At 40.3% G+C, this 226,334-nt stretch overlaps 2 protein-coding genes and 1 non-coding gene across 3 annotated transcripts; 1 reads left to right on the forward strand and 2 right to left on the reverse strand.

Moving 5' to 3' along the window:
- Window positions 1–60,170: 60,170 nt before the first annotated feature.
- PRCP (prolylcarboxypeptidase) lies at window positions 60,171–158,865 on the reverse strand. Its single transcript, XM_004621169.3, has 9 exons — window positions 158,288–158,865; window positions 99,464–99,604; window positions 88,759–88,860; window positions 80,567–80,748; window positions 80,095–80,252; window positions 79,136–79,308; window positions 68,188–68,352; window positions 67,373–67,560; window positions 60,171–61,049 (listed from the first exon to the last, which is right to left on the reverse strand). The coding sequence occupies exons 1-9, from the start codon at window positions 158,453–158,455 to the stop codon at window positions 60,833–60,835; spliced, it is 1,494 nt and encodes a 497-aa protein (XP_004621226.2). The 5' UTR covers window positions 158,456–158,865; the 3' UTR covers window positions 60,171–60,832.
- A 120-nt stretch (window positions 158,866–158,985) lies between these two features.
- Window positions 158,986–187,500, forward strand: DDIAS (DNA damage induced apoptosis suppressor). The gene is made up of 5 exons (XM_055119707.1): window positions 158,986–159,256; window positions 178,959–179,087; window positions 181,725–181,886; window positions 183,399–183,516; window positions 184,776–187,500. The coding sequence occupies exons 2-5, from the start codon at window positions 178,975–178,977 to the stop codon at window positions 187,332–187,334; spliced, it is 2,952 nt and encodes a 983-aa protein (XP_054975682.1). The 5' UTR covers window positions 158,986–159,256; window positions 178,959–178,974; the 3' UTR covers window positions 187,335–187,500.
- A 9,623-nt stretch (window positions 187,501–197,123) lies between these two features.
- On the reverse strand, window positions 197,124–197,227 carry LOC129400221 (small nucleolar RNA U13). Its single transcript, XR_008627536.1, has one exon. It is a non-coding gene; the product is annotated as a small nucleolar RNA U13 (small nucleolar RNA).
- Window positions 197,228–226,334: the final 29,107 nt, after the last annotated feature.

The following is a 226,334-nucleotide window of genomic DNA, read 5'->3' on the forward strand; positions in this document are numbered from 1 at the left end:
TCTAAACAATTCTAGACTACATTGGTATGTCCTGCTCCCCTTGACACTAGGAGCTTAGGTATATCAGTCATACCCATCAAAGTGCTCCCAAGTCACTCCCACTCCTTTGTCTATATGTAAACACTTCTATGCTCCCTAACCCAACCAGCTTATCAGCTTTTCCCCTAATCAGACTGTTAATTTGTAAGGTCAGACCTTGCTAGGACAGTGAACTTGTATTGTAAGTTGCTCCTCCTCTCGTGTCTTTTGAATAGTTTACTTTAAAGCAATATCCTTTTTGTATGGACAAAAAAAAGACAGTTGTTAATATGCTTTGATAACATGAGATTTAATTGGCTTTGAATATTATTCACTCCCAGGCATCTACTTTCTTGACTTAAGCTTCAGCTGCCCTTACTTCCTAGCACCCCCAAAAGCAGGGTCCCAACAAGGGATGGGATGGACTCAGGGCAAGCAGTGAGTTATGTGCTACTCTGGCATCAAGATGGGCCTGGCCAAAGTGCCTAATGCTTAACTATATGTTAAGAGCTTGGTCATAGATATGTCATATCATGATCCAAAAGCAACAACGAGACTAAGACCCTGCTAGGGATAGGAAAGACTAATCTGGCCTGAGCACTGTAGTCTGAGATCGAGGTGACCCCAGGAAAGCAATTCTATAAGCTTAATGCATCTCTTGCTATGTCCATACAAAATGATTAATATTAGGAATACTTATATGTTAGTTGGACAAGGAGAGGAGACCCATGGGATTCCACCCTTGGGCGGGTGTCCTGCTGAAAAAGAATCTGTCCTAGACATAGAAAGATTGCACTCATCTGTGGAATATAGAATAATAGACTATAAGACTAACGCCCAAGAATAGTAGAAATAAGTACCAGGAGATTGTTTCCATGGCTTGGAGGCTGGTCTCTCATTCTGGGTAACTCAGGGAAGGGACCACCAAGTAAAATGTGGTTGGAGGTCATGTGGGGGAAGGGTGATGCGGGCCGAATACAGACTAGAGACTGAACACAATGGCCACTCAACACCTTTCTTGCAAACCACAACACCTAATCAGAGAGAGAGAACAAAAGGGAATTCCCTGCCATAGTGGCAGGGTGGAGTGGGGGGAGACGGGACTGGGGAGGGGGGGAGGGATGTTGGGTTTACTGGTGGTGGAGAATGGGCACTGGTGAAGGGATGGGTTATCGAACTTTGTATGGGGGAAACATGAGCACAAAGATGTATGGATCTGTAACTGTACCCTCATGATGACTCCCTAATTAAAAATAAACTAATAAAAATAAATAAATAAATAAAAAAAATCCAAAAAAAAAAGAAAAAGAAAAAGAATCTGTCCTAGAAGAAGCATCCCCTGAGGGAAAGAATTTTACCCCTATTGATTGTGACCACACCTATGTGTAAGCCCCAACCCCTCATGCTGGGGGATTTAACTAGGCTGAAAGAGTGGGCTGGGGGGAGTCCCAGTGCGAGTTCCAGTGCCAGATCTGGAGAAGCCAGATCAAGATCCAAATCCAGAGTGAGAAGGAGAATGAAGTAGCATGGGGGAGGAAGAAGCAGGAGGAGAATCAGAGGAGAATGGAGATGGGAATGGAATAAACTGCAACTGAGACCAACCAGCCTGGCACTTGTTCCTTCCTTCGCCTTCCTTGTCATCACCATCAACCTCCCTGGGTCAGGGAAGCCGCTGGAGACTACAGAACTCGGGCTTCGGGCGGCGGGAGAGATAGAGCGCCTGTGCCCAGTGCCTAGTGTGGTGCCCTCCTCGCTCCCTTTTCTTTTTTGTGTGTTTACACAGTATAGTCTTACTGAAGTGCTCATTTCATTGTCTTTTTGTACTATATTCCTCCATTGTCTTTTGACTCAAGCAAAAAGTGTCATTTTATAGATCTACTGTGATTCTTATAATATTTCCTTTGTCTGTAATTTCCATTTTTTATTCTTGCTCCTTTCAATATTCTGTCTCTATCTTGGAGTTTGTCATTTTGAAGATGTTTCTTGGAATTTTCCTAGTTAAATCTTATTTTTGCTGGGATCTTTCAGGCCTCTTGAATCTCAGTACTTGCATTCTTCAACTCTAGGAAAGTCTTATCTGTGATTTATTTAACTATTGTTTTTTTCAGTTATTTGCCTTCCTATTCTTCTAATCATTTTTATATTGTTCCTCTTAAACTCATCCCATCATTGTCTAATATGCTATTAATTTCTTTCCATGTTATTTTCCACCTTTTGTTGTTTTCTAGTGTTTTCCTCCATCTCATCTTTGTGTTCCTCAATCTTTTACTCAGCTGTTGGTCAGAACTTGTATTGGGTTTGTTTCATTTCATTTGTTTCATTTCTCATTTCACTTGTAATTTTCACATTTCAGCACTCATACTTCCCCGTGCTTTGCTGACTTTCCTGACTACCTGTGGTGCCATTGTCTCTTTGAGTTCATTTAACATACTCACAGTAGTGTCACTCAAGTCATTGTTTGAGGATTTACTGAGCTGGTTTGTACTGGTTGAGCCTTCTATGTTAATGTTTTTGCTAACTGAGTTTGGTGAACTTCTACAAGTATTTCCCATCACATTTGCTGAGTTTATACTATGCTGGTGATAGTGTGAAATTTGTGGGAGTTCTTGCAGAGTGTCATACACAGCCACTTGCTTCAGGAGCTGTCAGACTAAGCCCATTAAAACGGTGTAGAAGGTCAGGTTTGGAGGCTGATAGGCCTAGCCAGATGACAGTGGAATGTACCTGACCCAGTTCCCAAAAGGCCTCACAGTTTTCAATATATATTGGTCCATCCAGAAGGGTTGGCATAAGGTAGAGGTTCCTGTTCTCTGTTTTTCAGGAGCATTCCAAGTTCAGGGACCCAGTGAACCTGTGGTGGCCATCCTAGGCGGAGTAGCTGAACTGCCATGCTCCCTTTCACCTCCTCAAAGTGCAAAGAACATGCAGATTCGCTGGTCCCGCTCACAGACCTCCCAGGTGGTGCACTTGTATAAGAATGGGATGGACCAGCCTCAGGAAACACTGGAGGAGTATAAAGGAAGGATAACGCTTACGAAAAATGTGATAAATAGAGGAATTGTGGTCTTGAGAATCAACAATGTCCGTCCTTCTGACAATGGGCAGTACTACTGTCAATTTCAAAAAAACTCCTTGTACAACTACACGGTGATTGAACTTAAAGTGGCAGGTAATGGTCCACATTTCTTTCCTTGAATTCCCACCAGGCTGATACTATTCAGGGATGAATTTCCTCTGAGTTCATGTGAAATATAAAGAAGACATAGGAGAAAGGGAGATTCCACTATTTTTCTTGTTCATCGGTAATCCATCAGTCACTACTTAGAAACACATGATGTAGAATAGGCTTCATGGTTTGCAGATAGGTAATAGATTACATAGAGAGTCACAGTGGGAGTCAGAAACAGACAAAGCCCTTTGTGGTGGATAGTGTGTACTCCTCTTTAGCCCGATCTATGTTGTCTAGAAGATCCCATTGGATGTTGATAAGACTTCATCACACCCTAGGTTTCATGTTATTCATATTAGAGTCAGAAAGCAGCAATTAACAGTTCAGAAGTAGGAGGGGTGTATAAAATAATGAGCTTATAACCTGACATCTCTCTTTCCCTCTTCCCAGTTCTGGGCTCAGATCCTCACTTCAGTATAGCAGTCAATAAATTCAGAAATGTCCAATTAGAGTGCAAATCAGAAAACTGGTTCCCTCAGCCAAAGATTCAGTTGATGGACTCCCATGGAAGGATAATTCGAAATGTGTCTGAGTCTCAGATTCAAGACCAAAGTGGCTTATTCCATGCAACAATACTTCTGTTAGTCACAGAAACTCTACAAGAGAATATTACCTGTTCTGTCTTGAATCCAGTATTAAATCAGAGAAAGGAAAGACAATTATCCATATCTGGTAAGTTTCCTCTACCTCCCTAAAATGAACTTATATGCTCACAGCTCTTGTCTGCCAACCTGGAATATTGTATTTTTAGCTTCACCAGAAATGCTCAGTTCTATTTCCTGTCATGCACACCAGACTCGCTGCTGAGACCCAATTTTGTTCCCCTTTTTTTCACCACTTCCCTTTCATGAACAACGTTTCCAACCTTTTCTTTTGCCTTTGACAAGTTTTTCCCCCAAAATTTTATTAAAATACTATGAATTGAAAAGTCATTCATAGTTGGGTTTTTGGCATACAACATTTAATCACTAGTGTTAGCTTCCCTCCACCAGTGTTACTAGGTTCCTTCTTCTATCCCTCTACTTCTATCTTTCTGCCCCAGTCTGCAATCTTGATAGGTATCTTTTAAGTTTGGTTATTAAAGTTTAGGTCTCACAATTTCAGTATTGTTGAGCCTTGTTTGGATATTTAACTTTGTCATTCCTTAACATGACCAATGTACCTAACCCCCCCTTGATCCCTGGTCCTGTTGCTTCTCATTTATCTCTTCTCCCCTTCCCCTTCCCTCTATATTTTCCTTCTCTTCCCTACAATATGGAGATAAGAGTGATCTAGACAGCCCTCCTAAACCATTGCATTTTCTCATCCAGTTACTCTAAATACCACATATAAATGATATTATCCTGTGCTTATTCTTCTTCTGACTTACTTAATTTAACATAATATCTTCCAAATCCATTCATTTTGCAGCAAATTGCATAATTTCATCATTCCTTACAGCTGCATTATATTCCATAGTGTGTATATATATGTGTGTATATCATATTTATTTATTTATATATCATATCATGATCCACTGATTTGCTGTTAGCTATCAAGATTGATTACAAATCTTAGCTATTGTACTGAGTATTGCAATGAATAATGGTGTACATATATCCTTTTTTTTACATATATCCTTTTGAATTAATGTTTTCCTGTCTTTGGGTAGATACCCAAATGTGAATTTGTGGGTCATAATAGTAGTTCAATTTTAAGTTTACTGAGGATCATCCATACTGTTTTCTATATGGGCTGACTCAGATAACATGCCTCACGACCAGTAGATAAGAATTCCTTTTTCAATCCCCCCCCCACACCACCCCCCACACAGATTGTTCCAGTCCTCATCCTAGTTCACATCCCCATGGAATTAAAACTTCTTATCTTAGTCCTCTCCTACAGCTATTTATAAAAAGAATCACAGACTATGTGTCATAAATAAAGGACTTTATTTTTCACAATTCAGAAGGCTGGCAGCCAAAATTAGTGTGCTAATGTGCCAGTAGGTTCTGCTCTAGACAAAATTTCTTTATAAGCTTCAGACTGCCAACTTATCATCCTGTCCAAATATGATGAAAGGGGTGAGGGAGTTCTTGGGTCCTCTTTTATATGGGTACCAGTAGCATCCTCACAACCCAGATGAACCATTTACAAGTTCCATTACTTTATTATGTATATAATTTACATATAAAACATAAATAATAATATTAATAAGTATTTCAACACATGAATTTGGAGTAAATTCAACCATTCAGACTAATGCACTCTTTGGCAAATCACTTTCAAATTTTCTCCTTACTAGAACTTTAATAGGCTAATCTCTCCTAATTCTCTTTGTAAGATTTATATCTGGTGTCTTTTTATTTATACCCTCTTTTTATCAAACACTGTTACTTGTCTGTAAAGCTGAATCAGCCAACAACATTATAATAAAACATTTTGAAATTTTATGAGGTTTCTGAGAAAAAAATCATGTTTGGTGGGACAGTGGTAGATGTAGGAGATAGTAAACAAAGTAAGCCACTTACTTTATACATGGCCTACAGTTAAATCCTCAGCACCTGGTCCCCTGAATGCAAGAGGGATACCTAAGAACAGAGCAAAGAGTAAGCCCTGAGCACCTCTGGTATTTAGTCCTAACACGCCCCCTAAATAAAAACTAGTGGATTTTAGGGTCTTTTTTCAAATTATTTATTTTATTTAGGCACTTTGATTTACAAAGTTCATAATAACAATCTCAGGAACTGGATTGTATATCCTAACTCCAATTCCACCACCAGTGCTAGATTTTTTATGGATTCTTCATCTTGCTGGATAACTTGCTGTGAAAATAATATTAGTTGCAATTGCATAGATAGCTTAAAGGACTAGAGTGCATGTTTTGCTTGTAGGAGCCCCATTTTAATCCCCAGCACTGCAAGAAGCAATCTCCAAGCACTGAGCCAGAAGCAGCCCTTGAACACCATGAGGTGTGACTTTGATTTTGACTAATATTGTTTTCACTTATTTATACCTCATCTCCTGATTTCTACCAAGTAATCTTGTGCTGCCTGTTTTCTTAACTTCTCTTTGCCCACTTTGTCCACTTCCTTCTTTAGAGGCTAATCACTCAATAATGGTTCTTAAGTCCATAATTAAATGTTTGTATTCATCTATGTCAATATTTTTCAAGTAAATGTTGATTATTCTTTTTCTTTCTTCCCATTCATTATCTTCCTTTATGCTATTTTTGTAAAGCTTATATGCAATACTCATTTTCTGCATTTCTTTTCCTGGACCAGTGCTTTCCACAAGGTTCAAGTGAGGCAGGAAGGCTGGTACAGTTTTTCAGAATGACTAAAATTTCTAGGACAGAAATTATATTCTTTCTACAAATACTACTCATCACTGTGAATGATAACTTAAGCAATTACCTCTGATTCTCTGAGCAAAAAAAATTGCAACCAGAATTGCATACCTAGATTCTAGAACCCTTTTTTAAAAATAAGCATATAACTTTGATCCCCATCTTCAGTTAAGTATATTTTTGCTGATTCTGTCTATTTGCCAATGCATGGTCTAGTCAACACCCTATGCTCCTCTTCATTTTCTCCCACATGGGCTTATATTTGATTGTAACTGTTTTGAGATGCCTATATTCCTTTCTTAAAATATGGTGAAGGGATGGGTGTTGGAACATTGCATGACTCAAACCCAATCATGAACAACTTTGTAACTGTATCTCATAGTAATTCAATTTAAAAATTGAATTGTGTCCACAGGCTCAGATGATAGAAAGGGCTGACACTCATGTTCTGCATGCTGGATACTTCCCTTAATACAGATTGAGAGATGGAAAAGAAAAGGAACCTACTGTATAATGTTCAAAACAGTAAACATAAATCATTTTCAGAGAAGCTTTTAGATGAGGTGATTGTCATCATTTAAAATAATTTGAAAGTAAGAGAAACATTAAGAAAATAAAGTTAGTTCAAAATCTTTCGAGGGGGCTGAGAGAGCATTGTGAGTTAAGGGCTTGTCTTGCATGGAGCCAAACTAGATTGTATCCCTGGCATCCCAGGTGGTTCCCCAAGCATCACCAGGAGTAATCCCCATGTACAAAAGAAAGCCCTGAGCACTGCCAAGTGTGGATCTACAAAAAACAACAACAAGTTTAAAAACAAAATCATTCTAAACAATCGAATCCTTAAATAAAATCCCTAAGTCAATATTCTACAGGTAATAGAAGCAAAGTTCTATTTTTCTGTCAAATGACCTTTAGACAAGATTATTATAACATTTTAGTATAACATTGAAAGGATAGGTAATAACTTTTCACCTGATTTCCCTATTTCTTGAGATATTCTTTTTCCACAATTTTTATTCTCAGAAACATTTTTATTATTCTTTCACATATTTTTAATTTTTAAGATTTAATTAAAGAACTTTGATTTACAAAGTTGATAACTGAATTTTAAGTATATAGTATTACAACACAATCACACCACCAGTGTTAATGTCCCTCCACCAGTGTTCCCATATTTCATCCTCACTCTTATCCTGCCACACACCCCCACTTGATAGGCACATTACAAAGGCTGTGAGGGGAAACTGGCTGTAATATCTGTCACCTCATTGATTGCCAGGATTGATTCAGCTGATCTGGCTGGCAAGGCGGGTGTCCTCCTCTTTCTCCCTCACCACTCCATGTGCATCCCTCCTGACACTGTGCTCTTGTGGAAGAGGACAGCCTTTCCCAAATACAGGTGGACAGTTCTTCAGTTGAGAGTATATGAGTGGCTGCGCTTCCCTGATAAAATCTCCAAAAAATCTCACAGGGTTTTAAAAAATTTCATTTTTAATATTTTTAGTTTTTTTTTCATTCATACCTGGCGGTGCTCAGGACATACTCCTGGTTCTGCACTCAAGGAGCACTCCTGGAAAATCTGGGTAGACCATATGGGGTGCTGAGGATCAGACCTGGGTCAGGTGCATGCAAAGAAAATGTGATACCCTCTGTACCATCTCTCTCCATTCCTCCACAAAGACTTTTTGAAGATAATGTCATACCTAATACCTGAGGAGTGAGTAAAAGTCAATGAATAAAATGGTGATGGAAATTATGAAAAGTCTTTCATTGAGAAAATTCAGACTCATTTCACTTCAATCACCATTGTCAGACCTGAGCTTGGTCCAAAAGTGGAAATATTTTAGTCCTGAAATACTAAACTCCAAATGCTTCACACTTTAATTATTCTCCAGGTTTTATATTTTACCTTTTCCACATATCTTTTCAAACCGTAGGTACTTCTGTTCACATCATTCTTCCATGCTCTGTCATGCTGACAGACTCAACCCATTTTAACACACCAACCTCCCCTTTTTCCACACTTGCAATTCTATTAGATTGCTTGCTTGTCTACCATTGAAGTAACTATTGAACAAGTAACCTGAGTGACATAACATTTGAATGGAATTTTATTTTACAATTTAAACAAATTTTGAAAGGAAAATGGAGAGAAATGAAGGGTCTATAATGTATTGTTGCTGAGGACAGTATTATTGGTGTTTCAATGAACAAAATGTCATGTGGGAGTTACTCTCTTAATGAAAAACTCACTGGAAACCTCTATATTTCAGTTTCTGAGCTCTCCTCCAATTCATTAACCTCCACCGGAGAACGAATCTTGTGGGGAACATCTGTGGCGATACTATTGATTGTCATAATCATTGGGATTTGTCTATACGTTAAAAAAACGCAAAAAGGTAAAGATTTTTTAAATATCAAATATCCCTTTTCAGAGCTATCTATTCTTCATTATTCCTCTTAGAAAGCACATTAATAATAGTAAAGGCTCCATTCAAAGGAAATTATGTCTAAGAAATTCCAATCCCCTACCTATAAAATATGAATTAGTACTTTCTTTGTCAACTTCTGTGTGGCTTAAAAGAAACTATTTGTACAAATTGTATACAAAGTATATCCACATTATGCAAATATATAGGCATTTGGTGAAAAGTGACTATTATTATTGTTATCATTATCATCAGGTGTGAGAGAAAAGATAAAAGATAGAAAAGGCTGGAAGAACCAAATATTCATGATACACTAACTATGCATGTGGCATATGAGACCATATGAGGCACTCAATGTTTCTGAAGTATTAAATTGCCCTTCTTCCTTGAGTGATACTCATTCTGGCACCATATATCTTTAGTATAAGAAACGTGAATTAAAATATATCTCAATAAGCTGATCAAAGAGCTACAGCTATGCTATGTATATTTTCCCCACACATGTTCATATGGGCCCAAATACATTGCCGAGTGTCCCTATTCAATTCTAGTCTTTGTAACCACACAATTACTAGCAGTGGTTGACTGGAGAGAAGACAGTAAACACTGCATAATTATGAACAATGCATAATACATGATTTGTATAGTGCACTTGCAAACTATCTCATTCCCTTTGCTTAATTTAGCAGTCACTGATTTAAGAAATTCTATATTCTGAGATTGTTAATTTAGCATAGATTTGTTTAAAACAATTCCTTATTATCCATTTAATGTCTTAATGATCTGTCTTTTATTCCTGGTATTGGAACTTTGGGTCTAGCACTTTCTTTTCAATTAGCTAGAAATTTTCCAAGTTTATTGATGTTTACAAATAACTGCTTTGATCTACTGACTTTTTATTTTGGTTATCAATAATCTATTTCACTGGCACTGCTCTTAATTTAATTTCTTATTGTATTTTGCTTTTTCAGTTTCTTGCAGTGGAAGCTTAATAGATTGGGTTTAGGCTTTTCGTCTTTTCTAATATAATCTCTAAGCATTTATACTATTTGTTTTCTTCTCAAGACTGTCTTTAAATGCTTTATAAATTTTTATATGCTGTGTTTTATTTCTCAGGCAATTTTAAAACATTCTCCACAACTGACCAAAGTAGTAGCATGTTGCATGAGTCTGCAACTTCATCCTGAAACACGAGCTAAGTGCACTGCCCATTACATTCTCCAGCACCAAGGACTGTCCAATCTCCACTGCACCCCCACTCAATCATCTGTGAACACTTCAATTAAGTTTGTGACCCTTGGATATCACAGCAACAACAAAGGGAAGGAAATAAAATTCCAATATTCCTTGTTACTTTTACTTTAATCCATGAAGTATTCATAAATGTGCCAGTTTCCAGATAGGATATTTATGATATCCCTTGGAGAATGCTCCAGACCCCAGACCGGGCCAACAACACTGGGATGCCAGACGGAGAAGGTGCAGAGTCCCCACCTTCTCCAGATGGAGTCCTGGTGACACTGAGCTTCTACTAACATGGCTTCGGTATGTGGGACTGGGACAATCTCTCCAAAATGCGTGGGGGCATTGGAACGGGGAGGTGCCAGCCCAGCTTCCAGCCCACCCCTACTGCCAGAAGTCACGCCCTCAACCCGCCCTCGGCGCCATCTTGTCTCAGCAGCCAGCAGTGAAGAATCAGAGCCAGCAGGCACTGCAAGCTGGAGAATGCTCTGGACCCCAGACCGGTCCAACAACACCAGGGTGCCAGATGGAGAAGGTGCAGCCAACCCGCCTTCTCCAGATGAAGCCCCGGTGACACTGAGCTTCTACTAACATGGCTCAGGTAGTGGGACTGGGATATCTCTCCAAACCTTTCCTGATATACAAAAAAAAAAAATGCTCAGGAATGCCTCCACCACCCCTGAACATTTGGGTCATTATCCCAAAGGCACAGAAACTAATTTTGGAACGCGGCAGCTGCTGGCAGCTACACTCCTGGACTGTGAAGTAAGCTACAGCCCCGTTCAGCCCTGGGAGGGGAAGGGTTTCTGTCCCTCGGCCTTTCCCCCTTTGTGGCAGCTTAGTGACCACCACCATTCAGAACCAATTGGACAGAGAGGTAGGAGCTTGCAGTGATGGGACGCTCAGGGAATCTTGCAATATGGGGGGGGAACAGAACCGGCCCTGCTTCCTGCCCAAATGAGACCCCGAGTGGCCACCCACGAATAGCTCCTCCACTCCTAAACAGCCATGATCCCAGAGGCACACAAGCCAATCTTGGAATGCAGCAGCTGCTCACAGAAACGCCTCCGGACTTAATACCAGAATCCCAAAGCTGGGCGGCCACTTTTACAACCATGCAACATCATATGCTCTTTGTTATCAACAATAGAAAACATACGATCTAATGATGCCATTCCAACAAGTCTGACTGTTGGTGGGGAAACTCCCAAATAATGATAGTGAGTTTTCTGTCGAAAATTAAATGTAATCAAAGTAAAGAGTAAAGTGAAAATCATCTGCCACACAGGCAGAGGGGGAGTGGGAGGGGGGTATGCTGGGGTTATTGGTGGTGGAACATGTGCACTGGTGAAGGGATGGGTGTTTGAGCATAGTATGACTGAGACTTGATTGTGAAAGCCCAGTAACTGGTCTCACGGTGACTCAATTAAAAAGAATAAATAAATTAATTAATTTTAAAAAAAGATATCCCTAATTTATTTTCATGGTGGTGTGAAAACATGATTATTAATATTATAATTGTGCCCTTGTCAAGATCTTCGAATGTGGTGTAGTAAAATATTATTTCATATCACCAGGGATTGCACTTGAACTCATGGTTGCTCAAAAGCTTTCTAAGTCACCAGGATAACGGGAAATTCTGGGGATCTCTAACAACAGAGCTGTCATGATTGTCTCCAGGCTGCAGACAGCAGGCTAGGCAAGCATGCTAAATACTTGTCTCAGGAACACCCAATACTGCAATCATTTTAGTCTATTTAGATTCTTTTTCTTGCTTGAAATACAGTCTATCTTAGTAAATACCCTGTATGAACTTATAAATAATTTGTATTCCACTGTTATGTGTGAAATATCTTGTAAATGCCAGTTTGGTCAAATTGACTGATGTCATTCAAGTCTTCAGCAACTTTTTCATCTCCCTCTAACACTGCTGTTCTCTGCAGTACCATGTTTGCTCACATTTCTATTCCTTCTCTGTGACTATTCCATGAGTGTGCATATCTCCTCCTACCTTGAGTTATATGTTTGTTTGCCCATGTATGTGACACAACAACAATGTTGAAGCTCCTATTTCCCTTGGTAGTTAAAAACCTTTGGTATCCGAATCTCCAGACACTTTGGCTGAGACAACAGAATTCTGAATCTGAAGAGACCATTTTGGCAACATTTATGGTGCTCACAACTAGGTCTGGGCTCAAGGTCACAGAAAGAGATTCAGTTTCAATCCCTTGCTACCTTCTTCCACACAATCTCAATCTCTCTAAATGCTTGAAGCATAGATTTATTTTGTATTTGGGCATTATAAAACTTATTTCCATAATTTGGAAACCCACCGATATTACTCATTAATATTCATTAGAAGTGTTATCAGTAAATGGATTTACCTGATAACCTTTCAGTATCTGTATTGTAAACCATAAAACCAAAGGAGAGAGAAAAAAGAGACAGAGAGAGAGACAGACAGAGAGAGAAGAAAAGTGCCTGCCATAGGGGCAGGTGGGAGGGTAGCTGGGGACATTGGTGGTGGGAAATGTACACTGGTGAAGGGATGGGTGTTGAAACATTATATAACTGAAGGGAAAATTTTTTTAAATCAATGCTAGGGCTTAATAATGAGCCACTACTTGATGTCATAGGTGCTAGAGCCGCCAATGCCAACCAGGAAGTACTCAGGAGCCACCAGGATCTACCTGGCAGTTATTGAGAACCATCAAGGGCTATACTGATAGTGCTCCCATGTCCATGCAGTGTCAATAATTGAATTCAGGTTCTTGCCTATGGAAAAATTATGCCCCTGACCTATCTTCCTGATACAAAATATTTTCTAATTCTTTGGGAAAATGGTTTCTACTTTACCCATGGAATTGAAATGTATTGCTTTTTTTTTTTTTTTTTTTTTTTTTTTTGCTTTTTGGGTCACACCCGGTGATGCACAGGTGTTACTCCTGGTTCTACATTCAGAAATTACTCCTGGCGGTGCTCAGGGGACCATATGGGATGCTGGGATTCGAATGCGGGTCGGCCGCATGCAAGGCAAATGCCCAACCCGCTGTGCTATCGCTCCAGCCCCCATGCTTTTTTTAAAAATTTATTTTATTGAATCACCATGTGGAAAGTTACAAAGTTTTCAAGCTTATGTCTCAGTTATACAATGCTCAAACACCCATCCTTTCACCAGTGCCCATATTCCACCACCAAAAAAAACAACAACCCAGTATACCTCTCACCCCCCCACCCCCCCAGCATAACTGATAGATTTCACTTCCTTTTCTCTTTACCTTGATTACATTCCATATTTCAACACAAAACTCACTACTGTTGTTGGGGTTTCAACACATAACTCACTATTCTTGTTGGAGTTTATCCCCCAAGAATACAGCCCTATTGACAAGGAAACATTTGATAATTAGTTTTCCACTAATGAGAATGAAGAGATATAAAGTTGCGCGGCCACAGTAGCGGCCGCGTGATTTAGGATTTCTCTATTTTAGTAATTAAGTCCAGGGAGATTTAGTTGGAAATTGCATCATTTCCCTTCCCAGAGCAGCATGGAGAAAAAGCTTAGTTCACAGTCTGGGACATGGCTGCAAGCACTCGTCCAGCCCCCATGCTTTTTGCTTTTTTAAAATCATTTTTATTGATATATTAAGATTTAAATTGTTCTTAATTATACTTTTCACACTTACATTATTCTGATACATCATCCATTGAGAGCGCACTTTCTTCCAACAGTATTTCTATGATTCCTCCCAATCCCTGATTCATGTAAGCTCAGTTTTATAGACAAAATATCCCATTCTAATTCCTTTGACCATTCATCTTGGAGATTTCCAATCTTTTCCTCAGTTGCTGTCATTCTGATGCTCACACCTCCAGTTAAGTTTATTTTTTATATCACCTGCCATACTCTTCATTTCTTTCACTTCTGACAGTAGTTTTATCATTTCTTTCATATTTTGTTATGGTTTGATGATGACCTGTATTACTTGTGTTCCTTTATACTCACTAAACATCCTCAACATGACATTACTAAAGTTATTCTCTGAAGATTTACTGAACTGATTTGTGTGGTTTATGTGTATTTGTGTGGTTGATTGATTAGTTGGTTGGTTGGTTTTGCTCTTTGAACTTGGTGGACTTCTTCATATCTCCTTCACTGGAACTGCAAGTAACAGGTCCTTACATATGAAAAAATATGTTATATGTAAAATGGATTAAGTTTTCCAATTAAAAAATAATTGTGTCTGTAAAAAACTAAAGCTCACCGAGGGGGCAAGTGCACTCGCGGGCTCTCCGGGCGGCTCTGTCTCACCACCCGCGTTCGGTACTCTGGAACCGCAGTGTGTGGACTGGATCAGGACGGCCGGTGGTCAAGGAAAGGCGAAGGAAGAATGAGGACCAAGCTAGTTGCTGATTAGTTACCGTTTATTCAATCTTCCATCTTTCTCATCTCCCGCACTCCCAGCTCTGGCCTCTCTCTGGATCTACTGCTGCCTTTCTCGTCCTCTCTCCTCCTCCTTCTAGGCTACACCCAGCCAGGTAGCAAAATCAACATAAGAAAGCCCTGAGGGCAGGGCATTCCAAAGCCCTTTCTGACTCTTAAGGTTTTTTTCCTTTCCTTAGTCCAAATACTTAACATCTTAATACTAGTTGTTTTTGTATGGACATAGCAAGAGATACATTGAGGTTTGCAAGGCAGCTCATCTGGCAACATCTTGCCACAGGCTCAGACCACAGCACTCAGGCCAGATTAATCATTCCTCACCCTAGCAGGGTCCGAATCTAGTTATCACTGTTTGGATCATGACAGCATTTGTCCATGATCAAGCTCTTAACTTATAGTTAAGCATTAGGCACTTTGGCCAGGCCCATCTCGATGCCAGGGTAGCACACAACTCACCGCTTGCCCTGGGTCCTTCTTGTCCCACTTCGGGACCGTGCTTTGGGGGTGCTAGGAAGTAAGGGCAGCTGAGGCTTAGGTCAAGAGAACAGATGCCCTGGAGGAAAATATCATGTAGAGTCAAATGACTCCCAGGTTACAAAAGCATAACATTTGTTAAGTCTTCCTGTGTCCATACAAAAAGGACTTGCTCTGAATAAACTATGCAAAGGACTCAAGGAGAAAAGAAAAACATTATTTACAAGTCAACAGAACACTAAGAAAGAAGCTACAAATAAAGAGGAATGGGAGCACTGTGACGGGAGTAACCCAATAAACTTAAACTATCTGAAGCTATGTAATCCTACATGTGTCTTTTTACCACAGTATTTATCCACTTATCTGTTGTTGTACACTTTATTTGCTTCTATATCGTGATTAATATAAGTAATAATGAGACTAACATAGATGTGGATAAGTATGTTCAGATTAATGATTTTATGATATAGGGATAGATACCTAAGAGTGGAATTGTAAGAACATATGAAAGCTCTATCCTTAATTTTTTTAGAAGTCTTCAAATATTTTTCAAAGAGGCTGAACCAGGCAGCAGTCCAACCAGCAGTGAATGAGAATTCCTTTTTTGCCAAATCCCCACTAGCACTTACTGCTTCCAGAATTTTTAACATTACATTTTTTCTTACTGGTATGATGTGGTCACACGCTGTCATTCTGATTTTCATTTCTCTGATAATCAGTAATATTTAACATTTTTTCATATCCCTCTAGAATATTTTTGTCTTCTTTGACTAAGTGGCTATTCATCTCATCTCCCCAGTACTTTATGGAGTTGTTTGTTTGCTTTTTGTTGAACTTTGAAAGAAGTTTATATTCATCACAGCACATAAAACATTCTCTAAGACATACATGTCAGATCACAAACAAATCTTATCTAATTTTAAAAAATTGAAATAATGGAAGGAAAAGAATGGAAAAGTAAGAAGGACAGGGAATAGGAGGAAGGGAGAGTGAATCAGCAGGGGAATTTTACAACAGAGACATTTCCCTGTCTGATATGAGGGACACATGTCATTATGCTCTCCAAACCCATGGAAATTCAATGCCTAGAGTTTAGGGGAGGTTTGGGGGAGACCACCAGAGGTGCTCAGGGATTCTCTGGGGGCCATACAGGATGGCAGGGATAGAACCCAGGTCGACAACATGCAAGGCAAATACCCTATCTGCTGTACCATCACTCTAGCCCCCATAAATTCCTAGATTAAAAAATATATATATATATCTATATATCCATATTGTTTCTCAGAATGGCTGGATCAGTCGACATTCCCACCAGCAGCGAATGAGGGTTCTTTTCTCCCCACACCCATGCTAGCACTGGTTGTTCTTGTTCTTTTTGATGTGTGCTAATTACTATAGCATGAGATAATATCTCATTATTGGTGTGATAAAATCATCCCTTTTATCTAGCAAAACAACTGTTTTATCAACTTCATGGCAAAGGAGAGGTTTTAAAGTTATTTTAAACATACCCACTTTGTTAATTTCACTGAAAGAAATTGCTTCTTCAATAATTTTTTGAAAAGATACTAATATGCTATCTTCTTCCCTGAGTATTTTTCCAAGTAGTCTGTACTTTCAAGAGGGTTTTAAAACTCTCCCCTGCCGGAAGTCACGCCCTCGACCCACCCTCGGCGCCATCTTGACACATTCAACAGAGAAGCAGCCAGGCATTCTGGTGAGCAACTCAGTCCGGAAAATGCTCCGGACCCAAATTGGGGCCAACAACACCAGGGAGCTGGAAGGAGGAGGTGCAGCCAGCACACCTTCTCCAGATGGAGCCCTGGAGACACTGAGCAGCAACTAACACGGCTCCGGGATTCAGGACTGGGACACATCCGAGCCGCGCGGCCACCGCACGACCTTTTCTAAAACCTGAAAACATACAATCTTTTAATGGAAAACTAATTATCAAATGCTTCCTTAGTAGGGTTATCTTGTTTGGGGGTATAACTCCCACAACAATAGTGAGTTTTGTGTTGAAATATGGAACGTAATCAAGGTGAAGAGAAAATGAAGTGAAATTCATCAGTTATACTGTTGGGGTGGGGGCGGGGGGTATACCGGGAATTTTGGTAGTGGAATATGGGCACTGGTGAAGGGATGGTGTTTGAATACGGTATAACTGAGACATAAACCTGAGAACTTTGTGACTTTCTACATGATGATAAAAAAAAAAACTCTCCTGGTTCTTTTCAGCCTTAGTTTTATATATAGTTTAATAGAATCTTACCAACTATCAGTGAAAATCAGCATTCATTCCCTTATGCCAATTTCCCAAGAGACTCACAGACATTGTCCAGTCATTAACTGGATCTAATTTTAGGGGTAATTAATTTATGATGTAGATTAATTATATTAAATACATTGTGAAAATACAACTTTGAAATTTTAAAATGAGGAGAAAATTGCTTTATCTGTTAATAAATTTTTAAAAGGTCAGTATAGGTGATAAAAAAAATAAAATAATATAAATGTTAGTGTATGTAAACAAGAGATTCACTAACATCATTGTAATAGAACAGGGGTTCCAAAAAAAGCAAAGTTGTATCCAAGAATTTTCTTGATAGCTCATAACAAATGGGAAAAATCCGATAGCTTGATAAACAGTAACAAGTCTCACAATGGAGACATTACTGGTGCCCACTTGAGCAAATCGATGAACAATGGGATGATAATGCTACAGTGCTACAGTTTGATAAATAATATTGAACGAGCTCAAAGCCAGGTAAAATTTAAAATATGGATCTTAAGGCACAAATTCCAATTTAGAATACTTGTATTTGTATTCAAGATCTACTATTTACTAACTTCAAACTAAGAAAATTATTGAATTGTCTTGTGTCTGTTTCCTCATATGTCAAATGAAGATAATTATACTCTTTCCCCAGATAGTTATTGAAGAGATTATATTAATATATGTACATATAACAGGACCTGATCTATTATAAGCACTACACAGTTTTTACCTTATTTAGACACAGTGATTTACAAAGTTGTTCATAATACAGTTGCTATAGGCATTCGATGTTCTAACACCAATCTCACTACCAGAGTGACCTTACCTCCACCATTGTCCCCATTTTTCCAACAATTTTCTAAATCTGCCACCTCAGCAATCACAAAATAATTTATTTACATTGCTTGTTACAACAAAATGGTTATTGGATCTATAAAAAAATACTTCGGTCAAAGAAAATTTATGAAAATTGTCCTATTTCACCATGGGGTCATCGAGTCCTTGTCTGAGGGTTTACTAAGCTATGTGCTGCTAGTTAAGCTTTCTGGGTTATAGTTTTTGCTTATTGAGCTTGGTTGGCGTCTACGTTACTTTCCCATCGAGTCTGGTGGCTCCTCCTGCATTGTGAAATTTGAAGGTGTTGCTCCAGGAGCGCCAGGATGTGGAGCTGGGCCAATAGGTAAGTTTACATGGCGGCGGTATAAGCACTCTGCTTATTACAATTGCAAACTTACTCCTTAGTTCCAAACAAATTTCTCATAAATCAAAAAGAAAATGCCTAAAATGCCTAAAATAATTCAAATTACCATTGAAAAACATGAGAAATATTAGCAAACTGCATGACAAATATGGATATATTTCCTTATTTAACAAGTACATTAACAATTAATTTAAAAATTGTCAATATCTGACCATGTCTACAAAACAAGGAGAAACATACATCAGGAGCTCTTTAAAGCATAACAAGAAGCAACTGTGTATCTTATACAAGTCCAGAAGTTTATTACCAGAGGATTGTCAATGCACTTGGACGCCCAGAAGCTGTTGATGCTGATTGAATAAGAAGAGGGATATCAGAGCCCAAACTACTGCTAAGTAAACTTCTGAGCTGTTGTGGCAGTACAAATTTACAAGCAATGTAAATGAATTATTTTGCGATTGCCAAATGACAGATAAGTGGAGTATGAAGATATGGTATATATACACAATGGAATACTACGCAGCTGTTAGGAATGATGAAATCATGCAGTTCGCAGCAACATGGATGAAACTGGAAGAAATCATGTTAAATTAAGCAGAGGAAGAAAGATAAACATAGGATGATATCACTTTATATGGGGTATTTAGAATAACTGGGGATGCAATGTTTCAAAGGGTGGGGGGGTGCCCAGATCAACCTTGGTCTCAGAGTATCAAAAGGAGAAGGAATAGTGAAAGGGAGAGGGAGAAGAGATAGATGAGAAGCAATAGGGGCCAAGTCAGAGGATTCAGGTACAAAGATGGTGTTAAGGAATGACGAAGCTGAATATCTAAACACAAGAGTCGACAATACTGAAATCAAGAGACCCAAACTTTGACAACCAAACTTCAAAAGGTGTCTGTCAAGAGGCAAGGCTAGAGGAGGGGGTTAAAGGGATGTGAGAGGGAACCTGGAACATTGGTGCAGGGAAGTTGACCCTGGTCATGAGGTTAGTGCTTCCATATTTTATGTCTAAAGCTCAACTATAAGTAGCTCTGTAAATCACAGTGCTTCAATAAAAAAAAACTAGCAAAAAGTAAGAATGACCCCATGTCTAAGACACTTCATAGTATCACACTATAGCTGTGCTGTTAGCATATCAACAAAAGTATGAAAGTCAGGGGTTCAGGGATAGTACAGCTGGTACAGCATCTTTCTTGCATGCAACCAACCCAGGTTCAATCCCCAGCACTAAATGTGGTCCCCAAGCCCTGACCAGAGTGATTCGTGAACACAGAGTTAGGAATGAGTCCTGAGCACTGCCTGCAGGATACGGCCTCAAAAGCCTCCTCAAAAAAACAAAACAAACAAACAAACAAACAAAAATGCAGATAAGTGAACATGTCCCCATCTGTGATTCTCTACCCCAGATCATAATTCATCCATGAGTCTGCTCTAAATTTCATACCTCAAGTTCAGTGGAGGCTTTGGCAGAAAAACATTTTTTGGTCCACTTAGAATGCATGGATTCAGAAAACAATTTTTTTCTATCTTTTAAAATAAGACAAAGAAAACGATTTTTTTAAAAAAAAACACACATCACACCAAGGGACTAATGAATGTCAGTGAGGATAGCAGGTAAGAGCAGACTGGAGGCAGCCCACAGTGAAGGTCCAGTGGGGGACAAAAGCCCATGCTCCTGCTCCTGCTGCTGCTCCCCAGGGATCTGAGTAAGGGGCTGAGCTATTTAAAGGGGCAGAGCTGCATAAATGCTGTTAACCTGTGTGGGTTCAAACCTGCTGCAAAGAACACACAAAAACTGGACCAAGACAAAGAAAACTTGAAAGAGGCCATTCTTTCCCTGACAGGAACATTAGCTCTGACTTTAGAGACCCGGGACTTGACTAAAAAAATAAATGCAATTAATTGTCACCTGCAGATTGAGCCAGTTTCTTTATCTTCTTGCTATCATCACAGTGTGGGGAGGACAAATAATAAAGACCAACAGTAACCATTGCTTTCTTATAAAGTTGAAGAAGGAAGCTAGAATGTAGGCTTCATGAAATACCTCACCTCTGCCAAAGCTAGTAGCTGGAAATTCTGGACATCTGAGATCCTGTGTTTTTTTTTAACTGATTCACAGAGAACCCCTTTAAGTTATATGGTGCTAGATGGGACCACATTTCATGAAGCACATGGTATCAGAGTTCTGGGGTTGGAGTGAGTCTATCTGTGAGATTAGGAGCATCACTTACTCAAGTCCCTCCTTGTCCCCATTGCTAGGGATGGGGGAAGGGGCAGGCAGGGATTGAACTGAGGGAAGGAAGAATAAGATTGTGGTCCCAAAGAGAAACCACAATGCTACAGTGCATCAGGGATTTAATATTCTTTCAGGGTTTTATCTGCCAAAACAATGATGAATAAGACTGGCCAGGAAGGAATAATAACTGGCTGCCGGGATCCTGGTTAACCATGGTGATTATCTCCCAGCCAAAGTCAACAGGCAGCAGACCGATAAGAGACACATCAGTTCTCCTGTTCACAATTCATTTAAGGCTTTTTCTTTTTCATTCGGAAGCCAATCTATTCAGAGTTGCAAGCTAGGTCTCTAGCAAGCGAGGTGCATATGTCACATAGAAAGGAAGTAGTGCCAAACCAGTTTGTCAGAAATTCTGAGTTCACATGGCTTCCTATCCAAGGCTCTGGAAGCAGGGGCCTCAAAACAGCATCCACCTGTGACCAAGGGTCCCTTTCCCCACCAGATCCCAGTTTGGGACAACTGCTTCCCAACTGTGACTTCGGCTGCCATTCTTCAGGCTGGCAGAGGGGTTATAAAGCAATGCCATTTGCCACCTGCCCCAAATCCAGACTTGTTTTTAATGGAGCAGCCAGACACAAAATGGTACCCACCCATCAGTCAGAGAATCAGAAGGATGAAAAGGAGAAATGGAAGCAGGATCCCACTGGTAGAGATGAAATGAGAAAGGAGTGTAGCATTTTTTCTTCCTGTAGTTGAATAGTAAGGCAGTCTTCTAATGGTAAGCCTAGGATTTTTAAAAACTCCATTACAACTTTTGCATCTTCCACAAATGTAACAGAGCTTTCTAAGACCTGACTTTTTCATCTATTGAGAGGTTATGTGAACCCCTGCTTCAAAGTTTTTGCAAAGTCAACTAAAAAATTTGAGGTGCTTTAAAAAATGAAAAGTACTATATATGATCATTAAGAACATTAAAAATCCTGGGGCTGGAGCAATAGCACAGCAAGTAGGGTGTTTGCCTTACATGCGGCCAACCCAGATTCAATTCCTAGCATCCCATATGGTCCCCTGAGCACTGCCAGGAGTAATTCCTGAGTGCATGAGCCAGGAGTAACCCCTGTGCATTGCCTGGTGTTATTTAAAAAAGCAAAAAAAAAAAAAAGAACATTTAAAATCCTTCTGGAGAGTCTAGGCTCTGAGTTTATCATCTTATCATTCCCTTGTTTCTCTTCATGCCTGTGTGTGTCCATATTTTTCCCACTGCATGCGAATGAAATTATAATAGACTCTGAATACAACAACCTGAATAAATCACCATAGCAAGCTTCAAAGTCTAATAGGACTTTGAATGTTGGCTACCTCTTATCAGATTTTTGATACAGTAGTTACCTCTAAGTTTCAATGTTTTTCTTTCTTATAACAGCATATATCTTCAGTGTTGGGGTAAAGTGAAGTGCCCAATTTATCTTATTGTGCACAAAATATCTTCAAAATGCTGCAAAAGAATTAACGTCCATGTTAGAAAATATAAACTTTAATTTTCATATGTAATGATAGCTTAAGGCTTTTTAAGTCAATGTTTTCCTTAAAAGTGATGTCTTACTTTGAAAACTATACTTTTACTGAAGATTTATCAAAGAATTTTCATTTAAAACAAAAATTATAATAATCAGTACTTTGTTCTAAATGTCATCTATTTTTTCAATGAAAGATAAGAGAATTGGCTCATAATGTAATGAGCTACAAAGCAACAAGTTTTAAAATGTATTAAAATATCAAATGCATTATATTTTTCTATCATATATTTCAATACCACATATATTAATATAGACCTAAATTCTTATTCAAAACATATTGTATATTAAATATATAATAGTCATAATATCTCAAAGTTTACATATACTCATATTGATCATATCAATATTTCAAAAAGTATGACCTAAGGGATCAACTATCAAGAAAAATTTGTACTCCCAGACATATGTGCCTAATGAGGGACCATCAAATTATTTAAAACAATCAATAATTTACCTAGGGGGCTGGAGCGATAGCACAGCGGGTAGGGCGTTTGCCTTGCATGCGGTCGACCAGGGTTCGATTCCCAGCATCCTATATGGTCCCCTGAGCACCGCCAGGAGTGATTCCTGAGTGCAGAGCCAGGAGTAACCCCTGTGCATCGCCAGGTGTGACCCAAAAGGCAAAAAATAGATAAATAAATAAATAAATAACCTAAAGGAAGATACAGACAGGAACACAATAGTTGTGGGAGACTTTAACACTTCTCTATCACTACTAGATGGATCATATATGCAAAAATCCAAGCAGAAAACACTATCCTTGAAGAGAGAAATGAAAGAGAAGGGCCTAGCAGATATATATAGAGTCCTTCATTCCCAATAATTTGAGTGCACATTCATCTCCAGTGTTCATGAGTTATTCTCCAAAATAGGCCACATACTAGGTTGCACACCAAAAAAAATCTCCCAAAATCAAGAAAATAGAAATTGTATTAACTATTCTCTCAGACCATGATGCTTTAAAATTAATTGAAGTAGAAATGGGTTAAAATTCAAACATTTGAAAATTAAACAAAAAGTAAGTATGAATTTTCTGAATAAAAATTAGAGCCCATCGAAGAAATGAACAGAAACTTTACCAAGGAAGAAATACGAATGGCCAAAAGGCACATGAAAAAGTGCTCTGCACACAGCGGCCACTCAACACCTTTATTGCAAACCACAACAGCTAATTAGAGAGAGAAAACAGAAGGGAATGCCTTGCCACAGTGGCAGGGTGGGGTGGGGGGGAGATGGGATTGGGGAGGGTGGGAGGGACACTGGGTTTACGGGTGGTGGAGAATGGGCACTGGTGAAGGGATGGGTTCCCAAACTTTGTATGAGGGAAGTATAAGCACAAAAGTGTATAAATCTGTAACTGTACCCTCACGGTGATTCTCTAATTAAAAATAAATAAATTATAAAAAAAAAGTGCTCTGCATCACTAATCATCAGAGAGATGCAGATCAAAACAACCATGAGATACCACCTCACACCACAGAAATTAGCACACAACCAAAAGAACAAAAGCAACCGCTGTTGGAGAGGATGTGGGGAGAAAGGGACCCTTCTTCACTGCTGGTGGGAATGCCGACTGGTTCAGCCCTTCTGGAAAACAATTTGGACGATTCTCAAAAAATTAGATATTGAATTCCCATTTGACCCAGCAATACCACTGCTGGGAATATATCCCAGAGAGGCAAAAAAGTACAATCGAAACAACATCTGCACATGTATTTTCATCGCAGCACTGTTTACAATAGCCAGAATCTGGAAAAAACCCGAATGCCCCAAAACGGATGACTGGTTGAGGAAACTTTGGTACATCTATACAATGGAATACTATGCAGCTGTTAGAAAAAAGGAAGTCAAGAATTTTGTAGTTAAGTGGATGGGCATGAAAAGTTTCATGCTGAGTGAAATGAGTCAGAAAGAGAGAGACAGACATAGAAAGACTGCATTCATCTATGGTATATAGAATATCAGAGTGGGAGACTAATACCCAAGAACTGTAGAAATAAGTACCAGGAGGTTGACCCCATGGCTTCGAGGCTAGCCTCACGTTCAGGGGAAAGGGCAACTCAGAGAAGCGATCACCAACTACATTGTAGTCGAAGGCCATGTGGGGGAAGGAAGTTGCGGGCTGAATGAGGGCTAGAGACTGAGCACAGCGGCCACTCAACACCTTTATTGCAAACCACAACAGCTAATTAGAGAGAGAGAACAGAAGGGAATGCCTTGCCACAGTGGCAGGGTGGGTTGGGGGGGATATGGGATTGGGGAGGGTGGGAGGGACACTGGGTTTACGGGTGGTGGAGAATGGGCACTGGTGAAGGAATGGGTTCCCGAACTTTGTATGAGGGAAGTATAAGCCCAAAAGTGTATAAATCTGTAACTGTACCCTCACGGTGATTCTCTAATTAAAAATAAATAAATTATTAAAAAAAAATTAGAGCCCATTAGTAAATAGCATCTCTGAAAAAAATAAAGATATTTTTCTTTGATATTTCTTTAATTACTAATTAAATATTTAATTATTTTATTTAATATTTAATTTGATAACGATTTTTTCCTTTAATTTTCTATAGTCAAAAACAACAGAACTCATAGCTGGTGTATAGAACTGAGCTTATCTGAGGGTAGGGGCCGATGGACGTGGTCTTGGGACATTGGTGGAGGGTTCAGTGTTGAAACAATGTATGAATAAAACTATCACTAACATCACTGTAAATCATGATATCTCAATAAAAATGGGAGAAAAACTAAAAATAAAATAGAAACAAAAAGTATGATTTTCCACATACCTTCTGAAAAAAGCATGTGGAATACCAGCACACTTGACCTGATGAACACACCAAGATTCGATGGAATGCTACTCCCCCTGCTCTTCCCAGCTCCACACTGGGGCTCAAACCCAGCACTACATTCTCTCTCTGGCCCAAATCTTCTGTTTGCTTATTTGTTTGTTGTCTGGTGGTGCTCAGAGCTTAGTCCTGACTCGGGGCTTGGAGGACCACTACAGGGTACTGGGGATGAGACCAGGCTGGCTGCATGCAAGGCCAGCACCCTACCCGCTATTCTGTCTCTCCAGCCTGACCCAAATCATTTTGGTTCTATCTTGGTAGCGGACAATTGCCACTGGGCTACTCCTGACCCAGTGCTCAGAGGAACAGGCAATTCTGGGCCTGTGCTCAGCCCACTGTACTTCTCACCTCATACATACATACATACATACATACATACATACATAGGTGAGTGCTTTATAGCTGAGCCCTCTCTCTCCTCTCTCTTCTCTCTCCTCTCTCTTTCTTTTTTTTTTAAATTTATTTATTTTTAATTGGAGAATCACCGTGAGGGTACAGTTACAGATTTATACACTTTTGGGCTTATACTTCCCTCATACAAAGTTCGGGAACCCATCCCTTTACCAGCGCCCATTCTCCACCACCCGTAAACCCAGTGTCCCTCCCACCCTCCCCAATCCCATCTCCCCCCCACCCCACCCTGCCACTGTGGCAAGGCATTCCCTTCTGTTTTCTCTCTAATTAGCTGTTGTGGTTTGCAATAAAGGTGTTGAGTGGCCGCTGTGCTCAGTCTCTAGCCCTCATTCAGCCCGCAACTCCCTTCCCCCACATGGCCTTCGACTACAATGTAGTTGGTGATCGCTTCTCTGAGTTGACCTTTCCCCGGAACGTGAGGCTAGCCTCGAAGCCATGGAGTCAACCTCCTGGTACTTATTTCTACAGTTCTTGGGTGTTAGTCTCCCACTCTGTTATTCTATATACCATAGATGAGTGCAATCTTTCTATGTCTGTCTCTCTCTTTCTGACTCATTTCACTCAGCATGAAACTTTTCATGCCCATCCACTTAACTACAAAATTCTTGACCTCCTTTTTTCTAACAGCTGCATAGTATTCCATTGTATAGATGTACCAAAGTTTCCTCAACCAGTCATCCGTTCTGGGGCATTCGGGTTTTTTCCAGATTCTGGCTATTGTAAACAGTGCTGCGATGAAAATACATGTGCAGATGTTGTTTCGATTGTACTTTTTTGCCTCTCTGGGATATATTCCCAGCAGTGGTATTGCTGGGTCAAATGGGAATTCAATATCTAATTTTTTGAGAGTCGTCCAAATTGTTTTCCAGAAGGGCTGAACCAGTCGGCATTCCCACCAGCAGTGAAGAAGGGTCCCTTTCTCCCCACATCCTCTCCAACAGCGGTTGCTTTTGTTCTTTTGGATGTGTGCTAGTCTCTGTGGTGTGAGGTGGTATCTCATGGTTGTTTTGATCTGCATCTCTCTGATGATTAGTGATGCAGAGCACTTTTTCATGTGCCTTTTGGCCATTCGTATTTCTTCCTTGGTAAAGTTTCTGTTCATTTCTTCGCCCCATTTTTTGATGGGGTTGGATGTTTTCTTCTTGTAGAGTTCAACCAGTGCTTTATATACCATTGATATCAACCCCTTATCTGATGGGTATTGTGTAAATATCCTTTCCCATTCTGTGGATAGTCTTTGTATTCTGGTCACTGTATCTCTTGCGGTGCAGAAGCTTTTTAGTTTAATGTAGTCCCATTTGTTGATCTCTGTTTTTACTAGATTGCTTAGTTCCGTGTCACCTTTGAAGATACCTTTATCTTCAATATCGTGGAGGGTTTCGCCGACCTTGTCTTCAATGTACCTTATGGTTTGTGGTCTAATGTTGAGGTCTTTAATCCATTTTGATCTGACTTTTGTGCATGGTGTCAGGTCAAGGTCTAAACCCATTTTTTTGCATGTGGTTGTCCAGTTGTGCCAGCACCATTTGTTAAAGTCCTCTCTCTCTTTCTTTCTCTCTCTCCCCCCTCCTCTCCCTCTGACCATAAGAAGTATTTTAAGTGGCTGGACCCTGATTTGATCCCCAGCATCTCATGTGGTTCCCCAGCACTTCGAGGGTGATCCCTGAGCACTCTCCCAGGCATGACCCCAAATCAGACAGTATTTGAAGCGGGTGGAGAGACAGTGTGGGCAAGTAGGTCATTTGCCTTGCATGTAGCCAACTCAGTTTCAATCCCCAGCACCCACTCAGTCTTGAAGACAGAGCCAGGAGTGAGCTCTGTGCATAGCTGGGAGGGACTCAAACAAACAAACAAACGCCAAGGGATGCTTCAAACCCTACACCCTACCCATATTCCAGTATTACCCTCACCACATTTAATAGGGTTCAAAGTAGGAGGCAACCAATCTTAGAGGGAAATATACATTTTTTTAACAGATATATAAGCAAACACGTGTAATCCCATCAATGGCCAACATCCAGAGACTATAAAATCAAGCTCCTGGAACCACTTTGCAGCCACGCAACATCTTATAGCCTAGTTCTCCCTCTCAGAGAACCGGCAAACTACTGAGTTTCCTGCTCGCATGGGAGAGCCTGGCAAAGGTCCCCGTGGTATATTCATATGCCAAAACTAGTAACAATGCTGGGTCTCATTCTCCTGACCCTGAAAAAGCCTTCAATGTGGCACCATTGGGAAGGCCGAGTAAAGAGAAGCTTCTAAAATCTCTGGGCAAAAAAAATAAATAAATAAAAAATAAATAAAATCTCAGGGCTAGGATGAATGGAGACGTTACAGAGACCACTCAAGAAAATCAACGATCAACAGGATGATGATGATGATGATGATGATGATGATGCTACTCCCTAATGTTTTGCAAGCTATCTCAGAATTAGACTTATGGCTTACAGCTCATCACATTTATTCTATTAAAGATCCAGTGGGCATCTTCAGCCTATCTGAATTATTTTTTATTCCTACGGACAAATGAGCTCAAAGTTCCTTGATTTATGAGAGGGACCAGATCAGGTCCAGAGCATATCACATAGATGATGTTTTAATGGGCTGGGGCGATAGCACACCGGTTGGGCATTCACCTTTCACGCGGCCCACCCAAGTTGATTCCTCTGCCATTCTCGGAGAACCCGGCAAGCTATGGAGAGTATCGAGCCCACACGGCAGAGCCTGGCAGGCTACCAGTGCGTATTGGATATGCCAAAAACAGTAGCAGTAACGTCTCTTGATGAGAGACGTTACTGTTGCCTGCTCGAACAAATCGATGAGCAACGGGGTGACAGTGATGTTTTAATACTTGAATTTTTAGAAGTGAACTTAAAATAGGTCTCCTAAATATTTTGCATTCTCCGAAAAGAGTCCTTAATTTCCACATTGGCAGGAAACTTTATCACTAGAGTACCAGAGAAAGAAATAGAGTAGTTATGTGATGTGTGTGTTCAAATGTACTTTGAAATTATTGCACACAAATAATTAACAGTTTCAAAAATGAAAGAAATCTTGAAACAAAAAGTAATTGCACAATTGTGTAGCCAGAACAAGTTTATCAAAGTGTATATTCACCCAACATACTGGGAATTTTTTGTCTATGACTCCTAGAGATGCTTTGTTTTCCTTTTTTCTTTTATCCTATTTTCTTATAATATTGTCACAGAGATGATTCTGCAAGGAAGAAGGAAAGACTAGAACCCACACTGATGGTTTTAAATTAATGACGGCAGTCCAGTTTCACCATAAAAGTCCACCAAAAGAGTTGGGAGAAAATCTCAAAGCATCTTGTGTTAAAAGTGATCAATAATTTGAATCTGGGAGAAAAGAGTTGGGAGAAAATCTCAAAGCATCTTGTGTTAAAAGTGATCAGTAATTTGAATCTGAGCCAAACAAGACTATAATTCTGGGTTTCTATTCTTCATATCACAAACTTCCCTGTAATTGCCAGAAAGACCTTTATACCTATGACCTTTATACCTACTTAAGTAAGTCATATAAAAGGATTTGTCCTGTGTGTGTGTATATATATGTGTGTGGTATGTGTGTGTGGTGTGTGTTAAACCCCGTGCGCACGTGCGTTAAACCCCAACAGCGCTGAGAATCAAATACAGTTCCTCACATTTGCAACACAAGTGCTCCACTCCTAACTCACATCTCTAGCTTCTTAAATCAGAGACCCAAAGGTCATTCCCCTCCTCTGGTCTCTCATCCCCCACAAGTGTTTCTATAAATATTTCCCTGATGGCTCTGAACTCAGAGAATGACTGGGCAAACTCTTTCAGTGTTTCCCCAGAAAACCAGAGTCAGTTATCAGCAAATCCCATATAGACTCAATCTTCACTTCCCGCTTTGTTCTAATGGAAATTCAATGATCATATAGATAACTGTGCTTGTAGCCTGTTTCCTGTGTTTCTTGACCTCATCTTATTCAATGATACCATCACTTGGGAGTGGGGGAATGGGGCAGAAGGGGAGTGGCTGTGCTCAGGGTTACTTCTGACTCAGTTCTCAGGGGCAATTCCTGGCAGTACTTAGAAGAGGAGTGCCTGGGGCAGAACCAGGAAGTGTCTAGTATAGAACCAGAGTTGGCAGTGATCTGGGATAGAACCAGATTTAGTGACATTCGAGGTGAGCACCTTATCCTCATACTATCTCTCCACCCCACAATATGGTCTTATCCAACCTAGCCACTCCTTCCTATAGTCATATCCTAAATTTTATTGCCAATAATTTCAATATTGTTTTTTGTTAAAGCACTGTGACTTACAAAGTAATTAATATTGAGTTTTACACAGGCAAATTCTTTAATCCTATCTAAGGCCAACTTAATACTACCATACAGAATCCCTTCCTTCCTTTCTTAATCAAAAGCACAACTCAAGAAATTCTGCTCTCTTTCTTTTAAATATTGATTACTATCTTCCTAAGGAGTTATTCCCCTAGGAATAAAAAAGTACCTGAAACTCCATAACCCTTCCCAACTAGCAATCAACTTTTCTGTTCTTTGTAGCAAAAGTCTTGAAATATTTCTTTTCTTTAAGTTTGAGTCACAGTGTCTAAATACTCATCCCTCCACCAATGTACATTTCCCTCCCCTCACCCTGCCCCTCCACCCACAGGCTGTATCTATGACAGGCACTTTTCTTTTCTCTCTATCTCTCTGGCTCTGTCTCTCTCTCTCTCTCTTTCACTCTCTTTCATTTTGGCATTATGGTTTGCAATACAGGTACTGAGAGGTTATCACATTTGTTCCTTTACTTACTTTCAGCACGCAGGTCTTATCCAGATGATCATTCCCAACTATCATTGTCATAGTGGTCACTTCTCTATCTCAACTGCCTTCTCTCCTCAGTACATGAGGCAGGCTTCCCACCTTGAACCAATCCTCCTGGCCCTTGTTATTATGTCCTTGGATAGCAGTCTCATAGTCTGTTTTTTATATTCCACAAATGAACATGATCATTCTTGTTTTTTAATCACCTTGAGATACCTAGTTACAAAGCACCAGCACCCACCCCCAGACTGTCCTATGTCTAGAAGAAAATAACTCTCTCTCTCTCTCTCTCTCTCTCTCTCTCTCTCTCTCTCGGTATTATGGTTTGCAATATGGATCCTGAGTTGCCCATGAAGAGAGCATGATCATTCTATATCTTTCCCTTCTGACTTACTTCACTCAGCATGATACTCTCCTTCACCATCCATTTATGAGCGAGTTTCATGACTCAATTTTTACTGGTGGCTGTATATTATTCCATTATGTAGAGGTGTCATAGTTTCTTTATCCAGTCATCTGTTCTTTGTACTCAGGTTGCTTCCAGACTCTGGCCATTGTGAAAAGTGCTGCAGTGGACATAGAAGTGCAGATGTAGCCTGCAGTGTATTTTTGCACCCCCAGGGTGTATTTCCAGAAGTGATATTGCTCAGTCATGGAAGTTCAATTTCTACTTTTTTGAGAAATGCCCATATTGTTTTCCAAAATAGCCTGGACCAGTTGGCATTCCCACCAACAATGAACGAGGGCATTTGTCTTGTACACGGACAACCAGGATTTGGATCCCGAGCATCCCATATGATATCCAAAGCACTTCCAGGAGTAATTTCTGAGTGCAAAGCCAGGAGCATTGCTGGGTGTGACACAAAAAGCTAAAAATAAATAAATAAATAAATAAATAAATAAATAAATAAATAAATAAATAAGAGTCTGACCAGAGAACTCAGGTTATCAAGATTGAGGTTATGGGTGAAAAGATTCCAATTAACTGTGATAGAGGTATATTGGTATTTGGTGGTAGGCATGGTTAACATTGTACTCTGAAAGCACTCAACATTTGCACTCTTGTAAACCAATGTGACCTTAACTAAAGCAAAATTATAAATGAAAACAGACCACTCCTATGGTCTCATAGCAACTCTTCTAATGAAAATATTAGGTTATCAACATTACTAATTATTCATCATCATTCAGCTTACCAATCAGAAGCATTGAGATATTTAGATACTCTCTTCTTGAACTTTTGTTCACTTGGAATTCAGTAAATTATAATTCTCTTAAGAGTAATAAGTTTTCTTATCAGTCTCTAGCTCCTCGCCTCTTGGTATTAACCTTTAAACATTCCAAAGTTCTTCTTAGACTGATTCTTACAATTCCACTCTCATGCTCTTGCCAGTATATATTTAAAATGATTTTTAAATATAATTGCTAAGACGGCAATTCTTTATATTTCCAGTACAAATTTGTTCCTTACATTCCAAACTAAAATATCTAACTACCTATGCAAATAACCTTATTTAGAATTTTGATATGCTTTCTGAAACTTAACTTGCTTTTTTTTTAAAGATGTGAGTAATGTTGGGAAGGGAAGGGTAAAAAAGAAAGAAGTAAAAAGAAAGAGAGATAGGAGGAAGAAGAAAAGGGAAGCGAGGAAGAGGGAGGGAGGGAGAAAGAAAGAAAAAGAGAAGGAAAGAAAGAAAGAAAGAAAGAAAGAAAGAAAGAAAGAAAGAAAGAAAGAAAGAAAGAAAGAAAGAAAGAAAGGAAGGAAGGAAGGAAGGAAGAAAGAAAGAAAGGCAAAGAAAGAAAGAGAGAGAAAGAAAGGAGGGAAGGATGGAGGGAGGGAGGGAGGGAGGGAGGAAGGAGGAGTGAAGAAAAGAGAGATGGTACCACAGGTAAGGTGCTTGCCTTGCATGCAGCCAACTCTGGTTGGATCTCTGGCAACCACAGGGTCCCCTGAGCACTATCTCGAGTGATTCCTGAGTACAGAGCCAGGAGTATCACCTGTGCATCACTGGGTGTGGCCCTAAGATAAAAATTGTTGGACATGGAGAGTATCATGCTGAGTGAAATGAGTAAATGAGTCAGAAGGAAAGGGATATAGAATGACTGTATTCATTTGTGGTAAATAAATATATATATAGTAGAAGAATAATATCCATGGCCAGGGAAAATAGAGGTTAGGATGACTGGTCAATGCTTGGAACTAGCCAAAAGTGTGTGGGATACTGTATGACTGAAATCCAAAAATGAACAGCTTTGTAAGGGTCTATCACAGCAATTCAATAACAAAGTTTAAAAAAATAAAAATAATTTAAAAAAACAAAAAGGAGAGAGAGAAAGAAAGAAAAAAAAGAGATGGCACAGAGGGGTGAGCACACACTTTGCCAGCAAAAGCCCCTGGTTTGATCCTCAGTATATATTGTCCCCCAAGTATCCTTGACAGTGACTCCCCTCCACAGCATGTCATCTCCGTCACACCTCACAGGCAGTAGTCCTCAGGGAACTGCCTGGTGTCACTCCAAAATAAAGAAAAAGAAACAAAAAGTAACAACAGGTTCAAATGGATACACTTCAGAACAAGCTTCATTAAAACTTAACACTTAAAAAAAAAGCCTAATTGTAGTTTTAGGTCCTCCCAAGTACAATTTTAAACAAATCAATCATAAATTTCCTGGTCAATATTCCCAAGGTGATCTATTCTAAATCCTCCTTACACTTCCCTAGGGGAAGGTGACTTTCCCTAAAATAATCTTTGTTTTCTGCTGCTCATAACCTTTTCTTACTCTCTTTCTGACTATAAAAACCTTCCTTTTTGTTCAACCCCTTTGCAGAACACTTTGCAGGGATGCTCCTCAATTCATGCATTTTTAATAACTCCATTAAATCTCTAAATATATTTGGGATTCATTTTTTAAATGCACATTAATTAAACTTCTCATGCTGAGTACCAATGAGCTGATTCAGTTATCTATCACTATCTACTCTGTTTATTCCTCGAGGACATGATTTGTGAACAATTTTTCTTTTTCATTTTGATTTTGATATTCCCAGGTCTTAATACTATAACTAGTGCATACTAGTTATACTATAACTAGTGCATACTAGTTATAGTATGGAGATACCTGGTACATTGGAGAAGATAAATATTCATTGAATTTTAATTGCATGTGATCACAGTGGGTTCTCCTAAGTACCCATTTAAAAAAAATAAGTTTGGGGCTGGAGCGATGGTACAGCAGATAGGGTGTTTGCCTTGTATTCGGCCAACCCAAGTTCGATTTCCAGCATCTCATCTGGTCCCCTAAGCACCACCAGGAGTAATTCCTGAGTGCTGGGCCAGGAGTAACACCTGTGCATTGCTGGGTGTGACCCAAAAAGCCAAAAAAAAAAAAAAGCTCTAAGTGTATTCTCAACTAAGCTAAATCATTATTAGAATAGATTGGCTTATATATATATATATATATATATATACATATATATATATTATTGTTTTATCACATATATTATCTTTTAAAAAACTTTAAGTTTTATCCTTGAAACAATCTCAAAAAAGAATTAAATTTAATCTAAAATTAAAACAAGCAAACCATTTTGAGTAGGGACAGTTGAGAATGTACAGAAAGTTCCTCTAGTCATATTCTTCCTCCAAAGGTCCATCCCTAGGAATATAACCCTTAATCAGAAATCTTTATTTATATTTGCAAGCACAGTAGAATATGCCTCAGAGAAGAAGTCTACAAGAGAAGTTATGAATGAGCTATGCTAAGATCCACCAACCTTCAATCTGCTCTTTGTAAATAGAGGATTCCCTGTTTTTTCCCCCTAAACTGTTTCTTGTCATCATGCAAGCAAGATGGTTCTTTAGAATGTGACTCTGCCATCATTCAGCCTTCTGATTTGTTGCTAATGTTTTTTCTCAACTGGATTTTTTGACCCTTTGAGTTTGTCATGGAACTAGACTTTGGAGTTTATGTCTTCAGTGTCTAGGGTGACGCCTACTACATATTGGATGCCAGGTGAATGAACGTATTTTGAGTAATAAAATAAAGGTCTCACCCCTCTGGCTGACCTTTCCTCCTCCCCCCAAGCCACAGTTTTCTCCAGAACAACTCTCTGTGCTTTTCTAAGAAACTCAGCACCACTAACTCCTTTCAGCAGTGTCGGCTTGGCAGAGGGACTGTTAGCCTTGTTCCCTGGGCTCCACTGAGCCCTGTGGCTGGCCCTGGCTGAGAAAGAGAAAGGGAAGGGAGACTATAAGTCATTGCCTCAGTGAAGTGACCAACACTCACTTTCGCCAGGAGAATATCTTCTCTGTTCACTTTCACCTCAACTTCGAAGAGCTGCCCGCCAGTCAACTTCCATGCCAGACTCTCCCGCTCTGGAGAACCCCGGGGCAGAATCTGCTCCCTCTTTTCTGGTGTGTGGTCTGAGTTTCAATTCTGTCTAGCAGACAGTATGGAGGAGTCCGGGTCAGCAGGGTCATCAGAATGCTAAGAGGAGAGCTGATTGATGAGCGAGTGTCAGCAGAAGTGAATGGGAGCTTAATTAATGACTTCTGTCCTGTTTCAGTGAAAGGTCCCCTTACACCCCGTTCTCTCTTTTCTCTGGGAAATAAATAAATAAATAAAATCGGGTGGGGTAAAGAACTAAGGAAGAAAAGGAGAAAAAAACACCCCTATAATCCGAAGTTTTCTAAGCGATAGAAAGGAGACTTCAAAGACAGACGTGGCCCGTTTTTTTATGTGAGACTGGTTCACTGATTCTCTCTCGCTTTGTTTCTGTGGACAGCTAGGCTCCATTCCAAAGCAAAAAAAGAGAAAAGACCACATTGTTCAGAGGGGAGCTGGCTTTTACAAGAAATTTCCTCCTCACCACTGGGACAAATTAACTGCCTCGGCCCTGGGTGCTCCGAGAGTAAAACTTCCAAAGCTGGCTTGGTGGCCCAGCCTCTCCCTCCTGCCCTACCCACATTATCTTCCCTGTCCCCTCAACTCACAGGGAATTGGTGTGATGCTGAAAGATCACAAATCAACTGAAGGGTGCTAACAGAAGTCTCATTTGCATCCATGCAGCACAGAGACAGAAATCTATTCCAGAAGAGTCATGGAAAGGTATGTCTACATGAGGTTGAAATGTAATACCCAGAATTTGTGACCTAGCACTGAACATCTGCATGTCAGGCTTGGAGCTAAAAGATACAGCAGAATATAAGTGCAGGCCATTTAATTACCAAACTCTCTCCTCTACATTAAAGTAAATTTAAAGTGAATTTCTAGGGGCTTCTGAGGAAGAAATAAAATAACATAACATGGGTGGGGTGGGGGGAAGATTATGTACAGTTCAGGAGAAAGAGAGAGAGAGAGAGAGAGAGAGAGAGAGAGAGAGAGAGAGAGAGAGGAAAAGTGCCTGACACAGAGACGGAGGATGGCAGGGGGAAATTGTGGACATTGGTGGTGGGAAATAAATGCATACTGGTGACCAGACAGGTGTTGGAACATTAAATGACTGAAACCTAGTCAGAAACAATTTTGTAACTGTGCATCTCGCTGCGATTCAATTTTAAAAAATTAATTACATATAGTTCTAGGCACATTGGAGTTTTAAAATAATCATTTAGAGTAAGAGTTAAGGCATCTGTTTTGCACGTACAGCCTTTGGATCAACCCCACTATCATATGATCCCCAGAACATCACCAGAGGGATTCCTGATCATAGCTGAGAGCAATCCTCAAGCTCAGAGCCTGATTAGTAAGCCCCCTTTATCTACCTCCATGTGTGGGGCTGGAAAATCACAACAATACAAACAAATTTAAAATAAGATGGGAAAATGGCCATTTAGAAATAAGGTAAGTAGCTAACCTCCTGTGTGGTGATAGTAAAAAATATGATAAGCAATTAATGACATCTTAGTGTTCTAACAAAGATTAAGTTCTGACTAATAAATTATCATGAGTTGGTAAGCTTAAAACAACAAAGATTTATTTCTCACATTCTTCAGGTTATATGAAGTACAAGATCAGGGAACCAGCCTCACAGGTTTGTGAGGTTTCTCACTCATATCTTCACAACCTCCCCCAAACCCCACCTTCTAGTACCAGCACACCGGGGGGTTAGGACTTCAACCTATTGGCTGGGGCAGCAGAGGATACACAATTATTCAATCTATTGTACATTGTTATCTGACAAGGGTCAGATACAGGCACAGAATAGAGGAGCCAAATATAAGCATAAAGTATAGTATAACACCTGTGTAGATTATAGCATAACACCCTCACGCAGATTTCAACACAGTTTCAACACAGCTTAGTCAGAAAATTGTACCAAATTTAAGCTGAGTACATCACGTGACAATTCACCAAGTAAAGGTAGCAGGGAGGATAATGAGAAGTTCCAGACAAACCACATTCAGTGGTTACTATGAACTACATGAGAGAAGATTCAGTAACACATGAGAGAGAGATGGGAAAATAAATACAACCAGAGCTGGCAATGGATTGTACAAAGGATTGTGAGCAAAGGAAGAAGTCAATGATAGTTTACAGTAAGCTGGGTTGTGCTATTTCCCATTCCAAAAGTACTACAGTAAATATTTTCTTATAGGTCACCTTGCTGTTCTTATAACTATACCAAATTGCCTTTTTGTTAACATTGCCGTAGTAATGCATGCAGTGTTTCATTTCCCTCTCGCTCACCATAAGTCAAGCATTTCCACATTTGTCAATCTGCTACTAAAATGATGAAAATTAATTTCTAAAATTCTTGATTGTCAGTACTTGATTTCATTATCTCTAAATTGAACATCCTAATTTTTCTCTTTAATAAGTTGTAGATCATTTTAATATAACAGACCAGACATGTTACAAAATTTGATTATTTTATTCCTTGTAATGAATAAATGGAAACTCAAAGTAGGTTTGAAGTGACTTGCACAAAAATGCATCATCACAAAGTGGCAGTTAGTATTTAAACACAGGGCAGCAAGATCCCGAACCCAGGACTTTACTAGTCCCCTCTTCCTTCTTCCATTTTCCCAAATACTAAATGACACTAGATTAAAGAGGGCACAAATGAGTATTTAACACCATTGAGGAGATCAGAAGAGGAAGAATAGGAACGAAGAATAGGAGTTCCAAGGGTTGGGTCACATACACAGTTCATGCTGGAGCCCCAAGTTACATCTTCACAGCACTGGATGTTCCCCTTGCATAAGGAGTAGATCCACAAGGACTAGCAGGTGTGGCCCCCAAACACATACACCTTAAAGAGAAATGCCACACTGGAGTCTGGGGTTCAGGGGAGACTCAGACTTGAATCAGAATCACATTTTCTCTCTCAGGTGATATGGGGGGAAAGCAAGTGGCTGCAACCTGTACTCCAGGCACTTTCTTAAAAAATTCCAGGACAAGACAGGGCATATAAAGGAAAAGGAATTATTTGAGTGAAAGAACACATAAAAGGTATGGGTATGAGTGAGCATATCAAACTTCAAGCAAGTTTTTTTATGGGATAAGTTAATTACTATGCAAAATATGAAAGAGAGGTTTGTCTATAGTAGTAGAACATGGGGAGTACTGGGATAAGGTGCGTGTAGTTGGTCCATGGGCTGACTCATACATAGAGCTAGATGGCCTATAAATGAATATGTATTCCAGACTTAATGAGGGGACACATGAAATCATGTGTCTCTTCACTGACCATGTACAGGTAACATATTGGAACTAACTCTGAGTTCTCTTATTTTTAGAAGTTGGTGACTACAAGAATATCAAGAATTTCACTTCTGATTATTTCAATTGTTTCTCTGTGACTTTCTCCAATGCCTCATCTACCTCAGATAAAATCTATTCTCAAGATAAAGTACTAGGTCTCTGGAATTGATAACACATTTCACCAGACATAGCTCATCCTAGATTCCCCTAGTAATGAAGAAGGTCATCTATGCTTATCAATTTGCTTCATCCAAAGGAAAAATAACTAACATCGTTATTAAAGGAGGTAGCTTTCCAACTTAAGCAAAGTACTCCTGCACTGTAGCACTGTAGTTCCGTTGTTCATTGATTTGTTTGAGTGGGCACCAGTAATATCTCCATTGTGAGACTTACTGTTAAAAGTACTCCTACCCTCTCACAAAACCCGAAAAGTAGGGTCCTGAATCTCTGAAAATTATATATCAAAGCAATGGCTTATATGATGGATAGAAGTAGAGTCATTATAGAATCATGTGAGAGAAATAAATGACATTGAACTGTAAAAGATTCAATATGGTAATTTTTTATTACAAAGTTTACCACAATTTTTAAAAGAGCATTGTGGCTTCCAAATCCATGAAAAATATATATCTGGCTTGTAAAGCCTACAGAATTCATTTTGTTTCGTTTTGTTTTGTTCGGGGGCCACACCAAGTTGGCTCTGTGCTCAGGGGTCACTCCTGGAAGTGCTCAGAAGAGGACAAGCAGTGCCAGCGATAAAACATGCAAGGCAGTAACATGTTTCTTAAAATATTTGCAAAGGGAACAGATAATGTTGGTGCTGGACAGGCACCAGACCTGGCAGATCGGAAGCTCTCAATGCTCTGAGAAGCTGACAGATGGGGTCTTAAATTTCTGTTTGAATAAATATAGGTGCCCTTTAAATATTCTATCACAAAAAGAGTGCCTCTAAGCGAACCGACCTGGCATCCTGGGAGCAGCTGCTTGGAGTGGGACCCATGAAGATGTAACAAGGCAACCACAGCTCTTGACACTATGGGCTACAGGTCCCTGAGGAGGCAGAATTTTCTCGTGAATAACTAGCGCTCTTTGGGTCCAGACTGGCTCCTCTGTGGAGTGTGGGTCCCAGAGTGGATGGGGTGCTGCAGGTTCCCAGCAGCTCACCCCCACGAGCAGGGCATCCCAGCCACCATTCCTCCACAGGATCAGCCCTCACCGCTGCTGGTGCCGCCTGCAGCATGTTATGAAGGAAAATCTCCCTGAGCACCAACTTGCTAGAGACAGGATCCAAAGACCGGGCGAGTGCCCCTGGCCAGGTTCTGCGGCGCGCCTGAGCCATATACGGTAGCCACCCTAGCCCCAGTCCCGGTCCAGCCAGGACTGCTGCTGCCATGGCCACTGGGGTCCTCAGGGCACAGTGCTGCCAGCGGGGCCAGCCTGGTCCTGCAGGGTGAATGTATCAGCAGCCTGATGGAGTCCTCTGGCTTCCTGATGCCCCAAGGTCACCACTGTGCCTCCAGCCAGACTTCAATAATTGTGGACCAAGTTTTCTGAGAAATTAAACTGCCAAGATTAATGCATGCAGGAGCCACACTTACAAACCTCCTCCAGATCCACCATACAAGCTTATTTATCAGCCTTGCTTCAGAAGCTCATAGATAAACCTCAAAAGAGATCAAAGAAACACAGCAAGTCTTCTAGGATCTGTGCATGACTAAATTACGCAGGGTACGTCAGAAGGGGTGGCTAAGTTAGTGCAGTGCCCACCCAAATGGGAGCCCCCAGAAGTTGCTCTCCCCCACAACCCAAAATCACCACCAGGCCCCAGGCTGAACTCCACCATCTCGCAAAACCCTTCACTGAGATAATAATCTGATGAAAATTCAGGTACACTGGTTTTGTGACTGAACTCTCCAAGCTTTCTTGGGGTCCAGAAGGGCTACCTCCCTCCCACCTCCCTGTACTTCCGGAAGCCTCAGCAGTCATGTCCACACCCCAAAGCTGTTACCCAGTTAAAATGGCTACTCCAGCTGTACCTTCCCAATAAAATACTGAAATCCCTGAACAAACACGATACCTGCATTGCAAACCATAATGCACAAAAGGGTAGAGAGAAAAGAAAATTGCCTGCTATAGAGGGAGGCTGGGGTGGCAGAGGGAGGTGTTGGGTTTGGGGGGAAGGAAATTGGGGATATTGGTGGGTACTTAATATATTAAAGAGCAGGGAAAAATTGTTAAATTGTCCAAAAAAAATGTCCTAAGGCACCATGTAAATAGTCCAGTGTCACAGATTCACAACTAGTCTTGGAAAAAACGAAAGCCAAGCCCATGAAACTCATGGGTACACATGTCTTCGGGCTAAAAGCTCTGGGGAGCGATCAGGAGGGGGTCAGGCCAACTCCCCGCCCTGTCAAAGCCCCAGCTGCCATACCCACACCCCACACTGATCCACAGTTAATACCTGAATTGATGCCAAGCCAATAAAACTCCCAGGTACACAGATTCTGGAGCTCCTGAACATACACGACTGTGCAACCCCTCCAAATCCCACAACGCTGATGGGAGCACAGCAAATTAGATGGGAAAGTATCATAGCAATACACTAATTTCAATAAGCACAAACAACACCGGAGGCTTAACTAGCAGCAAAGATCTCAGTAACTTCTCAATGACTTTAATGACCCCATTGTGAGCTACAGCAGTTTTTACAAACGGTTTTGTACTGAACTACTTTTTGATAACTCTATTTACCATTTTGTTGTAACAAACAATATAAAACAAAATTATTTTGTGTCTTCCCAGGGTGAAGGCTAGGGTTGTGGGAGGTGGGGTGGGAAACTGGATACGTTAGTGGAGAGATTACACTGTTAGTGGGATTGGTGTTGCAATACTGACTGCCCCAAACAACTGTATTATGAACAACTTTGTAAACCACTGTTTAAATAAATCTTTAAAAAACTGTTCTAAGGGAGAGTAAAGTCTTTTTCTTATATTTCACAGTGAGAATCAAGCCTTTCTTTAAATTTGCATTTTTGTTACAATCAAAATCTTTTTCTCTAATTTCATGTCAATGAAAACCAAGGGTCAGAATGTTTTAAAAGTCATCCACAGCCACAATCCCTACATCTCTATCTGAAGAAGCAGCATCTTATCTTGCAGCTTGCAGCTTGCCTGTCGTGCATGTTAAAAAGGAAATGTTCTTTGGCAGTGTCTGTGTGGTTGGAGTCAACAAAACTCATCCCAGTTTAAGCCAAACACAAGCTCCTGAATTTCTCCAGGGCCCTCATTTTCTGCCGTGAGGGGAAGGAAAGGTAGGAGACAAGCAGGCCCTCACCGTGGTTCTGAGGGAAGCTCCTCTGATTCCTTTCTCATCTGCCTTGGATTGTGCAGATGGTATAAAGTCTATACTCCCTGTCTGTATTCAGGCACAGGAAACCCCCCCTAAAGGCAGTGTAGAGGAAGCAAAGGTTGCAGCTGTTAGAGAAAATGCTGGTGTTTGGTTCAGTGGGGGAACATCTCCAGAGCCTGAAATACATGTCCTAGTTACTAATAATAATAGCAATGCACTTCTACAGCACTGACAGTATTCAAACTGCCATAAAACATTTTATCATCATAATAACCCTTTAAGTAAAAGATGAAGGTTCTTATACACATCCGCCATCTTCACCCTCACCATCTCCTTCCCCTGAAACACACACATCTGTGCATGCACTTCACCTACTAGTCAAATACACACTTTTCCCCATAACATTTGTTTTTCTCTCTCTCTTTTTGTAATTGAAAATTCTCTCAGGAATAATCAGTCCAACCAAGAACTGGACACAAGAGGACCTGAACTCACCTTTTCCCACAGAACAAACCAGTGAAAAAATTTTTTCTGAAAAAATTATCTAGAAATTTTTTATCAATTTTTATACATATCAACTGATATCACTGTGATGAGAAAAAGTGAATTAAGGAGCATTTAATAATGAGGGCTAGCCTGGAAAAGGAGACTGGCAGTGAGAATTCTGATCGACATATCCTTGCCTCGCTTAGGTGTATTTTAGATTCTATTTTGTGATCAAAAGGGATGATTACCTTCTTAGAATGTAATATTTCTCTCACAAACTGGAGAAATATTGCAAGGGGTAAAGCATTTGCCTTGTACATGCCTGATCCCATTCTATCCCCTGCACCACATATGGTCTCCTGAGAACCACCTACAGTGATACTGAGCACAGCACCAAGAGTAAGCTCTTCTGAGCACAGCCACATGTCTACTTCACCACCCAATCCATATTAATGTAGCAAAGTATTTGAACCGGAAACAACAATCTAATGTCTGTGTGAAGGAAAACACCCCATTTACTTCAGGGAATTGCTATCTCTTTAATCAGATAGAGCACATGTGAGAAAAAGCATGAATGAGATGATAAATTTTTTTGACCTTGAAAAATCATTTTTTGGGCCAGAGAATTAGGACAGTGGGTAGGGTACTTGCATGCAGCCAACCAGATTTTATTTCAGACATCACATTTGGCCCCCTGGGCTATGCCAGGAGTGACCCCCAAACACAGAGATAGGATTAAACCCTGAGTAATGCTCCTTACACACACACACACACACACACACACACACACACACACACACAAGATCATTTTTTGTGGTATCATTCCAAGTCCCACGCAGCTGCCATCAGAAGAAACAAGTCTGGATTTTGAAGAGGCATGGTGCTACATGTAGCATAGTGCTACAGTGCTATGATTTACAGTTTTCACTAAATAGATCTCTCACTACTTCTTTTTTTTTTTTTTTTTTTGCTTTTTGGGTCACACCCAGCGATGCTCAGGGGTTACTCCTGGCTTTGTACTCAGGAATTACTCCTGGCGGTGCTTGGAGGACCATATGGGATGCCGGGGATCGAACCCGGGTCGGCCGTGTGCAAGGCAAACACCCTACTCGCTGTGCTATCGCTCCGGCCCTGATCTCTCACTACTTCTTAAAGTTTGCAATTTCTAGGTACATGAGTTTATTGCACAATAGTAAATGTGATTTTTAAATTTTTCTTTCTCTACATTGTTGTTTGCACATAATAATACAACTTGTGTATGGAGAGAACCATAATTAACAATACTGTACATCATAGAACCTCAATTATAAAAAGTATACAACAGATTTTAGTGCATTTCTTTTGCAGACTACTACTTTATTGTAGCACTGCATTGTCGCACTGTCATCCCGTTGTTCAATTTGCTCAAGCAGGCACCAGTAACGTCTCTGTTGTGAGACTTGTTGTTACTGTTTTTGGCATATCAAATGTGCCACAGGTAGCTTGCCAGGCTCTGCCATGCAGTCAGGATACTCTCAGTAGCTTGCCGGGTTCTCTGAGAGGGACGGAGGAATCAAACCTGGGTCGGCCGCATGCAAGGCAAATGCCCTACCTACTGTGCCTCTCGCTCCAGTCTATCTTTGGGCTCAAATTGTGCTCCTATGTGTAGCTCTTTCTCCCAGATTCTTTAAAGAAGGAAATCTAAGAGATATTGTTTCTAAATGTTCTTTGGTATAGACTTTAAGGTTTCTATGTACAATTCTGTGGAAGGCCGCCCAAATTAAAAAAAAAAAAATTTAAACAAAGTGCCTGAAAGATAGTACAGGGGGTAAGACACTTACCTTACACTTATTCAACCCTTATTCAGCCCTTGCACCACATATGGTGCCATAAGCACTACCAGGAATGACCCCTGGGCCCAGAGATAGGAGTAAGCCCTAAGTACCTCTAGATGTGGCCCAAAACCAAACAAAAATATTAAAATCAAATACTAACTGTATGTAAGAATTACTCTGGTTGTAATGTATGAAATCTCCTCAGCCTTTAGCTGCAGTTTGAAAAAATTAATTCTTTGTTGTTGATGGCTGGCCCATGCATTGTATGAGAATTCTTTCTCTTTCTTTTATTTTCTATTTTTTGTATTACACCCAGTGGTGTCTGGGGTCACATCCAGCAGTACTTGGGGGACCATGGAATGCAAGGTCTCAAACCTGGGTGTCCCGCTTGAGAACCATGATTTGCACGCAACTTAGCCTATTAAGCTGTCTTTTCACCCCTGCACTATATGATGTTTAACCACATCCTTGTTCTCTACCCACCAAGTATCAATAGTACTCTCCTGCCACCAAGTCTCTTCAAACAATGGCAATACTCTCTGGGAATCAAAATTATCCCTGAATGAGAAGAATTCTGCAGGAAAAATAGGAAAGACCAGTCAGGAGACCTTTCATTGGATGATGTTGCAGGATGAGGAATAAAGGGCATTCACGTTGATTAGAAATGCCTCTTGGGCTTGGGGAGGTGGTACAGAGGTTAAGACCTTGCATATGGACAGCCCTGGTTCAATCCCTGGTACCACATGTGTTCTGCTGAGCCCTGTAAGGAAAGAACCCTGAGCACAAAGCCAGGAGTAATTTCTGAACACTGCTGGCCATGGCCCCAAAACAAAAACAAATTTTTTTTAAAAGATGCCTATCAAATGCCAGGCACTTCACATACATTATCATATTTTAAGAAGAGATGTGGGTTAAGAAAGCCCCACTCCCACCCCAACTGCCCCTGAAATCCCTACAGAGTTACCTAAGGTCAAGCTCCTAAATAATTAAACCATCACTTTCAGTGAAGGCTCATTCCCACGCCATGCCAAAGAAGAGTGTTTGACATCACTCCATGGATACGAATTTAAATTATTGTCGGGAGGCCTCAAAGTTGCTCTCTAGTCAGCTACAAGCAGGGGAAAGGGCAGAGGCTCTCTGGCAGAGACCCGTCCAGCTCCAGCAGTTGGGCGTCTTCTCCCTTTGCCAAGCCTTCATCATCTTTGGGGAGCCTTTCCCTTGGGGACTAGACGGAACACAGCTGACCTAAGCACGGGATGCTGGGGAGGTCCAGCTTTGAAAATGGTGGCAGGTTAGCTTCACGCTCACTCAGCAGCCCCAGCCTGGGGACTCTCTTTGTTCTTCTCTGCTCCCACCAACACCTGCTGATTGCTGCCGCTATTAATAACACCAACAGCAGGAGGCTTCCCATCCGAATCAGGACTAGCTAGGTAATTATCTGGTGGCCTAGGACCAGTCGGTAAATTACTCTGTGACCTGGGAGTTCAGCAGGTTGCCACCATCACTCAGGCTGGCTGACTTGATTATTTTTCCCTCCTGCTGCACTGACATTTATTTATCTCCTTTACATTTAGAGCGTTGAATTCATACCTTTTAGTTTCCTGTCTTGGAGGTGAGGAGGAATGCCTTTGGGAGACAGATTCTCAGATCAGTGGCTGTGGTGACCTGGGAGGGGGGTTGGTATTGTGAATCACAATTCTGTGGCCCGCCGCCTATCAGCACCTACTCTGTGCTGCTCCCAAATGTAATGAATTCTTTTCCTACATGAGTGGGGACACTTCCTGGCAAATGGCCTATATATGTAATCTTGCATATTGGGAACGGGGTGGTCAGGTGGGGGGAGTTAAAAAATCACATGTCACTCCAACCTCATGAACTAGACTTCAGGGACACCAAGAGAGTGTCCACATTCTAGTTACCTCCCCAGATGCAGAAGTCTCTCTCCCTGTGCTATTAGCAGAAAATGATCACCAGATCATTCTGCCCTCCTCTTCACTTCCTTTACTCATCGTTCAAGTCTTACCTTGGGTAACACACAAGACCATTTCATGGGAGCTTTTCTGAATGATGAACACTACTGGCTTATTCATGTCCCTTTGGGGTTACCATACCAGGTGAGGCAGCCTGCCATTCCACCTCCTTAAGAGATGGCTGGTTTCAGTTGGTTTCAATGACCTGGTTTTTGTTTTTTTGTTTTATTTTTGCTTTTTTGGTCACACCCGATGATGCACAGGGGTTACTCCTAGCTCTGCACTCAGGAATTACTCCTGGTGGTGCTGGGGGACCATCTGGAATTCTCAAAATTGAACCCAGGTTGGTCGTGTGCAAGGCAAACGCCCTATCCACTGTGCTATTGCTCCAGCCCCAATGACCTATTTTCTTGACTGGCCCTTTCAGATTGTGGACTCAGTGAAATAAGAACATGCTCATATTTCTAGTGGCCCTCACTTAAATTAGGCAATGAAACATGTTTTTAAAAGGTCCCAGGAGCTAATACATGGCTCAGAAGACATGCACAAACACTGATATCCAAGCACCAGCAGGGATAGCCCTGGAGGGCCCCAAGCACCACTAGGCTGGCCTTTGCGGCCTCCAGTATTTCAGAAAAGTGAATAAATATAAAGCTATCTCATCTACCAGGAAAACATGATTCCCAGCTTCAGGTCAGCCAGGACACTCCAATATTTTCCAAATACAACTGCAATGAAGTTCCCAAGTGTTGAACCTACCATTTCAGCTTGGAACTTTATTCCCATTCTCTGTAGTAGCTATCTGCTTCTTTCTTTTTAATTCACCAACTTCTATAAATGGACCTACAAATAATCCCATAGCTATCGTTTCATGTTAACTCCGTAACTAATATTAAAAATACAAGTATTCCTGATTCAGCAGATAAAACCATTTTCTGATCTTAAGACATTACAGGCATTTGGGGGCTGGAGAGATAGTGCAACAGGTGGGTATCTGCCCTGCATGTGCTGATGTGGGTTCAATCCCCAGAATCACATATGGTGTCCCGAGCACCACCAAAGGTAATTCGTGAGCAATGCTGGGTATGCCCCCAAAACAAAATGAAAAGATATTACAGGCATTCAACCTTAATCTTCTTGGGAAGATTGACTTTAAGACCGATGTGAATTTCAAAGTGAAAGGTTACTGATTCTAAACTTGGAAGAACTTTATGATTGCATAGTAAAGATTACAACAGTTCCCCCACTGGATTGCGAAACCCTTTTGACAAATAAGATAAACCAAGTAATTAAATAATTTGTATCGTTTTTTCACAAAGGTGCAGTAGGAGAGGTCATGGACACTACTTATTTCAACCTGCCAGACTCCACTACTAATCCCAGACTGCTTCTAGATCCCCTCTGCAGATGCTTTTCTCACTTACCTGCTACTCCCTATATTTTTCCACCTGCTTGGAAAGACCCACCTAGTCTATAACTCTGGCAAACTTCTCACACTCCCTTAAAACTTAGTTATGGTTCCAAACTCCCCTGAGAAGTTTTCGTTGGTCTGAGCACAGCTACAAAAAGTAAGAATTTAGGCTATAAAAAAAAAAGCAAAAAAAAAAAACCACAGCGGGTAGGGCGTTTGCCTTGCACGCGGCTGACCCGGGTTCGATCCCCGGCATCCCATATGGTCCCCCAAGCACCGCAAGGAGTAGTTCCTGAGTGCAGAGCCAGGAGTGACCCCTGAGCATCGCTGGGTGTGACCCAAAAAAAAAAAGCAAAAAAAAAAAAGAATTTAGGCTATAAAAGTCATTGTATATGGCACACAATTATACCCACTACTTACCAGCCGTTATCTTGTGGGAAGGTGACTTAATAGATGTGATCAAGCCTCGGTCTCCTCACCTGTGAAATGGGACCTACTGGTTTCCACTTCAGAGGACAGGCACTGTCACTGTCACTGTCATCTCGTTGCTCATCGATTTGCTCGAGCGGGCACCAGTAACATCTCCATTGTGAGACTTGTTACTGTTTTTGGCATATCAAAAACATCTTGGGTAGCTTGCCAGGATCTGCTGTGTGGGTGGGATACTCTCGGTAGCTTGCTGGGCTCTTTGAGAGGGGCGTAGGAATCGAACCCGGGTTGGCCGGCTGTAAGGCAAGTGCCCTACCCGCTGCGCTATTGCTCCAATCCCAGAGGACAGTAAGGATTGAAAAAGGTCGTTGAAGCTTTTGGACCAAGCCTTAATTGAAAATAAATACATACCATTTATTTACCATTATTAATAAACCTAAGTAAAATTCTTTCTGATAAACATTAATCAAGATGAATTTCACATATCACCTCCTGTACCTGATGACCGCCTTAAAGTTCAGAAACATCAGGGGCTGGAGTGATAGCACAGCGGGTAGGGCGTTTGCCTTGCACGCAGCCGACCTGGGTTCGATTCCCAGCATCCCATATGGTCCCCTGAGCACCGCCAGGAGTAACTCCTGAGTGCAAAGCCAGGAGGTAACCCCTGTGCGTTGCCGGGTGTGACCCAAAAAGAAAAAAAAAAAGCTCAGAAACATCATTCCTCAGAAGTATGCATCATATTCAGCTTATAGTAAATAACCAACAAGTGTTGGGCCAAATTGAATCACATTGATAAAAGGGAGTATTCTTTATTAGTATGAATAGGACCCGGGTTCAATTCCCAGCATCCCATATGGTCCCTTGAGCTCTGCCAGGAGTAATTCCTGAGTGCAGAGCCAGGAGTAATCCCTGAGCATCTCTGGGTATGACCCAAAAAGCAAAAAAAAAAAAAAAAGAAGAAGAAGAAGAAAAGAAAAAGAAAGCTATAGCTTTGCCTTTATGTTGTCAGATAATCATCTTAACTGGCTGACACTTTCACACTCAGGTTCATATTTTCCTTTTGATTCTCACACTGAATTTAGGTGGCTGTTATTACTATTTCCAATTCACAAAGGACCAAACAGAGAATCAGAGGAATTTATTTGGCCCAAAGCCACAGAACACATGGCAGAACTCAAACCTGCATAACTTTTCTTCCATTTTACACTTTTGTTGCCTACCCACTCTCCCCCAGAGAGTAACCAAGCCACTCACAACTTGGGTATAAGATGTTATGACCCCCCTCACCAAGGCACCTGTATGAATCCCTTCAAGATGCCATTCCTACTGGTAGCCTTCACTTCTCTGCATGCCCTGGAGAAAACATACAAGTGCAGAATGCTTTACCCTCCGAGCATTCAAAGGACACACTTGATTTCTGCCAGTCCCTGGGCTTTTCCTGTGCTTTTGTGCTGTTGAGAAGGTGAAGCATAAGAGTATCAAAAGGGACTGCTAACAGTCCCTACTGCTAACAGTCCCTACCTCTGGAGACTGGCATTTGCCAGAAAAAAGAATGGCCCAGTGGCTTCCCAGAGTCTTGTTCACACATTAGAGGCAGGATTAAGCAGATACATTCAGCTATTCTAACAGATTTTGTTTAAGCCTTGAATACTCCTCTCACACTCACTCAGATAATCACATTAGTTTTGTCATTAAAAGATTCCTTTTATGGAAAGTACCTAAACCGCTTAAACCACCCAGAGAGGTTGCATAAATTATCAAAAACCCAAGACAAACAAGAGATTTTTTTTACTCAGTTTTTCTAATTCTTGAAAAAACTGGTAAAGAGAGAAGGGTAGAATTTTGCAAATGGGCAGTGGTTGAACCACTCACTCCTTCCTCCCATGGTTTCAGTTTGGGGTCCAGAAAAAACAAGGATTAAGGAGATGAGATGAGTGGAAAGAGGGCTGGGGGCTGGGGGGTGCTGGGTGGAAAGAAGCATGCTTGCCCCTCTGGCACAGGAAATTGCATTTGGAAACCTAGGAAGAGTAGAAGAGCAAAATAACCAGATTAAACAACTGCTCTTACTACATCTGTTCTCTTTTTGGGGTGAGAGTCACTATTTTTCTGAGCCTCCTGGTTCTTCATTGAGTTGAGGTGCTATCTTCTTAGTCTCTTAAACAGGGTGGTAGAGGGGTTCAAAGAGAGAAAAAAGTTTCTTTTTGTTTACCTGATCCTCAAAATTAAACTCAGGGCTTCACACACACCAGGCTAGTGCTATGTTCCAGGCAGTGGACTTCCAAGGTCTATGAAGTGTGACCCCAGCATCAGTAATGAGGTTTCCTCGGCTTTGGCTTTTTATAACTCCATTAATAGGAGCTGTGTCTGATTTGTTGGTTTTTGGTGTGTTTCAGTTAACATGATTGGTGCCTAACTCTTGATATATAATGAGTGAAAATAATATTTTTTAAATTAAAAAAAATTTTCTATTGAGTCACGATGAGATAGAGTTATAAAGCTGATCACGGTCTGGTAAAAGTAATGGTGCTTTAATGCCTTTCCCAATAAGCCCCACCCACCCTGGAGACACCCATCCTCCAACTCTCAGTTCAAATGTGATTTCTCCTTAGAAGCCTTCCTCAAAGTTTAAGGACAAATTTATCACTTTTGCTGCTTTCATGCTTCCATCTTCCCGAGTGCAATACAACGCTTAATCTACACTGGGTAAATCATCTAAAATTCTCATCACCACTCCCTATTAACATTAAACCTCTTGCAAACAAGCTTTGATTTTTCTAAACTAACTACTCTGTTTTTCCTTTGTTATTGTAGCACTAGGGACCATAAGCTTGAAAACAAGAGCTTTGCTTTGATTTTTTTCTAAGACCATTATTTTCCTTTCTTTTATTATTGTTGTAGCGATGGCGATCATGACAGCAGTGCTAGGATCAGACTCAGATCAGGTCCTGCCTTCGAATTTCTATTACCTAAATCTCTATCTGTATATGATAAACAAAAAATCCTATGAATGAACAATTGCATATAATAAACAAATAATCCTTGGGTAATTTGGTCCAAAGAAGAGAAATTCCACGGGTAATTTCATAATCACTCAACTATTCAGTTCTCCCTGTCTTTCCTTCCTTTCAGAACCCTTTATTGAACATTTACTGTTAAGCATTGGTTATGTGGGGAAAAACTGTTCACTTCTTCTGTTACACTGAACAATCTGTGAATTTAGAAGGCAAGTATTTTTTTTTTAATGTAAGGGTTCTGCTATTTATTCAGCCATTGATTAAACTGATTGAATTGGGCATGAGCTCCACCTTACTTAAAAAATTTTTTTTACAGTTGAATATCCATGAGATAGACCATTACAAAGTTGTTCACAATTGGGTTTCAGTGATAAAATGATCCAGCACCCATCCCTCCACCAACGCACACTTCCCACCACCAATGTCCCCTGTTTCCCCACCATCATCCCCCAGTCCCTATCCCCTACCCCCAGTCTCCCTCTATTGGAGGCAAGGCAAGTCTATTTTATTTTTTTTATTTTTATTATTTTTTTAATAGTGAATCACCATGAGGTACAGTTACATACTTACAAACTTTCATGTTTGCGTTTCAGTCATACATTGATTAAGTACCCATCCCTCCACCAGTGCCCATTCTCCACCACCAATGATTCCAGTATCCCTTCCACCACCCCATCCCATCCCCCCTTCCCTGCCTCTGTGGCAGGGCATTCCCTTTCGCTCTCTCTCCTTTTGGGTTTTGTAGTTTGCAAAAGAGGCATTGAGTGGACATTGTGTTTGATCTATAGTCTACACTAGGCACATATCTCCCAACCTGAGTTGAACACCCTCTACTTGGTCTTCCCTTCTCTATCTGAGCTGTCTTTTCCCCCAGCACATGAGGACAGCTTCCAAGTCATGGGGCAAACCTCCTGGTCCTTATTTCTACTATTCTTGGGTGTTAGTCTCCTATTCTGTTACTTTATATTCCACAGGTGAGTGCAATCTTTCTATGTTTCTCCCTCTCTTTCTCACTCATTTCATTTAACATTATACTTTCCATGTTGATCCACTTATATGCAAATTTCATGACTTCGTCTCTCCTAACAGCTGCATAGTATTCCACTGTGTAGATGTACCAAAGTTTCTTTAACCAGTCATCTGTTCTTGGGTACTTGGGTTTTTTCCAGATTTTGGCTATTGTAAACAATGCAGCAATGAACATACAAGTGCAGATGTCATTTCTACTATACTTTTTAAGGCAAGTCTATTTTAGTTTCTCTGCCATTCCAGAATGATAGAGCAAGTTAGGGTAATGGATTCTTCAATGGTAATACATTCCCTATCTTTCAGATGTTTAGTTTTTTCTGCTCTTGGCTAGGATTTATCTTTTTGTCCTTTACTTCCTATTAACCATGCATTCAGATAAACATCAAAATAATAAGATTAATTTACTTTCAAGTGTTTACAGCCTAGTCAACCCATTTTTTCAGTTTTGCAAAAATTATGTAAACAAAATTAAATAATATAACTTTATAAATGTATTTCATAAATGAATGTAATTATTTACAATGTAATTAAATTATGTTTATATCATAAGCATGCTTTCATATCCTTTCTCACAGTTTCTTCTACTTGAGTAAAGCATTCCTGTAGTCAGGAAATTAAATCCCCTAGGGTCCAGATCAAACTTCACTCTTCTGTAAAGCTTTTACAGACCATAATAAGTTTAAGATGTCTCTTCCTCCTCTGAAAGCTTAATTTTTATCTGAACATCTTACATGATTTCTGTTAAGTGCCTTTTGAATATAAGAATCACTGTTACTTCTTTGTATCCTTGCCAATACTTGGTGCTGAACAGGTATAAGTAATAATTCTTCAGTAAATTAAAAAGTAAATCAGGAACCAAAACAAAGGTCAAGGAGAAGAAACAGAACAGTGGGCTAAAGAGATAGAACAGTGGAAAGAACGCGTATATGAGACTGCAATGGCAAGGACAAGGGCAAAGGACAGTACTTGGAATAGTTTAGGTGAGGTGGCAAAGGAATGGTGTGTCATAAATATACTCTCCTTGGCTCCTACTCTCATCCTCTTGCATAGTACCCCAGGTTGGTAGGCTAGAAGGGACTCACACAGTGCCTTGGCAGGTCCTCTCTCTCTTGATAATCCTTTCAACCTTCCAAATCATCAGATCCAAATGCAGGTTACAAACACATCCTTTTATCTCCTTGATAAATATAATTTGAAGATTATTTTTTGACTCTTAATATGAATTTTTAATTTATTGAATCACCCGATCAGGTTCAGTCACACAGTGTCCCAGCTCCCATCCATCCACTAATATAATTTCCCAGCACCAATGTCCCCAGTTTCCCTCCCACCTCCCCCTAAACTCCCCCCACCCTTTGAAGATGATTTTTAAGTGGTAACATTTTTGTTAATGAAATCCTTCTAAGAGGGAGGAAGAAACATAGGTCTCTAGGCCTCTCTCCCAAGTCCCTTGCCGTTAAGGTGTGCCTAGCAGTCAGCCTAACTAGTAAAAGCCAAACAGGAAGCCAGAAATCCCAGGCCACATCCACCCTCTAGCCCACCCACGTCGTGCCTTCTGTAAGGGGACCATTCTTCAAGTATACAAAGGGGAGAAGCTGCCTGTTCCTAAAAGAACATGAATGCAGCTTGTTTTCCATTTATTATCCAGGCTTCTGAGAACTCTGTTATGTCTGTTTTGTGAAAAGGAATTTTGGGGAAGATATTTAAAGAGGAATCTTGAAAAGAGGTATTTTGTAAAGACAATTTTGAAAAACAGTTTACCTTAATGGATTTGCTTTTGTTTCAATTCCTATTTTCTAGGCACACTCCGGAAGTCCTGATGAGTTATTCTCTTGCCCCCTGGACTCTACAGCTCCTACCAACTGAAAGCTCCAGCCAACTTTCATGTTTAAAGGAAATACTGCCCACTACCTGAGTTCCTATACCATAAAGCCCCAACATTAAATTAATATATTTTCCTCTCTTTCTCTGGGTAAAACCTGAAGTAAAATGTTATGATGAATATTTAGGTTACCTAATTATTCATATTTATATTCATAAGTTATGATGAATATTTAGGTTACCTAGCAACACCAAACCTATTGATAACACTTACATTATCTGTGAAGTTCTTTGTATTGTAGGTTATCAACTCATGAGATAAGTAGTAACTCCTAACTAAATCTACCTCCAATTGTGACAACGAGTAAAGTCTCCAGATACTGCCAAATTCCCCCAGGACAGCATTTGTCAACTGGGGATGGATCATGAAGCGCCATATGAGTACCCTGGAGATTTCAGGGAAGCCACAGATAAAAATTACAGAAATGGGGTCAAAGGAAGAAAACAGGATTAGAAGGAAGCCACAATCAGAAAAAGTTTGAGAAACACTGCCTTAGAAGATGTTGGGGAACTTTGGAGAAGGGTGGGGATACAAAATTATTGCCAGACAAAAACCACCTAAAGAGTTAATGCCCGTATGGGAGAGTTTTCAGATACCCAAAAGTGTATATTATCCTTATATTATCCTTAATATAAAGAAAATGATCCACTTTACAAGTTCGTATTGTACCTTCCAGTCTGAGGGTAGATAGGGTAGACTGACACAATACACAAAATGTCTTCTGAGAGACTCACAAATGAATCTTGGAAGAGAGACACAAGCTGCAGAGATACCTCCAAACGCAATGCCAGGCTGAACCTCATTTAAGGGCAATGCAGAGGGTGGGGAGTGAGCTCAGCACCAGACCCAACAGAGCCCCGGCAGCTGAAAATCTCCAGGAACCAATCACCGCCATATCTGATCTCCACAGGCTGGGGAGGCGCCTCATCCACAAGAATGGAAAGCTAAGGTACACAGCTTTGTGACCCATATCTCCACCTTCTTGTAGAGTTGGGAACAGGCAACCTCCCCACATATTTGCCTGTCTTCCCAGGAGCCTGGTGGCCATGCCCATAAACTGTCTCTGGCGCCATATAAGCTCATGATCACGAGATTCACAAATAAACCTTGAAAGCGAGCCACAAGCTGCAGAGATGCCTCAGACCCCAAAGTCATGTCCAATTGTATCACCCAATTTAGAATTTTAGAATTCCTGGAACATGTGGCTCCACTCTATTGATGTACCAAGAGTAGCACACCACATTTGATGGGGTATAAAGTAGAAGGCAGCCAATCTCGGTCAATAAATAAATAAATAAATATTAGCACACGAGGCTCAACATGTAACAAACTTGTTGGCAATCTCTTGTACAAGGGCTTAATGACTCCAGAGTGAGATACAACAATCTTCTTACATTTTCCTCTAAGTAAACTTTTTTTGGATCATTTTTAACAGACTATTAATAATAAGCAATACAAAATAAATTATTTAAAACATGCTTTGGGGCAAGCTTGGGCATGGTGGCAAAATTAAAAATAATGGTGATAGGAACATGTACTGGTGGTGGGACTGGTGTTGGAATATTGAATGCAATAAATTATTGTGAACAACTTTATAAAAATAAAATTGGAAAAAATTGTCTTCCAACAACTGTAAGAGATTTATTAAAGTAGAATAGTATTTTTTGGAGAGAAAGAGATGTCATTTATGAAGTCACCTATATTCCCACTGTATCCCCCTTACTCAAGCACACTAATCACATAAACCTTATGTCAGAGTCCTTAATGCAGCTCCTAGGTAGTTTTGGAAATGATCACTCTGGACAAAAAATGAGTGCTGAAAGTAGGTAAAGGGATACACATGATAACCTGTATTGCAAACCATAATGCCCCAAAAGGGGAGGGGAAGGAGGGAGGGGGGAGGGGGGAGGAAGGGAGAGAAAGAGAGAGGGAGGGAGGAAGAAAGAGAGAGGGAGGGAGGGAGAAAGGGAGAGAGAGAGAGAGAGAGAGAGAGAGAGAGAGAGAGAGAGAGAGAGAGATGCCTGTATAGAGGCAGACAGAAGTAGGAAGGGAAAATGTGGACATTGGTGGTGGGAAACGAACACTGAAGGGACAGGTGTTGGAACAATGTGTGACTAAAACCCAGTCATGAACAACTTTGTAACTGTGTATTTCATGACGTTTCAATTTTTAAAAAAAAATTTGTTAGGGCTGAATAGTACAGCAGGTAGGGAGTTTGCCTTACACATGGCTGACCCGGGCTGATGCTCAGCATACGGTCCCCTGAGCACTGCCAGGAGTGATTTCCTGAATGCAGAGCCAGGAGTAACCCTGAGCACATGCAGCCCCAAAGTTGAAATTAAAATAAATTGTTTGTAGTTAATGGTCTTCCATAAACCTTTCTTTGGCTACTTACCACTACATTAAGAAAAAGAGTTAAAACCACCCCACAAAAACATAGATGTCTGGTAGTAAATGAAATATCTCCATGGTGTAAGCAACACTTGATTCCTATGTCTTTTTTGCTGTTTTTTGTTTTGGGCCACACAGAGCAGTGCTCAGGGATCACTTCCGGCAGGGTTTGGAAACCATATGCAGTGTGGAAATTTGAATCCGAGTCAACTGCATGTGAGGCAACGTAGTCCCACTGTTCTCCCCAGCCCCTGTGCTTGATTTCTTGACTGTGCCTCAAACAACACTGATCTCACCATCCACTTGGAAACCAAGGTAACTGTACTCAGGTTTTGAGCTTGTTCTAGTCACATCCTCTATGTTATTAAACATCTCCATCCTCATGTTCCATTACCTATTAAGGTACTTAATTTGGTATATTTGGGGATGAGTTCTTCCACACATTGGAAAATCTATTCCTAATTAAGCCAGGTTCAACAAACTTATACCAGTAATGTACACCCATTATCTTATATCTTGGTGTTATGACTTTTCTTTATAAAGGATCTGATTGAAGGACTGAATGAAGGATTAAAAGAAAAATATGAAAACTCTTAGAATTCCTAAAACATCACCTAAAAGTTGTTCTCTCCCCTTGTGGAAAGAGAAATTTATATATAGTTTAGGTCTGTTTGGTATCTTGAAGCTTCAAGGGAAGCATTTGTCAGAAAAGGGGAAATGTATAACCTTTCTAACATATTATGTAAAACAATAGACAGTATTAAATTATCTGGAATTCTTGAACCCAAGTTGACCAGGTGCAACACAAAATGTCCTATCCGTTATAGTATCACTCCGGCCTTTAGCAATATTTTTGTATTTAATTTGTGAATATAATGAGCTTTATATATTTGTATGTTATTTTGGTTTCTTCACCACTTCTAAGGAGTTCTCAGCTATTATTTCTTTACATAGTATGCTGACTATATTCTCTTTTTCTCCTTAGAGATATTATACTACCTATTGTAATATTACAATTCTCTTACACTGTACAAGTGAAATTTATTCTTTTTCTTTTAACCATTCTATTCAGCAACCTGTTAGATTACATCTTATTAGGATAACTACTTTGAGGGTCTAAGTCTGCCATAGTGCAACCTGTGGGTCTGTTCCAAATAAATCACTTTCTAGACCCATCACTTGTATCTCTCAACTGACTAGCAGTTTAGTGACAGTGGAACTGGGCCTTTGTGGATACAGAAAGCAGATGTGGCAGGTTTTTACTCAGAAGGGATTGGACAGGGTAACAGGAGAGATAAAGTGAAGGTGTCCATATTTCCTGAAAAAAATAAAATTATAACTCAAGTTGATAATTTCCCAATTAGTGGCTCTCAAAATATGATGACCTGGCATCATCAAGGAACTTGTGACAAATATAATTTCCCAAGATCTAGCCCTAAGATACATTACAAACACCAGAAGGGGCACAGAGATCAATACACGTGTGCTTTAAGTAGTTCTGATGTTTGCAGATACACTATGAATCTCAAAGAAGTAAATCCCACCTTCAAGTTGATAACTGGTGACCTCTACTGAAAGGGAAAATACAGCATCAGTTTAGGATCGTCATGGCCTACCAGACTTTAATTTTATTTCTACAGAATTCTTAGCTCCAAGTCTTGGAAAATACCTCAAAAAATCCCTTCATTTGCTTAAACTGGTTTGTTAAAGTTTTATTATTTGAACCCAGACACTAATCGAAATGGAAAGGAAGAAAAAACACCACCAGTAACGCTAGAACCAAAGCCTCATATTTCCAAAAGTAAATCTATGAGGTCTTAGCTATGAAGTCCTTATTCCATGCCTTATTCCATGGTAACGATGCCATCGTTCACCTACAGACCATGAAACTGGGTTGTACAATACATGAGGTGCCATTACTTCCTAATATGCCAGTTATTGGCTCCTCTGGATTACCTCGGCTCTACAGATCCCTAAGATAGATCCCTATATTTCTTTTGTTCTATTCACTGATTCCAGGTAAATCAAGGTAACATAAAACAAAAATAAGATATCTCAAACTCTACATATTTTCCCTAACTTTCAAAAACACTGTCTATTTATTAGAGGTATGCTTTCAATATTAAGGCTTATGGCAGAGAGTCTGTCTTTCCCGGGGCCTCCTCAGAGGGGATGGGCTCCAGCTTCCCTCCCCACCCCTAGCAGAGCTCCCGGCAGCTGAAGACCTCTGGAGCCTAGCCACAGCCATGCTCAAGGCCCCTCTCCACACGTTCGGATGAGCCTCACACATGAAGGGACCAGCAGAGGAACCCAGGTGTGTGCGACCCAGGGCTGAGACCTCCAAGCCTGCTTGGATCTGGACTGGGCCTCCTCCTCCCAGATTTCCCATTTCCCAGCAGCTAGGCGGTCACACCCAGGGACTGCCCCTGGCGCCATGGAATCCCATCAATGGCCAGCATCCGGAGACTTAAAAGCAAGCTCCTGGAAGCACACACCACAAAGCAGCCACATGATATCTTAGAGCCTACTTCTCCCTCTGGGAGAACCTGGCAAATACTTGAAGTTTCCTGCCCACATGGGAGAGCAAGGTCCCCATGGTGTATTAATATGCCAAAACCAGTAACAAGCTGGATCTCATTCCCCTGACCCTGAAAGAGCCTCCAGTACGGCATCGTTGGAAGGACAAGTAGAGAGAGGCGTCTAAAATCTCAGGGCTTGGACGAATGGAGACGTTACTGAGACCGCTCGAGAAATTTGATGATCAATGGGATGATAATGACTAAGGCTTATGTGTAGTGTTCTAATCTCTTTCCAATTTTAAAATTAAAATTTTGCATATTATACCATTGGGATGTTTCTATCATGAAATGTACATAGAAAAATATGTACATGGGACCAAAGTATACTTGCATGGAAATATGATCATTTTGGTGGATAATTTTTTTCTTCATAGAAATACAACTCTTTCAAATCATCACTATTAAATGGAATGACAATATTTTAAAGATATTTAAACAAGAAGGGTGATTTCAATCAAACTATTATCAAATCAATAATAACCCAAAATAATGGGAATATAGCCTACTAAGCCCTTTAGCTCAGTATTATATAACTTCTTAGCTGACAAAGAAGGAACACTGGTATTGTTTTGACCCTTAAATTCTCACCCTGGCAGACTTTTCTCTGATGCTTAAATGAAAACAGTAACCAAGTGCTTTGATGGACAACTCATTACAATGAGAACTAGAGGTTTCCAAAACTAAACAAAGATTTTTCTGTATCTCCCACATACCAGGGAAAGTAAGAGAAATAGTCTCCTACTCGAAACAAACTCTAAATCTGCTCTTTAACAAAGTAAGAACTTTAGAAATTATAGAGCTAAAATACAGTTTTTAAGAGCAGAAAATGTTCCCAAGGAGGATGAAGGAAAATAAAATATTATTGTGAGAAAATAGAATGAGACAAGGGGGAAGAAATCTTTCAATGGAGTAGAAACTATGAGTCTCTCTGTGTCCCTTGAAAGGTTTTGATCCAACCCTATTTGTTATCCTAGAAAAGCTCTTCTGAAGAAAGGTCTTAGTGTAAGAACGGCTTGAAAGAAGCCAACCCCATGGAAATAGGAACGACGCGGCCATTTATTAATGTCAAAAATGCTGCCTGCATGAATTAGCTAGCCTGTCTTTTGGACACCATACAGAAAAGTCCTCTTGCACCTGCCTCTTAGTGTGCTGACCCCTCTGCCTTTATTGACAGCAGCAGCAACCACCAGAAAATATAATTTAAAAAGGAAAATACTCTACTACATTCTACCTTCTGAATAGCTGATTCATCAGTTTTTAAAGGCTTTTTACCAAAGTATCATCAGTGACTACAGCATATAAAAGCTTGCTCAGATACAGAATGAAAAGCAAAGGAGTCATTTTCCTCAACTGGCAGAATTTAACCAAATTATCACAAAACTGACCTTAAAAACAAAGAAATGAAATAGAAAAGGGCCTGATTTCTTACTGGCAGTACCCTAGTGGCAAGTATCCCAGAACTAAGAAAAGCTGCCAAGTAGACGAGAGAAAATTAAAGGTCCTTCCAAAAACAACTAGCTTGCGCACACAGCATTCCCATCAGCTAGAGTGAGCTTCAAAAGCCACACACAGGTAGAAGGTCCAGCCTTATTCTTTATTTACAGAATAGATCAAAGTCATTAAATCAAGTACAGAAGAAATTTTCCTGGATTGGTCTCAACATCCTTCCTACCACCTGCAATTACATTATTATTATTTTTTTAATCTATCTTATTCTTTTCACTTAGGTAGGGCAGAGATAAGGAACAACAAATGAGCTTGACTTCAATCTCAAAGCTGAAAGAAATTTCAGGGCAGAGAGGGCACTTGTTTTGCATGAGACTGACATGGGCTCGATCCCTGGCATCCCATATGGTCTCCCAAGATCCACCAGGGGTAGTTAATTCCTGAGGGCAGAGCCAGGAATAACTCCTGATCTTTATCGGGTGTGGCCAAAAAAAACAAACAAAAAAGATGAAAGAAATCTCAACTTGTAAAGAAACAAAAAAGTTTCTCTATTCCAGTTAGGAGAGTGCCTGATGGTAGAGGAAAGCTATCACAAAAAAGCTCTTCCTTGAGGCGTGGCACAAAGATGGCAAGGACCTGAGCTTTGGAACGATTCTCATATATCTCAAGATTCACCTCACAAAACATAATGATAAAAAGCGTGGGGGGAGGGGGCCCATTATGAAGAGAAACTAAAGTGAATATGGGCAAAGTGAACGTGAAAAAAGAAACTGCAAATGATCAAAAGTTGCTTAGTACTTCTCTCTTTGACTGTTATAGAAATCTTGAATCCAATGTTTCATATATTTAACTTCCAAGGAGCGAGCTAGTAACACAGACTCAGGATCAAAAGGATTGCTGGCTCGAAGATCTAGATGATGGGCCCCCTCTGGTATGATGATTGCGACCAAGGTATCCGTAATGTCTCTGGTTACTCCACCTCCTACCCAGGGGTCTAGTTCGCCGTTGCTGCAAGTGAAGAAGAGAAAAAAAAAAAAGATTGTTGGCTTTTCTTATGTATACCTAGGTAAAATAGAAGACATATTTCATCCAAAATTACAATCTGAAGGATCTTATCAGAGGATTTAATTTGTCACATAGAAAAGTGCTTTCTACTAGATTTTAAAATAGTTTTACAATCAGTTATAAGAAAACAGAAGACAGTGGTGCCCCGCAAATCAGCTCAGATTGAACAGGGCTTGGAATTTAGAAATCTAGATTCCAGTCCCAAATTCATGACTCGAAATCTATATGCTTTTACATAAATGACATGACTTGGTTTCCCTACTTGTAGAACTGCAATAGCAAGGCCTGCCTCATAAGGTTCTTATAAGAATAATCAGGTGCACATATGGAAGTATTTAACAAGCGCTGCTGTCAAGAACATGAGTCTCTTAGTCACAGCTGGTTTCCTTTGTTCCTAGGACATTTCATGATCCAATGGAACAAATACTCCCAAAATTTTAAATCCTAATTATATATTAACCTTTAAAAACTTTCCTTTGATTTCTAAAGCAGTACTTTTCTCAGCATAGTACTATAAAAAAAAACAAATAGGGTCGTAGAAGAAAAAAATTGTCTTGGATCTGAAATCATAAAATTTCAGTATTACTAAAACATTTTGATTTAACATCAGCTATAAAATTAAGGAAGTGTTGATAAATTAGTCTTGATTGCTTCACACATTTTAGAATGATGTAAACAGGCTATGCCTTCATTAAATGAAAAAAAAAAATTAGAGGGTCAGAGAGATAGCTCAAAATGGACTCCAGGTCAGATCCTGAGAGCACAGCCAGGATTGACCTCCAAACACAATGCCAAGAATAGGCCCTGGGCACTGCTGGATATGGCCCCCAAACCAAAGAATGTAAATAAGCAAACCGATACAACCACAGACAACATACTTAACAATATCTACTAACAGCTTTTGAGATAAAAATCTATCACAAAATTCACCATTTAAAATGAATAACTCATAAAATAACCACATTTAAAGAAAAGAAAAAATAGAAAAGAAAAGCATCACCACAGTCAGGCTCCAGACAGCCTTGGACCCTAAAGATTTCCTCCTCGCTAACCCAAGCCCCTAAGTCAGGGAGTTTCACCAACTGACATCAGTTCTAATTCTCTTCCAGGCACCTGGACTCTGCCCACCCTTTCCCTCTCACCGCAGTCGAGCTCTGGACAGAAGTTTTAAGCCCAAGACCCTGAGGGCTCTGGCCCCAGCACCTAGATTAGGGAGTCACACATCTGACATCAGCTCTAATTCTCTAAACCATTACTGAGATTATTACTTTTCATAGTGAAGCCAGGGGGTGAACAACCATATTTCACTGACTTTATATAGTATCTCAGTGAACTAAACAGAGTGCTAGTTCAGAAGTCCCTTGTCAAAGTCTAATAGCATTACATGGCAAAGAAACTCATCAGAACAAGGTACTATCAGTAGCCCTCTGGTGTGAACAACTGTACAAATCAATACACAAAAGTCCATGGCCTGTCTTTCATTTCTAGCACAAAGTAAAACCATGGGCTTTTGGGCACTGATTTTGTAATCTACTGTACAAAATCTATAGTTTCTAGGAGATTTTTTTTGTAGAGCTTGTAGGATTTTCTTGGTATCATTTCATCAGCAAATAGTAAAAGTTTGACTTCTTCCTTTCCTATATACAAATAATTAAAGAGAAGAAAGATATTTAAAAAACAATCCCGTTCACAATTGTGCCTCCTAAAATCAAATACCTCGAAATCAGCTTAACTAGAGAGGTGAGGACCTATACAAACAAAACTACAAGATGCTACTTCAAGAAATGAAAGAGGAAATGTGGAAATGGAGACATCTCCTGCTTATGGATCTGGAGGTCTAACATTGTCAGAATGGTAATACTCCCCAAACCATTCTACAGATTCAACACAGTCCCTATAAGGGTTTCCTTCACAATTTTCAAAGAAATAGATCAAAGATTCCTGAAATTCATATGAAACAATAAACCCCCACTAATACATAAAGGATTCCTTGGGAAAGAAGATGGGAATTATCATCTTCCCCAACATCAAACTGTACTACAATGTAATTGTAATTAAAATAGCATGGTGCTGGAATAAATATAGACACTCAGATCAGTGGAGTGCAGTTAAATATCCAGACCTTCAAATATATGATCATTTGATCTTTTATAAAGGACTAAGAAATATAAAGTGGAGGGGCCGGAGCGATAGCACAGCAGGTAGGGCATTTGCCTTGCACACGGCCGACCCGGGTTCGATCCCCGGCATCCCATATGGTCCCCGAAGCACCGCCAGGAGTAATTCCTGAGTGCAAAGCCAGGAGTAATCCCTGAGCATCGCTAGGTGTGACCCAAAAGCAAAAAAAAAAAAGAAATATGAAGTGGAGCAAGGAAAGCCTCTTCTTAAGTGGTGCTGGGAAAACTGGGAAGCTGCATGCAAAAATATAAGCTCAGACCTCTTTCTAATGTCAAGCAAAACACAAAAGTCAAATAAAAATGCATAAAAGACCTCAATAACAGACCTGAATCCATAAAGTACATGGAGGAAAACGTAGGCAGAATCTCCATAACAATTACACTAAAGACCTCTTCAAGGATGAAACGCCACTGACCAAGCAAATGATAGCAAAGATAAACAATTGAGACTACATTAAACTAAGAAGCTCCTGTACCTCAAAGGAAATGGTGAGCAATATACAAAGAAAGTCCATGGAATGGGAAAAGTTATTTATTTACCCAACACTCATATGATAAGGGATAATATCCAAGATATATAGGCACTGAATATGTAACTTCACAAGAAAAAAAAAAATCCAGGCTGGAGCGATAGCACAGCAGGTAGGGCGTTTGCCTTGCACACAGCCGACCCGGGTTCGATTCCCAGAATCCCATATGGTCCCTCAAGCACCGCCAAGAGTAATTCCTGAGTGCATCGCCAGGTGTGACCCAGAAAGAAAGAAAGAAAGAAAGAAAGAAAGAAAGAAAGAAAGAAAGAAAGAAAGAAAGAAAGAAAGAAAGAAAGAAAGAAAGAAAGAAGAGAAGGAAGAAAGAAAGAAAGAAGAGAAGGAAGGAAGGAAGGAAGAAAGAAAGAAAGAAAGAAAGAAAGAAAGAAAGAAAGAAAGAAAGAAAGAAAGAAAGAAAGAAAGAAAGAAAGAAGGAAGGAAGGAAGGAAGGAAGGAAGGAAGGAAGGAAGGAAGGAAGAAAGAAAGAAAGAAAGAAAGAAAGAAAGAAAGAAAGAAAGAAAGAAAGAAAGAAAGAAAGAAAGAAAGAAAGAAAGAAAGAAAGATCCAACCCAATCAAAAAATCGGGTGAAGAAATAAATAGAAACTTCCTCAAGGAAGAAATAAAAGTGGCCAAAGACACATGAAAAAATACATCACTAATCAAGAAGATCCAAATCAAAACAACAATGATATACCACCTCACACCACAGAGACTGGCACATATCCAAAAAAGGAAGGAAGGAAGGAAGGAAGGAAGGAAGGAAGGAAGGAAGGAAGGAAGGAAGGAAGGAAGGAAGGAAGGAAGGAAGGAAGGAAGGAAGGGAGGGAGGGAGGGAGGGAGGGAGGGAGGGAGGGAGGAGGGAGGGAGTGAGGGAGGGAGGGAGGAAGGAAGGAAGGATAGATGGATCTGGAAACCACCCAAGTTCCTGAGAATAAATGACTGGATAAAGAAACTACGGTAAGTCTACACAATGGAATATTACACAGCAAGCAGATAAAATGAAGTCATGAAATTTGCTTATAAATGGATGGACATGGGGAGTATGCATCATACTGAGTGAAATGAGTCAGAAAGAGAATGACTGCACTCTTTTGCATGATATAACAAAAAATAGTATGAGATGAACACTCAGAGACAGTAGAAATGAGGGCCAGGAGGACTGGTCCATAGCTGGAAGCTTGCCACAAGTGTGTGTGGTGGGGTGTGCGGGTGGCTTTTTACTTATCTCATTTCTTTCTTTAAAAAATTAGCTCATCCTCCTGCCCAGCTGAGTGTAAACCTACTCCTGGCTCCTACTTGCCCCCACAGATTTTAATGAGGACCCCTAACTTCCAGTCCACACGTCTACTTATTCCTGGCTCCACCAGGCCACAGGTAACTCTATCTCCTGACTTCTGTTCACTCCTGCCACCTGACCAGACCCCTATCTCCCAGTCCAAGCTTCTTCTTGCCTCACGCAAGACAGAAGGCAGAAACCGGCTGGTGGAAGAGATAACTGAGAACTTCCTTAGTCTGAGGAGGGAGAATTACGCACCAATCCAGAAGGCCCAAAGAGTGGCAAACAAACAACCACAACAAAAAATCCTCACACAGGGCTAGAGACTGAGCACAGTGGCCACTCAACACCTTTATTGCAAACCTCAACAGCTAATTAGAGAGAGAGAACAGAAGGGGATGCCCTGCCACAGTGGCAGGGTGGGGTGGGGGGAGATGGGATTGGGGAGGGTGGGAGGGATGCTGGGTTTACTGGTGGTGGAGAATGGGCACTGGTGAAGGGATGGGGTCCCGAACTTTGTATGAGGGAAGCATAAGCACAAAAGTGTATAAATCTGTAACTGTACCCTCACGGTGATTCACTAATTAAAAATAAATAAATTTAAAAAAAATCCTCACACAGAACAGCGCCAAGACAAATTATAATTAAAAGAGCTAGCACCAAAAGGAGACTCTTTAATGAGGCAAAAAAGAAGCAATGTCTCAAACAAAAGTATAATTACAACATATTCCTCAAATGGAACTCTACAAAGCAAGAAGAAAATGGAATGATATATTCAAACTATTGGATGGAAAGAACCTTTATTCAAGAGTCCTCTACTCTTCAGGGCTACTATTCTAACTTGAAGGAGAGATAAAAGCATTCTTGAACAAACAGATGAAGACACTGCATCCAAATCATTGCCAGGAGTCCTAAGTGGTCTATAAAAACAAACACTGAATAGCAAAAACCACCTAAACTCTCATAGGAAAATGGCCACAAATTCTTTCATAGCATTCCTAAAGATTAATGGACTGAAATCTCCAATTAATGAAGCATACACTGTCTGATGCAACAGAAAACAAAAATACAACCTTATACTTTTGGAAACTCAATTGAATTCACCCAAGTACAAACTCAGAAGGAGAGAATGGGAAATGACTGTATATTTCTCTGATGCTTCCATAAATAGATTTTAGCCGGTTGCTCTCCATAATTGACAACATAATGCAAAATTTGAAGTAGTAACAAGATATACATAGAGTTGTTTCAATTTACTCTGAAATAAGCTAATATAAACTATAATTATGTGACAAATATGTCCAATAAGGAGCAAATTAGAAGTATAAGGTTTTGCAGTCAAGCCAATATTGAAATCTGGCTTCATCACCCAGTAACTAAAATAAAATTGGGTAAGCGTTGTCAAGCAACTGAACGCAGTGACCTCGCTTTTTCTCCTCAGTGAAAAAATAAGAATTGCTTCATAGGACTGTTGTGAGGATTTAATTAAATAATTTATTTTGAATACCTTACATAGTATTGATGACAGTAGGCACTTTAAAAGTGTTTATTGGCTAAAGAGCTAGCTCAGTTAGAACATATGCTTAGTATGTATGAGAACCTGAGCTCCAGCTCTGTCACCAAAAGAACCTCCAAGCATTGCTATGTTATGACCTTTACTTTAGAAACTGAACATAGTAGAAAAATAACTGCAAAACTTTTAGCAAGGGGCTGGAGATAAAGTTCAGGATTAGAACATTTGCCTTGCATGTGTGTAGTTCTAGGTTTGATCTCTAGCACCCCCCCCCCACCACCACCACCACACACACACACACCTTTAGCAGGGAAGGAAGAGAATGAGAAGGTTCCAATAGAGAGTGATACAGGGATAGATATTGGTACATTAGAGGCAGAAGAGTGCTACCATGGTTCCCCTTAAATTAAAAATATTTACACTCTTATAAATCAGTTACTTCAATTTTTTAATTAGTGTTTAATGATGAAAAAATTTCATATTGCTACTAATATTAACAGTCTAAGCAAGTAGGGAACAAAAGTGCTGCTTTATTTTTTGAAGGTTTTTTTTTTTTTAAACATTTTAATTCTGTTACTACTGTATTCTTAGTCTTTAGGTACATTCGTAACTGTGTTAGATCATGTCTCCTCTCAGCATCCTCTGTCTTTTGAGGAATAAAAAAACAGAATGAATGCCACTGCTCGATGCTATACTATTTTCTAAGCTAGTATAGCTTAATCAACAAATGTTTTCATTAACCACAGTTTTTACTTGGGCCAGTAAAACTCACCTGAAAATGATGTTTGTGTGTGAACTGATATTTTTGCCTCCATAAAGAGTAGGGATCCAAGAGGGCCTTGGTCTTACGCGCCACTGTTTAAAACAGTCATCAGAAAACTCCTTCAGGTTCCACGGGTGAGGCTCAAACATATCATCAATACCATTAGAACAAAAAGGCATGACCATTTCTGTGCAAGCCTGAAAAACCAACCAGAAAAGAAACCATTGAAAAAAAGGGGCACAAAGAAGTTAAACTACCTGCAATGTGCAAAGCTAGGCTGTCGACACAGGCAGCTTCAGAGCCCCTTCCCACCTCTCATTATTCCTGAAAAGTCTGATTGAGGAATCACAGGACTTTCTCAATTAGGAACTGCTTTCTTTCACATTTATTATATTTAACGCTCAAAACAATTCTTCAGAGGAAGTACTATTTTTGCATTCTTGTTATAGAAAGAAAGAGGGACTCTGACTCAGGCTATGCATCCATTTTCTGTGCTCATAAAATGTTTCCTTTATGTGATCTATCAAATTCTACTTTAATAACTGAGTTACCTACCTGTCCTTTTCACCAAGCTATATCTGACAGTGCTATGTCTGGTTCATCTTTTTATCTTTGGAATCTAGAGGGTGCCTGACACAAGTATTGAAAGTATATGTGATGATGATTAAACACGATCAAATTTAATGCAAGAGAAAAGTTGGCCCTGTCTCACAATGTCCAGTCAAGAGCCTGGATCAAAGTGGATGACAAAATCTTGTAAACTCTGTTAAGCACAATCATAGAAGTGAAAGTAAGACCCACTGGAGAATATAATACACACTTACTTGATAGCTCCAGCCCTGCGTCCCCAGACTGCTAGCTGCTGTCACTGATATATTCATACAGCTTGCCTGGCCAGAATAATTATAATACACATTCAGAGCTTTATAAATATTCTTCAGCAGCTGCGTATCATTCATATTGGAATTTTTCAAGTTTTGGCATGCCACCTGTCATTTTGGAGAGATAAATGGCAAAAGTTATAAAGAAAACATTATGGTTGGTTAAATAGCAAGTATGATTTTCACTTGTTCATTACAAAAATTATACATACATAACTGCATCATCTGAAAACTTCTATAACATGACAATAATATCCTTTAAAAATGATATACGACCCCCTGCTTACCACTCAATCATCTTTGATAGCTTTTCCTCCAACCTTGCTAAACATTCCCACTATCCCAAACTCATTTCCTCTCTTTGGCCTTTGCTCACTCTGAAATGCTCTTTCCCCCTCTCCCACTACACCAATTAGTGGCAAACAGCAATTCATACAATACTGGGCTTAAGTATCATTTCCTGTCTGAAATCAGCCTTGCCTTGGTCCTTAACTGAGGAGAAACAGTCTATTGCTTTTTTGTGTCTCCTCTCTATCCCTGTGCCTAATTCTAGCAGAGGCCCAATAGTATTGCATTCATTTGATCCAAGAGCTTAGCATGGTATCTGGTAATTAATGGTATCTATTGCTTACAGAAACATTTTACATATTTATAAGAATGAAAAATTTATAAAATTTATCTAAAATTGCATCAAACTCTAATGTCTCTGGTATAAGAAGTATTACCAAGCAATTCTACAGCTTCCAAATATTCCTATCACCAGACATATAATCAGTATCTGCACTTCGAATACTAAAAACCACAAGCAATATTTGAGGGGTACAGGACTGAGAGTAAAGGGAGGGGCTCACCAGACAGGGGAAGTAGGGTAGGAAATAGTTCCGATCTTCAGAAAATCACATAATAAAGAATACAATTTCTGCATTTTAGTATGTAAAAATTTTACTTCAAAAAACAAAAATAGGGCCAGAAACATAGTACAGCAGGTAAGGCAATTGTCTTGCATGCCTCCAATCCTGGTTCAATTCTCAGCACCATATATAATCCTACAAGCACTGTCAGGAGCGATCCTTGAGAAAAGAGCCAGGAGTAAGCCCTGAGCACTGCCAGGTATGGCTCCCAAATCCAAAATAAATTAAAAAAAAAAAGAGTAAGGAACCATAAATAACCATTAAACTCCAATTAATGTGCTTAAGCTTAAATATTTAAGAGAATACAAATAACTTCTCTTGAAATAAATTTGTTAAATAACATGGTAGAGCTGTTATTTAACAAATTTGAGAGATTATATAGCTGTTGAGAGATTATATAGCAGGCAAGATGTTTGCGTTGCATGTAACTAACCCAGATTTGATCAAGGGACTAAGTGTTGCCAGCAGACATCTCCGAGCACAGAGCAAGGAGTAAACACTGAGCACACTGGCTTTGGCCCCCAAACCAAAAAAACAAATACAACAGGGAGCCCAGGGATGTGGCCCAGTGACAGACGCCTCGCAGGGGTGAGGCTGCTAGTCTAATCCCAGCACTGGCCCACATCATTGAGCGAAATCCCAGGGGTGTTGCCACTGAAAGCGCAAGCCCCATGGGTTCATAATGTTCAGTGCACAATTAGCAAGTGTGCAACCTCCAAAGGGGGGAGGGAATGGGAGGTGAGAAGAGGGAGAGTGTGGGGGGAGAGGAGAGAGAAAAGAGAAGGAAAGGAGGGGAAGAGAAAGGAGGGGAGGAAAGTTATTTTGTAGGTCAAATCATTTTATTCAAGGCCAGCCAGAACCTTGACTCTGGTTACAGACTATACCTACTGTCCAATTTGCTCTACCGCTTATGGGAGTACCTCTTATAAAACTGCAAACAACTCCAATGGCAAGGCAAATTATTAAATTTATATATCTTGGGGCTGGAGTGATAGCACAGCGGGTAGGGCCTTTGCCTTGCATGTGGCCTACCCGGGTTTGACTCCCAATATCCCATATGGTCCCCCGAGCACCACCAGGAGTAATTTCTGAGTGCAGAGCCAGAAGTAACCCCTGTGCATCACCGGGTGTGACCCAAAAAGCAATAAATAAATAAATAAAATATATCTAAAAAAATTTACATCTCTTATAAACATCTTTTTAATTTTAATGAATCACAGTGAGATAAAGTTACAGGTTTATAAATTTTCGTGATTACATTTCAATTAATTTTCGAGTACCCATCCCTCCACCAGTACTCATTCTCCACCACCAATGTTCCCAGTGTCCCTCCCGCCACATCCACCCCTTCCCACTCCCTGCCTCTGTGGTAGACACATTCCCTCTTACTCTCTCTCTCCTTTTGGGTGTTATGGTTTGCAATACAGACACTAAACAGCCACCATGTTTGGTCCATAGCCTACTTTCAGCACAGATCACCCATCCTGAGTGATCCCTCCAACCATTGACATGAATTCAAAGATCTGTGTCTGCCCCTTTCTCACTGCATATGAAAGAGATATAACAGGCAAATTTTAACAACAAAAAAAGTGAGGCAGTCAAGGGCCAGGAAGATTGCTCCACTCTGGAAGCCTGCCTTATGAGCTGGGGGAGAAGGAAGCTGGGATAGAGAAGGGATCACTAAGTCAATGATGGTTGGAGGGATCGCTAGGGATGGGAGATGTGTGCTAAAAGCAGATAAAGGACCAAACTTGATGGCCTCTAACTATCTGTATTGCAAACCATAATACCTATAAGTAGAGAGAGTAAGAAGGAAACTATCTACCATACAGGCAGGGGGAAGGGTGGGGCAGCAGGGGTTGGGGGTTGTTGAGGGATACTGGAGACATTGGTGGTGGAAAATATATACTGGTGGAGGGATGAGTGTTCAATCATTGTGTGACTAAAACTCAAACATGAGTTTTGTAACTTAAAGAAAAAAAAAAAAGGTGGTCAAAGAAGGAGTAAAAAGAATGCAGCTACCCTGCTTCAAAAGAGAGCCAGGGCAGCAGGAAGTGGGCATGGGCTAAGATGTACTTCCAGGAGGGAAAGGAGGACATGAGAAGGTGATCAGTTATGAGCAAGCCCAGGCTCTCATCAGAGTTCTCCAAAAGACTAGGTACCAGTAACAGCATCCTTTAAAGAAAAAATGGGAGGTGTGAACTTTGTGGCGTGGAAAAAAAAAAAATGTGCTTTGAACTTGAAACAGCCGCGGGACACCTGGGCAGTCTCAGGCCTGGGCCGGAGCTCGGGCTCCGGCCGAGATTCGACCCGGGTGGCCATGCCTTTGCACAGCCGCGTGGATGTGGAACGAGCAGGAACCAGAGACAGCTTTAGGACTTGGGGTTCCAGCGAGTGTTTGCAACCATGTATGCAGACTGTGAACTAAGCTTTTGCTACATGCTGTTCCAGGAAGGGAAATGATTCATTTTCCAACTTAAATCTCCCTGGACTTAATTACTATAATACAGAAATTGTAAACCACGCGGCCACTACTGCAGCCGCGCGACTTTTTATCTCTTCATTCTCATCAGTAGAAAACTTATTATCAAATATTTCCTTGTCAATAGAGCTTTATTCTTGGGGAATAAATTCCAACAAAATTAGTGAGTCTGTGTTGAAACTCCAACAACAATAGTGAGTTTGGTGTTGAAATCGGGAATGTAATCAAGGTAAAGAGAAAAGGAAGTGAAATTATCAGTCACGCAGGGGGGGGCTTGGGGGGTGAGGGGTGGGATGTATACTGTTTTTTTGTTTTTGTTTTTGTTTTGTTTTTGTTTTTATTGGTGGTGGAATATGGGCACTGGTGAAGGGACGGGTGTTTGAGCACTGTATAACTGAGATATAAGCCTGAGAACTTTGTAACTTTCCACATGGTGTTTCAATAAAATAAATTAAAAAAAAAAAAAGAAAAAATGGGAGAAATATAAAAAAATACAGAGGAAATTATTTACTGGGAAAAGTCACAATGTCTTTCACCAAAGTTATTTGGCAACACAATATTACTGTCGAACGTTAAATGAAAATTTGGTGAGTGGAGGCTATCAAATTTTAGGAATTCTTTTAACAAATATGAAGTTTTCATGATAGCAGACTTAATTAGATCCTTTAAGTCAGAGCCCCTCTGTAATATGACTTTCCCAAAGGGACAGAGTATGTATATTATTCCTAGTAGGGTTTTGGAAACACTGCAATTAGGAAAAGTCTGAAATTAAGGTTATCCAAATAGCTAGAAATACCTTTAAAAAGTAATTGTGAGGTCCTAAGAATAAGACATATTAAGATTTAGAGAGAAGAAAAGCACCTGCCATAGAGGGTGACAGGAGGGAACCTGGGAATACTGGTGCTGGTAAATGTAAACTGGTGGAGGGATGGGTGTTGGGACAATGTATGATTGAAATCTAATTATGAACATCTTTGTAAGGGTCTATCTCACAGTGATTCAGTTAAAAAAAAAGTAATATCTATCTACCTATATCTATCTATCTATCTATCTATCTATATATATATATTAAGACTTAGGGTATTCATAAAGAAGTAAAACTGAATCAAACCAAAAACTTCACAAATCCACCACGCCTAGAGCAATAAGGAAATTAAAGTTGAATGAGGCAAAACAGTGTTTTACTATTCCAGCAACTCTCAATTACTCGTGGTGAATACTTAACATTTATTTGTATGGCACTTTTATCTGAAGATCCTCCTAAAAAATATGCCATTCAGAAATACTCAAAAAATAAAGAAATTGGGGCTGGAGCGATAGCACAATGGGTAGGGCATTTGCCTTGCACGTGGCTGACCTGGGTTCAATTCCCAGCATCCCATATGGTCCCCTGAGCACTGCCAGGAGTAACTCCTGAGCATAGTCAAGTGTGATCCAAAAAGAAGAAAAAAAATCAGGAATCTGTCATAGGATTTATTAAATGTTTTATTACCAACAGTGAATAATGAGTTAATTTTTCCTGAATGTAGACTTGGATCTATGCAAATGTGCTACCATTTCACCATTTTATGAAGTTAACATACTGAAAGCAGAGAAAAGCACAGCACAGTGAATGAAGCAGAGTTAAAAAAAAAAAAGCTGGGTAGGGCGAAAGCAAGGTGATGATGTGCGCAACGAACAGCTTAAAACACTGGAAAAGAAGAGCAGCATGTGACTGTGACTCATAAGCTGTATCAGATCCCCTTTCGGAGCTAGAACACTGAACCACTGTCAGATACAGAAAAAGAGGCTCCAAGAACAGCCATCTCTACCAGAACAGCTACTTTCTTTTTTTTTTCTGCATTTTAAAAAAAATTTTATTTTATTGAATCACCGTGACAAAAGTTACAAAGCTTTCAGGTTTAAGTCTCAGTCATATAATGATCAAACCCCCATCCCTTCACCAGTGCACCTGTTCCCCCACCAAGAACCCCAATATACCCCCCTCCCACCCCCCCACCTGAGTGGCCAATGATCTTCACTTTATTCTGTCTATACTTTGGATACATTCAATATTTCAAAAGAGAACTGATTATTATTATTTGGAATTTTCCCCCAGCAATCAAACCTGCTGAAAAGGCACAGCAGGGTCAGTAACCTGTTGATAATGCTTGGATCTCAGCAGCCAAAGTTACACAGAGAGCATCATGGTCCACACGCTGGCCTCTGCTAACACTGAGCTCATATCCAGGTTAGGGGCAAACATGAGTCCACTTTTTTTTATGAGGCCAGAGCACCCCCGGTGTATGGTATCCCATGATGAAGAACATACTCTAAGACAGAAATAAACGATTATGCAAAATTCCAGAAAATAGCAATGAGAACAGGGAACTGAAGAATAGTTGGAGCCCACAACTAATCAATTATACTATTCCAAATTTTTCATTATTACCAATAAGGCTACAACAAATATCAAGGCTAAACCTCAATAAGTAACCTGAACTGTTTCTTTGAGGTAAATTCTCACAAGGAGTAGTTAAAAAAGAAAAATGAACATTTGAGGAAACTGGATAGCAAGTGGTGCGTGTAGGCCTGGGATGCCCTCTTGGAGTTCTTAATGCTGCCTGAACCCTGCAATGCTCAGGGCCACCCAGCAGTTCTCAAGGGCTTCCAGAACTGTACCTGGTAGTGTTTGAAGGCCTCCAGGGCTGCTCTCAGCAATGCTCGAGAGCCCTGTGGTGATGGGACTCGAACCAGGTCAGCTACACAGAAGACCTACACCTTATTATCCCAACTGGCCCTCCAGCCACAAAAAAAATAAATAATTCTTTTTTTTTTGCTTTTTGGGTCACACCTGGCTCTGCACAGGGGTTACTCCTGGCTCTGCACTCAGGAATTATCCCTGGCGGTGCTCAGGGAACCATATGGGATGCTGGGAATCGAACCCGGGTCGGTTGCGTGCAAGGCAAACGCCCTACCCGCTGTGCTATCGCTCCAGCTCCTAAATAAATATTTTTAAGGTCTGTGCTACAAGCTATCCAACTACCATTTTAGAAAGTACCAACAGAAGGTCTGGACAACCAAATTTGTGTAATTTTTAAAGCTCTTACAAAATACTTATGTTTACTACAAAAGAAAATATTATATTAAATGGTTCCAAAGTTACCCTTCTTTATTTTTTCTTTCAAGGGGGGGGGGGTAACCAGGGATAGAGCCCCAGTCTCATACATGTAAGACATGTACTTTACCAATAAGCCACATTGCCTGTTCTAAGTTTCTTTCTAACTCAGAGTTTCTCTGAGTACAAACATCATCCTCTAGCATTAAAACCAGGATATTTGATTTCTGTCTTTATACATATCCTTCTATACGTAATAGCTTAGGTAGCATAAAAGGAATAAAGTTCTCCTCTCCACCCTCCAACACACACACCAAAAAATTACTGAAGTTATACAAGCAAAACATCAGCTCCAAGTCACTGCTTATTTCTGGCTCTGTGCTCTGGGTTCATTCCTGGTAGGGCTCTGGGAACCATATGGGTTGCCAGGGATTGAATCCTAGCCAGCAGCATGTAAGGCCTTACTCACTCTCTAGCCCCCAATCAATTTCAGCTTGATAATATGCTGATATTACTCACTCAATGAGGCAGGCAATTGGTAGAAAATTATAAAAGTGAATAAATAGATTCAAGTGACTAAGGCTTAAGAACCAACCAAAACATGTAATAAACAGACCAAGTTCACTTTCTATTCCTAGAACAAAGTTGAAGTTTCTGGAAAAAACTTAGAAAAGAACATTATTTATTCACCTTAATCTGCTTTTAAAATGCATGGAAATCATGAAAATAACATAATATTCTATTACTGCTACCAAATTAATCAGCTCTACACTATGTATTTTAATATTCTCAGCCTCAGTATGCCAGAGAAAGATTACAATTTATTCAAGAGCTTTAAATGTTTCACACCTATAAAGATAAACATTTAAGTAAGAGGAAGAAAAAGGGAGCACGGAAAAAATTTAAGAGGAAGGAAGGAAGGCAGATTTGAAACAGAACAAAAAGATCAACCTCTTCTCAGCTAGCATGGTCCATCCACATTAGAGAAAGAATTAAGCAGATACATTCAGCTTTTCTAACAGGTTTTCTTTCTCTACAGCTTCAATACCCCTCTCACACTCACTCAGATAATCACATTAGTTTTGTCAGTAAAAGCTCTCTTTTCATAGAATGTACCTAAACCGCTTAAACCACCCAGAGAGGTTGCATACATTATCAAATACCCAGACAATCGTACGAGATTTTCCATCTTATGTCTTATTATTTCACTGTATCTATCTGCATGCTTAAAAGAGTAAGCCAAAAGATTTGGTAAGTTGTCAGCTAACGCAATCCCAAAATAAAATAAACTGTGCTTGAAGTTGAAAAGAAATGGAGCAGTTTTATGCTGACACAGCAGTCAAATGACAGAGGGGGTTTCTATTTCCCCTTTCTCTTTTCCTTGTGTCCTAGCAGCCAATTCCATGATTATTTCTATTTCTGCATGAATGTTGCAGCCTCTGTTAATAAAAACAAACGGAGTCTGCCTATGCTAAGTCCAGAGATAAATTAAGAAGAAGGATACTTGAGTTGACACAAAAAATGGCATTCAATCCCCGGCTGTGGCTTCCTCAGAAGAGCGATTGTATAATGTAGAGGCAGAATTGGAAATCATCAGCTTTGTTTCATAACCCACTTGTTACATATTATATCACCATCCTAAACCCGAGTTAAAGACTCAAATAGGGATGGCTGTTTGTCAACCCTTTAGAAAGGAGGAAGTATATCAGAGGAAGGAGGAGTTCTGGTTAAATGGAACTATCCAAGTGAAAGAGCGGTCCCCAACTGGGTAGTGTTCCAAGGATTAGTGGGTTGGGAGAACACAGAGAGGGTCAAGAAAGGAGAAACAGAATGAACAGTGAATGAAAGTGAGTTGAAGCTAAAGGCTTGGGAGAAATACATGTAGCGGGAAAGTCTAAAATCAGATAACTAGAGAAAGATGTAGGCAACATAAATTTTTGGGTTTTACCATTTTTATTAAATTTACAATATTGTTAATTATACTTTTAATGCAAATATCACTCCAACCCCACAGTCACCTCCAAAGTGCTGTTTCCCTCCATCAGTCTCCCAAGTGGCCGCCCCTCCCACCCCTCTCCCAAGTACACTCAGTTCTACAGGGAAAATCTCCAGTTCTGATGAGTCTGGCATTTGTTGTTCTCTTAATATGCTTCTTTACATCCCACATATGAGATCATTTTTTAAAAGTTTATTGTGGAAGTGGTGACACTTAGATTAAAGTTAAACTCAAATTCCACAAAACCACAAATCAATGATAAATTGAAAACAAATTTTCCGGGTCTTTTTTTTTTTTTGGTAGGTATAGAAATTTTTTAAATTAAGTGTAAATAATTCTAAGCTAATATATTTTTAAATTAACATGAATTAGTCAGGCCTACAAATACACAATTTAATAAGTGAGGAGAGGAAAACTAAGAAAATTTTAAAGGAAAATCTGAATAGGCCTATAAAGATATAAAAGTGTATTTTATCCTAGAAAAGGAACATAGGCTTTATGTTAGGAAATAGTATATTACAGAAAATGCTTAAGTATCTGCATTAACAAGATCATTAATAAGATCATAATAAAACTATACAAATGCAGAAAAATCTGAATAGACACAGAACATTCAATGTAACTGAAAAATTATTGTAAAATTATAAAATAAACAGATCTATCTTACTCTGTAAAAGTCAACCATAATCATCAGGAATGAATGCAATACTCATGGCCAAGTGCTAAAAAGTCTGTCTTTTAAAGAAGTTTTTTGTTTTTGTTTGGGGTTCTTTTTGTTGTTTTTTGGTTTTGGGGTCACACCTGGCGGTGCTCAGGGGTTACTGCTGGCTCTGCACTCAGGAATTTCTCCTGGCAGTGCTCGGGGGACCATATGGGATACTGAGAATTGAACCAGGGTCGACAGTGTGGAAGGCAAACGGTCTACCCGCTGTACTATTGCTCCAGCAACTGAAAGTTTTTTAATGCTTCCTATAAAACTGGTTTCATAACAATGAATTTCCTAAATTGTTTCCTGTCCATGAAGCTCTCTACAGTTATAAATCTGAGTGATAATTTGGCTGAATAGAATATTTTTGGTGAGGTGTTTATTTCACTGAGTCTTTGTACTATATCCTTCCATTCCCATCTGACTTGCAGATTCCATTTAAAAGATCTGCTGTGGCTCTTTGAGACTTTCCTTTGTATAGAAGTTCCTTTTTTAAAAATCTTGATGTTTTCAATATTGTCTCTGGCATTTGTCATTCTAAGTACAATGTCTTGGAGTTTTTTTCTATTTGAGTCTATTTTGCTGGGTTCCTTTGGGCTCTCTGGATCTGGGTGCCTGCTTGCATTCCTCAATGTTGAGGAGAAAGAAAGTCTTATCTATAAAGTTTTTAACTATTGCTTCTTCATAAAATTATTCTTTCTGTTTTTCTGGGACTCTGTGATATAAATGATCAGAGTCTGAACAATGGCAGAATTTATTTAACTCTAGAATTTATTAAGTTCCTAATTTAAATCTCACTTCCACCACCTCTTCATTAAGCTTAAATTGTCTTCTTCTCCATAAGAGTGGAGTTATATCTTTCCTACACAGTATCTCTTGAGGATTGAATGAGATAGAGTAATTCATTTGAAGTGCTTTAATAAATGTTAAATTACTAATATTGATGGATAAGACATTAATATGGACTTTTTTTCTTTTTGAGTCACACCCAGTGATGCACAAGGGTTACTCCTGGCTCATGCACTCAGGAATTACTGCTGGTGGTGCTTGGGGGACCATATGGTATGCTGCGAATTGAACATTGATAGAATAATAGATTTGATTGTTTTGGGAGGGATGGAGGAAAGTTGGCCACATCCAGCTGTTCTCAGAGCTTACTCCTGGTTCTGTACTCAGGGTCCATATGAAGTGCCAAGAATCTTAACTAGCAGCAGTCATTTGCAAAAGCAAGCACCTTACCCCTTTACCATCTCCCCAGCCCTAGACTTAGTGTTTTGGTAGCTACCAAGAGTATCCCACCAGCACAACAGAGCCTGGCAAGCTACCAGTGGCATTTTTGATATGCCAAAAACAGTAACAAGTCTCACAATGGAGATGTTACTGGTGCCCGCTGGAGCAAATCAATGAACAATGGGATGACAGTGCTACAGTGCTACTATGTTAATAGTAACTATCAGTCTTATGACTGTAACTCATGAATTTATCTCCAATTTCAAATGAGAAAACAGGTTTAGAAAAGTTAAGTATCATGTTCAAGTTAAGTAAACAGAAAATAACACAAATCAAAATCCAAACCCAGTTTGACAAATTCTTATGACCATGTATATCAGAACGTCCTCTGGTACTGAAAGTCAGAAACTAAACACAGAAAAACAAGAGGTGTACTACTAAAAGAGACTAAAGGATATTTTCCTATTACCTTAATAGGCCACGCAGGCAAAGGCTGTAAAAAATTTGACTCATAAGGGTAGTTCACCATAGCGAGATTAATCCAAGTTTCAGAGATCCAATCTTTCAAGCGTTCAACATCGTCAGAATCTGTTAATGGGCTGCATAAATGAAGGGTTTCAGAAAGCCAATCTAAGCCAAAACCTGGGAATAAAAATCACATTGCTGAAATCTAAAAAGAAGTACTCAATAGAAGACTTTATAGATCATTAATTCTTTACTTGGTATTTGAGAAAGCTCAATTTTTAAGAATATTTTTCCAATATTAAATATTTCTAAGACAGTTTTATAACCCCCGGTAAGTATACTCTCCTTGAAGATCTTTCCAGAATTAGTAATCTGAATTATTTCCCCTATGAAAAAACCATTATTAAAATAAATTGGTCAAGCAATAGGAAATTTAAAAAATAAACAAATGGATAAAGCAACGAGAATACATAAACTATAACTTTAAAAACAGATATAACTGAAAAACAAGGCGCAACTAAAATTGCATTGAGCAAAAGACACAGAAAAAATTCAATTCCACTTACTAAACATGCAATTCCACTTACTAACATGCAATTCCACTTACTAAAACTAAAAAATCCATGAGGAAGCAAAATTTATGAAATTATCTATAGTTCTAGAAGAAAGAATGGTAATGGGTTAACAGTAATGAGGTAAGGATTATCCATATTAATAGATTAATACTATCCATATTAATGGATAGTACAGACTAGGCATATGTACCGTAGGAGGGAAAATGAGATTTCTTATCTGGGATACTGATTACATTATGTATTCACTTGAGAATACTCATCAAGCTGTGTATTTTGACTTCTATATATATTTAATATGAATGTCATACTAAATAAGTTTACTAAGAGTATTGAATTTAACAAGTGAAAGGCAAAAATCCATTATTCCATTATTTTATCTGAAACTTACCTTTATTTACAAGTCGGTTAATGGCATCCCAGGACATACGGATGCTTTCTGAACAGTTTGAGCCACTTTTCTTAAAATCTCTAGTTACAATATTCAAAAATACACCACAAGGTACCATATTCTCAAACTGCCAAATGGGAGCAGAGGCTGCAAGAGCTCTAAATGGTAAGAAAAACAAGGAAAGAGAAGGGGCAGGGGGAGAAATGTAACTCAGGAAATTAAAATTATAAAATTGAACCTAATAGTTTTATAACGTGAGAAACAGTGAGATAAATTTTTGAATACTGAGAAATATTGAAATGGCAATGATAGTGAAAGAATATTTTTTTAAAAACAGCATAAATTATTAATGATACAGAAACTACAAATCTTAGAACAACAAGATATAAACATTTTATCCCAAGCCTAAACCAAATCTCTAAGATTGCCTAAACAAATAAGAAGCACTTATGTATAAAATAAATGTATTTACCCAACAACCATATGGGGATATTTCATCCTGAACCAGGCTGCAAGCATACCACCATACGAGCCCCCTAGGGCAATGATAGGTTGATTTTTAACTCCTGATATTGTTTTTCTCAAGTGTTTGATTAATTCTGCAAAATCAGCCAGAGCTTGTTCTGATGTCAGAAAATTCAAGTGTTTAGAATCCTATAAAAACACAAAAACAAAGAATATGGGTATAAATGTGGACAAAATGACAATATAGATATTGTATTGATCAAGGAATTGAGAAAAAAAAAAAAGGCCAGAATCAGATCTAAGTTTTTCTCCAAACAGAATTCCCAGGCAATTGAGCTAAAGTGTCTAATCAAATCAAAAGCTGATTTAAATACTATGCATTCTGCATTCAAAATGTAATTTCCATGAGTCAGAAAGAGAGAGACAGACATAGAAAGATTGCACTCATCTATGGTATATAGAATAACAGAGTGGGAGACTAACACCCAAGAACTGTAGAAATAAGTACCAGGAGGTTGACTCCATGGCTTCAAGGCTGGCCTCACGTTCCGGGGAAAGGTCAACTCAGAGAAGCGATCACCAACTACATTGTAGTCGAAGGCCATGTGGGGGAAGGGAGTTGCGGGCTGAATGAGGGCTAGAGACTGAGCACAGTGGCCACTCAACACTTATATTGCAAACCACAACAGCTAATTAGAGAGAGAGAACAGAAGGGAATGCCCTGCCACAGTGGCAGGGTGGGGTGGGGGGAGATGGGATTGGGGAGGGTGGGAGGGACGCTGGGTTTACGGGTGGTGGAGAATGGGCACTGGTGAAGGGATGGGTTCCCGAACTTTGTATGAGGGAAGTATAAGCACAAAAGTGTATAAATCTGTAACTGTACCCTCACGGTGATTCTCTAATTAAAAATAAATAAATTATAAAAAAATTAAAAAATAAAAAAAAATGTAATTTCCATAGAGTGCCATCTACCAAATACTTCCTCTGAGGAAGTATGAGATCATGGAAACTGTAAAAATAAACTGCACATAAATTTAAAACCAATGTGACAGAACACAATACTTAGTATAACAGGTAACTACTGCACCACAGTCTCAATTTCAAATCTATATACATTTAAAATGACAATAGATTTAAATGATGTAGTCTATCTGAAAATTCAGAAAGTAAGTTCTTGCCGAGGGACAATTTCCCAGTAGAATTCTGAGTCCTGCTGAGTTGAAGAAGCTAAAATAGCTCTTAATTTTTATTCCTTTTTTATTATATCACCATGAGATAGTTACAATGACTTTCACGATGCCTTTCAGTCATACAATGTTCTAACACTGATTCCTCTCCACTACTATACATTTCCCACCACCAAAGTCCCCAGTTTTCTTCCCGTCAATCTCCGTCCCTCCTGTCAGTAGGCTCTCTCTCTCTCTCTCTCTCTCTCTCTCTCTCTCTCTCTCTCTCTCTCTCTCTCTCTCTTTCTGTTTCTCTCTGTCTCTCTCTCTCTCTCCCCTCTCTCCCTCTCTCCCTCTTCTCCCTTTCTCCCTCTCTCTCCCTCTCTCCCCCTCTCCCCCTCCCACCCCCACGCCCATGGCTTTTGGACATTATGGTCTGCAATACAAATACTAAAAGATTATCATGTTTATTCCTTTGCTTACTTTCAGCATGCAGTTCTTATTTCAGAGTCTTCCAACTATCTTTGTCATAGTGGTCCCTTCTCTATCCCAACTGCCTTCTCCCCCAGCACTTGAAGCACGCTTCCAACTGTGGACCAATCCTCCGGGACCTTATTTCTACTGCCCCACAGTCATTTTGACAACACTGATTTTCCCAATCCATGATCATGGAATACTTTTCCATTTCCTAAAGTCTTCTATTTTTTTCTTAAGCAACTTACAATTTTCAAGGTACAGACCCGTCACATCTTTCATTAAGTTTAATTTGTTCACAAGTTAAATTAGTTTGATTTTTTTGGACAGGATATCTTTATCTTCTAGTTCATTATTTCCACATAGATGCTTGTGTGTTTATGTTTCAGCTTGCTACTTTGCTGTACTGATATATTGTTTTCTTTTTTTTGTTTTTGTGTCACACCTGGTAGTACTCAGGATCACTCCTAGCAAGATCAAGAGACCATATGGGATACCAGCGATAGAACCCAGATAGTCGGATGCAAGGAAAGCACCCTACCCACCATACTACTTTTCTAGCCCCTTTTATTGTTTCTAGAAACTTTTTAGCAGATTCTTTAGGGTCTTCTCTGTATAATATAATGTCATCTGCAAAGAATAATAATTTGACTTCTGCTTTTCCAATTTCTTTATCTTGCCTGATTTATCTTACTTGACTGCTATTGTTTTGGCATTCTAATACCATATTAGTGGACATTCTTGCCTTATGCCTGATCTCAGAGGGAATGCTTTAAGATTATCTGGTTGTGGATTGTTGAAGTGGCCATAACTATCTTTTGAGAGGTTCCAAATGCCTCTATTTAGTTTTAATCATTTTAATCATAAATGGATGTTGGATCTTATTGAAAACTTTCTCTAAATCAATTGATATAATAATAATTTTCTTTCATTGATGTGCTGTGTTACAACAATTGTTTTGCATATATTAAATCATTTCTTGCATGTCTGGGAAAAATCCCACTTCACTATGGTGATTTTTTTTATATGCTGTTGGATTTGGTTGACTAAGGTTTGATTGGGGATTTCTGCATCAATGTTTATTGAGAAGCTGGTTTGAAATTTTCTTTTCTAGTGGTATCTGCATCTGCTTCGAATATTGGTGTAATGCTGACATCACAAAATATTTTAGGAAGGATTCTTGTTTCTTCAACATTTTGCAAGAATTTAAACCATAAAGGTAGTAAATCTTCTTTGAAGGTTTGCTAGAAAATTCCCCAGTGAACACATTTGGACCAGGGCTTTTGTTCTTGGAGAGATTATTCATTACTCTTTTAACTCCCATGCTTGTAATTGGTCTGTTCAAGTTTTCTATTGCTTCCTCAGTTTTGAGATATTTCATAATCCTAAAAATCTGCCCATTTCTTCTAGGTTCTCCCGTTTAACAGCATAAAGGTGTCCATAGAAACCTCTCATGATATCTTGAATTTCTGAGGAATGTATTGTAATTTCTCCCCTTCTGTCTTTGATTCAATTTATTTATTTAAACACTTACTCTTATTTTCTTCATAAGTCTAGTCAAAGGTTTGTCTATCTTTTTTTTTTTTTTGAAGAATCAATTCCTGGCTTGACTCTTTGTATTCTTTCTGTATCATTAAATTCTACTCTAGTTTTAATTATTCCCTTCTTTCTGCTAGTTTTGTTACTCCTTCAGAAATTTAAGATGTACTTATGTTGTTGATTCAAACCTTTTCATCTTTGCCAATGTATGCTATGAATTCTCTCCTTGGACAGCTTTTGGTGTGTCCCATAGATTTATTTCTTCATTCTTCTAGTTTCAAGGTATCTTTTTATTTCTTCCTAGATTTCCTCTTTGGCCCCTTGTTATTTAGCAGTATTTTGTGCACCTTCCAGGTGTTAAGAGTTTTTCCAGTGCTTCGTTTTTATGGTTACAGTCATTTTGGTCTGAGAGGATACGTAGAGTGATTCTAGTATGTAAATTTATGTATGTTTGAGTTATGTCCCAGTATGTGACCTATCGTGGAGACTGTTCATGTATAGGGAAAAGTGTGTATTCTGCTTTTTGAGGATGGAGGGTCCTATGTTTGTGTGTGTCCATCATTCCAGCAACCCTAACTCCTCATTCAAGGCTCTTGTACCAACTAAACTGATATTCTGTTCTAGTTGATCTTTCTAGTGGTAAAAGTGTTTAAGTCTCCCACAATTATGTTTCTATCAGTGTGCTTTTTAGATCTGTGCACAAAAGATTCATAAATTTTGCCGACCCTTTTATTTAGTGCACATATGTTAAGAGTTAGTACTTCTCGATCTATCGTGCCCTTATCTAAATAGTGTCCATCCCTATCTCTAATTACTTTCTTTAAATTGAATGCTCTTTGGTCTGAAATAAAAATATGGTTGTTCAAGATCTATTTTGTATAACTGTATAAATATTTTCCAGTCTTTCGTTCTGAGTCTGTATTTATCCTGTGAATTTAAATGTGTTTTCTGCAAGCAGCAAACACACTTCTCTTTCTTTTTTTCTTTTTCTTTCTTTCTTTCTTTCTTTCTTTCTTTCTTTCTTTCTTTCTTTCTTTCTTTCTTTCTTTCTTTCTTTTTTCTTTCTTTTATTGAATCACCATGAGATACAGTTACAAGCTTTCATGTTTGAGTTTCAATCATACAATGATCAAATACGCATCCCTCCACCAGTGCACATTCTCCACCACCAATGTCCCCAGTATACCCCCCCTTTCCAATCCTCCCTCTGCCTCCATGGCAGACAATTTCCTCCATACTCTCTCTCTACTTTTGGGCATTGTGGTTTGCAATATACATACTGAAAGGTTATCATCTTTGGCCTTTTATCTACTTTCAGCACACATCTCCCATCCCAAATGATTCCTTCAACCATCATTGTCTTAGTGATCCCTTCTCTATTCCAGCTGCCTTCTCCCCCAGCTCATGAGACAGGCTTCCAGTAATGGGGCAATATTCCTGGCCCTTGTGTCTACTATCCTTGGGTGTCAGTCTCATATTATGTTATTTTATACTCCACAAATGAATGCAGTCCTTCTGTCTGTCCCTCTCTTGCTGACTCATTTCACTTAGCATGATACTCTCCAAATCCATCTACTTATAAGCAAATTTCATGACTTCATCTCTCCTAAAAGCTGCATAATATTCCATTGTGTAGATGTATCAACGTTTCTTTAACCAATTGTCTGTTCTCAGGCATTCAGGTTGTCTCCAGATTCTGGTTATTGTGAACAGTGCTGCAATGAACATATAGGTACAGATGTCGTTTCTACTGTGCTTTTTTGCACTCTTGGGATATATTCCCAGAAGTGGTACTGCAGGGCCAAATGGAAGCTCAATTTCTAGTTTTAGAAGGAATGTCCATATTGTTTTCCAAAAAGGCTGAAGCCATCAGCATTCCCACCAACAGTGAAAGAGTATCTCTTTTTCCCCCACATCCACACCAGTATTGCTTACTTTTGTTCTTCTGAATGTGTCTCAGTCTCTGTAGTCTCATTGTTTTGATTTGCATCTCCCTTACACTTTGTTTTCTGATCATCCAGCCACTCTACGGCTTTTAAAGGGAGAATTTAGTCCACTATATTCAGAGTTTATTGGTATAAACTGTGGTGTTGCCATTTTTCTGTGTGGGGTTTAGTTGGTTTCGCAATTTTCTTTTTATAGGTTTTCTTTTTTGCAATGTTTCTGCAATTTTGCAATTTTCTTTTTCTTTATATAGACCTATTAGTAATCCTTGCAGAGTTGGTTCAGTTACAATGAATGTTGCTAACTAAGAATGTTTTCATCCCTCCCTCAAACCTAAATGACAGCTTTGCTGGATAACAAAATCTAGGTTGAAAGTTATTTTTCATTCAATACTTTGAATATATCATTTCACTATTCTGTTGCTTGTAGAGTTTCATATGTGAAATCTATTGTGATTTTTATATTAATTCTCCAGTATTTGAGGATTTTCTTCTCCCCTGATGCTAAGTAGTCTCTCTCTCTTGTTTTTGCCACTTTTATTACAATGTGTCTTGGTTCTGCCTGACTCTGTTCTGTCTGGTACTCTGTGAGTCTCCTGAACCTGGGCAGAAGCCTCCCTCCAGAGACTAGGGAAATTCTAAGTTATTAACTCTTCCACCAGTCATTCTTCCCCCTTTCTCTTTATCCTCTCCTTCCAGTAATTATAATTCATATATTACTCCTCTTACTATCTATTAACTATCTTATTTTTCTAACTTTATTTAAGTACCATGTTTGCAAAGTTGTTCGTAACAGTTGTTTCAGGCATTCAATGTTTCAACACAAATTCTACCACCAATGAGATCACCCCTCCACCACTCTCTCCATTTCCCACCTAACCCACAAGCCAGACTTCTTCACAGATAGAAATTTTATAATGCTGGTTACAACAAAACTGTAAATGGAATGATCAAAAAAAGAGCAAAAGAAAATTTGTAAAAACTGTTATATCTCACAATGATAGTATTAAGTCACTAAGAATTTACTGAGCTGTTTGTTGCTAGAAGAACCTTCTGTGTTCTTGTTTTTGTTTATTGAGCTAAGTGGGCTCCTATGCTACTTTCCAATCTTATTTTCTGTGCTCCTACTGGGTTGTCAGTGCTGTGGAATTTGAAGGTATTGCACAGCTGCTTTCCAATCAAATTTGCTTATGCTGCTTCAAGAGACATAAAACTAGAACAGTTTTATCGGTTGACATCTCCTGAGATTCAAGTCATAATGCTCTGAAACTGGGATGTTTACATGCCTAAGGATGTGGGGTATGGATGCAGCTGCTGGGGCCTTAAGCAAGGCGGGGATTTGGCCAAGTCCCCCTCGGAGAGGGCCCCAGAATTTTCGGCCTTAAGACCAATGTATCTGGAGTTTCATTGGTTTGGTATCTTCTGAGGTTAGTCGTGAAGCTGTGAAGCCAGGCCACTTATATGCCAGAGACTGTTGGGTGTGGATGCAGCTGCTGGAACTTCAGCAAGGCAAAGACTCAGTTCAACCCCCACCCAAGAGGGCCCCAGTGTTGTCAGCCCAAAGACTGGTGTTCCTGGGAGTTTCATAAGGTTGGCATCTCTTTGGAGATTTGTGTGTCTATTAAGAATCTTACATTCTCTCCCATTCTACTTCTCTTCCCTTTCGCCACTTCATTATTGTTGCTGGCTTGTGTTGTATCTTCAAGTTTATGGGCACAACGCTTCACTTCAGAATACCGTTACTATGGCTTGCTGTTGTATTCTTTAGTTCCCTAGATTCCATTTACATGATTCTTTGGCATTCTGAATCAATTCTTCTTTGAGTTAAGGTTTTTCTCTTCCAGTGACTGCTTAATTTCAAGTGATACTGCATAGAATATCGTTTTGTGGTCCTCCTTAAGCAAGTTTGAGAATTTTGATAAACAGAGACTTGCCTTCACCCTGTCCTTGGGTGCCAGAGCAGTTCAATTCCTTTTTTTCACCATTGTTCTTAAGACTTGTATGGGTGCTGACAGTAGAATTTTAGATTTCTGGTTACCCCCGATCTGATTCATTATTTATATTAATGAACTAATGTATATTTCCATTATCATCTAATGGCATTAATGGCATTTAATTCAGACAGGGAGGTGTAAATCTAGCTCCTTCCATTTAGTTGGCTGGCTTTCTATGGGAGTATTCTGGCAATAAAATTAAGACCGTGTAGTTAACCACCAGTTTGTAGAGTGTAGCATAGATTGAGTACATCACACCTGATAGAGAGGTTTTAAAGATTAATGTCAGCTGGTGTGACTCACTACGGCTGTGCATATCTGGGGATTGGAGGAGACAGAGACGTATACAAGCAGGAACTCAAAGCTTCAGTTTGGAGGTTCTCACATAGAATGGTGGAGTATTTTACTAGGGGCCAAAAACAATCATTGACAGTTTGCAGAGTTCTTTCCATAGTCTTCAGACATCATAATGAGTTAAAAATTTATTAATATTAAAAATGTAGCAAAACAGTTTGCAGGGGGCAGAAAAATAGCAGAATGTGTAAGGCACTTGTTTTGCAAACACAACCAACCGTAGTTTGATCCCCAGTATCACATATGATTCCCTGAACATAAGCAACCCCAGCAGTGATCACTGAGCACAGAGCCAGGAGCAGTCCTAAGCATAGCTGGGTGTGGCCTAAACACAAAACAAAAAAAGGTGTTCGAAACTTTCTACTTGTTCAAATTGCATACCGAAAAAAAAAAGGATTAAATGTTTTGACTTTAAGTTCATTATCATTTCTTTTTCACTACAGGATATGTACTTAGAAGATGTTCTGTTGTTCATCCATTTGCTCAAGCGGGCACCAATAACATCTCTATTGTAAGACTTTTTGTTACTGTTCTTGGCATATGGAGTACGCCACAGGTAGCTTGCCAGGCTCTGCCATGTGGGCGTGATATTCTCAGTAGCTCTCGGGGCTCTCCAAGAAGGACGGAGGAATCAAACCTGGGTCAGCCATGTGCTAGGCAAACACCCTACCTGCTGTGCTATTGCTCCAAAATATCAATTTTAAACTTAAAACTAAAATGCATAGTTACCTTGAAGGACATGGGGCCAAAGGGTAGGGACTCTCCATAATATCGGTGTTCAGCAAACACCAGCATAGCTTTCAATTCCTCAGCCACATCCCACATGAACCCCTAGGAGAAAAAATATTTACTCACAGTATAAAATCAGAATGTGAAAGAGTCATCAAACATTTCTACAAATAATATGCAATGAGCATTAAACCAGAGCAAAGAGAATTCTCTGAGAAACTATACAATTTACTATATTTGCACTACATATAAACGATACCATTTACTATATTTGCTCTACAGATAAGTGAACTATTGCTACAAATGATACCATTTCATTGTTAAACACAATTTTCATACTAATTCAGTTAACAATGAAAAACAACCTTAAAGTGCCCAATTACAAGTGTCCAAACTCTCATTTATTCTGACACCTGAGCCTTAGAATATTGTCTAAAAGAATCAAAATGCACTATACTCCAACATTGTAGGACAGATCTTAGTATCCTACGATAAGTTTAGTCACCTATTCATAGGAATTTATAATATAAATAAATGAGAAAATAGTACAAAGAAACATCTATGGAGTTAAACTGAGGCCCAGAGGAAGCAATTTAATGAAACCAATTCACAAAGTATGTAACCAGTGATTAGTTGCCTGCATCCATTTTAGAGGTATTTTAATTTTTCATAGTACGTCCATATAATCTACTAACATTTAGTAACATATGTCAGCATTATTCACAGTCTAATAAGAGATCATTTGCCTGCATGTATCTCAAAGGTTTCATATTTTTCAAGTGCTCCACAGAATATAACACTCAACATTATGTGTCATTATTACTTAAAGCTCCTGATTCTTATTCAGTTATACAAAACCCTGTGATCTAAATATAGTTTTTCTTTTCAAAATTTTATGTTATTAAAGCACCACAAATTAGAGTTATTCTTAGTTAGGTGTTTGACATACAATGTTCCATCACCAATCCCACCATCAGTGTCAACTTCCTTCCAGCAGTGTTCCCAGATTCCCTCTCCTACGCCTCCACCCATGTTCCAGCCCACCATCTTCACAGATACCTTTTACAATTGGTTCTTACATTTTGGGTCTTGCAATTTCAGTGTTGTTGATTCTGTGTGGTTTAGATACTTAGCTCTATCATTCCTTAACATGGGTTGTCTTGACCCCTAATCCCTGCTGCTTCTCATCACTCTCTTCTCCCTTTCCCCTTTACTCTATTTCTTTCCTTCTCCTTCCTACACACTGGGGCAAAGGGTGATCTAGGCACCCCTCACTTAAACCATTGCATTTTCTTTCTTTTTTCTTCCTTCCTTCCTTCCTTCCTTCCTTCCTTCCTTCCTTCCTTCCTTCCTTCCTTCCTTCCTTCCTTCCTTCCCTCCCTCCCTCCTTTCTTTTCTTCCTTTCTTCCTTTCTTCCTTTCTTTCTTCCTTTCTTTCTTTCTTTCTTTCTTTCTTTCTTTCTTTCTTTCTTTCTTTCTTTCTTTCTTTCTTTCTTTCTTTCTTTCTCTTTCCTTCCTTTCTTTTCTTTCCTTTCTTTCTTCTTTTCCTTTTTTGCTTTCTGGGTCCACTTGGTGATGCTCAGGGGTACCAAATGGGATCCTGGGGATCGACCCAGGTCAGCTGTATGTAAGGCAAATGCCCTACTACCTACTGTACTATCACTCCAACCCCAACCATTACATTTTCTCATTCTGTTACTATACTCATTTAAAGATAATAAAGCAATTTTTTAAAAAATGCCCAAAGTCACATAGTAGCAAAACAAGAATTGAAACCTTATGAACTGACTGAAGTCTTCATTTCTGACCATTGTGCTGCACTGCCTCTCAATAAATAAATGCTCAGGACATCTGAATACAACTTAAACATTTAAGTGTGGAAGACAACTGGGGTTTGGAAAAAGGACAAGATTTCACTGATTACCTCCAGCAGTCCTCTAAAGCTGTTCCCATACTGAGTAGTTCTTCCTTTCTAACTCATCAAAGGCGAGAGATTTCCCCACAGGTTTCCAATTCTACACAGAGGGTAGACAAGTGAATTCTACTGGAGACTATACTGATGCTTGTCTCTAATAAAGAAGGGTAACTGGGAAAATAACTGGACAGAACTGCCCTGTAGCCTTGGCACAAAAAAGTCACACAAGAAAAAAAAAAGAAATCTCAGTTACTTAGAATAAAATGATAGGAACCTGGTGGAAAATAATTCCTGGTCTCATGTGTTACTGACAAAAGAAAAAAATTCACATTGTAGAGAATTATTTTATTTCCAACATATTTCGAATCAAAATTTTTCTGTCCTAAGACGTCTACCTGCTTCCCCCAGACCAAGGAAGCCCTGCCCAAACCCCTCTTGAACCCAGCACATGACCCTGTGGATCCAGATAACTGGCATTCATTCAGGTGCATCAGCCCCCATTCTGCCCGGTAACTTCTGCACTGTCTGGAACCTCTTCCTGGGTCCTCCAGAACAAGAAAGGCCCCCTAGAAGTCCCCTCAAACTCAAAACCAGTGAACACTAATGCATCTTTGTGACAACACCACAGCTTCATCCCCACCAACTTCAAGGGTCCTTTGGTTTTATATTTCCTCAAATATGTCTACTTTAATCCATCTATACAAATGAATATATTAGACACTGAAATGCATGACCAGTGAATTAACATTCTAAGAACACAGACATTGGTAGATGTATTATAAAGAGTACTGCTTGCTGAAAAATAACAAACTAGATCAAACCTCAGACATCTGGCACCTGAAACTCAAACCATAGCACTCACAAATCTCTAGGAACCATGGTGAGACAAAGGATTTCACCTGCTCTGGGAGACAGGGACAAAAGTCCTGGCAAATGACTGAGTTCAAATAAACCCTCAAGGCTCATTGATGAGGAATTCAAATCAATGCTCCACACAATGGCTATGGAACTGAAGCAATCACTGGAAGTAAAATTCAACCCACTTAAAGATGAACAGATTCAGAGTATCAAAGAGTTCAAACAAATGGAAATGAAGGAGTCACAAAATATAATAGCAAAGTCACAGTAACTGAATTCAACATGCAGAGGACCTTATCAGTAACATTGAAGACAAAATATTAGCTATCACCAATAATGAAGTGAAAAAAGAAAAGTAAATGAATGGAAGAGAATGAAAGAGTCATAAAAAAAATTTTTTTTAGTCATCTGAGATACCCAGTAACATAGCTGTTCATGACTGGGTTTCATTCATATGATTACACCACACAGACTGGCACACATCAAAAAAAATAAGAACAACCAGTGCTGGTGCAGATGCAAGGAGAAAGAGACTCTCATTCACTATTGGTGAGAATGCCAACTGGTCCAGCCTTTTTGGAAAACAATATAGGCATTCATCAAAAGACTAGAAATTGAGCTTCCATATGACCTAGTGTGTTTCAATGAAAAGCATGGGCACGTTCAGTGGCGAAGAGCTGTTCCCCTAGCTGGCACAAGGCAACAGACAAAGAACGGGGTGGGGGGGTGGAGGAGACAGAGCCCCATGCTTGTTGGTAGTCAGTTTATTTCTCTCTCCTCCCCAACAGAGACCAATCTCTCCCCTTACAGCACAATAGTAGTCGTAGTTTTGGTCATAGTCCCAGTCATCATAGTTCCCTCATCCTCGTCTTCATAGTCAACTTTCTAGTCTCCTCATGGTCCTCCTATTCCTTATGTTCCTCTCTTTCCCTTTAGCATAGTTATATAGAAATCATGAAGGGTGGGGTTGAACAACACAGAGGTGGGGTTGAAAACTGTCATAACAACAAACAGAGGTAAAGCCACTCCTTCAGAGGAAGTTCTAAGAGATTAACTCAAGGGCAAGGGTTCAGCACTCTAGATTACCAGATCTTCTCAAGGGTGGGATTCCATCTAGGGTGTGTTGCTTTCTCCTTTCTTCAGTTAGTAATCCATTTAAACAATCATAGTAAATTTACTTCTTATAACATTTCTAATCATTTTATATGAATACAGTAAGAGATATAATAAATTAAAGTTTGGCTCTTCCTGGGGACATCTTGCTATATATCCCAGACTATATAGTCCTCAGGCAAGGTTAGTATTTCCTAAATTCAGCAGGGTCCTTATTCAGTTACTTCTTTTTGGGTCATGACAGTTTGTTCCATGACCGTGCTCCTAAGTTATTATACTTCTTAAGAAACTTAGATTGTCCCTTTCTGATGCCAGGGTAGCTTACAGCTTGCCCTGCAGTTCCTTCATCTGGACCCTCCTTTTGGGGATATGAGGAAATAAAGGCAACTGAGGCCTATCACTTGTATCACTTGTCATCCCGCTGTTCATCGATTTGTTCAAGCGGGTGCCAGTAACATCTCCATTTGTCCCTGTCGCGTGCTAGTGTAGCCCAATGGCGTCTGCTCACTCCAGGAACATGAAGAGCCTTAAACAGTTCATTCAGAGTCTTGAAGAAGTCTGACCATCTCCTAGGTGGGCAGCCAGGCGTTCATTTGACGTCCTATGGAATCCAATCGGTTCAGCAGTTGCCTTTGAATCGCATTACGTGTCCGGCCCATCTGATTTTCGAAGCCTTGGTAAACAAGACAGTGTCCCTGATTCTTGATCATCAACATAGGTCAGAATTCCACATTCCTTCTCTCACTTAAGTGAAATGTGATACTCCAACCATAGCTCTTTTGATTCTTCTTTGGGATACCCAAATAGTGTTCTCATCCTGGTTTTGTAGGGCCCAGATCTCTGAGGCATATGTTAATACAGGAAGAACAGAGGAGTCGAAACGATGTGCCCCCAGTAGGAGATTCTTCATCCTCTTAACCACTTCTTAGATGCTCTTGAAGGCGTTCCACACCGCTCTCTTCCTCCTGCGCAGTTCAGGTGCCAGGTCATTTTGAGTCATGCTGAGTTCTTGACCCAGGTACACATAGCTGCTGCATTCGGAGATGTTCATTTCATTAAGGGCAAATGGAACATCAGGAACTAGTCTGTTTCTCATAAACATTGTCTTCGTGAGATTCAGCTGCAGTCTAACCTTTCCACACTCATGATCGAAGTCAGCCAGCATTCATGCTGCTTGGCTGACATCTGGTGTTATTAGAATGATGTCATCAGCGAAGCGGAGGTGGTGTAGTTGCCAACCATCTATCTTCACTCCCATTTCTTCCCATTCCAGTCACCACATGATGTTCTCAAGGGTGGCACTGAAGAGTTTCAGTGAAATGGTATCACCCTGCCAAACCCCTCTCTTTACGTTGATGATTGCTTCCTTGTGGAATAGCGAGATCCTGGTGGTGAATCCGTAATACAGCTCACGGAGGATCCTGATGTACTGAGTTTGAACGCCCTGTTTGGCCAGGACTTCGATGATCACTTCAGTCTCAACAGTATCAAAGGCCTTCTTTAAATCAATGAACGTTAGACAAAGCAGCATCTTGAACTCTCGCGAAACCTCAGTGAGCTTGGTCACCGTGTGGATATGGTCGATTGTGCTGACTCCTTTTCGGAACCCGGCTTGCTTGCATGGTTGTCCTTCGTCTAGTGTTCTGCCTATTCTATTCAGGATGACTCGAGTGAGTAACTTGTAGATGACGGACAATAGGCATATCGGGCGACAGTTGCTGATGTCGTGGATGTCTCCCTTCTTATACAACAGAACGGTCCTGCTGGTTTTCCATTGGGACGGAACCTTGCATTCAGACAGGTAGCATGTGAAGAGCCGAGCCAGTATATTGATGAGTACTGGCGGCAGATTCTTCAGGTGTTTGGGTCTGACCTTGTCTGGACCGGGTGCTGTACGCTTCTTTACCAAAAAATGGTGTGTCGGATTTTGGAAGGGAGAACGCCGGGAACAACATATCCATCCCACAGAATTTGGTATATGGGCAGGTGGACATGGCTATCAAAGAGATCCGAGTAGAAGTCGTGGATAACCTTTGCCATTGCCCTTCTGGAAGATGTGATAGATCCATCAGGATGTCAGATGGATGGTCTTGGTCTTATAGTTGGCGAAGGACAGGCAGTATTGCAAATACTTCTCCCAGCTTCTGCCGCATAGGCCAAAACTGCTGCTCTTCTCTCGTTGAGGTCTTCCTTTGTCGCTTCTCTGCACAGCTTTGTGAGCTCAGACGTTAGCATGTGATTGCTTAAGGCTCATGTCAAACCACGCTGGCGGAAGAGCTCGAGAGTTTCCAAATACAGGAGTCTGTTTGTGGCTTTCCCACTCTCGGCATTCTTTGCAGTCATAGAGGTGCTGAACCAGTCGATTCTATTCCTCATTGATGTTGTCAACAACAGCATCTTCCCATGTTGCCGTAATAGTGCCAAAGAGCTCCCAGTTGGTGGTCATTCTGGGAGTTCTCCTCTTAAACTTTGCAGCCCTTACTCCCCGCTTCATGAAGTAGAATTTTGCACAGAGGACACGGTGGTCCGATCTCACGTGGAATTTTGAGAAAAAAGTGACATCAGTCAGGCAGAACTGTCAATTGAATATGATGTGGTCAAGTTCATTGTGGAACTGTCCACCAGGAGACTCCCATGTCCAACATTTAGATTCGGCCTTCTGGAACTATGAGTTACCATGGATGGTCAGGGTCAACTTACCATAAGACAGTTTCTCACCCTGTTCATTTTATTCTAGGCCATTGGTCCCAATGTGGAGTTCTTTGGGCGACCTTCTTAGTCCTATCTTGGCATTAAGATCATTAACAATGATCTTGTGGAAGGTGTGGTTTTCTTTATACTTCTCTAGCTCCATGTAGAACTTCTCAATTTCTCCTTCATCATATTTGGATGTTGGTGTGTAGACAACGAAAATAGAAACTGCTGGCAATGAGCCACCTCTATTCAAGCATAAGTGTCCAATTCGGGTTGTTAGGCATTCGAATGAATCAATGAGCATGGCCAAATTCGTGTTGTCAAGGACACCGACACCACTGATGCCTCTGTTGTCACATGTTTTGAGGAACAGTTCTTCTCCAGTGTTGAAGATGGTGTGATGTGATCGATGCCTTATTGTCTTGGTCACCCCTTAAGCCTGCCCCCATAGCAGACCATCAATAATTTATTTTATATTGTTTGTTATAAATAGAATGCTAAAAGAATGATCAAAAAATATTTCTTTAGAAGAAAGATACAGAAGAAAATGATACACTTGGAGTTAATTTTTTTTTTTTTTGCGTCACACCCGGCGATGCACAGGGGTTACTCCTGGTTCTACACTCAGGAATTACTCCTGGCGGTGCTCAGGGGACCATATGGGATGCTGGGATTCGAACCCGGGTCGGCCACCTGCAAGGCAAACGCCCTACCCGCTGTGCTATCGCTCCAGCCCCTGGAGTTAAATTTTTAACTGGATAGCCACTTTGGGGTATGTGTGTGACTGCCGGAGCTTTGAAAAGTACAGGCAGATAGTAGAGGGGTGGAGGTGGTAGCCCATCCCTGACTCTGTAAAAGCCTGGAGATTTCAGTCACAAAACTCACATACCTGAGTTTTTCAACAGATTAATTTCTAGATGAAGCTCGTCCCAAGCAGTGGAGTCTGGCCAGGAACTGTAGAGGTTTTTAGCTGCTGGGGCTCTGTTTGGGTGGTGCTGGCCTCACCTGCCCCTCTCTGAGATGCCCTGGACAATACAACCTTGGGCAGGAGAAGAATCCCTGCAACTTGATCTCTTTTGAGATACATTTGAGTCTCTAGTTCATGGCCATTGAATCTGTATATTGACTTTGTAGCCAGTCATTTTGCTGTATTGGTTTATTTTAAGAGCTTTTTGGTGAACTGTTTAAGGTCTTCTATGTATATCATCATGTCATCTGCAAATAGTGATAATTTTAATTTTTTCTTTTCCATTTTGGATTCCTTTGATTTGTTTTTCTTGCCTGGTTACTGTAGCCAGACTTCTAATACTACATTGAATAGAAGTGGAGAGAGTGGACATCCTTGTCTTGTACCTTATATCAGAGGGAATTCTTTCTGGTTTTCACCATTAAGGATGTTACTGGCTGTGAGCTTGTTAAAGATTGCCATTATTATCTTGAGTAAGGTTCCTTTCACACCATTTTGTTGAGGGTTTTTAAATTATGAATGGATGTTTGATCTTCTCAAAGACTTTTTCTCTGCATCAACAAATCTGATAATAGGTTTATCGTTCCTTTTATTGATATAGCATATTGTTAATTGATTTGTATATTTTGAATCATCATTGTATCCCTGGGATGAATCCCAGTTGATCAGGGTTTATGATTTTTTTAATATGTTGTTGGATTTGGTAGATTAAGATTTTGTTAAGGATTTTTGCATTGATATTCATCAGGAAGACTGGCCTGAAATTTTCGTTTCTGGAAGTGTCTCTATTTGGGTATTAGTGTAATGCTACCTTCATTGAAGGTATTAGGAAGGATTCCTGTGTCTTTGATAATTTGGAAGTACTTAAGGAGTATGCACAGTAGCACTATAGCACTATCGTCCCGTTGTTCATCTATTTGCTCAAGCGGCACCAGTCACGTCTTCATTGTGAGACTTGTTGTTACTGTTTTTGGGATATCGAATACCCCACGGCTAGCCTGCCAGTTTCTGCTGTGTGGGCGGGATACTCTCAGTAGCTTGCCGGGGCTCTCCAAGAGGGACAGAGGAATCGAACCCAGGTTGGCCGCACACGCCCTACTCGCTGTGCTATCACTCCAGCCCCTCTTCTCCAAACTTTTTAAGATGTCTGTTTAGGTTGTTTTTTTGGGGGGAGGGGAGATTTTTCTTCTTTTTTAATGTAGGCTTGCATTACTATGAATTTCCCCCTGTACTTATAGATGCTGGTAGCTTGTGCCCACATTCTCATTAGTTTCAAGTAATCTTTTTATTTCTTCCTTGATTTCCTCTTTGATCCAATTATTGTTTAGCAGTGTTTCATTCAACTTTCAAGTGTTAGAAGTTTTCTCCATCTTCTTCCTTGGTTAATTTCTACTTTCATGTCATTGTGGTCTGAGAAAGTAGTCTGTACAATTTCTGTATTTGTAAATTTATGTATGTTTTAGTTGTGCCCAAATATGTGATCTATCCTGGATAATGCTTCATGTGCTTTAGAGAAGAATATGTATTCTTGTTTTGGAGGATGTAAACCTTCTATGTCCAACAATCTCAATTCAGATAGGGTGGACACATAATGAGATTGAAGATGACTGCTGGACTAGAGCCATTACCGCCTGGATTCCACAGGACATCAAAAGAACACCTGGCCGCCCACCTAGGAGATGGTCAGACTTATTCGTCAAGACCCTGAACGAAGGGTTTGATGCTTTTCGTATTCCTGGAGTGAGCAGACACCACTGGGCTACAGTAGCATGCGACAGTGTCGAATGGAGATGTTACTGGTGCCCACTTGAGCAAATCGACGAACAATGGGATGATAAGTGATTACAAGTGATTGATGGTCTGCTATGGGGGCAGGCTTAAGGAGTGGTTGGGAAAATTGGAAATAATAGTGGTGGGAAGCTGCAATGTAGTAGGACTAGTGAGGGGACTGGTGTTGGAATATTGAGTGTCTCTAACAAACCCTCATGAACAACTTTGTAAACCACAGTATTTATATAAAGTGTAAGAGAAAAATGAAGTTTAAAAAAGTCAATACACAAAAATCAGTCACATTCTTATATACAAAGAATTAATCAGGAGAAAGTGATCAAAAAGTCTATCCCATAAAAATAGTATCCAAAAACATCCAGTATCTAGGAATCAGCTTTAAAAAAGATATGGGAATCTACACCATGATAACTTTAAATCCCTTATAAAAGAGTCAGAAGATCATCTTAGGAAATGGAACATATTCCTTGTTCATGGATTGGAAGAATCAATATTAACTGAATCAATTAATTAAAAGAATCAATATTACTATCCTATCTAAGATGTTAATTAGATAATAATAATACATATTATAACATCTGCAATCCCCATACCAATTCAGAAGACATTCTTCCACGATCTAGAAAAACAAGTAATAAGGTTTGTACTGAATCACAAAAGACCACACATAGCCAAAGTCATACTTAACAATAAAAAATCAGGATGTATTTCATTATCTAATTGGAACAAAATGATAGTGATCAAAACTGCTGGAATAAAGATAGACCCACTCAGTTCTTATATTCTTATCCACAGTGATCATTACCCCCCCCAAAAAAAAAGAAACAAACAAAAAAGACACAAAAATAGTATTTCATCAATGTGTAATTCTTCAAGTTTGAACTTGCAGGCTTACTGAATATCTGCATTTATTCTTCTGTGAACCACTATTCATTTACTTCCACCTTTTCTTATTAAATTTATCCTTTTGCTATTTAAGACTGAGCGATGAGGGGGTCTCCCAAAATTCTGGGGGAGGGAGGGCCTCAGGACATATCTAGTGGGCTGAGTATCAAGCCTATGTTTCAGCTGTGGGCTAAGTGATGTACTCTTGCTCAGGGCCAGAGGTTCTGAGAGTCATCAGGGCTATAATCAGGTGCTCAGGGGCCTTCAGGGCTATACTTGGAGGTACGTGAAGGATCCTGTGGTGCCAGAGATCAAATTTAGAACCTGCATGTGCAAAGTACATGGTCCTGACCACTGAACTAACTCCCTGGCCCCACTTTTTAAATAAATTCACAAAATTTGATCACATATAATACAAAATATTTCTCCCAGTTAGTCATGACAAAAGGCAAAATTGGCACTAAAATTTCATAAATCTGAACTTACTGTATTATTACAAAACCAGACAATGTCCCCTTCATTTCCAGTGTAGAATAGTATTGATCCACCATCTTTCTTCCAGTATTTATCAGCAATTAGGTATCTCTGTTTAAAAGTTTTATCAGTATGAAATCCAAAATGATCAACCTATGGTAAAACAAAACATATTTCAAAGAAAAGCAACTGAAATGAGATTAACAAATAATTAAATTTACTCTTTCATTAAAATTTACAAATACTATAATCACAAAATTTTTATTCTGAATTATTTTTAATTGTAAGATAAAGTAATGCTAAGTTTTTGGGATCATGATCAAAGGAGACATGGAGACATCAAGTAAAATTGGCAGGAGTGTATCACACCAGCTGGCGAGCCGTCCTGCTAGGCAAGAGCAGCAGCCTCAGCAGAAGCACAGGATTTTGATTTACCTGTCATTTTCATAAACACCCACAAAATTAGCTTAACTCACTGGGCCCATGTCCTGACACCCAGTAAATCTATGTAGCATAGTGAAGCAAGCATTAATATAGAAGAGCGAAAAAGTGATTATACAAAGGAATCAAGTATTGTTTATTAGCCAAGTCACTCCTGTGGACCCTAAGCCACTGTTCCTATTTTACTCCATGACTGGCAGGCGTCCTTGCGAAGGGGTTACAAGAAATTATGTATACAGTTATCAAATAACTCCATTAAGTAAAAAGTAAAATTCTAAACTAAATGTCTTATTTTACTATAACAAACAAAAAATCATAGCTGAACAATAGATCAACATGTCTGAAAAAGAGACTTTCTCCTGCACCCACTATATAATTCTTTTAGACCACTGATTCAAATTTTGAAGAATTTAATTTTTGCTTCTACACCCTTGGGCCAAGGGTGAGCAGGAGCAGCCTGCGACAAATCACCATAAAGGGAAATATATATATATGCATATATATACATATATACAAATATATATATATGCCTATACATATAGGCATATATATGTATATATGCCTTTCGGAGAGCCCAGCAAGCTACCGAGAGTATCCTGCCTGAAAGGAAGAGCCTGGTAAGCTCCCCGTGGCACATTTGATATGCCAAATACAGTAACAATAACAGGTTTCATCCCCGACCCTGAAAAGAGCCTCCAATCATTGGGGAAATGAATAAGGAGAGGCTGCTAAAATCTCAGGGCTGGGATGAATGGAAATGTTACTGGAGCCCGCTCGAATAAATCGATGAACAACGGGATGACAGTGATACAGTGACAGTAATTAGTTTTCATTGTAAGATAAATGAAATCAAGTATTTAAAGATACCATAATGTTAAAAAATTGAAAACAGAAACATGAACCCAGTTTTTGGTTTATTTTGGGCCATACTTGAATATGTGCAGGACTTATTCCTGGCTCTGCACTCAGCAATCACTCCTGGTGGTGCTGAACTTGGGTCTATGAACCCATTATTTAAAAATATATATATATACAGATATAGATATTTTTAAGTAAATGGAAATTATTTTTGGAAAGCTAGTACAGCAAGGCACTTGTCTTGCAAATGGCACACCCTGGTTTGATCCCAGGCACCAAACATGCTCCCCCAAGCACTGTCAGAGTGATTCTTGAGCACAGAGACAGGAGTAGTCCCTTAGCACAGTTGAATATGGCCTCAAAACCAGACAATGCAAATTATCCATAATAGCCCAAAATGGAATCAATCAACATGCCCATCAAAAGGATGACTGGATAAAGAAGTTGGAGAATACATACACAATAGGTACTACTCAGCTAGGTGAAAAAATAAAGATCAAATTATGCTTGTCATAATGGCATTAATGGAACCTGAGATAATCATGGGGAGGGCAATGAATCAGAAAGTAAACCATTACCAAATCGTTCTGTGAAAAATATTTGCATTACCTCCCTCCGGGCTAGGTCCTCACAGCCTCCACACCCAACCTGCTCCATATTAAAGGGCCCACACTAGGGCTCTTGAACTTTTGCTTGCAGCTCGATTCCACGTGAGATTAACCTCTAGCTGACATCACTTGGCCTACTCAGAGCAAGACACAGAACCCTGTACTTAGGGTTAGGTCCCAACGGTCTCCAAACCTGACCTGCACCACAATAATGGGCCCACACCACAATTCCTGAAACACACAACAAATTACTCTAGACACAGTTGCACTTCCTGTAATTCAGTTAAGACTGGCAAAGAAGAAGAGCAATCCCCAGCCTACTCCCTCATGATCCAGGGGGTCTAATTATAAAGACTCACTCCCAGAATAGCAAGGACACTAGAAAACCAATGGGGAAAACATGTAAAAGCCCACCAAGTTCAATGAGCAAAAACAATAACACAGATGGCACAAAGAACACCAAGCAGCTCGGTAAATCATCAGGTAATGACTTTAGTAATACCACTGTCAGGATATTTAATGAGCTCAAAGAATCAACGGCACATGCAGCAAAGCACATGAGTGCTGAAATGACAAAACAAAAAGAAATTAAGAATATGGTAGGTGATATAAAAAAAAAAGCCTCAATCGAAGCACTAAACATCAGATTAAGTGCTACTGAGCAAAAGATCAAGGAGTAACAAGATGAAAGGGAGGAAATCACCAGAAAAGAAAAGAAAATGAAAAGAGTCTGAAAAGAAATGAACTTTCATACCGGAGAACTATGGGATGAGCTCAAGAGGAACAATAAAAGAATCATGGGAATCCCTGAAGAACAGGAAGTAAAATGTAATGAAGAAACAACTGTTAAATCCTTGATCAGAACTTCCCAAAGTTGAGGATTACCGCTCTGAGATCCAAGAGGCCCAAAAGGTTCCGGCGAAAATAGAAGGAATGAAGGAAATTCCAAGAGACTTGTACTCAAAATGATGAAATTCAAAGATAGGGACAGAATATTGAAAACCAAGATCAAAAAAGGAGCTTATGTATAAAGGAAAGCCCACAAGATTCACAAGATCTATGAAATGAGAGCCGCAAGAAAATGGAGGGACACAGTACATAAATTCAGTGAAATGAACACCTCATCAGGAATACTCTATCCAGTTACATTATCATTGGAATTTTAAAGAATACTACAAAAGATTCAGGAATGAGCAAGAGCTTAGGAAATTCATAACCTTGAGAACAGTTTGCAAGAAACTTTTAAAAAAGCTTCTTTAAAGAACAGGACACAGTAGAGACAAGGGCCAATAGGATTGCTCCATGGTTTGGAGCCTGCCTCATGTGCTGGGGAAGAAGGCTGTTGGGATGGAGAGGGGACCACTCTGATGATGATGTCAATGATGGTTGGAGGGATCACTCGGGATGGGAGATGAATGCTGAAAGTAGACTAAGAACCAAACCTGATGGCCTCTTAGTATCTGTATTGCAAACCACTGCAAACCATGATGCCCAAAAGTAGAGAGAAAGAAGGAAGGGCCTACCACAGAGGCATGAGGTGGGATGGGGTGGGAGTGGTGGGAAGGAACTGGGGATACTGGTGGTGGAAAGTGCACACTGGTGGAGGGATGGGTGTGTGACTGAAACTCAATCATGAAAGCTTTGTAACTGTGAATCACAGTGATTCAATAAAAAAGAAAAAAAGGAAGGAAGAGGGGGGAGGGAGGGAGGGAGGGAGGGAAGGAAGGAAGGAAGGGAGGGAGGGAGGGAGGGAGGGAGGGAGGAAGGAAGGAAGGAAGGAAGGAAGGGAGGGAGGGAGGGAGGGAGGGAGGGAGGGAGGGAGGGAGGGAGGGAGGGAGGGAGGGAGGAAGGAAGGAAGGAAGGAAGGAAGGAAGGAGGGAGGGAGGGAGGGAGGGAGGGAGGGAGGGAGGGAGGAGGGAAGGGAAGGAGGAAGGAAGGGAGGAAGGAAGGGAGGGAGGGAGGGAGGGAGGGAGGGAGGGAGGGAGGGAGGGAGGGAGGGAGGAGGGAAGGGAAGGAGGAAGGAAGGGAGGAAGGAAGGGAAGGAGGGAGGAAGGAAGGAAGGAAGGAAGGGAGGGAGGGAGGGAGGGAGGGAGGGAGGAAGGAGAGAAAGAGAGAGAGAAAGAAAAAGAGAAAGAACAGGACAAACTTTCCAGCACATGGCAGGCACTGAGTATGGCACTCACTAATGGTGCTTATGGTTACCCCCTACTGTATTAAAAAGGGCTTTTTCACTCCTAGCTTGCAGGGATGTATTTATGTTTTCAATAATAATTTAACACTTCATTTATATTGATTGTTCTCATTGTTCTATGTCTGGCCAGTTTTTTTTTACATCCATAGAGATTTTTATGGCAATCTTTTATTTATTAATGCAAATACTCAAGCAGTAGCTATAATATATCCTAATATAAAACCAATATTTTCTTTCTCATGACAAAATATGTTGCACTTTTATAGGCCTATTCATGTTTTCTTGCTTAAATTTTCTTAATTCTTACTAAATTTTACATTTGCAAGTTTAATCTTTGTTATGTAAACTCTAAAATATCAATGTATCACTGTATCACTGTCATCCCGTTGTTCATTGATTTGCTCGAGCAGGTGCCAGTAACATCTCCATTCGTCTCTGTCAAGTGCTAGTGTAGCCCGAAGGCATACTGGGGGCTCTTTCAGGGTAGGGGAATGAGGACCAATATTGGCACACACACAAAAATATATTGGCACAGAATTTTTTTGTTTGAAACTTTAAATACCGTGATTTACAAAGTTGTTTATAATACAGCTGTTTCCAGCATCCAATGTTCTAATCCTAGCACAGATTTTTTAAAAAACATTTTATTTATTACAATGAAGATGTGATAATTACCACAGTAAAATACAAGTACAAAATAAAATAACGCAATTTATTTTAAATGCCAGGGTTGAAAACTTATTTATGTAAATAAGAATAGGTATTATGCTGTAATAAATGATTTTAATTTCTTTATAAAGATTGAATTGATTTTAATTGACCTATTTTCTGATGGGCTGGAGCGATAGCACAGCAGGTAGGGCCTTGCACGTGGCATTTGCCTTGCACCCAGGTTCAATTCCTCCATCCTTCTCAGAGATCCCAGCAAGCTACTGAGAGTATCTCACCCACAAAGCAGAGCCTGGCAAGCTACCTGTGGCATATTCGATATGCCAAAAACAGTAACAAGTCTCACAATGAAGATGTCACTGGTGCCCGCTCGAGCAAATCGATGAATAACAGAACAACTGTGCTACAGTGCTACAGTGTTATTTTCTGATAATGCCATTTTCCATTTCCTCAAGTTTTGTTGGATCTAGCAATATAAAATGAATTTGTTATCTGCCTGCCAAGAGGACAGGCTAGGCGATGAAAGGGTACCTGGGGACACTGGTGGAGGGAAGGGGACACTGGTGATATAGTACTGCTGTTAGAACATTGTATGCCTGTTATAAAATCTCTTATAACTCTATTATGAACAACTTTGTAAATCATAGTCTTAGTAAAAATAAAATTTAAATATATTTGAATTACTAGAGGAAAAGGGAAACGGAGGTTAGAAAGAATGGGTAGAAGGGCTCACTTTAATAATGTGAAAGCACTGGAATTTTGGTGGTGGGGACAGGAAATATTCCATACATATAGAGGTATGAAGTTATATTCCTGGGATTTAATATGAGTACTTGGGGTAAATGCCGTAAAAGTTGCTGAGCTCTTCACAGAACTATAAAGAAGTATTCTTAGTGTCAAAATTTTCTGAAGGGTTTTGTTTGTTCAGTGTTCTGCCTAAATAGCTAAAAACAGGGACATCAACTTCTGCTGTAGAAAAAGCATTTTCAGAGCACAAAGCCCAATGTACTAGTGGCAGTGCGCCCTCTGCTGGTACGGACTGGGAGCCTCCACACCATGCTCAGCTTGATGCCTCTGAATAGAGATTTTTTTTTTTTAACCTCATCATAAAAGAGGACAATCACCTTAGAAACCGTTTGAACTCCATGTTCAACTAAAGAAACTGGGTTTATGGAGATGAGGTAACTTGGCTCAGGCGGAACTGGAACATTTCATTAGTTTAGCAGTTTGGTATAACTAAGATAAATTCCATAAACGCAAAACAAGCATAACCTCAAAAAGCAACACAGCTCCAGTAATACAGACCATGTCTTTTTAGAATAAGATCTATGAAATTAAAAAGACGTTTCCCTTCTTTACCTTATAGATACATGAAAATGAGTAGGCAAGAATGAACAGAGAGAACATCTCTGTGATTTTTGGTTTCTGAGTGAGCACCAGCAGGGCTCTGTTTGCTCTTTAGGGGACCATGTTCTGCTGAAGATGAAACCCAGGATTCTTGAACACAAAAACTGTGTTCTAGCACTTAAGGCCATCTTCCCAGTTCTGAAAATACATCTTTAAAATAAGTTTATTGTGGCAACTGTTCGGTGGGAATGCCGGCTGGTCCAGCCTTTTTGGAAAACAATATGGACATTCCTTCAAATACTAGAAATTGAGCTTCCATATGGGCCCTGCAATACCACTTCTGGGAATATATCCCAAGGGTGCAAAAAAGCACAGTAGAAATGACATCTGCGCCTGTGTGTCCACTGCAGCACTGTTCAAAATAGCAAGAATCTGGAAACAACCCAAATGCCCAAGAACAGATGACTGATTATAGAAACTTTGATACATCTACACAATGGAATACTATGCAACTGTTAGGAGAGATGAAGTCATGGAATTTGCTTATAAGTGGATAGATACAGAGAGTATCATGCTAAGTGAAATGAGTCAGCAAGAGAGGGACAGACACAGAAGGACTCATCTGTGAAATATAAAATAATATAATATGAGACTGACACCCAAAGACAAATAGACATAAGGGCCAGGAAGACTGCCCCGTACTTGGAAACCTGTCTCAGGAGCTGGAGGAGAAGGCAGCTGGAATAGAGAAGGGATCACTAAGTCAATGATGGTTAGAGGAATCGTTCGGGATAGGAGATGTGTTCTGAAAGTAGATAAAGGGCCAAAGATGATAGCCTCTCAGTATCTGTATTGCAAACCATAGTATACCCAAAGGCAGAGAGAATAGGAGGAAACTGTCTGCCATGGAGGCAGGGGAAGGGTTGGACAGGGGGGTATATACTGGGGACATTGGTGGTAGAGAATGTGCACTGGTGAAGGGATAAGTGTTTGATTGTTGTATGATTGAAACTCAAACATGAAAGCTTGTAAATGTATTTCAACGTGATTCAATTAAAAAAAAGAAGAAAAATATTTTAAATGTTTATTGTGGCAAAAATAATTATTTGGATGTGGGGAAAGAGGGGGAGAGAAGGGAGATGGTGCTCTCCCAGACATAAAACACAGGCATTCACACATGCAGGGCAATTATTTGGTTTTTAAAACTGCTCAAAATTAAAGTTAATTAACTTTTCCAGAAGCAAAACCCAGGTACACAGGACTAGCAACTCAAGACTCCAGGCCACATGGCTGCAGCAGGGACGGGCTGTCCACTCCCATCTCCCCACCCCTTTAAGGTTCTGGCTGTCACAAATTGCCTCTCGATGCCATTAAAGCATGTCACCAACCTTGATCCAGAAACTCAGCAATGAATCTCCAAATGGATTACCTCGCTATAGAGATATCTCTCGACCCCAATCATTTACAATTTTAGAATTCCAGGAGCATTCACACACTTCTGTGGCCACACAACATCTCATGATATTCATAATAAGCAACAGAAAATAAATTATTTCGCATCTTCCTGTGGCAGACAGGCTTGAGTGGTGGTGGGAAAATTTGAAATAATGGTGGCAGGAAGGTGTAATGGTGGTGGGTTTGGTGTTAAAATATTGAATGTAATTAATTGTGAACAGCCTTATGAAAATAAAATTTTAAAATTAAAAAAAACAAAATTAAAGTTAACATGCAAAAAACCCTCTAAATCACATCTGTTTCAGATAAAAAAAAAAAAACTATGATTTCTCTTACATATGGCCTATAGAAAGAACTACCAGATAAAATTAAATTTAAAAAAAAAACAGTTGATGGGCCAGATAGCACAGAGTTAAGGTTCTTTGTCTTGCAGCTCACCGGGGTTTTATTCTCTGACACTACCTATGGTCTTCCACGCACTGCCACGGGTTGCTCCCAAGCAGAGAGATAGGAATGGCCCTCGAGCACCTCTCAGCCTGAATAAACAATATTATTACTTCCCCCAAATAAATAAACAAAATCTTGGACTGAAAACCAATTAATGGTTACCAGAATAGAAGGAGTACAGAGGTAGTTCCTTGGGGAAAGGCGACAATTTATAATGAAATAAGACTTGAACTTTTAGTGATTAACTTAATGTAGTACATGATGCTTTTCAATGATGCACCTCTGACACTTACCATAAGAAAAAAAAAATCAAGAAAAACATATTAGTAAAATAAAATGTAATGATGACCATCATTAAGAAGAAAAGCAAATCTGTTAAGAATTTGGGAGGCAATTTAGAGATTCCGTGGAGGACAGGAAAAAGCACCCATTACATATATGGCACCCGACACCTTCACTACACCAGATTTATGCAGGAATTTAGAAACCACAAAAAATCAGACAAATTTTCCAAAGTCACATAACTAGTAAATAAAAGTCAAATATGGTTCTTTGATTATACTTTCATGTGCTTTTATGTCATACCTAATTCTCCCTTTAACAAACTCAGTCTGCTTTTGTCATTATTACACATTACTGCAGACAGGATGACTATGATGTCCAACCTAAGGACACTCAAGTGTCTTTCTCCTCAATTTGCAAAGTGAAGGACATATCTCCAACATACATGTTGAACAGTATGTGAAATTATGTATTTTTATATTTTCATTAGTGGACAAAATCACTGCCATTAAGTTACTAATTTTAAGTCTTTTTTTCTGTTTCATATTGTATTGTTTTTAAGGGCACACCCATTAGTGCTCAGAAGATACTCCCAGAAAAGGATTGTGCCAGTACCGGGTATTCTACACGGGCATCCATCATGCAAAGCATGTGTTTTGCCCGTTAGGCTGTTACTCTGGTCCCTTACATCATTCTTAATTAATCAAAGAATTTTTAAAAGACAAAATCCCAGTAGTATACTACCCAATATCATTTACTTCTTAAAAAGTCATCATATTGCTGGTTCTAATTATACATCCAGGCATATAATAAAAGTTAAGTGAAATTTTACCAATGAACTGAAAGTACAATCAAAGACACACATCTTCTGTTAGCTAAACAACTTTGGAAAAGCACATGATTAACAACTTTGCATGGCTTTAGGAAGCTTTAAGTACCAGAACTTACTGGCCAGAGTTTAAGCTTTAGATTTCGATATAAAGCAGCCCTGTGAATATTAAGTAACTACATTTTAGGAAATGTTATGCCATCAGAGGGCGCTGCTGTATAAGTACTAGAGAGGTAGAAACCATTTCAATTTTAAATACTACATTCATAAAATCTAAGGTGAGGAAGAAAACTTAGAACTTACTCTTAACAACAACAGAAATTATACAGAGATACAAACTATTTTAAACCTTTGAAATAAATTTATATTCATATAACTTAAAATTGTATTCATCATCAATCTTCTTTTGAAAGCCAGGAGTCAAATTTTATGCTATTAGAAATCAGAATAGTTGTTATTCTTGTAACAGTATAATAACTCTAAAGGAGAATGAGGTGATTCTAAAGTTAGAATCCTGTATATTTCAATTTATAAGAAAATTTAAAGATAGATTTATAAACATATTTGATTCTATAATGTAAAGATGTTCGCATTTCCATTTCACAAATATTCAAATATAGTTGCATTATATTGGTCAAAATCAAACCTGTTAATCACATCTAATTAACTTTGTTTCCTTTAGAAATATGTAGAGGGGGCAAACAGAGAAAGAGTTCAGCGTCACATCTGCAAAGAACATGATACCGCCAAATCTTCCCAGGTAGAATGGTCCAGGCTGAGAACTCTGGGGCCTTCTTGGAATTGGGGTGGGAAGATTCATCTTTCTGCCTGACGGCCCAGCAGCCCACAACCAGCCCCAACACCATCCAACATAGAAATGGCACAGTTCTATAAATAAATCTCATTAAACTGCCAAGCCAGCTAATTGTTCCAGATCTACTGGTCCTGGAGCGTGACATAATTTCATACTGTCAGCACAGTGGGAACACAGCAAATCTGATTGGAAAGTTGCATACAAGACCACCAAGCTCACTGAACCTAAATAATAAAACAGAAGGTTCAGCCAGAACTAACCAGCACAGCTGAGCCTCAGACAACTTAAAATTTAGTAGCATCACTGATATAATAATTACCATAAACTTACTCTTATCAATCTGAGTTTTGATAATTCCATTTGCCTTTGTGTTATAACAAACAATATGAAGCAAATTTGTTGGTGCCTGCAAGGAGGCAGGCTGGGACAATAGGTGAGAAACTGGAGACGCTGGTGGAGGGAAGGGTGCACTAGTGGTATGACTGCTGTTGGGACATGAATGCCTGGAACAACTGTATTATAAACAACTTGGTAAATCGCAGTGTTAAAAATTTTTTTTAAAATTTAAATAAACAAAAATAAAAATGTGTAGAGGGGCCAGGACAATAGTAAAGCAAGGTAGGGTGCTTGCTTTGCACACAGCCAACCTGGGTTCAATTCCCAGCATCCAATATGGTTCCCTGAGCCCTGCCAGGAATAATTCCTTACCCTTAGCACAAAAACATGAGAAAGTACTAAGCACCACTGGGTGTAAACCCCTCCCTCATCCGACAAAAAAAGAAAAAAGGTGTGGAGAGGGAGTTAAAGCACATGTCTAGCAAGGGCCTAAATCAAGTTGTATTCTGAGATGCAGTCCTAGAGGACCCCAACAACCATGGGTGTGGAGCTGGAAGTGCCCAGCACTGCCCAGGTGGCCCAGATGATCCCTGTACCACAGGGCTAGAACAGCATTGCATTCTTGGGCCCTTGTACTTAACAGCAGGCCTGGCTGAACGAAAATCTCTCGTGGGACCTCTAGACGACCTGAACACAGCTTGGGAATCCTAAAGCCTTCCCCTTCCCCTTCCCTAAAAATACTCCCCCTTCTTTCCCCCATTAAAGAAAGAGAACTATGGAAGCTAGATTTCTATTCTCAAGTTCAGAATCTATTAAGAGATGGGCATACTGCAGGCATGATGGTATGATCCTACTCCTCCTGCTTGAAGGAATTACAGAGATATCTGAGCTGAATGCTGAAGAATAACAAGAACATGTTTCATGTACAAAAACAAAAACAAAAAAAACAAACAACAACAAAAAACAGAAGAGCACTTCCAGACAGCATGATTTGCTGTATAGACCAGCCATATTCAGGAACTGTTGTTCTGAAATGAGCTTAAGTCATAAACTGTGACTTAAGTCACAACGGTTCTATGCCTCCTGATCAGATTCTGTTGACTTGTAAATATTGTTTTTCTCTTCTCCTTAAGTCCTTAGCATAGTTAATTCAGAGCAATGTCCTTTTTGTATAGGCACAGGAAGACAGCTAATGCTATGCTTTTGTAACTTGGGAGTTAATTGACTCCTTCTCTCGACTTAAGCCTCAGTTGTCCTCACTTCCTAGATCCCCAAAAGCAGGGTCCCAAAGAGGGACTCGATGGACCCAGAGCAAGCTGTGAGCTATGAGCTACCCTGGCATCAAAATGGGCCTGGCCAAAGTGCCATAATACTTAATTATCAGTTAAGAGCATGGTCATGAACAAATTCTGTCATGATGCAAAAAATTAACTAGATTTGGACCCTGCTGGGGTTAGGAAAGATTAATCTGGCCTGAGCACTGTAGTCTGAAATCTATAGCAAATTGTTCCCAGGAGAGCCACCCTATAGGCTCAATGTATCTCTTACTGTGTCCATGCAAATTAACTAATATTAGGAATTAAGATGTTCATTAAGATGTTAATTAAGTTATTGGATTAAGGAGAGGAGAAACACCCACCCGTAAGTGGTATTGCCACCCTTGAGCCTTATGTGAGATGAGGAAGGGTCTTTGATATGTTGATTGTGCTACCTGGATAAACAGGGTGTGGTGCCTGCCCCCAATGTGGGGGAGTTGGAGAGAGATGAGAGAGAGAGATGAGGGCAGCAAGATGGAGGAGTGTGGAGAGACGAGCAAGGAGGACAAAGAGAGAAGAATGTAGAAGAATGCAGGAGCAGGCCTGTGGAGAGACTAGAGAGAGCAGGGCAGCAAGATGGAGCACGGAAAGATTTGCAAGGAGAAGTCCAGAGGGAGAAGAATTTAGGGGAAGAATGCAGGAGCAGGCGCATGGAGAGAAGAGAGATGAGGCTTTGAGAGGGAGCGTGGAGAGATGAGCGAGAGAGACAGGAAGACAGGAATGAGGGGCAGTGTGACACTAGAATGGGGGGTTTTGAGAGAGTTGAACAGGTGCGTGGGAAGAATAGAATAAACAGCAACTGATCATTAGCCAACAGCTTGGCCCTCGTTTCCTCTTTAGTCTGCCCGTTAGCATCAGCTGAACCGGATGGGGGAGCGGCCCGAGTCCACCAAAGGCAGAGAGCCTCGGGAATCTCCCTAGCCGCCTGGTGATTACACAATTGGGTAAAGAGATAGGAGATTAGATTCATCAAGTTGTCACTAGACATAGATATGAAAATATTCCATTAAAGAAAATCCCAACTGAAATTTAAGGCTGATTTAATAAATTAATAGTGAATATAATTAAATTATTAATTAGCTCTTCAATGGAAAAGAAATAGATTTTTGACTATTTTGTCAACTGTTTAATTCCCAGTGACTATAAAAGTACAGTGGCATATAGAAGGTCATAAATGACTCTATTCACTAAGACTGAGTCAATCTATAAATACTAAAGCAAATATATTAATTCTATAACTGGTTAAAAAATAATAAGGGTGATTACTGATCTGGGCTGAATCTCCAGTACCTCATATGGTCCCCTTCCAGGAGTGATCCCTGACTGAAGAGCCAGGAGTGAGTTCTGAGCACTGTTGGTAGTTGCCCCAAACTAAAATTAAAACAAAAAATAACCCAGACCCACCAGGCTTCAGAAAACAAAACTCCAAATAATGAACAGAAATCAAAGTTCCCAAGATTAAGTTTAAGTTTATTTATGCAAAGATCTAGTACTGGTTTTGGAAGAAAGGTAGAATACTGTAGAAGGACATATTTTGCCTTGTGACAAATCACATGCCAAGAGGAAAACTCAAACATAAAACCTACAAACAAACAACTCACAAAAGTTTAAGCTCATCCAAGGGTCTGAGGAAAAAAGAACTACCTATCTTCTTGGGGGGAAACAGGAAGATAAATAATTGAGAACTGATGTTGCTAAGGACTCTAGAGGACCTCTGGGATTTAAAGCTGAATTTACAGCACAACCTACCTGGCAGTTTACTTTAGCTGTTTACTTTACGCAACCCCAGAAGAGGAGAGGTATAAAGGCTGGATAAAATTAGGATACAACTTTCATCAAAAGGCTGCAACTTCAACGGAAGTTATCACTTCTGATCTCCAGATGGTCTGTCAACTGTGATTACCCAAAACCAGGAGATCATCTCCACTGCACAAAGATGCTCCTGAAAAGTTTGCTGGCTTGTAAGAGAATCTATATGCTCACTTATTCCAGTTTAAGGAGATAAAAACCTAACCACTCTAATATACATAGTATTCATGCAATCTCAACAGAAATCATATCACTGTCACTGTATCACTATCATCCAATTGCTCATCAATTTGCTCGACAGGGCACCAGTAACGACTCCATTGTAAGATTTGTTGTTACTGTTTTTGGCATATCAAACACGCCGCGGGGAGCTTGCCAGGCTCTGCTGTGCGAGCAAGATACTCTTGGTTGCTTGCCAGGCTCTCCAGGAGGGGCAGAGGAATCGAACCCGAGTTGGCCACCTGCAAGGCAAACACCCTACCTGCTATGCTATTGCTCCAGTATGATTACTGGAGCAACAGTAATCATAAGTATTTAAAATATCACAAATCAAAGTTTCATTGCTTTATATCCCCCCTTATAAAATGATACAATACTATTTCTTTTCCTTTATTATTCTAAATGATTCTGCCCAGCAAAATATTCTTCTAGTAGCACAATCATAATGGTACCACACCAGATCTTCTGAGAATGAAGGTTGCTATCTGATCAAATGTAAAAGGATAAAAAAACTATACTACCTTCAAAACAGCAAAACTATTACTTCTCAGATACAGGCCAGACCTGTCATCTTTGATGGGACTTTGCTAATTCCAAATACAATACTTATTTTTTGGTCTGATATTATTGAGCTGATGAGTGGGATCCAGAAATGTGATCAACCTTGTGAGTAATCACAGGTAAATGGAACAGCCTGCTGGGATGTGGGGAGCTGACCCATATTCCTTAACACTGTCAGACATTTGATTCAAGGGGCCCCTTCCATCCTTTCAAACATCTTTCTACACACAGAAAATATCATTTAAACTGTTTCCAGTAGGATAGGACTGCAGGTAGGACACCTGTCTTGTACCAGGTTTAACAAGTCCCAGAGCACCACTAAATTTAATCTATGAATATTTCTGGGTGTGACCCAAAAATACGGGGGAAAAAAAGTTTAAAAATTACAAAACCCTTCACTTCACTCCATTAAAGAACCTTGCCAGGGCCATTTTCCTAAGATGTGACTTTAAAAAATATTTATCGTGTATGGCCATGGGTCGACAAAGGAGAAAATGAGGGCCAGGCTGCTTGGTATCAGTTGCAGTTTATTCCAATCTCATTTCCATTCTCTTCTGATTCTCCTTCCCCCAATTCTTCCTGATTCTCTATTCTCCTTCATCCTCCTTTTCCTGATTCTCCTTGATTCCTCCTGGATTCTTTCTTCCCGATTCTCCTTCTCTTCTCAATTCTCCCTTATTCTCCCCCTTCATTTTCCTTCTACGATTCTCCTGGATTCTTGTCCCCTTGCCCACTCTTCCAGCCTCCTCCTCCCAATTCTTCCTCCTGGATTCTCCCCTGTTCTCGCGAATTCCTCCCTGATCCCTCCTCCAATCCTCCCCCTGCCCACTCTTAAAGCCTTAGTTATATCCCAAATCATAAGCTGCTAAGTCAGGAACACCAGAAACTGTTGGCAAACTTAGTACAATAGCCACCCAAACATCTAACAATAGAAGAAATAAAGAAATTTGCTCTGTGTTTATGTGTAAATCAAAACAAACGAATATCTCCAATACTCACCAACCCCCAACTCCCCAAGTTATCTCTCCTGGTTCTTCTTTTGTGTTTATATTCAAAGTCAGCCTACTCATGGGCCCTAGCCTGTGACAATCTCACTCTTGTATCTTTGAATTCTCAGATGACTTGGTTTCTTTCAACATTTGGCATAGATAACTACCTACTTAGGGTTGTGGAAGGGTTGGGGCCTTGGTACAGCACAATGGTGTTAGGTTTGAGGTTGTAATGTCCCCCAAGTTCAGCGTAATGGAGAAACTTGATATTACCAAGAAAATGCTACGTCTTGGGAATTATTTTTTTAATTTATTTTTAAAATTTGTTTATGATTTATTACATTCAATATTGTAACACCAATCCCACCACCAGTGCAGCAGAATTATTTAAAATTTTTCAAAAAAAAATCATTGGAATTCACTTCACCTTTACTCTCATCCCACCCTCTTCCCCTCTGGTAACTAAAGTCCTTCTGTCAAAGTCTACTAGTTTACTTTTATTTTGTTTATTCACCTGCTTTGATTCCTTAACATAGGTAAAACAGACCATCTTCTCCTGATTTGCTGTTTTATAATATCCTCTTGAGATCCTTCCATATTTCAGCAAATAGCAAAAGTTCATCTTTTTTAATAGCAGAATACTATTTCATTGTGTATTTATACAGATTTTTAGACTCAGTTATCTATTAATGTACTCAGGTTGTTTCCATATAGTAAACTGCTATGAATTATGCCATAATAAACACTAGGATAAGCAAAACTCTTCAGTCAAAAATTTATAAATTTTCTATATTAGCTCACTTCTCTAGCTGTTGATATCTAGTCCACATAGAAATCTATGCTGATACCAATAAGCACTATCTACATTTTCTTCTATGTATTTTATGGTCTGGGGTTTTAAAAAAGTATTGGGGGGTAGGGATGTTGAAGATAAGGTACAGAAGGTAGGGGTTTACCATGCTTGCTGCCAGCCTGGCTTCATCCCCTAAGGCCTGTCATAAGTGATCCCTAAGCAAAGAATCAGGAGTACTAGCCCTGAGAACTGGGTGTGACCTAGAAACAAACAAACATCTTCTGGGGCCAGAGACTGATACAGTGAATAAGGTACATGCCTTGCAAATGGCTGGCCCCAGTTCAATCCCTTGCACCACATATGGCACCCTGAGAACTACCAAGAGTAACCCCTGAGCACCGTCGGGTGTGACCCCTTCTACTTCCCCCATAAAAAATTTCTGAACAATTGTAATGAACGTTCTTGACTTTTCATACCTAAATACTGTACTGACTCTGGCTGTGTCAAGAGCCCCACAAAACTGGTGACAGTTCTAATGGCATCAGAGCTTCCCTATAGCATTTAGGGAAAGCTACTAAAAAAATGTAGACACTATTTTATCCTTTTCCTACAGAACCTATTCCAAGAAGTCGTACAGTTATCTACTAGCCTAGCCCCCCACGCTTTTTTTTTGCAGTTGCTGACACTGTTGTTGCAATGGCTGGAGCTACACAGGCTGAGGTGCTTGCCAGAAGGTAGATACCCCGTGGCAGTGTTCAGACCTTGAAGTGGGGAGCCCTCCTTTATCTGTGATGCTTGCACTCCACTCGAAGTTGAGGACCATGTTCTGGCTGTGGTCCTTGCAGTAATCACTGGGATGCTTCTACAAGTGATCACCAGAGATTTTTTTTTTTTATTTAGTGAATCACCGTGAGGGTACAGTTACAGATTTATACATTTTTGTGCTCATGTTTTCCTCATACAAAGTTCGAGAACCCATCCCTTCACCAGTGCCCATTCTCCACCACCAGTAAACCCAGCATCCCTACTACCCTTCCCAATCCCATCTCCCCCCACCCCACCCCGCCACTGTGGCAGGGTATTCCCTTCTGTTCTCTCTAATTAGGTGTTGTGGTTTGCAATAGAGGTGTTGAGTGGCCACTGTGTTCAGTCTCTAGCCCACATCCAGCCCGCATCACCCTTTCCCCGCATGCCTCTGACCGCATTATACTTGGTAATCCGTTTTCTGAGTTGCCCTCTCCCCAGAATGTGAGGCCAGCTTCCAAACCATGGAGTCAACCTCCTGGTACTTATTTCTACTATTACTGGGTGTTAGTCTCCTACTCTGTTATTTTATATTCCACAGATGAGTGCAATCTTTCTATATCTGTCTCTCTCTCTTTCTGACTCATTTCACTCAGCATGAAACTTTCCATGCCGATCCACTTATATGCAAAATTCATGATCTTCTTTTTTTCTAACAGCTTCATAGTATTCCATTGTATAGATGTACCAAAGTTTCTTCAGCCAGTCATCCGTTCTAGGGCATTCGGGGTTTTTTCCAGATTCTGGCTATTGTAAACAGTGCTGCGATGAACATATAAGTGCAGATGTCATTTCGACTATACTTTTTTGCTTCTCTGGGATATATTCCCAGCAGTGATATTGCTGTGTCAAATGGGAGCTCAATTTCCAATTTTTTGAGAAGCGTCCATGTTGTTTTCCAAAAGGGCTGAACCAGTTGGCATTCCCACCAGCAGTGTAGAAGGGTCCCTTTCTTCCCACATCCTCTCCAACAGTGGTTGCTTTTGTTCTTTTGGATGTGTGCTAGTCTCTGTGGTGTGAGGTGGTAACTCATGGTTGTTTTGACCTGCCTCTCCCTGATGATTAATGATATAGAGCACTTTTTCATGTGCCTTTTGGCCATTCATATCTCTTCCTTGGGAAAGTTTCTGTTCATTTCTTTGGCCCATTTTCTGATGGGGTTGGATGTTTTCTTCTTGTAGAGTTCAACAAGTGCTTTATATACCATTGATACCAACCCCTTATCTGATGGGTATTGTGTAAATATGCTTTTCCATTCTGTAGATAGTCTTTGTATTCTGGTCACTATATCTTTTGCGGTGCAGAAGCTTTTTAGTTTAATGTAGTCCCATTTGTTTATCTCTGTTTCCACTTGGTTGGCCAGTTGCATGTCATCTTTGAAGATACCTTTATCTTCAATATCGTGGAGGGTTTTGCCGACCTTGACTTCAATGTACCTTATGGTTTGTGGTCTGATGTTGAGGTCTTTAATCCATTTTGATCTGACTTTTGTGCATGGTGTCAGGTCGAGTTCTAAGCCCATTCTTTTGCATGTGGTTGTCCAGTTGTGCCAGCACCATTTGTTAAAGAGGTTTTCCTTGCTCCACTTCACATCTCTTGCTCCCTTATCAAAGATTAGATGATCATACATTTGGGGTTGTGTGTAGGGATATTCCACCCTGTTCCATTGGTCTGCAGCTATGCCTTTGTTCCAGTACCATGCTGTTTTAATTGTTACTGCTTTGTAATAAAGTTTGAGGTTGGGGAGGGTGATGCCTCCCATTGTCTTTTTCCCAAGAATTGTTTGAGCTATCTGTGGGCGCTTGTTATTCCATATGAAATTTAGGATTGCTTGATCCGTTTCTTTGAAGAATGTCATTGGTATCCTGTGAGGATCGGGCCCAGGACAGAACACAAGAATCTATTTAGCTTTCTTAAGACTCTTTTTACAGGAGCCAGCATTCTAGAATAACTTGATTTTCTGCCCCTGAGCAAGGAATTCAGATACAGGCACCCCGGTTCACAAGAACGGTGGTGGTCAGACCAGATAATCAGACCCATATCACATGACCCGTATCACAAGACCCAGGACTGCCCCCAGAACTGGGACATTCCTGAATATTGGTGCGAATACTGATCTCTAAAACCATAGGCTAAGGAGTGATGTCCTTTTAAATGGATTGGTTAAGAAAGTTTGCAATATTACAAATCTATTGGCTATGAAATGCGCGGGCTCTGCTGTAACGGCCGGGGAAGGCCTATATAAGATCACTTTTGGAGAAGCTCGGGGTCTTTTGCCCAATCTGCTGGACCTGTGTGTCTGTGTAGGCGGCTGGACCCTGGCTAGCCAGTCTTACAATAAACCCTGCTTGCTGTTTGCACTCTCTGGAGTCTCTTTGTCGTTATAGGGAGATCTCTATCTGCGCCCTAACAATCCGTATAGGGATTGCATTGAATCTGTATAACGCTTTGGGGAGTATTGCCATTTTGACAATATTTATTCTCCCTATCCGTGAACAGGGTATATGTTTCCATTTCCTCATGTCCTCTTTTATTTCATGGAGTAGCGTTTTATAGTTTTCTTTGTAGAGGTCTTTCATTTCCTTGGTTAAGCTGATTCCGAGGTACTTGATTTTCTGGGGCACTACTGTGAATGGGAATGCTTTTTTCATGTCCCTTTCCTCTGCCTCATTGTTTGTGTATAGGAAGGCCAGGGATTTTTGGCTATTGATTTTGTAGCCTGCAACTTTACTGTATAAGTCTATTGTTTCTAAGAGTTTCTTAGTAGAGGCTTTCGGCTTCTCTAGATATAGTATCATATCGTCTGCAAATAGTGAGAAAAACTAAGGGAAAGGCCCTTAGTTTTTCCCCGTTGAGGATAATGCTTGCTGTAGGCTTGTGGTAGATGGCTTCGACTATCTTGAGGAAAGTTCCTACAAACCCCAATTTGGTGAGGGTTTTCATCATGAAAGGATGTTGGATCTTGTCAAATGCTTTCTCTGCAACTACCGATATGATCATATGGTTTTTATCTTTACTTTTGTTGATATGATGGATTATGTTGATTGATTTTTGAATGTTAAACCATCCTTGCATCCCCGGGATGAATCCCACTTGGTCATGATGTATGATCTTTTTGATGAGTTGTTGGATCCTATTTGCTAATATTTTGTTGAGGATCTTCACATCAGTGTTCGTCAGGGATATGGGTTTATAATTTTCTTTCTTAGTGGTGTCTTTGTTTGCTTTTGCTATTAGGGAGATGTATGCTTCATAGAAACTGTTTGGGAGAGTTCCTGTTTTTTCAATTTCCTGGAAAAGCTTGAGGAGAACTGGCAACAGGTCTTCTTTAAATATTTGGAAGAATTCACCAGTGAATCCACCTGGACCTGGGCTTTTGTTTTTGGGGAGATTTTTGATTACAGTTTCAATTTCCTTAACATTGATGGGTCTATTCAGGTATTCCAGGTCTTCTTTGTTCAGTCTTGGGAGAATGTAGGAATCAAGGAATTCATCCATTTCTTTTAGGTTCTCCTGTTTTGTGGCGTATAGACCTTCAAAGTAGTCTCCAATGATCTTTTGAATCTCACTGGTTTCTGTTATGATGTCCCCCTTTTCATTTCTGATTCGATTTATTAGGGTTCTCTCTCTTTCTTTCTTTGTGAGTCTTGCTAGCGGTTTATCAATCTTATTTATTTTCTCGAAGAACCAGTTCTTTGTTTCATTGATCTTTCGGATTGTTTTTTTGGTTTCGATGTCATTAATTTCTGCTCTAATTTTTATTATTTCTTTCCTTCGGTCTGTTTTGAGTTCCTCTTTCTGGTCCTTTTCTAAGGTCTTGAGCCGTGAAGTCAAGCTATCTATATGGGCCCTTTCTTCCTTCCTGAGGAATGCTTGGAGAGCTATAAATTTTCCCCTTAACACGGCTTTAGCTGCGTCCCATAGGTTTTGGTAGCTCGTGTCTTCATTCTCATTTGTTTCTAAGTATCTTTTGATTTCTTCCTTGATTTCCTTCCTGACCCACTCATTGTTCAACATTGAGTTGTTTAATTTCCAGTTGTTTGATTTGGTTCTCCATGTCGGTGAGTGGTTAGCTTCTATCTTCAGCGCATCGTGGTCTGAAAAGATGGTTGATACAATTTCTATTGTTCTGATTCTATTGAGGTACGTTCTGGGGCCCAGTACATGGTCTATTTTAGAAAATGTTCTATGTGCACTGGAAAAGAATGTGTATTCTTTCATTTAGGGGTGTAAAGCCCTGTATAGGTCTATTAGGCCTCTCTCTTCAATTTCTTCTTTCAGAGTCAATGTTTCCTTGCTGAGTTTTGTTCTTGTCGATCTATCTAGAGGTGATAAGGTGGTACTGAAGTCTCTGACTACTATTGTGCTGTTAGTGATGTCCTCTTTGAAGTCTGTTAGGAGTTGTTTTTAAATATTTAGTCGGTCATTCATTAGGAACGTATACGTTTAAGAGTGTGGTTTCTTCCTGTTGTACATATCCCTTGATAAATAGAAAATGACCTTCGCTGTCCATTTTAATCTTTTTCAACCTGAAAAACTATGTTGTCGAATACCAGGATGGCCACTCCAGCTTTTTTAAGGGAGTTATTTGCTTGCAAGATTGTTTTCCATCCTTTGACTTTGAGTCTATGTTTACTCTGTTTGTTCAGGTGTGTTTCTTGCAGGCAGCAGAATGTTGGGTTTAATTTCTGGATCCATTTTGCCACTCTATGTCTCTTGATGGGTGCATTTAGGCCGTTGACATTGAGAGAGATTATTGTGATAGGGTTTTGTGTCATATTTCTGTGGTATTTGTTGTTTTCATGGGGCTCCTCCTTGTCTTACAGTAGCCCCTTTAGACTTTCTTTCAAGTTTGGTTTTGAGTCTATGAAGTTCCTGAGCTGTTGTTTATCCGAGAAATAGTGTATGGCTCCTTCGAGTTTGAGTGAGAGTTTAGCCGGATAAAGTATTCTTGGTGAGGCATTCATTTCGTTGAGTTTTTTCACTATGTCCCACCATTGTCTTCGGGCTCGGAGGGTTTCCTCTGACAGGTCTGCTGTAAATCTGAGGGGTGCTCCTTTGTATGTGATTTCCTTCTTTGACCTTGCTGCTTGCAGAATTTTGTCTCTATCCATAGCATCCGTCATTCTATGATATGCCTTGGAGTCTTTTTATTTGGGTCTCTTTTTGCTGGTACTCTTCGGACTCCTTGGATCTTGATGCCTGCCTTCTCCAGCTCTGGGAATTTCTTAGCAATGATGTCTTTGACTGTGTTTTTTTCATTGGGGTTACTTCCCGGTGGTTCTGGTACTCCAATGATTCTTATGTTGTTCCTCTTGAAGTCATCCCCCAGGACTCTGATTCGCTCTGTAGCCATTTTGAGGTCTTTCGCCATTATTTGTTGTTGTCTATAAGCTTTCTGCAGCTCATCTTCCAGGTCGCTGATTCTGTCTTCGGCTGTAGTCATCCTACTGTTGAGGGCATCTACTGAGATTTTTAATTCATCTACCGATTCCTTTATTTGTGTGACTTCCGTTCGTAGCTTTGAAATTTCTGCTCTCATTTCTTCCTTCATTTTCTTGTTAGACCATACCAGTGCTTCATTCATATCCTCCCTTAATTTATTGGATGTCTTTTCCATGGTTGCTTGGAGTACATCGACTCTCCTCCAGATTTCCTCTCTGAATTGTTTATCTGAGAGGTCGTAGATGTGAGTAGCCCCTGTTGATATTTCTGGAATCTTTTCTTCTCCCTCTCTTGGTGGAGGGGATTTTCGCTGCTTCTTCATATTGTTGCAGAAGTGTAGAGTTGGAACTTTGTAGTTATTTATTCCTGTTCCCTCTTATTGGGGGAAGGAGGGACTCTGGTTGTGCTAAGCTTCCCTTATTCACTGATAGCTTTTATAAAGTTAGACTGAGCTAATGGGTATTTTGCATAAGTAGTTGAGATGACTAAAGTGATTTTCAAAGAAATAGACAATACCTATTGTGCTAAGGTAAAAAATAATAACTGCAGCCACATTAGCGGGCACCGCTCCAACCGAGATCATATTTTTTATCCATGGAACTTGCATTTCTTTTTAGCTGTGATACTCATCAGGGTCTGCACCCCATTTTGAGGTGCTCCCAAATATCGTCCTGCAATGCAGCCAGAATTACTTGTGGTGCCTGGGATCACAGACAGTTATACCGCCTGGCTCAAGAGCAGAGCTGCCCAGATAGCACTTAATACCTATGGGACACCAGCGATTCTAAGTCATGACCAATCCTGAAGGCAGGTGCTCTAAGCGACTGTGCTATTTTGGGGACCCGGTTCTCAAGCTTTTCAGCTCCTATTTTCCTCTAGTAAAAAATATGGTTATTTCTATTTAATAAACAGTAAATAAATAAGACACTGTGATATAAGGCTAATGCACTTTTCCTTCAGTCCCAGGGAAGATCCTATATAAAACGCTAAAGAGAAAACAGTGTTCCGTGTTTAGAGATTGTTCTTTAAAGGTTATATTTGGGGACCAGAGAGATAGAATAGTGAGGAAGGCACTTCCTTGCATGTGGCAGACCCAGGTTCATTCTATATTATGCCCTGAAATCCTGCCAGCAGGGATCCTTGAGTGTAGAACCATGAGGAAGTCCCAAGTATAGCTGAATGTGGCCCAACTCCCTCTCATAAGAAATTATTTGGAGGCCAAGAATGTAGCTTAATGGAAAAGCACATGGCTCTCATGCATGGGTTCAATCCCCAGCACCATATAAACATTACTTACTTTTATTACATTGGTAAATCTATATCTTTAAAGAGTTGAACTCTGAAATATTAAGCTTTGTAAAAATTCCCACATGAGTAATATCCACAAAAGGAAGTAACTGAAGAAAGTAGCTGCCTGAGCTTTTTCCTCTGAGGAACTCCGACATCACATTTCACTTCCTGTTTCACTATAAAACGGTCTCCTGAGACTTATTATCAACTTAAAAATACGCTCTATAGACAACTTATTGTTTTCAGCATTCATCCGGTCTGAGTGATAAGGGCACTGTAAAAAGATAAAGTAAGGGAAAAGGATATCCTTGGCTAAATCCAAAAAGCTCAAAACAATAACAGCAAGTTCAAATACAACCAAGCTAGTTCTTTGATTATTTTCAGGTGCTCCTGATATTGCATCTCCAGATGTAGTATGGCAAAATCCAGAACTAGGAGAATACAGAGAGAAAATAAAGCAGTGACAGTCATTCCTTCATTTATTTACCAAGTAATTCTCAAACCTATCATACGCTAAGCCTAGAGATACAACAGACAGCAGAACTACTAACCTCACAGTGCCTTGAGTAATGAAAGGAACAGAGGGCAAACAAGCAAACAATCAGAACACATAGAAGAGGTGAAACAACTTGTTTGTTTTATAAACCATTTTTAGTAAGGTATTCTGATTTACAATACTATTAATTATATTTCTCAGGCTTACATTGTCCCACCCCATCAACAGAGTGCTTCCTTCTCTCCACCAGTCTGAGGTGGACCTAATGTTAACAGAATACAGAGATCAGGAGTCTTGAAGCAGGTAATAATAAATAAAGTGTTTGATATTCACTGCCTTCTAATTAGATATATTTACTGTGTGAAAAAGGTCAGAGGATTCTATTCAGTGCCCCTTCCCACACAAAGCTTTCTTGCCTTCTTTGTGCTTCCACGGTTACTTCAGTTTTACCTACTATAGGTTTCTCCATTGTGGCCTACACAGAGGTGCAGAGGTTATTTGTGTCTACAAATCATATACCTGCTATACTACTATAAACTCCAAGGCTAAATTAACCCCATGTGAGCTGACAGACTCTGGGAATCAGGCTTTGGCTTAGGGGTTCGAAGGGCAAGCCTACATGCACAGGAACACAACTTCAAGCCCCCAGCACTGTGTCATCACTCCCCACTCCCCAGCCACTGAACACCATTTAAGTACAGCCCTGAAGGCCCTTGAAGCATTCTTTGAGTGTCCATCCCCTCCAAAAGAATCTATTGATCAAACTGTGCTTATTGTTCCCACTTGCCCTTTGTTCTTCACAGAACCTGAGGAAGCAGAGACAACATTCTTCCTACCATATCATGCTGTATCACGCTTTCTTACTCACGTCAGAACCCCTATAACTCTTTGAGTTATCAGCTCTGTTCTATAAATGATATATTTTTACAGAAGTTTTATGATCCATACATTATGTACATATTTTAATTATCTGTTCCCTATAGAGATAGTATTTGTGTTATAAGTATATAGAGTCACCATAATTTGACTCATAATTTATCACTGTATCACTGTCATCCCGTTGATCATCAATTTGCTCGAGCAGGCCCAGTAACATCTCCATTTATCCTAGGCCTGAGATTTTAGCAGCCTCTCTTTACTCATCCTTCCCAATAGTGCCACATTAGAGGCTCTTCAGAGACAGAGGAATGAGACCCATCATTGTTACTGTAATTGGCATATGAATATGTCACTGGGAGCTTGCCAGGCTCTCCCCTGTGCAGGCAGTAAACTCTCGGTAGCTTGCCAGGTTCTCCAAGAGGGAGAACTAGGCTATCAGATATTGCTGTTCTAAGGTTAGTACTCCTTCCAGGAGCTTGGTTTCATAGTCTCTGGATGTTGGTGGTTGATGGAATTACAAGTTTCTGGGTGTGACTGCCTAGCTACTGAAAAATGGGGAATCTGGGTGGAAGAGGCCCGTCCCAATCTGAGCAGCCTTGGAGATCTCAGCCACGGGTCCTGCACACCTGGGTTCCTCTGCCAGTTCCTTCATGTGTGAGGCTCATCCGAATGCATGGAGAGTGGCCTTGAGCATGGCTGGCTGTGGCTAGCTTCCAGAGGTCTTCAACTGCCAGGGCTCTGCTCAACCCACCCCCTCCGAAGGACCCCAGTGAAAACAGCCAGGCGTGGGGGCAAGAGACCGTGCATTGCTCTCTTCCGGAAGCTTAGTTTTATAGTCTCTGGATGTTGGCTGTTGATGGAATTATATGGTGGCCAGGGGCAGTTTCTGGGTGTGACTGCCTAGCTACTGGAAAATGGGGAATCTGGGTGGAAGAGGCCCAGCACCAATCCAAGCAGCCTTGGAGATCTCGGCCCCGGGTCCTGCACACCTGGGTTCCTCTCCCCATTTCTTTATGACCTCATAATTTATATATCAAAAAATGTACTTGATCTTGATGCCACAATCCACAGAGAAGCGGCAGGCATTCTGGTGAGCAACGTGGCCCGGACAATGCTCCGGACCCGAATCGGGGCCAGCAACACCGGGGGGCCGGAGGGAGGAGGTGCCGCCTGCACACCTTCTCCGGATGGAACCCCGGAGACACTGAGCAGCAACTAACACGGCTCCAGGATTCGGGACTGGGACAGATCCGAGCCGCGCGGCCACTAGCGCGGCCGCGTGACCTTTTCTCTCAGAGAGCCAGCCCTGTGTAACCTCAGAGATCCAGCACCTGAGTAACCTCAGAGAGCCAGCACCTGTGCAACCTCCAAGAGACAGCACCAGAGTAATCTCAGAGAGCCAGCCCTGTGTAACCTCAGAGAGCCAGCACCTGTGTAACCTCAGAGAGCCAGCACCTGAGTAACCTCAGAGAGCCAGCACCTGTGCAACCTCCGAGAGACAGCACCAGAGTAATCTCAGAGAGCCAGCACCTGTGCAACCTCCGAGAGCCAGCACCTGTGTAACCTCAGAGAGCCAACCCTGTGCAACCTCCGAGAGCCAGCACCTGTGCAACCTCAGAGAGCCAGCACCTGAGTAATCTCAGAGAGCCAGCCCTGTGTAACCTCAGAGAGCCAGCACCTGTGTAACCTCAGAGAGCCAGCACCTGAGTAACCTCAGAGAGCCAGCACCTGTGCAACCTCCGAGAGACAGCACCAGAGTAATCTCAGAGAGCCAGCACCTGTGCAACCTCCGAGAGCCAGCACCTGTGTAACCTCAGAGAGCCAACCCTGTGCAACCTCCGAGAGCCAGCACCTGTGCAACCTCAGAGAGCCAGCACCTGAGTAACCTCAGAGAGCCAGCCCTGTGTAACCTCAGAGAGCCAGCACCTGTGTAACCTCAGAGAGCCAGCACCTGAGTAACCTCAGAGAGCCAGCACCTGTGCAACCTCCGAGAGACAGCACCAGAGTAATCTCAGAGAGCCAGCACCTGTGCAACCTCCGAGAGCCAGCACCTGTGTAACCTCAGAGAGCCAACCCTGTGCAACCTCCGAGAGCCAGCACCTGTGCAACCTCAGAGAGCCAGCACCTGTGTAACCTCAGAGAGCCAGCACTGTGTAACCTCAGAGAGCCAGCCCTGTATAACCTCAGAGAGCCAGCCCTGTGTAACCTCCGAGAGCCAGCACCTGTGTAACCTCAGAGAGCCAACCCTGTGCAACCTCCGAGAGCCAGGACCTGTGCAACCTCAGAGAGCCAGCCCTGTGTAACCTCAGAGAGCCAGCACCTGTGTAACCTCAGAGAGCCAGCACCTGAGTAACCTCAGAGAGCCAACACTGTGTAACCTCAGAGAGCCAGCCCTGTGCAACCTCCGAGAGTCAGCACCTGTGTAACCTCAGAGAGCCAACCCTGTGCAACCTCCGAGAGCCAGCACCTGTGCAACCTCCGAGAGCCAGCACCTGAGTAACCTCAGAGAGCCAGCCCTGTGTAACCTCAGAGAGCCAGCACTGGCACAACCTTAAAAAGTTATTTTGATGTGGTTGGAGGTCATGTGGGGGAAGGGTGATGCAGGCCGAATACAGACTAGAGACTGAAGTCAATGGCCACTCAACACCTTTATTGCAAGCCACAACACCTAATCAGAGAGAGAGAACAAAGGGGAATTCCCTGCCATAGTGGCAGGGTGGGGTGGGGGGAGACGGGACTGGGGAGGGGGGGAGGGATGTTGGGTTTACTGGTGGTGGAGAATGGGCACTGGTGAAGGGATGGGTTATCGAACTTTGTATGGGGGAAACATGAGCACAAAGATGTAAGGATCAGTAACTGTACCCTCACGATGACTCTCTAATTATAAATAAACTAATAAAAAAATGTACTTATAAAATTAATTTAAAAAGTAAGGTGGACATTACATAAGTATCTATTATAAGGTAATAGAACTGCCACATGGAAAAGCTAGACAAGAAAAGCTTCATCTCAAAGGCTGACTTCATTTATAAAACTTTACAAAAGAAGGGGCTGGAGCGATAGCACAGTGGGGAGGGCGTTTGCCTTGCACGCGGCTGACCCAGGTTTGATTCCCAACATCCCATATGGTCCCCTGAGCACCGCCAGGGGTAATTCCTGAGTGCACAACCAGGAGTGACACCTGTGCATTGCCAGGTGTGACCCAAAAAGCAAAAAAGAAAAAAAAACTTTACAAAAGAAGAAACAGAAAAAATTACATTCTAAAAGAAATTACTCAGGGCGCACTCCACCAAGATGTGACCCAGGTGGCCACACGTTTTGTTGGGGGCTGAAACCTTGGGAAAGAGAACTTGGCCATTCCCTAAACAAAGATTAACCACCAGGATATTATGAAAATATATGCGTCACAAGATAATAGTTGAACTGTTACAGAGACAGACAGACTGTGCTGGGGACAAAAAAACACAGACAAATCATGCTCTGGCCCGTCAAGTCCCCTTACGCAAATACCCCTCATGACCCCCTCCGGCCCCCTGTTCTGGCCTGCCCTACAGCCTATATATTTTGTGCTTCTGCCTTCAATAAATGAGACCTTGACAACACTCCCTTGCTTGGTCTCCTTCTCTCTCGCCCATGACTTTATCAGGTAGCTCCTCCTCGGAACCCTGAATAACTGGTCCCACTGGATGGGACAAGTGGCGCCCAAACAGGTTATCGAGGCACAGTCGACTACCGGACGACGTTCATTGCCGGTGGATCATCGGTTGTGGCCCTCCTGTTGCATTGCTCGACTCCCGCTCTCTCCAGGAGGCAGGTAAGTTGGCGCCTTCCTCATTGTCATTCCATTTGTCATGGGCCATTGTTTGTCTAAGGAAAAGCAGTTTATTCAGGAATTCAAGTCTTCATTCAGAGAGAGGGGAGTAAGAGTTAAAAAGAAGGATCTGGTTAAATTTTTTAGTTATATTGATGCTCATTGCCCTTGGCTGGTCCTGACCGGCCTGGCTATCCAGCCTCAGTCATGGGACAAGGTTGGAAAAGAACTATCAGAGGCCCATCGCCGTGGTTCCTCTACTCCTGACTCTATCTTCAGCTATTGGATATTGGTTCACGAGGTTATAGCCGGCCAAGGAAGTGACCACACTGGCTCACATTTATTGACCATTATCTCCGACTTTCTCCAATCTTCTCGCCCTCCTTCCCACAATGCTCTGTCCTCTCCATCCAAGCCCTCTTCTCCATGCCCCTCGGTTATTCTAGATATGCCTGCTAACACTTCCCTTGAAAAACCCGAAAAATCTGATTCCCCAGTCCTCTGGCCCCCATTGCCGCGAGGTTCCCTCTATCTACCCTTCGCTTATCACACCCCCACCTTCTGCTTCTGTTCCTCCTAAAAGAGCCACTTCTCCTTCTCCATCGCCACTCCCTGTGCCTGAGATTCTCGACTCTACTACTGAGGCTGAACTTAAGGCAGAAGCGGCCCGCTATGAATCACAGCAATATGACCCTGATCCATGGGGACCACAGGCTTATCCTGTTATCCTCCGCCTTACGTTTCTGCCCCTGACTCACAGGGAGCCCCCTCCCACGTAATTCCTCCCGACTCACCACTCATAGGTCCGCCCCTGCCAATCCCTTTCCTACATGACCTATCCAAAACCAAAGCTACTCTCCAGGCACAGATTGGGGGACTCCGTCAGGCCCTGACACTCCAACAGGAATTGACGGACCTGTCCCTTCAGCTCCAAGAAACCCAGAGATTACTTGGCCTAAGCGCTTTGGGCCCGTCACGCCATAAGCCCAAAAAGCCCGCCTCCACCACACTCGCCTTCCCTGTTTTAACCCGAGCCCATATGCTCTCGCACGGTACTGTAGCTGCCCCTGACTCTACTAACCATAATGAGGTCCCTCCGCCCGAATCTGAGGGCGAGGAGGAAGACCGTAACGACGACAGTGAGGCAGTTAATCCAGATGAGGAATCTCTCCCTAATCTCAAATCTATATATACGAAAATCCCGCTTAAACAGGTTAAAGAATTACACCAGGCTGTTACCAATTACAGGCTCCATGCTCCTTTTACAATCATCCTCTTAGAGGGGCTGGCCGACTCTGGTTTTTTAATTCCAGCTGAATGGCATAAAGTGCCCTAGAACAGACGACTGGTTGAAGAAACTTTGGTACATCTATACAATGGAATACTATGCAGCTGTTAGAAAAAATGAGGTCATGAAGTTTGCATATAAGTGGATCAGCATGGAAAGTATCATGCTAAGTGAAATGAGTCAGAAAGAGAGACAGACATAGAAAGATTGCACTCATCTGTGGAATATAGAATAATAGACTAGGAGACTAACACCCAAGACTAGTAGAAATAAGTACCAGGAGGTTGACTCCATGGCTTGGAGGCTGGTCTCTCATTCTGGGCATCTCAGAGAAGGGAACACGAAGTAAAATGTGGTCGGAGGTCATGCAGGGGAAGGGTGATGCGTGCCGAATGTAGACTAGAGACTGAACACAATGACCACTCAACACCTTTATTGCAAACCACAACACCTAATCAGAGAGAGAGAACAAAAGGGAATACCCTGCCATAGTGGCAGTGTGGGGTGGGGGGGGGAGACGGGACTGGGGAGGGTGGCAGAGATGCTGGGTTTACTGGTGGTAGAGAATGGGCACTGGTGAAGGGATGGGTTCTCGAACTTTGTATGGGGGAAACATGAGCACAATAATGTATAATTCATTTCAATTCTTAATGTAATTTTATTAGATCAATAAAGTCCAAATGAAAAAAAATAATGGTGGTGGGAAGGTTTAAGGGTGACAGAACTGATGTCAAAATATTGAATGTAATCCATTATCATGAGAAAATTTGTAAAAATAAATTTTAAAAAATAAAATAAACTAAGCAACTTACCACAAAAAAATGGTAATTATAACTACTTGAAAATCATAATGTGTTCTTCCCATGGTCTAGTACCTCCTACAGTTTCTCATTTTTAAGTCTCTTGTTTATCACACAAGTATTTTTTTAATTTATTTTTTCTTTTTTTTTTAATTTTTTAATTTTTTTTTAGTGAGTCACAGTGTGGGTACAGTTACAGATTCACACCTTTTCGTGCTTGTTTTTCCCTCATACAATGTTCGAGAGCCCATCTCTCCATCAGTGTCCATTCCCCACAACCAATGAACCCAGTATACCTTCCACCCCCCAATCCCATCCCCGCCACCCCACCCCGCCTCTGTGGCAGGGCATTCCAATTTGTTCTCTCTCTCTCTCTCCTTTTGGGTGTTGTGATTTGCAACAGGGGCATTGAGTGACCATCGTGTTCAGTCTCTAGTCTACTTTCAGCATGCATCTCCCTCCCCGTGCAGGATCTCCAATCACATTTTACTTGGTGTTCCCTTCTCTATCTGGGATGACTTTCCACCAATATGTGAGGCCCGCTTCCAGGCCATGGAGCCAACGTCCTGGCATTATATACTACTATTCTTGGATATAAGTCTCCTACTCTGTTATTTTATATTCCACAGATGAGTGCAATCTTTCTATGCCTGTCCCTCTCTTTCTGGCTCATTTCACTTAATATGATATTTTCCATGTTGATCCATTTATATGCAAAGTTCATGACTTCATCTTTTCTAACAGCTGCATAGTATTCCATTGTATAGATGTACCAGAGTGTCCTTAACCAGTCATCTGTTCTCGGGCACTCGTTTTTTTTCCAGATTCTGGCTATTGTAAACAGTGCCGCGATGAAGATATAAGTGCAGATGTCATTTCAACTATACGTTTTTGTTTCTCCAGGATATATTCCCAGAAGTGGTATTGCTGAATAAAATGGAAGCTCAATTTCTTATTTTTTGAGAATCGTGCATATTGTTTTCCAAAGGGGCTGGACCAGTCAGCATTCCCACCAGCAGTGTAGAAGGGTCCCTTTCTCTCTACATCCTCTCCAACAGAGGTTGCTTTTGCTCTTTTGGATGTGTGCCAATCTCTGTGGTGTGAGGTGGTATCTCATGGTAGTTTTGATCTGCATCTCCCTGATGATTAGTGATGCAGAGCATTTTTTCATGTACCTTTTAGCCATTCGTATCTATTTCTTGGAAAAGTTTCTGTTCATTTCTTCGGCCCATTTTCTGATGGGGTTGGATGTTTTCTTCTTGTAGAGGTCAACCAGTGCTTTGTATACTCTTGATATCAATCCTTTATCGGATCGTTATTGGGTGAATATCCTTTCCCATTCTGTAGACTGTCTTTGTATTCTGGTCACTGTATCTTTTGCGGTGCAGAAGCTTCTTAGTTTAATGTAGTCCCATTTGTTTAAACTCTGTTTTTACTTGATTGCTTAATTCAGTGTCATCCTTGAAGATACCTTTAGCTTCAATATCATGAAGGGTTTTGCCGACCTTGTCTTCGATGTGCCTTATGGATTGTGGTCTGATGTTGAGGTCTTTAATTCATTTTGATCTGATTTTTGTGCATGGTGTCAGATCAAGGTCTAAGCCCATTCTTTTGCATGTGGCTGTCCAGTTATGCCAGAACCATTTGTTGAAGAGGCTTTCTCTGCTCCACTTCACATTTCTTCCCCCCTTATCAAAGATTAGATGATCATACATTTGGGGTTGTGTGTTGGGATATTCCACCCTGTTCCATTGGTCTGCAGCTCTGCCTTTGTTCAAGTACCATGCTGTTTTAATTGTTACCACTTTGTAATAAAGTTTAAGGTTGGGGAGGGTGATGCCTCCCATCATCTTTTTGAAATGGATCAAGCAATCTTGAAATTTTTTAATTTATTTTATTCTTTAATTAGTGAATCACCATGAGGGTACAGATACAGATTCACAAATTTTCTAGCTTGTTTTTCCCTCATACAATGTTTGCAAACACATCCTTCCACCAGTGCCCATTCTCCACCAGCAATAAACCCAGTATCCCTCCCACCCCCCAATCCCATCTCCCCCACAACCCCACCCTGCCTCTGTGGCAGGGTATTCCCTTTTGATCTCTCGATCTCCAATAGGGTGTTGTGGCTTGCAACAGGGTTATTGAGTGGCCATTGTGTTCAGTCTCTAGTCTGCTTTCAGCAAACATCTCCCTTCCCGCGCGGGATCTCCAACCACATTTTACTTGGTCTTCCCTTCTCTATATGAGCTGCCTTTTTCCCTACCATGTGAGGCCAACTTCCAAGCCATGGAGCCAACCTACTGGTACTTATTTCTACTATTCTTGGATATTAGTCACCTACTATGTTATTTTATATTCCACAGATGAGTGCAAACGTTTTATGTCCGTCTCTCTCTTTCTGACTCATTTCCCTTAGCATGATACTTTCCATGTTGATCCATTTATATGCAAAGTTCATGACTTCATCTTTTCTAATAGCTGAATAGTATTCCATTGTGTAGATGTACCAGGTGTCTTTAACCAGTCATCTATTCTCGGGCACTTGGGTTTTTTCCAGATTCTGGCTATTGTAAACAGTGCCGCGATGAACACATAAGTGCAGATGTCATTTTGACTATACTGTTTTGTTTCTCCAGGATATATTCCCAGAAGTGGTATTGCTGGACCAAATGGAAGCTCAATTTTTCATTTTATTAGAAGCGTCCATATTGTTTTCCAGAAGGGCTGAACCAGTCAGCATTCCCACCAGCAGTGTAGAAGGGTCCCTTTCTCCCCACATCCTCTCCAACAGCGGTTGTTTTTGTTTTTTTGGATATATGCCATCCTCTGTGGTGTGAGGTGGTATCTCATGGTTGTTTTGATCTACATCTCCCCGATGATTAGTGATGCAGAGCACTTTTTCATGTGCCTTTTGGCCATTCGTATCTCTTCCTTGGGAAAGTTTCTGTTCATTTCTTCGGCTCATTTTCTGATGGGGTTGGATGTTTTCTTCTTGTAGAGATCAACCAGTGCCTTATATACCCTTGATATCAACCCCTTATCTGATGGGTATTGGGTGAATATCCTTTCCTATTCTGTGGACTGTCTTTGTATTCTGGTCACTGTGTCTTTTGCGGTGCAGAAGCTTCTTAGTTTAATGTAGTCCCATTTGTTTATCTCTGTTTCCTATTGGTTGGTCAGCTGTGTGTCATCTTTGAAGAAACCGATAGCTTCAATATCGTGGAGGGTTTTGCCGACCTTGTCTTCAATGTACCTTATGGATTGTGGTCTGATGTTGAGGTCTTTAATCTATCTTGATCTGACTTTTGTGTATGGTGTCAGGTCGAGGTCTAAGCCCATTCTTTCGCATGTGGTTGTCCAGTTGTGCCAGCACCATTTGTTAAAGAGGCTTTCTTGCTCCACTTCACATTTCTTGCTCCCTTATCAAAGATTAGATGGTCATACATTTGGGGTTGTGTGTAGGGATATTCCACCCTGTTCCATTGGTATGCGGCTCTGCCTTTGTTCCAGTACCATACTGTTTTGATTGCTACTGCTTTGTAGTAAAGTTTGAGGTTGGGGAGGGTGATGCCTCCCATCGTCTTTTTTCCCAAGAATTGTTTTAGCAATCCATAGGCATTTGTTGTTCCATATGAATTTCAGAATTGCTTTATCCATTTCTTTGAAGAATTTCATGGGTATATTTATAGGGATCATGTTGAATCTGTATAATGCTTTGGGGAGTATTGCCATTTTGACAATATTGATTCTCCCTAACCATGAGCGTGCGGTATTTTTCCATTTACTCATGTCCTCTTTTATTTCATGGAGTAGTGTCTTGTAGTTTTCTTTGTAGAGGTCTTTTACTTCCTTAGTTAAGCTGATTCCAAGGTACTTGATTTTCTGGGGCACGATTGTGAATGGGATTGCTTTTTTTATTTCCCTTTCCTCTGTCTCATTGTTGCATATAGGAAGGCCATGGATTTTTGGGTATTGATTTTGTAGCCTGCAACTTTACTGTATAAGTCTATTGTTTCTATGTAGAGGATTTAGGCTTCTCTATATATAGTATCATATCATCTGCAAATAGTGAGAGTTTGATTTCTTCCTTTCCTATCTGGATGCCCTTGATATCTTTTTTTTTTTGCCTAACCACTATCGCAAGTACTTCCAGTACTATATTGAACAGAAGTGGTGAGAGTGGGCATCCTTGTCTTGTCCCTGATCTTAGAGGAAAGGCCCTTAGTTTTACCCCATTGAGGATAAAGCTTGCCATAGGCTTGTGGTAGATGGCTTCGACTATCTTGAGGAAAGTTCCTCCAAACCGCATTTTGGCGAGGGTTTTCATCATGAACGGATGTTGGATCTTGTCAAATGCTTTCTCTGCATTTATTGATATGATCATATGGTTTTTATCTTTACTTTTGTTGATATAATCAATTATGTTGATTGATTTCCGAATATTAAACCATCCTTGCATCCCCGGGATGAATCACACTTGGTCATGGTGTATGATCTTTTTGATTAGCAAAATCCTATTTGCTAATATTTTGTTGAGGATCTTCGCATCGGTGTTCATCAGGGATACTGGTCTATAATTTTTTTTCTTAGTGGTGTCTTGGTTTGTTTTTGGTATTAGGGAGATATGTGCCTCACAGAAACTATTTGGGAGAGTTCCTGTTTTTTCAATTTCCTGGAAAAGCTTGAGGAGAACTGGCAACAGGTCTTCTTTAATTGTTTGGAAGAATTCACCAGTGAATCCATCTGAACCTGGGCTTTTGTTTTTGGGGAGACTTTTGATTACAGTTTCAATTATTTGATATTAATGGGTCTACTCAGGTATTCCAAGTCTCCTTGGTTCAGTGTTGGAAGATTGTAGGAGTCAAGGAATTCATCCATTTCTTTTAGGTTCTCTTGTTTCGTGGCATATATACGTTCAAAGTAGTCTCTGACAATCTTTTGCATTTCATTGGTTTCTGTTGTGATGTCCCCCTTTTCATTCCTGATTCGGTTTATTAGGGTTCTCTCTCTCTCTTTCTTTGTGAGTCTTGCTAGTGGTTTATCAACCTTGTTTATTTTCTCAATGAACCAGCTCTTGGTTTCATTGACCTTTCAGATTGTTTTCTGGATTTCCAAGTCGTTAATTTCTGCTCTCACTTTTATTATTTCCTTCCTTCAGTCTGGTTTGGGTTCCTTTTTCTGGTCCTTTTCTAAGGCCTTGAGCTGTGAAGGCAAGCTGTCTGTGTAGGCCCTTTCTTCCTACCGAAGGAATGCTTGCTGAGCTATAAATTTTCCCCTTAACACAGCTTTAGCTGTGTCCCATAGGTTTTGGTAGCTCGTGTCTTCATTCTCATTTGTTTCTAAGTATCTCTTGATTTCTTCCTTGATTTCCTTCCTGACCCACTCACTGTTCAACACTGAGCTGTTTAATTTCCAGGTGTTTGCTTTGATTCTCTGCGTCTTTGTGTGGTTAGCTTCTATCTTCAGCGCATCGTCATCACACAAGTATTAAAGCATTAAACGAGAAATAAATTTCCCTTGCAGTATTCTGCCTTTACTTATTTTGTTCAGAAGTACAATTCAAGTCAGGAAACCTCAACTACTCGTCCTACTGTTATGCAAGCATATAAGCATTGAAACTTTGAAAAGGGAAACAAGGTAAGTAAAGATGAAATCAATGTGCTTTACTCCCTCCAGTCCCGGTGGAAGATGGAGATGGGAATAATTTAAAAATGAAAAAGAGAAAGCAAAAAATCTCTTCAAAGAATGATTAAGAATCAAGGGAAAATCTTTTACTTCAAAGGATATCCAAGTCCCTTCTCTCCTAAATAGAATCATCTTCCTATATAACAGAAAATAATTTTCACCATGCAATTCACTCTCCTCTGAACTCTCAAGCTATACACCTCTTTTCAATTATTTACACTCCTGCTATAGAAAGAGTTTTTAGTTTTTATTTCCAGGTCTTACTTCTCCACTACAAAATAGGTTATTACTATATACAAGGTTGACACTGTCACTGTCACTATCATTCCATTGCTCATCGATTTGCTCGACAGGGCACTAGTAGCTTCTCCGTTGTGAGACTTGATGTTACTGTTTTTGTCATATCAAATACGCCACGGATAGCTTTCCAGGCTCTACCGTGTGGGCAAGATACTCTCGGTAGCTTGCCAGGCTCTCCAAGAGGGGCAGAGGAATCTAACCCGGGTCGGCCTCGTGCAAGGCAAATGCTCTAGATCAAAAAAAAAAAAATAAATCAAAGACATTTTAGAAGGGACTACCATAAAATAGCACTGTTTGTTATGAAAGTGTGATTTGTTTTGAACACACGTAACTCTGAGTGGCATTTATATATCCATATGGGAGATTCTTAATGGTGCAAGCCTCATCCATCCTTAATGCACAACCTTGAAGTCCCAGGATGAAAAATTAGTTCTTAAAATATTGACAACTTCTACCCCTTTAGCAAATAATTACCCAAGCACAAGTAATGGCCATCCTTTCTTCATGTCCACCTTGCCCCACTGCCCCTGTTCCTTTTTCAGACCTCTAGTTTGCTAACCTAGGCACTCCAAGAGCTGCTTATGAGCAGCTTCTTTTTCTCCAGGTAGCATCCAGCTGGGTTACTAGTGCTAGATAAATAAAATCCATGTTCTAAAAATATTTACAAAAGGGAGTCAGCAATTCAGCTTGAGTCAGTTACTCATTCAAATCACAGTAGTGAGTGTGCACCACAGACACAGTGAGAGATAGTATCCCAGTATTTAAGCTATTCATCTACAAAGGACACCAACACAAATCATTGTGCTCCAGTAATTCAGCAAAATAATAAAGTACAGTGTGGAACACAAAAGGGGCAGTCATCAATTTTCTGGACTGTGGGAGAGAAGCAAAGCAATCCCAACAAGTTGGCACAGAAAAGATAATACAAGACCTGAAAAGCAAAGGAAGAACAGGAATTGTAAGAAAAAAGAAAAAAAAAGTATTCCAAGAAGAGAGATACAGCCATTATCACACATCCCAGCATACAGCATAGTGTTCGAAATAATAAAATGACCAATGAGTAATGAACCCAGGTATGCGTGACCCATGGCTGAGATCTCCAAGCCTGCTTGGATCAGAACTGGGTCTCCTCCACCCAGATCCCCAGTTTTCCAGTTGCTTGGCAGCCACACCCACAAACTGTCCCCGGTGCCATGTAATCTCACCAATAGCTAAGATCCAGAGACTATAAAACAAAGCTTCTGGAAGAGAGCAATGCAGAATCTCACACAGCAGAACCTGGCAAGCTACCCATGGCATATTCAATATGCCAAAAACAGTAACAATAATGGGCCTCATTCCACTGAACACGACAGGGACAAATAAAGATGTTACTGGCGCCTGCTGAGCAAATTGATGAGCAACAGATGACAGTGATACAGTGACAGTGAGTAATGATTGGTATTCAATGTCAATAAAAAATTTAATAAAGTATAATAATAGCATTTTTCTAGCATATTTACTTCTCTTTGTTTCTAATGGTTAATCCTAAAATTCATTTGCCTTTTCTAAGCCTACTTTCACTGAGCAAGGCACATAGTAGTAATACTTTCTGGGAGGGCCAAAGCCCTCCTGCAGAAGAGTACAGTAGGGAGGGCGCTAGCCTTGCATGCAACCAAAAAGAAAAGAGTTCAACAGCCAGTATCCCATATGGTCCCCCAAGTCCCACCAAAAGTGATTCTTGAGCACAGAGTCAGAAGTAAGACCTGAGCACTATTGAGTGTGGGAGGGGGAACATATATATATATATAAAACATACACACAAACACACATATACTGGGAATGATAGAATCAATAAGTTTGGAATTTTAAAAGAAGAATTAAAAGAATTTTGTATCACTTGTCATCCCGTATCTTCGATTTGCTAAAGCGGGTGCCAATAACATCGCCATTTGTCCCTGTCACGTGCTAGTGCAGCCCAATGATATCTGCTTGCTCCAGGAACAGGAGGAGCCTCAAATCGTTCATTCAGGGATTTGACGAAGAAATCTGAGCATCTCATTGGTGGGCAGACACGCGGTCTTCTGACGTCCCGTGGAACCCAGTTGGTAACAGCTCTAGTCCAGCGGTCATCTCTGAATCGCATTACATGACAGGCCCATCTGATTTTTCTTCACTCCCATTCCTTCCCATTCCAGTTGTCACATGATGTTTTCGAGGGTGGCACTGAAGAGTTTCAGTGAAATGGTATCACCCTGCCGCACCCCTCTCTTTACATCAATGATCACTTCCTTGTAGAATGGTGAGATCCTGGTGGTGAATCCACAATACAGCTTGCAGAGGATATTGGTATACTGAGTTTGAACGCCCTGTTTGGCTAGGACTTCAATGACCGCTTCAGTCTCAACAGAATTGAAGGCCTTCTTTAAGTCGATGAACGTTAGACAGAGCAGCATCTTGAACTCTCCCATAACTTCAATGAGTTTGGTCACTGTGTGAATATGGTCTATTGTGGTTGTCCTTCATCTAGTGTTCTGCCTATTCTATTCGGGATGACACGACTGAACAACTTGTAGATGATAGACAGCAGGCAGATTGGGCGATAGTTGCCGATATCGTGGATGTCTCCCTTCTTGTACAACAGAACGGTCCTACTGGTTTTCCACTGAGACGGAACCTCACATTTAGACAGGGAGAGTGTAAAAAGCCGAGCCAGTGTATTGATGGGTACTGGCGGCAGAATCTTCAGGTGTTCGGATGTGAGCCTGTCGGGACCAGGTGCTATATGCGTCTTTACCAATGAAATGGCGTGTCGGATTTCGGAAGGGAGGACACTGGGAACGATATATCCATCCTGCGGAATTTGGTATGTGGGCAGATAGACATGGCTGTCAAAGAGATCAGAGTAGCAGTCGTTAATAATCCTCTCCATTGCCTTTCTGGAAGATGTGATAATCCATCAGGACGTCGGAGGGCAGTCATCTTGGTCTTGTAGTTGGCGAAGGACAGGTGAGTACTGTGAATACTCTTCCCCCACTACATTCACTACCCAGCCACTGCCACGCTCCAGGCCGCTCTCCGGACCGTGCGGCCGCTTTGTGGCCATGCCATACACCATAAGACACTTAATACCCATTATTCCCTCACCATATTTGATGGGGTTTAAATATGGTGTAAACCATGATAACACCTCTATGGGCGATTGGAGGCCGCCCTAAAAGCCTCTATCCCTCTCGGAGAGCCCGGCAAACTACCGAGAGTATCCCGCCCACACGGCAGAGCCTAGCAAGCTACCCGTGGCATATTCTATATGCCAACAACAGTAACAATGATCGGCCTCATTCACCTGACACCAAAAGAGCCCTAATACGGCAGCATTAAGAAAGATGAGCAAGGAGAGGCTGAAAAAGCCTCAGGGACGAACTAGACTGCCAAAACGAAGAAAGACTAAAATGATTGTACTTTCAACACACGTACACTGGCATCAGAAGCATCCATCAAGGACCTGATGGTGTAAGCGCAAAAGATCAAGTATGACATCACTGGTCTGACCAAAACGAGAAGACATCAATCACATCATGCCATTTTCGACAATGGAGAAGAATTGCTCCTCGGAACATGTGACAACAGAGGTGTCAGTGGTGTTGGTGTCCTTGTCAACACGAACTTGGCCATGAGCACTGATTCATTCAAATGCCTAACAACCCGAATTGGACGTTACGCTTGAATAGACGTGGCTCACTGCCTGCAGTTTCTATCTTCATCGTCTATGCACCAACATCCAACTACGATGAAGAAGAAATTGAGAGGTTCTACATGGAACTCCAGATCGGAGCAGGTGCTGTCCCTCCACCTGGCCCCTAGGAATCCCAGCGACCACATCTTCCAGAACTCAATGAAAAGCCCAGGTATGTGGGAGTAGCAACAACAAATGCCAGGCCTCTTGGGATAGGGGAGGAGCCAGTCCCTCTCATCCCACCCTGATGGGACCCAGAGATGATGCCCACGAACTGTCCCTGGCTACTTATTATGCTCCTTAACGGCCATGATCCATAGACACACGAACAAATCTCAGAACCGAGCAACGTGCTGCAGAGATCTCTCCAGACCCTAATTATTAAAATTTTAGAATTCCAGGTGCACATGGCCACACAACATCGTATGCTCTTTATAAGAAGCAATACAAAACAAATTGTCTAGCACAGCCTTTTCAGCAGGTTTGAGTGGTGGCAGGAAAATTCCAAATAATAATGGTGCGTCTGGTGCTGAAATATTGAATATAATCAAAGTAGAGAGAGAATATTGTGGAACTGCCTGCCACACAGGCAGGAGAAGGGTTGGGATGTGGGGGTGGGAGGGTATTCTGGGGATTTTGGTGGTGGAAAATGTGCACTGGTGAAGGGATGGGTATTTGATCATTGTATGACCAAAAGTCAAACATGAAAGCTTTGTAACTGTATTTCACGGTGATTCAATGAAAAAAAAAAGAAAGAAATAAAAAGAAAAGAAGAAAATGGAATTCTCAAATCAACCAGAGTTTCTATAATTATTTTTTTTAAATATCCTGCCCGCACGGCAGAACCTGGTAAGCTACCCGTGGCGTACTTGATATGCCAAAAACAGTAACAAGTCTCACAGTGGAGATGTTATTGGTGCCTGCTTGACCAAATCAATGAACAACAGGACGACAGTGCTACAGTGCTACAATTATTAAGACATATGTAAGACAGATAAAGGAGGGGAAGTAAATAAACTAAAGTGTGAAACAGAACAAATGAACAACAGAAAACTTCACTGTTTTAATTAATTTTTTGAGTGAGCACAGTTTACAATACTATTGAAGTCACTGTTCTAAAACTGCAGATCTTTGACAGCAGTTCCTCCAGCATTATCACAGGTTGATAATCTTTTGTCCCAGTGTCCTCAGTTTCCAGCTCTCTTGATGATGTCTCAGAGCTTCTTTGCATTGCTTAATCCCTCTCTGTTTCTTTATACTCTGCCTATGAGAGAGATCATCTGGTATTTGTCTTTTACTTTCTGACTCACTTCACTTAGCATGAGTGAATTCACCATCCAACTTCAAACTGTACTACAAAGTAGTAGTTATTAAAACAGCATGGTATTGGGCTAGAAACAGAGCCACAGACCAATGGAACAGAGTTGAATATTCTGTCACAGACTCTCAAATATATGAACACTTCATCTTTGATAATGGAGCAAGAAATGTGAAGTGGAGCATGGAAAGCCTCTTCAACAAGTGGTACTGAGAAAACTTGATATCTACCTGTAAAAAAATGAACTCTGACCTCTGTCTAATGCACAAAAGTCAGATCAAAATGGATTAAAGACTTCAATATCAGTCATGAATCCATAAGGCACATGGAGGAAAATATAGGCAGAACTCTTCACGACATTGAAGCTAAAAGCATCTTTACGGATGAAACACCACTGACCAAGTAAGTGGAAACAAACATAAACAAATAGGATTACATCAAACTAAGAAGCTTCTGCACCTCAAAAGAAATAGTGACCAAAATACAGAAAGAGCCCATAGAATGGGAAAGAATATTTACCCCATACCCATCTGATAGGGGATTGATATCCAGGATATATAAGACACTAATGAAACTGTACAAGAAAAAAAAAAACTTCCAACCCTATCAAAAAATGGGGAGAAGAAATGAACAGAAGTTTCCTCAAAAAGGAAGCATAAATGGCCAAAAGGCTCATGAAAAAATGCTCCACATCGCTAATCATCAGGGAGATGCAAATAAAAACAACAATGAGATATCATCTCACAGCACAGAGACTAGCACACATTCAAAAGAACAAAAGCAACCAGTGCTGGCATGGATGTGGGGAAAAGGGTCGTTCTTTCACTGTTGGTGGGAATGCTGACTGGTCTAGCCTTTCTGGAAAACAATATGGACATTCCTTCAAATACTAGAAATTGAGCTTCTATATGACCCTGCAATACTACTTCTGGGAATATATTCCAAGGTTGTAAAAAAGCACAGTAGAAATGACATTTGTACCTATATGTTCATTGCAGCACTGTTCACAATAGCCAAATTCTGGAAACAACCCAAGTGCCCAAGAACAGACAACTGGTTAAAGAAACTTTGGTACATCTACACAATAGAATACACTGCAGCTGTTAGGAGAAATGAAGTCATGAAATTTACTTATAAGTGGATGGACATGGAGAGTATCATGCTAAGTGAAATGAGTCAGAAAAAGAGGGACAGACATAGAAGGACTGCACTCATTTGTGGAGTATAAACTAACATAACATGAGACCGACACCCAAGGACAGAATACACACAGGCCAGGAAGATTGCTCCATAGTTGGAAGCCTGCCTCATGAGCAGGGAGAGAAAGCAGCTGGAATAGAGAAAGGATCACTAAGAAAATGATGGTTGGAGGGATCATTCGATATGGGAGATGAGTGCTGAAAGTAGATAAAGGACCAAACATGATAAACTGTAGGATAACATGGGGTTTGTCCTTTTAGCCTTGCCTTAGGGAACATAGTTTGCCTTAAGGCAATGTCCTTTCTGTATGGACACAGGAAGACAATTAACACTGTGTTTGTAACTTGGGAACTGATTGACTCCAATAATATTTACTCCCGGGCATCTGCTTTCCTAGCACCCCAAAAGCAGGGTCCCAGTGAGGGACGGAATAGACCCAGGGCAAGCTGTGAGCTATCCTGGCATCGAAATGGGCCAGGCCAAAGCACCACAATACTCAACTATAAGTTGAGAGCATGGTCATAGACAAATGCTGTCATAATCCAAAAGTAAGACGAGACTAGGACCCTGCTGGGGTTAGGAAGATTAACCTGGCCTGAGGACTATATAGTGAGATGTCCTCAAGAAGAACCAAACTTTATATCTCTTACTGTGCTCATACAGAATGACATTCTAGAAATATTAGAAGTAGATTTACTATAACTAAGCAGATTACTAGCTCACACCCTGACACACCCTTGTTTGGAATCACACCCTTGAGCGGATCTCCTTAGATGAGATTTCCTTAGATGAGATTTTGTTAATCTCCTCAAGAAATGGTCTTACCCTTCTTTGTTGATTTGTTGATGTTAAACCCACCTTTGTGCTACTGCCCTATGTAATTTTCTATATAAACTAAGACTGTGGGGCACAGAGGGAGGGACAGAAGAAGATGGGGAGAGAGAAGGAGATAGAAGATCCAGAGAGAGTGCCCAGACTCAGAAGAAGCAGAGAGAGAGAACGAAATAAACTGATCGAGCAACCAGTTTGGCCTTCTTCCTTTCATCGCCTGACCTTGACCGACAGCATACACAGCGGTTCCGGAACACCAAAGGTGGGCGGTGAGGCAGAGCCACCCACCCGGAGAGCTGAGAGTGCTCACGCCCCTCAGTGAGCTTTAGGATTTTTTCAATAAACCTATCAGTATCTGTACTGCAAGCCATAATGCCCCAAAGTAGAGAGAGAGAGTATGGGGGAAATTGTCAGCCATGGAGGCAGGGGGAGGGTGGGAAAAAAGGTCTATACTGGGGAGATTGTGCACTGGTAATGGGATGGGTGTTTGATCATTGTATGATTGTAACTCAAACATGAAAGCTTGTAACTGAATCTCACAGTGATTCAATAAAATAAATAAATAAATAAATAAATAAATAAATACATACATACAATAAAAAATTATTATGGAGAGGTAAGTAGTAAAATATCCCTGCTCTCTTAAAGTGTATTATTTTTCTAGAAATTAAAGAACATAAAAAAAAGCAAACAAAAAGCCTGGTTTGGGCAGACACTGAGTACACCAGTCACTGTCATTTACAATTTTTCAATAGAAGGAAACATACAATCCCCAGGAGAATGGAGTCCTCACTAGTCCTTTCTGAAACTGTATGAACTGCTCCTTCAAAGGAAGAGGTAATCAGCTCAGGAAGTGACAGGAGTTTCCGACAGTTTTAAAGGACAGTGTCTGCAGTGTGACCTGTGGTTCAAACAGCATAAAAATAAAAATTCACTAACAAATGATAACAAGTACTTCCTCACTTTCCTATCTACTGAACCGGGGCAATTGTTTGTAATGTACTTCCTCACTTAATTTAGACTGTTAAATTACATGGATGGTGAAATATGTTATATCAAACACCATAAAGAAAACTTAAGTTTTCAAAAACATAACAAAGTAAGGTAAGACTTAAAGGTGCACACAACCCTTTGTACTAATAAAACCTTAGCAGTGCCAATGACATCTTTCAGAAACTTTTTCTCTTCTGAAAACCACAAACAATCTAATGGAGAGAGGAATCTGAATCAAGAAAGATCTGAATTTGAGTGTGAATTCTACCTTCTACTAAAAACATATGAATTCACGTTGTCACTTAATGAAGTCACTTTATATTGTTAGGCTTGTTTTCCTTTATGCAAACTGATAAAAATAATTAACTATCCCAGGAATTTTACAAAGATTAAAGTGGGTAATACCTGTGTACAGCCAGCAAGAGTCTGTAGAAAATTGATTCCTGGTATATATTACCAATAAATTTTGAAAAGCATTATGCCAAAAGTAGATAATGGACCAAACATGATGACCTCTCAATGTTTGTGTTGCAAGCCCAAAAGTAGAGAGAGAGTATGGAGAATATTGTCTGCCTTAGAGGCAGGGGGAAGGTGGGAAAGGGGGGTATACCCGAGATATTGGTGGTGGGGAATGTGCACTGGTGGAGGGATGGGCGTATGATCATTGTGAGATTGTAACCCAAACATGAAAGCTTGTAACTATCTCACGGTGATTCAATAAAATTTAAAAAATTTTTTAAAAAACAAAAAACAGTAACGTCTCACAATGGAGATGTTACTGGTGCCCACCTGAGCAAATCTATGAGCAATGGGATGACAGTGACAGAATATATCACTTGTCACTTGTCATCCCATTGCTCATAGATTTGCTCATGCAGGTGCATAAATAATAAAATATAAATAAAAATATTTAAAATATTTTAAAATAAATATTTCTATAAATATAAAAAAATTTTGAAAAGCACTATTTGCATGTACCTCCCAAATCTGAAAACACTGTCAAACACACAAACAACAATATATATTATATGTTTAATATTGCCACTTACGAGGCAGAAATTATAAATTATGACTTAAAGTATGGATTATAAAAAAAAAATTACAAGTTTAGCAATTTGTTCTCAGCATTCACTTAAAAAATCTATTACTTTGTGGCTGAAGAGATAGTTCTAAGGATTGCAGCATAAGCTCTGTGTACAGTAGGTACAGAGACCCCAGAACCCAGTGGAACCTCAAACACCACTGAGGTTCAAACAGTGAGTGATCAACCCCTGACCACTGAACTGGGCTATATACAATCATGAATGGGCCCAAAAAACAAAAAGTACATGACCTTGCAAAGTAATATAATGAAAAGTTTTAAGAAAGACAGGGATATAGCACAAATGGTAAAGGACATGCCTAGCATGTGCAAGACCCTGAGTTCAATTTCTAGTCAGGCATTGTCGGCAGTAGTCCAGACCCCCAGCAACCCTTGTCTCAGAACTGATGTCAGCAGCAAGACAGAGATTCAGTACTGGTGAGTGCCTTTTATACATGAAGCATGATGTGGTCCAGTGGGCAACAGGCTTTGATTGTTGCCTTTCTGTCTGTACCATTATGAGTACTGTGACAGTGCAATACACCTTCAGTACACATTTACCACCATGAAAATTACAAATGCTAGGAATGGTAGGTGAAATAAATAAATTACAACTAAATCAGAACTGCCTTAGGTATCCTATTTATAAAGAATTTAAATATAGGGTCCAGAGAGATCAAACAGGGAATAAGGTACTTGCCTTGCATATAGATGCGATACCTGGCACCACATGTGCCCCCTGCCCCCCAGCACTACCAGGAGGAAGCCCTGAGCACACAAATTGCAACCCAAAAATAGCAAGAAAGGAAGGACAGGAGGGAGGAAGGAAGGGAGGAAAAGAGAGAGACGGGGAGGAAGAGAGAAGGAGGGATGATTTAGTGGGCTGAGAGTTCAACAGGCTGAGTGCATGCTGAGGTCCAGACTGAATTCCAGCACCCCATGATTCCCAGCACTACCTGCAGCAAACCTCCGAGCACTAGGCAACAAGAGCCCCTGGGAACCGCCAAGTGTGGCCTTGCCTCAGAAACCAGGGACTGGAGGAACAGATCAATGGACTGAGCACAAGCTTTACGGGTAGAAGCCTGGGTTCAATCTTTGACACACACTACAAAGCCCCCCCACGTGCTGCTGGAAGTAGCCATCAAGCAACTCCAGAGGTGTCCAAAAACCCAAAAAGAAAAAAATGAATTAAAAATATAATATCATTTATAATGTTCTAGATTATAAATCCATATCTCAAGGGACTACTTATTTTCTCTTTGGTGGATGAATAATATGATTAAAGTCAGGATTCAAATAGCCAGATTTCTCATAAAAGTTAACGATAATAGCTTAAATTTTCATCTGCATAGTTTCTACAATGATAGTACTTCATTAAACAGAAGAATGGTACTATTATTTTAAATACTGTCTAAAGATAACACTAATATCCAAGATACTAAAAAAAATACAGTTAGCTGGACTTGATTTCCTAATCTAGGGCTTGGTAGACTTTCAAAGACAAATTGCCAAGTAGGTGACTTCTGTCCCTTTGAATTACTAAGTCAAAGCAAGACAAGCAAGGATTTCACCAATCAATTGAAAGATGAATACACAGCAGTGCTTAATCCCCACAGCATTGATGAGGAGAATGTTTAAGGAACCCCTATTATTCCAAAAGAGATTGCATACAGAATATTGGAAAAATTTTAATGGAGGATTTGCTATCAGATATAATAAGCTGTAAAGGGAACACAAGAGAACGGGAAAGACATTTGTGAAGACAATATCTAAGTAAAACTGATGTTAGTGGACCTGCAGGTGATTTATATGAATTGAAGAGGAGAAAAACAGTCACTTTCTCCCAATACACCTCTGCCACACCGGGATCCACTGAGAAGCTAAGACCATGAAAGTCTGCAATGAGCCACTGCAGGCATGGACCTCGAGTCCTGCCAGTCCCACTAGGTAGCCATCAAGCCACACCTGACATCCACTTCTGTGCAGCGCAGGGTTAACCCCCACCACCCAATTTCTTGAGGAGTCATTGGACTCAGGCTAGAGCAAGGAATTGCTCTTTGCAGGAAAGAAAAGTCAGTCCTAGGCCTTGCCCAGGCCTGTTGGATCCTGGTCTTTTTCACAGAAAAGAATTTCAGGAGGAGACGAGCAGTGAAATAAAAACAGATTTTACTTGGAGGTTTTGAGAAAGGGGAGGGAGGGAGGGAAGGTGGAAGAGAGAGAGAGAGAGTAACATACTTAAGAGAGAACACAAGCTTCCCAAAAGGCAGAGAGAGCCCCTACACATATCAGCATTAGATATGAAATTACACATCTCAAGGGGAGAGATTTGGGTGACACATGTGAACAAGCACCATATGTGCTTGGCCACAACACACGGACACAAGCAGCATATGGGCAGCCTATGTGCTTGCTTTCTTTGTTCAAGTTGGCTTTTATAGGGTTTTTTCCCAAGCTGTCCCACATGGGGCTCTCTACCTAGATGTGAGTTTATTGCTAGGATGGTTGCCAAATGGGTAGAGTTGGAATTAACCAATGATCTTTGAAATTCCTTTCTTGGCCTCTGTTCCTACTGGAACTTCTCTGGGAGGGAGGTTTAGCCTTCTTTGGTCTGTTCTGGCTCCAGGTAAAGGGCTTATCAGGCCCACAGGTGTGTTGGACAGCCTTGGGGCTAGTTGGTTATTACATTCCAGGAATTCCATTGCCGTGGGGACCCTTCCCTATCTACCTGCCTGCCTCCACACTAATGTCACATGTTGAGGAAGACAGCATAGTATATGTAAGATAGAATTCTTTAACATAGGAGTTAAGATTGGGTGTAAAAGACTGTAATATAGGGGTAGAGTAACACCTTCCCCTAAGAAAGTACAAAGAAATAGCTGACCAAACACATTCTTTCCATGAGATTACAAAACTGGATTCTGAAAAAGCAGGGTCTGTGATGTGAATGAAAGACAGAAGGGATTGACTGGGGCGGGTGGGAGGGAGCTTGAGGGGGTGGGAGGCGCGCAGGCAAGGACCTGAGAGAATATTCCAGGCATCAAAACGTGGGCTAAAGCAGGGAAACAGGAAAGGAACTGCAGGTGTAGAGAAAAGATCAGCAAACTGGAAAGGTGAGTTGGGGCCCTCCCTATCTACAGCTGGAGTTAATTATGAATGAAACAAATAATAGAGAATCATCATAGATTCTAAGTAAAAAGTAGTTTGTCTAGGTGATTCAAGTTATTGATTCCTAAGAATGGAAGTCGAAGAGAAATTACGGGTAGCAAAGAAGACAAATTAAGACTCTTTCAGTCTAAAAACTCTGAGGCCTTCTTAGAATGGAGGTAGGCAGATTTCCCTTCTGCCTTGTGAATGCATAGCAGCGAAAGCCACACCCTCCAACACAGAAACAGCCCAGCTTCACAACTAATTTCAAACCAAATGAGCTGCTGAACTTTCCCAGATAGGACAGGTTAGTCTACAGGCTGAAAATTCTGGGGCTCTCTTCAAATGGGGGAGAGCAGATTCACCCACCCACCTCCATTCCCCCCACACTCCAACACTGGGAAACTAAGCAGCCACACCAACACCCGCCATCTTTCCAGCAGAGAAACAGCCCAGCCCACAATTAATCTACAAAAGAATCTGACACAGCCAAATCTTTCCAGGCTGGGAATCTTCCCAGTTGACTGGCCTGGCCTTCTTCTGGAAGACTCTTGGTCTTCCCAGAATCGGGGTGCGCAGATTCCCCCCTCTTCCTGAAGGCACAGCAGGCCCCCAGGACATAAAAAGAGCCCAGCTCCATAACTGAACCTCATCAAGCTATCAAACCACTAACTGCTCCTGGACTGTGCAGCGGGGCACCTCCAAATTTCACAGTACTGTTTAGCCCACTATGATCACAGCAAATCTGGAGAGTTGTATAGAAGACCACCAGGATCAATGAGCGAAAACAGTAACACAGAAGGCTCAACTAGCACGAACCAGCCCAGTAATTAATCACACAATGACTTCAGAAACACAATTTTGAGATAAAACAATAATCACAAATTGACTTTCATTGCTCTAAGTCTTGATAATTACATTTGCCTTTGTGTTATAACAAATGATATGAAGTAAATTTCTTTGTACCTGCCAAGAGGGCAGGATGGGTTGACAGGTGGTAAACTGGGAATATTGATGGAGGGAAGGTCAAACTGGTGGTGGGATTAGTGTTGGTATTTTTAATGACTGAAACATAAAACAAATTGTATTATGAAGAACTCGGTAAATTGTGCTGTTATAATAAAAAAAAGTAATTAAAAAAAAGAGTCTAGAAAGGCGGTAGTAGGGGACAACAGTGTGTGGCACAAAGGACATGAAAAGCTAAAGGAAAATATAACAAAACTGACATGGCTAGGTGAGAAAGGAGGAATAAGACTAGTCTCAGTGTTTACCCAGAGCATGGTATTGGGCAGTACATGGTCTGTGGTCTGAAAATCAGTCTAGGATAACTGCTTTTTAAAAAAATAAACCCTATTTTTATGAGGCTGAAGAGAGAGTACTGTGGGTAGGGCTTTTAGCTTACACACAGCTGACCTAAATTCAATCCCCAGCATCCCATGTGATTCCCCCAAGCCGCACTTGGAGTGACCGCAGAGTGCAAAGCCAGGAGTAAACCCTGAGCAGCACCAAGTGTGGCCCCAAAACAAACAAATAAATAAACAAAACTTCTTTTTATGCATTATAAAAAACATGCAGTTTCATTAAACTTGAGAAGCATAAAGAATGAAATGAACTAACACCAATACCACTCCATCACTGTTGTTAATGTTTTAATATACTTTCTTTTCTTTTTTTGAAGGGGAGTAGGCTGCCTATTCCCAGCACAGTGCTTGTGGGTCACTCACAGTGATGCTCGGGGGGACAGTGAGATTTCTGGGATGAAGCCCAGGATTCCCATACGCAAAGCATATGCTCCAGCCTAGCTCCCCAGCTCTAGTATATTTTGATTTATACTTTGTACAGGACTGGAGCAATAGCACAGCGGGAAGGGCGTTTGCCTTGCACGCAGTCAACCCGGGTTCAATTCCTCTGTTCCTCTCAGAGAGCCCGGCAAGCTACCGAGAGTATCCCGCCCACACAGTAGAGCCTGGCAAGCTCCCCGTGGTGTATTCGATATGCCAAAAACAGTAACAACAAGTCTCACAAATGGAGACCCTACAGGTGCCTGCTCGAGCAAATCTATGAACAACGGGTCAACAATGCTCCAGTGCTACTTTGTCTCTGCTATTACAAACAATTATAAACATATTTGACCTTCTTATGTGGTGGCTGATTTCTCTTTCAAATCTCTCCACACTGGGCATGGAGACAGGATGGTTCTTATGTCCTCCTATCTTTTCCCCAACTCACTGCCTTTAAATATTATGTCCTCAAATTCTAAAACTCCACTACCCCTCTTGTTACAGTGAACACCAATGAAATTCACTATCCCTCTACCTTTTAGATTTGAGTTCCTTGTTCATTGTCATTCCAAGATAACTCCTTTCATAATTCTTGGCTATTTTTAATATCTGGGTCCCTGAATTCTTCTTTCTCCTCTCCTCCAATAACCTTAACTTTACCTATCTTGATTACTAAACTCAGATATTATCACTCCCAGGTTCTGTAATCACACCAAACTTCAACTTCAAGCATTCTCTGCTTCCTCTTATCTTTTCAGCTTACTCATTTACTCCAATTTTCGATCTTTCAACCTTGTATAATCTACCTTTTTCTTGTTCAGAACTACATCTTCACTCCCCTCTTTAACTTCGTTTAAATTCCATGACCTATGAGAATATGAGAATACTCTTTGGCCATATCTCTCAGACACTGCCACTCTTTCACTTTGTTTTAATCATCTGCCAAACAAGAAATTCTGATTATAAAAAAGTCTCCACCAATTCTATGGCCAAATCCAAAAAACTCTTATAACTAGAACAACATACAGCCATGTTAAGTCGTAACATACAGTCATTCGCTTGCATGAGACTTCAAAGCTAGCCTGCAATCAAATTTCATTTCCCTGTGTCATTTACTATCCATCTCTTCTAAGGAATATTACTTTCTCTCTGTCTCATTTTTTTCATTACTTAACACTTTCTTTTTTGCATATGCCCCTCCTTAAGGAGGGCGATACAGTTGCTCCCACAAGGCATGCAATAACCTCAGAATTCTGTACGTGGCCAGATGCATGCAAACCCACACACAAAAAGGTGCAAACTACAGACAGCATTATCAAAGAGATGTGCAAGCACTAGGACTAGCAGTGAGACCCCCAGCATGTGCCTGAGTACCAGAGTGACCCCTAGCAAGTACTTTAACCAGAATGTGAAAAAGTGTTGGGTACCAGAATCCAGAATGCAGGGGCCCAAGATGGGTGCCATCTGTGGGCATATCTCCTACAAGAATTTCCCCTGAAGGAATAGCTTTATATCTGTTTATGTTTATGTTCAACCAAACCCATGTTTATATTTCGGTTCGAACTGAACCTGTTCAACTAAATATCCTCAGATATCTAAAAGTCTAATTCAATAAAGAACGTTTGTACTTCTGATATTCAATAGTTATAACCAATGAATACTGTAAACTGAGGACAGCTAGGGCTCTCAATTCATAAAGCAATTAGCCCCCAATCTCATGCTTTTTCTCATTTTTTCTTTTTTTTTCTTAATCCTCACAACACCCCTGCTTCAGGACTATTCACCTAGGGCTGGTTCCTGACAATAAAAGCATCACAACTGAAGCACTGAAACTAAAGAAATGCTAAAGAAATGCACCTCCAGCACACAGAACTATTGAATTGTACAAGCACCAGTCAACAACCAAATGTGTAAGTGAGTGTGAGTGTGAGTGTGAGACAGTGTGTGGGTGAGTGTGGTGTGAGTTTATGTGTGTGCATGACATCAAAAAAGGAAAAGAGCAATAGTACAGCGGGTAGAGCATTTGCCTTGCACACGGCCGACCGAGGTTCGACTCCCAGCATCCCATATGGTCCCCTAAGCACTGCCAGGAGTGATTCCTGAGTGCAAAGCCAGGAGTAACCCCTGAACATTGCTGGGTGTGACCCCCCCACCAAAAAAAAAAGAGAGAGAAAGGGAAAATTTATTATTTTTTTGGTTATAATTTAAGTATAACATTTTTTAATTAATTTATTTTTAATTAGTGAATCACCGTGAGGGTACAGTTACAGATTTATACACTTTTGTGCTCATGTTTCCCTCATATAAAGTTCGAGAACCCATCCCTTCACCAGTGCCCATTCTCCACCACCAGTAAACCCAGAATCCCTCCCACCCTCCCCAGTCCCATCTTCCCCCACCCCACCCTGCCACTGTGGCAGGGCATTCCCTTCTGTTCTCTCTCTCTAGGTGTTGTGGTTTGCAATAAAGGTGTTGAGTGGCCACTGTGTTCAGTCTCTAGCCCACATTCAGCCCGCATCACCCTTCCCCCGCATGGCCTCCGACCACATTATACTTGGTGATCCCTTCTCTGAGTTGCCCTCTCCCCAAAATGTGAGGCCAGCCTCCAAACCATGGAGTCAACCTCCTGGTACTTATTTCTACTAGTCTTGGGTGTTAGTCTCCCACTCTGTTATTCTATATTCCACAGATGAGTGCAATCTTTCTATATCTGTCTCTCTCTTTCTGACTCATTTCACTCAGCATAAAACTTTCAATGCCGATCCACTTATATGCAAAATTCATGATCTTCTTTTTTTCTAACAGCTGCATAGTATTCCATTGTATAGATGTACCAAAGTTTCTTCAACCAGTCATCCGTTCTAGGGCATTCGGGTGTTTTCCAGATTCTGGCTATTGTAAACAGTGCTGCGATGAACATATAAGTGCAGATGTCGTTTCGACTATACTTTTTTGCTTCTCTGGGATATATTCTCAGCAGTGATATTGCTGGGTCAAATGGCAGCTCAATTTCTAATTTTTTGAGAATCGTCCATATTGTTTTCCAAAAGGGCTGAACCAGTTGGCATTCCCACCAGCACTGTAGAAGGGTCCCTTTCTCCCCACATCCTCTCCAACAGCGGTTGCTTTTGTTCTTTTGGATGTGTGCCAGTCTCTGTGGTGTGAGGTGGTATCTCATGGTTCTTTTGATCTGCATTTCCCTGATGATTAGTGATGCAGAGCACTTTTTCATGTGCCTTTTGGCCATTCATATCTCTTCCTTGGGAAAGTTTCTGTTAATTTCTTCGCCCCATTTCTGATGTGGTTGGATGTTTTCTTCTTGTAGAGTTCAACCAGTGCTTTATATACCCATGATATCAACCCCTTATCTGATGGGTATTGTGTGAATATCCTTTCCTATTCTGTAGACTGTCTTTGTATTCTGGTCACTGTATCTTTTATGGTGCAGAAGCTTTTTAGTTTAATGTAGTCCCATTTGTTTATCTCTGTTTCCACTTGGTTGGCCAGTTGCATGTCATCTTTGAAGATACCTTTATCTTCAATATCGTGGAGGGTTTTGCCGACCTTGACTTCAATGTACCTTATGGTTTGTGGTCTGATGTTGAGGTCTTTAATCCATTTTGATCTGACTTTTGTGCATGGTGTCAGGTCGAGGTCTAAGCCCATTCTCTTGCATGTGGTTGTCCAGTTGCCAGCACCATTTGTTAAAGAGGTTTTCCTTGCTCCACTTCACATCTCTTGCTCCCTTATCAAAGATTAGATGATCATACATTTGGGGTTGTGTGTAGGGATATTCCACCCTGTTCCATTGGTCTACGGCTATGCCTTTGTTCCAGTACCATACTGTTTTAATTGTTACTGCTTTGTAATAAAGTTTGAGGTTGGGGAGGGTGATGCCTCCCATTGTCTTTTTCCCAAGAATTGTTTTAGCTATCTGTGGGCGTTTGTTATTCCATATGAAATTTAGGATTGCTTGATCCGTTTATTTGAAGAATGTCATGGGTATCCGTATAGGGATTGCATTGAATCTGTATAACGCTTTGGGGAGTATTGCCATTTTGACAATATTGATTCTCCCTATCCATGAACAGGGTATATGTTTCCATTTCCTCATGTCCTCTTTTATTTCATGGAGTAGGTTTTATAGTTTTCTTTGTAGAGGTCTTTCACTTCTTTGGTTAAGCTGATTCCGAGGTACTTGATTTTCTGGGACACGATTGTGAATGGGATTGCTTTTTTCATGTCCCTTTCCTCTGCCTCATTTTATGTGTATAGGAAGGTCATGGATTTTTGGGTATTGATTTTGTAGCCTGCAACTTTACTGTATAAGTCTATTGTTTCGAAGAGTTTCTTAGTAGAGGCTTTAGGCTTCTCTCGATATAATATCATATCGTCTGCAAATATTGAGAGTTTGATTTCTTCCTTTCCTATCTAGATGCCCTTAATCTCTTTTTCTTGTCTAATAGCTATCACAAGTACTTCCAGTACTATATTGAAGAGGAGTGGTGAGTTGGGCATCCTTGTCTTGTGCCTGATCTTAGAGGAAAGGCCAAGAAAGGGAAAATTTAAAATAGACACGCTGAGAAAAAAAAAAAGATGTAAATATTACCATCACCACATAAGAGGCAGATATCAAAGTAAAAGAGAAAATAAGAGAAAGTCAAACAATTCCCAAAATCCACATAGAAAAATGGAAGTAATTTTTGTATGGCATTCCCCTTAAAACAATAAGTTTTCTAAATGTGAATGGCTGAATTTGCCCAAGGCAGGGAATGTCAGAATGGATCAGGGAAGAGAAAAGAGATTGGGGGAACAACCTTCTTCTGTTTACAAAAGACTCACTTGAACTACAATCATAAACACAGACTCAAAATAAATGCTAGAAAGCAATCATTTTTAAACAGTACGATGGGGTAGGAGCATACCAGGCACTCAATACTTCCCATGATCCTGCAAGAGCAACTCCCAACTAACGAGCCAGAAATTACCCGCAGTACACCATCTGGTGAGGACCAAAACCAGAAACTAATTATGTTATATTTTTTTTGTTTTTATTTAGTTGTTTTTTACTTGGTTTTTTATAGGCTCTCATTCTCATTCATGTACAGTGGTTAGGGGCTTGCATTGCATGCTGTAGACCCAGGTTTGATCCTTGGCACCACTGTATTGCCCTGGAGCCCCAGCAGGAGTGATCCCTAAGCACAGAGCCAGGCCTCAGCACTACTGGGTGTGGCCCAAAAACAAAACTAAAATAAAAATTTTAAGTAAATTTTTTTTTTAAGTGGGGATGACTGTACCTACATCAAACTAGATTGCAACTAAAAGATAATGAAACAGGGATGGAAGATATATGATTACAAGATCCATATAGCAGAAGACTTAATACTCACTAGTCTATGTGCTAAATAATCATAAATTTATATAGGCAGACCAGAGAGGTATCACGTGGTTTCAGATGTCTGCCTTGCATACAGCTGAATCCAGCTCAGTCTCTGTGAACAGCACTGGAGTGACCCTCAGAACAAAGCCTTGGAGCACTATCAGTGTGACTTAACCCTAATCTCCCAAATAACAAAGCAACTACTAATAGAACTAAGGAAACACAACTCAAATAATACAATTATAGTGGACATTTTACTATTTCATTCTCACCACTGAACAAGTCAACCAAACTGAAAATTCTGTGAAGGAAAAAAGCCTTAAATAAAGATTTAGAAAAGCTAGGGTTAATAGATAATTACAGGGTCCTCTACACACACACTTCCAAACAAATTCACATTCTCCAATACACATTGAACATTTTACAGGATAAGTCACATGCTGAGGCACAGAACAATTGTCAGTAAAGTCATAAAGACTGAAATCATGCCAAGTATCTTTTCAGATTACAATGCTATTCAGACAGACAATATCCATAAAAATAAATAAATGAAAGATGGGAAAATACAACCTATAATGAATATTCTTCTATTAGGTCAAGAAGAAAATCAAAAGAAAACAATTTAATTTTCTGGTAACAAATGAGAATGAAGGCACAACCTATCAGAACATATGGAACACAGAAAAAGCAGTACTATGAGGGAAATTCATAGTAATACTATTTTACATTGGGAAACACAAAAAAGCTCAAATAAACAACCCAAGTACAACCCAAGAAAGTAGAGGGAAAAAAGCACTAAGTGAAAGGATGGGACAATGTTGAACAATGTTGGAACATTGTATGACTGAAAATCATTATCAACTTTATATCTCATGGTGATTCTCATATATATATTTTTTAATAAGTAGTATATGTGCTCTAAACTAATTTAAATTGAGTTTACATGCAGTCATTCCCAACTAAAAAACCTATTACCCAAAACTGGAGAATACTACAACCACTATTACACAATAAATACCTATATAGAATTTTTTCTTGAAAAAATTAAATGATACCACATTGGCATCAATGTAAGGAGAAAGGTTATGGTAAAAAAATAGAAATATATAAAATATCTGTACAAACATATAAACTACAGAGAAGCCCGAGAGCAAAAGGAGGGTGAGTAAAGCCAGAAAGATAGTTCAAAGAGCTGGATTGCATATTTCAGGAATCCCATACCATACACATGGCTCCCTAAGCATCTCCAAAAGCAACCCCCAGAAAATAAAACCCAGCACCTGCAGGTGAGGTCTAGAATACAAATAGTGGCTGAGTAGAACCAAAGAGATTTTTGCACCACCGAAAAAAGGGAAGAGAAATGTTATTAAGCTGTATTTCAAAAAAAGTAGGAAGCAGTCTACAGCAAAGGGACATAAACTAGGAACTAACATCATTTGATCTCATCTACGATTTCTTTCCTCCCTTTTATGCTGAGTTTGGTTTTTCATCATTCCTAAAGGATTAAGAGATCACAGTTTGACAGTTCCACTTGCAAACAATCGTTTACAAAGTGCCAGCACAGTGTAGGGAGACAGCTCAGGGGCTGGAGTGCCTGCTTTGTGTGAGGCATGGCCTGGACCTCAAGTACTCTGAGGATTAACTGGAAGGGTTCCCAAGCACCACTGGTTGGTGGTGTCCCTCCAAAAAACTAAACATTAAAGCATAAACCTCAGACTAGCTTCAAGAGGTTAGAAAGAGTGCGGGGGTGCTAGAGCACTCTGACTTTCACCCGTATCTGTTTAATCTCAAGGAAAATGGTTAAAGTCAAAACTGTTAAAAGAGCTACAACTCCCTAATTTCTAACTGATACAAAGCCATAGTAATAGAATGATATTCAAATCAAACCTTAGATCAACAGAGCAGAACAGAATCCAGAAATAAACGAATGCATGTATGTTCAATTTTAATTCACAACAAAGAGTAAATACTCAATCTCAGAGGGGATGAGAAAGATAAAAAGATATAAACTTCCCATTACAAACAAGTCAGATTAGTGGTGTACCACGTGGCAACTTTAATAATTGCTGAGTTTCAAAACTGTCAAATATTCATGAAGATCAGTGTTCGTCTTGTCCACATACAAGACTAATGTAATACTCAAATACACTTCCATGTTTGGTAATTACGTTTAAAATCAAAACCAGCAGAGCAAATGACAGCTCAGCCGTTTAGGTCCAGCAGTATGGAACACATCTAACAAGAACTTGGAAACTCAGGATCAGCTGTGGGGCAAAATACTAACTGTCTCCAAGCTAGGGGGAATCTGGGTTTGCGTCAAATCATTTCAAGTGTGTGAGGTCAAGGAATGCGGATCCCGGCTTCCCCTGGGGGCGAGATGGTCAAGTGACTGTAGTGACCAAATGCAGTGTGGTTCGCGGACGAATCATCAAGGGACCGAGGGAACGATTCAAGAGAGAAGTGCGATATGGGGCTCCTTCCCCGAGAAGTGTGAACCCCAGACCCTGCAGGTCCCACTCTCTTTGGAGGGCTCCAGAGCCCCGAAACAGCGGGGCGGTTGGCTCCGCGTGGCCCCCATGGGCCCCACCACCACCACCACCACCACGTCCGTCGCCCGCACCTACCTACCTTCTGCAGGAAGTAGCGAGTCGAGAACTCCCGGGGACCGGAGCTGCGGGCGCTGGAGCCCGGGGCCGAGTGCAGGCTGCTGAAGGCTCTCAGGGCCGGCGGGACGCGGGCGGCCGCGCCGGGCGTCAGGGCGGCGACCAACAGAACCGCGAGGGCCCCGAGCCCCATGGCTGGCGGCCGGCGGCGGCGGCGCGGGTGCAGGGATCGGGCGACGCGCGCAGACCCAGCTCAGCTCGGAGCTCCGCCCGCCGCCGCCGGGCTCCTCCCCGGGGAAACCCGGTGCCGCCCCGGCGAGGCCCGAGCCTGCCTCCAGTCCCGCTTCCTTCCCCCCAGGAGCAGGATCACCCTCTCGGGCTGGAGATGCAGTTCAGTGGCCAGCGATGTCCTCGGCTGCCACCCAGGTCCCGGCCGGCCGCGTCTCCACCTGGGAGCGTCCCATCCCCACGCCATCTTCGCGTCCCCGGGCCCCTGCGTAGCACGCTCAGGTAGCGTCTGGCACGGCGGCGATTCCCACGGACGCGTGAGCGAAGGGCGCGGGGCGGCTACCCTCCAGCCCACCAGCAAAGGCCCGCCCTCGGGGGGTCTCACGCTTTTCTCCCCGGCCATTCTTCAATCTCAGGGTCTGTGCATCCCTCACCCGCTCCACCCCCAGGCATCCCCACACCCTGAACCTGTCACCCAGTCCCCGTGCCCCCCCATTCGGTCGCCGCCCCGCAAGACTCCGCTCCACAGCACCAGCCCCGCCCCCGAGAACATTGAACCAAACGCGGAGTCCAAGCCTGGCGAGGAAAACAGAGCAAGCACGTGACCCCGGCGACCGGCCTTCTGATTGGCTCTGAGGAGCATCGTCCACGCATCACTTCCGGCGGAAGGGGCCGCGGGAGATTCAAGCGGAAGGCTTGCGGCTGATGGCTGCCGGACTAGAGACCTCGGTCCCACAGGAGTCCGGGCTGAGGTCCTAAGCCTCAGGTGAGGAGCTACGGGGAAGAGGTTTTCTGGGAGCCAAAGGAAGGGCCGGAGCCGCCCCGCGAAGCCCTTAGCAGTCAGTCTTACTCGGCCACAGGCGAGGGCCGACGCCCCGGGGACAGAGGGCGTCTGGAGCGCGGACTTTGTTTCAACGCGAGAGCTTTGCGGCCGCTCTGCTGGCGCCGCGGGTTCCGTGGGGCCGCGAGCGAGCGCAGGGAGCGGAGTGCTGCGCGGTTTCCCCACAGCCTTGGGTGTGCTTGGGTGGCACTTGGGTCGGTCTTGGGTCAGTCGTGCCCTGACTGCTCAGGTGGGGAGAAAGTGCTTCGCTGAGCCTAAGGGATGCTCGGCTTAGAAACGGTGCTTCCCCCGTGTAAAAAACTAAAGCACGCCAGCGGGCTCTCCCAGCAGCGCTGTCTCACCGCCCACGTTCGGTGCTCTGGAACCCTGTGTGTGGCTGTTGGTCAAGGGCAGGCGACGGAAGGAAGAAGGCCAAACTGGTTGCTTGATCAGTTTATTTCATTCTCTCTCTCTGCTTCTCTCCCGGCTCTGGATCTCTCTCTGGATCTGTGGATCTCGCCGCCCAACCCACTCTCACAGCCTAGTTAAATCCTCCCAGCATGAGGGGTTGGGGCTTACACATAGGTGTGGTCACAATCAATAGGGGTAAAGTTCTTTCCCTCAGAGGATGCTTCTCCTAGGACTGATTCTCTTTAAGCAGGAGGATCCACCCAAGAGCCGAATCCCATGGGTGTGTTTCTCCTCTCCTTGTCCAACTAACATATAAGTATTCGTAATATTAATCATTTTATGTGGACACAATAAGAGATACATTAAAGCTTATAGAATTGCTCTCCTGAGGGCCATCTCGATCTCAGACTACAGTGCTCAGGCCAAATTAGTCTTTCCTATCCCTGGCAGGGTCCTAGTCTCGTCATTACATTTGGATCACGACAGGATTTGTCTGTGATCAATCTCGTAACTTATAGTTAAAAATTAGGCACTTTGGCCAGGCCCATCTTGATGCCAGGGTAGCACATAACTCACCGCTTGCCCTGAATCCGTCCCGTCCTTCATTGGGACCCTGCTTTTGGGGTGCTAGGAACTGAAGGCAGCTGAGGCTTAAGTGGAGAAAGCAGATGCCCAGGAATGAATAATATTCGAAGCCGATTAAGTCCCAAGTAACAAAAGCATAATATTGTCTTCTTGTGTCTATACAAAAAGGACATGGCTCTGAATAAACTATGCAGAGGACTCAAGGAGAAGAGAAAAAACAATATTTACAAGTCAACAGAACACTAAGAAAGAAGCTACAAATAAACAGGAAGCACTGTAACGGGAGTAACCCAATAAACCTAAACTATCAGAGGCTATGTTATCCTACATCCCCGCTCGGTCCTCAGCCTTTCGGTCAGGCGGGTCCTCCCAGCTCCTCCTCTCCTCTGACGCCCAGGACGGCCCCCGAGACTGCTGGCCAGGCAGTGACGGCAGCCTTCCCGCTGGCTGCCCCGCCTGCCTTAGGTCTGACCTGGCTGTCCCCTTTTGAGCCCAAGTGGCCCCTCCTCTCAGTTCAGGAGCTCCTCCAGCTTTGTTTGGCTTCCCAGACGGGAGAGTGTCTAAAGTCCCTCAGACCCTTCACTTTGAGACTTCTGCCCCCGGCCCCAGCCTGGCAGACCTCACTCATTCTTTTCAAGCTTCAGCTGATGAAGTTTTTTGCAATATTGTGATTTAGAAGAAGGCTATATATTTTTTAGTCATTCAGATGAAAAAGTACTTTTATAGAGCTAGATAAAGATAGTTTTTCTGTGTGGTTCATGCCCTACAGCTTTCCTAGCCCTTGAATTTCCTGGGTGATAAGCACAATAAAAAGCATCTTTTGGTCTGGTGTTTGCTCTCTTGTCCTCGGGTCTAGAGAAAGCTTCAAGCCATAAAAGTTTGCCTGGGTGTCTTCTTGTTGGTTGGGTCTATGATAACGAAAATAACTTTTGGGAAACATTGAATGGGGTTGGTTGTCAAGAAAAACATGGATTAGTGATTTCCTGGGATGGAAGAAGGGCTGGAGATTCAGTTTAATGATAAGTGATTTCATCAGTGACAGCCCAATTAATGAAGTCTCAAAGGGGACAAAAAAGGGCTTGTGAGAACTTTCAGTTTGGAGAGCTTCATTCAGCACTTCCATATGCCACTTGGCTCAACCCCAGCCCATGGCAGAAACATACACCACACACAGTGCCAGGGATCTACCAGAGCCGACAACATGCAAGGGAAGCACCTTAACCCCTGGACTCTCTCCAGCCCCCAGTTTCATATTTTTGCATGTGACTGCAGTTTTCCCAGCACCATTTGTTGAGGAGACTCTTCCTTCCTGCACCCAGCTCCTACATCATAGATTAACAGTTTATGTATCTGAGGGTTTTCCTAGGCTCATAATCTGTTCCAGTAACTTGAGAATCTGTCTTTATTCCATTACCATACCATTTTGATTGTTTTATTTTTGTAGTATGATTTAAAATCAGGGAATATGATATCTTCCCGTCTTTTTTTCCCAGAATTTCTTTTGCAATAGGGGGTTGACGGGGTTGGGGGTGGAGGGGAGTGTCTTGGGGGAGGCACCTTCCAAGCAGTGCTAAGGAGATCCAGAGGCTCCTCCCAACAACTTTTGGTCAGTTGAATCAATATTTCAGTGTAGGTTCCCACAGAAGTAGTGCTGTTTGGGTCACGTGATGCCAGGAATTATCCAGACACCCTGAAGTACCTGTTACCTCCAGGGCCACACAGGTGGTGCTCATGGACCTCAGAGCTGTCCCCCATCAATGCCTAGGGGATTGTTTGCTGGGAATCGAAGCTGTTTCATGCAAGGCAAATGCTTTAACCCTCTTACTATCTCTCTGGATCTATTTGAAAGTTTTATATTATCACAAATTGATTAGCATTTTTTTCCCAAGTCCTTGAAGAATGACATTGGTTTTTGTTTTCTTTACTGAAGCAAAGTAGTTTTTATTCAACAAAACTTTACTTAGAAAGATGTGAGAGGAGAGGCTGGAGAAATAGAACAGTTCAAAAGAGAACATGTGCTTCTCAAGAGTGGAAAAGGCAAGCAAAGAGAAATAGAGATAAGCAAACGAGATAGGAGGAGAATTTGGGCTTGAAGAGCAAGCCAAAAAATGACATTGTTTTGATGGGGATTGCATTGTGTCTGTAATGGTTTGGATATGGTGGCCATTTTAATAAAGTCAATTCCTCCAGTTTATGTATGTGAGATATTTTTTTCATGTTCCCGTTTTTTTATATTTCTTTCAATAATGACATGTCATTTACAGTGTATAAGTCTCTCACATCCTTTGTTCATTAAGTACTTGATGTTTTTGGACACTTTTAAATGAATTGTCTTTCTTATTCTATTTTGTTGTTTGCATATAAAATGTAACAAATTTATTGTTTCCAAAAGTTTTTTGACAGGTCTTCAGGGTTCTGTTTTTTTTAGGCCACACTTGTTGGTACTCAGAGGCTAGTCCTGACTATGCACAGGAGTGTATTCTAGCAGTGCTTGGGGCACCTTTGTGGGGCCCAGAATTTGAACTGGATATGCAGGAGGCAAGGCAAGAAGGAACCTTGACCCCTGAACTATCTCTCCAGCCCTTAGGACTTTCTTTGTATATTAATCTGTTGCCTGACAAAATGATAGTTTAACTTTTTTACCAATTTGAACATTTTTTATTTCTTTTTCATACCTGATTGCTCTGGTAAGGATTTCCAAAACTACATTGAATAATGATGGAGGAAGTGGACATCCTTGACTTGTGCCTGAGCTCAGAAGGCTTTAGTTTCTCAATATTCAATATGATATTGGCTGTGAGTTATTGTACAAGTCTTTACTCTTTTGATGTTCCTTTTGAATTCCTATTTTGTTTTATCATAGGTGAATGTTAAATCTTGTCAAAAACTTTCTCTGTGTCTATTAATATGAATTTATCTTTCCATTTCTTAATGTGGTATGCTATATTGTCTTTCTTTATCAATAATACCTCTATCTGGTTTTGGTGTTAAAGTCATATTGGCTTGGGCTGGAGCAATAGCACAGCGGGTAGGGCGTTTGCCTTGCACGCGGCCGACCCGAGTTCGAATCCCAGCATCCCATATGGTCCCCTGAGCACCGCCAGGGGTAATTCCTGAGTGCAGAGCCAGGAGTAACCCCTGTGCAGAGCCAGGTGTGACCCAAAAAGCAAAAAAAAAAAGTCATATTGGCTTCATAGAAATTGTAGAAAAAATTCTCATTTTTTAATATTTTAAAGAACATGAGTAGTATATTTAATAAATCTTTATTGAAGTTTTGGAAGAACTCTAGTGAACCCATCTGGACCTGGAGTTTTGTTGTTAGGGAGATTTCTAATTCCTGTATCAATTTCCTTACTCATGACTAGTCTGTTCAAGCTTTCTGCTTCTTTCTGATTTAGTCTTAGGAAGTGGTATTTTTTCAAATATGCATTTATTTCTTCTAGATTCTCCAAGTTAATGTCATAAAGTCATCCTCAGTAACCTCTTATCTCATCTTTTATATTCATAAGACATCTGCTGTAATTTCTCCCCTTTCATCTCTGATACATTTGAGTTTTTTCTATTTTTCCTTACGAGTTTAGATGAGATTTCATTAGTCTTGTTTATTCTTCTAGCTTCTGGTGTCATTAATTCTGAATCATGTTCTTGATTTCTTTTTTTCTTTTTAATTTTTTTATTTTTATAAAGTTGTTCGCAATAATTCATTACATTTAATATTCAAACACCAATCCCACCACCACTATACCTTCCCACCACTGTTAGAGGAAAATGTGTGAAGATTGTTGTATTTCATCCTGGAGCCATGAAGCCCTTGTATAAGAGATTACAAACATGTATGTTAAACCCAACAAATGTATGATACTCTTGGTACATCAGTAGGGTAGAATATGAGAGGTTGCTTCAGGTCACTTCAGGAATTCTGAAATTTAGAATACAATTATAGAACAGACTCACTCATGGGTAAGTGAATCTTTGTCACTCTCTTCCAGGAGCTTTATTTCTGAGTCTCTGGATCTTGACCATTGATGAGGTTATATGGCACCAGGCGAGTTTGTGGGTATGACTGCCAAAGAACTGGTAAACTTGGGAGCTGGGGAGAGGAGGTTCAGTCCCGCTCCAAGCAGACTGTTTTTTTTTCTGCTGGTTCTTTTGAGGGTAAAGCTCCTCTGAGCCTGTGGAGAGCAGCTGTGAGCATGGTGGCAATTGAGTTCTGGAGGTTTTCGGCTGTCGGGGTTCTGCTGGGGCTGACAGGGAAATTCAGCCTGCCCCGCTCTGAATTGCCTCAGTGAAGACAGTGTGGTGAGGAGTCAGGCTTGATTTCTATAGCATTGATTTCTAATCTGATTTTTATTATCTCCTTCCTCCTACTTTGAGATTCATTTTCCTAGTTTCACAAGTAGTGAATTTAATTTGATTTTTTTTTCTTTATTCCTTATGAAAGTCAGTGTGTATTGCAATAAATTCCTCTCTTAGTTCTTTTGTTGTGTTCCCTTTGCTGTGCATCCTTTGTATATTTGTGCTCATTCACTTCTAGGAGTCTCTTTAATTTTTTATTTCCTTTTTTTTCCCTTTTTTTTTTTCTTTTTATCTACTGGTTCTTTAGAGCAGTTAAGGGAGAGGAGAGGGCTTCTTAGTTATTCTTTGCCAAATGGCTGGTAGTTGAGTGTGAGAGACCAGAGATGTGATACTGTTCAGGCTATGTGGTGTTGTGGATTACCTTGGCATCCCAGTAGTGGCTTGGGGCCAGCGAGGACATAGCCAGCAGTCAACCCTGGACCAGAACTGGACCCTGCAATGCTAAGGGGAGACATGTGATGGTATGGATTGAACTGCATGCACCAGCTGAAGAAGGCAAACACATTAGCCCTGTATCTCTCTTGACCCTGACCCAATGGTTGTTTAACAGTAAATTGTTTATTTTCCAAATATTAGAGCTTTTCCTGACTTTCTTTACATGGTGAATCTCTACTTTCATGGCATCGTGGTCTGAAAAGATATATTTGATATGATTCCCTTTTTGTAACTTTTTATACACTGAACTTGTGCCCCGGAATGTGATCTACCTACAGAATATTTTGTGTGCACTGGAAAAGAGTGTGTGTTACATTCGTTTGAAAGATGGACAGTCCTAGACATCTTTATTTAATCCCCATTCTTCCAATTCCTCATTTTGGGCTCTTGTTTTTTGGTGTTCTGTCTGGTTGATCTGTCCAGTGATAAGAGTAGGATATTAATTCTCCCACTACTATTGATTTGCCATCTGTGTATATGCTCCATTGTATTAGCAATTGCTTTATAAACCTTGCTGCCCCTTTGGTCCTTATGTATCAATGAGTTAAGTATTCTTGATCTGTTGGTTCCTAATCAGTATGCAATGTCTGTCCCTATCTCGTTTAACTTTCTTTAATTCTTTGGTAGAAAATATGACTGTGCCTGTTTTTTTTCTTCAGGTTTACATTAGGCTATATGATTATTTTTTCACGTTTCATTTTGAGCCTTGTCTTCTGTAGGAATTGAGTGGGTCTCTTGTGAGCAATGGAAAATTGAGTTTTATTTACTGATCCATCTTTTCTTTTTATGGAATCTCAGTGAGATACACAGTTGCAAAGTTGTTCATGATTAGGTTTCTTTCATATAATGTTCTAACACCCATCCCTTCACCAGTGTACATTTCCCAATACCAGTATCCCCATTTTTCCTGCTCCCCATCCACCTGCCTCTATGAAAGCACTTCTCTATCTCTCTCTCTCTCTCTCTCTCTCTCTCTCTCTCTCTCTCTCTCTCTCTCTCTCTCTCTCTCTCTCTCTCTCTCTCCCCCTCCCCCTTCCCCCCCCATTCTGGGCCTTATGATTTGCAATATAAATACTGAAATATTGTCAGATATATCCCTTTACCTACTTTCAACACTCAGTTCCTATCCAAAACGATCATTTCCATCTATTACTGTCATATTATCGCTTTATCCTAACTGCCTTTTGCACCCTGCCCCCCCCCCCAATCTTGTGGCAAGCTTCCAACCATTGACCAGACCTCCTGGTCCCTACTTTCCCCTGCCTTGGATATTAATCTCATTTTATATATATATATATATATATATACATATATACTATATCTCACAAATGAATGCAGTCATTCTATAGAATGGTGTTTTTATGTTTGGCTTTATTTTGATTCCACACTTGTTGAGCCTTGTGAATCAGTGTGTCTCCTCAGATTGGGGGAATTCTCGGTTATTATTTCTTCAGCTAGCCCCTTTCCTTGTTCCTTCTAAAATTTCTATAATTCTGAGTTTTTTTCTTTCTGATATTATCAACCATATCTCTTAAATTCTTTTTTTTGTTTTGTTTTCTTTTTTTATTATTATTTTATTATTATTATGTAACACTGAGAGTTACAAAGTTATTTATAGTTGGGTTTTTGACATACAGTGTTCCATCACTGATCCAGCAAGCTGTGTCAACTTCCCTCTACTAGTGTTCCCAGGCTCCCTCTCCTATCCTTCCCTCACCCCCGCCTCTTTTATGTTTGGTGATTAGAGTTTGGATCTTGCAATTTCATTGTTGTTAACTCTGTAGTTTGGATATTTAGCTCTATAATTCCTTGACACCACCGATGTACCTGAATCCCCTTGACCCCTCCCCATTGCTTCTCATCTTCTCCCTGTCATCTTCACTCTATTTCTTTCCTTGTCCCTCTGTTCGGAGCCAAAGGTGATCTAGACATCCCCACTTTACACCATTGCATTTCCTCATCTAGTTACTTCAAATACTACATATAAGTGATATCATCCTGTGCTTGGCCTTCTTTTTCTGGCTTTATTTAACACGATGTCTTCCCATTCCATCTATTTTGTAGAAAATTGGATGTAAAGTTCTTTTTATCCCACTCTGCTATTATCTCTTTTTTAATTGATGGTGTTGTGTATCTTGTCTTCAAGGTCACTGATTAGATTTTCATTTTCCTTAGTTCAGTTGCTGAGACTTGGTTCTGTAGTCTTTAGCTCCTTCAGTTCTACTTGAATGGTTTCTTCCATTTTTCCCATCACTCTCTTCAAGGTTATAAATTCCCTGTTCAAATTATTTTTTCAGATCATTTAGCTTTGAGAGGATTGTTATTAAATTTTATTCAGGCATTTTAGAAAGATCTGATGTAATTGAAGATCTTAGATTTTTTTTTTTTGTCACTGTCCACTGATAAAGCTGAATTCCTTTTTTTTTTCCCCCATTGTTCTAGGCCTGCATGTAGCTCAAGATGGAGGTTCAGGTTACCACATGCAGAGATCCAGTGTTTTCCTGTGTTGAAGGGGTAATATGCAGGCCACTAGACTTGGGCTACCTCCCATGGGTAGAGGCCCCATACCATCTACCTCCATCTTGCAGGCAGGTGCCAGCCACTTAGGTCTCTGGGGTCCATAAGCTTTCTTAAAATAGGACTCATTCATTCAGAACTGGAATGATAGTACAGTGGATAGGATGCTTGACATCCATGTGGCCAACCTGGGTTTGATCCTTCGCCCTCCCAAAGCCTGCCAGAAATAAACTCTGAGCCACTCTGGGTGTGACACAAATAAATAAAATAGAATCCACACATTAGACTTCTCTAATCTTTACCCTTTCTATATGCCATTCCATATTAAATATTTAATTTTTTCTCCCTTATCAAACTGTAAGAGTTACTCTAAAATTTTCTAAGATGGTCCGATTATTCTAACTTTCTGAAAGAGAAAAATATTACATGTGTATATGGGCATGGGTATTTATAGGTTGTTTAATAAGATGCTTATAAGATTCTTCTAAGAACTTTATAATGATCTAGCTAAAAATTTGCCTGGTAATAGAAACGAGCAGATAATTACAAAGTGACCTGCAAGATACTTGGAGTGCCTCCGGACTTGATGATTTAACAATAACAGCATTAATCACAGGTGTTCACCATTAGTCACCTTCAGTGGCTAGGCCAGTGGTTTCCAAGTTTGGACAAAATAATTGTTACCTGGGAACTTGTTAGCATGAGGACCTTTACCTTGTGAGCCTCACGGGTTCAAGGTCCTCATGCTACATTTAATCTAACTTTGGAACTTGGACTTAGAAATACATATTTTATCAAACTGACTGATTTTGATGTGCACTAAATTTGAGAATCTCTTGGTAGGTATGAAAAGTGGATGAAGGAATTGTACGTTTCCTTTATGGTATTTACTACAATTTCAGCGAACTTTTTTATATGATTGGTTTATTAATTTTTTCTTGCATTGGGTGTAATAACTAGTTAGAGACCTTGACTATTTTATCTATGGCTTATATTATTCCCAACACCACTTAGCAATACATAAAAATTAATTGATAAGTATAGTGAGCTTTGTTAACTAGGATATGGTTTGCTGAATGTGATGGAGCTGAAAGAAATAAAATATTTTACCATCCTCCCCAGTACAGTTGAGAAGAAATTGCTGGAGACACCACACATGAAATTTCTCCCAAGTTATCATTAAATCTTCCTGTTTTAAGTATCTACTCTTGTTTGATGCTTTGTTCAGTTATTCAACAAACATGAATTCAGACCATACATTAGGCTGTGGGGAAACCATAGCTAGATGTCAAGTGTCACATAGGAAATACTATGAAAACAGCAACAGGAACAACTGTCATTTTTTTTTTTTTTACTTTATTGAATCACTGTGAGATAGACCTTTACAAAGCTGCTCATGAGTGGATTTCAGTCATACAGTATTCCAAGACCCATCTCTCCACCAGTGTACATTTCCCAACACCAGTGTCCCCAGGTTCTCTCCCATCACCCCCCAACCCGTGCCTGTCTCTATGAAAGGCACTTTCCCCTCCCCACCCTCCCACCCTCTCTCTCTCTCTCTCTCTCTCTCTCTCTCTCTCTCTCTCTCTCTCTCTCTCTCTCTCTCCTTCTCTCTCCCTCTCTCTGTTTTTCTGTCTCTGTCTCTGTCTCTCTCCCTCCCACTCCCTCTCTCCCCCCTCCTCTCTCCCTCCTTCCTCTTTGGGATTTGGTACTGAAAGGCTATCAAGAATATCCCTTTGGGGCTGGAGTGATAGCACAGCGGGTAGGGCATTTGCCTTGAACTCGGCCAACCCGGGTTCAATTCCCAGCATCCCATATGGTCCCCCAGCAACGCCAGGAGTAATTCCTGAGTGCAGAGCCAGGAGTAACGCCTGTGCATCGCTGGGTGTGACCCAGAAAAAAAGCAAAAGCAAAAAAAAAAAAAAAAGAATATCCCTTTATCTGCTTTTAACACAGATCTTGTCCAGCATGATCATTCCCTGCTATTATTGTCATACTGGTGTCTTCTCTATCTTATCTACCCTCAGCCCCACACACACTTGTAGTTAGTTCCAACCATTGACCAGTCCTCCTAGCACCTGTTTTCCCTGGCCATAGATATTAGTTTGCGACTATATATTATTTTTAATATCACAAATGAATGCAGTCATTCTGTATCTGTCCCTCTACTTTTGACTCATTTCACTTAGCATGATGCTCTCCATTTCCATTCATTTATAGGCAGATTTATGACTTCATTTTCCTGACAGATGCATAATATTCCATTGTGTAGATGTGCCATAGTTTCTTTATCCAGTCGTCTGTTCTTGAACACTCAGGTTGTTTCCAGGCTCTGGCTATGGTGAATAGTACTGCAATGAACATAAGAGTGCAGATGGTGTTTCTCATGTGTGTTTGGGGGGGGCCAGGGCATATTCCCAGAAGTGGTATTGCTGGGTCAAAGGGGAGCTCCATTTCTAGTTTTTTGAGGAATGCCATATTTTCCAAAAAGGCTGGATCAGTCTGCATTCCCACCAACAATGAAGGAGAGACCCTTTCTCCCTATATCCACACCAGCACTGGTTGCTCTTGTTCTTTTGAATGTGTGCCAGTCTCTGTGGTATGAGATATCTTATCGTTTTGATCTGTATCTCCCTTATGATTAGTGAAGAAGAACATTTTTTCCATGTACCTCTTATCTATTTGAATTTCTTTTGAAATTCAAAATTTTGAGAAAATTTCTCTTCATTTCGTCATCCCATTTTCTGATGGGATTGAATATTTTTTTTTTTGTAGAATTCAACCAGTGCCTTCTATACCTTTGATATTAACCCCTTATCAGAAGGGTATCACTGTATCACTGTCGTCCCGTTGATCCTTGATTTGCTCAAGCGGGCCCAGTAACATCTCCATTCATCCTATCCCTGAGATTTTAGTAGCCTCTCTTTACTCCACCTTCCCAACGGTGCCGCATTAGAGTCTCTTTCAGGGTCGGGAGAATGAGACCCATCATTGTTACTGTGTTTGGCATATGAATATGCCACAGGGAGCTTGCCAGGCTCTTCCGTGCAGGCAGGAAACTCGGTAGCTTGCCAGGGAGAACTAGTTGTCGAGTGGGCGCAGAGCGGCTGTGAGAGCTTCTGGAAGCTTGATTTTGTAGTCTCTGGATGTTGGCCATTGATGGGATTACATGGGGGGGGTCGGGAGGGGGGTGAGAGAAGCTTTATTTAATATAGTCCCATTTGTTTATCTTTGCTTCCACTTGTTTGGTCAGTGGTGTTTCATCTTTGGAGATACCTTTAGCTTCAATATCGTAGAGGATTTTGCTGATATTTTCTTCAGTGTACCTTATGGATTCTAGTCTGATATTGAGCTCTTTTATCCATTTTGATCTGACTTTTTTGCATGTTATTAGGGAGAGGTCTAAGCCCATTTTTTTGCATGTAGCTGTCCAGTTTTGCCAGCAACACTTAATAGTCATTTCTTAAAACGATATTAAAACTTTTATGTTCCTCCCAGATAATGAATGGTTGGGTTTTTTTCATTTGCTTGGCTTCAAATGGCAGGTTAAAAAACTAATAAAAGTTTGTTAACATTTCTTGTTTTAGTTCTGAAGTTTTCCAAGTTATGGTTTTCCATACATACTTATTTGATCCATTAGAGGGCAATAAACCCTAAAATAAAGACAGTTTGACCAACTGAAAATATTGCAGTTAGACAAAACAAGGGAATAGACAGTGTGGAATGATGAATGTTCAAACCTTTGAACCTTGTATATTACAAAACTGAGATTAACAAATTGAATGAAGGGAATAAAGTAGTGGCATATGAACAGTAGTGAAAGGTCTTCAGCACTTTTGTGGTAGTGGCGTGTAGTACTTTATACACCAATACCATAATCATTGCCATTATTGTATCCGTGTAACCTAAATCATAATTTAAAAAGTAATTATCAAAGACTATCTACAGAATGGGAAAGGATATTTACACAATACCCATCAGATAAGGGATTGATATCAATGGTATATAAAGCACTGGTTGAACTCTACAAGAAGAAAACATCCAACCCCATCAGAAAATGGGCCGAAGAAATGAACAGAAACTTTCCCAAGGAGGAGATACGAATGGCCAAAAGGCACATGAAAAAGTGCTCTACATCACTAATCATCAGGGAGATGCAGATCAAAACAACCATGAAATACCACCTCACACCACAGAGACTGGCACACATCCAAAAGAACAAAAGCAACCACTGTTGGAGAGGATGTGGGGAGAAAGGGACCCTTCTACACTGCTGGTGGGAATGCCGACTGGTTCAGCCCTTTTGGAAAACAATATGGACGATTCTCAAAAAATTAGAAATTGAGCTGCCATTTGACCCAGCAATATCACTGCTGGGAATATATCCCAGAGAAGCAAAAAAGTATAGTCGAAACGACATCTGCACTTATATGTTCATCGCAGCACTGTTTACAATAGCCAAAATCTGGAAAAAACCCGAGTGCCCTAGAACGGATGACTGGTTGAAGAAACTTTGGTACATCTATACAGTGGAATACTATATAGCTGTTAGAAAAAAGGAGGTCATGAATTTTGCATATAAGTGGATCGGCATGGAAAGTTTCATGCTGAGTGAAATGAGTCAGAGAGAGACAGATATAGAAAGATTGCACTCATCTGTGGAATATAGAATAACAGAGTGGGAGACTAACACCCAAGGATAGTAGAAATAAGTACCAGGAGGTTGACTCCATGGTTTGGAGGCTGGCCTCACATTTTGGGGAGAGGGCAACTCAGAGAAGGGATCACCAAGTATAATGTGGTCGGAGGCCATGCGGAGGGAGGGTGATGCGGGCTGAATGTGGGCTAGAGACTGAACACAGTGGCCACTCAACACCTTTATTGCAAACCACAACACCTAATTAGAGAGAGAGAACAGAAGGGAATGCCCTGCCACAGTGGCAGGGTGGGGTGGGGGGAGATGGGATTGGGGAGGGTGGAAGGGATGCTGGGTTTACTGGTGGTGGAGAATGGGCACTGGTGAAGGAATGGGTTCTCGAACTTTGTATGAGGGAAACATGAGCACAAAAATGTATAAATCTGTAACTGTACCCTCACAGTGATTCACTAATTAAAAATAAATAAATTTTTTAAAACTCCAAAAAAAGTAATTATAAGTAAAAAATTAATTTTAAAGGCATGAACTGAAAAATTAAAAGCAACTAGGTGCTTACACAAATAATTTAGAAATTAATTTCTATATACTTCTGCTTACATAAGTTTTTCATTTGTTGATGAGTTGTCTGCCCAGTTCAACACTAAACATCTCCTCCTCTAGATGTTGATTGGTGCTGCACTGACTAATGATGTCATATGTGGCTGTACTGCTCACTTTGGTTATAGTGCTAGCCAGGACATATATACTCCACCAATAATGCTTGCTTAGTCTTGCAGTGTGCCAGAAGCCACATACTTCTTCTGGCATCAGGTATCACAGTTGGCAGTGCTGGGATGGTGCTCAGCACATGGAGCAGTGCCAGGCATCTAACACAGATTCGGGCCACAGTGGTCTACAACTGAGTTATCATCAGGACCCCTAAACAGCAAATGTTTCTTAGGACAGAAAATATGTTATTTTTGTTTCCCCACAATACATAACATAGTATCCTAAATGCTAATGATTTAATTCCTGAAAATTTTGATATAGTAATAGTTGGATGGCCATATAATTGTAGGATATAAAATTGTATTTTTAGAGCCCGAGACTGCTCACAGTATGACAACATGAAGAAAAAAAGAGTTGAGGATAAGCTGCAGATAATTAAAGTTTCAATAAGGTGCTATATAATGTCCACTGTCAGGTATCACTTGTATCACTTGTTATCCCGTTGTTCATTAGTTTGCTCAAGCAGATGCCAGCAACATCTCCATTCATTGCTGTTGTGTCCTAATGTAGCCCAATGGTGTCTGCTCACTCCAGGAACACGAAGAGCCTCAAACCGTTCATTTAGGGTCTTGACAAAGAAGTCTGACTAAAATGACTGTTTGCACTTCTAATGCACGTATGCTAACATTGGAAGCATCCATTGAGGACCTGATGGTGCAAGCCCAGAAGATAAGTACGACGTCATTGGAGTGACCAAGATGAGAAGGCATCAAACACATCACACCGTTTCTGACACTGAAGAAGAACTCTTCCTCGGAACATGCAACAGTAGAGGCATTGGTTGTGTCGGTGTCCTTGTCAACATGAACTTGGCCATGAGCATTGATTCGTTCAAATGCGTAACAACCCGAATTGGATGCTTAAGTTTGAATAGATGTGGCTTGTTGCCGGTACTTTCTATCTTCACCGTCTATGCACCAAAGTCCAACTACGACAAAGAAGAAATTGAGAAGTTCTACATGGAGCTGGAGAAGTTCTATAAAGAAGACCACACCTTCTATAAGATCATTGTCGGTGATTTTAATGCCAAGATAGGACCTAAAAGGTCATCCAAAGAACTTCACATCGGGACCCATAGCATAGAATGGAACAAACAGGGTGAGAGACTGTCTGAGTTCATCATGTTGACCAAGACCGTCCATGGTAATTCGCAGTTCCAGAAGGCCAAATCTAAACATTGGACATGGGAATCTCCCGGTGGACAGTTCCACAACGAAATTGACCACATCAAATTCAATTGAAGGTTTTGCCTGGCTTGTGTCGCGGTTGTCCCAAAATTCCAAATGGGATCGGACCACCGTCTCCTTTGTGTAAATTCTACTTCACAGAGTAAGTAGAGAAAAGGCTGCAAAGTTTAAGAAGAGAACTCCCAGAACGACCACCAACTGGGAGCTCTTTGGCACTATTACGGCAACATGGGAAGATGCCATCGTTGACAACATTGACAAGAAATACGATCGACTGGTTCAGCGCCTCCATGACTGTTCAAGGAATGCCGAGAGTGGGAAAGGCACAAGCAGATGCCTGTCTTTGGAACCTCTCAAACTCATTCGCCAACGTGGTTTGACACGAGCCTTAAGCAATCACAAGCTAATGTCCAAGCTCGCAAAGCTGTGAAGAGAAGCAATAAAGGAAGACCTCAAAGGGAGAAGAGCAGCAGTGTTGGCCAATGCGGCAGAAGCTGGGAAAAGTATTCGCAACACCTGCCTGTCCTTCGCCAACTATAAGACCAAGATGATTGCCCTCCAACATCCTGATGGATCTATCACATCTTCCAGAAGGGCAATGGAGAAGATTATCCATGACTTCTACTGGATCTCTTTGATAGCCTACATACCAAATTCCATGGGATGGATATGTCGTTCCCAGCGTTCTCCCTTCCGAAATCCGACATGCCATTTCATCAGTAAAGAAGCATACAGCAAGCACCCAGTCCAAACAAGGTCAGACCTGAACACCTGAAGAATCTGCTGCCAGTACTCATCAATACACTGACTCTGCTCTTCACATTCTACCTGTCCAAATGCAAAGTTCCTCCCAATGGAAAACCAGTCCTGTTGTACAAGAAGGGAGACATCCAGGACATCAGCAACTATCGGCAATTGGATCTGCCTATTTTCCATCATCTACAAGTTATTCACTCGAGTCATCCTGAATAAAATTGGCAGAACACTAGACGAAGGACAACCATGCCAGCAAGCCAGGTTCCGAAAAGGATTCAGCATGCTCATCCATACCCACAAGGTGTCCAAGCTCTTTGAGGTTTTGCAAGAATTCAAGATGCCGCTCTGTCTAACATTCATTGATTTACAAAAGGCCTTTGATTCTGTTGAGACTGAAGCAGTCATCGAAGCCCTAGCCAAACAGGGCATTCAGACTCAGTACTCTCAGGTATACACAAGAGTATTTTATAATTTGGTAAAAGAATGTATATTTAATGGGGAGTGGGGAAAAAAAAAGAATGTATATTTAATGGCATATGGACAAAGCTAGTTTAGGAAACACAAGATTAATAGCAGGAGTCAGACTGACAGTTTTTTTAAGTGACACTGGGATTATAACAAGGCTCTCCTAGAATCTTACCTTGGTTTCTAAAAAACATGAGTATGTCAAACAGATTATTACTGTATAGTCAGGGTCAGAACGATAGTAGAGTGGGTTGAGTGTTTGCCTTGCACGTGGCTGACAGGGTTCACTTCCCAGCTTCTCATATGGTCCCCCAAGCACTGCAGGCGTGGTTCCTGAGTGCAGAGCCAGAAGTAAGAGAAATATCTGAGCAATACCAGGTATGACCCAAAAAGCAAAAAAGAAAAAAAATTTAATAAATAGATAATGTAGTACAGACAGTGATAATAAATAGGGTCACCTAATCTGGGGATGTTTCCTAGAGAATTTGTACAATATGTTTATTTCCAGTCATTCCACATCTCCTAGTTCAAGTTCCCATATGTGGGATGAAAAAGAAATAGAGTTAAGAAAAATAATGGTCAAACTCACTGGAACTGAAGATTCTAGCTACAGAACTGAACTTACAGGGCCAGGTGGGAAGTGATGGAAGCAGGTTCTCTGGTGATGGGGATTATTTTTAAACAACTTTTTTAACTTAATTATGGTTTACAAAGTTATTGATAGCTGAGTTTTAGACATCTAATGTTTTAGCAGAATTCCCACCACTAGTGTCAACTTCCTCCAAACCAGTGTTCTCAAGTTCCCTCCAATCTGAGTCCCCCACGCCCACCCCACAAAAGCCTGCCACCTTTTGGGGCACATATTTTGGGTGGTTGTAGTTTGATTAGCATGTTTTCATTGTTGACTCTGTATTTTGTATCTATGTTTATCCCACTCCCCCACATTACTGGTGTACCTGATTACTTCCCTTTTTCATCATCCTCAGCCCCTCTCCCCAGAAGTGCCTTAAAGAAAAATAAACAGCAGCCTTGAGGTGAAAAAACATTCTAGACAGGGAAGAGTAGAAATAGGAAACTTGTGATAGGGGACCTTTGAGGGAAGGGAGAGTGAATACAACTCAGTATTATTATTATTGTTATTATTATTATTATTATGTTCCCATTAGCATAAATTGCTGCCATATAAAAAGTGAGTAAGAGAACTGAGAGAGAAAGAACATTAGGGAGAATAAAACCAGCAAATAAAATGGACAGAAACTGGAGAGATAGTACAATGAGTAGGGTGCTTACCTTGCAAGCAGCTGACTGAGGTTCAGTCCCTAGCAAGCCAGATGATTCCCCAAGTCTCACTAGGAATGTCCGTGAGTGCAAAGCCAGGAATAAGCCCCGAGCATTGCCAGGTGTGATCCAAAAACCAAAAGAAAAAAGAAAATCAACAAAGACAACTGGTGAGACTATAGAAGTGCAGTAATATAGACTGTAGGTTAGTCTATCTTAACAAAATAGCATCCTCTTTTAGTAAAAAATTGCTTTGGGAACAGGGGAGGTGCATTAAATCAAAAAGGAAAATTCCACTTGTATAGTAATTAACTACGCTTATAAACTTGTTCTTAAATTAGAAGATTTAGCAGTATTTTAATTAAATGAATGTTTATTGAGAATTTTAATGTGTTCTAAGCACTGGGGACATAGTATAACTCAAGATTGACCAGTCTTTTTATAAAAATACTTGACTAGTAGGAATAGAACAAACAAAAAAATGAATATGTAGAATGACATATATGTTACATATGTCATGAGCTTATTCAGTACCATGCTGGAATAAAATGTGTGATTTCCTAGAAACTAAAAGGAAGGGAAGGGGCTCAGGGAAATAATCCAGCAGGTAGGGTGCTTGCCCTGCATGCAGCCGATCTGGATTCAATCCCTAGCATATGGTCCCCTGCCCCTGTCAGGCATGGTTTCTGAGTGCAGAGCCAGCAATATCTCCTGAGTATGGCAGGGTGTAGCCCAAAAGCCAAAATAAATAGGTAAAAGGGAGGAAATGTCAACTTGAGATAGAGCAGGTGAGGATGAACCAGCTGTCTGAAGAATAGAGGCATTTAGGTAAAGAGAAACGTGAGCAAAAAAATCAGTGGGTATGTCTGACGTAGAAAGAAGACTGTGGGTTGAAGGACAGGAGAACAGTATAAAATGAGTTCAAGAAGGTGGGATCAGATGACCCAAGACATTGTATGGAATGGAAACTTAATTCTGTTAAGATTTTTAACATGGCCAGAGCAGCATTTTCAGGAGGTAACTTGGCCTATTTTCTCTCCCTTAGCTCACAAATGTTTGTACACTGCCATATTATATCCTACATCAAACTGCACTTCACAGATACCTTTGCTGGCATACATTCCATCAGTTACTGCATTAGCAAAGAACTTGAGGTCAGCACTAGTAATGGTTTTCTTTTTCCTTTCTGCCTTCTTCCCCTTGTGTACTCAGTCACATACCCTTGTCTTTAAACAGTGCCATGCAAGTTAAGATGCCAGTCAAATTAAGTAATATGTACTTGCTTTGCCGTTGGAATAGAGAAGGGATCATCAAGTCAATGATGGTTCAAGGGATCTCCCGGGATGGGAGATGTGTGCTGAAAGTAGATAAAGGACCAAACATGGTAGCCTCTCAGTATCTATATTGCAAACCATAATGCCCAAAAGTAGAACGAGAATATGAGGGAAATTTTCTGCTATATAGACAGGGGGAGGGGTGAGATGGGGGGATACTGGGGATATTGGTGGTGGAAAATGTGCAATGGTGGAGGGATGGGTATTTGATCATTGTATGACTGAAACTCAAACATGAAAGCTTTTTAAGTGTATCTCACAGTGATTCAAATAAATAAATAAATAAATAAATAAATAAAACATGTACTTGCTTTGGGTACAGCTCTACTGGTTATGTATACCTAAGAGTACCAGAACAACTAAGAATTTGGCAAGATCAGTTGTTGTTTTTCCTTCTGTGCTCACTATAAGAATGGATCAGTGACATATATAAATGTTTCATTTATATGCATGTCACTTTACCTCCTTTCAATTCCTAGTCTTTGTCCAGAGTGACCACTTCTCATAGTTGTCCTTCCATAACCTCTCCCACTTCCCCTCCCCCCACCCCCAGTGGCAAGCTTCCTACTAAGGACCAGTTTTCTTTCTCATTGTTTCTATTGCCTTTGGGTTTTAGTTATTCCCCTACTATGATTTTTTACATCACATATATGAGTGAGATCATTTCGTGTCTCCCTCTTTCGATTCATTTCACTCAGCATGATACTACATCCATCATGAAACAGCAAATTGCATTTATTGCTTTTTCTTATGACCAAAATTTCGGGTTCTTAATACATTGTCACTGTAGCAAACAGTCATCCCTTAACTTTACAAAGGAGGTAGTTTCCTTAAGAAACCAGTTATATATGTGCAATTAAAGATTTACCATTTAACCCATTGACTGTTCTGTTTTATAGGCCACAGTGTGAACACATGAGCAGCAGAAGAAAGTTTATTCTTGCCTCAGTTCTTGCTCTCCAAAATTCAAGTTTTATATATCCATCATGTCAGAAATGCCTCTCTCGGATAATCCTAGTCTCCAACAGGTAAAAGTGAAACATATACACATTAGAGAAAATCCACTATACACTACTGATTTCCTAAAATTCAAAGACAAGTTAGGTAGAACTAAATTTTGCATACTAGGTTTTAGCTCTCATTGATTTTCTTTTTAACCCCCCTTTTCTTTCTTTTTTTAAAAAAAATTTTGTGGTGGTAGGGATATAATATAACAGTTGACTAATAATGTTCTATTACTTGAGGGACATTTCCAAATTAACAGTGCTTTGAAGAGAAAATATAGAACTTAGGGGCCAGAGAGATAGTATAGTGGCCAGGCCTTGCACATTACCAACCTGTTTTGGATCCCTGAGGCCTGCCAGGAATGATCCCGTAGTGCAGAACCAGGAATAGCCCCTGATCACTGCTGGATGCAGCCCAAAGTAAAAAGATTTAGAATTTTTTTTTTAAATCCTTAGGGACCAAATAGATAATGCAAGGATTAAGATGGTTGCTTTGCCTATGGCCCACCTTATTTCAAGCCCCAGCACTACATATAATTCCTCGATCCTTGCCAGGAGCAACCATTGGTTACAGAGTTCTTATGTACTATCAGGTATGGCCCAGAAACTACACTCCTCCGAAAATAACAGCCCATTTCTGGGCTGTTCCATACTACTTCCAAGTAGTATGGGAGTTGTTTAGGTTTTTACTACTACTATTATTATTATTATTATTATTATTATTGAACCACAGTGATATACACAGTTACAAAGTTGTTCATGATTGGGTTTCAGTCATATAATGTTCCAACACTCATCCCTTTACCAGTGTACATTTCCCTCCACCAATGGTCCCAGTTTCCCTCCCCGCCCTGCCTCTATGGCAGGCACTTCTCTTTCTCTTTCTTCTCTCTCTCTCCTTCTCCCTCTCCCACTCCATCTGACTTTTGTGTTTTGTGTTAGAAAGAGGTCTTAGTTCTTATTTTTACCTACAGCTGCCCAGTTTTCCCAGAACTACTTGTTGAAGAGACTTTTCTTGCTCCACTTTATACTTCTTGCTCCTTTATCAAAGATTAGGTGATTATATATTTGAGGGTCAATGTCAGGATATTCAACTCTGTTCCATTGGTCTGCAAGTCTGTCTTTATTCCAATACCATGCTGTTTTAATTACTACCATGTTTTAATTATTCAACTCTGTTCCATTGGTCTGCAAGTCTGTCTTTATTCCAATACCATGCTGTTTTAATTACTACCACTTTGTAGTACAGCTTGAAGTTGGGGAAAGTGATGCCTCCCATCTTATTTTTCCCAAGCTCTTCGTGGGGGGTGGGGGGTGGGGGTTGTTCATATGAATTTCAGGAATGTTTGTTTGATCTATTTCTTTGAAAAATGCCATGGGTATCCTTATAGGGACTGCATTGAATCTGTATAATGCTTTGAGAAGAATTGCCATTTTGACAGTGCATGAGAAGGGGATGTATCCTCATTTCCTCATGTCCTCAATTTTTAATATGTAGAATTAACCATTGCCAAAGCTTCTTGGGAGCATGGATTTCAGGCTCCCCCTAGTGGCGCTCTGGCAGCAACCAAATTTACAACTATTATGACCACTTCTTTTTGGTTTTTGTTTTGGTTTGGTTTTGGGGGTTATTTTGGTTTGGTTTGGTTTGGTTTGGTTTGGTTTGGTTTGGTTTGGTTTGGTTGGGTTGGGTTGGGTTGGGAGGCCACACCCAGCTATGCTCAGGGCTTACTTCTGGCTCTATACTCAGATATTGCTTCTGGCAAGGCTCAGTGGACCAAATGGGTGCCAGTGTTTGAACCCGGGTCCGGATGCCTTCAAACAAGCTCTATACCTTACTCCTTACTCTCCTATCTCTCTGGCCCCAACTAGGACCATTTTTGTTTGCATTTTGCCACTCCTTAAGCTTAATCTTTAGCAATATGAGGGAGGAGAAAAATCTTGGGATTAACTATAACATACTTTAAGTGGTCAGCCTGCTAAATTAGGAACATAAAAGATGGGTATTAAAATTAGGAAACATTACAAACAACTGGAAAGGAAGAAAATGTTAAGGAGCAGTGACTGCAATAATATGTGACACAGTTATGAAGGAAATGGATTTGGCAGGATCTGATACTAGATCATTTTTGTTTACTTTTATCCTTGTTTAATTCTGAATTTTAGTTAACAGAGATTTAAGGGTTTTAGAAACTATCCCACGACCTGACAACTGCATGATAGTGGAATTACATTTGACTTGTAGTTTTTAACAAAAAACTTTTGGCCAAAGTTAAATTTATATGGTTGAGAACACAATATATGATGGTATGGTGCTAACCTCTTCATAACCCTAATCCTAGACTGTTTTATACCTCCATCTGTTAATGGTGACTTCACTTTCCTCAGCCCACAGGCTTACAGGCATTTGCCTTCATTTTCTGCCCTGGTGCCATGATGCAGAATTTTAATTCCAATCATAATGTCATGAATATGTTATTTAATTTAAATCAGTAAAGGCAGCTCTTATGGATAGAAAAATTCAAGATGTTGGTCTTAAATACTTTTAGGATATGTTTATGAAAATACTTGCACACAAAATATTATTTATAGTTTTTTACTTTATTTTTTATATAAAAAATTTATTCAACATTTCTATAACTTTTTCCCCATTTTTTTCAGGTCTAATTGTCTAAAATGTGGCTCTGTTGGTGAAATTGAAAATGTCAGGTACAGATATAAACTTCCTTTAAAAGTTGCAGAATCAAACAGATTATTTGACATTACGGTATTTGGAAGCTGCTTAGACACATTTTTTGGTCTTACAGCTACTGGTTTGCATAGGTAAGAGTATTTAAAGCATTCTTTCTCCTAACTGTTGCCCTGATATATCAGTAGAATTTAAAGATGCATGTTTTGTTTCGTTTTTAATTGTTATTGAATCACTATGAATTGCGAAGTAGTAAAATTATTCATGTTAAGTTTCAGGTGTACAACGTTCGAACACCAGAACACCAGTCTCTTCACTAATGTCCACTTCGCTCCACCAGTATCCCCAGTTTCCTTCACCCTCCTCAGCCTGCCTCTATGACAGTTGTCTTTTTTTCTTTTTCCTATTAGGCACAGTGGTTTACAATCCTGACAATAATAGGGATCATGCATGTCACTTTACCTCCTTTCAGTGTGCAGACCTTGTCCAGAGAGACCACTTCCCTCTATCATTGTCTTAGTGCTCCCTTCCCTGACCTACTACACCCCACTGTGGCAAGCTTCCTAATAAGGACCAGTTGTCTTGCTTTTTATTTTTATTGCCATCTTGCATTAGTTATTCCCCTACTGTGTTTCTTTATATCCTACGTACGAGTGAGATCATTCTGTGAATGTCCCTTTCCCACTGACTCATTTCATCCAGTAGATACTACTTTCCAGATTCATCATGAAGATAAACATTTTTAAGGTAATACACAGTAAAAAGGACTCTCAGATCATTAATTCCTTTAAAATTAAACATGTAAGAGATAGATATTTATATCTGGAATACTCTTTGTAATAGGTTAAACCAGGCTGCTGTTAATCAAACTAAGCTGTAGTTATTTAACTCATAAAATTCTAATCCAAGTGAGAGAAATATAGAATGAGAAAGTAAAATCGGAGCCAGAGCGATAATACAGCAGGTAGGGCATTTGCCTTGCATGCAGCCGACCTGGGTTCAATCCCCGGCATCCCATATGGTCCCCCAAGCACCACCAAGAGTAACTTCTGAGTGTAGAACCAAGAGTAACCCGTAACCCCTGAGCATTGCTGGGTGTGACCCCCCCCCCAAAAAAAAGAAGAAAAATTATTTCAAGAAGAGATTTATCTGTATAAGTTTGGTAATATTCAATATTGTCCAGGGCCCCTTAAGTCAGAAGAAGCTATTTGAGGGAATACTTGCCCGTTAGAAGTTGAATTTTGTCATTTCTCTCACTTGGTGTAATTTGAACTTTTTCAGTTGAAATTTCCATGGCCTTGTGGATGAGAGACTGGTTTGATGAAAGGAACAGAGGAGTCAGAGGCAGGGTACGGGAGCCAGGAAAGAATTCCTCTGCTTTGAAAAGGGATGGGGATTTCACCACTGCTCCCAACACCATAGGTCTGATTACTAGGCAGACATCCACTTTTTCACACTAACATTTATTTTTGTTTTTCTCAGTGATGGAAAACCCAAGTGAACAAAATGCTAGTTCCTAAGCTTTTTTTTTTTCCTCTGTGCCACTCAAAAGATTCTGGCTACATTTTCAAATTTACTGTACCTTTAACTTTTATTGCAAGTCAAATTTCATAATTTATCTATTCGTGTTTTTCTTTTCAATCAAGTTACCTACAGGACTCTGATGGAATTCCAGAAACTCTGAACAGGACTGCAATTCAGAACCTGCTGACTAAAGCAGTTGAAACTTCCTTTGTTGGACGAAGCTTTATTTTTGGAGTGACGGTAATTGAGATTAGTTTTCTCTTTAGAATTCTGTTAGTATTGCCATAGTAATGCAATACAATGTTTATATTTGAATTTCTAAATAGGATATTTAGAAGTCATAAATGTGAGGGCCTACATAAGCACTTTAAACTGTAAACATTGATCTTAGGTGATCTTAAATGTCAGAAGAGCCTAGTTCAAATGCTATCAAAACCTAGAAAATCTAAGTTGATCATAATTCAGAAGTACTAGGTTTTGATATTTGCTGTTTTATGTTACTCTCCAAACTTTGTTCAGATTGTGTTGTAAAATATTTATCAAGTTCGTTCTCAGGGTCCAAAGCAACCGTACAATAGGTAAGGTCCTTGCCTTGTACACACCTGAGCCAAGTTCAATCCCCAGCACCCTTTATAGTGACCTGAGCTCACCAAGAGTGAACCCTGGTGCAGAGCCTAGAGTAAGCCCTGAACGCAGCTGGATGTGTCAAAAAACAAAAGACAATAATAACAACAAAACCCTCTAGATCTTCAGTTTTATCATCTGTAAAAAAAAAAGAATGAAAGAGCCACCCTTGAAGGAAATGTATCAATTAGAACTCTAAGGACAGGGGTAGGTAGGGCAGTCTTATTCAGAAAAGTGACTTGCCAGTCACTGTTCTGTTAATATAGGAGTCTTTCATGCAGTACCTCTGAAGCATTCTCTCTCAGTAACCCTGAAGAGAGTGTATGGAAACTCTATACTAGAAAGAGGATTTTCAAAGGGGAAATATAGCTCTCTACAACAGAAAAACTCAAACGGAAGGTGAAACCAGGAGCTGCAGACCTTTTCTTTATTAAAATATTTGGCTGTTTTCTTCTTTTATTTAGACATTCCCTTAAATTCATTCCCTTAAAATTTGGTGGGGGGGGGGTTGAGAAATATAATAGCTGCCATTTAATCAGCAGTAGTTATTTGCAAATACGACTGTTTTCCATATTTTAGTGCTAATGAAATAATCCTTCAATTTTATCTTTATTATTAAAAATAAGAAAACTATAACTCAGAAATTTTCTAAAGTCCCAACACTAGTAAATGCTATTAGAACCAGAAATTGAGGACAAGTTTCTTTATTCCATGGATTATATCTCTTACTATTGCTTCCACGGGAATTTATACTATTACAAAAAGTTTGCTACTGCAGAATTGAAGTAATGAGAATTGGACTATAATTTTACATGGTTTACAGTCAGAGGCTAAGAAAATTTTATTTCTATTAAATCTATTTACTTCTTTCACAGAATTTTAAAAACCATTATGGGCACAGTTCAGACTCCAATAACTTCAGAAAACAGTTCTTTGACCAAAATAAAGAAGTTCAAGCACTTGTAGCTTGTCAGATTCTTCTTCCAGACCCAGGAGTTCAAGGTTTCACAGTCTTTCACTACTTCTGTCAACTTTTGGATTTCAAGAAGCATCATTGTGATTCTCAGGCATATAATAGCTACCTCCTTGCTTTAGAACACTCAGATAGTGATCTCAGCAACATAAATGGCTCTGACAAAAGTTCTTGTCTTTCTGGGTACCATAGTAGAAAGATATTTTCAAGATCCTGGCAACTCTCACTGGAACTCATTTCCATTAATTCACAACTAGCAGATGATGATGATGGTGATGGTGATGGTGATGGTTTTCTGGCTTCTGAACCATGCAAGGCTATTGGAACTCATCACAAGGACAGAAAGTGTCCCTCCTTTGCAAAGCTCACTAATTCTGATAGCCATTCTAGTGTCATTCAGGGCTCATGGAGCCTTATTTCATACATGGATAAGAAGGGTTTAACACAAAAGTTGGATGAAGCACCAGAGTTACAATCTGTTCAGTCAAGAGCAGTTCAAAGCAGTCATGAAACTGAAGTTAACAATTCTCAGTTGTTTCCTTTGAAAGTACAAGATTGCCCGGAGACAAGAAACACAAAGTCCTTCCACAGAGCAAACGAAATTAAAATTAGATATTCCCCACTTGAGCGAACAGCTCACCCGCATCGTGATGTAGATACCCACCTTAATTTTCAGGGAAGATCTAGCTGTTGTACACCTTCATCCTTCAGACTAGAAAAGATAGCTCAGGGTTTCCAGAATTGTAACTCTGAAATTTGGGATGAGCTGCCATTCTCTGAAAGTCTAGACAAGTTTCTGGCAGCTGTTGAAAGTGAGATTGCTACCTCCCAACCTGATGCCAGAAGTGGGAATTGTAACCTAGACAATGACATTGATAAATTACATGCACACTATAGCAGATCGTCCATGACACCCAAGAACACTAGAGCCTTGCATACACCACCTATCTCTTTAAGGTTGTCACAAGCAACAGTCAAAGCAAATTCTAGGAAAGATAACAACCTTTCTTACTGTGAAACAAATCCAAGTCCCGGTATTCAAATAGAATCACCACCAGATAACACAGCAGAGACTGTCTCTAAAGGTAGTATAAGAAGAGATATATCCAACTGTTTTTTACCAAATCCTTATTTGTCAGCTATGTTTTCATCTTCAGAAGATTTAAGAACAACAAATACTCCTAAATATATCAAAATTCCACCACATAGAGCTGAAATTTCACATATACACAGTACTTCAGAGAATGACCGTACTTCTCTCAATATTCGATATTTTAACGAACATGAAGAAATACCACTTTTAGAAATGAGTGAGAACTTGTCAACTTTGTACTCTAAGAGATATAGTGATGTTTCTGACGTTTGCAACTTAAAGTGGCTAAAGAACCAAGGTGATAATTTTACAATTTGTAGGAAACTTACCTATCCTTTAGAAGATCTTTGCAGTAGTTCGAATAGGAGTACAAATACCTTGAAGGAAATGCCTTGTGAACATACCAGCCCTAACTTAACACAGAACTGTTCTGGTCATGAAGGTAGCTACAATGCTTCTGCTGATCTCTTTGATGATAATAACAAAGAAACAGACGTGGCAACAGAAATTACAAAACAATCACAGGATATTTTGTGGCAGTGGGGAAAGTCTTTGTCAGATAGTCATATGGAATCTGAATTTTTACCGAAGCCACTTTCTGAAAATGTCAGTCAATCTTCACAAAAATCCTTGGAAAACAAGTCTGCCTCTTTGTACTCAAGAACATGCTTTTCTCCACCTTACTTTCATTCAGATTCAGAATATGATTTTGAAGATTGTCAAGATTTTGTTCCATGTTCACAGTCTACTCCACTTGCAGGATTCCACCGAACAAGAATTCAAGGAAGGAAAGGAACTTCCAAAATATTACCTAATTTTTTTACAGGTCTTGATACTAACTATAGAAAAACAAATATTTCCTCCGAAAATTACATACAGCAGGCCATCCCTAGCTGTCCAAAAGGTATTTTAACACCTAAGCAGAAATCCAAAAGTGCTCTTATACAAACAGAGGTTTTCAACAACTGTCCTATTACTGGGTGTCTTGAAATTGACATTGATGAATGTGTCCCTCCTTCCACAAAAAAAGTATTTCCTTCAGAAATGTTTGGATTCCAAGTCTTGGGTAAGAGATGTCTTACTTCCTGTAATTCTAATCAAAAAGAGTTACCAGTGAAGAAACTAAAATACGTTAAACAAAGAACTAAAAAAGGTTTAATTAAGAGGGAGTTAAATTTAAAAACTGTCACTAAAGCACTGGTTACCAAACAGAAGACACGTATCGTAACAAGTGCAGGCAGGATTTCCAGGGAGTCCGTTTTGGGGCATGATGCTTGTTTAGAAGTCAGCTGTTGTCTTCCATATTCAGAAAAGTGGCTTCTTTCAGTTCCTGAAACGAACAGTGCTTGGTCTCCTGAATTGTTTTAATGAAATATCACCTGAAACTAGTTGCTAACTTGTAAAGGTATATAGTTTGAAAACTTTTTCCAGTAGTATGGAAAGCATTCTTTCCCCTTTTTTAGCAGGAATAAGAATAGAAAAATGGTTCTGTTATACCTTTTAAACTGATGTAAAGCCTTTGTTTTTCCCTTTGTTGTTCTGTTACAGTTTGGCACTTTATCTTACATTGTTGAAGAATGTACTTTAATATATTTTGCTTATGAAAAATATTTGCTAAATTAATATGTACATTTCAGAATAAAGCTTTTGTAAACCAAAACTTAGTCTTGTTTAGTTCGTTTTGGTTTGGTTATCATACCTGGCAGCAGTGCTCAGGGCTTACTACTGGCTCTGTGCTCAGAGATCACTGCTAGGGTGCTCAGAGGACCCTGTGCAATCACAGGGTTGGAACTGGAGTCAACTGCATGAGTGGCAAGCACCTTAACCCCCGTACTATATCTTTGCCCCCAAATCTAGCTTAATTGATAACTGTCACTGTCACTGTCATCCCGTTACTCATCGATTTGTTTGAGCGGGCACCAGTAATGTCTCTCATTGAGAGACTTATTGTTACTGTTTTTGGCATATCCAATATGCACGGGTAGCTTGCCAGGCTCTGCCGTGCGGGCAAGATACTCTCAGTAACTTGCCGGGCTCTCTGAGAGGGGTGGAGGAATTGAACTCAGGTCGGCTGCGTGAAAGGCGAACGCCCAACCACTGTGCTATCACTAAAATCAGAAAATATTTCCACATATTAAGCCAACTGCTGTGGTACATATACCTTTTATTATAAAAATGCCTTATGCCTTACATCATTTTTTAAAAGATGTAGTGACGTGGGTTTTTATATATGAACTTTAAAACCTAGCTATAAGTAAGCTACTGCTATCTTGTATAATACAACTGTCACTGTCATCCCATTGCTCGATTTGTTCGAGCGGGCACCAGTAATGTCTCTCATTAAGAGACTTATTGTTAGGGGGGGTGGGGGGGGGAAAAAAAGAGAGACTTATTGTTACTGGTTTTGGCATATCCAATACACACGGGTAGCTTGCCAGGCTCTGCCACGCAGGCTCGATACTCTCGGTAGCTTACCGGGCTCTCCAAGAGGGGCGGAGGAATCAAATACAAAGTAAGTTATAAATTATTTCACCAGAATGTTTACCAAGGAAAACATTAGACATAGACTAACTTTATCTAAAAGAAAAAACTCATGCACATAATTTTCTGCATCAGCATTATTCGTTTTGATTTTCTTAAAATTATGACAATCGGGCTGGTGTTATAGCACAGCGGGTAGAGGATTTGCCTTGTACTCGGCCGACCTAGGTTCGATTCCCAGCATCCCACATGGTCCTCTGAGCACCGCCAGGGGTAATTCCTGAGTGCAGAGCCAGGAGTGACCCCTGTGCATTGCCAAGTGTGACCTAAAAAGCAAAAAAAAAATTATGACAAACACATATATATATACATTATATACACACACACAGGCACCAATTAGATGACTGATTATGCATATATACCAGAATACTATGTTATATTGTGGTCAGGCTGATTTTCTTTTAGTTGGTAATCTACAACCTTTTTTGTTTGGTTTAGTCTGGAGGCTACACCAGTGGTGTTCAGGATTTACTCCTGTCTCAGGAGTGACTCCTGGCACCCTCGGGATATAAGAAAGATAACATCCTCAAGAAATTCATTCTCAAGAAAATAAAATAATTTATTCTCTCAATTGATGTTACTCAGGAAACGAGTAGGGAGGTACTAGAAAGAGAAGATAGAGACCAGCTTCTCTAAAGTTCATATACTCTTACATATATGATAGGACTGATCATCCATCGAACCTTATTTACATAAGGTCAGCAGACATTTCACATATCACTTATGTGCAGTCTGATGGTCCTGCAGTCATCCCACATCATTTGCATATGAAACAATTGGTTGTTCCAGCAAATCTCTTATAGGGTGTAACCAAGCAGCAGAAACAATGAAAAGGCAGGAGTCCATAATGTATCTAAGGCCAGGTCACTTTTATAGAAAGGCCTCCTTTTCTCCACCTGTTTCCAACCTTGCTGCCGGCCTTCCTGCCAGCCTTCTCTGCCTACTTGAGCTGTTACAGAAGACCTATGGTGGTTGCTGTACTAATATTACACAACATCCACAAGAATTCCAAGCACATGGTTTACCCTCTATAACAATACTAAACTGTTTATTTGCCTTTTTAAAAAAATAAAATTTATGGTGGGTCCAGATAGTAAGCAGGTAGGACGTTTGTTTTACATGTGGCCAATCCAGGTTCAATCCCCAGAGCCCTGTATACTTGAGCACCACTGGTGTGACCCAAAAAACAAAATAGATATTATACTCTGGATCACTTGTTCAAAATAGTGCTAACTTATGATTTTTTTCTTTGTTCTCCTTTATTTTATTTTTTTATTTATTATTTTTTTTAATTTTATTGAATCACCATGTGGAGGGTTACATAGTTCTCAGGATTATGTCGGTTATACAATTCTCAAACACCCTTCCCTTCACCAGTGCCCATCTTCCATCACCAACCCCCCCAGTATACCTGCCGCCCCCTCCCACCTCCCCAGTCCCCACCCTTGTACATGATAAGTTTCACTTCGTTTACGCCTTATCTCGATTACATTCCATGTTTCAACACACAACTCACTACCGTTGTTGGGGTTTCCCCCAAAAAAGAAAAGCAGTCCTATTGCCAAAGAGGCATTTGATAGTTCTCCACTGCTAAGAATATAGAGATATTAAGTCCCGCAGTTTGTTACATAACTTTTCTTTTTCCCCCTTGCCCCGCGCCACCGAGTTCACGCCTGTTTAGTAATCGCCACGCTGCCTGACAAGGGAAAAAAAACCGAAAAGGATGGTTATTTCCCGTCATCAGCAGGCGTGGGGCTCTGGCTTAGTTGATAGACTAGTAGAGTGTCTGCAAGCAGTTTCTGGAACCGAAGGTCTTGCGCTGGTATCGGCTCCGGCTCGAGATTCCACCAGCGTCCCACTGTTCCATGTACATAATTTTTCCCCTTATATCCCATTCCCACGCCACCAGGTCTGTTTGCTTAATGGACATCACACTGTAGTTGACGACACGCCGCGTTTCTTCCCGAGAAAAGAAAATTTCTTCTCAGCCGGCGTGGGGATATAGCTTAGTTCAGTCTAGAGAGATGGCTACCACTTTGATTGCCTTCAATATTTCAGCAACAGACTTACTATTCTTGTTAGGATCTCCCACAAAAGTCCGACCCATTAAAAAGGAACCATTACATATTGCTGATGCTAAGATGACATTAGGTCGCGCAGTTTTGGGTTTCTGTATAAAGTCCAGGGAAAGTACAACCAGAAATAACATCACTACAAACTTTTACCCTTTTATGGTGCTCATAAGATGGAGAAACCTAGAGAGAGGCTCGGCGTCTCCATTTTGCGCTCAGGAAAACCGCGGACCCTGCGCTGTGCTCAGGAGGGAGGAGTTGAGAGAGAGAGACAGGTTAAAAGAATTGGGGGATGCCCGGTTCCCACTGTTTCAGCGCGCCGTGGGGTCTCTGGTCCCATGCCGGAATTAGTTCAGTGGGCTGCTTGGAGTCCAAGGGCGCTTCCTTGGGCTCTTCCATCATGCTCGCTCCACAGCAGGGTCCAAAGGGCGCTAACTTATGATTTTAATGTACATAGTTACTGTTGGGTCAGCCTAGGGGGCTCAGGGTAGAAGGATACCTTGAAATCACTGGTGAGCATCTGCATATGCAGCTCAAAGCCAGCCTCTCATTGTGCTTTTTATTTTCATTCTCATTCCTCAAAAATCAAGCTAAATTTACTGTTTACAATAGCCAGAATCTGGAAAAAACCCGAGTGCCTTAGAATAGATGACTGGTTGAAGAAACTTTGGTACATCTATACAATAGAATACTATGCAGCTGTTAGAAAAAAGGAAATCATGAATTTTGCATATAAGTGGATTGGCATGGAAAGTATCATGCTAAGTGAAATGAGCCAGAAAGAGAGAGACAGACATAGAAAGATTGCACTCATCTGTGGAATATAGAATAACAGAGTAGGAGACTAACACCCAAGACTAGTAGAAATAAGTACCAGGAGGTTGACTCCATGGCTTGGAGGCTGGCCTCACATTCTGGGGAGAGGGCAACTCAGAGAAGGGATCACCAAGTATAATGCGGTCAGAGGCATGCGGGGAAAGGGTGATGCGGGCTGAATGTAGACTAGAGACTGAACACAGTGGCCACTCAACACCTTTATTGCAAACCCAAACACCTAATTAGAGAGAACAAAAGGGAATACCCTGCCACAGTGGTGGGGTGGGGTGGGGGGAGATGGGATTGGGGAGGGTAGGAGGGATGCTGGGTTTACTGGTGGTGGAGAATGGGCACTGGTGAAGGGATGGGTTCTCGAACTTTGTATAAGGGAAACAAGAGCACAAAGATGAGTAAATCTGTAACTGTACCCTCACGGTGATTCACTAATTAAAAATAAATTTTAAAAAATTAAGCTAAATTTTTTTCCCACATGCTTGATGGCCATCTGAGTATCTTCTTTGGGAAAGGGTGTATGCAAATCTGTTACCTATTTTTTTATTAGGCTTTGTACCTTCTCATGGTTGAGTTTATATTTTGGATATCAACCCTTTGTCAGATATAAGATATGCTCATATCCGTTCCCAATCAGCAAGTTGCCTTTTTGTTTTTGATTTAGTTTCTTTGACTGTGTAAAAGCTCTTTTAAGACTCTGTATTTTCAGAGACTAGCACACATCCAAAAGAACAAAAGCAACCGCTGTTGGAGAGGATGTGGGGAGAAAGGGACCCTTCTTCACTGCTGGTGGGAATGCCGACTGGTTCAGCCCTTCTGGAAAACAATATGGACGACTCTCAAAAAATTAGATATTGAATTCCCATTTGACCCAGCAATACCACTGCTGGGAATATATCCCAGAGAGGCAAAAAAGTACAATCGAAACAACATCTGCACATGTATGTTCATCGCAGCACTGTTTACAATAGCCAGAATCTGGAAAAAACCCGAATGCCCCAGAACGGATGACTGGTTGAGGAAACTTTGGTACATCTATACAATGGAATACTATGCAGCTGTTAGAAAAAAGGAGGTCAAGAATTTTGTAGTCAAGTGGATGGGCATGAAAAGTTTCATGCTGAGTGAAATGAGTCAGAAAGAGAGAGACAGACATAGAAAGATTGCACTCATCTATGGTATATAGAATAACAGAGTGGGAGACTAACACCCAAGAACTGTAGAAATAAGTACCAGGAGGTTGACTCCATGGCTTCGAGGCTGGCCTCACGTTCTGGGGAAAGGTCAACTCAGAGAAGCGATCACCAACTACATTGTAGTCGAAGGCCATGTGGGGGAAGGGAGTTGCGGGCTGAATGAGGGCTAGAGACTGAGCACAGCGGCCACTCAACACCTTTATTTAAAGCAAACCACAACAGCTAATTAGAGAGAGAAAACAGAAGGGAATGCCTTGCCACAGTGGCAGGGTGGGGTGGGGGGGAGATGGGATTGGGGAGGGTGGGAGGGACACTGGGTTCACGGGTGGTGGAGAATGGGCACTGGTGAAGGGATGGGTTCCAAACTTTGTATGAGGGAAGTATAAGCACAAAAGTGTATAAATCTGTAACTGTACCCTCACGGTGATTCTCTAATTAAAAATAAATAAATTAAAAAAAAAAAAAGACTCTGTATTTTCTTGCTTTTGTTTCCCTGGTCATTGGAGTTGAAATTCCCAATTTCCCTCCAAATGCATCTGAGGTTGACATCCTAAATAGTTGATAAAGTATATCACCTATTTCTTTATAGTTTCAGAACTTGTAACCAAATCTATTAGACCTGAATCCTGTGGGCAAGGCAGCTCCCAAGTGGTGCTGAGGAGGTCTGAGATCCACTCCGAGTGACTCTTGGCCAACCTTCCAGAGACTGAGTGTGCAGTGCTGCTGGGGCTCTGTGGTATTAGAATACCCCAAGCGACCCTGGCAGTGCTCAGGGCCCTCCAAGGCTATAGCTAAAAGTGTTTAAGGAACTACATGGTGCAGGGCATAGAACTGGGACCAGCCACTTGCAGAATAAATGCTTCAACCCCTGTACTACCTGTAGAGTCAATCCATTTCTGAGTAATTTTTTGTGTCTGTAGCTAAATAGTTCATTTCATTTTGGAGGAGGTATTGTTTGGGGCTCTCACCCCCACCTTTGGTTTTTATTTGGCAGTCCAGTTCTTTCACCACCATTTTTTTTCAATTATTAAAAAACTGATTTACAAAGTCGTTGATAGTTGAGTAGGCATATAATATTTCAATAACAATCCCACCACCAGTGTCAGCTTCCCTCCATTAGTGTTTCCATAATTCCCTCTCTACCCTCAACCCCTCGCCCATGCCTGCCTGTCAACTTTTTTATTTGGTTGATTTCGGTTATTGGGCCTCACTAGGTGGTGCTCAACTCCTTGCTCTGCACTCAGGAATCACTCCTGGAAGAGTTTAGGGGACCGGATGGTCCTGGGGACCAAACTGGGCACAATTTGCAGGCAAGGTAAGTTCCTTACCCCCTATACTATCTCCCTAGCCTGAAGCATACTTTTATCAGGGAGAGTAAGTGTTCATTTTTCTTTTTTCTCATTCTTTTTAATTTGAATTCCCAAGTTTTTCTGTAAAATTTTAGAATTGTTTGCTTTATTTTCTTGAAAGAAGCCATTGGGATTTTTATAGGAATATTTTTGGATCTTTAGTTTGCTTTAAGTAACATTAACATTTTAACAATATTAACTCTTCTAATCCAGGAATGTGGATGCTTTTTTTTTTCATTTCTTAGTGTCTTCTATTTCTTTCATTATGTAGTAATTGTAGATTTGTTGATGTCTTTTATCATAAATATTTATTACAAATTTATCAAAATATATCAGACATGGATGCTAAATGCTTTTTAATATAGGCTGATGTGATCGTTATTTTTATTACTGTGGTGTCGTATATTAATTGACTATATTCTGAACAATCTTTGTATCCTTGAAATTCCACCTAGTCATGATGTATAATTGTTTTGATATATTCACTGTATCACTGTCATCTTGTTGCTCATCAATTTGCTCAAGCACACAACAGTAACGTCTCCATTGTGAGATTTGTTACTGTTTTTGGCCTATCAAATACACCACGGGTAGCTTGCCAGACTCTGCCGTGCGGGCAAGATACTCTCAGTAGCTTGCTGGGCTCTTCGAGAGGGGCAGAGGAATTGAACTCGGGTCGGCCGCATGCAAGGCGAATGTCCTACCCACTGCGCTATTGCTCCAGCCCTTTGATATATTACTGTACCTAAATCATCAAAATTTTGTTGGAGATTTTGGCATCTGTGTTTATCAAATATATCACTCCATAGGCTTTGTTTGAGAGTGAGTGTGTGTGTGTGTGTGTGTGTGTGTGTGTGTGTATGTGTGTGTGTGTGTGTATCAGTCTGCATGGTTTTGGGATTAGAATAATTTTTGGTCTTATAAAATTTTGGGGCATTCACTCTTTAAAAATTTTGAAAGATTTTAAGAAGTTTTGGCATCATATTCTTTGGGAAAGTTTGGCAGAATTCACTAATGAAACCATCTGGAGCTGGGTACAGAGTTTTTTTGAGGAAAATTTTTATTTCTTTTTTAATTTCTGTATTTGTGGTCAGTCTGTTTAAGCTATCTGGTTTAGTTTTAAAAGGCTGTATGATTCCAAAACTGAGTCCATTTCTTCTAGATTGCATATTTTAAGTAACATCTATTTATTTGCAGAATAAGTATTCATAATAATCTCATTTACATTTCCACGGAATATAATTCCACCTCAGTTATGATTCTTAATAAGTATTTTTTCTCATCCCTTTTTAAAGTGAGCCTAGTTAATCTTTTTATTATTATTATTATTATTATTATTATTTCAACTCAGCTCTAGGTTTTGTTGATTTTTGTAGATCTTTTCTACTTCATTTATATTTTCTTTTATTGTTTCCTTACACTGATATTTTCTTGGCAGGGGTGGGGATCATGGTTCTGGACCACACCTGGCTGTGTTTAAGACTTACTCCTGGCTCTGTGCTCAAGGATAACTCCTCGAGGGGCTCAGGAGACCATTTGTGGTATCAAGGATCTAACCAGAGTTAGATACAAGGCCTCATACAAGGCAGCCCCTTACTTGCTGTCCTATCCTCCAACCCTCTTTGTTTTCTTTCTGATTCCTTCAGATTTTAACGTAAGCTATTTAAGATTTTTTTCCATTTGGTTTATTTTTTTATTTTGATCATGAACTTTCCTCTTTATAACAGTTTTGCTAAGTGGCCATGATTCATCTTTTCATTTTCATTGTTCTCCAGATAAATTTTTGTTTTGTTTTTGTTGGGCAGCATCAGCAGGTATTTCCTGGAGCTGCTCCTAGCTCTGTGCTCATGAATTGCTCTCAGCAGTGCTTGGGGGACCATGCAATGATGTAAATCAAACCACATTAGGGTCTCCTGCAATCAAAGCATGCACTCCGGTCCATGGATTTTCTCCCTGGCTCTCCAGAAAAAAAATTATTTCTCCTTATATTTATCCAATTGTTCAGGAGTATTTTGTTTAATCTTCACATATTTGCACTTTTCCATTTCTATTTTTATAGTCCATTTCTAGCTTCATACCATTATGGTAAGAAAAGATATTAAAAGGACATGAATTTTATTTTCATATATATGTATATATATACATATATATATGTATTTTGGAATTTGGAGCCACAGCCACTAGTGCTCAGAGCTTACTCCTGGCTCTGTTACTCAGGGATCACTCCTGGTAAGGTATGAGGGAATCTTATGTGGTCCCAGGGGTGCAACCCGGGTCAGCTGCATGCAATGCAAATGCCTTGACTGCTGTACTATCTCTGGCCTCTATCATATATTTATTGAAGTTTGTTTTTTATCCCAACATGTGGTCTGTCCTTGAGCATATTTTATGTGCACATGAAAATATGTGTATTCATTTCTTTTGAGATGACAGTTTCTCTAAAAGTCTGTTAGGTCTGTCTGGTCAGTTACTTCATTTTATCAAAGCTTTGTTCCCTTGTTGTCTGGAAAAGATAATCTGTTCATCAATGTAAGTAGTGTGTTGAGATCTACTATTTTTGGTTTTTTATCAGTATCTTTTAGATATTTCTTACAGAAGATTGCTTGTTAGTAAGTGGGTTCAATTCCTCTGTCCCTCTCGGAGAGCCCTGCCCACATGGCAGAGCCTTGCAAGCTACCCATGGTGTATTTGATATGCCAAAAACAATAACAACAGTCTCACAATGAATACGTTACTGGTGCCCACTTCGAGAAAATCCATGAACAACAGTGCTGCAGTGCTATATAGTGTACATCCTTGTTTTATCCTGTGTAGCTAAAAGCTAAGCTTATCAGATATGAATGTAGCTGCGCCTGCATTTCTGATTGATGACTTGAAATCCCTTACTCCAGCCTTTCACCATGAGTTGGTGTTTTGGGGGTTTTTTTTGGGTTGGTTTGGTTTTTTATTTTTATTTTTTTTGATCACATGTGGCAGCACTCAGGGATTGTTCCTGGTTCTATGCTTAGGAATCACTCCTGGTGGCACTCAGGGAATCGTGTAATGTCAAGCTTCGAGCCCTGGTTGATCATGAGTGAGGCAAGCGCCTTACCTGCTATACCATCTCTCCACCACCACCCCGCAAATTAATTTTCATTGTTAGATCTGATGCAAGTTTCTTTTTCTTTTCCATGTCAGATGGGTAATGTGCCAAGTGTGTAACATGATTTAAGGGAGGCACATGTTATAGAAACATGTAAAAACCCAATCATAATGCTTATGAACTGAAAAAGGATTCTGATGCCAGTTTCTTTTATACAAAATATAGATTAGTCCTGATTTTTGTTTATTTTTATTATTTTTGCCCTATAAACTAACAATTTAATGAAAATGAACAACCAGGTAAGTGAAACTACTGTCATGGACATCAGGCAGATTGTGTAATCAAATAGTATGTGTTGCATAAATAAGAAAATACAAAATACTAACCATACATATTTAATTAGATTAATTTCAAATAATATTAATCAGATAATGCTAAAAGATTACAAGTTTGGAATGTTGATAGAAGGTCAGTATAGTTGATGAGTTCTGTACAGTTGTAAAAGGCAAAAGATATGATATGGAAGGGAATTAGGATTCATATTCTGATAGTTCTTATACATTACTACAATGGATTTGGTTTTAACTGAGAGTGTCACTTCCCTGGTGATATAAGTTCATATTTCAATAGCATTCTTGCAGAATAAATTTTTTATATTTAGAAATTTTTGTATAAAATATGAACAAAAACAGGACTAGCTACAATGAGCTGAAGTCATTGGATGCATTAAAAACTCATCGCAATTTTTAATGATGTCATTTTAGAAGAGAAAAGGTTAAGAAAGGTTGAGGGCGGGTCCTTTTTGTAATTTCTGGCCTAAAGATAGGACATACAGTACAAAGTGGCTGAAACTCCAATTGAAAAGGATAATTTTTGAATCTCCTGATTCAAAAATCAGGGGAGTTTGAAATAACTAGAGCAACTGAAAATTTACTTCAGATACTAGAGAGCTGGGGAAAAAAAGTGGTGGAAAAGTATTACACTGGGCTGAAGATGTAGTCCAGCAGGCGAGGCGCTTTCCTTGTAAGCAGATGACCCAGGTTTGATCTCCAGCATCCCACATCGTCCCCCAAGCTCTGCCAGGAGTGATCCCTAAGTGTAAAGCTAGGAGTAAGCCCTGGGCACTGCTGGTGTGGCCCAACCTCCCCATCCCCCAGATAAAAGGAAAGGAAAATTATAACATATTTTGGTGTTTTCTTTTTGATTTTGGAGCCACACTTGGCAGTACTCAGGGCTCATTCTTGGCTCTGTGCTCAGGAATCACGCCTGGCAGGACCCAGATTATATGGGGTGCAGGGGATCGAACCTGGGTTTGGCCACACAGAAGGCAAGCTCCTTTACCTGCTATACTATTTCTGAACCCATATTTTGTGTAGAAAAGGTGCCTGCACATCTTACTCACTCTGGAATTACACATGTACAGATCAGAAGAAAGTATCCAATGAGGACTGGAAGAACTGGACAAAAATATGAACTTATCCTGACAGGCTTTATATTGTGAATCCAACCGAGTTAAATTCTGATAATAAGAAAGTAAAATAGCATTTTTATAAAAATAAAAGAATCTGGAAACTCAATAAGATATATATCTGAAATAAAATCCAAATTTATTCAACAAAAAAATCAGGACAGCATGACCCATATCCATTAAAAAAAATTAAATTGAACAAAATAATATCACAAAATCATAACTACTTGAAACAATGGAGTAGAAAATATGTCAATATGTGTACATATACTATATGTCAACATAAATAATGATTTTTAATATATCATTATAGGATTAGGGTCACAGTGGAGTAAGGGGCTCTCTTGGCTCTGTTCTCAGGGTCACTCTTGACAGTGTAAGGGACCCTATGCAGTGCCAGGGATCAAACTACAGTCAGTTACATGCAAGCCAAATGCTTTATCTCCTGTGCTATCTCTTTGGCCTGCAATGTGACTTTGTTTTTAAGAAGCATAAATTTAGAACTGAATAAAGGCAATATCTGAAATTTAAGATTTTCTAAATTTAACAATCGAATTAAGAACTAGGGACCACAGAGAAAGAACAGGGGTTAATGTACATGCATTATATGCAGCTGACCCTGGTTTGGTCCCCAGCACCACATCGTCCCCTGAGCATTGCTGGATATAACTCTGGAGGTTCCAGGCAGCACTAGGGTGGCGCAGGAAGTGCTGAGCACCACAGATTCAGGTAGTTCCATGTCCTCAGATCCTCAAATTCAGTAAGTTGGCTGAAATCACCAGGAGAACCATGGAGGAGCCCCTCCTCCCAATTCCCCAAATGAGTAAACTTCAGTGGGTGAAAGATTTCTCAGATGGTTGGAGGGCATGCTTGTATGCATGGTGCCCAGTCCTGGATAGATGCCCAGCACTACCATGGGGAGTAAACCCAGAGCATTTAAAGGTGAAACAAACAGATCAGTAAGCTTTAAAATGAACCTTATTCTATTTTATTTGGTATTTCTGCTTATCTCCTACATGTTTTGATTTTTAGGTATCTTTATTTCCAAATGGGGGGAGGTCTCTTCTAGATGTCCCTTAAGTATTTCTTGATTTTAAAGTAATGCTTTTCTGAAATGCTATTTATTCCTCCTTTAAACCTAAGCGATTATATAGCTAGGTGTTTGGGTTTGTTTATTTTTTAAAGGTTTTTTTACCTTTTTATTTTTAATCAAGAGATCATAGTTTACATTAGTATTAAAGTTCTTGTTTGATAGTTGCAGCGCTACTACATCAATACCCCTCCACTAGGATTTCAAGATCCTCCCACGATTACCCCTCAGTCCCTTTCCCTCCCCCTCCCACACCCTCAGTTCCTGGTTCTATTGATCTTGTCCAGGGAGAGTATTCTTGGCTGTAGGTATTCTCCATTCAGCACTTGTATTCAGTGTCCATCATGCCACTCCCTTTGGATAGTACAATTTGTAATGAGGAATCTGCTGATAATCTTATGGGGGGTAGGGAGGACGATGTAAGTTAACTTTACGGTTAACTTCCATAAAGTTTTTACTCCTTTTCTTGCTGATTTTAGGATTCTTTCTTTCTCTTCTTTTTGCCATTTTAATTATTTGTCTTGGTGTCTATTGATTTGTGACTTGTTTTTGGTTGGGTGGGGGAAGTTGCACCTGACCTTGCTGTGCTTCGGACTTATTCCTGGTTCTGCGCTCGAGGATCACTCCCAGAGGTTGGGGAACCATATGTGATACCAGGAATCAAACCTGGGTTGGCATTTGTAAGACAAGCACCCTACCCACTGTACTACCTCTCTTGCTTCTGTTCAAGATTATTCAGTTTGAAACTCTAGTTCCTATATCTGTCTAACTTTTCTTAGTTTGAGGAAGTTCTCAGCTATTATTTCTTTAAATAAACTTTCTGCCCCCTTTTTTCTCACTTCTCTTTCTCTGGAACCTCTATTATGTGAATGTTTCTCCTTTTGTGCTGTCCCATATAGCTCTTTGGTTCATTATTTTAAATTATATTTGCTGATGTATTGTGGGGGCGAGAGGGTATTTTTTCCACTATATCTTTGAGGTCACTGATTCCATTTGGTTTTGGTTTTCAGGCCACACCTGGCAGTGCTCAGGGCTTACTCCTGGCTCTGGAATCACTCCTGGCAGGGTTCAATGGGCCATATGCAGTGTTACAGATGGAACCAGGGTGAGATGCTTGAAAGATAGAACCTTACCCTCTGTACTAACTCTCCAGCTCCTGTTTGCATTTTTTTACTACTGTCATTTTTTTTAATTCAGCTACCTTAAGTTCTGTAGTCTCTGGACTTTTAAATTTTTTTCTCTTATAATTTCTGTCTTTATTGACATTTTCTTTTATTGATCTTTTGACTATAGTGAGTTCATTACCACCAGCTCTCTTGTTGGTGGACTGTGGACCAGCCAGGGAGTACAGAAGGGAAGCCCCTAGATACCTGACTGTGCTTAGGGAAGTTTTCAGGGAGCTTTCAGTCTCAGGGCTTTGGCTTGTTTGCGGACAGTCAGATATGGACTGGCATGGTTGGTCTACCAGGACAAAATCCTCTGGAGAATTGTCTCTCCACTCCCACCAACTCAGCTTTTGGCTCAAGGTTGGTAAAGTACTCCTCAAAAATGTGCCCTTACAGTCATTACTATGGAGAGAGAAATCCAAAATAGCCACCACCCGAAAAACTGATGGTGCTTGGCTGCCAGAGATTCTGTTCTCTTTATGCTCAAGAGTTTCTGCCCTGCTCCCGTGTTGTTAACTATAGAATTAGGGTGCTGAGTATACACACACACTCACATTCATAGTAACATACCCCACACACAGTCAGAAACACTCATATACACACATTCTCATACACATCCAGTGTAGTGGCCATCCAGTTAAAAATTTAACTCCAGGGGCTGGAGTGATAGCACTGCAGGAAGGGTGTTTGACTTGCATGCAGCTGACCTGAGTTTGATTCCCGGCATCCCATATGGTCCCCCGAGCACCACCAGGAGTGATTCCTGAGTATAGAGCCAGGAGTAACCCCTGAGCATCGCTGGGTGTGACCCAAAAGGAAAAAAAACTTTGATACATCTACACAATGGAATAGTATGCAGCTGTTAGGAAAGTAGAAGTCATGAAATCTGCTTGTAAGTGGATGATCATGGGGATTGCCATGCTAAGTGAAATGAGTCAGAAGGAGAGGGACAGACATAGAATGTTTGCATGCATTTGTGGAATATAAAATATCATAATATGTGGCTAACACCCAAGGACAGTAGAGACAGAGCCAGGAAGAATGCTCCATGGTTGGAAGCCTGCCTCATGTGCTGGGGGAGAAGGCAGCTGTGATAGAGAAGAGATCACTAAGTCAATGATGGTTGGAGGGATCGCTTGGGATGGATGTGTGGTGAAAGTAGATAAAGGACCAAACATGATGGCCTCTCATTGTCTGTATTGCAAACCATAATACAAATAAGTAGAGAGTAAGAGGGAAACTGTCTGCCATAGAGGCAGGGGGAGGAATGGGACAGGGGTTGGGGGGTGTAAGGATACTGGGGACATTGGTGGTGGAAAATGTACACTGGTGGAGGAATGGGTGTTTGATCATTGTATGACTGAAACTCGAACATGAAAGCTTTGTAAGTAGCTCACAGTGATTCAATAAAAATATATATGTGAGTAGAATAAAAAGACACCCCATAGACTTAAGAGAATATTTTCCCATCAAACATCTGATAAGGAGTTAGTAGTCAAATACATAAAGCACTAATAGAAATTTACAAGAAAAAAATTCTATCAAAAAATAAGAGGAAGCAAGGCTGGAGAAATAGTACAGTAAGTCAATGGCCTTGCATGCCATTGACCCAGATTCAACCCTAGTATCCAATATGGTTCTCTGAGCACTGCCATGAATAATTCCTTAGTGCAGAGCCAGGAGTAACCCCTGAGCATTGCTGGGTGTGACCCCAAAACAAAAAAAACATACCCCCCAAAAGGGGGGAGGAGGTTAATAGAAACTTCCTCAGTTAAAACATACAGATATAAACAAAAAGTATGTGTAACTGCAAATCAAACCATCAGTGATATTACTTCACACCATTGAGACTGGCATACATTGGAAAGAACAATAACCAGTATTGGCACAGATGTGGGAAAAGGGGTCCTTCATTCACTGCTGTAGGAATGTCAACTGGAGAAAATTATGGATACATCTCAAAAAAACTAGTAATTGAGCTTCCCTATTACCTAGCAATTCCATTTCTTGATATCTCACCCAATGGCCAAAAACTCTATTCAGAAAAAAACATTTGTCCTCGTATGTTCATTGCAGCACTATTTACAGTAGCCAAAACCTGGAAAAAATACAAGTGTCCAAGAAAAGATGAATGGATAAAGAAACTGGATATATGCTCAATGGAATGCTATTCCACTATAATAAATGAAATCATGTGATTTGCTGCTAGGTGAATGAATCTGGTATCATGCTAAGTAAAGTGAGAAGGAGAGGGATAGATGCAGAATGATCTGTCTCTCGTATGTAATATAAACATAGGAGGGGAATAAAAATGTCCAAAGGCAACAGAAATTGTACTGGTCTTCAAAAGGAAGCCTACCACAGATTAGAAGAAAGGGGGGATTTAGATAAGGATGGGGGATAGTCACATTGGGGCCATGTTAGAAAGAAGCAGGCACTCTGGTGGAGGATGTGGGGCCTAAATATTTTATGCAAGAAATTCTACCATTAGCAGTACTGTAAACCACAGTGCCTAAAATAATTTTTTTTCATTTAATGATACATATACACAATGGAATGCTACTCAACTTCAAGAAAAGACGGAATTGTGTGGGGCTGGAGCGATAGCACAGCAGATAGGGTGTTTGCCTTGCACCCGGGTTTGATTACCAGCATCCCATATGGTCCCCAGAGCACCACCAAGAGTCATTCCTGAGTGCAGAGCCAGGAGTAACCCCTGTGCATCATCGGGTGTGACCCAAAACGAAAAAAAAGATGGAATCATGCAATTTGCTGGTCACTTATTTTGAGGACCAACTGCCCTGGGCTTCCAGGCAGGCAGGGAGAGCTACCATGTTATTCTAGGACTCCCTCTGCCAGAAAACTTCAGGGAAAGTCTTCAGGCTGCAGGTAAGCTTGGCTCTAAAGATGCAGGAAAAGGGGGTTCCCCAGCCACTTTATGTCTGCTAAAGTCACTGAAAACTATGTGTGCTTTTAGAATCCAGGGGAAGAGACAAATGAGAAGTAACGGGACAGTCAGGAAATGAAGGTACAAAGTTGGTGTTAAGGAATGACAGAGCCAAATATCCAAAACACAGTCAACAGCTGTAGGGTAAAATTGGTTTGTCCTTTCTGCCTTGCCACAGGGAGCTTAGGTTTATTGGGTTACTCCCATCACAGTGCTCCCATTCCTCTGTGTTTATTTGTACTCTTTCATTGTGCTCTGCTTCACCAATCGGTCAATCGCCTTTATCTCCTAATTAGACACTGTTAACTTGTGAATATTGCTTTTCTCTTCTCCTTAAGTTCTTTGTATAGTTAATTCAGAGCAATGTCCTTTTTGTATAGACACAGGAAGACAGTTAATGCTATGCTTTTTTAACTTGGGAGTTAGTTGACTCTGAATGATATTCACTCCTGGGCATCTGTTCTCTCGACTTAAGTCTCAGTTGCCCTTACTTCCTAGCACCCCAAAAGCAGGGTCCTGACAAGGGACTGGATGGACCCAGGGCAAGCAGTGAGCTACCCTAGCATCGAAATGGGCCAGGCCAAAGTGCCATAATACTTAACTATAAGTTAAGAGCATGTTCATGGACAAATTCTGTCATGATCCAAAAAGTAACAACTGGATTAGGACCCTGCTAGAGTTAGGAAAGATTAATCTGGCCTGAGCACTGTTGTCTGAGACCTATAGTGAGATGTCCGCAGGAGAACCACCCTACAAGTTTAATGTATCTCTTAGTGTGCCCATACAAAATAACTAATATTTAGAAGTAGAATTAAGATGTTAAGATGTTCATTGTATCACTGTCATCCCATTGTTCATCAATTTACTCGAGTGGGCACCAGTTACATCTCTATTCCTCTCAGCCCTGAGATTTTAGCAACCTCTCCTTACTTGTCTTTCCAAACGATTGGAGGCTCTTTCAGGGTCAGGGGAATGAGACCTATTGTTACTGTTTTTGGCATATTAAATACGCCATGGGTAGCTTGCCAGGCTCTGGCAAGGCTCAGTATCCTGCCTGTGTGGGCGAGATACTCTCAGTAGTTTGCCAGGCTCTCTGAGAGGTATGTATACACTGTCATCCTGTTGATCAACAATTTGCTCCAGGAGGCCCAATAACGTCTCCATTTATCCTAGCCCTGAGATTTTAGCAGCCTCTTTTTACTCGTCCTTCCCAACAATGCCACATTAGAGGCTCTTCTGGGTTAGGGGAATGAGACCCAACATTGTTACTGTATTCGACATATGAATATGCCATGGGGACTTTCCAGGTTCTCCCGTGCAGGCAGTAAACTCTTGGTGGCTTGCCAGGTTCTCCAAGAGGAAGAACTAGGCTATCAGATGTTGTGCGGCCACATCGCAGCCACACATTCCTGGGAGCTTGGTTTTATAGTCTCTGGATGTTGGCCATTAACGGGATTTCACGGCACCAGGGGCAGATTAAGATGTTAAATTATTGGGCTAAGGAGAGGAGAAACACCCATAGGTGGTATTTCTGCCCTTGAGCCTGATGGGCGATCAGGAAGGGCTTTTGATATGTTTATTGTGCTACCCACAAAGCAGGGGAGTTGGTGGGATCTAGAGAGAGACCAGGCTGTGAAATGGAGCATCGAGAGATGAGCAGGAGAGACAGGAGGAGACACGAATGAGGGGCTGTGTGAGACTACAATGGGGAGTACAGTGATATTGGAACAAGCATGTGGGGAGGATGGAGTAAAAGGCAACTGATCACAAACGAGCCTGCCCTTCGTTTCCTCATTCATCTGCCCATGGCATTGGCCATTTCGGGTGGGGAAGTGGCCAGAGACTACCAAACTCAGGCAGCGAGAGAGGAAGCTGCGGGATTCCCTAGCTGCCTAGAGATTACTCAAACAGCACTGAAATCAAGAGATCCAAACTTTAACAACCGAACTTTAAAAGATGCCTGTCAAGATGGCAGGCTGGGTGGGGCAGGATATGGAAGGGAACCTGGGAAAATTGGCCCAGAGAAGTTGATACTGGTTGTGGGATCAGTGCTGCTATATTGTATATCTAAAACTCAACTATGAGTAACTTTGTAAATCATGGTGCTTTAATACATTTCTTAAAAAAGAAAGACAAATTCATATCCTGTAAATTGATCATGAGAAAGCAATGAGAAAGAACATATAAAACTATTTAAAGATGTTACGAATATATAACATGCACACATACAAACATATGTAAGGCCTTAAAGACTCCACTTAAAAGCTATCTGAGGGACAAATAATATTAGTACAGGGAGTTAAGGTACTTAATCCCAATTTGGTTCCCAACATTGCCTCTGGTTGCCTGATCACCTCCACAATTGACCCCTGAGAAAGTACTGAGCACCATCATGTGTGCCCAAAAGCAAGCAAAAACAAAAAAGGTGCTTGAAACAGTATAGCAAAGTGGCAGATTACAAAATTAATCTACAAAATCTGTATTCCTATGTGCAAATAATGAGCAAGGAAAAAATAATTTTTAATTATTACATTTACATTTGCATCAAAAATAGAAGTAACACAAGAGGTAAGTTACTACTTAATGAAAACTATAAGATATTGTGAAAAAAGGACTGGAGCAATAGCACAGCAGGTAGAGCGTTTGCCCTGCACACAGCCGACCCAGCTTCAATTCCTTTGCCCCTCTCGGAGAGCCCGGCAAGCTACTACCAAGAGTATCTCACCCGCATGGCAGAGCCTGGCAAGCTACCCATGGCGTATTCAATATGCCAAAAACAGTAACAAGTCTCACAATGGAGATGTTACTGGTGCCCACTCGAGCAAATCAATGAGCAACGGAATGACAGTGACAGTGATTGTTAAAAAAAAAAAAAAGATAAGACACTCACTAAGAGATGGAAAGACAGTTCACAAGTATATAGATGGAAATTGTCATTTTTACCGAATGTAATTTATAGGCTTAATGTAATCCCTATCAAATATTCTAATGAAGTTTTAAGGAAACTGGACTTAAAAGATACTGTTGTGTGAAATCATTAAAGACCTCCAAGTAGGGCTAGAGGGATAATTCAAAGAATTGGAAACCATGCTTTACATAGGAGGGTCCAGATAGGTCCCCAACACTGTATGGTTCCTTAAGCATTGAACTAGAAGTAGCCCCTGACCACCACTTGGTATCACCCCAAACAAAATCAATACACAAATGAAAAAGACATAAATAGAGAAATCATGAAGGAGGGGGGAGGGGCAAAATGGAGGCATCATGTCGCCTGACTTGAAACTACTGGAAATTAGCAAAGTAATTACATCTGTATGGTATTGAATAAAAATAGACACATGAGTCAATGAAATAAGATCAAGAGCTCAGAAATAAACCTTCAAATGTGTGACCAGAATGATAGTACATTGGGTAGGACACATGCTTTGCAGAAAGCTGACTCCTGTTAGTACACCAGAAGTAGTTCCTAAGTGCAGAGCCAGGAGTAACCCCTGAGCACAGCAGGATGTGGCAAAGAAATAGAAAGAAAGACACATAAACACATGAACCTATGGAATAAAATCAAGAGTACAGGAACAATCCCACATATATATATCAACACTAAAGCTATGAGGGACTCATTAGCACACAAAAGAAAGGGAAATTTCATCAGCAGATGGTGTCAAAAAACTACTATATAAAAAATAAAACTAAATTACACTTTATATACAAAAACAAATTCGAAATGGATTAAAGACCTGGATATAAAACCTGAAACCATAAATAACATAGAAGACAACATAGGTGAAAGGTTCCATGATATCTGCATCAGAGATGTTCTTACACACTCAACCATAACAGCAAAGGACATGAAAGCAAAAATAAACTAATGGGAACTACATCAAGTTTAATACTTTTGTCGTGCCAAAAATATATTAGCAGAACACATTTTAGAACACCTCCTGAAATAGGATAAAATATTCACATCATACATCTGATAGGAGCTTAATATCCAAGGTAGATAATGTTTGAAACACAACAAAACCAACCCAATTTAAAAATAGAAAGCTATTAAGAGTCATTTCTCTAAAGAGGCACACAGATGGCCAAAAGTCACGGGAAGAGGTGATCAACATCACTTATTAGAGAAATGCAAATCAAACCGCAATGAGATACCACCTCACACCTGTGAAAAGGCTTATATCAAAATACAAAATAGTCTTGGCAGGGATGTGCAACCAAGGAATTCTTACACTGTTGGTGGGAATATAAACTGTTTGAAACCATTTTGAAAATGTTATGTAGCTTCTTAAATAAAGACTAAAAATAAAACTGCCAGGACTGTAGAGATACCTCAGTGCTTTGGAGGCCCGGCTTTGATCCCTGGACTGCATATTGCCCTCAGCACCACCAACAATGATTCCCAAGCACTGAGCCAGCAGTAGCCCTGAACATCACCAGGTATGGCCCAGCACACAAACCCTATATGGTGTATGATTTAGCAATCCACTTCTACTTCTGGGTAGACGAATCTGAAGAACATGAAAACATTAATTAAAAAAATTATATCCTCACCAGGGCCTGGCATGTAGCTCAGTGATAGGCTCTGGGTTTGATCCCTGGCACTTAAAAAATGATATCCACAGCAAGGGTTATTGCACTATTATTTATAATATCTAAGATATGGAACAACCAAAATGCCAAAAGATGATTGGCTAAAGAAGATACGGTATTTGCATACAGTGTAATACTACATAGTACTTTAAAAGATCTTGTTGAGGCCAGATTACAGCATGGGTGGCCTGGCATGCAGATAACCCATGTTAGATCAGCTACATCATATTTAATCCCTCACACACTGCTAGGAGTGATACCTGAGCAGAGAGCCACAAGTAAGCCCTGAGTACTGCAGAAACAAAAAATGATTTTGTCATGCAGAAAATTTTCCAGTAAAACTGAAGAAACTTGAGTGAATTATGCAAAGCAAAACAAGTTAGTAAAGAAAAGACCATTGCATTGATTGATTTCACCTACACGTGCAAAGTAAATGAAGTTGATGAATTGGTCAAACAAAATTAGAATAAACCAGTGAAACTAAAGAACAGAACTAAGATTACCTAATGGGAGGAGAATGGTGTAGTGCCTGGAGCTGGGCTTAATGATGCAGAGAGTGTAACAAAGGGTGTTTGTGTTTGTTTTGTTGTTGTTCATGATGTCTTTGAATAAAGACAAAAAGATAAAATAAAAATAGATAAAAAAAAAAAACATATTGGCCTGTGGCGTGCTGCTCCCCAGCACCAAGGCAGCTTTGTCCCCTGCCCCAGGTGTGTGACCCCCGCCCCCAGCCAGCTCCCCAGCTACAGTGCAGCAGGGGGCATGGCCTCTGTGACAGGGGGCATGACCTCCGCAGAAGTGGGTGTGGCCTCTTGTGGGGCCAAAGTTATTTTCCCCATTCCGGACAATCTGGAGTCATATCTCAATCTTCATTGCCTAAGTCCATGAGTAACATCCTAGCTATCTCAAACACAATAAGCCAATAGGCCACTAGTCTATTCCAATTTCACCAAAATACTAATGAACACAAGAAGCTGTACAAGCCCAATATAAAAGATCACATTCTCCGAAAGTTTCACTGGAGGCCTCACATAAGGAATAGAGGAATACCTGAGAGGAAGGACATGTTCTAGAAGGGGAAAATAAAAAGGCGACCACCAACGACTGATATCAGTGACATGGAAACCCAAAAAACAATCCAAAAGATCAGTGAAACCAAAAGCTGGTTCTTCGAGAAAATAAACAAGATTGATAAACCCCTAGCAAGACTCACAAATAGAGTGAGAGAATCCTAAGAAAATGAATTAGAAATGAAAAGGGGACATCACAACAGAAACCAAAGAAATTCAAAACATCAGAGATTACTTTGAAAATCTGTATGCCACAAAACAAGAGAACCCAGGAGAAATGGATAAATTCCTGGATTCCTATAGTCTCCCAAGGCTGAATCAAGAAGACCTGGAATACCTGAATAGTCCTATTAATATCAAGGATATTGAAACTGTAATCAAAAGTCTTCCCAAAAACAAAAGCCAAGGTCCAGATGGATTCACTAGCAAATTCTTCCAAACATTTAAAGAGGACCTATTTGAGGGGTACTGGAACGGGGTGGCACAAGCCCAGTTTCCAATTCTCCCTGGCTGCCGGAAGTCATGCCTTCAACCGCCTTCGGTGCCATCTTGTGACAACCAACAGTGAAGAATCCGGGCCATTCCGGCAGCACCACCAGCCAGAGATTACTCCGGACCCCAGACTGGGCCAAGAACACCGGGGTGCCAGACGGAGAAGGTACAGCCAGCACGCCTTCTTCAGATGGAGCCCCGGCGACACTGAGCTTTTACTAACACGGCTCCAGTATGCAGGACTGGGACATCTCCAAGCCATGCAGCCTTTCCTGATTTACAAAATATATGCTCAGGAATGGCTCCGCCAACCCTGACCATCCATTACCCCAGAGGCACATAAACCAATCTCAGAATGCAGCGGTTGCTTGCAGATATACTCCTGGACTGTGAACTAAGCTATGGCCCCGTGCAGCCCCTGGAGGGGAAGGATTTCTGCCTTTTCTCCCCTGCGACAGCATGGCGACTGCCACCGTTCAGAACCAATTGGACAGAGAGGTAGGAGTTTGCAGTGATGGGACGGGATGCATGGGGAATCTTGCGATGGGGAAGGCAGAACCGGCCCTGCCTCCTGCCCAAATGAGACCCTGAGTGGTCACCCATGAACAGCTCCTCAGCTCCTGAACAGCCATGATCTCAGCGCCACAGAAACCAATCTCGGAACACAGCAGGTGCTGGCAGAATACCTCTGGACTTAATACCAGAATTCCAAATCTGGGCGGCCACTTTCACGACTGTACAACATCATATGCTCTTTATTACCAACAATAGAAAACATACAATACAATGATGCCATTCTGACAGGTCTGACTGTTGGGGGAAAAACTCCAAATAATGATAGTGAGTTTCCTGTCGAAAATTAAATATAATCAAAGTAAGGAAAGAGTAAAGTGAAAATCACCTGCCACACAGGCAGAGGGGGTGCTGGAGGGAGGTATGCTGGGGTTATTGGTGGTGGAACATGTGCAATGGTGAAGGGATGGGTGTTTGAGCATAGTATGACTAAGACTCGATCCTAAAAGCCCTGTAACTTTCCTCATGGTAACTCAATTAAAAAATAATAAATAAATAAATAAAAATAATAATTAAAAAAAAGAGGGCCTATTGCCAGTTCTTCTCAAGCTTTTCCTGGAAATTGAAGAAACAGAAACTCTTCCAAACAGTTTCTATGAGGCTCATATCTCCCTAATAACAAGAGCAAAACAAAGACACCACAAAAAAAGAAACTACAGTCGAATATCCCTGATGAACATGGATGCAAAGATTCTCAACAAAATATTAGCAGATAGAACTCAACAACTCATCAAAAAGATCATACACCACGACCAAGTGGGATTCATCCCAGGGATGCAAAGATTGTTTAACATTCATAAATCAACCAATATAATCCATCATATCAACAAAAGAAAAGTTAAAAAACATATGATCATATCAATAGATGCACTGAAAGCATGTTACAAGATCCAACACCCACTTATGATGAAAACTCTCGCCAAAATGGGCATATTTCCTCAATATAGTCAAAGCCATCTACCACAATCCTATGGCAAACATCATTCTCAATGGGGAAAACTAAAAGCCTTCCCTCTAAGATCAGGGATGAGACAAGGATACCCACTCTCTCCACTTCTGTTCAATATAGCACTGGAAGTACTTGCATTAAGGTAGGAAAAGAAGAAATCTAGCTCACACTATTCGCAGATGATATGATACTATATTTAGAGAACCCTAAAACCTCTACCAAGAAACTACTAGAAACAATAGACTTGTATAGTTTCAGGCTATAAAATCAATATCCAAAAATCCATGGCTTTCCTATAGGCAAATAATGAGAGAGAAGAAAGTAACATACAAAAAGCAATTTCATTCACAATCATGCCTCAGAAAATCAAGTACCTTGGAATCAGCTTAACTAAAGAGGTAAAGGACCTGTACAAAGATAACTACAAAACTCTACTTTTGGAAATAAAAGAGGACATGAGGAAATGGAAAGATATCCCCTGCTCATGGATTGGGAGAATTAACATTGTCAAAATGGCAATACTCCCCAAAGCATTGTACAAATTCAATGCCATCTATATAAGGACACTCGTGACATTCTTCAAAGAAATGGAGCAAACACTCCTGAAATTCATATGGAACAATAAGCCCCCACGAATAGCTAAAGCGATTTTTGGTAAAAAAGAAGATGGGAGGCATCATCTTCCCCAACCTCAAACTCTACTACAAAGCAGTAATAATTAAAACAGCATGGTACTGGAACAAAGGCAGAGCCGCAGACCAATGAAACAAGGTTGAATATTTTGACACACATCCTCAAATATATGATCATCTAATTTTTGATGAGGGAGCAAGAAATGTGAAGTGGAGCAAGGAAAGCCTCTTTAACAAATGGTACTAGCAAAACTGGACAGCTACATACAAAAGAATGGGCTCAGATCTCCACCGAACACCATGTACAAAAGTCAGATCAAAATGGATTAAAGACTCAACATCAGACCAGAATCCATCAGGTACATTGAAGACAAGATCAACAAAACCCTCCATGACATTGAAGCTAAAAGTATCTTCAAGATGACATGCCACTGATCAAACAAGTGGAAACAGAGGCAAACAAATTTGACTATCTTAAACTAAGAAGCTTCTGCACTTCAAAAGAAACAGTGACCAAAATACAAAGATAGCCTACAGAATGTGAAAGGATATTCACCCAATACCCATCCGATAAGAGTTGATAGCAAGGATATACAAGGCATTGGTTGAACTCTACAAGAAGAAAACATCCAACCCCACCAGAAAATGGGGCGATGAAATGAACAGAAGCTTTCTCAAAGAAGAAATCTGAATGGCTAAAAGGCACATGAGAAAATGCTCTACATCATTAATCATCAGGGAGATGCAGATCAAAACAACAATGAGATATCATCTCACACCACAGAGACTCGCCCATATCCAAAAGAACAAAAGTAACCGGTGTTGGTGCAGATGTGAGGAAAAAGGGACTAACCTTCACTGCTGGTCAGAATGCAATAGTAGTTCAGCCCTTTTGGAAAACAGTATGGAAGATTCTCAAAAAATTAGAAATTGAGCTTCCATTTGACCTAGAAATACCACTCCTGGGAATATATCCCGGAGAGGCAAAAAAGTATGGTAGAAATGATATCTGCACTTGTACGTTCACTGCAGCACTGTTTACAATAGCCAAAATCTGGGGGGAAAAACCTGAGTGCCCGAGAACAGATGACTGGTTAAAGGAACTTGGCACATCTACACAATGGAATGCTATGCAACTGTTAAAAAGGATGAAATCGTGAAATTTGCATATACGTGGATCAGCATGGAGAGTACCATGTTAAGTGAAACGAGTCAGAAATAGAGGGACAGATATAGAAAGATTGCACTCATTTGTGGAATATAAAGTAACAGAATACGAGACTTACACCCAAAGATAGTAGAGATGTATACCAGGAGGATTGCTCCACAGCTTGGAAGCCAGCCTCACATGCTGGGGGAAAAGGCAGTTCAGATAGAGAAGGTTTGGAGGGCCCGTTCGGGATGAGAGATGAAAGCTGAAGGTACATTATAGACTGAATATGATGGCCACTTAGTACCTATATTGAAAGCCACAACACCCAAAAGGAGAGAGAGAGAGAGAGAGAGAGAGAGAGAGAGAGAGAGAGAGAGAGAGAGCAAAAGGGAACGCCCTGCCACAGAGATGGGGTGGGGTGAGGGGATGGGGTGGGGGTGGTGGGAGGGATACTGGGATCATTGATGGTGGAGAATGGGCACTAGTGGAGGGATGGGTATTCGATCAGTGTATGACTGAAACATAAGCATGAAAGTTTGTAAATCTGTAACTGTACCTCATGGTGATTCATGTAAAAAGAAACAAAAAAGAAGATGAAGTCATGAAATTTGCATGTAAGTGGATCACCATGGAAAGTATCATGCTAAGTGAAATGAGTCAGAAAGAGAGGGACAGACATAGAAAGATTGCACTCATCTGTGGAGTATAAAGTAACAGAATGGGAGACTAACACCCAAGAGTAATAGAGATAAGGACCAGGAGGTCTGCTTCACGGCTTGGAAACTGGCCTCACATGCTGTGGGAAAAGGCAGTTCATATACAGAAGGGAACACCAAGTAAAGTATGTTGGGAGGACCCACTTGGGTGGAAAGATGCATGCCGAAAGAAGTATATACACTTAACATGATGGCCACTCAATACCTCTATTGCAAACAACAACACCCAAAAGGAGAGAGAACAAACGGGAATGCCCTGCTGCAGAGGCAGAGTGGGGTGGAGGGGATGGAGTGGGTGGGTGGAGGAGAATGAGCACTGATGGAGGGATGGGTAAACAATCATTGTATGGCTGAAATGCAAACACAAAAGTTTGTAAGTTTGTAACTGTAATTCACGATGATTCACTAATAAAAAATAAATTTAAAAAAACATATATTTGAGAATATGACTTAGTTTTAAAATATTTTCACATGATATCTATTTCTAAACTATCTTTTAATGACATAATGAAGAATTTATAGGTTTATCATATGATGTGCAGGTCCTGTTTAAATAATACAAAATGAAGAAAATGAGTATAAATATAGATGAAAGAAGATTGATCAGAAATCGATAATTATTGAAGATGGGTGACAGATCTATGGAAGTGGATTATACCATATTCCCTTTACCCATACTTGATATTTTATCTAACAAAAAAGTTAAGTAGAATATAGTTAGATTATGAACACTAGCTACTGAATCTATTTGAATGGCCTAGTCATCCTTTTTCACTTGACTATAACAGTCATCTTCCTTTTTCAGGACGGGATTTCATCTCTGACCTCCATCAAATCATATTGTAGCTGCTGGAAGTAGTTGACAAGGATAAAACAAGTAGTAAATATAAATGCAAATGTGATCATCAATAAACTTTTAGAATGTTAGGTTACATAAAGTCATTTAGTTCTTGGGATTCTTTTCCCACTAAAATCAAAGTCTGAAACACTAACCTTTTTTCCAAGCTTATGTAAAAACATTTTGGAGAACATCTGAATAAATAGGTATAATAACTTAGATAGGTTGTCTTATGTTACTAACATGTGGTTCCCTGTGAGAAACAGAAATAAAATATTTCAGTTCTCCATATTTCAGAGATGAACACCTGGCCAAAAGTACAACCACGTTATTGCAGTTTAAACATAGATCCTGGATATTCTTTCAGTGCAGATGTGTATGAGTGTATATAAATAGCATATATCAGGTTAGCATATATTAGGTAACAGAAGTGTAATACTTGGATCAACTAATGATAATAAACCTCAAGACTTTTCAAAATGTTAACTTAAAATTTACCAAGAATTATGTATTTGAAGCATTGCATTTGTCAAATGAGCAGCACAGTTATATCAACATTTAGTTATTTGGGGAATTAACCACACATTTACATTTTTAGTCAAATCATCTATAATAATTTGTGTATGGATAAATACTAAAAATCTTTTCAAATTTGAAATTTGTCCCATTAAACTAATGGAATAAGCACTGTGCAAAGTGAAATAATTTGTTCAAATTTTCTTAGTAGCAAAATTAAGTAGCATAAAAGTCTTACAAGTCAAAAATTTCTTCTCTGACTAGTAATATTTGCCTCCCAATACTTGCTACCTAAGGTTTAATAGTAATTTATATTAGAAACATACAAAATTTCTAGATGTGGCTCCCAAACAAAAGAAAAAATGAAAACATAAAAATTGCCAATACCACAGACCCTCTGCTCCTAAAGACTATAATCCGAGAGGTCTTCTTACCCATTTTGGCACCCAGAGCGGCTTCTTACAGAAATGCATTTGACTGCGAGCTGTGCTACAACCCCGTGCCGTCCAGGAAGGGATTTTCCCTCTCTACCCTGTTTTTTCTGCGCGGAAAATGGCGGTGGCAGCAACACCCACATGGCGAGAGCCACCTCTTAAGACTCCCAACCCAGAGGTATGAATTTGCAGTGATGTGGCTCGTAGGAGATCATGGGAGGGGGGTGTTACCGACACACCCTCTGTCTAGATAAGATCTGGAGCTGCTGTGTGCAAAACGGACCCTCTGCTCCTAAAGACTATGATCCGAGAGGTCTTCTTACCCATTTTGGCACCCAGAGTGGCTTCTTATAGAAATGCATCTAGACTGTGAACTGAGCTAAAATATCAGAAATCCAAAACTCATAGAGTCTTTATTCTCAGCAATGAAAAGAAATTATCAAGTGATGCCTTTTCAGCAGGCCTGATTGTTGGGGGAAAATTCCAAACAATAATATTGAGTTCTCTATTGAAATATTGAATGTATTCAAAGTATAGAGAGAATAAAGTGAAGATCATTAGCTACTTAGGTGGAGGGTGGGTTGGAGAGGGGTATATTGGGGTTCTTGGTGGTGGAACATGTGCACTGGTGAAGGGATGGGGGTTTAATCATTATATGACTGAAACTTAAACCTGAAAGCTTTGTATGTTTTTCACGGTGATTCAATAAAATAAAAATTGTTTTAAAATTGCCAATACCTAACAAAGTTTGACTTACAAAAGTGCAATTTTATGTGGTTCAAATTACTATCAATAACAAACCACAGCATGTGTGAATTCAGAAGAAAACTTCTAAATATCCTCTTTAATGAAGACACTAAAATAATAAAATCAACTGCAGGGAAGCTGCCAATGCATAATAAATTACAGTGATTTTGCAAAGCCCACTGCTCAGTAAGTGCTAAACAATTATGACAAATGAGGTTATAAATGGCTGTACTCATTTACCTAAGATCAGTCACAATGCCAGGGAGCCCACAGTCATGAGTTCGATACCTTTGTCATCCTAACTCTATCATGTCTCATATCCTACTTTAAGAAATTCAGCTCGCAAATATGCATACCAAGGCACAGAATGAAAGGCAAAAACTGAGTAGGGATGAATTTTTTTAATTTTGCATATTCATAACTGCTTTAGCAGAGGTGAGGGAGCCTAAAAGATGCCTGTACCTTCCCCATAGTACACATTCAATAAGTGTTTGTGAATACACAGGTAATTAATGAATGCTCAGTACTGATGAGTAGTCTTATTCCCAGTTATAAGTAATAGTATCCCAACTGATAGTTCTAAAGACTATGAATCCATATAATGTGTTTTAGTGTAAGGGGTCTTAAAGACATCTCATCTTGGGCTGGAGAGAGAGTACAAGGGTTGAGGCCCTTGTCTTGTATGCAGCCGTCTGATCCCTGGCACCGCTCATGGTTCCGAAGCATCATGAGGAGTGTTCCCTGAGCAGAGTCCAGGAGTAATCCCTGAGCACACTTTGGAGTGTTTTCCAAAAATCATGTATATGGAGTTTAATGTTCCTTCCATTTCTCATGGAATAAATCATCATTCTCACCATAAGGCATAATTACCCTACAATTTTTGTTTTTTGAGTATAGAAGAGTCTTAGTGTGATATCATTGGAGGATAGCTTACAGATTATAGTCAAGCTTTTATTTTACAGAGAAAAACCATGTTGCAAATGTTTAATGACTTGTCCATGGTTAGTCAGTGAAAGAATCCAGCGTTCAAACTCAGAGTCCAGATTCCCAAATCCAGAGCACATTTCACATTAGCATGCTTAAAGTTTATATGCTCTTTTTTTGCATACTTTGATAATATAATATTCTCAAAAAATGGACAACAAGAAATGTTTATTTTTATACAAGTACATGGGAAGCAATTTCCATTTGTCTTTTAAAATTTGTGTCACAAATTAAAGGTTATTAGTACATTCATCCTTTACACACAAAATGCATTCTTTCGACTTTTACTCTCAATCTCTCAGCATGAATTATTTCTTCATAATAAAAACTTAAACTTCAATGGACAGTTGGAATAGTTGGTGATGTGACAATCTATTTTCCAAGAAGGAAAATCTGAGCTTTCAATGACAGTCAATATACATTTAATTAAAAACATACCTGTATATTAAAAGTACTCCACCGAATTCTTGAAATTTAAAATAGTACTCCTCTCCTCCATGCTTTATAGTTGTCCTTAAATAAATGCAGAGGATATTAGAACAGAATTCTCTTTGTGATGGCAACTCAATTTATATAAGATTAAAACTGTCTTCATGAAACTGATTATCATATCTAAACAACAAGCTTGTAGAAAAAGTCTTTATGCTAGAAGGTGGGGGTTTTCATTACTTAGGAGTCTCCTAATTAACCAATTCATCTAAGATTATAGTTGCATTCTCTAAATAGCATTTTAAGAGGCTCTGCTTAAACGCAAATGATTGATTTGCTACACTAATTGCTTTTAAGAGAGACATGAAAAAATATGCACAGGGAAAACTTACACACAAATGTTTGCAGCAGCATTATCTGTAATAGTCAAAATGTAGAAACAACCCATATATCCACAAACTGATAAATGAGCAGATAAAATGCAGTATGTACATACAATGGAGTATTATTTACCATGAACAGAATATATTCATGCTATAACATAAAACTTGAAAATGTTATGCTTAGTGAAAGAAGTCAGATACAAAAGATCACATATTTTACAATTCTATTTATATGAAATGTTTAGGGTTGGAAAATCCATAGATACAGATGTGGTTTAGTGGATGCCAGATGCTGGGGTGTGGAGACAGGAATGACTACTAACAGGTATGGAGTTTCTTTTGTGGGATAGTGAGAACATTCTGGAGAGTGTTGATGAGTGTACAACTTTGAAAAATTAAAAAAAACATTTAGTTTAGATTTTAAAGGTATTACTTTTAGATGATGTTAACTATATCTTTATTTTTAAAGAGATGCAACTTCATTCAAAAATGTTTGCTCAGTTTCCTGTCCCTGCCCCCATATTGTTGTTGTTGATTGAAGTCTTCATATGACCACTTTTCTACAGAATGTGTTCAGCTAATTGCACTCAGGTCGACCATCGGGAATTATATTTCTAACAGACTTTTTATTGAGAAAAAAGAAATACATGAATACATAAGGCATAATACAGTGCATTAACATCTGCATCTTAACATTTCAAATCAAAAACTTGTATTGAAATTGATGATTAAATTTTCTATACTGTTGTATTTAGATATTACTGAGTGCCTATACTTAAAACCAGCAGCAAAATATTAAGAATTGAGTTTATAAGTTTCAATAATTAACACATTTGTGTAAACTATGTGTATGTTAAAGGTTCATGCTTTAATGGAAAGAGATAGAAAAGGGGAAATCAGGAACTTTATAAGTCTTCATAAAACAGTTTCTCTAAATATTTCAACTAGCTGCTGAGAAAATCTCCAGAAATCTCCAGAAAATCTCCAGAAAATCCATATTTTGCATATTATTTCACCCCTATATTAAAAGTCATGCATTAAAGTGTGTGCAACAATATATATGGGGCACACTTTTTCCTTTGAGATTGTAAAAAATCTCCTTTAGTATCTGAAATTTTGAACAGATTCCCCCATGAAAATAGCAGTTTGAATTTAAAAGTTTAAATCCTTGTCCAAATACTCCTATGTAGCTCCCTTATTTATCATTAAAGGGGCTCTGATCATTCAGTATGTCTAGAGAATATTGCAGTGAACAGAAGCAAGAAGTCAGCATTCTAGTCATTTAAAACTTTTTACCAGAGGGACATGAAAGTCCCAATAGACCTTAAAGGGATAAAAGGATGTTTTAGGATTTTAAAAAATTATTAGTTAAGTAATTGACATTATCAAATAGTCTATAAGAAAGTTTGATTAGCATCCTGCAATTGTATAGGATAAGAAAGTATTTATTCCTAAGGATTACATTCCAGAAAGCAATATGTTTAGCAGCTGGTTTTCAGAGGGCTCATCAAGTTTTGCTATTGGTTTTTAATTGAGCAATAATTGGGTAACCTTAAACTATTCAACCAATTAATGGCAAATTATCCTAACAGACCAGATTCTTTGTTGCTCTGTAAATAAATTTTTATTTCATCAAGCATTGGGTACTCCAATTTTTTTCAAGAATTTAATGCACACATAGAAGGCAAAGAACCCCTTCAAAATTTGGATGCTGTTAATTATATCTATCTAAAGTCTATCTATCTAAAGTCATGTATGAAATAAAATTCTAAAAGCAGGTGACAAAACTGGGGCTCCCTTTTTATCGAAGGGAGGAAACAAGTCACACAGCAGAATAATTCTTCAGAAACATACTTCGTTATTGATTACATGTTATAACTAGAAGATAATACAGATGTAATTGAAGTTAACAGTAAGATTAGGATCTAAGCCTAATGTGAAAAAGAAGAGTTTATAAATACTAACCTCACATTTCCCAAAAGAATAATGATTATCACCTTAATGAACTTTTTTGCTATTTAAAAAAATGTGGCAAGAGGTCAATAATAAATGGTAAACATGGCCTCTCAAAAAAAAAAAAAAAAAGGAATCAACCCAGTTTTCTTCCCACTGAGAATGGGATCAAGAACAAGAGGTTCAAATTGCACTGCGAGGTATTTCAGTAAGGTTAAGTTTCCTGATAATGATGAATTGTAGGTTGGGAGGGAGTGAGGAGGTAAGGAGAAGGAGAGAGAAAAAACGAGAAAGGGGAGAGAGAGACGAGAAAGGGGAGAGAGACAGAGCTTTCTAAATGGCTGTCAAGAAGTAGAGCCTCTGAGGTACCAGTACCGGCAGAGGATGGATCAGTTCCATAAAAGTCCTTTTCAGAATGGAGCTCTTTCCTTTGAAGTTATGATTTATGATTTTGTCCTAAAAATCTATACTCATATCAGACCACACAGTCTGAAAGGAAAAATAACTAGGAGTTGAACATTTACTGTTCATGAAGCACTCTACTTTTCATTCAACATCATTTCCACCATTACACTGAATTAAATTGAAATCATATCTAGCGCATAGAGGGGGACAGCAATTCTCCAGAGGTTGTGCTTTGCATAAAGTCACAGCTAATTCACGACAGTGCTAGGTTTCCTCACAGCTAGCTAGCCTAGCGTATGCCCCATCTAAACACTTCCCCACTGTCTGCTCCCTGAAGTTGTCAAAGTCACAATTCACCAGACTCATTCAGGGCGTGTGCAGTTTCTCAACCTTCTCCCCTGGCCCCCTTCTGACCTTTCTGACTGCATTTTCTTCCTGTGGTCTTCCCACTACTCCTCTTCGACCCCTCCTATGTTTGTTAAGCTGTGACCCACCTCCCCCACATTTATGTGACTTTCACCTGCGGCTTCCTGGGAATAGCCTGGGAATACACAGGAAGCTGTGTGGCCTCCAGCTGAGAAACACGGGTGTAGAGTGCATCTACAAAACTTCTGCTTTGCTCAGTGAGAAAGTCAAATTTTGACTCTTAAGCCTCAGACAGTTCATTAAAGCAGAACAGGTGACTTGTTTATGTGGTCTGACCTTGGGTCTAAAGAATTTCAAGATTCTCATCCAAACTGGTGCTTCTCACCCTACAGATGACTTTTTTTTTTTTAACGATCAACAAAGAGCCATGTATCAGTCTAACAAGAATACAAATTATTTCACAGGATGGATCCATTTGGGTCACAGGCCCTATTTGAAATATGTTGCTTATAGTTACCTCACCTCTTATTTTCAAATATTTGTTTTGTTACTTTATGTAGGCAACAATTCAACTACAATTCTGTTCAAGTCATTTTCAGATCATGCTTTTTCAAGAACATTAAACAACTTATCAAGTGTCATTTTAGGCTTTAAAAACTTGATCTTTGAGACTACTTTATGCCAGGGAGCCACCAGTGAGTCACCTATTTATGAGTCCTATGTTACCTATTTATGTCACCTATTCTCACTGTGTTACTAAAATGCTGTTTCTAAAAAGGCTTAGCTTAAAATCCTGTAGCAAACCATTCACCAAACTGCATGACATATGTTTAGAAAATGATAAATATATAATTCCCATGATTTTGTGTAATTCTACTAAACAATATATTTTTTTAAAAAACTCAGTAACCGGTTTGTGATTTCACCCAGGCATCAACAGATGAACAATGCAACTGCACCCCCAAGTCTAAAGGCAAGGCAGTCTCTTAATCTAAACAGTGCATAAAAACATCCTCCCTGAAGGGAGAGATGAACTGTTGGCTGATGAGCAATACCCTTTTTTAAATAAAAGATCACTGGCTATGTGTCAACAGATGTTGAACTTGCTGTGAGGAGCAAAATACTGCAACATGAAAAATTAATGGGTTTTCTGGTTCAATCCCCAAACCAACTCCCAATCTATGCTGGAATCCTCTCCATGTCATCTCTGCCAGGTTCTTACCTAGCATCTTTGACAGAGATGGTTCTCTGAAGTAGTCCCTTCCTGGTTGAATCAATCTTTAGAAAAAATTCTTCCTAACATGGATCCCAAATCTAAGATCCGACAGTGTGGCCTTGCAGAAGGCTTCCTGCTATCACTGTGAACTAGGGAATCTTGTCCTAATACATGAATTGTATTACTCTTTCTTTCCCAGGCTAAATCTCACAAATATTCTTCAGCCATCTTGTTTAATTCCTTCACCATCTTGGTCATGCCTCATTTTTATTTAATAGGTTAATTTTGGTGGTGCGATAATTAAACTCTTGGTTTCAAATACAGTAAATTTGTATTCTACCACTGAGCTACTTCCCAGGCTCTCAATTTCTGTTTTGGGGCCACCATGTCCAGTGATATTTGGGGGAACCAAGTGGTGCTGGGAATGTAATCTGGGCCTCCTATGTGCAAAGCATTTGTCCCAACCCACTAAGCTCTCTCTCCAGTTCCCCTATTAAAAAAAAAATTACAAAATTTACTTTTATTAGTATCCCCACTAATAAAAGTGAGTTATAATGTTTATAACATTCCAGCATCATTGTCTCGGGAAAGGAACTGAAATGCCTTCTCCCTTGTACATTCCTATGTGAATTAGCTGTTTCAGGTGATAGAAATTCCTTAATTCAGTATACTCTCTACCCCAGAGTAAAGACTGTAAAGAAGGCAACCCTTTTCTTGTCACAGTTAAGTTCTTGTCACAGAAATCACATCTGAAGGAAAAAAAAGACAAAACACCCTTTCTTCACCTAGATTATTATTCAACTATAGTTTATGTGGAGTACATTTTGTCAAAAAGACACTTGTTTGTTTTGGCTTTCTGGATCACACCCAGCGACGCTCAGCGGTTACTCCTGGCTCTGCATTCAGGAATCACTCCTGACAGTGCCTGGGGACTATATGGGATACTGGGAATCAAACCCTGGTTGGCCGTGTGCAAGGCAAACACCCTACCTGCTGTGCTATCGCTCCAGCCCTGATAAGATACGTTTAAAAAAAAAATTGAATTTGATTTTGTTAAGACACTGAGGTATTGTTATAATTGCATTAAAATACATTTGTCAGGACCATGTTGAGGAATGTAAGTAACCAGTTGCAGTTTAAAGAAGAAGAAATATATAAAAAGAAATAGCAAGCTTAGAAGAGCTCTTCCACAGGCAGAGATCCCTAAAGTATTTATGACCATAAAATCAAAAAACAAGGTTCAGAAGTTAGCACAAAGGGCTGGGATACAAGCCCACGTGTGCAGATCCCGAGCTGAATCCCCAGCACCTCAGTCCTGTCTCCTCCCCTGCCATCAAGTCCGGCCCCCAGCACTGCTGGGACTGAACACAGTGAGTCAGTTGCACTAAGAATCACCAAGCATGGATACAGGAGCCCTGAGCCATTATTCAGGAGCTCCCCTCTCCAAAAAACATTAAAAAGAAACATGAGATGTCTATCTAAAGTCATTCAGTTTGATATATGGGGAAATTTTTAAAAGATTTTCCTCTGATCAAAACACAGTATCTCATTCGCATGAACTGATTTATAATAAAAGATGTTTCACTTTAATAAGAAAACCAAAACCATCTGCAACTGACATTTACTCAAAATAATTCATTCACTGAAAATTGATGCTGGATCTAGAAGAATTGTGGAATAGTTTAAAGAGGAAATGTGGCTAATCATTGATCAAACACTGGAAGAATTAGTTTCCCAAAGACATACATCCACAGATATAAGGAAAAATAATTCAGCCCCAAAACACTGCCTCTTCTTTCTACCATGTCTAAATTGATTAAAATAATCTTGATCCAAATACCTTAATTTTGGTGAATAGGTTTTACCTTTCTTACCAAACCCTAAGTCAGAACTTGACACATTGACAGGTCAATTCATCTGACTTTCATTTTTATTTCTTTGTTGTTTTATTCTAGAAGAGGGGCTGGTTTTACTAAAAGACAGAAAAAGATGTTAGGAAGAGACAATGGCCTACTGTAGGTACTCCAGACAAAGGATAATTGGCTTTCTATAATATAAAACAAATGTTACTAGAGTTCAATAGATCTCATAAAAGGACATAAAGGACTAAAAATCCTTGCAGAGGGAAAGGAGAAAAAATAGCATCCTTTGAGGAATATAATTGAAGATTCTGAATATCAGCTAACATCTCACAGATTTCTCCCATGACAGATATGTGATGTATTAAAATTGTCATATACTTAATGTCTTTATTAAAGTAATTTTAAAAATCACACCACAAATGGAAGATGACATGGACTTTGATAGTCTTAGTAGTCAGGCCAAGTCCAACTGAATTGTGAACATATGACTTCCTTTTTTAATCCATCTACAAGTGAGGTTTTATTTTTAAGAAGGTGCATTTTAGTAAACATTACCAGGACAATAAGAACTAGTGAATCAATAAATTTTGGTCCTGGATTTAATTTCGGTCCTAGATTTAGTCTTAGATGAAGATGAGCCTATTTAATGAGTGCCTTGTCTCAAGTTCTACTGGAAAAGTCCTTCTACTATCCCATTTATTTGACTAATATTAACTCAGTACTGACAGTACTCTCAGGGATGGTTTTCAAACTTGAGATACCTCATGAAACAACAGTCCATCAACCGTAACCTGGAGTTCATACAAATAAGAAAAAGAAAATACTAAAGCACTACTTTTACTTATATCCCTGCTGATGGACCCTGGAGAGATGGCCATCAGTTAGTTGACTGGGAAGAACAGTGGGTAAAAAGAGGAACAATAACAGAGTTTACTAATTACATCTGCATGTGGTTATGGTAAACAGGAAGCTAACCCTTTCAGAATGCAAGCGTGGTCCTAGAAATGGTTATTTTTCAACTAAACTCATACACTCCAACAAACAGTTCTCTCTAAGTTCAAAAACCAACTTATTTACAATATATTTATTGACATGAGACAAAGTGGGACCATGATATATGCTGGGGACATTGGCCCTTTGCCTGAAAGTTAATGAATCTGAATTTAGAAATATTTCCTTGAAGTTTGAAAAGAGTTCTTCTGCTCTACTTAATTGATTTAGTCCCAGAATACCTTTCATTACTGTCTTGTGGAGGAATGGGGGAGGGAAACTCAACTACTGTTATAAATTATTATTATTTATTAAAATGATTTTTCTTTCCTGTAGCGATACATGCTAAAATAAAGGCAATCCAAACTTCAGAGAGATATCTTTCTCTTACTTGCAGGATTGGGTCAAACATAGTAAAAGAACAACCAAAAATATGAGGCCCCTAAATAATACCTCATAATTTCCATTAGCAAGAGGCTGGTCACTCTGAAAGCTGCTGGAGAAATGCTACAAACAGCTCTACATAACTCATTTCATGAAAATTAAGCAACTTTCAAATATCAAGATAACAGGATTTAGATTGCTGCTATCCATAGTCATCGTGGAATGATATATCCTCATCCATTTCGCATCTCTCAGGTATGCTAAGCATTCAGCTACAGGAACTCTAATTGCACTAACAGCATAAAGTTTTAACTATTTTCCAAATTTGCATCTATATCAGTAAACAAATCAGAAGGTCTCAAGGTATGGAACTGAAGAAACAGTGAAACACATCCAGCAGCATGTTTTCCATTTTGAGTTGTATTTTAAAATTGGCTAAGTAAAGGCCAAAACATCTCCATTTGAACTGGAGATGTAGAGCAATACAAGCATGTAAGGAAGGAAAGGAAATATGGAAGAGGAGGAAGGAGGGGAAAGGAATGAAGAAGGGGAGAAAGAGAAACAAGAAATGACAAGTACAATCATGAGTCTGAGAGTGACATCACTACCAAAAAAGACACAGTACCCGTCAACCTGATTCTCCAAGTAGATTTTCATCATCATCAAGAGTAAGATCATCTTAGATCATCATCTAAGATCATCAAGATAAAAAATGGATTGTGAGACTTTTCATCTTTGACTATTTGCATTTATCGTTGTAAAAAATCAGCAGAAACCTAAGTTTTGGTCTATCTAGGATGGATCATACCAGAAAGTACAAGACATGATCCAGGACTGTCGTCTGCTGGAAGTTTGCACTCCCATTCTTCTTCTCCCAATTTTTTTGCTTCTATCTGATCTGTTTTCTCACACAACTCAATTTTTCAGGCTAAATTTTGGTGCAG

Source organism: Sorex araneus, chromosome X (assembly GCF_027595985.1).
Source record: "Sorex araneus isolate mSorAra2 chromosome X, mSorAra2.pri, whole genome shotgun sequence".
NCBI lineage: Eukaryota > Metazoa > Chordata > Mammalia > Eulipotyphla > Soricidae > Sorex > Sorex araneus.

Excerpts from the sequence above, each read along its gene's own strand:
- DDIAS (XM_055119707.1), top strand. The coding sequence starts at position 178,975 with ATGAGCAGCAGAAGAAAGTTTATTCTTGCCTCAGTTCTTGCTCTCCAA. Across the intron at positions 179,088-181,724 it reads ATAATCCTAGTCTCCAACAG|GTCTAATTGTCTAAAATGTG; the intron begins GTAAAAGTGAAA and ends CATTTTTTTCAG. Across the intron at positions 183,517-184,775 it reads GCTTTATTTTTGGAGTGACG|AATTTTAAAAACCATTATGG; the intron begins GTAATTGAGATT and ends CTTCTTTCACAG.
- PRCP (XM_004621169.3), bottom strand. The coding sequence starts at position 158,455 with ATGGGGCTCGGGGCCCTCGCGGTTCTGTTGGTCGCCGCCCTGACGCCC. Across the intron at positions 99,605-158,287 it reads CTCGCTACTTCCTGCAGAAG|GTTGATCATTTTGGATTTCA; the intron begins GTAGGTAGGTGC and ends GTTTTACCATAG. Across the intron at positions 88,861-99,463 it reads TCTGGTTTTGTAATAATACA|GGGTTCATGTGGGATGTGGC; the intron begins GTAAGTTCAGAT and ends TTTTTCTCCTAG.